Raw genomic sequence first — 252,613 nt, 5'->3', positions numbered from 1 at the left:
CATTTGAATGGGTTTTATTTGTTGATGTTGTCATAGTTACCACTTTAGAAAGGGGGTGTGATGCACAGGGGCCAGTAGGTGGCGCTGTGCAGATGGAGGTTTAAGATTTGCAAGCAGAAAAATATGTACAATAAAGTTATATTTTGCCACTCCCAACATGGTGCCATCTAGGCTCTCTGTGAATCCTACAGTGCAGAGCTTCTTTGTTTTGTAAATAGATAAACAGCATAAGCAAACCATTTCAAAACTAGAATCCTGAGGAGAAATCAACTGCTAAAGCAAGGCTGACGAACCTTTACAGCCAGAGGGACACAAGGAGAGAAATACAGCTTAATTTTTACACGGGATTACCTGCGAAACCACAATTAAATCATAGCTCACTTCTGTGTCCGCATCTGTGTTCTAGGAATTGATGGTAGTTTTGTTGACATTCTAGGCAAACATGAAGATATATAAGGATCCATGTCTTGGGTCAAACTTTTGGTGGTGCTGGCAAGCAGGTGTATGTGTTCATTTTTGTGTGTGTGTGTGTGTGTGTGTAGTCTTCCAATATAAGATTTCTTAATATTTATAAAACCTGAAAATCAGATCCCTCCCCACCCAGTGTACCCTAATAGCTCATCTCACATTTTAAGACAAGCAGGAGAGAGAGAGAGAGAGAGAGAGAGAGAGAGAGAGAGAGAGAGAGAGAGAGAGAGAGAGAGAGATGTATGCAGCTTTGACTAGGATGTTATTTTAGATCTCTGAAATATCAGGTCCTGCAACAGCAGTGTTGTTTAGGTAGTTCTGATCCCATAATTCCCAAAAGAAAAGCTTCTGGTTTTCGTAATAAAGGTTATCTTAAACATCTTTTTCAGTTCATTATATATCATTTCCCAGAAAACTTTTATCTTATTACAAGATCACCACATACAAAAAAAGGTACCTTCTTTCTCTTTACATTTCCACCATATATTTGATTTGGATTTATACATTTTAGCCAATCTACTAGGTGTTAAAAGTAAAGGGACCCCTGACCATTAGGTCCAGTCATGGCCGACCCTGGGGTTGCGGCGCTCATCTCGCTTTACTGGAGTCGGCGTACAGCTTCCGGGTCATGTGGCCAGCATGACTAAGCCGCTTCTGGCGAACCAGAGCAGCGCACAGAAACGCCGTTTACCTTCCCGCCAGAGCGGTACCTATTTATCTACTTGCACTTTGACGTGCTTTTGAACTGCTAGGTTGGCAGGAGCAGGGACCGAGCAAGGGGAGCTCACCCTGTTGCGGGGATTTGAACCGCTGACCTTCTGATCGGCAAGTCCTAGGCTCTGTGGTTTAACTCACAGCGCCACCGACATCCCAACCCCACCCGCGTCCCAACCCTACCAGGTGTTAGGTACCATCTATATAACATTTTCAGATAGTTTTCTCTTAAATTATAACATGCTGTAAATTTTATATCCACATTCCATAAACATTCCCATGCATCCATTTCTATATCATGATCAATATCTATTGCCCAGTGTATCATTGAAGAATTCACTTTTTTGTCTCCCATTCCAATCACATCTTATACATTTTAGATATTACTTTAACATTACAATTTAACAAGTCTCTTTCTAATTGTGATGTTTGGTCCCCAAACTCCCACTTCATAAGCTTTTTAAATACTTCATTCAAACGATGATATTGTAACCATGTTGTTAACACCTCTGATAAATCCTTAAATTCTTCTAATTTAAATTCTCTACCTTCTCTTAATAAATTTCTGTAAGTTGCCCAATTTTCCATCATATTTTTTTCTTTTTCATTGCTATGGCTTCCAAAGGTGAAAGCCATAGTGGTGTTTTGGTCTCCAACAAGTTTCTATACTTATCCCATACTCTATACAATTTTCCCCCTGATTATATGGTTTGTAAAACCATACTTTCACCTTTTCATACCACAAATAAGCATGCCAACTAAAAATATTATCATGACCTTCCAAATCTAAAATATGTGGATTCTTCAATAACAACCATTCCTTCAACCAGCACAGACAAGATGTTTCATAATATAATCTCATATCCAGCAGGTAGAAACCACCTTTCTCTTTCGCATCTATGAATATTTTATATTTTATTTTCAATTTTTTTCCCCTTTGTCAGATATTTTTAGAAATATCTTTTTGTCATTTGCTGAAACAATCTGTCTTGACAATCACTGGTATTCATTGAAACAAAAATAACATCCTTGGTAATACATTAATTTTAATGGTTGACACCCTACCCAGTAATGAAAGTTTCATTCTACTCCTTATTTGCAAATTTCTTTTAATATCCTCCCAAGTTTTTAAATAATTATCTTTATACAAAATTTATATTATTTGCTGTTAACAACGCACCCAAATATTTAATCTTCTTTTCAAACTTTAAGCCTGATAAACTTTGTAATTTATTTTTACTGTCATCATTCATATTGTTTACCAGGAGCTTGGTTTTATCTTTATTAATTTTAAGACCTGCTATTTCTCCATATATTTTTTAAAATCTCTTTCAGTGCTTTTGGGATTGACTCTATTGGTTCCTCTACAGATATCACCACGTCATCTGCAAAAGCTGTTAATTTATATTGTCTCTGTCCCATCCTTATTCCTTTAATTTCTTGATTACATCTTATATTTGTGCCAAAACTTGTAAAATTGTTATAAACAATAAAGGTGACAGCCTTTAGTTCCTTTAGTTATTTTACAATTCTCACTCAATACAATATTTACTATCAATTTTGCTGATTGATCAATATATATTGTCTTAACTCCATTTATAAAAGTGTCTCCACAACCCATATAGTCCAAATCCTTAAACATAAATGCCCACAAAAGCATTATCAAATGCTTTCCCAGCGTCTAAAAACATTAAAGCTGTTTGTTTTTCATTTCTCACTTCTAAATATTCTATTACATCAATTATGTTTCTAATATTATCTTTCATTTGTCTGCCCGGCAAAAATCCGGCATGATCTTGATGGATTACCTTTTTAAATACATTTTTCAATATACTAGCTAATATGTCTGCAAACATTTTATAGTCATTATTCAACAATGAAATAGGTTGATAGTTCTTAACCAGCTCTGGATCTCTATCTTGCTTATCAATCAAAGTTGTGTACTGTATGCACTCTTCCAGGATTCTGGTAACTCCTGTATTCAAAGTTATATTCATAATATATTTTAAAGGTTATAGTTGGTAATCTTGTAATTTTCTATAATAGATTGCTGAAAGTCCATCAGGTCTGGGTGCCTTCCCTAATTTTGCCTGTAAAATTGCTTGCTGTAATTCCATCATTGTCACAGGTCCATTCAGAAATTACATTTTATCTTTTGGTATCTTAGGTAGTCCACTGTCTTCTAAATATTTACCCATTTCTTCTAAATTGCCTCATTTGGCTAAATATAGTGCTGTATAAAATCTCACAAATTGATCTTTATTTCTTTCTTATTTTCCACAATTCTACCTCCTATATTTATTCTATTAATGCAGGTGTTTTTGTTTTTCCTTTGCCAAGCTTATAGTTTCCCTGGCTTGTGAACCTGTTCAAATTGTTTTTGTTTCAAATATTTAATTTTCAGCTCTATTTCCTGGTTTATTATAACTGAATACTGCATTTGCAACATCTTGATATCCTGTTTCACTATCTCTTTTCGAGGAGAATGTATTGATTCTTTTTCTTTTCTTTTTATTTCTTGCAAAATTTCTTGTTTTTTTCTGCTCTCTTATCTTTCATTGGTATGTGCTTTGCTGTATAAAAAACCTCTGCATTACTGCATTACTGCTTTACTGTCAGGGACTGAGCAGAGGAAGAATGATGGAGACTGCCTTCCAAAGCCTGACCCTTCCAGAGAAGAGGAAGACAGTTTAGAATTACAACAGGGGGTTAAGGGAGGTCGCAGCTCAGAGGCAGATGAGGGGGAAAGTTGGGAAATAATGGGAGAGGAGGAGGAGGAAGCACCGGGGTGCTGGTGGTGACAGCTGACAAACACAGTGTCTTTAGAAAGTATTCCAGACCCTCCCTCTCCCAGAACTCGGCAAGCATTGCAAGTAGGAGGGCAAAGAGCTCACAGACAGAGGGACCCATCATAGCTGTCAACCTTCCCTTTTTTTGCCTTATTCCAACGCCATTTCCCGCTGCTTCCCACTGCTATCCCAGATTGTTAGATATCCTGTAGACTGTCCCCGGGATAGGTGAGGCTGCTGATCCCTTATTTTCAAGGCTGCTGATCCCTTATTTTCAAATCTGAAAGTTGACAGCTATGGCACCCATAGAGGAGGTGGCGGATGACGAATGAAGAAGTGGGAGAGAGAGCAGGGAGGGAGATTCACTCGGGACACCATTACCCAAGAGGCTGGGTTCTAAAGCCTCTCTCTGTAAATACTGAATAAAAAGCAGATGGTAAGAACATTCCTTGTCTTTGTATGTTCCCGGGCAACTGGCCGTGGAAGTTACTGACAGCAGCCTGACATTTACATGCATCCCATACCACCTTAAGCACTACAAGGCCCCTCTGTCAGAGACCAGCAACATTTGGCCCCTCCTCCTCCTTCCTGAATTATTTTCATTTCAGCTGATTATTACAAGAACACTGAATAGTATCTAGCAAAGTCATCTTATGAGCAGCGGAACTTCCCCTCCCTCTTCTCCCTACCACCACCTGACCCCCAGATGTGTTCTGGGTTTCCCTGTCTCCCAACCCACTGGAGCAGATTTGGTGGGGGCGGCATACAGGCATTCAGGGGAAAGAGAGGAAGTTCTGTCACACACTAAGAAGTCCTTGCATGAAAAAGTCACCTTCGTGATGAAGACCTAGTTCCAAAGCTGAACATACCCATTTTCCAAATTAATTTTGTCTGATGAAGCACTCCATGGTTCCACACCTCTCTCTCTTCTCGTTCTGCTTCTACTATTGTTGTACAAGTACAGTGGTACCTCGGGTTACATATGCTTCAGGTTACATACGTTTCAGGTTACAGACTCTGCTAACCCAGAAATAGTGCTTCAGGTTAAGAACTTTGCTTCAGGTTGAGAACAGAAAAGGTGCTCCGGCGGCGTGGTGGCAACGGGAGGCCCCATTAGCTAAAGTGGTGCTTCAGGTTAAGAACAGTTTCAGGTTAAGTACAGACCTCTGGAACGAATTAAGTACTTAACCCAAGGTACCACTGTAGTAAACTGTAGTTTACTCCTCGCAGAGTTCTAATTCCTAACGTCCTTTAATAAACTATAGTACCCAGAACTCGGGGGTGGGGTGGGGGAGATGTGCTTTGTATGCCTCCTTAGATTGTAGTTCTGATATTTTTTAAGCCACTCGAGAGACCAGAGTTAAAATGCTTTAAATAAACAACCAACCATCTGCGAGATGCCCTTCATACTCACAAAGCCACATTCCTCACAGCCCTCAGTGTGAACTGGCTGTGGGGGCAGGGAGAAATAAGTATTTTCCCCTAGTGACAAAATATTGTGCTCGGAGCGCTAGGGAAAATGTGACAAATCCCTGTAACACAGAAGCTGCCTTGAGGAAAGAGTTCTGGATTCTCCACAGCAGATTATTTAACAGCTTTGTATCTGTTGCCCTGGCAAAGGTACTAGGAATTAGGAATCAAGGCCTCTGCTGGGTGTTGGGCAGTCACCTCAAGAGTTAATGTGCTGACAGAAGCCTTGAGGTTTACATCTGAAAAACCAGATATAAAAATAATATGATGAGTAAGACTAAAATTCCCTGGTTTGTGCTTCCAAGGGGCAAGGACCCTCCTCCTTCTCCAGCAGTGACTTCTCCTTTTCTGCTCTGCCTTGCAGAACTGCATCATGGGATGAGTCAGAACAGCACAGCCAACCCATGATCTTCAGGCACTCCGCTCCCTCAGCACCCACAAATTTGCTCCCCGGGGCTCATTGCTAAATTACAGGTTGTCTGAGACACCTGCCATTGGATCTCCCAAAGCTTTGTGTTGGTGGTGATGGGTAGTGGGTGTCAAAGTAGCACGGGTGTGTTTAATCCAGTGTTTTTCAACCAGTGTGCTGTGGCACCCTGGGGCGCCTTGAATGATGGCCAGAGGTGCCGCGGGCGACACTAGCCTCTGTTCCTCCTTCCTCCCCTCCCTCCTCTGATGCCCTCTCACGTCTCTGCCTCCCCAAAGCTTGCACAACTGTTTGTTGCAGCAGCCCTGGGTACAAGCTCCCCAGGCAAATGGTGCCTCTCGGGCTGATCAGGGGGCACTGGTAGCCAGGAGCTGAGGCAGCTCAGAGACCGGGTGTGTGTGTGTGTGGTGGCTGCCAGGAGGACTCCCAAGGAGGGGGGGGGAGGAGGCTGAGGGAACACTCCACAAAGGAGGGTGTTTGAAAAAGGGTGAGAGGCCGCCAGCTCTGCAGGCAAGGGGAGCCATAACTGACTTCCTGAGCCCCACAGGGGTGCCACAGAAAGAATGCAGTTGGTCAAGGGAGCCGTGGACTCAAATAGGTTGAAAACCTCTGGTTTAATCCTTTCCCTGTACAGTATATGTTTTCTCAGTCAATGGCATCACCTCAAGGCCTGGCAAGAGAAAACATATTTTCCCCATCCTGCCTTGCAGGACACACAACAGTCAGGTGTATGAGTGTGATTTTGATCAGGACTTCTCTGTCCCCTTCTCTTGATCTGATCAAATGCAGAGCATCTCACAGCTACATTTGAGATTGTTTCTTAAAAGCTCAGGAAATCTGATTGTGGATTGTGTCATGTTGGTTCCTGGCAAACTCCTGAGAGTATTGTTACATACCACCCCAATCTCTGAGTGGTGTGAGATTCCAGGCATTGACCAAGGATTCAGTTTCCTCAGAATGAGAGACAGTGGAGACTATGGTGTCGTTAGGCTGTATAGTTTATTTACACATATATGCAACCTGAGCGTGTGATGGAGGAGCTCACAGCAGTAACACCCCAAGAGGGGCTTTCTTCTCCTATAGCCACAGCTTTAGGTTCCAGCAGAAGTCCAGCATGGCTCTGTCTTGCTTCCAGATTCTAGCACACCCACACCCACACCAGCTCTATTCTGGCTTTTGCCTTTCTGACTACCAGTGAGCTAAGGGAGGGGACCCACCCAATTTTCAACTGGCATAGAGCCACTTCTTTTTTTACCTTAATGGCCCATATTAGATGGTGCTTACCACAAAAGTTGTCTGGCTCTTTCAATAATATTAATCCTTGCTTAGATATTAACCCTTGCTGGGTCCAGGAATTTGAAGGGGGCTCAGGCATACAGCTTACACTCCACTCACAAACTCATAGCAGTATTCTTTGCTATACCTTCCTTTATGCAATCTTCTTTTATGGGAAAGATGCCTTGATCATTGCTCAAAAATGTCAAGCGTTTCACCTTTCGGCCCCTAACAAAGTTGCCTGAATTTTTCTGCATCCTTTCCCTCTTGGTCCTCCATGTGATTACAAGTTGGCACGTGTCTATTTTTATTTACAAAGCAGTGGATAGTTTGTACAGTACTTGGAAATGCCAAGAAAATGTATCCTAAGAGCTCTGAATAATTTGCATACAACTACCCATTACAAATCACAATGGATTCAGACAGTACTAGACATTTGCATACTCATGTTCCACTTCTGTCATGCCATTTATTTTCAGAATGAAATTAATCCCGTTTTTATACTGATTTTTCCCCTCAGCCATCCTGGGTGACAGACAGATTTGCATTTGCTGATCAAAATTCCACAACTGTCTTTAAAACAAGTGGAATGAGAAGATTTATTGCAACCAAAAATTTTACACAGAGGTTGGGTGGCCATCTGTAATGGATGCTTCAGTTTAGATTCCTGCATTGTAGGGGGTTGGACTAAATGACCCTTGGGATCCCTTCCAACTCTACAATTCTGTGATAAACACAAACCTTTTTTTAAAAAAATAAGTCTTTATTTTTTTAAAATACAGTCATACAACGAAGGTAAGTATAACAAAATTAGGTACAGAAAAAGAGAAAAAGAAAAAGAAAAAAGAATTCATCACATCAAAAAAGGCAAAAAAGTGTTTAAAAATATCGAAACAAAGGAAAAATAACAATAAAGAACCAAATGTTTATAAAACATCATGCCTTATCCAATAAAGTTTTCTGTAAAAAATAATTTCCAATTGTTCTCGTTATACTTTTTCTAACACAAACCTTTTCTAGGTTTTAGAACGACTTATTGTCCCTTGTTTAGGCCCTTCTCAGACTCCACTAAGACCAGCAGTTTACTTTTAAAGGGCGTGTTGGGATTCTTTCCAGGAAGAATTTGCTTCAGAAATACTTGCTTCAGAAATACATCACTGAATGGTGCATAGTAGGGGAGAAATTTGGATCGGTTCGCATTTATATGCAAACGTACGTAACTTATTCAAACTTCCCAAAACAATATGTAAACTGAAATGCAGTCATCCTTTAAAATTTGTACTTCTTAAAATTGTGCAATGCACTTCTCCAGCCAAAAAAATGTGTACCAAAATGTGTACATGTTTCTGAATATCTGGTGCTGGAAAGCCCAGGAAGGGAGAGTGCTGTAAGAATAAGATGTTAGACTAGATGAGCCACTGGCCTGATCCAGCAGGCCTCTTCTCTTGTATGTTAGGGGAAAGTGTGTCTGAATATATATGTAAACATCATAAAAATGCATTATATTAAGGGATTTTTTGTGTAAATGTGTGCATTTTAGGCCAGATTGCATACAAAAATGTGTGTATTAGGAGAAATGTACATTAAGATAATGCTGACATTTGGAGGGGTGGGGGACTTTACATATGAAATTTGCAAACTGATGTGGAAATAGGGTGAACTGAACTTAAGACTGGAGAAACCACAGGTTTGTCTCTCTCTAATTCACATGTTTCCCATGCACATATGAATATCTTGCGGCTCTGACAACTTCAAGCAAAATAGGATGACATTTGAATTTTCTGTTTCTCCAAACTGTACTTTGGGTAACAGTTTATTTCTGTCTAGTTTCCCATCCTACCAACACAAGGGTGCTTCCAGACTGTCGCTATTTTTCAGGTGGGATTTAGTTACAGCTGAACAAACTCAGGCTGAGCAATTAAAGCTGATTTGGAGCTCTTGTGAAACAAGCCCTCTTCCTCAGAAGATCAGACATTTTGCCGTAAAAAGCTACAAGAAGATGCACTGGAACGTATGGGATAATAGTTGCTTGGCACAAGTTGTCTAGTCTCCCCAAAGCAAATCAAAATGAATGCTCATTAGACCGGTCTCTAGAAATCACTTTATGTGGTCAGTTATAAGCTTAAGGGTGTTTAAAGAATTCTGGATAAGGGTAGGGTGTTTCTAGATAAGCCATGTAGAGGAAAGAGAAAGTTTGAGCAATGGAAAGCAATGGGGTTTGATGAACACTAACTTAGGAGACCATCCCAACTGGTTTTCAATTGTGGTGCTTTTTGGGTATGTGTTGAAAGAAAGGCAGTGTATCCAGGACAAAGGCTATGGAAGATCACATGATGTGCATGAGTGAGATCCTAGTTTCAGTTTGGGCAACCCCAACTCAAGGATATTCTTTTGCTCACTCCACTTTTTCTCTAAGTCATGAGAAGTTTCAAGGGTTTGGTTTCCTTTGAAAGCAGGTCACCGGAGGGTTATATGGTGTTCTGTAAAATTTTGTCCTTATTTACAAGTACAGTGGTACCTCGGATTATATACGCTTCAGGTTACAGACTCCGCTAACCCAGAAATAGTGCTTCAGGTTAAGTACTTCACTTCAGGATGAGAACAGAAATCGTGTTCTGGTGGCGCGGCAGCAGCAGGAGGCCCCATTAGCTAAAGTGGTGCTTCAGGTTAAGAACAGTTTGACGTTAAGTACGGACCTCTGGAACAAATTAAGTACTTAATCTGAGGTACCACTGTATGTGGCTTGGGCATCGTTGGAGGTGGAGTATCAAACACCCTAATAGACCCCCCACACAGTTCGCTGCACCCATATCAGGTCTTCTGGGGAACAGCCAACACCTTCAAATCCCCCAAAAATTACAGAGTCTGTTTCAAGCTACTGGCTGTGTCCTTTCTGACACACACACTTGGATTACAACATTCCTGAGGGAGGCAAGAAGAGGCAGGTATTTGCTGACCATTAAGAGTCATCTGCCTACTGTTCAGCACCAGTGACAACCTACCACCTCTGACTGATCTAGCAATGGATGAATCTGGGCCAAACCTACCTGGTTTCAGGTTCATTAACCCTCTCTCTTAGAAACAAGAATCCTCAGACTGGTAGGTGCAGATGCGGTCCAGACCAATATCAAGCGGTCAGGCTGGGCAAGATCCTGACCTCAGCCAGTTCAGTTAGTATTAGGTGAAAGATGAAGGGGAAAGGAGTCTCACCTTTCCAGCTTCCTCCTTCAGCTGTATGTAGTTTAGGGGGGTGGGAGGATGAGGTAACCACCCTTGCCAGCCTATGGTAAAGGTGGGAATAAGGGGGATTAGGAGGAGAAGGGGGCTCAGAGATTTCTGAGTCCTCCTCACTGCTGGCGTTTCCCCTGAACAAGTTAGCAAGCTGGAAGAACCCGTGGAATAGCACAGCTCCACAACCCCTTTGCACTCTTGTCACCCCCTGAAGTGAACAGTGAGTGAAGGGGGCTAGTAATGTTTAGGGTTCTGGAAATGCAATTTTAGTGCAGGCTGGACAAACCCAGCTTACACAGGTCAAACCATCACCCAGCTCTTCCAACAGGAACAGTAGGGTTGGGTCATGTCAGTGAGACTGAAGACACAAAGTTACTCCAAGAAATTTCGAGACATTAGATACTCAAACATCATGTATACCTTACTCCCAACTGTAGAAGCAATTAACTTGCAACTCATGTATATAAATTCCGCATGTTTCCAGGACTATGGCAACGGTTTGTCCCAAAGGGAGTATGCGACACAAGTTGAAATGTGACTGAGTTATCTATATGAAGTTTTAATCTGCTGGTAGCTTTGAGTTGTTATATTTTAGCATGGTTATAATATAAATATTCTGAAGGAAGAGAAAGAAAGGAGTGAAGTGTTAGGGATATAAAACTATATAGATAAATGGTGCCTCCATGTGGTTATTCTATGTAGTTACAATCTCTGACTTCCACTGAATGAGCAAAATAGGAAGTTGAGGACTGTAGCACCATAGAGGAAGTCAGAGATTGTAACTACATAGAATGGCCACATGGAGGCACCATTTATCTACATGTTCCCCATTTGGTGCTGGTTCACTAACGAAATAAACTTTAAGCAAATCTTGTTTGAGGCTTCATCTTTGAGTATTGTGAATGGGTCTATGACTGCTTACATACAATATCTCTAAAGCACACTTAAAGCACCCTACCCCCCCGAACCCTGTGAACTGTAGTTTATCTCTCACAGAGCTATAATTCCCAGCACCTGTAATAAATTACAGTACCCATAATTCTTTGGGGGAAGATGTGCTTTGAATGTGTTTATGGTGTGTACACAGCCTATCTCTCTATGATTTGCCATAATGCAAAAGTGGCAAACCTCTTTATGTTGTTATGAATACAGTTCCCAATCATTCTTGTTATTAAGGGTCACTGCTCATTTAGATATACGGTATTTAAGCTATAGCTGCATAGTCACTTTACACTGTATTAAGATAACTGCATTATGATGCTACTGCTGCTGTGACAGGACATTTTGCATAAATTTAAGCTCTGATTAAATAATCACAGAATGTATCTCTGTGTTCCATTGCCATTAACATCAACCTTTATGTTTCTCCCCTTTACAACTGAGGATCATGCTGATTTTATCTAATGAAGCAGGCTCCAATCCACACCACAAAATCATGTTAAAAGAACATTTAATAGTCTTTAAAGTGTCACAAGAAGCTTTGTTCTACGTGGCATTTACTTCCTTTGGAGAAGATGGTTTTTAAAATTTATTTCCTTTATATATTACAAACTAGATAAACGTAGAACACAAGTGGAGGCAAACAGCAAGCACTCCTTCAAAGCAGGCAGATCCACTACCCTACCTCAGATTTCCAGAGAGAGGTCCTGGATGGGCACAAGATGCTTCCAACCTTAATCTAATTCACATGCTGATTCTGTTCCAAAACCTACTAACTCTGTTTCCTGTTCATGAATGCATACTTTATAATATCCACACTGCCAGAGTGGTGGTGGTTCAGGTGCCAACTCCTCCAAGCTTGAACAATTGAGAGAGATGAGATATCAAAAGAAAGGCATCCTAACAATTTAGCTCCCATTTAGGAAACATCAACCAACCATACAAGGCTCTTAGAAGCAGTTCCCATCAGTTCATAGAGCCAGTGTGGTGTAGTGGTTAAGAGCGGTAGTCTCGTAATCTGGAGAACCGGGTTCGAGTCTCTGCTCCTCCACATGCAGCTGCTGGGTGACCTTGGGCCAGTCACGCTTCTTTGAAGTCTCTCAGCCCCACTCACCCCACAGAGTGTTTATTGTGGGGGAGGAAGGGAAAGGAGAATGTTAGCCGCTTTGAGACTCCTTAAAGGGAGTGAAAGGCGGGATATCAAATCCAAACTCTTCTTCTTCTTCATAATGGTATTTTCCAGTCCTTGCTCATCCCCTGAAAAGGAGGGGTGCATATGGGGAAGGATAGGCAAACTTAGACTATTTTACTAAAGCTGCAATGCTAACCCTTCTTACCAGGGAGCAAGCCCTATTTAACTTGGTGGACTGCACTGTAAGGATGTAAGGCTGCTTCTCGTGATGCTAACAACTCTGAGGAGATACAAAGCAGGTGAAAGCTCACCTTTCATTGGACCAACATAGGCTACTGTGCAGAAATATGCAAGTGTTTAAACTGTGCAGCTGTTTAAACTAGGGGGCAGGGGGGTTATTGGTTTATTTTTGTTATGTATTTTGTGTTTTTTATCTTATCTTTTTATGTTGTGAACTGCCCTGAAATCTACAGGTGAAGGATGGTATATAAATTTGAATAAACAAAAAAATAATAGAGTGTGCTATTGTTCAAGAATCATTTTATGAAGGGAGATACAGTGGAACCTTGGTTTTCGAACATCTCAGAAGTTGAACGTTTCGGCTTTGGAACGCCAAAAACCTGGAAATAACTGCTTTGGTTTTCAAATGCTTTTCAGAAGCCAAACGTGCCATGTGGCTTCTGTATTGAGCTTTCCAGACGGAAATACTTCCAGAAATGCATGCTTTGGTTTTTGAACATTTCGGAAGTTGAATGGTTATCTGGAATGGATTATGGTCGAAAACCTACATACCACTGTACTTTGTAAACAAACACCTGGAGGCATCTGATAACCCTCAGAAATTTCCAGTCATTACCAGCACCCAGGTTAAACCTCTCCATGCTTTCAGTGGCTCCAACCTTCAGATCTTTTCTCTCCTTTCCTCCCCTCACAAACCTTTCATGTTCACTCCTCAGTGATTTGCCTTATCATTCAGACATTGCTTTTCTGAAGGCAGGCACTTTGAAAACAAAGGTTTTGTTGAAAGTTTAATTGCAACAATTTAGACAGCTTGCTGTTTACACATATCCCTGCTTTAATCCAATTGAAAGTCTTAGCCAGTTCCAGCATTTTAAAGATCAAAGAATAGACACGGGAGAACTAGTTTCAGGTAATAAATTAAAAAGCACTCTAGGTTACAAGAAATGTGCTTGGCCACTCTTTAGAAGAGTTTTCCAAAACCCGGTGCCCTTCAGAGGTTTTGAACCACGAATCCCCTCAACACCAGCCAGTGGGAGTTGCAGTCTGAAACCTCTAGAGGGGACCAGTTGGGGAAGGCTTCTTTATATGGTTTGCAATTATTATTATTACTGTTATGTACTGAGTTGAATAGGATCCAAAAGGCAGCAGTCTGATTGGTCCTAAAACAATAGGATTCAGAATGCAGCAGTCTGATTGGTCCTAGAATAGGATCCAGAATGCAGCAGTCTGATTGGTCCACAGGAGCCACCCAATCCAGCTCCAGGTGGAAGTGAATCTGCAACTTGATTGGCCTACAGGAGAATCCCATTGTGTAAATAATGTATATAAAGCTGACATTCTGGGGGAACTCCATTCCTCCTCACCACTATGAGCTGAGTAAAGAGCATGGAATCCACTCTCGACTCCGAGTATATTTCAATTAAAGGTAAAGGGACTCCTGACCATTAGGTCCAGTTGTGACCGACTCTGGGGTTGTGGCGCTCATCTCACTTTATTGGCTGAGGGAGCCGGCGTACAGCTTCCGGGTCATGTGGCCAGCATGACTAAGCCGCTTCTGGCAAACCAGAGCAGCGCACGGAAATGCCGTTTACCTTCCCGTTGGAGCGGTACCTATTTGTCTACTTGCACTTTGACATGCTTTCAAACTGCTAGGTTGGCAGGAGCAGGGACCGAGCAATGGGAGCTCACCCCGTTGCAGGGATTAGAACCGCGACCTTCTGATCAGCAAGTCCTAGGCTCTGTGGTTTAACCCACAGCGCCCCCAACGTCCCAAATATTTCAATTACTATTTATTAAATTTGTATACCGCCTTATACCTGCAGGTTTCAGGGCGGTTCACAACATAAGAACACAAAATACACAATAAAAACAAAAACAAGAATCTCCTCTTCCAAAACACATTTTAAAAGGGCTTCGGATGTCTATCAACCAAATATACCCAAAAAGGGATTCTTCCTGAGTCTTTAACACAAATGCTGCCCCAGAGGGAGGCGTGGGGCACGAGAAAGCAACGGCTTTCTCTGCGCGGCTACCTCTGCCGGCGAGTCCTAGCTTTGGTGAAAACTCAGCTGTGCAGCAAGCAGCCCTAGACCTGCGCTCTGTCTCTTGTACGGCAGAGTAAGACTCTTTTCCGGTCCCCCATACTGCCCTAACCGGAAGCATGTCCTGTTCCCCGCTGGCTCCCTTAGCGTTTCTAGAAGAAGCGTGTGCTCTCGCTATCCGGTCCCCCTTTGGCGGACACGTCGGAAGCGGTGCCGCGCGCTAAAGCGTCCGCCGGAGCGGCGGCTTTTGATCCGAGGAGAATGGGACCGACGTGGCTGGCTTCTGGAGGCGGAGCCGAGGCTGAAGAGGCGGAGGGAGTCCCGAGCGGAGACGCAGCTGGATGGCAGGGGCAGCCCGGAGCTCCCCGGTGTCGCACGGTAACGAACCAGCCCCTGAGCTGCCCCTGGGTGGGAAGCACCCGAGGGTCGAGGGAGCCCAACTTTTCCGGGGCGGCTGAGGCAGAGAGGCGGGCGGAGCGCGGCCGGGGCTTAGAGCGGGATGGAAGAGGCGAGGGCAGAGGAGGCGCAAGTGGTACCCTGTGCCCGGGCAGCAATAGGAAAAGAAAGAGCACCCCGGGATTGAAGTGCGTATGTGGAGGGGTATCCTTCATAGACCAGGTGGGTTACTTGATGCCTCGGGGGAACTCGGCTCTTCGTCCCCCAAGTCCTTTAATCATTTGCTGACAGATGTTGCATTTAGCTTCGTTGTCTCTGCCGTTAATTATAGCCCGATCCTTCACTTTCTTCCTTTTTTCAAAGTGCTGCGCTTTTGAGATCTTGTGATTGTGTGTTTCCTAGACTCGGTATGGTTTGTTGAGAGAAGGGGTTTCCTTTTATCGGCTTCCGAGAAGTGGGTGATACTAGGAGAATGTAGCGCTCTTTTCTCCCAAGGAGCAAGAGCCGCCTCGTAATTTTGTTTTCAGAAGGTAAATAACCATAGTATAGAGTTCTGATCCATACGGCACGCAGACCATATCGATGTGCTTAATGAGCCTTGCACGTACCCCATCGCTTTTCACTTCTCCGCTCCTCCACCAGTTTTCCTTCCAGCAGAAGTCGCCGCTAAATAGACTCTGCATGTTTACTCCGAAGCTATTTTAATGAGGTTTACTCCCAAGGCAACTCTGCTTAGAACAATTTCTTAGATAATGTCCCATTGTGCCTCTTAATAAATAGACACGTGTTTTAATAAAGGAACATCTGTGGTGACAGCTTTAGCATATTAGCTGCCCCACTCAAACTGTAGCTTCCACTTCAGACAAATTATAATGGGAGATGAGGAGAGAAGAATTTCAAAGGCAAAATAATGGCTTGGTACATAGAGGAACCTGCACTGGGGATGAATGGAAGTGTATTCTATCTGGTATAAGTTTTATGTCTTTTGGCCACCCAGAATTGGGTCTTGTAAGAGTTAGGATACTTCTTACAGGCAGAAACAAGTGTGTCTTGTGGCATCTTAAATACAGACACTTTTACAGTGTCAGCCTTTGCAAGTCTACTCAGAAGTAAATCCCACTGAGTTCAACAAGACTGATTTGCAGCCAAGTACATGTGGGATTGCAGGCTTTCTGATAATAATAGGGATCAGGAACTGTGGCCTTCCTGATCTTGATGGACTCCAACTCCCATCAGCCCTAGCCAGTATGGCCAATGGTCAGGGATGAAGGAAGCTGTAGTCCAACAACTTACCCACCCATGTATAAATTTTTGTGACCTGGAGTTCACTTCACCAGATAAAATATATACATAAATATGTAGAGGAGGGAGGGTGGAATGTAAAAAGTGGGATCAAAGGGCTGTGAAATGCAAAAAGCTTCTGACAAGTCTGTTAAAGCTCAAATGCATGTAAAATGAACACAGTGATCCATTCACAACAGTAGTTATGGGTGCTAACCCAATCATCCTAGCTGTGCTAAGTTAATTACCTATAATAGGATAGGAAACTGGAATGGGCAGATTTGGTCTGGTGCAGAGTAGTTACTGTGTCACAAGTAGTTTATCTTAACTTATGGAATGTCATACAGAAGGCATGACCCACTATACTTCATTGTGACCTTACAGAAGTTTTTAGAAGCACAGTGGAACATCTGCATTGAGGCTAAGTAAGGACACATGCCGCTCAAAGATCTGTGATTAGCTGTATCTTCACTGGTGAATGGTGGACCCATGCAGTGGAACTGTTTTAAATTATGAAGGACTCATGACTTGATCCTCTTTCAACCAGGAGCAAGTTCACCTGTCATTTGCCTCCTTATGTTCTTACTCTCTTAGTGACTGCTGGTGTGGTGATTTGATAATTGCTTCTCTTTAGGGTGAAGGTGGGGCATCAATGAAGTTTATGCAGCTATGAATAGTGTGGACAAATCTCACAGAAACTTTTTTCCTCCTCCATCATAATGTTAGGATTTGGGTCCTCCCATGAACTTTTTTAGGTTCAGGACAGGCGCCATAAAGCACTTCTTCACACAGTGTGTAGTCACTTGATAGGATTCACTGCTACAGCTTGTGATGATCTCCATTGTCTGAGATGGCCCTAAAAGGGGGTTAGAGAAATTAATGGACAACGCTGTTAGCAAAATAAGTTGCAGAAGAAGAAGAAGAAAAATGATCAAAGAGCAGTTTGGAGAAAGGGGGCATCTTCTCCTCCTTTAGAGATTGCTGAATAGGTGCAGAACATATCCCCCCATGAATTGCTAGCTGCACTTCTGTTCATAAGATGAGTTCATAGATGATGTCTCCACTTGCTGAAAAATTCCACACTAATAATAGTCAAACCTGTATGTTGCTGTGACTTTGTGAAAGTGGGGGGAAAACGCATAATGTGGTATTGCATGCAGAAACCACCTTCCCCTCAGCTTTCATTTAAGTTACTGGTCCTTATGGCTACAAAAAATGTTTCAGATTGTTTAGCCTGTTGAAATATCAGAAGTCAGAGAGCTGGATGAATAAGGCTTCCAGTGGCTGCGTTTCAGTGACCTGCAGAACCAGAATAAATTATGCAGAAGAAGAAGTATTGAAAAATAAATTAGGCAAAGTAAGAAAGATAGCTCTGCTTTTCTTGGTGCAGAATTGCTTGGGATATTGAATTTTATTTTTATTTTTTAGCACAGAGTCCACACAGTCCTACCTGTGACTGACTCATGCTCCTGGTAGGCTTAAATTAGGTGCTTTTTGAGAATTCAATGATGGCTCTTGAAGTAGCATGTTGGGCAAGCCCATCACTCCCATGGACTCACTGGATGGACAAATCAAACTTGTTTTTCCAATTTTGTCTCTTGTAGAATGGGAACAATGCCCTACCTCACAAGGCAGTTGTATACTCTAATATGATCTGGAGCACTTTGCAAAATTAGAAGTGGCATAAAAACATGTCAACAGCTGTAATGTTTCTTCCAGTTCAGATATGTATGTTCTTTGACAGGAGTTTGTCTCTGCAGGGATAGAAGTTTGTTTATTTAACAGAGCTCTATCGTGGAACCCTGACATGGGAATGAGGCTCCCAGGCAAACTTACATCCAGCCACAGACTAGACCTAGGCCTGCTTCCAGCATCGGACTAGGCTTTGGTTCTGAATGGGTCACTCCAGGGTGAGTGGGTTGCTTCAAACCCCACAGTGGCAGAATTGGTGCGGCTGGGAGCTGTGAAGCCTTGTAGCTGTTGGCAGAAGGTCAGGATTTCCAGTAGGATTCCAGGCGTTTACTGCTGCTGCTGCTGGACTCGTAAAAGGGTCTGGAAGAGAGTTTGTTTGTTGCTGTTTCTATTTCCGTTGCGGGGGAATAGGATGACATTTTGTCTGGGCTCTCTGGCATAATTAGAGATGAGCCTTGGGCAACCAGAGGAATATGCCTGAATATATATACAGTATTTTAAGAGTGGCATGGTGGTAGGATACAAGACTGGAAAAATGCTGGAACTGTGTGGTCAGCAAAAGGGTAAAGCTGCTGGCTGTCAGGGGAGGAGGCAGGAGCAGAAGAAACTCTTGACCGCTGCACAGAGCTTGCTGTGGGGAGAGCTGAGCTGGATTTTCCAGGTGCATTGGATAAAGGCCATTTCTAGAATAGACTGGAAATCTCTTGCAAGGGAGACTAAGCAGTTTCAGAAATGTCTCAAGTAAACATTCTGCTCCATTTCCCTTTTCCGTTTCTCTCTTTCTCTTGGTGTAGGTTTATATTTCAAGTGGCACTGGCTCTCGATTCTACCATCCAAGAGAATGGAGTGGGTGTAGGTCTCCTGTCTAGAGAGGCATGCAGACTTTTCACAGTGTTAACAACATAATCCTAAGCATGCTTAACCAGAAGTGTTTTTCAGATAGCAACCCCAATCTTCTACATGTGCCATATGAAAAGGCTTTTTTGTGTTTCTTGTTGTCTGGTTTTGGGTTTCTTTCCTGCAGCATCTCATTCTGAATTGGAAAAAAAAAATCTTACGTATATCAATCATCCTCCAGTTGCTATTTCAGGAGCTCCTCACAATTTAGATAATCCTCCAGGGAACACAGTTATTCACTAGCAAGCAGAGTCTCCTCTCCTCTGGGACAATTCCCACTTCTAATACCCCCACATGGAATGTGCTCTGAGTCAAGGTTCTACTTTTAAAAAAATTGTACGGGTCATGACTTCAATCCTGTTCGCTGGGAATTATGAAAGGGTCACTAGGCCAGATGTGTTTTGCATTAAAGCTGTTTCCCCAAGTTACCAAGGACTGGAGTTTTTTTTTAAAGAATAAATAAATAATGGGGATTTCTTAGGACACACACACACACACACAAACATAGGTTTTTTTAATACTTGATGGCTCGTAGTTGGATATGGGAATTTACTCAGTTGAAAAATATTGAGTTTTAGTTATTGTGAGAGGTTATGGAACTTCTGACCATGGTGCCTGACCTGTGATGGTTCAATCCCACAAACACATTGCCTCTTTATGTTACTAATGTGACATGTTGCAATTGCAGGAGAGGAGAGATGCAGAATCTTTTGTGCTGGCCCTCATCACTCAAGCTCTGGAGTAATGTTGCCAAAAATGCCCCCCCCCCCATTTCCATGGCAAATGTTCGCTCTCTCTGTCATAATATGTAGAACTATTTGCTCCCCTGGCTTCATGTTCATTGTTTCTGCTAGGAAGGTTTGGAGGCTCACAATATGATAATGGAGTTCCAGGCAGAAGCAGATGGCATCCTTGGGTACCACCCCACTCCAGGAAAGGGTCCACTGCCATGCTCTGAAGCTCTGAATGCTCTGAGCTCTGAATGCTCTGAAGATGCTGGTCCATCTACTTTCCTTTGGTACCTGTTCATCGGTCCTCTCCAAGTGGGCAAGCAATGATGAGTTAGGAAATGGAACAACACCCTCCACTTCCCTTGCACATCACTGTCCGTACCTTGGAGGCTGTTTAGTTTGCACACAGAGGGAGAGTGAGTGGGCAGCGGTACCTTGGAGAAGTGGAAAGGGGATCCATTGAGGATCACCTAAAACCTGTTACTATATATGGTTTCTGGTTTGGAGATCACTTGCGTTTGGGTGGTAACCTCATGGCAAGTGTAATAATAATAATAATAATAATAATAATAATAATAATAATAATAATAATAATAATTTAATAATAATTTTATTATTTATATGCCACCTATCTGACTGGGTTGCCTTAGCCACTCTGGGGGGCTTCCAGCAAAATCTAAAGGTAAAGGGACCCCTGACCATTAGATCCAGTCATGGCCGACTCTGGGGTTGTGGCGCTCATCTCGCTTTATTGGCCAAGGGAGCCGGCGTACAGCTTCCGAGTCATGTGGCCGGCATGATTAAGCCACTTCTGGTGAACCAGAGCAGCGCACGGAAACGCTGTTTACCTTCCCACCGGAGCGGTACCTATTTATCTACTTGCACTTTGACGTGCTTTCAAACTGCTAGGTTGGCAGGAGCAGGGACCGAGCAATGGGAGCTCACTCCATCGCAGGGATTCGAACTGCTGACCTTCTGATCGGCAAGTCCTAGGCTCTGTGGTTTAACCCACAGCGCCCTCCAGCAAAATATAAAACACCATAAAACCTGTACGCTGGCTCAGAGTTACTAACAGTCACTAGGCAAACACCTAGGGAAGAGCTGAGGAATCTGTGGGCCCTCCTGATGTTGTTGGACTCTATTTCCCATCAGCCCCAGCCAGCATGGCTGGTGGTCAGGGATGAGAATTTTAGTTCAACATCATCTGGAGAGCCATAGGTTCCTTATTGCCATACTTGCCACTTGAGAATGTAAGAACCGATTGGCTGCATTTGACCTAGTTCTGCACTTTTTCTGCTGGCCAGATGCTTGTGGAAAACTCATAAGCAGGCCCTGAACATAACAGAAATATTGCGATAGTTGGCCTTAACATCTGATGATCCGGTACACTCCCTTTGAAAATGGAACTTCCTTTGGAGCTGTAATGGGAAATGGCCATTGATCAACATCTTCTGCCATGAATTGGTTAGATCCTTTGATATATAGGCATCTTCCCTAGAGGAGCTGTGGTAGTTAAAAATAGTGCTTCCTTGTTCCGTTTTATTGCTAAACAAGAAGTGTGTGTGTGTGACAGGGGAAATATTCCCCGGGAGGAAGAAGGCTCTGATGGTTTGGAGGGAATCCTGCAGGAAACTTGAGTATTGCAGAGTGTGTTCCCCACATGAGCTTTGCTTTCTTTCATCCATATGTTGTGCAGTGAGCAGGGGGCTTCTGTGGGCTGAACATCTGGTGCTGTATGATTTGCAGAAAGCAGGTGTGCTGACTTTAGGGAAAATGTGGTTGATTAGGTTTGGCCTCTGGCATCTGGGCTCTGAAAGACACTTGTCTCAACTGCTGGAGAGCTGCATCCAGTCAATACTGAGCTTGATGGACCTGTATAAGACAGCTTCCTATGTTCTTAGGGGGACAACAGATTACTCAAAGCACCACATGAAGGTTCAACCTAGGATGACTCAGAGAAGGAATTTCGGGAGGCATTTTGATTCCTCACATGTCTCAGATGTGTTGGCCCCAAATTAGTAGGCACTGGCATGACTAAGGAAGCCCTGCTCTGTCCCCTCCCCCTCCCCAGTGTTTTCCCAGGCCTTCTAGCCCCCTGGAACTCTGCCTTCTAGGAATTTTCCATAACTCACTGATTCCACCATGGGCCTTGCAAGCAAGTGCATATGGGCTGCTAAGCCACCAATGTTTGTCCTTGCCTGCTTGTTCACATGTCCTATGTTTGGCAGATGTGAGTAGACTGAAAAAGAGAGCTGTCTCCCAAATGACAGAATGGCCTTGCCTAGTAGTTACTCTTCTGTAATATAAGGCGAATGTTTCTTTCCAAGCCTCTCTTAAATCACTGGAGCCAAAAGGGTGCAGTGGATGAGTAAGATCTCGAATCAAATCCCTGATTCAGCCACAAAGTTCCCTGAGGGATCTTCAAACAGTAATTGTAGCCCCATCCATCCATCCATTTCTGCTTGCTCTCAATTACCTGTTGATCTCTTCCAACATCATCTTCATCATCTTTCCTGCAAAGCCCCATATGTTGGAGCATAATGTTGAGAAAGTGTTAGTGTAGTCTAAACAATAACTTGAAATGATCCTTGAAAAGTTTTGCCATAGCAACAAATTTTGCTCTTAGCAACAGGTTTCTTTATAAGGCAAGCTCTGGCTGAGAAAGTGTCTGTGTGGTGTAGAGGCTGCTGCTCTGGCCAGATGGCCAAATGATTATCTGCATATAGTTTTATTTTACTTTATTAGACCAGTAGTTATACAGTCGTACCTCAACTCCAAACGCCTTGGGAGTTGAACGTTCTGGCTCCCAAATGACTGAAAACCGAAAGTGAGTGTTCCGGTTTTCAAATGTTCTTTTGGAAGCTGAATGTCCGATGGGGCTTCTGCGGCTTCCGATTGGCTTCAGGAGCTTCCTGCAGCCAATCAGAAGCCGCGCTTTGGAAGTCGAACGCTTCGGAAGTGGAACAGACTTCTGGAACGGATTCTCTTCAACCTCCAAGGTATGACTGTACAAGTTATATTAGGGTTACCAGACGTCCCCGGATTTGCAAATCTGTCCCTGGACAAATTACATCGCCGGAATGTCCCCAGATTTGCAAATCTGTCCCTGGGAAACCTGGCAGCGGTAGCCTCAGCAGCCTGGAGCCAGCCTGGTAGCGCAGTTGGCTGTGTCTGGCTCCGGGCTGGTGACTGCCGCTGCCACTGCCACTGCCGAAGGGGAACCGGGGACATCTGGCGGTACAGATCCCCTGACCCCTTCTCCCTTTGTTTTGACTGATGGGGAAAGCACGGGAGTTGCGGGCGGGCAGCCATGGCCCAGGAGGGCTGCAAGGCGCATGGTTTCTCTGCTGGGCAACGTGCAAAGCCCTTCTTTCACACCATGTGAAACAGAAATGCGCAGAGTTTTTTAAAAACTGGGCAACAGTGCACCACCCGCCCATGACTCCCGAGCCTCCCTTGTTCTCCTGCCCCCTTCCCCCCTTTGTTTTGACAGATCGGGGGAGGCTCGGGAACCGCGGGCGGGCAGCCATTGCCCAGTTTTTTTAAAAAACTCTGCACATTTATGTTTCACAGGGTGTGAAAGAAGGGCTTTGCACCTTTATACAGTATGCATGTGTGCTTGGGCCCAGGGTCTTTTGCCTCACCATCCCCACTACTGACTCCCTGTTGCTACTGAGCTCCCCCCCCCCCAAAAAAAAATGTTTACCTGGATTCATTGAAAAAAAATCTGGTAACCATATACACTGTAGTGTTACTTTGGCAATAAAAACTTTTAAGAAGAACAAAAATGGGTGAGGTGTTTATTCCCACATGGGAGTTCACCAAGAGAAGAGCCGAACTGTGAAGTGGAAGATTCCGGAAGACTTTCTGGGTGACACTGCTGACTGGAAAAGGAACCCCCAAAATGGCAAACTGCACTGGCAGAAAGCTCCCCATGCAATTGAGAAGTCTTAAGAAGACTGGGGTTCTAGATCACATGATGGGGTGACCCCATGAGTAGGACAGCCTCTTCACTGCAGAAGTTAGTCCTCAGCATATTGGGGGCTGTAGGAACAGTGCCAGGGGTGAGAAGCCAAGGCCAATGGACTCACCCCCTTGTGTTATGGTAATTGGCTGGAGGAGGTGGGGAGACTGAGTGAATAAGGCTTGTGTCTGATTCTAATCTTATCTCACAGGATTGCTCTGAAGTCAGAGGGGCAGGGAGTCCCATGTTTGCCAGCTTAACTCTTTGGGGGAGCAGGAGAGGGGACTGCATTGCCTGCAGAAAACCTTGGGGAGAAAGTAATTGTAGAATACAAATCTAGGAAGGAGAGGAAGGGATGGAATCTGTGTGAGGGTGGAGAGGGGAAGGCTAGAGCTCATTGGATGAGGACACACTTTGCATGCAAAAAGCGTCTCAGGATTAATCTCTGGCAACTCAAGCCAAGAGTATCTTGGGTTACTGAAAATGTTGTTAATTGCCTTTTTAGTATGATTGAAAGGCAAGATATAAATACTTCCATTGAATAACTACAAAGCAAGTGTGGGACCGGAAGAGATCTTTGCCTGAGACCATGGAAAGCTGATGCCAATCAGACTCAAGTAGACAGGACAGGCTGGCCGAAGAAATAGTTTGACCAGAAATTCCTGCGGCTATCCCTGCTGAAGAGCCTTAAACCCCTGAGCTGTCGTTTCTGAGTGGTTGCTCCGGTGACTTCCCAAAAGGTGTTTCCTGACCACATGGTGTCTTGGATATACATGTGTCAGGACAGGACAGAGCATACATTGTGGAATTGGCTGCTGCTTGGCTCTCTCACACCACCACAAACCTGGCTGGAAGTGCATAGATGGGGCAAAGAGGGAGGAAGCAGGTCAGCCCTAACCAGATTACAAAAATATGCAGATACACTTGTAATATATCTGTTATGGTGTTACTGCTTACTTTCTCTTCAAGAGAGGTCCAGCAACGTTTGGCAGCCTAGGTTCCTTCAGAGACTCAAGTAAGCCTCAGGATTCCAGAGCAGAGCTGGGAAGGTCTCCCTCTCCTACATGTAGTCCCAGGCTCTTCTGATCAGCAGGAACTTAGTTTCAAATATTGTTAAAATTCTTATAAAGCCCCAAAGTTTACTTTCTCTCTCTGATTCTCTGGAGTACCATAACTCACAGTTTCTGATTGACTCCCCCACCACCACCCTTCAGGGTCTGGAATACTTTTCTCTTTCTTTCTTCTTCTCTCATTACCTTTCCTCCCCCAGGTGGTAAAGACTTCCTGCTGCTTGCTTTTGTAGGCTGTGAAGCTTCCCAGTTATATTGCTGCTGCATCTCCCTCTCGCTGTTCTTCTGAGTCTTTATCTACTGATAAGGATGGGTCTGACACTGCTATCCCCATCCCCTAGGTCTGTGTTTATACTTGGTCATGATGAGGCCACAGCAGTCTGGAGATTGGAGTTGCTTATCAACAGCCGCTTACACATGGGCTTCCCCAGGCAAAGTCCAACATCTCCAACCACTAAGGGTGGGATTCAACTAACAGGCCCTGCCAGCAGAAGCCTATGCAAGAACTTCTGCTATAGCAATGGGGCGTTCCCCCTCCCTCCCTAAAATTATTTTTTTGGTGTGTGTTTTTATATTTGTAAATCTACCAAAGAATAAAACAAAACAAAATGTCCCTATTTTCATCTGAGGAATGCTGGAGGGTATGGCATGGTGGGGGAAGAGAGCGAATCATTCCATTAGGTAAGCAGAAATACTTGTGCTGACAGAGATCTGCTTGGTGGCATGCTGAATTCCTCTTTTACATAATTTTAGTATCTGCAGAAGCCATTAAACTCTGGGTCTAGTTTTGTACTACCATTTTAATGGGTTTCTGGCTGGGCTGCTGTCCTTGTAATGTCCTCATCAGTCAGCATGTTGCCTCAAGCCACCCATGGTGAACTGGTCAGGTTGCCACTCCACCTCAGATTCCATTGCTGTCACGAGCGCAGATGGTTGGTTGGTATATTGCCAGATGCCCTTGGCATCTATGCTTGGAATGGGTGGGGGAGCCTTTGTTTGGTCTGACTGGGCCGCGTGGCCAAATTTAAATGGGCCAGCCGCCATACCAGAAAAATCCCATAGCTCAATAAGTGTATATGCATACAGGAGATATGTGAATTTTCTTTTAGGAATGGTTCAGAACCACACAGCCCCAGTGTGAGGGAAGTGATGTTCAGTCACAGAAATGGGCTGCCGAGATCTATGCTGATCCCTCTTTTTCACAATATGAAGATCCCACATACAAGAATAAGTAGCTACCTAGGAGTTGCTGGGGCATCTTGCTTCGTTATGAGATTTCCATCTAGTAAAAAAATGAGAGAAAGAAGTATGACTCATCCTTTCTGCTCCTAAAGTCAACAATGGGAAGACTAATTCAGTTCAGGAGGGAAAAAAGAACAAATGTCTTGGGACTGACTTTCAAAAGGGATGGGTGAAGAGGAGAAGCACTGAAGAGTTTTAGGCATGGACTGTTCATCTTTTCCCTCTTCCTTGCAGGGATTGACCAGCCAGGCTAAGGCTGCACAGTGATGATGGGGGAACGACTGCTTCTCCATGGAACGCTCTCCTTCTTGATGCTTACGGCTGCCTGCCAGGCCCACGACCTTCCACTGAGCCAGGCTGACAATGAGGCTAGTCCCCTGTGTGAAAAGGAGACTGAGTCCTGGGGGGCCATATTCAGCGAGGAACGCCTGGATGCTTGGATCTGTTCTCTGATTGGTTCAGTTATGGTTGGGCTGAGTGGGGTCCTTCCCCTGCTGGTAATTCCTCTCGAGACAGGGGCAGCACTGAAGTCAGAAGGTAAGCACCCCCTGATGATTTCTGCCTCCTTTTTCTGGCTCAGTCAGGGATTGCTCGGGGTAGCACAGCTTTTAAATGCAAGACCTGGATGCGGCATGCTTATTGTAATACAGGAGCAATATGCACTTATCAAGTCATTCCATGAAGTCAGGTGGGTGGACAATGGCTAAGTTTAGGGTGTTGAGCATGTGCTGGTGGATTTTCTAAAATAGGACCTTCACCCTCTAGTAGTAAACCAAATTTCATGTGGATTCTATGACTTGTGTAACTGATGCATAGGTATGAGTATTTTGTAAGCCTTTGTTTCCTACTAGCCATAGGAAAGGGCAAAGCATCAGGCAAAACAATGAAGCCCTGTTTTCTGGCCACTGGAAATCCAATTGGAAATGCCTCCTTTCTGTGGCTTTTGAGATTTCCCTTGGCACCACTTGCATAGTTTTATCTTTGTACTCTTAGGGGCTAGAAACAGGATATTGACTTCTACACTAAGTTGTGTGTTTGTGTGGTGCGGGCTCAAACCTGTAGAATAAACACAGCCCTGCTGTCTTCTCTAGACACTAGGCAGACACAATTTTCCCACTGGCCCTACCTCTCCTTGCGAGTTCACAGCCGCCCCACTGGGTCCTGTTGTCAAATAGCAGGAGCAATGTACTAGGTGTTTCAACTGGCTTCCCCAGTTTCAGCATTTTCTTGGTAGCAGGCAAAGCATCCTGATCAGCTGCTATGGCAGCAAATCCTATGCATGGGGGAAGAGATGACTGTTCCCTCAACTTTCCCATGAGTAGCATAGCAAGATGAGATCAAGCTCTGTGGTGACTGGCTGCTCTTTGTCTTTTCAGAGGGATCCCATCGGATGAAGCAGTTCTTGAGCTTTGCCATTGGTGGGCTCCTGGGGAATGTTTTTCTGCACCTGCTCCCAGAGGCCTGGGCCTACACCTGCAGTGCCACTGCAGGTAATGCCTGCAACTGTGCAAATGCCTTGAGATCACACAGGCATTGATCTGCAAGCCATTTCTTTCCCTGCGTCTGCACAGATTGTTGTGTTCCATTTGGGCTCTCTTGTTATCTTTTCAAAGGGGGTGCCTGGATGCCAGGGCTTGTTTTCTCTCTGTTCTATGCTTTGACTCTTAATAATACTAATAATATAGTCATGCTTCTTCCAAAACTATGTCAAATGAATTACTAATCAACTTGTTGCACTTGTATCCCACCTCGCCTCCAAGGAGCTCAAGATGGTGAGCATAGTTCGTCTCTTCCCCATTTATCCTCACAACAACCGTGTGAGATAGGCTAGGCTGAGAGTGAACGGCTGGCCCAAGGTCACCCAGTGAGTTTCATGGTTGATTATCACAGGGAAAATGCCTTGTCCCTCTTCCCCAACCTGTAACCCTCTAGATGTTGTTGGAGGACAGGTCCCGTTCTCCATGGCCATTGACCACTATGGCAGGAGTTGATGGGAGTTGTAGTCCAACAACCAGGCACCAAGTTGAGGAAGGAATTGTCAAGTACTCTTCTATAGATGCATGAGATTTAACAAACACAGCCGCCTTTGCTCCTGAATAGCATGTTGTTGCCTCTCTGCACTTCAGCAGCCTTGAGGAAGGGTGCTCTTCCATGCAGCCCTGCAATTAGCTGCTTGATTCATAAAGGACAACTTCCTCTGATCTTGAAGATCTGCATAGGTCTCCCTCCATAAGACGGGCATCTGCCCTTGCGCTGCTGCCTGCCTTGAGTCCGCAGGTGTTGTTGCCTCCTGAAAATGTGACCTTGGAAGACTTTCCCCGCCTTGTCAGCCTTTATCTGGCCTTTGGGCTTCAGGACTGCGTCACCCCACACATGCCTGTCATTCTCCCTTGCCTACAGCCAGTCTCAACAGCGTGTGGGAAGCTGACCGCGCTCCATCTAATCAAAAAGGACATCTTTTGTCCTTAGGCAAAGAACTTTGCCAGGGTGTGGCGGGAGGAGGAGGAATGAGCTCTCCAGAGCACAGACTTCATGCCTGTGCACGCAGCTTAGGCAGGCTCAGCTTCAGAATTTGCCCTGGTAAATGTGTGGCTGTAACCAGGGGCTGCCTATTGTCTCTTTGCACACACAAAAAATCCCAGCTTTTTTCTCTGAATACAACATGCAGAGTTAATGAATTTGCAAGTAAAGCATCTCCAAGTTGCAGGACTTGAGTTTTCAAGGAATCAACATTCTGTCACGGGAAGTGGGTTGGCAGGGAGCTAGGTGCGTGAAGGTATCCAGGAAGAGATGGGTGGGGAGAGATATACAGCGAGAGACAGAGAGTGTTAGCCATAGGAAGAGGGAGCTATAAAAAGCACAGGTGCCCTACCACCCTTTGCTACAGAGTCCTCTTCTATTTTCAAGGCTTCTTTTTTTCTACACTTGAGAAGAGTGCTTGAGAACAGAAGAGCTTTGCTGGGTCAATTTACTGTATTATAGATTCACCCACTCCAGCATCAGGCACAGAGCTCATCCATCCATCCCCTGCCTACCTGTGTTGTTTACAGGTGATGGATGCTCTGGGTCAGTTGGCATCCCCACTATAGCTGACATGTGGAAGCACCCTTAGACTCTCTTGTTTCAGCTTTATCAGAGATGTGTACTGAGTGTGTGGGTTCTTACTTTACACCAGCAGCACTAATACTCTAGAGCAGGGTTTCCCAAACCTGGGTCTCCAGCTGTGTTTGGACTACAACTTCCATCACCTCTAGCTAGCAGGACCGATGGTCAGGGATGATTGGAACTGTAGTCCAAAAGCAGCTGTAGACCCAAGTCTGGGAAACCCTGCTCTAGAGTGCACTGGCTCCAGATTTGTATGTTTCTTCTGGAAACCAGTTTGCCTTTCGTGTGAATGAAGCGGGTTTTGGGGGCTCCTGATTTTCAGGTTACGGTGAGACTTGCCCATTCTACCTCTTTCCCCTCTACAGGAGAAGGGCAGAGTTTCCAGCAGCAGAAGCTCCTGGGACTCTGGGTGATCATTGGTTTGCTGACCTTCCTGAGCCTCCAGAAGATGTTCCCAGACAGTGGAAAGGAAGGAAGCTCCAGCTTGGTGAGTGAATTCTGAGAGGGGTGCAAGATCCCAGTTTGATTATGACATGTGATGTTGCCATGTGATCTTGGAAACGCAGCATGAAGCTTAACTTCCTATCCCTCCAGTAGCCTCCTCGGTGATTCAGGAGGCATGACATAAACTCATTGTGTGAAGGTCAAGAGGAGAACAGAAGGGCTCCATAATGCCCTATGGCAGGAATGGTTAACTTGTGGCCTTCCAACATGTTGTTGCACTACAATTCCCATCATTCTTAACCATTTGGCTGGGGCTGATGAGCGTTAGACTCCCAAAAAATATGTAGGGCCACAATTTAATCACCCCTATCCTATATGAGTTCCTGCCCCACCATGTGCACAATTCCTCTGTACTTGGCATAACTTCCTCTATATTTGGCATAAATGCTTTCAATATGCTATTTGAATACATTATGCAAAATACAAAGTATGGGATTTTCAAGTTTTGAATTGTGTGTGTGTGTGTTTAGGTTAGAGTTAGAGAGTCAGGAAAGCAGGATATCTGTTTGCTTCCCCGTCAACCTTGCATGAGCAAAGTAGAGGTCGTCCTTGTCTGATTTGTGTGACTTTGCCTAACAAACCACTTAAAATGACAGTCTCTGGGCTTCTGTGTCCTTTTTTTTGTAAAGTTTCTTCTGCTTTGGAGATCATCAGATGTAAAGAAGCTATAGTTTTCTTTGAGTTTAGGATAACACTATTTGAAGGGGATGGGAAAAGGTTTCTGGGCCACTGTTTGATGGACATGGAAAAAGACCAGCCGCTTCTCCGTGACTTAGGTCAGTGATTCCAAAGCACCTGCTAAACGGATTCCAAATGGGAGCAGTTTCTCTGCTGTGCAGGAGGCAGCCAGTCCAGTCCAAAGAAAGAAGTTGGGCACAGCTCAGAGTAATGGTTCTTCTCACTTGTCTTCGCTACCAGCCCAGAAGATCAAGGTAACCATTTGGTGGCGGGGGTGGGGTCCATGGGCCAGTGGAGAAAATGCGATATGTGTCTAAGCAAAAACAACTCAAAAGGAAGTTCAATAACTTCCTGAAAGCAAAGATGGCAGGCAGTATTTTTAAAAAATAGCCAAACCCCCACTTTTAGGGGAGATCAGGCATGCAGATGCTTTCCTCTTAAACATGTATGAATTTTCTCTATAGTGAGTCAGACCGTTGGGCTGTCTAGCCCCATCCACTCTGACTGGCAGTAGCTGTCCAAAGTCAGAGGTTCTTCCCAGTCCCACATAATTGGCAGGGATTGAGCCTTGGATCTTACCACTGAATAATGGTTTCAACTCCATCATCGCCTGCTTGGTTTCGACCTTCACCTGCCTTCTCCTTGATCTTTTATGTACACAGTCTTTACCTGAATTTAAGCCGCTTTCTTTAAAAGTTTCTATCATTAAAAACAAAATTCCTGCGTCTTTACAAAAATGCCATCTCTCAACATCTTTCTGTGTTTTTGAGAATATAACTGCCATTTTCCAGTTCAGGAGAGGCGAACTGGACCACATACACTAAGAGAAAAGCCCCGTGCTGCATTCCTGTTTGACAGCTGACAACCCATATTTTAAATTTCTGCATCTGCTTGTCAAAACAGGATAACTCACATCCACTGGGTTGTTAGAATACGATAGTCACTTTAAAGACTGCTACTTACTATGTTATGTGCCTCGTCAACCACATTCACAAGTTTGATATAAGCTACATTGTGGATAAAATTGGCATTCTTACCTTTGTTTGTGAAAATGGCCTTTGTCTGTGGTCTCCTTGTCTTTCAGGTGTTAGATGCTCTGATTTTATTTCTCTTTCTTTCCCCTGCCACTGTAGATCAGCGGATACCTCAATCTTTTGGCCAACACAATAGATAATTTCACACATGGCCTGGCAGTGGCAGCCAGCTTTTTGGTTAGCAGAAAGGTAAGAGCCCTGTTTAGGGGACCTGTTTGACTCTCCCCTAATGTTCAGATCCCAGAGGTTGGTGTTAAAAGCAAGTAGACAAATAAGAAGCAATTCTGTGCTATTTCTGTATAGCATTTTCCTAATACTTTCACTCTAGCAGAAGATCCATACAATATGTATTAAATAACTACAGCTTTTTCCATTCTTCCTAAAACCCAACACTAAAAGCCCTTGCAATTGCTTTGAACACTAAAGCTGCACAGATCACCATTCAAAGGGGGGCAGGGTCAGCATCTCCCCTTTCCCCCCAGGAAAAAAATGTTTAGAAAAGTCTTGCTTTGCTGCACTTGTGTCCCTGTTGAGTGATATGGAATGTCTTAACATGTTTCTGCCATTGGCTGTAGGTTGGGCTCCTGACCACTATGGCAATCCTTCTGCATGAAATTCCCCATGAGGTAAGCAGGATCTGTATTAGGCTTGCTGGGAAGTTGTCTCAATGTTTTGTCTGAGCGGGAGGCCAGGGCTTTGTTTGAAAGGGTGAGCAAATCTCTGTAATATACACACTCTGTAACACACACACACACACACACACACACACACACACACACACCCCCCTAATAATATACAAAACTTTCCAGAGTAACAAAATCCAAAAAGGTACCTGCCCCAAGAATCTTACAATCTGAATTTTGACAATGAATGAAGTAAATGGAATGGAAGGGAGAGACAAGGGATAAGCAAATATTGTATATTTGCACATCCTTAGGCTTTCTCTCAGCCAAAGTGTTGGTGGCGGCAGATGGTAAATGTTCTGTTTGCTTAGAATTACTTATTGCCAACCAAATAATTGGAAAGAATACTTTTCCTCCCTATGAGGCAAGAATAAATGAGTTAACTGACTATGTTCCATGTTTGACTTCCCCACTTGTTAACTCTGAGGCTTGGAATTAGTTATCTGTTCAGGAAAGGGCTTTTTGTAGCTGGCAATTCTGGAAAAGAGTTTGCAGTGCCATGCTTTGGGACTGCTGTCAGCTTCAGTGCAGTTCTCTTTTTTTTGTCCCCGCTTTGTTGCTGTAGGTGGGAGATTTTGTCATCCTCCTTCGTGCTGGCTTTGATCGCTGGAGCGCAGCCAAGTTACAGCTCTCCACGGCCCTTGGAGGCATTCTTGGTGCTTGCTTTGCAATTTGTGCTCAGTCACCTAAAGGGACAGGTAAGACTTGGAGTATGCAGAAGGGATGAATTAGAGACCCCCATATCCATCCCATCTTACCCAAATACAGTTCTCTCCTGCCACCTCCTGGTCACTGATGTGTTTCTCACTATCCACACAGGGGAAACCATCGCTTGGATTCTCCCATTTACCTCGGGGGGCTTTTTATACATCGCCTTGGTAAATGTCGTGCCCGATCTTTTAGAAGAGAAGAATCCTTGGTAAGTGTCTTCACCACATCTACTTATGGGAAGAAAAACTTGTAGGGGTGGGGAACACCCCGTGCATAACTTCCAGGGCAGCAAAGGGAAATCTGTGGCCCTCCATATTGTTGGAGTACAACTCCCATCATCTCTATTGACTGTGCTGATGGGGCTGGTGGGAGTTGGAGTCACGCAACGTCTGAAGAACCAAAGCTTCCCCATCCCTGATCTTAGAGCCATTATAAGCCGCCTTGAGGATCCCAGGAGGTATAAAAATGTGGGGGGTGGAAGGATCCCGATCCTCATCATGCCTGATCTTCAGCTCATCCTCTCTTCTTCTTCTTTTTCCTTTGCCTAGGAACTCAGTGCAACAAGTACTCCTCCTGTGTACTGGCATCATTGTCATGGTGCTTCTCTCATTCACTACCGAATGAGCGACTCCTGCTCCGGCTGCCTTCTGCTGCTTCCCAAAGCTGCCTTCATTCTGAACTGTTACAGAGCAATAAGGGACACCATTGAATTTTTGTTTTGTGTGCCTGTGGATTTGGCTGCTGCTACGAGAGGCAAATCAGGGAAGCCTGGTTCTGGAGGAGAATACTGCACTCCGTTTCTTGTTTCTAAAGCTTCACAGGCCAGGACTTTCAAAGTATTGAGAAAAGAAAGTGGGGTGGCTGGATTTTTCTTTTCAAGTTGTGTGTGTGTGTGGTTAAAAAATAATAATTTAAATGAACACAAAACAACAACCAGCAATGAAGAGAGGAACTGCTTTTGCTGAAAGGGGCATTGTTGCCAGTTTGGACTTGATGTGTGCTAGAATAAAAAGGCAGGTTGCAATGTAAGCATAGAGATGAAAGAATTATCTTCCATCCCTGGTCAAAATACCTGGTTGTTTCATATAGGAAACCACAATATACCTGGTCAGACTTACATTAGTCCCTCTAGCCTAGCATTATGTACTCTGACTTGCAGTGGCTCTCCGGGATCTTGGGCAAGGAAGGCTCTGGTACCCAAGATCCCTTTCAAACTAGAGATAGTAGGGATTGAATCTGAGACCTTTTGCATGGAAATCATAAGTGCTACCTTTGAGCTATGGAAACTTTCTCCCACCCTGCCATAAAATTGCTTTCTGAACCTTCTAGGATGAGGTCTGCTACTGCCTGATCCTGTGCCTCTTCCTAAGCAGTAATTGAAGATCCAGTTGGGTTGAAGCATTATAACTGAAATCAGTATTCACGCTGGAAACTTTTGGAGAGGTTGTTCAATGCCTGCCCCTAACCAAGGAACCTGGCTATAATGCCTGGTTTACGGCTGTACAGCTTAAACTGGGAAGAGTTCCTCATGCTTTCAAATCGTAAGGTAGTGTGGAAGCAGCAGACTCTGCCTTTCTGGATCTGTCTCAGCCCCTGTGACACATTTTGCATTCCTTTTGGCTGACCTGGTAGCTCCTTGCTGAGTGAGCTGGCTTGCTTTACCAAAAATAGAGGAAAAGGAAGATTTTCTGGATGTGCAACTGTTGCAGGGTCAAAGAAAGAGGAATGACTTCTGGCCACTCAGCGCCAGCACAAGTCATTAAAGTCAGGACTGTCAAGAAAACTAAGTGTTATAACTTCTAGTTTAAAAACGGAAGTAAACGCAGCTTGACAGCCTAATTCGAATAGGCCCTTCAGTTGCCAAACAGTGAGATGAAATGGCGTCTAAAAACAGCAATGAGATTCAGTGTGTATTGAAAGACAGAAGAACAAATGACTAAATGGTCTTGTTGCAAATAAACAGCGCTTTCAGACCAAGCTGTCTTCAGTGGCACAAAGGTAAATTGTGTGTGAGGTTATGTGCTCTTCAAAATAAAAGAATATAATGATGTTACATTTATATAACGAGCTGTTTCGTTATTTGAACTTGTTTATAAATAAATGTTTTATCATTATTTGTAGAAGTTATGTTGTTTTCTGTGAATAGTCACAGTTTTAGTTGCAGATTTGTATGGTTTTCTTTGTAGTCCTAACTTTTTAGCATCTGTGCTTGTGTGTCTGTTTTCTGTACTTGCATAGTGCAGCAACCAAATTGTGGAATGGGCACAGGCCTGATTATCACTGGGCCTCTAAAGAGGCATTTCCTTGGAATCATAGAATTGTATAGCTGGAAGGGATCATGAGCATCATCTAGTCCAGGAATGTCCAACCAGTTGACTATGATTGACAGGTTGATTCCCGGGTGATATTGGTCGATCACTTGCTCATTACTGGCCCCAGCCCCTCTCTGTGTTGTTCATTCACGCAGGATCGCTAAAACAGAAGCTCGCTGCTCGGCTCTGTTTTTGGTGAGGGTTTTTCAGCATTCCCATTAACTAATTAGGACTGAAAATTTGGTGCCCCCTCCAAAAAAGCTCAACAACTTAGACCTGCCCCCCGTGGGTTGGTTTTTTTCCTGGGAGAAGATTGCAGTCTCTTGGGAGTTGGATGTCCCTGATCTAGTTTAACCCCCTGCAATGCAATGCAGGAATCCTACAGCCATCCCTGGGTGGGCTCAAACCACCAACCTTCTGATTAACAGCCAGGCACACCGACCCGTTGTGCCACAAGGGTTTGGGAATTCAATATGTTATTAAAGCATTTTAAAGCTGCCTGACTGTAGCGATGACCAGCTTCTCTTCTCCCTGGGAGCCGCCCTCAGCGTTTTACAGTGTTGCACCAATGACACAAGCAGCCCTAGAACAAACAGTAGTTTCCACGGCAGCAGCTAAATCTGCATCCTGACTCCAGCAAATGGATGACCATTTTCTTATCTACTTTTATTTTCTTTCAAAAACACTACTGGGAGAATATCAGCACAAAACTCTGCTGCCATTCTCCACTCCAGAGCCAGCAGGCATCTGTTGTATGTGCTGTTTCTGTTTTAATTCAGTAGCGTGGATGTGCTGCTAATTACACGTGGGGAAGTGCAAATGATCTGGCAGTTTTTTGTCCTGACAAGTCTTTTTGTTATATTCCTGTTTTAGGATGTTTAAAAGAGAGGTCAGGTGGGTTCAGACTGTATTGAGTTCTTGAGTTTTGTTCTGGTTTGAACATGCCTTTACTCCTTAGTGCTTTCAATCCTCAGGTCATTTGTTTGGCGAGTTCTAGTGAAGCCTAAAGGTGAGATATGCCCCTTAGGCACTCTGTCTAGATCCTGAGGGGTGGGTGGGTGTTTCTGTATGATTGCACAGCTTGCAGCTCAAAACTCAACATCACATGTGACACAGTGAATGTGCATCAGATGTGCTACTGAGTCATGGGATGCCAGAACAATCGTTAGGACAATTGCTTGGTTGTAGCCTGCATAAGTTGCAGGAACAACACCCACTGTTGGATCACCTCATGCACCATCCTCTCTGCTTAAGCGGGACATGGAGAATAATTTAAACATCTGCTCCCTGTTGCTTTGTAGTGGAAACATATGTTGTTGCTTATGCAGCCTTAAATCTGCAGGGATGGGAACACTGATTTTTGTGGTTTTATCTGAAGGACGGTTGCCTGTAGTAGCCATGTAGAGGAAAGTTTCAATCACTTATTTTCCAGAAAGCAGCAATGAATGCATCTGGTCTGCCTCATTGACTCTCATCGTGAAAAAGGCTGTCTCTCTCGATCTGCCCTTGGAAAGTAGCCTTTCTTTAACAGCTGTTGTCAGCTGTTAGGCATCCAGCTTCAGAACATCACTGTTCCAAAACAGACACCCTTCCTATTCCCAGGCATCCTGTGTGATTATTCACTGTTAGGCAGTTAGTGCTGCTCCAGGACTCCAATTTGCCACGCTTCTGTGCGGACTAGCAAAGCCCTGCCTTGAAGGAGGGAAAGCTACCATGGAAGGCACAGTACCCAATATATTTTTCCAGGATATTTGTTGTCCTTAAAAATCCAGTTGGCATTGGTAAGAGGCTTTGGTGCATACCCAAGAGGGAGTACCCAGAAGTGTATGCTATTTGCATCAGGGTTCGGTTTGGCGTAGGCTGCAAGCTGCAGCAGGAATTTTCTGATCACAGTTCAGGAATGCAAAGTGGGTGACATTGACTCATTAATCTCTGTGAGCTGTTGCTTCTGGCTTGCGGCCCAGACTGCCTGGGCTGGACTGTGTTTGCAGATCTTGGGAAGCTTTGCCTAAAGTGGCCATTCAGGGTCCAAGGGAAGAGGCCAACCCCAGTGTTACGTACAGGATTGGGGGCGGGGGCGGGGAGGGGAGTACGGTTAATTTCTCCACACTATTTGTCACTTCAGGAAATACAGAGAGAATCCTGTCTTTCTGGCTTTGTTTTGCACTAGCTCTTGTGCATTTTCTCATTCATCTGTATTGATCTACTTGGCCTAGAGGCAGTAGAGATGAAATAAAGAAAACTGAGTGTGGCCTCTTCTTCATCAGCATAGATGTTTTCACCCTTTTATTGGACTCCAGAATGTATATCACTGAAAAAAATTACAAATCATGGAAAGAACCATCTCTGCCATTACTCAGTGGTTGGAAGGAACAAGAAGAAACAGCCTCTGGTCTAATCCCTCGTGACTCTAAGTATGATCATTTCATATTTCTTTCATTTTCCTAGTCAGGGAATTTGCCCAAAGCTGAGTGGCTCTAGAACAGGCATAGGCAAACTTGGCCCTCCAGATGTTTTGGGACTACAACTCCCATCATCCCTGACCACTGGTCCTGTTAGCTAGAGATGATGGGAGTTGTAGTCCCAAAACATCTGGAGAGCTGAGTTTGCCTATGCCTGCTCTAGAACAAGGGCCAGGAAACCTGTAGCCTTCCAGATTTGGAGGTCTCCAGTTCCCATCAACTTCAACTTGCATCAAGGATTATGGATATTGTAATCAAGGAACATCTGGAGGGCCACAGGTTCCTTTCCCTGCTCTCGAAACAACAGAAATGCCAAGGAGCCACAGATCATCAGTTTCCTGGCATGTGTCTCCATTAGGAATGTGTATCCATCTTTCTCCTTTCACATGATTGCTCTGAGGAGTACAGCAGCAAACATGCCCAGCATAGAAAGTGTTTTAATTCCTCAGCAACTGCTTTGAAACTCTTACCAGGGCAAGTGGTGCGGTGGAGAGATGCACTTTGTGCCAGTGTGGTGTAATGACCAGAGTGTCGGATTGGGACCATGATTCAAGCCCTTGCTGGGCCACGAATCTCACTGGGTGGCCTTGGGCCAGTCACTGCCTCTCCGCCTAACCTACCTGACAGGGTTGTTGTGGCGTTTCCCCTGAAGGAAAACGTGGGCTTGACCCGCGAGAAATAAACGTGCACGGAAGCATTGGCTTGAAAAAGGACGGCTTGAAAAAAGGAACCCGGAGAGCCGAGCCCTGAGACTGCAAACAAAAATAATTCTTGAAGAGCCCAAGCCAGGAACGCGCTGCCGCTGCCCTCAGCAGTCTCCCGAGTCTTCTCCCTCTGCCGCCTCCCACCGGGTTCCCCGCGCTGGACCCGCTCGCTGCTCGAGGGGCGGCCGGGCCTGGCCTGCCACGAGGGCCTCCTGCAGAGCGCGGGAGGCGAGGAGCGAGCGAGGCTGGCGCTGCGGCCCCCCGGCCGGGCTGCAGGGGGAGCAGTGGCGGGCGGCGCGACTCCGAGGAGGCGGCGGCGGCGGCGGCGAAGATGGCGGCCGCGGCTCAGGCGCTGAGTTGCTCCGGGCTGCTGCTGGCCGCCGCCGCCCTGGCGCTGCTGGCCGTGGCCATCGGCACCGACTCCTGGTACGAGACGGACGCGCGGCTACACCGCGAGCGCTGCCGCGGCTACGGCCACAAGCGCAACGCCCACAGCAACAGCAACAACAACAGCGACCCGCCCGGCTCCATGTCGGCGCCCAGCCCGCACCTGCCGCTCCGAGCCCGCCCGCCCAGGGCCCTGCTCCCCGGGCAAACCCCGCCGCCGCCGCCGCCCTCGGCAGCGCAGCCGCTGCTGCTCCCCGGGGCCGCCGCCGTCGCCGCCGCTTTGGCGCTGGAATCGCACTGCGGCCGCCGCTTCAACTCCACCGTCTCCGGCCTCTGGCGGCGCTGCCACCGCGCGGGCTTCGAGCCCGACAGCGAGGAGCTCATCCAGAAAGGTGCGCGGGGAGGGGGCGGCGGCCGCGCCCCACAGGTCGAGGGGGGGCTGCGCTGGCGGGGGTCGAGGGCGCGCGCACGCGAGAGGGGGAGAGAGCTCGCTCGCTCCCGTCGAGGGAACATTTTGAGGGGCGTCGGTGGGGTGGGTGCTGCTGCTGCTGCTGTCCAGGGTGCTGAGTCTGCAGAGCTGCCTTCCCCGCCCAGACCAGGGAGGGAGACGCCTCCAGGGACCTTCTCCTCTGCTGAGCTCCTTGGGGCTGTGGGGCCGAGTCCCCGCCTCAGGGCAGCCTCCTCACCCGCTCTCCTCACAGATTTCTAGCCATGCGCCAGGTGTCCCAGAGCCTTGCAGGCTTTCTTCTCCTCCTCCTCCTCCCATGGTGGCAAGAGGGCTCAACAGGAGCTGGAAGGGGGAAGGAGGGGGGGAATTGCATTTTCTCAAGTCAAGGCTGCCTAAAATGGTGGTTATTTCCATGTCTCTCACTGGATTCTCTGCCGGCCTAGATCTCTAGGGCTTAGGGTCCTTTCCCAAACACTCACAATGCCCTCTTTATGCATGAGAATAACCCGGGCAATATACCTCCTGTATATGTTCCTCTGGAAGACCTCAGGTGAACCAGCTGGGCATGGGTACAGCCTGCCAAGGTTTCTGTGGTTGCAGCCATTGGGGGAAGTGATGCTTGTTCACAGCTGTGATCAGCTGCCCATCACCATTCATTTCTCCCTGGGAATGCATTCTTCCACCTGCTCAAAGGTGGTCAGGTCTGCCAAACAAAATGCAGTGCACACAGTTAAAAAAATTAAATGGGCAGGGGGTGCTGTACCCACCTGGGTGAGAGCAGCAATTTGTTTGGCCAGGGTGGGATGTGCCTTATGGACAAGGAAGAGCTTGCTTTGGACATGGATTGTCCTAAAAGAAAACATGCCTTCATTTTCCAGGGACACTATGCACAATTCCGGAGTCGTGCAGTGTGGTGTCAGAAACCAGGGCTGTTGCCTTGTAAGTGGCATTGTCTATATATGAGTGACAAACCTGAATGCTGGGCGCCATTACTGCCACATGGCTCCATCATATCCAGCTGCAGGTCACTGTCAGGTATATCTCTTGATTGTCAGGCAAAATCTTTTTGTGGCTGCTCTGTGTTGTTCCACTTTCCACCATGAGAGGCTAAGAAATGTACCTGGCATTCCTGACATATGCCCAGGAACTGCACATAGAAAGCAGCTCTTGCTTTACCCTTCTAAAATTTGGCAATGGTTGTCTTCATTGTGCTGCATTGGAAATAGAGTGGTTGAATCTCACACCTTTTCCATAGGATTTCCTTTACCTGTAACAGTTGTGGAAATTGCAACAGGATGGAAGCTCATGCTTCCAATAAACATGAGCTATATAATATTCCGATGCTGGCAGCACAAGATGCTTCAGCCCATTTCCTTACATTTCAAGTATAGTCTTCCAGGCAGTTGAATAAATTGCTAATAGAAGAGATTGTGGCATTTCCACCTCACAATAGGAAATAGTTAAATCACTCAATAAAAATATATTTCAGTTGTCTGCTAAAAGAATGATTACAGCATAATCAGTAAAAAGTTCAATTAGCAATTAATTTAGAAAAAAATGACAAAAAACATATTCTACAACCAATACTTACAAATTAAAAAAAAAACAGCAACAAGGGTAAAAGATGTTGCGCATTAAAACTGGTAACAATGAAATTATGTGTTGGAGCCTGTTGGAGAAACATCTGGGGTGTTTTAAAAGTATTTATGCATTTTATACCCTGCATTTTGAGAAATCTCTTTCGCAGTGATTATTTAAGGATACATATAGAGATGGCAAGATGATGGTTTGAGGTAGAGTTCTAGCTCTAAAAGTCTTTGAACATATACACCAATAAACTATCTCCTCCCTTGCTGCCCCTTACACCTAGAACTGCCCCTGAAAACACCTTTACTTCCTTCAGGTCTCTCCTCAAAACTCATCATTTCCAGAAAGCCTTTGGAACAACTCATAGACTATTGTGTAACATGTAATTAAAATAATAGCATGCCCTATCCTAACCTCTGTTTTGCCCCTTCTGTTAAGGTTTCACAGCATGTTTTTTAGGTTGTGAACGTCATTGGGTTGAGAACCTGTCAAAACTCTTCCTTGTGAAGCCTGATGTCCATGAATGGTGCTATATAAAATAATTATTACTTTGCTAACCTGGTGTTTCTGATCCTGTATCATGTCTAAGATATAGACATAGGTTTTCTTTACAGAACCCTACGCCAGCTGCTTTCCTGCATTTAATTCACTAGAATCCATCTTCTGCATTTTTATGTTTCCATATTGAAAGCAGTTCATTTACTTCATTATAGTAATTAGTATTGTCGTGGATCATGCTGTTTTACATCTCTTTGATTCTCCCTCCACTTTGGCCAAAGGCCTTCTGCTCCCACTGTTATTTCCAGAAGGATTGAAAACAAACTCTGTTGCTTGTTCTCTAACACTGTTTCAGCATGTTCTCTCTTTTATGAAAAGTTAATTCATGTCAGACAATGGGGCTACAATCCAAAACAGAGCTAGTTTGGGGTAAACTGATTAAACTCAGTGGGATTACGCAGCCCTTGTGTTGTATTGTGGCCTAAATGCCTTCCTGGGTTCCTTTGTCTTATGGCTTGGAGGGCCAGCATCCTTCCTGGCTAGTATGCCTTCAAAAATAACTATCCCCAATACATAGTCATAGTCTTATATCTTTTGCCATAATTCCTATTTTTCTGTGTATGGATATATTTGCACATAAAAGAAAACAGCCTTGTTTTTTCAGGTTGCAATCCTATATTCCCTGACCTGCAACCAAGCCCCATTGACTGCATTGGGATATACTTCTGAGTAGGCATGTATGGTATTGCACTGCAAATTACTGTACTTCTTCTGGTCTCTTAGTTCACCTTTTCCCTATCTTCCGTTTCCATGTCAGTGCCTCTATAAACAACAATACTTATTCAAAGTAATGAGCTCATGTGTGTGTCTCATCATGTACTTATAGTCACTAGAGCAGTGTGCTCCAAACTTCTGATGGCTCAGACACTTGAAAATAAATCAATCAATAAACTTGTAGGCATACTTCATTCTTACATTTGAAAAGGCTTACTTCTAAACATCAACATCTAATGATTTCTGACCACTTGTGCAATAGAAATGCACTTGTGCAACAGGACTTCCAATTTCTCTTTTTACCTCCTCCAGCTCTCCATCTATTCTGGAAGATCCCTCTAGATTTTGAGCACATGTGGGGCTGCAGGGGGAAGTAGAGGAAACTTAGATCTCATCCAAGGCATGTAAGAATGAGAATGATCTCTCTTCAGAGTAGCCCTGCTAGGTATGCGTGTGAGTCACTCTTCTGAATGTGCCTCTTCTGAGGGCAGGTAATTTGTTGCATCTCTGCATCAGGAGTAAATGAAAGAGCCACTCGCACTTGGTGCAGAGACCTGGAAGAATGATCTGCCTGCATTGGAGGCTGCTTGGATGAAGGAGACAAGACTGGAGTAGTGGATCATGCAGTGGGAAGCGTATTCTGTGATTGGGTCCCTTGAGCTAACATGAGAATCTTTATTTGCTTCTTCTTCTTCTTTTTAAGAATATTTATTAAGATTTTACAAAGTCATAGATACAAAAATGCATAAAAAAACAAAAAGAAAAAAGAAAAAGAAAAATACAAAATACAGAAAACGAGAAAAATAGAAAAAAGAAGTTAAAAACAAATCCATTTTTTATAACTTTACACTCATTAGCTTGTTTCTTTGACCTCATCAAACCTCCCCTTTTTGTATTCCCATTTACATAATCAAATCAGCAAATCCTTACCCTCTTTCATTTATCTTGACTCTATATCTTAACATATTATAACTCTATATTTTCATCCATTATCAATTCATTTTTGCATATTCTTATTAACTTTGTTGCTAATGCCACTTATTTTCAATCCAACATTATTTTAGCATTCATTAATTTTACAGTTTTCTGTAAAACACCGCAGAGAATCTTTATTTGTGAAACACCGCAGAGAATTTTTATTTGCTTCTTAATGAACAGGCCCTACTATAGGAGAAGATATAAGAGGTCATATAGGCCAGTTTATATTATTTGTCTAGCTAGGCTGGTGTTTTCTACTCTGGCTGGTGGTGGTTCTCCAGGATCACAGGCACCAGGCTTTCCCTCCCTGATTCCAGCTCTTTTTTTTAACTGGAGATGCCAGAGATTGAACCCAGGATTTTCTGTATGCAAGGCATGTGATGTAACACTACATGGCTGGAGATAAATGTCTCCTATTCTGCTGTGCAATACTGAAGTATATTTCTTTAAAAGCTTTAGTTTATTCATGGTGAGCATGGATGCAACCATCTTTTAAACTTCTGCTGTTTAAATGCAATGCATCAATTTTCTGTGACAGTTCCTACTTGTGAAAAACTGGCAAGGATTAATTTTTACCTGTTTGAACTATGATATATATGCTTTTTAACCACTATGGGGGGAGAATGCAACCCTGTTTATTCTTTTTCACAATTTCCTTCAATCTCCCAAAAGTGAGTTTTAAAATATGTGTGTGTGTGTGTGTGTGTGTGCGTGTGTGTGTGTGTGTGTATATATATATATATATATATATATATAGAGAGAGAGAGAGAGAGAGAGAGAGAGAGAGAGAGAGAGAACTGCTTGTCACAAAGCAATATTTTTTTCCACAATATAAAAAGTAGGTTTGCAGAGACTACCTTGGATTTGATGTTTCAATAAAGATAGGGTAAGAAACGGATACTCCCTAATCTCCTAAAGCAGGTGAAAATCGGTAGAAGACATTTAAGCACATATTTGCCTTGTCCTATGGCTAAGCAGTTAATTATAAATACAATGAAAATTCAGGAAAGAGAAGTTCAGTTATTTAAATCAAATCTTCAAAGAGCTCTAGCAAGTGATAACAGAATCCCCTGGGAGCCTACAGAAGACACCAGAAACTGACTTGAGTTGGGGGTCTATCTGAAAGAAGTAATTCACTGTTATCATAATGATAAAATCATGAATTGATAACTCTTTGGTTTGGCTCTATAATATTCCATAGCACAAACTAATTTGGAAAGGCCATTTAAGGGTGATATAAGAGGAGGGACTCAAGGATTACATTGTGGAGAGGTTGCCTCTATTTAATGGTTATGAACAGTGATTCAAAAGGCCACAGTCACAATATTCATTCTAATTTTTTCTTCACAGTTTTCATCCTGTTATATATATATATATATATATTTTAGAAACTTCAGGTCCCATTTAAGCTTCTCCACGTTTCTTCCATAGTAGAAATAATCTTGTCCTGTCCACTATAACCAGAACATCAACCTTGAAAAGAGTATATTACTGTAGGTCCTGCTGATTATGTGATGCCGTTCTTTAATAATGAAATGTGATGATTAGTAACAAACATAACAATAATATATATAATAATAGTAGTAGTAAACACAATACATTATACCGTAAGTCTGAATATTAAAAGTGCTTTATGTATATTATCTTTTTGCAATCCTTACAACACTATAAATAGGATCTGTATTGTAGCTCCCTTATTGCAGATGCTGGGCTTTTGTTGAGAATCAGTGGTTTGCCTAATACTCTGTACTGAATTTGTGGCAGAGGTGAAATTAAGTGACATGGTTCACATTGAATCAGTGCCGGATTTACGTATAAGCTAAACAAGCTATAGCTTAGGGCCCCACTCTCTTTGGGGGGCCCCGAAAATTTAAAGGAAAAAAACAACTGGATGTACCTTTCCAAAAAATAAGATAAAAAAATAATAATAAAACACATACAGCAACAGTGTTTTGTGTTGTGTAGGCTCCTATGATGTAAGTAATGGCCCCTGCCTGCTAGCCTGCTCCCTAAAATATCACATATAAAGGGCCCCATTACCTTCAGTAGCTTAGGGCCTCATCAAACCTAAATCTGGCCCTGCATTGAATGATGACTTAGCATTATGAGTACAAACTAAAGCAAGGCTAATATAGTTTAGGAGGCAGTAAAGGGAAAGCAACGTCAATAAAGCCTAACGTCAGATATATAGTGTTTCTGTTTGTCATTTTTTTCTCTTTCAGGAGTCATACAGCGTTGCACATCTGTGAAGTATCACTACACTTCATCTTCCCTGCCACGCAACTTGCCTGTTAATATTACCAACACTATCCGCCAGGATGAGTGGCATGCCCTCCGTGAGTATCCAAAGCACTCGTTGAACATAGTTCTTTTGTATCTTTGTTACCAGAATTGATCAAAATTCAGGAGAATCACATGTACCTTCTGAAACTGTACTGCTTCAGAATGCAGGTGGGGTAAAAAACACATTTGAATATTCCTGTTGAAAGCATCATGCACATGAAAGCTAGCATATCAAGGAGCCTTCTTCTTGACACATTAGCTTTCCATGTACATGGTCTTTTTGATACACAGGAGTAAACAAATACTTTCTGAGCCCACCCAAGACCACCATGCCTTGTATTCATTTATTTTAGCCTTGAATTTTACCTGCTATTGGCTCCAATATGAGGGCTTTTTTGAAGCCTAAATGCAGTGTTTTGTAGAGGGTCACAGCTGCTGAAAACACTTCCCACACTGCAGTTAGGCTTGGAAAAAGCCTCCTAAAATAGGATGCTTTTTTCATGCAAAACTGCAGCTGGTGGCAGGATGGTTGCATAGAGAGAATGTGTGTGTGTGTGTGTGTGCGTGTGTGTGTGTGTGTGAGAGAGAGAGAGAGAGAGAGAGAGAGAGAGAGAGAGAGCGCTAGCTAGCTGAATGGAAGAACAAATGGTGTTACCCACTACCAACTCTGACCCTGCTCACTTGCACCACATCTACTTTCAGTTGGACCCAACCAATGCTGGTGTGAAGTTCTCCCAGCATTTTCTCAGGCTGGCAAAGGTTCTCCATTCCAGTCTAAGTGAGAGGAAGTTGAACTGAGCAGCTTTGCACTGGAACAATGTTTTGGGTGCTGATGTAACTGAGGTGCTGCGTATGTTACTATTGGATTGCAAGTTTACCACAAATAGCTTGTGGGGGGGGGGGCGGAATCTGAGTCAGCCAATCCTTTAAAAAATTGAAACGGTCATGTAGGCAATGGCAGAGGAAGGGTATCATCACTGTGTGTGTGTGTGTGTGTGTGTGTGTGTGTGTGACAAAATGACAAAAATATGAGGTTTGTTATTGTTGTTTTTTTTTAAAAAAAGGCTCATGAAACTTTTTAGTTCAGTCAACAAATGTAATGAAACGTGGCTGACACTGGGCACCACACCACGGGGGCCAGCACTTACTGAGGGGCCTGCAGCGTGCCCAAGCCAGGGAGTGGGAGTGACATAGTGGCATAGGTGTCTGTAGGCTCCACGTTGCCTAAAATGGCAGTGTGGGACTTGCGTCTGCCCACCGCCTCTCCCTCAGCTGCCCTACAGCTGAGGGGGAGGCGGCGGAGAGACTCCATGCAGCATGCCCCGCCCCCTGGCTGGCTTGCCCCGCCCCTGGCTGAAGGACGCACGGACTGCTTTGAGATTGTTACTCATATATTTCTAAAGCCAGAAGGGATCAAAAGGTCATCTATGCCCCAAATTAAGGTCTCGCCCCTTTCCCATCAGTTTATGTAATCAAAAACACGGTTAAGGTATTCTTGGAGTGGTGGTTTGGCTCGGAGGTTATTCTGACCTCTGAGCTACACATTCATGGTGGCCAGCGAGACAACCTTTGTTCAGGGCTTTCCTACATTTGTGCTCCAAACGGGAACCCCCTTACAATGCTAAATACTGCTACTCAACAGCTAGTTCCCCATATAGCTTTCCTTTCTGGTGGTATCATATCTTGTACTTTAATTACTACTTTCCTTTCTTCACTGCCATTCCTGCTCCTTGGTCAAGCCCCACCAACCCACTAGGCCATATGCTAATGATTATCCTTTCCTCTTCATTGCCTAATTTCATGGACACTTTTCTAGACTTCTTTGAGGACACATGTTAATAGCAACCTAGCTTGCTCCTGTAACAGCACCACATCAGCAGTATGTGTAACCCAGGAGCACATCACGCTTCTGAGTAGGAGCCTGATGGCATGGATAGTCAAAGAGATTGCCTCTTTATGTGCTTTCTTGTAAAGAGCTATAAAAGCGCAGTGTAAACCACTTGTAATAAATATAGAAGGCAAATTTCCATCTGGCTCATTTTCCAAAGTGATTATTTTCTTGACTTGGGGGTTCTTACAGAAAGGCATGATATTTTTAGGAAGCGCTGAGACTTTGCTTTCTTAAATGCTTAATAATAATAATAGTAATTTATTATTTGTACCCCGCCCATCTGGCTGGGTTTCCCCAGCCACTCTGGGCGGCTTCCATAGATTATAAGATTTCAAAAGATGGAAGCACTCATATTCATGGGTCACTGGTGCAAATGTGAGCCTCCACCTCTGATTTCCTCTGCGGTCTCCAAATTACTCTTCACAGACTCTCTTTTCTCTCCCTCTTTCTCCATCTTCTTTCTTCCTTGCACCAACACCCCCTCAGATCTGCGGAGAATGACAGCCGGCTTTATTGGTATGGCAGTTTCCATCATTCTCTTTGGGTGGATCATTGGTATGCTGGGCTGCTGTAAACAGCATGAGCTCATGCAATATGTAGCTGGACTGCTCTTCCTTATGGGAGGTGAGAGTTCTTTTTTCTTTGTAGTCTGAGAGCCATTTTCTGAAGAAATGCATTTGGTATTGTGCCCTATATGTAATGAATTGAAGCCTTGGGGGGGGGACTGGGCTCACAGGACAAGAACTAGGGAACAGGTGATATAATTGTTTGGACTGTCTCAGTGAACTTAAAATGTGTGATAAAACTTTCAAATGACAAAAAAGAGGGGGGGGGGGTGAAAAAATGTGTCAGATAATGGTACTTACCCAGTTCTTGAAACAAGTTCTACCCTGGGAAACCCCCATGAGGGATTGTGACAGATGGGTGGGACAACCCACCTGTCATTCATGTGGTAGCATGTGATTGACCAGTGGGTGGCACTGACCATCTGTCAAGTACTGATAAGGGTAAAAAAAGTTCCTCACCCTTCTGTATACCCACTGCTGTGCTTGTAGCTATGTGACTGGCTACTTCATAGGTGTGCTAGTAGAATATTGTATTTTTATTTTTATTTTTTTAACTGGTTTTAGGTGAAGCCAGAAACCCTCTAATGGTTTTTATGTATTTTATAAATTTATATCCTGCTCATCCAAAGGAGCTGGTTTTCTGTTTCCTTGTACAGTACAACATGAAAAAAGCAGCATAACCTTTAGAGAGAAAAGCAGCTGATGAGGAAGAAGGTATTCAAAACAGATTTTTTTTCTCTCTGTAGAGATCAAAGAGCAAGATCAAAACAAATGTGAAAGCATAGTTCAGATCTGACAGTAGCCTGAAAAGGGGCAGGAAAAAGGCCCATGAATCTGAGATTCAGATGCTGTGGATAATAGGCTGTGCAAGTTTGTTTCCTTCCAACAACAAAATTCCTCAAGTCACAAAAAATGGGAGCTTTACAGATTTGAGGCAGCCCTTTGCAAGGAAGCTGAGAAACACTGGCTTTATCTTTATCTCTTCTCTTTTTCAGGTACCTGCTGCATAATCTCCCTTTGCACATGTGTGGCTGGGATAAACTTTGAGCTGTCTCGTTACCCTCGCTATGTCTATGGGTTACCCGAGGACATCAGTCATGGCTATGGCTGGTCCATGTTCTGTGCTTGGGGAGGCCTGGGACTGACGCTTCTGGCAGGATTCTTATGCACATTGGCCCCCTCTCTCAATAGCCCCCGGACTGTCGTACAGAAACCCAGACAGGAAAATGGTACTGTGTGATGAGAAGGGAGCAAAGGACTCTAGCAAGCACAGGCCAGGCCAGGTCCGGCAGTGGGTTACTGCCAATAGTGGGGGCATCTGAAATTCATGAAGAAGGGAGGTTCCCACTGCAAACAAACGAAGGAATTCAGCTGCTATGTCAAAGACTCGGGGGGGACCCCTCCCTTCCCTTGATTCTTCAGCCTGCCTGTCTGATACAACTAACCAAATCAGGTTAATTCTTTATTCCTGGCTTGCCTAAAGGGAACTTTTCTGTTAAATAGGGTGTGTTGCTGTAGGATCTGTGTACCATTTAAGCTGAATCAGATTTCTGCTAGGAGCAGAAGCCACTGTGAATTCCCTTTGCCGTCCTTGTGACTCCAGGGAACTCCATTTCCAAGAATCTTTGAGGACCAGTCAGAGGTAAAGACCAAAGGGATATCCAGCCAGTCTCAGTATTCATAGAATCATAGAGTTGGAAGGGACCCTGAGGATCATCTAGTCCAACCTGAATATGCAGCCGTCCCATATAGGGATTGAACCCGCAACCTTGGTGTTATCAGCACCACGCTCTAACCAACTGAGCTATCCTACTGATTCTCTTCTGCAGCAGGGACCTGATGCTGTTACAGGCTTAACACAGCCTACTGCTTCAGCCTTTGACACCAGCTTAAGTGGGGGCTTTATAGACATTCAGACAGGAACATTAGCAAGTTCTTCCTCTGGACCACACAGTATCTAACCTATGCCAGTTCTGGGAGCCAAATATGTATAGCAGTAGCTCATGAAAGGTTACTTCTGGGATAACACATAGGGAGTTAGAGCAAGCAGCAAATAAATGAGACTTCAGTGCTTGAGGAATTCTTCCACGAAGGCATCAGGCCTGAGTTAGTGTCAAGATAACTCACATGCATACAGAAAAGCATTTTTGGGGATGGCAGGGGTGGCTGAACCTAATTAAGTTATTTAGTCACGTGTGATATTCCTGTTGAGGTAACACAAAGAACAAAACAACAGGTTTCTGGTTGAGGCAAGAAAGTGGACCAGGGCTCCCATCCTAGAAATGATGTTGTCATAGCAACTGCTGTAATAGGCAAATGAGATTTGCAAGCTGCTTCAAATCCTTCCAGGCTGAGTGTAGAACTTTACCATTTTGGATAATGAGCACAGAAACTTGAAAAGACAGCCCGCTTGGTAGCATCCTCTTCTAACAGAAAAGGAAGCACTTTTTATTAAATGGACTCAGTACGCACGTGAACAACGAGAGCTGGGCCTAACTCAGGAACATCAACAATGGTGCTGAAGGAGAGGAACTGGTCTTTCCTCATTGTACTCCTTTTCTGTCTCCTCAAAAGACTACACAGAAGCCTTTTTTGGAGGGCTGTTTACATTGTATTTTTAAGTGGCATGTAATTAATAACTCAGTGCTAAAGTCAATGTATTCATGGAAAGTGTGATTTTTAAATGGAAGTTGTAAGTTTCAAGAGGCATTAAATTAAAAGGCTTGGGTCCAGTGAGAAGCTGGAGATTCTCAGCCTTTTGGATCTCATTAAGAGAGACTGACATTAATTTTCTGCACTTCTACACAAACACAGCTGCTGGAGAAACCCTGCCATGCAGCTGACGATACAGGGAGACAGGAATGTCACTTATTTGGCAGCCGGCCTCGTAATCCCAGCTGTTGATCTTGTTCCTGTCCACAAAGCCTAATGTGTGTATGGGACAAGTTTTGCCTCAAATAAAAAGTACTTCCAGAGAATAAGCAGGTTGATTGGTGTAACCTTACACCCTCTAGGGGACTTTAGTATACCTGTGCCTTCAGTTTAAATGCTCTGTAGGGGGTGTAAGCATACATCAGCAGGAACTGGAATGCTGTGGTGAAGGAGTAATTTTTTAAAAGCTTAAGAATTCAATCACACAAACAGCAAATGACAAATTTGGGTTCTTTGTGCAGATTTTGGTGTTTTTAAGGGGTTAAAAGGAAGACAGATGCCTCATACATGCATACGGGTACCATTCCACGAAGGTAATTCTTTTTCTTCAAGGTGTAGCAACATAACAGCTGCCTTAGTCAAAGCAAATGCTTTATTTTAGCCCATCAGGTAATAGAAAGTAAGAAAGTTCCAGATCCAACTCTTGATCCTGGTTTCTCAGCCAAAGCCTGAATAATTAGCTTCAGGTACAAGAATCAGGCATAATATTGTAGATTAGCTTTCTTCTTGGCCTGGACTTCCAAGATTCCTTCCATGTAATCTTCATGGGTAAGCTCTGTAGCTCCATGCCTTAAGGCAATCATCCCCTGATCCAAAGAGAAAAAGGATGGCTCAGAAAAAACCCTAATAATGCATCACAGAAAATTGCCACTCTTTTGTGTTGAAGGCACTCTCCCCAGTTCAGCATCAGCTGCTGAGGACAGTTTCTCAAAGGAAGCAGCATTGGGGCTGGGGTGGGGTAGATCTACTTACCGCTTCCACACACACAGCCTTGCACTGTGCCCCATTGAAGTCATCTGTGCAACGAGCCAGCTCTTCATAATTCACATCAGGGCTGCAGAGAAATAAATGATGTTTTAAAAATTAAAAAGGAAAAAAGAGCTCAACTGGAAAGGACACATAAAAACTTCCTGAGAATGCTTCAACGTCAAAGCTAGGACTGTGCATATTCAGTGATAAAAATTAATTTCTGCACCACAAAAAGCAAAAAACCTGCCCTCTGTATAAAATTAAGCACACTTACTGTATTTAAATTTGAATTAATTATTCTAATTTGACAAGTCATAGGGAAAGAAAAGAAGCAATGGGGAGAACTAAAGCCCCACTTGATCACTGGAAATATTGCTTGGCTATCTCTTAGATTTCTGAGATTACAGCAAGTACCACCCAGCGCTAACATGTGTTTACAGCCATAAAGATCAGAACTGAGCTCTGAGAAAGTCAAGATTCTTAAGCCCAATAGCATAACCTGTGCTCCTACTGAATCCAAGACAAGAACACTCTATACTTTACTTATGACAGGGCCTGGAGAATAAAGGAAGAGTACTATTGCCCGCAACCCAGCCATTTCCACAAGCTGGCTTCATTCCTTTTTAATACCTGACATTCATCTTGCGTGAATGGATCTGCATAATCCTGGCTCTAGCCTCCTCATTGGGCATTGGAAACTCAATCTTACGATCCAGACGCCCTGAGCGGAGTAGAGCAGGGTCTAGGATATCCACACGGTTAGTCGCAGCAATCACCTGGATGAGAACGAACCCAGGAACAGCGATTTTAGTGCTCTGAGATGCAGGTGAACCTGTTAACATCTTTCTCATCAAAATGGCTTTGAAAGCCACTCTGTAATCTCTGCTTGCAGCACCCCCACCTCGTACCCTCAAGCAAAGGAAAGTTACCTTGACTTGTGTGTTAGGTTGGAATCCATCAAGCTGGTTCAGCAATTCCAACATGGTCCTCTGTACTTCCCGATCACCAGCCTTTTCACTGTCAAATCTGGAAGAAATCATGGTAGAAAGTCAACTTTTGTTACACAGCATAAGCCTTGCAGAAACCTTATATTCATGTTCACCATACAAGTATAAACCAAATCTAATTGTTACTGCAATGTCATCATAGTCAGTGAAGCAAATGACTCCCCTATGGTCTGGTAGCACAACCACCATTTGAACCTTCAGAAGCATGGATTTCGCATGTGTCATGTAAACATACTATTAGTTATTGTCCCAGTGTTAATGGGCCAATATCAATGGGCTAATGAAGATAGGTGATTGGGTCTATGCTGCTGACATAGGAAACAGTGGTATGATTTAGGACAATTCCATCTGACTTCAATTAAAATGCCTGCTGTAACAACAATCGTCAGTAGGTGCTGGAAGTTCAACAGGGAGGGGACCTGTCTGACCTCAAATGGAAAGAAGTTCCACAAAACTGGGCCCAAAATGCGAAACACGTGGCTCCTGGTGGATACAAGTTGGGCATCTGAGCCATGGGGAAGCACTAACAGTGACTACCCCAAAGATTTCATTGATGGGACAGAGATACTAGGCAGTTCTTGAGGTCTCCTGGATCCAAGTTGCTAAGGCCCTTGTAGGTTGATACAAGAACCTTGAGCTTGACCTCGTAGTTTACAGGCAGCCAATGCAAGCTTTTGAACACCAGACTTCTGTGCTGGTGGAAGTCTGTCGCCATGAACAGTCTAGCCCCTGCTGGAGCTTCCAGACCAGGCCCAAGGGTAGCCCCATTCAGAGCACATTGGTAACCTCAAGACTTGATTATAGCAATGTATGAATCACTATGGCCAGACTATTCCTGTCCAAAAACAGCTGTAGTTGATGTACAGGCAACCACCAATTGATGTGTGACTAGGAATGCGACCTTGAATGAGTGGAGAATGAAACTTATGGACTATGCAGAATTGGATAAAATGACTGGAAAAATCAGATACCAGAAAGATCACAAATTCATCGAGGACTGGGGAAAGTTCACGGATTATCTGAAAACCATATGTGACGAACAGACAACGCTAGTGGGTTTTAAGGAGGCTTTGTGATAGTACAAGGTATATTGTAAAAAAGAAACAGAGATGGAAGGTTAATATTAAATTGGCAATATCATATAGAAAATGCGTGAAGATAAGAAAAATGGATGATTGAGGGAGGTGCTGGTGGAAGTTCAAAAAATAGCAAATTTGTAAACATGGTTGTATGGATTTATTTGTAAAGGAAAAATTTAATAAAAATTTATATATTAAAAAAAAGGAATGCAGCAACCTAGAAGTGGCTGGAAAAGGGGGCCTGATGGGGCAAAATGGACTTATGCATGCTCCGCCGATGCACACAGGGGTCAGGAACCGAAACCGCATGCAAATCTGCTGTTGCCTGTATACGGAGCTAGCCTATAAGGAGGGTGGTTTTTCAACAGCTACCATGGATCTCAATTAGGACCACAAAAGTTCAGTAGTCATCTTTTCATCTAACATATATTCTTACAGAAATCAGGAACAACCTATCAATACTTGTACATTACAGTCTTATTTGGCTTCACAAAAAAAGCCTGGCATGATTTCCAGATCATATACAGTCCCAAGATCTTACCTTTTTGTGCCAATGGCATCAAGTTCATCAATAAAGATGATAGAAGGTGCTTTTTCCTTGGCTAATGCAAAGGCATCTCGCACTAATTTGGCTCCATCTCCAATGAACATCTGCACCAGCTGTGGGCCAGCCAGCTTCAAGAATGTAGCCTAGAGAGTGGGTAGCAGAAAAGGAAAGTATATGCAGGCTGGTGGGTTCTGCACAAGTGTGGTATCCCAGGCAAATACAGTATTTTGCATCCTAACAGTATGCACTTCCATAAAGTAAAACAACTTAAAAAACTAATATTGAAATAAAATCATCAAATCAAATGCAGTATGAAAGGATTTGGATTTGGGGCATGGACTACACTGCTGTGGAATCACCATAAAGACCCCTACCCAATACTAAGACAGTTCCTGGACTTTGGGAAATAAACATCAAATCTTACCTTTGTCTGTGCAGCACACGCTCTTGCTAAAAGTGTCTTTCCTGTTCCTGGAGGTCCATACATGAGGACCCCTTTAGGAGGCTGGATACCCAGGTTTTCAAATTTTTCTTTATGATTCATTGGCAAGACAATAGCTTCTACCAGCTGCCAAGACAGAAAGAGACGATTAATCCCTACTATGGACCATGCTGCCCATTAATCCACACTCCAGGACAGGTATTATTTATTATTTAAAAAACACCTAAAATGTATCCAATGCTGTAGGCATATTAAAAACAAGACAATCCCTGCTTGCAGGCTTACAGCTTAAAAGACTGCTCCCCACCCCCGCCCACAGCCTCTTGTTCTCACCTCTTGGATCTGTTTATCCAGTCCCCCAATATCACTGTACTGCTCTGTAGGCCTCTCGTCCACCTCCATAGCTTTGACTCGTGAGTCATATTCTGTGGGCAGGGTCTCCAGAATCAGGTAAGAGTCCTTGTTCACTCCCTACAGATATAATTTCAGGAATTAGTCTTCTTTACTCCAAAACCAACATCTTCATACTCAGTTCATGCTCTCTGCCCCTCCCCCCTTTTAAATTCTCTTGTGTTATTGTTGCAAATCCATCAAGAATCTGTCAATTAAACATTAGAGCTACGATTTCTGGGCATTAGATGAACCAACAAGCACTGTTGCACTGGTTTAATTTTGAACTCCATTTTGAAATCAATCAAGAGACTAGTCTTTATTTTAAAGCAGAAAATAGTTACTAAACTGTGAAAAGCGAAGAGCCACAGACATTCATGAAAAGGAATATTTGTCATCGTAAGTCATGTTATAACCACTAGTCTGAGGCATAAGAAAAATAATTCTTGTATGCACCAAGATTCAGCATCAGAGGAGTAAACAAGAACCCCGTAATAAGACACCAAGCAGTACTTATGTGAAGTGAATCTCAGTGTTCATAAGTATCCAATATTTCTTTAAACAGAATACTCTTTTTGGGGGGAGGTGGGGGTCTTGATAAGCTACAAAAACTATTGGAAGGCCACTTCTGGGTTAGCCACCTCTGCTATACAGCATTCACACGTACCTCAGCTGCATTAAAGGGGAAGTCTACTAAATCAAACAGCTAAGAAATATGGCCTGGGGTGGCAGTTTACTAAAATGTCATAATAATTCTCAAGACAATTAGGGATACCTCATTTATGGTAAACTATCCAGCGCTGTGGGTTAAACCACAGAGCCTAAGACTTGCCTATCAGAAGGTCAGTGGTTCGAATCCCCACGACAGGGTGACCTCCCATTGCTCAGTCCCTGCTCCTACCAACCTAGCAGTTCAAAAGCACGTCAAAGTGCAAGTAGATAAATAGGTACTGCTCTGGCGGGAAGGTAAACGGCGTTTCCATGCACTGCTCTGGTTCACCAGAAGCGGCTTAGTCATGCTGGCCACATGACCCGGAAGCTGTACGCCGGCTCCCTCGGCCAATAAAGCGAGATGAACGCCGCAACCCCAGAGTCAGCTATGACTGGACCTAATGGTCAGGGGTCCCTTTACCTTTACCAGTATATCATGAAAAACAAACCAGGTATGTATTTATGGCTGCTTATGATTGCGCAGAGCAGAAACTACTCACCACAAGATCTCCAGGCTTCAGTTTTTCAGCATCAACCAACCCAATCACAGGCAGGAAATAAGTCTGTTGAAGAAAATGCAACAAAGTATTAACATTTGGATTTGACCTAGGTACCATCAGTTCTCCAAATGCTCAGCACAACAAATAAATCTAAAATACACTCTTAAAACCTAAAAAAAGCCCTAGCGTAAAAATGCCTGCTGAAATAAAACAGGTTTGAAAGATATGCCAGGTAAGCTTTTCTTGGGACGTTATACCATGATCTTTAGTGTTTTGTGGAGGGGGGGCATAATTCAATAGCTATTTTCAATGGGTTCAATGGATCCGTTTGGTTGGTTGTAAGCTGCTTTGGGTTGCTCTAAGCAAAATAAAGTGACTAACAAATTTAATAAATAATAAAAACAATAATACTTTTTTGCATGGACAAAATCCCAGATTCAATCCCTTGCACCTCCAGTTAAAATGGTGTAAGGTAGCTTCATATTTGTGTGTATAAATGACAGCACTCTCAACAAGCTGTTCTCACCTGACGAGTAGAGGTCTTGATCACAGCACACTTGCCCTTCCTTTGAGAATCAAGGTCAATATTTGCTCCATCCTCCTCTTGGTCATTGGGATCAACATCTAGCAGCTAGAGGTGGAAAGAGACCAACAGGAGTGCAAGCATACCACAATTAATCACATCATAATCCTGGCTGACAATTACACACAGCAATGGAAAGAAGCACTAAGTTGTCAAAGGCCTGGAAACGATGCCTTATGAGAAACGGCTAAGGGAGCTGGGCATGTTTAGCCTGGAGAAGAGAAGGTTAAGGGGTGATATGATAGCCATGTTCAAATATATAAAAGGATGTCACATAGAGGAGGGAGAAAGGTTGTTTTCTGCTGCTCCAGAGAAGCGGACACGGAGCAATGGATCCAAACTACAAGAAAGAAGATTCCACCTAAACATTAGGAAGAACTTCCTGACAGTGAGCTGTTTGACAGTGGAATTTGCTGCCAAGGAGTGTGGTGGAGTCTCCTTCTTTGGAGGTCTTTAAGCAGAGGTTTGACAACCATATGTCGGGAGTGCTCTGATGGTGTTTCCTGCTTGGTAGGGGGTTGGACTCGATGGCCCTTGTGGTCTCTTCCAACTCTATGATTTTATCCAGCAACTAATAGTCTTTGAGGCCTCCAGAATTATCTTGGTCCATCACTCCTTTGCAGGGGAAATCAGTAGGTACAAGTCAGTAGGTAGTTTTGCCTACTGCACAACAGCTAGGAAATATTGTGTAATATAAAAAGGTAAAGGTACCCCTGCCCATATGGGCCAGTCTTGACAGACTCTAGGGTTGTGCGCTCATCTCACTCTAGAGGCCGGGAGCCAGCGCTGTCCGCAGACACTTCCGGGTCACATGGCCAGTGTGACAAGCTGCATCTGGCGAGCCAGCGCAGCACACGGAACGCCGTTTACCTTCCCGCTGGTAAGCGGTCCCTATTTATCTACTTGCACCCGGGGGTGTTTTCAAACTGCTAGGTTGGCATATATTGTGTAATATATTGTGCAATACAGGAAGACACAATTTAATTTATTAAGCATGTACTTATATCACCCTTTAGCCAAACAGCTCCCAGGGTGGTTCACTGCAAAACATAAGCTAATAACTAAACAAAAGTGCCTGGCGTGCTCTGGTCCATGGGGTCATGAAGAGTCAGACATGACTAAATGACTAAACAACAACTGTGTCCAAAAGTTGTCTCAGTATTTTCCCCTAAGTTTTAAAATGAAAAGTAGTCCCCATTAGAAATGAAAAGGGAGACTGCAGATTGCTGCCTTTGCCAAGAAATGTAGGTCCTCTTTGCAGTTGATTCATTTATGACTATCTATTTTTCAAACTAGCAAATTAAAGCACAGGGAGAGAGACAACTGTCTTCATATTTACTTGGAAGTTAAGTTCCATTGTCTTCAGTGGGGTTTACCTAATAAATTTATTTAGCACTTTAGCCAAGAAGTTGCATCAAGAAATCAAACTGAGCTAGTGAAAACTATGAAAGGGACTCTGCAGCAATGACAACATTAGAAATAATGTGTTTTAAAACAAACATACATATTTTAACAGGCCAAGTTGTTATAGTGCTTTCTCCACAGACTCCATCCCTGTTCTCTTTGCAGAACCAGTTTAGCACTACCATCTTAAGCCATCTTCTAAAACACCAAAGGATCGTCTCATGTGCACAAATAAGAAACATTCATTGTTAGAAGCATCCATTTTACTATTGGCATAAGAAACTCACCTCTATGACATTGGAAACAAGATATGGCAGTGTTTTGTTTACTTTTATCTTCTCACTGTTCTCTTTGATCTTATCTTTCATGGCTTGCAGCTCATGGGTTACTCTCAGCACCTCACTCTTCATGATCTGTAAATTCCAAGTAAGACATTACTTCAAAAAACAAGCGTCAAGGTAAGTATGCAAGTCTAGAGAGGAACAACTAAACAAAAAATAAAAGGAAACAAATCTGCCGAGAAAAAAAGAAACAGCAAAAATAATTTAGCCATAGTAGAAGAAAACGGAACCGTCTCCTAACAACTCTCAGCTAATTCTTCTCACAGAGCTACAATTCTCAGAGCTCCCTGGGAAGACAGATTTACTGTTAGACCATTCTGAATTGTAGTTCTGTGAGGGAAATAGGGATGGCCTAACAATGCTCAGGACTGTTAACTACACTTCCCAGGATTCTTCAGGGGAAGCCATGTCTGTTTAAAGCGCTATGATGCTGCTTTAAATGTATAGTGCGGCCGGGACTTAAGTCACACTTAAGTGACTGGGCATTTTGCCTCGAAAGGCAGGCCAAAGAACAGGTATGCTAGGTGACGAGAACAGCCTTAAGGGGAAGGGCGAGCCGGGTGTGTGTCTCGGTTACAGGAACTATACAGAAAAGACTGAAAAGGGACAATGGCAACCTGGAGCCACCGGCTCTGCCAGCCCAGCGCAACCTCACCTTGATTTCGCTGTCCAGCAGGCGGGTCCTCTGCACGATCTCTTCCGTGGACATCTTGAGGACCTCCTCGCCGATCCCATCCTAGGCAGAAACACAGAGTCATGGCCAGAAGCAGCGCGTCTCTTCGGGCCCGGGCCCTCCTCACCCACCCAGGACCCTTCCGCGGAAGCCGCGGGGCGGCCCGACCGGGGGAACTTCTGCCGCCGAACAGTACCGAGACCACGGAGTCCCCTTTCGCCCCCCGCGCCCTCATCCGTCCGTCCCCCCATCTCCTCACCTCCGCTTCATCCCAGACCGACGCCATCTTTCTTTAGCCACACTAGCCAAGCTCCGCCTTCGAAGCAGCAGATTCGACGCGCTTGGCGAGAGCAGCGATAATGACTCTCCTTGCAGTCGCGACCGACGTCTCTCAAGGTTCCTCCTCTCTCTTTAAAGCTGAGTTACCACACTTTCCTTTTCCTTAACCTAGCGAGAAAACCCGGGACAGTCGAATCTGCTGAAGCAGGTGGAATAGGCGATTTCCCTACACTGGAGTCATGTGACCAGGCGCTCAAATTCGCTGAGTGATGGTCTTTCCTTAGCTCCTTAGTAGAACTTCGAGCGCTTCCGCTGCCATCTTAGTTTGGGGCAGCGACGGAAGCCTCGGACGACTTAGCTTCATAGAGATAAAAACCGAAGGAGGAGCACCCTTCCCCTAGTCCTCAGTTCGATTTCGGTTTTACACTGCGGGTAAACAAGCACAAATGCGCCTGGTATTATTTTGCGCGTATGTGAACGAGGGAATGGACAGCTCAGCTAGATTTTTCTTAGCTATAACAACCCGATGCAAGCTTTTTATTCTTAACAGTATGCTGCCTCGTCCCCACTTAAGCGTGTGGTTGACATAACAAGTTCATTAAACGAGGTTGTTATATACCGTTTGCTGGCAGGGCTGGAAAACGGGGGCCAGCAACAGGGAAGGAGAGAGGCGGGGGAAGAACGAGTCCGGAGGCCAGCTTAGCTTTAAAGCCTTTTAGGGATATAATATTCAGGCAGTCAATTAACTGTGAACTTTCCCTTTAAAGTGTTCAGTTAATTGACAGCGTCTCAATGTGGTTCAGGCGAAAGAACACCCTTAGCGCTCTTCTCCTTTGCAATCGCCGTTATCTACGTAAAATGTGTTTACTGTGTAATAAAGCAGTTGAGACCGGGATCTGAGTCATGTTTCAACAATAAAGACCGCTGCCAAGTCGTTCTCACTCAGTCCCCCATCAGATAGATGAAGATCGTGACCCACACTTGGTTAAAATTCTCACGCAGTCTGCAATATGGGGATGCTAAAAGTGGACTTCATTAGAGGGTTGTCATATAAGCCACTGTGTCTCGCAGCATGCCACCATCACATCGGCAAGATGGATTATTAATAATGGGTGACATCATGCTAGGAGATTGTTGCAAGCCACTCTTTCAGCCTCAGCTCTCCTCCCTCCACAACCCATGCTAGGAACATTTACTGTAAGCCAGCACCCTGATAATTTATTGAAAGATAGGGTATAAATCCTAATAAAGCCAGAGCTTGCTTATTTGCAAAAAGCAACATTAACATGTCATTGTACAGTACCCCTCTTCCTTGTACAGGAAACCCTTTCAGAACAACCTAATTAAAAAAACACACCATATTTCTTCATATAAGGCAAGTTTGAAAACATTGCTGAAAGTTCGTTTTTGTTTTTACATCTAGTGGGCATCCAGCTTGGCAAAGCCTGGTACCTTGCTACTACCTTTAACCTCAATTTAGTATTCAGTATAAATTGAAGGGTTTTTAAAAGCACACCTTGCTCTAGCTTTTACCTATTTAGTTGTGTGGCAAACTGCTTACAAAATGCAAACGTTCTGTCTTAAACCTACCTCTGCTTAACTGCCTCTGCTGACATGTTAGGAACAACTTGAACTGATGTGCAGTATGAGTACATTAATTCAATTATTCAAAGCAATGGCAAACCTAGACAGCATCTTAAAAAGCAGAGACATCACCTTGCCAACAAAGGTCCGTATAGTAAAAGCTATGGTTTTCCCAGTAGTGATGTATGGAAGTGAGAGCTGGATCATAAAGAAGGCTGATCGCCGAAGAATTGATGCTTTTGAATTATGGTGCTGGAGGAGACTCTTGAGAGTCCCATGGACTGCAAGAAGATCAAACCTATCCATTCTTAAGGAAATCAGCCCTGAGTGCTCACTGGAAGGACAGATCGTGAAGCTGAGGCTCCAATACTTTGGCCACCTCATGAGAAGAGAAGACTCCCTGGAAAAGACCCTGATGTTGGGAAAGATGGAGGGCGGAAGGAGAAGGGGATGACAGAGGACGAGATGGTTGGATAGTGTCTTCGAAGCTACAAACATGAGTCTGACCAAACTGCGGGAGGCAGTGGAAGACAGAAGTGCCTGGCGTGCTCTGGTCCATGGGGTCACGAAGAGTCGGACACGACTAAACGACTAAACAACAACAACAATTCAATTATTCAGTACTGTATATAATAATGCAACAAATACATTCACTTAAATAAGCTCCATATCACAGAGCTTGTGCAGTTAATGCATCACATTCTCACCTGTTTCATTTTCAGCCTTATCAATTTGTGATAGCCAAAAGCAGTCAGATCTATTGAAGACAATGGTCTTGAATTGTGGTTTTTCTGTTGTATTATAACAAACAACTAGAAAAATAAACTAAAGACCTGAAATGACTTTCCAGTGTGTCTATCTTCACTAGTTGCTTGATAAGCCTGTTGCTTATTGCTTATAAGCTTGTTGCTTAATAGTCTTTCATTGCATTTACTAGGGGGAAAGAAGGTTCTCAATGCCATTCCTCACATACTATGCAACTATAAGCATATTTTCTCAAAAGTAAATCCCACTGAGTTCAGTGGGACCTCACAACAAAGGTGCTTAGGATTGCAGTTTTTTCTGAAATGTGTCTTCTGGAAAGCTATAAAACACAGGTACGGATTTAATCTAGCATGCTACATATAGATCAGGGTCCAAGTCCTCATTCATGATGCAACTCCTATGCTGCCTTAGGGATGAGGGGCGTAGCCTTTAAAATGTGCTTTTGGTAAGAACTTTTGCTTTTTATAAACTCCTGTAGGACTGTACAGAAGGGATCCCAAAGTCAACTGTAATCTGTAGAAAACAGAATCTCTCCTCCTCCAATCATCTCCCAAGTCAGCTTGCCATCAAACCAAAGACAGCTGGCAGTGAAAAAGCAGGATTCTTGTGAAATCTGCTAAGATTCTGCACACACATAGGATAAGAAATCCACAAAAACCCTAACAAACATACTGATTTATTCCCTCATCTGCACTTAGGGTTGCTCACAAGCCTTTTCCAATTCTCCTCAAATAGGTCTTGCCTTAAAAATGAGGCCATTCCCTTCTCTCTACATTCTGGCTTTGTTGTTGTTGTTTTGATAGGAACACAGAATGCAACAGTATATTAATAAAAAATGATGCTAACTACAGCATGCATTACTTGGTTAAAAACTGCTTTTAATGTTTGTGGGCGGTGGTGGTGGGAGAGACAACTGTGTCAAGGTAATTTGAAAATACTGAGTCGTTGGCTGATACAACTTTATTGATTCCAGTATAAATAGTTTTGCTGAATGTATAAATATACTGAAGACAACATAATTGCAGACAGGTAACTGCTTCTGCTTGTGTAACATCACAATACTATAGCAAACGAATAAAACAAAAGAAACATCCCCCCAACAAGCACCTTTCCCCATTCTGGCCCAAGAGGCTTTCCCTTTGTAGTCCATGCAGCAATTGGATTTTCTGCAGGAGCAGAATAGAGCGGCTCTCAAGCCAAATAAATCCAATACTCTGGGCAGAATCCCAAGCACACTGTGGCAGACACAAACACATTGCTGGAAGACAGGTGGAGACATCGCAGAGCTGAATATTCTAAGGCAAAAGAAGCTTGAATTTGATAAGTCAGGTGAGCTCATCAAATGATCCTATTTTATATTACAGATATCATATTAATTTCCCAAAGTATATACAGGGAACTGCTGCTAGGCATCCAATACATGCCGTGAGGAAGTAACTTATAGTGGTACTTGGGAAATGGCTGGTACCTCTCTATAGCTACATCAACCAAGTACAGTGTGTTGTCATGATAATTTTGTTTCCCACAAGGAATGAATAAAAACAAGGTGTGTGGTATGAGTGTCAGAACTGGACCTGGTAGAAACTACCAGAAGCAGCAGAACATGAGAATGAGGGGACTGGGATCGTCAGAAGACATGCTAACCAACTCCCTTCAAAGAACAGAGGTGACATATTGGTTGTGATAACTGGTTTTGAGGAAAGAGATGTCAGAGAACTCCAGGTAGACATCCACAACTCAGATGTGTGGAACATCAGGAAGCAGAGAACTAGGTCCACATGTTGCATCCAGTCTGCAGGAGACCCTCTTCCTACCCATTGGTTTCCCATCTCCATACCATGAGCCTAAAATGTTCCAGCTATTTGACACTTATCGAATGAGCTCTCTTAAATCATGGATTCAGTGGATCACACAAATCCTGGTTTAACAGATGAGCGCCGGCAATTGGGGCAACCACGTGTCCCATTGGTCTGAAGACACCTGCAGTGAAAAAGAACACCATAAGCTGGAGTGTAGAGGAGGTCCTAACTTAAATAACAAGTCTTTAGGGAGGAATAGGACCTGATAATTACTAATTACCTATACTCATAATTGAATCATTGGAAAGAACCACAAACACGGGGGTTGGACTCGATGGCCCTTGTGGTCTCTTCCAACTCTGATTCATCTAGTTCAACCGTCTCTGCAATGCAGGAATCTTTAGCCCAGAATGGGGCTCAAACCCACCACCCTGAGAATAAGAGTCTCACGGTCTACCAACTGAGCTATCTCAGTACAGTATTTAAGATACAGGAATAAGGCACATAACAATACCATTTAAAAAACACTGCCACACAAATCAATATTCAGAGTAGACTCATTGAAATTAAAGGACATAAGCCCACTGATCTCAATGCATCTACTCAGAGTATAACTTAGTCACTCACTGTTTTCCAAATCTGTTACAGGGATGCTTTCTTTTTCATTGAAGAAAACTAAGCAACTCATTTGCTGCAATTTGTGGGTTTTATCCACTCACATTAACCATTAGTCATGGCTATGCTACCAACCTGTTCACATTCTCTTTTTGTTTGTTAATATTTGATCTGCTATTTACTACATGCTAAAGTTAGCCTTGCCAGATTATGGATGCCAAGATTTCTCGTCCATGAGGTCATTTGCTGTTTTCTTTTTGATGTTGGCCTCCAGGACCTCTTTGTTTACAATCAGACTTCCAAACCACTCCTGAACTCCCCTAATTTCATTCCATGCTTCTGCAAAGCATGGAGTTGCTCCATTCACTTGCTCTACCCTCTTGCCTGTTGCATTTCCCACCATGTAAGGCAGCATTTAGTAACTCATAGTGATAGATTACCCCTTCAACTCCTTTTTTAATGCATAGCATATGCTAAATTTGGACAACATTTTGGAATAGATGACCTTCAACTACTTCCTGATTTTATTATTCTATTTGCTCATTTTGGAGTAGACATCAAGCACAATCCATCCTTTCTTCCATTTCCAATTTTCCAAATTTTGCAACTAGTTTGTGGTGCAATATGACCTAGTTCCTACTGGCTCATAAACTTCAATATGCCTCCCTACCAACTTCACTACAAAACAAGAGTTGTGTCATTAACAGCAGACCTTCATTAGTTAATAAAGAATTCATTCATTCACCAACACCCCCCAGTCAATTCAGCTCTATCACTTATGATCTGATGCATCCCTTTCTGTTACTTACTTTATATGGAAGACATGGGAGCAGGGCAAAGCTTGGAGCTGGTGGTTCTTGTCTCCAATAGATTCGCCACACATGCCACAGTAAAGCTCCATTTCTTCCACACATTCGTGAAACTTCACCACATGGTTGCGAAGCTCCCGCTGCTGCCCCTTTGTGCGGTAGATGCCTTCACACAGGCAGTGAACCTTCAGCAGGCCAAGCTGTGTGGAGATGGGGAAAGATGGAAAGGGCATCACAGAGGACTAGACTGGCTTTCTGCGGATCCAACCATTTCAATCCTTAATCAGCAATAAAACTTTCTCTTTTACAACTTTCCTACACCTTTATCACCTCCTGCGTCTCCCCTTGTGCTCCTCCTTGTCCTCTACCATCTGCCAGGTTAGTCTTCTCTCACCTAGAACTCTTGTTTTTGTAAGGTGAAAATCTTACAACATACATATTAATCAAGCCTGATGAAAATGTCCCTCTTTTCAGGTTCAGTGGACAATTTCCCACATTAACCATACTCAGAGGAGACCCAATGAAGTTTATGGACATTTACGATGATTGCCTCTCCTAAACCATCTGTAAAATGAGAGAGGTTGTTTTCTCCTCAGTGTAGTAGCTACCATGCTAACTCCATTTTCCTGAAAGTTATAAAAAGCTGGGAATAGCTCTTTTCTTCACTTTCTATTAAGATGGCCTGCCTCCACCAAGAGCGCAGCTTACATTATCAATTTACACTAAAGTGTTCTCCTGAAGAATCCTGAGAATTGTATTTTGGTGAGGTGTTGCAGTTTCTGTTAGGAATTCCTATTCCTGCTCCCTCAAAAGTACCCTGGTGAAAGGAATTGACTGTTAACCAATTACAAGTCTATAGTTTTCCATCAGTGCCAGGGCTTTCATCAGTCACCACTGCCTTTTAAAAGTGTCTTCTTATGGTGATATTGTGCATTCATTTTCACTTGGGAGCTGCCTTAGAGGCCTGTTAAGAAGAAAGCCAGATTCAACTTTTTATATCCTTTCTTATTTAGAGTAGACCCATCAAAGTCAATGGTCATTGATTTCAGCAAGTCTCCTCAGAATATGACTTAGATGGACACAACTCAAATATTTTAAATAAATAGAGCAGATTACCTCATAATTGGCACAAGGAATTGGCAATGAGAGGACTTACCTTGTTTCCTAGTCCCTCTGCCACCTCATAAGCCTTCTCGATACTTTCTAGTGCCTGTGGGAAATAAAACAAGATCACTATGCTGCATATTACTGTAGACGAGACAGAAATAAATCCATTTTATGCAGCTTTCATGTTGCATGCCGAAACACACCTCAGGTGAAAAGGCTATGGCTTTAGATTGATTTTTTTTAAAAAAATATTACAATCTATTGAGTGCATTTCTCCTATATCTACTCATGTTGGATAGCTCACTGAAAACTTCAACTCAACCGTGCAGTGGCAGTGAGAAGGCCTAGTTCCACCCTAGAGATTATTAGGAAAGGAACAGAAACTAAGATGGTCAATTTGGTAAGGCCTTTTGTGGAAATCTATGGTGCAGCTACGTCCTGCTTGCCACATCTGATTATCGCTGTTGGCATCTATCTGTCTTGAGGGACAATGGAGTGCGTCTCTAGGGGCAAACTCAAACCGCTGGAGAATCACAGTGCCCACGGTGGCTGCAGAAACTGGTAACTTGTAACTGCTGCCTCCCACGTTGGAGAGCTGCAGATTTCCCATCTACCCCTGCCATGAAGGAATCCTTAGTCATACTCTCTGTGAATGGTCCGTGAACATATCTGAGCAGGAAGGCACTGTCTCTGTCTCTTCACTATGGGAACAGGTAATCTTAATGTTTCACAGTTATCTCCAGATTCCCCTTATTATGTACTTTTGAATTTCCCCAGCCACAACCAAGGATCTTTGGTTGGAACTGGATGTTACAGTTTTCTGTAAAATGAGCATAGAACTGAAGAAATAAAGTGCCATGGTGATAAAGATCAATCCCCTTCTGCTCCCCATTTGCTACATTGGTGTCTTAGGCTACGTCTTAGTTCATGTAATAAAAATCAGGCCATAGGAACATTGGATTGGTACAGGCTAGCCTTACCAGTATGAAGAATATTTAAGGTGGTAACTGCGAGGGCCAAGTTGTTGGGATTTAGGGGAAAGAACTGAAAGGGAAAAGATCAAAGGGGAATCAAGTGTCATCTATTCAGCTTTTCAGTTTAGCCTATCACTGACCTTGTCCAGTTCCTTCTGAATCACCCAGCACTTGGCCACGCCCACCAGCACCTGGATCTGTCCCAGACGGTTCCCAATCTCGGTCATGATGCTCATTGAGGAATCGTAACGGGGGAATGCTGTCTGCGGTATAAGAGAGGTCAATCACTCTCCAAGCCTTATAACTTAATCTCCAGACTGCTGTTGCCTGTTTTATAGGACGGAATGGGTGTTTCATACCTGCAGGAGTATGCAGAGCTTGTCTGAGGCCCAGGACAGGAGTCTTGTTAGAATAAAGTCATAAACTCAAACAAAAAAAGCAGTGGGTCTCTGGCAAGGCACCCCAGCTGGCTTAGTTCTGGGCAAGTGTACCTGGCTGCCCTCCACCCCACTCCACATGGGCCTGCATACCTGTATATCTGCACGGCTGCGGTGGATATCAGCAAAGCAAAGCAGGCATTGTGCCTGCAAAGGACGATCTCCATGCTGAAGGGCAATCTTCATTGACTCCTAGCAAGAAAATGTCACAGAATCAGAATTTAAACCTTTTCAACCACACCATAGATCCAGTTTGCTCTAAGAATTTTGCATCTACTTGGGGGTGAGGGTGTTCATATATTGTATATTGGTCTTGTGCCCCACTTGCACTGGAGAGCGCTCACCCATGTTATCTGCTGGCAATAAGAGAAAGCAGGAGTATACTTGTATGAACTACAGGGCATATATTGCAATAGATGCCTTTATCTATGTGGGAATATACTTTGCACTATGTCAGACCTTCTATTTCTCTATCTAGCTCAATACTGTCCACTCTGATTGGCAGAATCTCTCTAGGGTCTATTTGACCTTTTAACTTGAGATGTCAGGGAGTGAACTGCTCACAAAGCAGGTCTGTTGCCACAAAATTACGGTCCATCCCTTGCTGACCTGCAGAGACCTCTCATTCTCTTTTTTTAGCGCCTTGCCACCTTGTACCTCACAGCATTCCATTGCGTCGGCCAAGCGCCCCAACTTCCGATAGGCCACAGCCATGTAGTACTGACTCATCGCTCGGTACTTTAGACTCCAGCCCTTTCCATAATCATTCACCAGTTCCGCAGCCTTGCATGGAAAGAACAGGGCTTTCTCATAGTCCTTAAAAAGATAAGAGACAAAAGCAGGGACAGAGGTGGGTGGGAGAGAAGCATGAGACCCTTAAGACTGCTTGTGGAGCAGCAAAGAGCCTGTCAAGGTAATAATGGGAGCACCTGTCTCCAGTTCTGCAAGCAGGCGGAAACCTAGTCCCTAATCAGCCAGGCTGTAAGGTGCATGCATTGTATGGTATGTACAGCAGACATGCCTATTTCTGATCAATCTCTTAATTCCACGATCTCTCATAAATTAGAAGATAAAACTTACCAGATTTATAAACTCCCCTATTTGCAGTAACTTAGGGAAACCCACCTACTCTGCACATTGCTGTTGCTCTTCAAAGGGGCTTGCATCTCATTGTACAGATTTTAGTGAACAGCAATTTGGGAAAAGGGTTTGAGTGTTTCACAAATCCCCAAATTTAAAGGGAGAATGCATTAAAAACAAGCGTTGCCAAGGTTACACTCAGGGTCAGGGGGGCTATTGCCCCAGAATAGAAATATGCTTGTTTCCTGCAGAATTGGGAGAATTTCCTTCTCAGAAATGTAAAGCATATGGGGGGAAACCTGCCAAACGCTCTCCAATGGAAAACACTGGTACTAGCAAAGGTACACAGTACCAGCACCTTTTCTTTCCTAGAAGAAAAGCACTTATTAAAAGTGTGGCACTTACTCCAACAACTTTATGGCGAGTACCTTTTTTTCTAGACGAAAAGCACTGAGTACTAGTACTTTGGGATTCATTCACACAAGTGAGGGAGTAGTTTATTGAGTTATTTGATAAAACATTGTCCATGTTGATGGGCACTTCATTCATTTTCTCAGAAAATTCTGTATGTGACAACTAATCAGACACAACCACACCACATGACCAAAAGGTGCTGTAACTGCAGTTATACCTTGAAAATGATGGCGTAAGTAAGTTATGTTACAGTCCCCCTTAAGCACATTTAAAGGTAAAGGTAAAGGTACCCCTGCCCGTACGGGCCAGTCTTGCCAGACTCTGGGGTTGTGTGCCCATCTCACTTAAGAGGCCAGGGGCCAGCGCTGTCCGAAGACACTTCCGGGTCACGTGGCCAGCGTGACAAAGCTGCATCTGGCGAGCCAGAGCTGCACACGGAAACGCCGTTTACCTTCCCGCTGGTAAGCGGTCCCTATTTATCTACTTGCACCCGGAGGTGCTTTCGAACTGCTAGGTTGGCAGGCGCTGGGACCGAGCAGCGGGAGCGCACCCCGCCGCAGGGATTCGAACCGCCGACCTTTCGATCGGCAAGCCCTAGGCGCTGAGGCTTTAACCCACAGCGCCACCTGTGTCCCTAAGCACATTTACCTTGTCACAATCAGCTTTATTTGCTTGGCAAATAAATAAACAAAAGGGGGATGGAAAGAGGGCAGCTGTCCAGAGGGGAAAGACTTTGGCAATCCCACCTGCCACTGCACCCAGTGTGTTTTGATTTTGGTTTAGACCAAAATTTGGTTTAGTGATTGCTGGAATGTAACCCCTGTGTAATTTTCAGGCTTCCTATACCAAAACTGTAATGTATGGAGCAGCCTCAAAGTCAAGCCCTTCTTTAAGGACTGCCAACTTGGCACTGCAACCTTTGCTAACTAGGCAATCAGTGCCCTGCTCCTCCTGTTATTGTTGGCAAGGGTTGTCAGGATCTTTTCAGCCTGAATGATGGCTCCCCACACTCATTGTGGGGCAGCCTAAGAGGGGGCAAAGGTATCTGCCTGTCACCAGGATACTTTCCTGACCTCATCCTGCACATTACATGACCAAACCACAGTCTGGACAGCCCCATGGACATTTGTCCGTATGCCTCAAATTCCTTCTGCTCCTGTCATATTGTCCAACCTCTTAACTGCAGTCCCTCTTCTCCTCCTGCCTGAGCAGTACCCACCTTGAGGTGTGTGTAGAAATTCCCTAAGCTGCAGCAGACGCGGCACTCCAGCATCTTGTCGTCATTGTTGTGGGCATAGCGCAGGGCTTTCTCAAAACACTCCAGAGCCTTCTGGAAGATACTGAGGCCGAGGTAGGCATTGCCCATGCTGAGGCTGACTTGGCCATTGAGCTGCAGGCTCACTGTGGTGCCTTGCATGTTCAGGCAGGTCTTGCAGTAGGAGATGGTTTTTTGGAATTCACAGAGCTTCTCATTGCTCCGAGCCAGATTCAGGTAGCTCTCTGTAAGGTAGTCCGGATCCTCCATCTCCCGGGCTGTGTCAATCTGCACAACTGCAAACTTCCAGCAGAGAACAGAACATTTAAGGAACATCATCTCTGATGTAGAAAAGATACCACTGATGCATTCAGATGCATGATGCACTGAGGAGCTTGGAGTTAAGAATACAGAGGTATGATACACTGGGTGAATTAAGGCCAGAGGTGGAGGTTTAAGCAGATACAGGAGACCTTCATGACAAAGAAGCCTCAAATGTAGGTATGAGGAGCTGCCAATGGTCACAGGAAGACAGAAGGTGAGAGAGGGAGGAATTTAAACCTCCTTCATTGGAGGTTTTTAAGCAGAGCTTGGATGGCCATCTGTCATGGCTGCTTTAGTTGAGATTCCTGCATTGCATGGGGAACCTTCCAACTGTATGATTCTATCATTTTATGAATCTCAATGGGCATCGTAATTAATATCCACTCCTCACAGCTATACTACTGTAAACTCCAATGATTCCGTTCAGTCTATTGCTGGTTAAGGAGAGTTTTCTTCCTACTCAATTATCCTTACCAGAGTTTCTGTGTGAGGGAATTTCAGGAAAGATAGTAAAGGTAAAGGTACCCCTGCCCGTACGGGCCATTCTTGCCAGACTCTAGGGTTGTGCGCTCATCTCACTCTATAGGCCGGGAGCCAGCGCTGTCCGCAGACACTTCCGGGTCACGTGGCCAGCATGACAAGCTGCATCTGGCGAACCAGCGCAGCACACGGAACGCCGTTTACCTTCCCGCTGGTAAGCAGTCCCTATTTATCTACTTGCACCCGGGGATGCTTTCGAACTGCTAGGTTGGCAGGCGCTGGGACCGAACGACGGGAGCGTACCCCGCCGCGGGGATTCGAACCGCCGACCATGCGATTGGCAAGTCCTAGGCGCTGAGGTTTTACCCACAGCACCACCCGCGCTGTGAAGATATCTTTCAGTAAAATACTTTTCAGTATCTGAAGATATCTTTCAGTAAAATTTGAAAGCCCTTACCCATATCCTACCCTGACTTTTTATATTTCAGTTCTGGCATTTTCAGGAAGTTGGCAGCAGTATGAGAATGGACTGAATTGCTCCCTAAATAATTTGTTTTGGCTTATTTTCAACTACCTGAAATATTAAATAGCTTTAACGAAACTAATTTTCTTAAATAATTAAATAGCTGTGCAGGTCCCGCTCTCAAACACTAAACACTGTGATATCCGATCACTCTCATGCCTCCCTGGCTCAGTCTTCCCATTGCACTGCAGTTTGCTGCTTTCTGGCTTATAAAACTAATCGTTTTCATGGCTGCTCTGTCTGCTTTCTGGTTTAACCATGTTATTTGAGTGGAGGTTAGCAGGAATAAAGGGCCAAACAGCCTAAGAAAACTGTTACATGTGGGGAAGCTAAGAGGGCAGAGGGCGCTACCAGCAAATTCAGTGGTATAACTAAAGCTGATTTAGAGATCTGGTGAAACAAAGGTGCTTCCCCAAAAGCTTGGACTTTTTGCGGCAAGAAAAGTGACTAGAAACACAGGATAACCCCTTGTGACGCGGTAACATCTAACCTCCCCACAAGCAAAGAAGAAAGAATGCTCATTAAATAGCCAACATGGCCTCATCTCCTTTGCAAAGAAATCAGGATGAATGCTCAATAAGCAGGTAATCTGGAAGCACGCAGGGCAAAGAAAGGGCTTTCTTGTATAAGAAACAAGTGAGTCAGAAATGGTAGGATATTGCTGCCTTGATTTTTTTAAATTAAGCTGGTCAAAACCCAAATGCAATATAATTAAGTAAAACAAACTACTTGACTCTTTCTCTCTCTGCTGCGTCTCCTTACCACGGGCTGCTTCCCTTCCATGCAGAAAAGTGTGTCCTGGGTAAAGCAGTCCTAACAACTCTTTCCATTAACTTGCTTCCCTTCTGTGTTATCATTAAGAAAGGGATTAATTGTAGCCAGGATGCTGATCCCTGGAATTGCACCCTCTTCAACTCGCATAGCTTTTGTCATCCAGAACTTTTGCCTGTGGTCTCTCCTTTAGTGTTAAACAGGTGCAACTATGTCCTTTCCCAGCTAATTAAAACCAGCTCCCATGCTAGATTTGAGGCAAAGAATTAAGCGCCATCTTGATGAACAGAAGTGCTTGGCAAGGCTTTCCATTTATAAATTGTTTATTCCATAAGGTTCTCCAAACTTAGGTCCAGGTCTCTTAATTTAGACTCTGAAGTATTCAAGGCAAGGTATCTGTATCATTTCCAGCATCTTGATGAAGCACACGTTAGAGATGAAGTCATCTTAGCTAAATTAAATGTTTCACAGGTTATCGTCCCTGTTTATTATTCTAAGACTTAATATTAGATCTAAGCCAATGCTGTCCATGCATGTTTGTGCATGCACTCGCTCTCTCTGTCTCTCTGTGTGTACTGAACTTATGCACTCATACAACTAGACTTCACCTTCCTTGCTCTTCTCACCTTCAGAATCTGCTCTAAAGAGTTGGTAGACCCCCTAGAGCAGATTTTAGGGGTATAACGGGGGTGGGGAGATTGGAGGGAAGGGAAGTCTCCTTGCTCAAGTGCAAGCCTGCTCACACAACATTGGATTCTACTGTGTCATTTCAAGCCTGCTGTCTCATTTGTTCTTCTATGGTTTAAACCTGTATTTCCCAAACTTGCGGCTCCATCATTCCTGACCACTAGTCTTGCTAGCTAGGGATGATGGAAGTTGTAGTAGTCCAACAACAGCTGGAGACCCAGATTTGGGAAACCCTGACTTTAAACCTTTAAAAGCTCCTGTCAATATTTTGGTCAATTTGGAACCTCTCCTGCTCTCCATTTATCTGCAAAGCCTCCATCGCCTTGCTCCTGCCTATCCCTCTGCACTGATCTCCCAACATGTACCTTCTTGTGACCTTCACTCATCCATTCCTACAACCCTCAGCCATCCGAAGGGTGCCTGCTCCTTGCAATGCCTTCCCCCTTTCCCCCTTGCTGTCCTGGAATGCCCTCCCAGAAGAACACTTAAGGATGTAAGAAAAGCCCTCCTTTGCAAACCGGAATGCTCCTGGCCACTGTGTATGGGTTTGAGCATCATTAAGCACCTCCTCATCCAATGCATCTGTTCTTACCTAAGAAGCACCTGGCTGTGAGCTCTTCAAGATGGATTGCATCACTCAGAGGCCTGCACAGAGATTAATGCACTTGCTTTGTGGAAGATGTGACAAGATTAAACACGAAACACCATATTGAGGAAATTACATTAAACAACTGTTGGGGTGGCTGATTGTTGTTCTTCTGCAGCCCCTCTTTTAAGTTTGTGTACATACCTATTTGGACTTTGAGCTCTATGGGGCAGGGCTGTATCCACCTGCCCATATTTAAGACTTTAGTGTTAGGTTCTATAGAATCTCTTGTGTGGCTATCACTTGGTCTTGGGGCTCTGTCAACCCTCAAATAAAACGCTTGCAAATGCTACTAGTTCTTGCTGCACTAGCAAGAAATTAGGTTCCCAAGTATTTTACTGAAGGGACCACTAGTGGAGCTGAGTCTCTGTTGAAGGTACACTGGCCAGCACCCAACCCACGATATACAGATAATCCTCCCACAACTGTCTACACTGCACTTTTCCTACAATTGCCTTAAAATAAGGGTGACTTAACCTTTGGCCCTCCAAATGTTGCTGAACTACACTGTAGTCATAAAAGACGTAAGTGCAGGGCAAGTGGCTGTGGCTTGGCTGAAACTGCCCCACAGGCCAAAGGGGGAGGCCTGGTGGCTGGATGTTCCCTGCCACTGAACTACAGCCTCCACACATCAGCTACACTGGCTGGGGCTGATGAGATATGGAGGGCTCACAGATTCACCACCCCTGCCTTCAAGAGAACTAGTGTCATGTAGTAGCCAATAAGAACAGAGATTCTGGAAGATCTGAATTCCAGTCTCGTCTCGTTGGATGGCCTTTTGCAAAGCACTTACAACCCAGTGGTTACTAGGCATGATGGTTGTATAGCTTCCCTCTAGCATCAGAGGCAGCACGTCTCCGAATACCAATTGCTGGGGAACAACAACAGGAGCATCTAGTTGGCCACTGTGGGAAAGCGGATGCTGGACTAGATAGCTCTTTGGTCTGATCTATAAGGGCTCATCTTTTGTTTATCTCTCACCCCCTGGTTAGGTCATCACAAGAAGGTATGCAGGGTGCTTTGAACATTTAGGGGAAGTTCTGGCAACCCTGATGAAGCACCATTTGGGAGTCACTGCCTTACTGGCATCCGAGCATAAATGCTGGTAAAATGGTAACAAGAAAGGAGTGTCTGGCTATTGTTTCTGATTTACCGCATTTTTCGCTCTATAAGACGCACCAGACCACAAGACGCACCTAGTTTTTGGAGGAGGAAAACAAGAAAAAAAATATTCTGAATCCCAGAAGCCAGAACAGCAAGAGGGATCGCTGTGCAGCGAAAGCAGCGATCCCTCTTGCTGTTCTGGCTTCTGGGATAGCTGCGCAGCCTGCATTCGCTCCATAAGACGCGTGCACATTTCCCCTTACTTTTTAGGAGGAAAAAAGTGAGTCTTATAGAGCAAAAAATACGGTATTTAATTTGTATAACCCCCTTCTTCTGAAGATTGCATAATATGACAGATGAGTCACTGAAATCAAAGGATAGCCTCAGGGCATTGCCTCCTGAACAGTTATGCACACTTTCACACGCAAATAATGCTTTGCAAAACTGAACAATCTGCTACAATAACACAACATGCTTTGGCTAGCACAATTACGTTCCTGGGAATTAAACATCAAAGATGGACAATCTAAGAATTTCTGGGGATGGAGAACTGGGAGCAGAGATGCAGGATGGCAATTTACAAATCTAAGCAATTTACAGGACCTTCCAAGAGCAATTCTACCAAATCCAGGCTCACGGTATTTGCAGTTTGTCTGCTGAACTGCTCCCCAAAGCCTGCTTGCCCACGACAGCTCCCATCCCCGTTTTAGTGAGAGAAAAGAGCAGGCATTCAGCGCGAAATCTGCTTTACCTTTAGCATGTCTTTGTACCTGCCCATCTCTGAGTGAGCGGTGATGAGGCAACCCAGGACTCGAAACCTGCCAGCAGCATCCGTGCTCTTTTCCAAAACCTTCAACCAAACTTGCAGGGCCTTTTCTGTCTGGTTGGACTGGTAAAGTTGGAGTCCTTTTTCTATCTGCTGCTTTGTCTGGTCCTGACCCATCTCCTTTGTGCTCAAGAGCGTCATATACTAACCTGCCAGGACAGCAGACACACCGTGAAACACAATAAAGTTGGTGCTAAAACTGGAAGGCAGATTTTACCATTCGGAAGCTCTGGACCACAGGAACCTCGGACGATTCAGATGAAGGAATGTCAGCAGGAGATGGCAAATGTGGCCACCAAGGTCTTAGGGGAACCATCCTAATATTCTAGGCTAGCATCTTGGATGCTGCTCTCCTGCTAGAACTTTCTAAAACTCAAATCAATGAACAAAAGAGGCGGAAGACAAAAAAACCCACTGCAAGAAAAGAAGAGAAAAATCTCAAGTGGCTGGAGTGAAATTCAATCGGAATGGCCACTCCTGTGCCCCTCCCCTCCATTGGTGACAGCTGTGCCCGCCAATCCTGGTCACATGACTTCACAGGAATGCCAGTCTTGGTAACTCCCAAGGTCAGAAAGCAAGCCAGAGGCAGCCGCTGTCCTTCCCTCTACGTTGCTTTTATAAATATACCAGAGAAGGCATCCTTTGCTGCTGTGGTCTAGCAAATTAAGGCTTTCATCCATTTCCATTCTAGCATTAAATAGACTCTAAGAGCACTAAGGGTTTTATGAGTAGCCTAACTGTGAGATGAGATGGGTGGTGCTTGTTAAGCGCAATGGCCAAGAACGCTGCCTTCTTTAAGGCACATCTTGGAAACCCGAGTATTAAATGCAGAAGGATTTAACACCGAGGATCATTTCGCACATTAAACAGCAGCAAACCTCAAATTGCCACATAACATACATTCCTCAGAGGGCTGTTGACAGTAACAGCTCCCTAATGAGTGAATGTCTCTGCTATGCGTATTTGTGGCACTCATCCTCTTAATATTTAGGAACACACTTTATCTTAGATGTACATTTTAAAGTGCAACATTTGAAGTGGCTCTGAAACATTATTTGCCAGCTATGAACTTAACTGGGACCTTTTTCATGAAAGTGTAAAGCTGAGCTTAGGGAACTTGGAACCAATCCGCACATTGTATTTTGGTATTCTCCGGTCCATACTTGTATGAAAGCATGTGTTTTGTAATGCAGAAACTGCTGGTTGGCCCAGTGCACACTGGAGAGTCAGTTCCTGTTATCAGCCTCTCAATGAATGCATTCATGGGGGGAAACCCTACATTACAAAAACTATTTTATATAAGTACAGATACACATGTGACAAAAATAGCTATGACTGGTACTCAGCATGACAGACTGTGGCACATCCATATTTTACTGAAGGCGGCGTATTAGTGTACAAATTAATACAAATGAGATATATTCATGGAGCCTAAGGCTGTCAGTGGTTACTAGTTATGGTGGCTATGACTAACTATCATATCTGAGGCAGTATGCCTCCTAATACCAGTTGCTTGCAATTATGAGTGAGGGGGCACTATTGTGCTCAAGTCCTGGCTGTGGGCTTCCCAAAGGCATCTGGCTGGTCACCGTGAGAAAAGGGATGCTGGACTAGATGGGCCTTTGGTCTGACCTAATAGTCCTGTGAGCAAAATCCTGGAATTCTTGGACTCTAGTGGTTGACTAGTTACTAGCTGAATTAGGGCCACATGCACAGTGGTAGAAAATTCTTAGTAGCATGTTCACAAGAGATAACCATACTAATAGGTCTAGAAGAAACTAGAAGAAAAAGACAAAGGTTTCTCCATCTCTCACAGCACAGCTGCATTAATGAAAATGGCTGAACTGCGAAGGCCAGCTTTTTCAGTAGGTGGTGCTATGTACATGCAGAACTCTTTACCTTAGTGCAGGGGTGGCAAACCTTTAGCCTATAGGTCACAGATAACCTCTCCAAAATCTTTCTGTGGCCTCCAAGATGCTTTTTTTAAAAAGTGGATTAGGAGAGCTGGAGAAAAAATTCACATCAGGCAACCAATGTGCCCCTTTGACCTCTGACAACTGTTTGCTTGTAGATCAGAAAGAGGAAACACACTTGATCTCTCCATACCTAGAGCAACTGTGAACAACCAAACAATCTTTCTTGAGGTTTGGAAGGATTGAACATGCAGCCAAGGTAGGACGACAGAAAATGAATACTACAGCCAGACAGAAAATGAATACTACAGCCAGACTGTTTTAATACACAGGCCTGGTTTCAGGTGATCTTCTTTTATACAAGCAATACAGCTTCACACTGGTAATAACGCACAGTGAGCATAATGATGCTTTGTTCCCATTTCTCACTGAAGGGAAATGGGTCATTCACAGTTGCTTCCTCCATCTTCTACTCACCCTTCTTGGATTTTAAACAGCTATTAGTTTTTCTGCTAATTGTGTACCACAAAAAGGTGATACAACCCTCTGCTGTATGCTTAAAAGGCTGCACTGGATGGAATGCATGACTGAATAATTACTACCTTACAGTCACCGTTACAGTAATTAAATTGACAACATTGCTTTAAAAATGTTTAAAGGTGTTGATCCAGTAAGAGGAAAAACTATTAATACCTCCTAAATTGTTCAAACAAGACGACCCCGATTCTAAGAAAAGTAAGATGTTTCATTTCAACTGTACTTTCCTTAAGGGCATGATTCCTTATGTCCCAACTGGCTTTTAAATGAAATTCTGCCTAATACTCATATTTTTATGCAAGTCATTTTGTTGCAAAAGAGTCCACTTTGCTTTACGTTTCTGGGGAGCACCTACAATGTAAAAGAAAACAGCTGGTTTAACCTCCATTTTTCAATAAATTGAGAACTTGGTAGTGATTTGAAGCAGAGGGTGCAGTAATCAGCACAATAAAAATACAGGTGGTCTCCAGACCGACAAATTCAATGTAAATCAGAATTGTTCACTTGCAGGATGTATGATCCTATTTGTACATGAATACTGATAGGGATTATGAAATTGCTAACTACTGATAGGGATTATGAAATTGCTAACTGAGTTATAGTAGAAAGCACTCTGAAAACAAATGTGAGTTGCTGTGGCATTACAAGAAGCAAATGCAGTATCTGAAATGAGGGAATAGATGGGAAAAACAGCAAGCAACGGAGTGTCATTATACAAGTTTATTATGTATCCATACCAAGGATGTGCTTGTTTGTTAGAGATGCCTGAACTGGCAAAGCAATTCTTATGTGATGCACTGCCTCATCTAACAAAAAAAATAAGTTATAGCAGAGTTCATCTAATATGATCAGGGGGATGGAGTATATTTTCTTATAAGGGTTTAAGCATCTGTAACATTTTACTTTAGATGGTTATAAAATCATCAGTAGACATTAATGAGAATTATAAGACCATAAAAGTTAGGACATTAAATTAGTCATAGCCAGCATATTTGAAAAAATACTGCCTTATGCGGTCAAGCAATGTTGTGATGGACTATTATAATTGCTTTAATACAAAACATGGAGAACAGATACATCAGTGGCTACTAGCAGAGGTAGCTTGTACGTAGCCCTATCAAAGTCTATATTTAGAAATGTTATACCCATTTCTAATAGGCTGTGGAGATGAAAGACAAAGGAGGAAATATCACCACCTTTGCTTCACTTATGTACTTCTTTGTGGCATTGGAATAAACATTGTCAGAATATAAAATGCCAAGGCTTAATGAATCACTGGACTGAAAAAATCCGGCATACAGACAGGGAAGGGTAAGTGTGGAAGTGTACATGCGACCACACTCACACCAAGTATTCCAACTGCTCTGGGCAAAGAGCAATGCTGTTCTTTGTATCCCTCCAAATGGGGTATGACTGCATTTGATGTACAGTAGACACTCGGGTTGCGAACGTGATCCATGCGGGGTGCATGTTCGCAACCCGCAGCGTAGCATCTGCACATGTGTGGGTTGCAATTCGGTGCTTCTGCGCATGTGCAAAGCGCGATTTAGCGCTTCTGCGCATGCGTGACCACCAAAACCCGGAAGTAACCCGTTCTGGTACTTCCGGGTTTCGGCGGTCCGCAACCCAAAAAAACACAACCTGAAGCGTATGTAACCCGAGGTATGACTGTACTAGCTTTCCAGAAAGGCCTAGACAGAACTCATCCTTAGTGTGACAAACTTACCATTCATGAAAGGAAGTAAAACTCACACAGAAGTAGGAAAAGTGATGAGCAAGAGGTTAATTTAAATTAAGAGAGGATGACCAGGAAAAATAAAGAACCAAGGACAGATTACAAGGTGTACCTACGAACACTAGGCCACTGTTTAATACATATGGGCATAGCCAAGGGGAGGAGCAGCTTCTCCCCTAAATCAATAAACTTCAATATATATCTGAGGTTCTGCCCCCCTAACAAAAGACTGCTCCCCACTAACAAAAATCCTGGCTATGCCCATGTTTATACAATTAAGAAATTTTATTCTATCTTCTAGTCTTGGCAGTCGGAGCAGTCCTCCTTCTCATATTCTAGAATTCATGTACCCACCTAGCCAGTCATGTGCAAGCAAAAACAAGAATGACACAGAAAATTCTTCTCAAACAGTTTAATAGCAAATAAACAAAGGGAGGTACCACACTTGGCATATACAAAATGACTTCTTGTCTGTGTGTCTGTGCAATTAAAACGGCATTAGGTTCCCCAGTGGGACAAAAAGAAACCACACACAAAAGGAAGAAAATTCCTTAATACATACTCGCTTGTTCCAAACTTAACAAAACTTTCATTTTTAAATCCACTACACAAACTCCGTGATCAGAAAAGCAACATGTGCTTCTGTTTTTAAACCATTAAAGTAAAAGCCATAATTTTCTACAGAGTACAACACAATTTCACACAAAAAGGACATTTTGCAAATCAAACAAGAAAAAAGGAACAGCTCAAACAAGGAAAGAAAAGCATTGCTACAACAGAATCACAAATTTGAGTTGATTAAATCCTGTTACTGCAGAACAGACTCTACATTTGGTCATAGTGGCAATTTGTTTTCTTGTCACATTTGTGAATCACTTTACATTGTTTTCTAGTAGAAAAGCCCAAAAAACTGTACAAAACCCCTAGTGTTAAATACAATGTGTGTACCAATAAAAAAGCCCACAGGTTTGTTTCCAAAATGTAAATTTTCTTTTTTTTAGATTATTCACAAAAAGCAGCCAGAAATAAAAGGCAGCTGCTGCGTTACTGTCTCAAATTCATTAAAACCACCACAGAATAATTAAAACAACCAAAGAAAGAAAGGAAAGAAGAAAAGGAACATCCAACGTTTGGCATTTTGGTTTTCTCCAGAGATTTTTGTTTCCACAGGCTCCCCCAGAGTTCCTCATGAAACTATACGTGCATTGTAAAGATAAATATTGGCAAAATTAATCAATACACTGCAGGGTCTCACATTCCCTGCCATCAGACATCCCTGTGCATTGCGACTGTGAGCCTAAGAGCAACTATCTCACAGCTGTATACCCAGATATTGCAATCATCTCTTTGCAAGCAACTCTCACCCTCAAAAGTTGAAGATCACAAGGTTGAGGGAACAGCTACCTATACATATTTATCTAACAAGCATGGAGAAATATTACCCACCCAACAATGGAGCAGGATTGTTTTTTGCCCTAAAGACTAGAACACTCCATATGGCCTAGAGACAGGTCTCCCAAACACCCCTACTCTATGAAGTTTCGCTCACATTCCTTTCTCCTGTCTGAAGTTCCTTTATAGCTTCCCCAACCCTTTGCCCCTTGTGATTAGGCACCTACCACAGGAGTTTCTTGCAGGTGCTGTGAAACCCAGTACTAAGTCTCAGCTTCTACAGTAGGTCATTTATGCAGGAAGGCTGACGCATGCTTCCCAGAGAAGGATAATCCGTGCTATTTCTTCATCAGGCCAGAAAAAAAGAAAGAAAGACTGCATGACTCCTTACCCAATTTAAGAACTTTTTTAAAAAAAGAATCTCTGTAGAGATCATCCCCCAGCTAAGGCCCCTGAGAAAAGGAGCCGGGGTTGGTACCCTGTTCAGGCAACAGCTATTAGGCTGTTATATTGTGCTTGTCGCTTGGGGAAAGAGTCAGCAGTTCTGTGCCTAAACTTACAGATTCCTTCTATGGGATATGCAGAACATGATACTTCAAGTGTAAAGACTGGAGAGCAATCAAGCTTCCATCCACTGAGCTGTAATGGTGCTAAACCTCACAAAGCAAGCCACATATTAAACAAGAGGTACAAATTAAGGCTACCCCAAAAGAGCTTTAGCTCCAATGGATCTTAGAAGCAATATTACTGCAAATACCCCACACCCTTCCTTCTATCCCTGCCGCCGCCACCACCACCTGAACAGTGCAATCAAGCCCCCTGAGACCTTTCAATAGCTGTGATGATAGAGCAAGGTGCAGATATCGTGTAAAGCAGTCTAAATGCACAGGAGATGTCATTACGTGACATATGACCAAGTCTGGCATCCAAAAAAGGATAGATCTGAAACCTATTGAATTACTCAGTTTTTGCACAAACTATAGAAAACAGAGGTGAAGGGTGTTTATATACACAAGGTTGTGAAGAACACAGCAGGAAACATGCAAAACGTTTACAAGGGCGTTATTTGAGTTTTTAAAGGAAAAAAAAATCTCACATTTTAATGAGGATACTGTAGTTACAAAAAACTAAGCATGCTAGGGTTTAACAAAATACAACATCAACTTTGATTAAATTTCACTGCAGACAAAGGCTGATAATCACACAGGAAGGAAAAAAAACAGTAAGTGCCAGGGCAAAAATGCAGCTACAATCAGGAGAAAGTGTAGTTCAAGTGTTTTCTGCTGAGGCTACATGCTGTCTCCTCAAGCACAGAAAATAGATTCAGCAAAATGTGACCAGAAGCCTCCTAATTTTTTAAAGTCGCATCATTTTACCTTTTCCTTCAAAGATTTGTTTTAAAACTAAGCACACAGAAAAAACTAAGCCTAGAAAGTGATTGGCTGTATGTTCACAGAAATACAATACTCCACGAGGTATGCTAGCAAGGCTGCTCTGAAGACAGTTACAAAGAATCAGAATCACAAAATCAAGTGGTTATCTTACGAAGTTCTAGAAAAATAGAATTCTTTTATATTCAAATGCAAGTTTAAATATTCCCCTTCAGCAGTCTTTCTAGCAAAACCAATTTGGCAGCACAAAAAAGAAAAAAAAAGAAAAGAAAAGAAACAAACATAATAAAAATACACATCAGCATCAAAAAGTCAACACAAGGTCAAAGGTGAGAGTTCAAGCATCAGAGAAGCTGAAGAGACAAGGATTTGGACGATGTACTTGAACGCCACATCGACATGCTTTAGGCACAACGATGATCAAACGGCAGGAATCTAGAAAAAAAAAAAAACCAGAAAGAAGGAGACCCACTGAGTTACACAGAGCAGTACATCCAAACAGAGAGAGAAAGAGAGTGAGAGTGAGAAAGAGAGAACAAGAATGGGCACTGTACAATGAGACCTCTTGGGGAGGGGAGTTGACAGGGAAGGGCAGCACATGCCAACAACAAACAAGTAAAAGTTGAAGTGCATAAGACACCAAATAAATATCAAAAACGACCAGAAACCAGATAGAAGTAGAGGCCTGGGATTTCCTTTAGACACTAGCTACAGAATGGCCTATGGCTTAGTGGCATACAGACAGCTGTGCAGGCACCACAGCCCTGAGCCAGTGCTCCTGCTACCTCTGCTTGAGGAAGACAACACAGAACTCCTCCTCTGTTAGATCTTGAATCCATAAAATGTGGTTCCAGGGTGATTTTAAGAGATGGGGGGGGGCACAGGAGGAACCACTGGGGTTGATGGTTGATTATACTTTCTTCTTTCCTATCATGCGACATACATAGGCAGTAGTAGCCTAAGAAATCCATCCTCTGTTTCAGCTATTCTTTAGGAAACAAGGATACTGGCTGTTGGTTTTAGAACCAAAAAATGACGTAAGATACATAAATAGAAGTGAAACCCTTTGAAATAGGAAGGAATTAAGACTTTATTGCAAGTCAAGACTTGCCTCAGCTGAGCCCTTTTTATTTAATACCTACAAATAAACGTTTGCAACTTTTTCAATAAATAAATCCTTCTCCCTGACTTTGTGAGGTGGAATTCTGGGCTCTCATAAGTTCTACAGTCACTGTTACCAGTTTGAGTGGAAGGAGTTTTGTCTTGAGCATGTTGACATTTTCTCAGAATTGATAGAATCTCCAATAAGGGTACAACACAAGAGATGTGATTTGCATGACAAATACATTTAAGCATTCTGTTAATGACATGGAAAACTGTCTGAGGCAGCATGTGATTTCTGGAAAAAGCAGGCTTGTTAAGTTTACTGTAACTTTTATTCCAATTACAATTAAAGGCATATAATATTCTCATTTAAAACATACGGTTGCATTTCATTTCAGTGTTTAAAAGTTTATTTTTCTATTTGTGTGTGTGAATTCCCAAATGGAAACTGAGCTTCTGTTTACAAGTGCGAAGCTATTCTACTGTCTTAGATTTTTGATCTTAACATGTACATCAAGCAGAATCTGAAAAGTAGATTCTATCTCCCCCCCCCCCCGCCCCACTCACAAGGCTGAAGGATATACATATATTTACTCAAGTTAAAATGTTACAGAGGAGATGCAGACTATTGTGAGGCAAATTCATCAGCAGTTGTTGAGAGCCTTTTTTTAATTACAAGAATAAGGCTTTTCTTTGGGGGGGGGTGTGATATGCCTCAGGAATGCCAAAGTCAGCCCAAAATACTTTTCACTTCAACGTTTCTTCTTTTATTGATTCCAGATTTGTCTCTGCATGTTACCAGACACTCAATTTATTTTGAGAACTTGTTTTAATCTAAAATACATCTATGATTGTTTTAGTTCAAATACAACTTAAGTTGATACATAGCAGCCTGTATTTCTTAAGCAAGAACAACTAAAATTGGCTGTGCTTTCCAATTTGATCCCTTTGTCATATTGGATCAAACATAGATAATAATCTGGTCTCCTACAGAGGGATAGGCAAAAAGGTAACATTCAGGGTTTTATGTCAAATTATCTGTTCAAACTTGGAAAGGAAAAAGGATGGAGGAAATTAAAAACTGTGCAGAACAACCCACAATGTGACAGATAGGCCGTAATCCTAAAAGTGGAAAGCTGAATTTGTGTGCACGATTTCCTTGCCAATAGAGAACCTATTCCAGAGACTTAGTTTTATTACTTGTTTTGAAAAGCATGAATGGGCAGATCTGAATTAAACTGAGGGAGGGGAGAGGCATATGGGGTTAAATCCCTCTAGTTAAAAGTAATTCAGAGCACCAGCATGGAAGGGGCAGCAACTTTGACAATACACACCAGAGTCTTGATTTCTGGAATTTAACCAGGAAAGTCTACTTTGGCAATTCTCAGGTGGAATGAGAGCACTCACATAAATCATACTTCTCAGATTATAAAACCATCTATACCCACTTGCTGTCATGTTAATTTAACAGGAGGTGATTTGCCTCACAGTTTCCATGATGAGAGCATATATGCTGTTTAGGAATATTATGGACACTAAATAAAAGGGTGAGCGAACAGATAATTCACAGAAAACTAATTTGTAGTCAAAACGAAAACAAAAATGTAACTGAGGGAGCAGGGGAGAGGAAGTACTGGGAGAAGTGACTATAGAGAAACTTGAGCACAGCTTTCCCTCTCCACTAGTTCACAGCATTAATTCTTTTCCTATTTAGCAGCTTTTCCAACTGCAGACAGGTCACTGAAAGTCAGTAGTTTCAATCATGCACATTGCTGTATGTATGTGTAACACAATCACATTCAGGATTATGCAAAACCCTGTTTTTTCCAGTGAAATAATTTAGATAATAAATATTCTCCACCCTGGAGCAGTATAAAACTTCTATAAAAATAGAAACAACATTCTTGGTTATATCAGGTTGCAAATGGAGCAGCTGCTCCCAACCATGACACCCGCCCCCCGAAAAGTATATTATTTATTTTTTTAAAAAAATCCCATGACAACTCTGGAAGCCTCAACACTCCAATACTCCCCCCCCACTCAGAATATCAGGACACAACTTTTCCTAGTGCACAAAATTCAAATGTATACAGTTCACCTAAATGTATGCATATGCTTCTGAATAGACCCAAATACTGAACACAGAAGGGTACCATATGCCAGCATAAATGGGAAATTTGGCAATCTGACCATTCAACCTTTTTTGCCACCATTCTGTGTGCTTTATAATACTGACAGTTTGCATCAACAATACTTCCAAATTCACGAGAAAAATATTACTTGAACCTGAGAAGGAAGGCCCAATACATCTTATACTTCTGAGGTTTGATACACCAGGGGACCCAGTCCCTGGTTATGTTTGACTTCCAAGTTTCTGACACATTCTTAAACGGCATTTCAGGCTCAACAAGCCTTGTGGCTCTTCCTGACAGAGTGAACTAAAAGCCTTTTTTTTAAAAAAAAAAAATCTGCTCCCTGCTCCCCTCAACACGATCCCAAACACAAAATTTGTGGGTTGATTGGGGGGGTGTGTGTTTAAAATACATAATAATAAAATGGGGCCAAAGAGACGAATAAACTGAGGACACAGGAATGCAGTGAATCTATATATAACACCGTTCATTTCCTTACAGATAGAGGTGGCTTTTTGTAGCTTTAGAGCTAGCTTCTACACTGACTTCTTGCCATGGCTGAGGCCAGAATGTCAAAATTCCCTTTAGTCCCATGTCATCAGTGTGTACAAAAACAAACAAACCACCCTTTAACATTTTGGCAAATTCATACGCGTGGAAAAAAATAAGTGTGTATTAGAAGGGGAAGAATTCTGAGCTGTGAGTTAAAATATATTGGGTGATAAACAATAGCAGGATCAAGATCCTGTGCAGCAGATTCAGCCCTTTGTGTTTTATATTGGCACATGCACTCAAAGGAAAACTGCAATGTGGCAAAACAGCAACATACGAAGAATCAAACTATATAAGCAAAAAATGTGATCTTTGGGGCAGTATTATTCTGGATGTTCAGCTAAAGAGTGTGCACAAAAAAGCAGAATGTCAGGAATCAAAGAACCATGAGCTTATTTAGAAGCCATCTGTCAGTTTAGTACTTAGGATTTAAATAGTGCTTTATGAACACTGATTCTAGTAATATCTTTATGTACAAGCTGTAAAACTGGGGCAGAAGCCGCAAAGGAAATTCAATCAAGACATACAGAATTTGCAGCAGATCATGAGCAAATTTTGGGGCTAAGATGTATACCTCCATTATAAATTACCTAGTTTCCATTAAACAACAAATACTGAAAAATTGGAAGTATCCAATTTTTAAAGGTTGTTCTGGCTGGATTGTAAATGTTTGCTCTAGAAACACAATTGGATCATTTTGTAAGCTGACCACACACTCATAATTACTGCAGTTTTCCTTTAATACATGAATCTGTTTGCCCAATTACTTTTCTCCCACCCTAGTGACTGATTCAGTATAACATTCTCCCATAAGGCATTAATTAAGTAAAGCTGGGCAAATGAGGATTTGGCAATGTTCCTTGAGGGTCTGCTCACTAACCAGCCACCAAGTGATTTGGATTCAGATTCTCTCCCTCCCTCTTTTCATGAATATAACTTGGGGTCTGGCAATAGGTCTTTTCTCCTTCTTAAGTCTAAGTCATGCAATGTCAGTTCCAATTGCACCTGGTATCTCCCCATCTCCCCAAGGTGGCTGGCATTGGTCCTTCTCAAAACACACTGGTTACAAACACAGCAAACTTAAAAAAATAATAATCAGCGATATGGCACCTAAACTCCAAAGTAAAACACTGGAAACAGAATCACAAACTCGTCCTCCATCCGAAGAATTCCCAGTAGAGGCTGCAGCCGAGTCTTCGGGGGAAGATGTGCCAGTTAGAATGACATCAATCAGCTTCTGTGACTGTAAAAATACAGCCTTAAAGAGTTTTTGAATCACCAGGCACACTCCTCCCCAACTTACCAGAAGATCCTTCTCACTCCAGTTCCAGAGGGGAGGGGCGCTCAGTATGGCTTGCTGTCATTCTTAGAGCGCTTGAGCTGTACTTTCAGTCGCTTCATGCCAATTTGAAATCCATTCATTGACTGGATGGCAGCCTGTGCAGAGACTGGATTGTCATAACTTACAAAACCTAAGAAAAGGAAAACATACATTTAAAACATTTATGTTCAGACTGGAGTGGGAATAACCCATTCTGTTTTTGTATCTTGACATCATCATCTGTGCTTGCACTGGTACTGCAACCATGAAGTGTATGAACTGTTCATAGGTTTAGAGAATATAAGAGGGCTACAATTTTTTTTATTAAAAAAATCACAAAGGAGGCCAGTTTCCTTATGACTCAAACGAAAGAGTATGCAGGTGCTTTTCTGAGCTATAGTAAATGACTTCTTACATTAACTGTGATATTTTATGTGAAGTGTAAGTTGCAGAGTTTGAAGTTCTGCTCCAGCTGCTTCTAAACATTAAGTTCAGTACAGTATTTATTAGCCCAGTACAGCCAGGGATTGTGACCACCAGACAGGGTGCTGTGTCAAGGAGAGCTGAGATGACTAGTGGCAGACAGCTGGTAAAACATAAAGTGCTAGTGAGTATAAATAGGGAAACGGCTGAATTCAGTACAATGCTAAAGGCTACAACCAAGTAGAATATGTTTGGAGACTGAACAAATAGGCATTTTAATCACTAAATTGCAGAGCATAGGAGGATTCTGTCAAGTTCCCTTCTGCTGAATTTAAAATTCTGTTCCCAGGAAGGCAAAACACATCAACACTAAATATACCTGCCTGCAATTATATACCCGGTTAAATACATACAAGTCCCACCAATGTCAATGGGAATTGCATAGAACTGAGTAAGTAGTCAGGACTCAAAGCCACGAGATTATAAAATAATGTTAAGCAAAGCCAATAGTGCACTGCATTAGAAAACTATCTGTTTATTATGTAGAGTGAGGTGTGAGTGCGAGTGAGATATGGTGGTGGGGTCTATTTTCCCTTTTGGTGCCTGAAAGGCCTCTGATGGACTACTGTGGGATGGAAGGAACTGAAAAGCTCTGTGCAAACATAGAAACCATATCCTGATCCAAAAGGGTTTCATAAACCTTGTTTTGCTACCTACCTAGGTCTAGAAAAAACTAGGAATTGTGTTGAAAATGCCAAAAAGAGGACCTGTCTGATAGCAAAGAAATTCTAGTATTAAGAAGGTAATTGAAAGGGTAACTAGGATAAAGTTTTGATGTCATATGAAACATGTGCCAGTTATTAACTATTCTTTTCATGTTTACTTCTGCTATAATAAGTTATGTTACATACTGGAGGGTATCACCTGCCTCCAAAATGAATCTACACATAAGCCACTGTGTCAAAACAATCTACATCAGAACAGAAGGAGGGAGGCAATGATGTGATAAGTTGGTTCAAAATCGGCAGAACAAGACTCATACATCTACAAAACAAGACTCATACATCTACAAAAGGTATTTCATCAAGCCTACAAAAGGTTTATGGTTCGTGGGCTGCATTCCAACTGGTGAGTATGAAGCTGCACAGGCTTGTCCTCATTATCAAAGATATCAATGAACTGGTGAATATCAAGCTATCAAAGAAGTTTCATCAGATATTACTTCATGAAGGGGCAAAATCCTACATTGTAGCAAAACGAATCTTCATGGTCTGAATCTCATTAAGCTAGGTTTTGAGAGATACAAGTGGCTCATGTGATTCTATCATGCTCACACAACAGTGAAGGCACACAAAAGTTGACTTCATATTATTTTATCTTAAGGAAAGGAATTAAGAACATTTCTGCAAAATATACCCAACATACCAAAACATTTGCTCAGATTAGTCTGCTTGTCAATGAAAACCTTGGCGGAGACAACATTCCCAAAAGGCATGAACATCTGCAGCAAATCTTGGTCCCCAAACTCCTGGGGGAGGTGGTAGATGAACAGATTGGCTCCCTCTGGACCTTGAAAATATCCATTTAGAGAAAAATTCAAAGAAAGCACAACTCTTTGGCTATTAATATTGAAGCAGAAATCAAAACCCATTCAGTTCTCAAGAGCTAGGGATGGTTCCAGAGTACTAAGAGTCATTCAACTCAAACTTGGCTCTGTCAGTGAAAATCTGTCCACTTCCTGCCAAAAAGCTACAGCTTTTTAAAATGTGTCTTCTCAGTCTTAGTTTCTAAATCATGTCTTCAACAGGTGGGGGGGGGGAATCTCACAACTGCATACAAATGTGAAATAAATCTTTACAGCTAATTATGTGGGCAGGAAACTAGCTTCCAAGTTTCTACACCTTCCTTTCAAAGCCAGTCATCAATGATGCATTTAACATGAGCACACCAATGTGCTCTCTACATTCTCAATAAAGTCAGTGTCCTACCACCTTACTAGACTATTGTACAGACTGAAGTTATTTTGTATGAAATGCACCGCTTGAAATAGGAAAACCATTCCCCACTTTCCCAAGAATCTGGAACTGTTAAAGATTCTAAAAGAAATGATAAAAACTAAATTTATGAAGGTTTTCAAAATTAAATGCAGCAGTGAAAGGAATATATATATAGAGAGAGAGAGAGTGAGTGTGTGTGTGTACCTGGATGCGTAACAATAGCCAAAGGCTACTAGAAACAGTCTATGTACATTAGCCATTTGAGGCCAGGGAGCCAAAATATTTGATATTTGAACATAATGTTTGTCTGTGGTTTCTATTGCTTCTCTCTCTTGCAAAGTACAGGACTCTAGCTCTTAGAGAACCAAACTTTCCGCCACTGTCTTTCACCTACCTTCCTTTTGACTTCCAGCTGCACCAATACTCTGCTGCGTTAACAGACTCTGGTTGTAAAGTGTGGGCAAAGCTGCAGCGGCATATTGCTGGATCCCAGAGTAAGCCTGAGATAGGGCCTCCATAGTGCTCCCTGTGCCATTTGAGAGACCACCACTGCCTAGTCCACCGTTTAAGGCTGCCATTCCTAAGCAGAAAATTTGAATAAATGTCAGTGATTGATTTGTCAACTAGTTTTAAAATCATATGTTATTATTAAGGGAAGCTGAGAGGCAACCGGAACAAAGGGCTCATTCTTTTCTTCATGGTAAACATACCTGCTAAAGAGCCAACGTTGAGGCCTGCAGTAGCCCCTGCCAGTGTTTGCAGTGCTCCAAGAGAAGCCATTGGGTTAACAGAGGAGCTGCTACTGGAACTGGGTGATGATCCTGCTATTAAAATGAAAGCATTAGACACCAATAGCTGCTTCCAACACAATTACATCTTACTACTTTCTCCAAAATGTGCACTAAAAAAATGTTGCATCGAAGGTTTCAGTAATTTATACCAAGGATAGTTAAAATACCAAAACTTAAAATTCCCCAATTATGTAGAGCAGTGTATTTTTATACAAAATGGAAGCCCTGGGATCTGACCAGCTGTAAACTCATATGACCCCAGAAAATTCAGATTTACTCATGTTTCACTTTATCGTATGGAACTCTGATCATATTAGCACATGTTAATCTTGGCGGTGCAAACCTCAAAGCCTGTTTCACTGGTAACCTTGTGCCTAGACACTAAGGCAGGCAGGGGTCCACGAATGATGCCATAGTTTACAAGCCAGCCATTATTTGAGGTCATCACCCATTTCCTCCTCAGAATCTCTGAAATGAACAGATGCCTTGGGAGATGGAGTCTCTCATTTGTATGGTGTATGGAGAAAATAAAAAACCAGGAGGACTGCTGAGAAGGGACCTTTGTTGTTTGATAACCTGCTTGGAAACCACAGTAGACTTGAGACCTCTGGGTAGGGACCTGCACAGTATTGGGTGCCTTGCTCAACAGAGACTGGGAACACTTCCCCTGATCAACTGGCAGCTAGACATGTTGATGCATGCACAATGGAAGCTGATCTGACATGAACTTGTACCATGCTGCATTACTGACATTTGAGTTCTACTACCTCAGAACAGTTGACTGCTCAGTAGTTGATTATGATATACCCAATAAGTTCCCAAGTACTTCCCCTTTCCTACACTCTAGCACAGAGGTGGGGGATGTCTGGTCCAGGACCAATGTGGCCGTCCAGGCCTCTCTATCAGGCTCTTAGGGCTCTTCACAGGCCACAGCCCTTCAAAGCATTGCTCCTCACCCCCCTCTAGTTCTTCTGGCTGGAATGTGTCCTTAAACTGTAATAATACCTCTTGCTTGACTGGATGGAGAGATGCATGTGTCGAAACATCTGACCTTTTGCGTGACTGGACTGTAGCCTACTGTACAAAGGTAAAGAGTCACATCCATTATCCCACTCATCACTGGTATGCAGGTCCTAGAAGGCTGCCCATGAGAGAATGTGACCCTCAGGTTGAAAAACGTTTCCCACTCCTACGCTGGCATCGGACTTGCTAGATAACTGGGACCACTTTAGTTTCCATTCTTTCTCATGAAGTCCTTAAATGAAATCCCTTAATTTCCTTCAAAGTCACCATTCATTTCCATGTATCAAAGTACAGCACTGCACTTAGGAAATGCCAATGCGTGGCCTGGTGTGCCTGCATCTGTGATCAGAATGCAAATTACCTTCTCCCAACTAATTATGACATGCAACCCTTCTCTCAATTCCACTTGACCCTGCAATATTCTAAAGCAAGTTGAAAATTGGAGAATCAGAACACAGGAGAAAAGATCAACTATATTCTGAAAAAGAACACCTTCTTGTGGAAGATGGCTTCGGTGTTTGAGGACTACTTCACATGTTAAGCAGAAATGCATTTTATTTACAGATGCAACATATACCCAATTCTATCCCATATGCTGAAGGCACCTACACTGATTTGTTTCATGTTGTGTAAACAGCAGAAATGTGTTTTGGGGAGGCAGGACTAATCAAGTCTCCCCACAAAAAGCTTATGATTTAATGAGTAGCTGGCTCATTGTCATGTGGCCTTATGATATGCAAAACTGTATTATATCAAGGCATGGCTCTCTTACCTGAACTGGTGAGCACACTTAGAGGGCTGTTAGAAGAATTGAGTGCAGTGTTACCACTTGGTGTGCTCTGAGCTGCGCTGGCTGCAGCTGCTAATGCAGCTAGGTTCTGTAACTGCATTGCATTCAATCCTGCAACACATCAATGAATAGTGTTTCTGTTCTGGTACTACTAAGCACTAAATCACTACTGAACCCACTACTGAACCCAGCATTGAGAAGTTACTTTATGGAGGAGAGTGAAGCCTAACATTCTCAAGCACAACCTCCTGATGCAATTTTTTTAAAAAAACTAATATTCTCACCTACAGGGCAACAACGTAAGGAGAGCCTACTGGATCAGGCCAATGACCATTTCATCTGGCATCCTGTTCTCACAGTGGCCAACCAGGTGATTGTGAGTAACCTGCAAGCAGGACCGGAGCGCAAACACACTTGTCTCTCATGCAATTTCCAGCAAGTGGAATTCAGTATACTGCTTCTGACCATGGAGGCAGAATGCAGCCATCATGGCTAGTAGTCATTGAAAGTCCTATCTTGCATGAATCTGTCTAATCCTCTTTTATAGTCATCCAAGTTGGTGGCCATTACTACTTCCTGTAGGAGTGAGTTACATATTTTAACTATGTTCTGAGTGACAAAGCACTTTCTTTTATCTGTCCTGAATCTTCCAACATTCACAGCATAGGCAAAGGTCAGACAAAAGCAGACTTTTGCAGTTAGTAAAATGATAAGGAAATGCACTAAAAAGTGTGGGATTAATTGGGAGACATTTAACCATTCTGCAAGCAACTCAAGATGAATGCAGGATGAATGTTATTTGACGCAAAAGCTCAACACAAACAATGAAGTCTAGACATTGTCTAACATCTGTGTAAGCCTGGTGCAAGCAAATCAGGATGAACTGTGGGCACTACAATTTAAGGAGGATACTGACAAGCTAGAACATGTGAAGAGGGTGACCAAGATGATAAAGCGTCTGGAAACCAAGCATTATGAGGGTGTTGGGAATGTTTAGCTTGGTAAAGAGGAGACTGTGAGAAGATATGACAGCCATCTTCAAATATCTAATGGCCAGTTACATGGAAGATAGAACAAGCTTAGGAACTGAACCAATGGATTCAAGTGAAAAGAAACAAAATTCCACCTAAACATCACAAAAAGCTTTCTGACGGTAAGAGCTATTCTACAGTAGGACAGACTCTCACAAGAGTTGGTGGACTCTTTCTCCTCGGAAGTTTTTAAGCAGCAGTTGGATGACCATCTGTCATATATGATCTAGTTAAGATTCCTGCACTGCGAGGGGTTGGACTAGATGACCCTTGGTGTTCCTTCCAACTCTACAATTCTATGATTCCATAACCTCTCCAGGGACTTAACCTAAATGGTGCAGGAGTTCTTGATCATGCTGTCCTACATTTCCCAGTTACAACTACCAATGACTTGAAATCCCTGTGAATGCAGCATGTTAAAGAGGGCCTCTGTAGTACAGTGGTACCACTGGATAGGAATGGGATCCGTTCCGGAGCCCCGTTCACATTCTGAAGTAAACATAAAACAACATTTTGAGTGTCTGCGCAAGCGGCGAAACCCGGAAGTAACACACTCCGTTACTTCTGGGTCGCCGTGGAGTGCAACCCGAAAATACTTAACTTGAAGCTACTTCAACCCGAGGTATGACTGTATCTTGTCTGGAAAAAGCAGAATTCAAATTATTCTGATTCATAGAATTGCAGAGTTGGAAAGGATCCTAAGGGTCATCTAGTCCAACCACTATTCAAACAGACCATATCAAGCGGCACACAAAGCAATAGCATCCCCAAATACCATTAAAAGGGTGAAATCTCACTGCCCACACAACTGCATGCAAAATGTTCTCTCTCAATTCATGGCTAATGTGGCACTGATCGTGTAATTGCAAAAATGCCTCACACCACAGAAAACACTACGCACATACTAAACACAGAAATAATGAAGAGGCAGTGCAGAGAGAAGAGTAAAAATGCTGACCACAGCTGTATGTTCTTCCCCTTATTCACTGTATTGACATTAACCTGTCATCCCACCTTTAATTCAGTGTATGAGGTATGCACCATCTAATTTTATACATTTTTATCCTTTACAACATTGTTCCATGTGGTTCTTCTCCATTACCCTTAATACTTTCAAATGAAAAGCTTATTAAAGACAGCTGTGGCTCTTCACTGATGATTGTAGTCTCTTGTTCAAAAGCAATATTTTAAAAATAACTTTACATTTAATATGTAAAGCTTTTGTTACCCTGATGGTAAATTGTAGGTACTGGGACAGGAATTTTTTTGCCTTATTTTGCTAATTTTCTCCATTCTTAAAAAAAGAGAAGATTTTAGCTGTAAGAGATACAACAAAAAGATTGCTCAAACACAAAAGCATAGATGCTAGACAAGTGATGTGAGGTGGAAAAATTTCTGAGGTTTTCTGGTGCTTTATTTTTCTGTGAATATTCTTAATTTTATAGATTCATTACTAACAATGAATGGGTACCAATTTCTATTATTTAAACCTATATTTATGAAATACAACTAAAAACAAGCAGGTCAAATTAAGTTACTCTAATAATTTTCTATTGCAAACTGAATCCCCCTCCCCCCAAAATAAATTAATTCCAATTGATTCCCCTCCCCCAGAAAATCCACATTACTGAGCTAGACATATGTACATTCTAAAATTAAACACAGCTTGAAATTCACTATATAAAGTGAAGCAATATTTTTCCTGTTATTGTCTGACCATTACAAAATTTCCAGAATTGATAGAAAAGTAGATATATTAAATATGCCTGAGAATGAGGAACATGAGTTGGACAGTCACCTAACTGCAACTGTACTTCTTACTTCTTCTGCATTTAGAACACTTCCTGCACATTTGAAATAAAATCCCTAGAAATAATGTAGAGGCAGTGCAGAGAGAAGAGTAAAAATTCAACTCCGGACTCTTCTCTGTCATAAGCAACTGAGAGCCATCTTCACTGACATTAGCATATCATACCACACTTTCTTAACAGCCTTCTCATGATTCTTTTTCAATATGACATTGAACCTACTTTCAGATTCCAAGGGGCAAGGAAAGAAACACTCACCTCCCATTGGGTGGAGGCTGCCCAGTGTGTTCAGATTTCCAGAGGAGGCAGCTGCTGTCTGCTGAAGGAGCTGTAAATAAAGCTAGACATTACACCAAAAACAGAACAAGAGTGAGAATGAGGGCTGGCTCCACTTCTGGGAGACACTGCACTACACCACAGCCAGAGCGCCGTCCTAAGTGGAATAGCCACTGTTCAAACAGACCATATCAAGCGGCACACAAAGCAATAGCATTCCCAAATAAAAGGGTGAAATCTCACTGCCCACACAACTGCATGCAAAATGTTCTCTCTCAGTTCATGGCTAGTGTGCCACTGATTGTGTAACTGCAAAAATGCATCACACCACAGAAAACACTACACACATACTAAACACAGAAAATAACACAGATTCTTTCTGTATTTATGCAAAATGAAAACCTTTAGAAGGCCAGTACTTCAGTCCACATGAAACAGTGACAGATTCCTCCTCACCAACCTGAGCACATGGATGCTGTTAAATGGTAGCAACTTAATTACCTACACTCACGAACCTGCCCATGAAACACCGAGTTTTGCAACAGAACATCAGCACAAGGATTCTTCTGCTACAAGTAATTATTGTGGATAAACGGAATGATTTTGCACAGAAACTGCCAGGGAAACTCACTGCTAAGTACTGGGGTCCAAGTGTGTTCAGTCCAGCCAGGTTTCCCCAAACTGATGCAGCACTGATTTGTTGCATCTGCTGCTGGAGCTGCTGTGCAATTCGTTTCTGTTCTTTATCCTTTTGGGTATCTGCAAATTTCACTACGATGGGAGAAGAGCATCCCTGCAATATCAATTCACATAGTTATACTTTATACATTACCTCCAAATGCCACAAATAACTCTGATCATTTAGAAAAATACACCAATCTTATTAAAGCAATCTCCTAGCTTCCTAGAAAACTTCAGAGTTGTAGAAATCTGGCATTGCTGCACATACAGAACCTTCTGCTCTTTCCAACCGTTAAAGCCTGTGTATGCTCAATGCAAACTATCCCAGTTACTCTAAATAACATTTCTTACCTCCATGGTCTGTGCTTGGTGCATTGCTTTGATTGCTGTTTGTGCCATAGCTCTTGTTGTAAAAGTCACAAAAGCACAACCTGGGAAGAGAATAGGATCAAATTCACTTGCTAAGTTTACACAAGCCTTCTACAAAAAAAGCGGAGGTGGACATTCTGCTGACTTCAAAGATTTAAAATGCTTTCCAGTAAGATACTTTGGGTGTGAGAGATCTCCAAAACAATCAACAATTTCATACCAGGTCCCCATGCTTACCTCGACTTAAGCCATCAGGACCCCGTAGAATTCTGCATTCTTCAATCTGCCCAAAGGAGGAAAACATCATTCTGATATCATTTTCATTGCACTTCTTTGATATCATCCCAATGAACAGTTTCCTGTCTTCCACAGCTAAGAGAAGAACAAAAAGGGAAGTCACTTATCTGCCCTGACTAAAGAAGTAAAATTATATAAATAGATTTCTTCACAATTTATCTACAAACGCACCCCTCACCATATGAACCCAAAATTTTATCCATCTGGTCCCCCAAGCCCTTGAAGCAGATTTTGATGGGGCAAGGGGGGCTGTAAGGGAGAAGAAGTGAAGTTCTCTTCTGTAGTGTAACTCCACTAGCAGAACAGGAGCACTGGATACCGTCACTTTGATTAAGAATTGATTAAATAGAGAGATCTTCTCATTGTACATTGCTATTTGGCATATTTTTGTTGGCAACATTAATAAGCTGTTCCAGTACACAAAAATGTAAAACCATATTTAAAATTTAAACCACGAATTTAAACCATGAACAACTTGTTTATTCTTGAACAAGCTGATAGACAAATGAGCACATATCTGTATTTTATATAATTACATAATTTGTAACAAAGAATATATTACACATCAATAAACCACAGAAAATGAAAGTTGAAGTAGTATACAGTGCAAAAAACACTGGCCAGCTTTTATTACTAAGAAATTGATCATCCTTTTAATATAAGTAGAAGACAGTGATTTCTCCTTTAACATAGGTGGATTTTACAAAGTAATTTCCAGTATGAAACAAACTTGCAAGCCTGAATACAATGCTCCATTAAAAAAAATAATCTTTGCATACTGTAATAAGACTATAATCTTCTTTTAGAACAGAAGGGTTTATAGTAAGAGAAGAGAAAGTTGTGTATATAGAGCAGCCTTGTAATTCTAGATGCAAAACTATATGCCAGAGATTATCTTCATTCAGTAGGCAGCAAAGATAACAAAATCGTTCCAAGAAAGCAAATATATTGCTTTCCCCCTTTTCTTTTAGGATCACAATGAAGCCTTTGCAATGAATATGTTTTATAGAACTTGAAGCTGAACCTGTAGAAGTATTATTAGCATTTCCTCAACCAAGGGAGAGGGATCAGCTTCTTTCACTTCTTAAGTGCAAAGCAAAAGGCAATGCACAAAGGCAATAGTAGTATGGGATGCTTTAGTAACTTGGATGGTGTTTTCTAAGTCAAAATCAATGAACTTTCCATATAACAGACTTATTAATTTGAAAAAAGCCTGTTTTACATACACTTACCATTATTCTTTTCACTGTCGGCTGGCTTCATTTGGATGGGATGGTGCATCTGTAACACAGATAAAGCAATTAGGATTGGGAGTGGTGCAGAGGTGGAAATCAAGTTTTGGGGAGTAAATCACCTCCAGCCACAACTATACATTCCTTTCAAAGCTGTTGTAACCAGGGAACTTATAAATCCATACTAATTCAGAGGACAGAGAAGACAGTACAGGCGTCTCCCCACTTATGCACAATCAACTCACACGAAGTGCCGGAAAATAATTCAGTAATTCAATTCAAACTTGGAAATGGCAGGAGAGAGCAGGAGAGTCCTTGTGGAGACCCTCCCCGAATCCTGAAGAGGACGTCAATGAGGACAGAGGAAGCATCTGAAGAGACCTGAAATGCAGCAGGACTTTGTTTATGCTGCTCAGCCTTCCCACCTAACAGCTGATGTGCAGGATAGCTCAACAGCAGCTGCCCCTTTCCTGTATGTCCTCCTGCCAGCCTCAGGACTTCAATTCTAGCTGTGGATACATTATTTTTGGTACTGATTGAAGAGAGAGCAGCAGAGAAGGTGTTTAAAGGGTGTTTAGAGAGTACTCCCAACTACAATGGTACCTCGGGTTAAGTACTTAATTCGTTCCAGAGGTCCGTTCTTAACCTGAAACTGTTCTTAACCTGCAGCACCACTTTAGCTAAGGGGCTTCCTGCTGCTGCCGGATTTCTGTTCTCATCCTGAAGCAAAGTTCTTAACCCGAGGTACTATTTCTGGGTTAGCGGAGTCTGTAACCTGAAGCGTATGTAACCTGAAACATATGTAACCTAAACATATGTAACCCGAGGTGCCACTGTATATGTTTTTTCACTTGTGTATGTGGGGGCCCAGAATGTAACCCCCATGTAGGTGAGGAGTCGTATTTGTATTAGTCAAGCCAAGGGGCTCCACATACCCCATCCCAGAAAAGATTGCATCCTGAGTGTGGATTCATGCAGAAATACTGAAAGAGCAGATTAAATAGATGATGCCTATTGTCTTACCCCTGGGAGAATCTTCATGTTATGAAGAGCATTCTGTGCTTCTAGTGCAGCTTTACGGGTATAAAATGTAACAAAACAGCATCCTGTAATGCAAACAAGTTACATGATGCATAACATATAAAAATAATCCATTCCAGCATAAATTATTTTATAGCAGAATACATTAAGTCAAAAGGTGCCACTAACTGAATTCTGAATATTTGAAGGGTAAGATTCGTATCAAAATTAATGTTTCTAATGCCTTCACTATTTAACATAGTTCAGCCCCAATTATATAAGTGACTTACGTATTCACAAGACCCAAGGCTGGAGGTATGCAGAACTTGAACTAACAAGAAATCAACTATTCCTCATTTGAATGTTGTTGTTGTTTAGTCATTTAGTTGTGTCCGACTCTTCGTGACTCCATGGACCAGAGCACGCCAGGCACTCCTGTCTTCCACGACCTCCCGCAGTTTGGTCAAACTCATGCTGGTAGCTTCGAGAACACTGTCCAGCCATCTCGTCCTCTGTCGTCCCCTTCTCCTTGTGCCCTCCATCTTTCCCAACATCAGGGTCTTTTCCAGGGAGTCTTCTCTTCTCATGAGGTGGCCAAAGTACTGGAGCCTCAGCTTCACGATCTGTCCTTCCAGTGAGCACTCAGGGCTGATTTCCTTAAGAATGGATAGGTTTGATCTTCTTGCAGTCTATGGGACTCTCAAGAGTCTCCTCCAGCACCATAATTCAAAAGCATCAATTCAGTGATCAGCCTTCTTTATGGTCCAGCTCTCACTTCCATACATCACTACTGGGAAAACCATAGCTTTAACTATACGGACCTTTGTTGGCAAGGTGATGCCTCTGCTTTTTAAGATACAGGGTCCCGAATACGATAGTATCTTTTCCCAATTTGCAGGGAGTTTTTTTTTAGTGAGAGAGCAAAAAATGTCCCCTTTATCTGCATCTTGAAGCAACGTCCTTCACTATGCCCATTTGGATTTTGAGGTCTCATTCCACTGCATGACACTTTAGTTTTCAGAATTCACAATACAGCAGATAAAACCCTTTTTTTTTTTACTATTGCAAGTTAACTGCTCATGGTTGCACCTTATTCTCACCTCATCAGATGCTTATTAGTAACACTAAGAGTAAACCTTTTCCTACAGTCTTACCTCCTGGCCTGATCAATAGTTCAAGGCAGAATTAGATGGGGGGGTCAGGAGCTTACACCTTTTGTGGCAACTTCCTGAAACTCTTGAGAGCCTTGTTTCACACTTTGAGACTGAGTTGCACAGGTCAAAAGACAGATCAATCTTGTTGAAAATGTTTCAATGGGCATCAGGTGGACACTCCTTGCTTGTTAATCTTATCAGTAAGACACCCAAATGGAATAACATTATGTGAATTATGCCCCCAACTTAGGGCTACTTCACACATTTACGCTTTTTCAGGAGAAAATCTATAAAATAAGCAAACTATGCAGGTACAGCTCAACGATAAAACTGTCAACGTGTAGTGACATGCCCAAGTTTGCATCTGCATGTGAAGAACAACAGACATCTAAACTAAACTTCCTACTATCTGCTTTTCTTGCTACCACACCAAATACAGCAATATTAAGATCGTGAATGGATCGTGATATCAAAACAACACAAAGACATGCTTTCTCAGAGTAATAAGTGTCAATAAGACGCATAACGATCTTGGACCAAAACGTCCAGTAAAAAGAAAAGAGAGAGCTCTCACCTTTGCTCTGAGGAGGATTTTGGCTCCTGTCCCGCAGGACATTTATTTCATAGACAGCACCATACTGTTCAAACAGATCTCGCAGATCTTTTTCAGACCAACTCCGTGGGACCTGGCCCACAAACATCTTGATGGCATCAATGTCCGGTTGGTCAGGATGGTCTAGTGTGCCATTCATTTTCTTTGAGCTGCATGAGTCAATGAGAAACATATGGTAAGGGTCCTCCTAGACTCTGTCCCAACCAACCCTCCTTCAAATGTATTAGAAAGATAATAATTAAAACTCAAACTGTTGCTTATCTGAGATATTCAGAGAACATATTCTGTCCACTGAAAACCAGGCACGTGGTGGGAAGAGAGAAGAGACACTTCTCCAAAGACTTGATTGCCTTCAGGTGTCTCAGATGAATTTGCCGTTTTCTCCCCCAGAAACATTAGCATCTTAGAAATAAAATGTATTATAATCTTGTATAAAGGGTAAACAGTGGTTTATTGAAAAAGGAAAACTGAGCTAAAAGTTGGTGTACTTAAAACTAATGAATTTAGTAGTAAGTGTAAAGATGAAAAAATATCACCAATCCTTACTCAATGTGGATTACAAAATTTTTGCAGATATTTTGGCAAAAAGATTGAAGAAGGTGTTGGTGGAGGAGATTCATAAAGACCAAGCAGGCTTTCTCCCGGGTAGACATTTATCTGATAATGTAAGGAATATAATTAACATTATAGAAATGCTGACAGTTAATATTAATACAAAGGCAATTTTGATCTTTGTGGACGCGAAGAAAGCCTTTGACAATATTTCTTGGAAATTTATGAAGAAGAATCTCCATGGGATGGGGGTAGGCCAAAGGTTTGAAAATGGTATAGGTGCAATTTATTCGGAACAGAAGGCAAAATTAATTGTAAATAATGTGGTTACTGATGAACTTTCCATAGAAAAAGGGACACGGCAGGGGTGCCCAATTTCCCCGTTACTTTTTATATTAGTCCTGGAGGTTTTGTTGAACTTGATAAGGGGGGACCAGCTGGTGAAAGGGGTTCAGGTCGGAGCCAGAGAATACAAACTGAAGGCTTTTGCAGATGACTTAGTTTTGACCCTACAGGAGCCAGACACTAGTACAAAAAGAGCTTTGGATTTAATCCGAGCCTTTGGTCAAGTTGCAGGATTTAAATTGAACAAACAAAAAACTAAGGTCTTGGGGGGGAAATTAACAAATGGGGAAAGAGAGAGATTCCAAGAGGTAACTGGTCTAACTATGGCAAAAAGAGTAAAATACCTGGGAATTAATATGACATCAAAAAATGTGAACCTATTTAAAGACAATTATGATAAATGCTGGACAGAGATAAAGAAAGATCTAGAAATATGGTCGAATTTGAAGCTTTCCTTGTTAGGCCGAATTGCTGTGATCAAAATGAATGTATTGCCTAGAATGTTATTTTTGTTTCAGACATTACAAATTGTGGACAAACTTAATTGTTTCAAGAAGTGGCAGAAAGACTTATCTAAATTTGTCTGGCAGGGCAAAAAGCCCAGAATAAACTTTAAGATACTTACTGACTCAAAAGAAAGAGGGGGTTTTGCCCTGCCGGACTTAAGACTGTATTATGAATCGGCAGCTTTCTGCTGGTTGAAAGACTGGCTACTACTTGAAAATGCAGACATTCTGGATTTGGAAGGTTTTAACAATATGTTTGGTTGGCATGCATATATCTGGTATGACAAGGTGAAAGTGCACAAGGGTTTTAAAAACCATATTGTTAGGAAAGCACTATATAATGTTTGGACTCGGTACAAAGATCTGTTGGAAAATAAAACCCCCAGGTGGTTATCACCAATGGAGGCCAAAGAGGTGAAGAAACTTAATATGACAACCAATTGGCCAAAATATTCTGAGATATTAGAATTTGAAAGTGGTGAATTTAAATTACAGAGTTTTGAGAAAATAAAGTCTAAGGTACGAGATTGGCTCCATTATTTTCAAATAATGGAGACTTTTAAACAAGACAGGAAACATGGATTCCAGGTGGAAAAATCGAAATTAGAAACTGAACTGCTAGAATCCAATACTAAGAACTTATCAAGAATGTATAACTTGCTGTTGAAGTGGAATACAATTGATGAGACCGTTAAATCAGCTATGAACAGATGGGCACAGGACTTAGGCCATGATATTATGTTTGCTGACTGGGAACAGTTGTGGACCACAGGTATTAAATTTACGGCTTGTAATGCCTTAAGAGAAAACATTATGAAAATGATTTACAGATGGTACATGACCCCAGTCAAGCTCGCGAAGATTTATCATTTGCCCAATAACAAATGCTAGAAATGTAATGAGACCGAAGGAACCTTCTTTCACCTCTGGTGGACCTGCCCAAAGATTAAGACCTTCTGGGAAATGATCTATAATGAAATTAAGAAAGTACTCAAATGTACTTTTCATAAGAAACCAGAGGCTTTTCTCTTGGGCATGGTCGGCCAATTGGTGCCAAGGAGGGATAAGACCTTTTTTATGTACGCCACAACGGCAGCAAGGATTCTTCTAGCAAAGTATTGGAAGACACAAGAGCTACCCACGCTGGAAGAATGGCAGGCGAAAGTGATTGACTACATGGGACTGGCAGAAATGACCGGCAGAATCCGCGACCAAGAGAAAGAGACTGTGGAGGAGGACTGGAAGAAATTTAAAGCATATCTTAAAAATTGCTACAAATTTGAGGAATGTTAAAGTGTTAAGGGAGAGGAAGATGTATAATTACAGCTATATTTATCTTTTCTTCTTCTTCTTTTTTTTTGATTTAAAGTGAAACTGAAATGAGAATAAGTTAAATTTTGATTGATTAAAAGGGTTGCTGAAAAACTGGAAAACTAGGATGCAAAATGGGGAAGGTATGGGGAAGTCTGAGAAAAGAGGCTTATGAAAATGAGGTTAAGAAAGCAAAATGTATGTTTTGTCTGTGTCTGTTGTTGTGTGTTTTGTTTGGTGTGGTTTTGTTGTAAAAATTGGAAAATCAATAAAAATTATTATTAAAAAAAAAAAATCACCAATCCCTCTAACAGCAAACTAAAGTGCTGAGTGTCAACAAAAATGGGAGCCAAAACAGGGCCACTGAGAAACAAAAGGGAGGTGTCAACCTGCCTGGGAGAACCCAATGTTTGCAGACATATATAACTTTAAAAAACATTAAAAACCATAAAAATAAAATTCCTGAATGGGAATCCTAAAAATAGACCAATGGTTTGGTTTGGGTATAATACTCTGCATGCAAGAAAAGACCAGCTGAAACTCTGAAAAGCACTCATATTCAGAAGTGACGACACACGGCAACGTTTTGCTGCAGGTGCCACATATCTATACTAATACCAAACTCAGCATCATCCTAGATAGGTCACTTAGGAACACTGAGTTTACTATCTGCACAAACTTGAACTGTGTCTGTATACTTTGGCAATTCAATGGACTGAGCAGACATCCAGGAGCAATGACATGTGAAGATCAATTCAGCGTCAGTTAGAGAAAAAAGGAAGATGGGGAACAGATATGCCCCTATGGCAGAGGTGGGGAGCCGGGAAGAGGTTTGTGCAGCCAAGGCTCACCCATCAGCTGCTGGGCAAAGATTAAGACCCTTTGTTCTCTGAAGATAAGCAGAGAGCGGCTTGGCCAACTGCTCTCTGAAGCACCTCCACCCTCATTTTCACACTGCTCCAGCAAGGGTTCTCCACCTGTCAGTCATGTGATGTCATCTAATGAGTTGATATTAAATCCTGTTGCCTAGGAAGCGTGATCCTGTTCCCTGCAGACACCAGAGTGGCACAGCCAATGCAGGATAAAATCCTGTCTCCTGCTTATCAACTAATGTTGATAAGATGGGCGGGCAGGAATGGTTTGGGGGAAACGGCCTCGTGAGCCAAACTGGACCAGCAGAAAGCCAAACTTGGCCTGGTAAGCAGAAGTTACCCACCCCTGCACTATGAGATGTACATTCAAACTTGTTTCACCTTTCAAGCTTAAAAGCAGCATATTTTGGGGGGACAAGAAAACAGCAACATCCATTCACTGCACTGCACTACTCAGATTTGTGGCTAGATGAGTAGCTTCCTTCCTGCTCCCCTAGCCCCAAACCTCAGTAGTCAGCACTTTAGGGTAATTGTGCTACAATGGTAGATTGCTGAGTTTCAGGTTTAAATGAGCAGGGCATTGTACAAAGGAATTTGAATTTCCCACTTGATCATTCCACTTATAGGCATTCAATGTCTTCCTATTTAAACCAGTATTTCATAATCCACAGACACTGTGACATATTTTTTCAAAACTGAACAAGTCAAGAAAAATAGCAACCTTGCTTTAATATCAGAAGGCACACAGATTCAACCTAGTAATTAACTCTCATCATCAAAACATTTAATACTTACATTAATTACAAAAACAAATTGTTATTGTAAAACATTGGATTTTGAATAATAAAAATAATGAATTATTATAACTTTTAACCATGTCAAGTACAATTTCTACTGACTGAAATAATTCACTGAACAGTTCTTGTCTTTTGACTTTTACCATAGAATGCGAGGGCCAGTGTACAGTTGCAAAATTTAAAATAACAAAACCCACAGTGGTGTTCTTAGCTTTACTGGACCAAAGTCAAACAACAGTCAGTCAACTGACTGTTTGTCAATCCTATTGATAATCTGTGAATTTGAGACAAAGGAAGAAGCACTATTCAGAATACTGGAACAGACTGTAAATAATATATTTACTGAGACTTCCAGGTTCTTCCATTCTGTGGAATTTTTTTTTTTTTATAAATATTTATTAAGGTTTTTTAATAAAAAAATACAATAATAATGAACATTATTGCTTTGTTTTAACAAAGTTTCATAATATTCTTGAGCTTCCTCACGTCTCCCGCTCCCATTTGCATCTTTAATAATTTTTGTCAAGCAAATTATCATCTTATTTCCAAATCTATGTCCCCATGCTTAAATATCAATTCTTAATCTATTTTAATGATGGCCAATTATTTATAACCAAGCATCCTTCTTAACATTCCACTAAATCACAATATTTCTGCAGGTAGGTCTTGAATTTCTTCCAATCTTCTTCAATCCTTTCTTCTCCCAGGTCTCGGATTCTGCCAGTCATCTCCGCCAGTTGCATATAGTCCATCAGTTGCATCTGCCATTCTTCCAGTGTGGGTAGATCTTGAGTTTTCCAGTTCTTAGCAAGTAGTATCCTTGCTGCTGTTGTTGCATACATGAAAAATGTTCTATCTTTCTTTAGCACCTTCTGGTCTACAATGCCCAGAAGAAAGGCCTCTGGTTTCTTGGTAAAGGTATACTTAAACACCTTTTTCAACTCGTTATATATCATTTCCCAGAAAGCCTTCACTTTAGGGCAAGTCCACCAGAGGTGAAAGAATGTTCCTTCATTTTCTTTACATTTCCAACATTTGTTATCAGACGAATGGTATATTTTGGCAAGTTTAACTGGGGTCATGTACCATCTGTATATCATTTTCATTACATTTTCTTTCAAAGTATTACATGCAGTGAAATTCAACCCAGTGGTCCACAACCTTTCCCAGTCCTCAAACATAATGTTATGCCCAATATCCTGTGCCCATTTTATCATAGCCGACTTAACCATTTCGTCTTGCGTATTCCATTTCAGCAGCAAATTATACATTCTTGAAAGTACCTTAGTCTTAGGTTCTAACAGCTCTGTCTCCAACTTCGATTTCTCCACCTGGAATCCTAGCTTTTTCCATTCTGTGGAATTTTGTATGAACATACTGATTGCCCCTACCAGATGTCGCTTCCACCATGGACTTATTGTTTAGGCAGTTGAGTTTCAGATCTCAGTATCAAAGAATTAGGCATCTGGACCACAGACCACCAAAAAACTGCCAAAGCTTTCCTTTGCCTATGTGGTTTCTCTAGATAAGGACTAGGGAATCTGCAACCCTCCAGCTGTTGCTGAACTACATCTCCCAACATCCCTGACCACTGGTCATGCTGGCTGGTGCTGATGGAAGATGGAGTTCAATGACATCTGAAGAAACACAGATTTTCATCCCTGCTTTATAGTCTAGCTACAGGGAGGAAAAAGGAGAATAAGGTTGTGGTGAAGGGACAGGAGGTAGACTTGTATTAACATCATGCTGCCCAAAGGCATACACTGTTCACTCCAACTTCATGCAACATACACGGGGCTAATATTGCAGAATCTGAAAGTCATGCTGCAACAGCAAGGGAGTAACTTTTTGTACAGTATTAACTTCGGTTGTTATTTTTATCACTTTCCTTCTTGTGAAACACGTTAAGTGCCATTATTTTCAAGTGATTATTATAAGGGGATGGCTGACCCATTTATTCATAAACTCTATAAAAATGTTTTTAGTTTTCTCCAATACTGAAAGTTAAGAATTGCCTCCAGGCAACCAGACATCAAGACTTTACAAAGTGAAAAGCATTTATATTTATTTCAGGCTGCTGCTGTTATAGGTTATGTTGATTTATCTTTTCCACAGCAAAGTTTTATAAAGAGATTTGGGTGGTTTTGTTCTTTTTCTTATTTTATATATGTAACTTATTTTTAACACCTTTCCTATCAAAAATGGTATGATTTTGGCGTTTTATTTTACTTTTACAGGGTTTGTGACTGTATGTTTATTTTTTTAAAAAAATCAGGTACAAGTCCATAAAACATACTAGCAGTAAAAAAGGATTTATTCTGAAATAAATCCTTTTTCACTGCTAGTATGTTTTATGGACTTGTATGCTACTCTGCTGTAGATATTGCTGTATGAAAGTATCAGTAAGTATGGATATGCTTCATTTAACTCGATCTGTGACTCCTCGGGGGGCTCCCACCTTTAAAAGATTTTTTAAGAAAGGGAGAGAGAGAGAGAGATGAATAAAACAAAATTTGTGAACTGCCTACAATCCCACTTCTAGGACATGCTCCGAAAACTGGATCTGTGTGATCTCACTGCTACCTCAAATGGTTACCCACCATTCCACACCTAAGAGAACAGTAAGATTATGTAGAATCAAGAAATATCAGAACAAGGCAGGCCACTTTCTTGGAAAACTGAACTTGTTTTCCTCACATTAATCCTTAAACTAAAGGAACTAAGGATTTGAAATAAAAAGTTTTGAAGTATTCAACCATCAAATAGTTATTTTTTTATGTTACAGGTCCAATTTTCTTTAAAATGCATTTCAAATTCCTATCTTTCAAGAAAATTAAAACAGCAATAGGATGTAATAGAGCAATTTATGCAGTTGCCCTAGAAGTGTGAAACTCAGTTGTGAGGGACATGCAAATGTGAATCATCTTTACTGATTATCAAAAAACCAAGGAAGACTTCTTCAACAGGGCTTTGAAACCTAAGAGATAATATTATTACTCTTTCTATATTTTATCTCATTGTTCTCCCCAATAGTATATTTACAATGAGTTTGTTTTATGTGCTATTAATTTCTTATTTGTATTTTTAATATTAGAAATTGCCGTAAGCTTCCCAGCATTTTTCAACAGGAAAATATTTGATTTTTAAAAATAATAATCTGAAGCTTTAAACTCAATTGAGAGAAAATAACTTGCCTTTTTATTCTTAATAAAAAAGAGAGGGGCTAAGTTCTAGAAGTCATATCTAAACTATTAATAAAATCAACAGCCCTTATTTTCACATATTGGTTGTGATACATGAAAGTACTGAAACTGCAGCTGATACAGATAGTTGATTCTCAAAAGGCTTATGCATCAGGATTTCTGGAATCCATAAATTAACAAGTGTAGCCAGTTGTGCAAAACTGGCTGGATTACAGACTCCTGGGGTTGTAATCCAATTCAAGTACTACTAAGAGTTACGAATGAAACATAAACCCAAGTTATCAATAAACATAACTAATTTAGGTTCACTAATTTCAATGGGTCTACTCCAAGTATAATTAATTGGATACAACCCCCAAACATGTTTTGGATCTAGGTATAAACAGGCGTGTCTCCTTGCCCTTTTGTAACCAAGTCCAAATACATGTTACTGAAATAATACTATTTCCCCCCATTTACTCGGACTCCAATGAATACACTACATCATCACCTAGTGTTGAATTTTGAGTGTTTGCAAATTCTCTCTGTAGAGTTTCTTCTGTTGTACTCTGAAACACAATGCACACACATGGTGCAACCAACCATGCTAGTCGCTTTCTACTATGTATGTTAAATTGCTATCCCAGAGCAAAGTTAGATATCGAAGGGGCCAGAAGTAGCCCCAGTGCAATTGTAATAGGGATCCTTTGGGATTAAAACACACATTTGGGATCTTTCTGGATTAAAATCAAGAAAATAGATGTCCCACACTTACCTGAAAACAGTTTATTCCAATGAAGCTAATACCACGACCATTAAATGCCTCTGAATGATGCTTTGATAGCTACATGCATCCATACCATATAATTTTGATCAGTAAACTTTACTATTGTGTTTGAAGTATATTAAGGTGTCTGCACATACAAGGAGCAGAAAACTAACTTAATGTGTAAAACTGCAAATCTAACATGCTAAAAAAGTACAATAGTTACAAATCAAGCTATAAAATTTCACAAGAATGTATTTGGCATGAACTACGAGGATGTGCCACATATAGTGCAGAATTTAATTTATTTGTATCTTAAGGGCTATGTGAACCATAAAGTGTATTTCTCTAAAATTAACTCACCCTGGAACATAATCCTATGCTGGGTACAAACTTAACATACTGTCCCCAATTGAGTTCTTGTTCATGGAGTATCAACTCCAAGCATTTTTTAGGCTCTCTTCCATAAATTAACTCTAGGGTCTTATATGCCTCTTTTGGTTCTTCCCTTAATACAGAACAATAATAAAACCCCCCACCAATTACCTTCAAAAGAACAAATTGAAAGCAATCAGCATTAATGTAGATTAGCTATGAAAACAAAATACTCACATAGGGCTGGCATTCAAGGAGCAATGATCCACCATCATTTCTGGGAGGAAATCCAACTTAAAAGCAGCCATCACTTCTCTGCTTACCACAAACCACTAATGCTAGATCACTGTCCTGTCGAACCAATTGAACACCACCACTTAATTTCTGAGAGTCTTAACACAGTGATCCACACAAAATAACACTCAAACCACAAGAACACAAGCTTGGGGAGACCAGCAACAGACACCACAAAAACAGGCTGGACTGGGAAAGAAACATGAGGACCAGGATTAAAAGGGGGATGTGACCATGTGAAGAGAGACTCAGCTCAGTACACAATGAAAATGCTGATGCACTGGGCTTGTTTTGTGCAATTTTCCCTGGCAAAGCAGTACTGAGTGCACTGTCAGATAAACAGAGTGTCAGATCCATGAAGATAGTTGTGTGCAACAGAGCAGAAAAGAACACAAACTAGCTTCATAGCTTCCAATCAAACTCACTACCACAAAAGTATGAGCCCTTAAATATTTCTTTAGGTAGAATATTCTTAAAACAAGCATCATTACACTGCTTTCCTGGTTTGAGGTCAACTAATCACATTTTATGAGATGGTGGAAGCTTATTAAATCCTGGGTCAACATATATATAACCAGGCTCAACATGCTTGCTATGTGGGGCTGGGCAAGATTTCTACTTCCTTCAATAGAACAACATTTCACTTCAGCCTTGAGAATTGCATATAGAACAGGGAGAAATCCCAATTGAACCTATTGGTAAGCTTCCCAATTTCACTTGGAAAACAAGGTGAAATTTAGAGACTCCTGGCCAAAGAAGTCATTTCTTAATATGCTAACTACAAGATATGAAAAAATCATTGATAGCATTTTTCACTGCAATGCACAATTCAGTCTGAAATTCTCACAGTGTTAAACTCTCAAGCTCCGGCATTAAGTTGAAGTCCTTTCTCCTTTTCCAAAATTGCTTTCCCACACATTAGTTAAAAACTTCTTCAGACGCAAGTTTTACCAAACTGACACATAGTTCTAAAAAAAAGGTGGGTAAATTATGCATATTAACTTTCCTACACCTACCATGGAGTGTCTTCATATGAAGTTCGGGTTCCTTGGTGCCTTCAAGGCTAATTCTGAACTACCGTAGAAATCAACTCTGATACCTGTTGAATGTATCAATCTCCATTTAGTTAGCTTGTTTATTTCCTGGCTAGTCTCTATTACTTCTATTGTTCTTACTTGCAAACCAGGTCAGAAGCTAAGTGCCTGGTAATACGATGGCTTATATTTACTGTTTCAACAACCACTTCTGGAGAATGACTGTCATGTTAAAGGCAGGTGCGTGCTCATTGTCCTAAAGCTGTAGTGCTCAAACTTACTAGTTATACATAGATGATTAACCGCTTCTGGATTTCTTTGAAGTATGAGTCAGTATAATTTACCTCAATAAAAATAACTGAAGATGGGAACACAGAGAACCAAAATGATTAGGAGGTTGAAGCATCTCCCCTGTGAGGAAAGATTAGGCTTGGGGCTTTTTGCTTTAAAAAATGACAATAAGGGGGACATGATGGAGGTGTGTAAAGTTAAAAGTGTGTAGAGAAAATGGAAATAGATCTCCTTCCTCTCAGAATCCAGTCACCTAATGAAACTGAATGGTGGGATATTCTGGGCAGATAAAAGCACTTTTTTTCTACAGCAGAATTCACTTGTACAAGTTGGAGAAGTGATGACCACCAACTCTGATGACTCTAAAAGGAGATTAGATAAATTCATGGACGATAAGGCTATCAATCACGATTGTTCACAATAACTATATTATCTCCACTATCAGAGGCAATATGCCTCTGAATATCAGTTGCTGGGAAACACAAGTAGGAAGTGCTGTTATGTGTCATGTTCTGCCTGAGTGTTTTTCACAGACGTCTGGTTGGTTGCTGTGAGAACAGAAAGTTGGATTAGATGGGATTTTGGTCTGATCCAGCTAGTCTCTTATGTTGTTATGATTATGTAACCCAACTTCTTTAAATCTCCCCCCCCCCATCACACTTAATACTCCTCTCTTTTGAGGAGTGTAAATCAGCAATTGAGGTTAAAGACAGAGGATTCTAAACTCAAGAGGGGGGAAGCAGAAGGATGAATTGGTTGTGCTTCTGCCATTACATGCAAAATGGGGGATGACTATATTTAACTGCAGCAAAAGCAGTAAATAAGCGTCCCACTTTGCATGTTACAATACAAAACAAGTGTGCTTCTCTGTGCTATATGAGCCATCTCTCTGAGACTAAAACCGATAGATCCAGTGAACTGACCTCTCATAATAGAACCAAAGTCACTTTCCTGACACTGGTTCGTGGTAGTCTACAACTTTAGTTCACAAACTACTCTAGACATCCTTTAAGCCACAGTAGCTCTGCTGATTATTAAATTTACTAAACTAAAGGGGGAGGGAATGCAACACTCAGTCCAATATCCTTGGCAGCGTAGGAACATGTCTGTCCACAAGAGATAATGCCTTGTTTATGTACAAAAACTAAAGAAGATGGCAACCTGCAATTCAACCAAGTGGGTTGTTCATGTTAACAGTCCCCCATGAGGTTTGGGCAATGCCAAAGAAATCATTCTTTCATGCTTTTATAATACACAGCAAGAATAGTCAACTGATAGCTCATGGATCATATCCTGCATTTGCAGCAATTTTATCAACCCTCCAGTGATTTGGCTAAATTTCACACATACTAAATGGGCAACAAAATAGCAAAGGAGTAGCAAAGGGATATTCATTACAGCAAAAAATCCTAACTTCACACATACAATGAGGGGTGTCTAAACTAGCTGTAATTCAGGGCTGTCTTTACCCAGGGGTGCAAGGCGCCGAATTCTGGGGAGCGCCAAATGCATAACAACTGTATACCGGTTCCTCTCGATTGGCGGCAGTGAAAAGCAATGGAGCGAAGGTTCCTGCCCACCCCCCATAGTGTCAAATATTCCCGAGTCAGGAAACAAAAGCAGTTATTTCCTACGCAACTTTGGCTCCCCACCTCCCCAAAAACAATAAAGCTCAACAACTTTGAGTTCGTCCCCCCTAAAAAAATTGGGGGTGCTGGGCAGATCTTTGCACCCCTACACCCCAGCGGTGCATACGCTAAAGACAGCCCTGCTGTAATTACTCAAATAATGTAGACAGGGGACCTTAACTTGTGACCTCCACATGTTGATGGACTTCATACTCCCATCAATCCTAGCCAGCACAGTCAATGGTCAGCAATTATAGATTGACTCCACCTAAATCACTGTGTATGCAACTTCTGTAAGCACAATGGAACTCCCTCTCCCCTTCCTCCTCCTACACTGCCACCAAATCTGCTCTGAGGATTGGGGAAAACCCCAGATAGACTGGGGCTTCACACCAGAGAGAAGAGGGAGTGGAAGTTCTGTTGCACCTGCAGAAGTTGTTTGACATGCAAAATGATTTGGCTGCATACAACCCCTATGTAAGTTGTGGCCTTACAAAATCTGGACGGCCATAGATTAGCCATACCAGTATAGAAAATGTGAGCTGACCAATGATGTCCACCCACTTGCACAACAGAAATCTGCTTATGCCCCCGGAAGCCTCCCAAAAAAACCAATCTGTTCTGGGAAGTTCCCCTAGAACTCAGGGTCAGGTTATGTCACCAAAGGAAAAGGCAGCATACCACACAATGGATCAAAAACTTATAGAATTCATTACAACTTGGTGATGGTCAGTAGCCTAGATTGTTTTTTAAAAGAATTTAAAATTAACAGAATTCAGCCATGATAGCTAAGCAGCTTTTTCATAGTCAGAGGAAACATACCTCAAGATGCCAAAGACTAGAAGATTAATAATACAAGATGCTTGCAATCTTCCTAGGACTCAATTGGTTTCATAGAATCATAGAGTTGGAAGGTATCCCAAGGGTCATCTAGTTTAGCTCCCTGAGATCATCCATGACAGATGGCCATTCAAACTCTGCTTTAAAACCTCCAAGGAAGGAGAGCCCACTACCTCCCAAAGGAGTCAGTTCCACTGTCAAACAGCTCTTACCATCAGAAAGTTCTTCCTAATGCTTAGTTGGAATCTTGCAATTTGAATCCAATCGCTCAGTTCCTACCCTCTGGAATAGCAGGAAAAAAAGCTGGTTCCATCTTCCATGTTTCTCCTTCCTGGAAACTGAATGATGGACTAGACTAGATGGTGATCTAGCAGGGCAGTGCCTATGGCTGGAGAAAGTGGGTCACTTGCTTATGAAATTTACTGGGACAAGGAGCTCACATCTCTCAGGATGACTAGCGAAGCTAGAACACTAAGCTCCTGAGATGGAATACAACTGTAGATAACTGTATCAGTGCAACACTAATTGATAGGTAAATCCCATTGATCTCAAAGGAAACTTACTTCCAGGCAAGTGTGTATGGTATAACATAAGACTGCCAGTCACGTAGTAGAATGGCCACACTCAAACAGGACATCTTTATTTGACCTAGTTAAAATTCTCTACAGTGGTACCTCCAGTTGTGGATGGGATCCGTTCCGGAGCTCCGGTTGGATCCCGAGGTTTCTGCAACCGGAGGGACCGCTTCTGCACATGTGGCAAAACCCCGGAAATATACTTCCAAGTTTGCCGCTTACGTATCCTGAAGTTTAGGTAAGCGAAGGTATGACTGTATTGTTTAAGAGAGATAAAACATTTCAAACTGGGTAAGTAGAAGGCAAATATTTGTATAAACACACAGAGAGCACTCTGTATCTTCATACATACCTTCAACCAGATGCACTGGGTATGGAGAGTGTTGAAAAGAAGTGATGATGTTGTTAAGTTTCATGGTTGTGAATGCTTGCATGTTTGTGTGCAAATATTCATGTTATGATTTGTATATACAGTGGTGCCTCGCAAGACGAAATTAATTCGTTCCGCAAGTCTCTTCGTCTTGCGAGTTTTTTGTCTTGCGATGCACGGTTTTCCATAGGAATGCATTGAAAATCAATTAATGCGTTCCTATGGAAAACGCCTTCCCCCGACCTCTTCTGGCGGGCGGCATTTTAAAATCGCCCGGGACAGCGGAGGACTTCTCCGCTGTCCGGGGCGATTTAAAAGCCCCTGGGAAGGCAGGCAGGGGGGACAAAGGCTTTCTCGCCCCGCCGCTCGGCTTCGGGACATCGTTCCGATGCCGGGTGGCGGGGGGAGGCTTTCCCGCCCCAACGCCGGGCTTCGGGACATCGTTCTGAAGCCGGGCGGCGGGGGGAGGCTTTCTCGCCCGGCTGCCCGGCTTCGGGACATCGTTCCGATGCCGGGCGGCGGGGGGAGGCTTTCTCGCCCGGCCGCCCGGCTTCAGGACATCGTTCCGATGCCGGGCGGTGGGGGGAGGCGTTCCTGCCCCACCGCCCGGCATCGGGACGATGCCCCGAAGCCGGGCGGCTGGGGGAGGCGTTCCTGCCCCACCGCCCGGCATCGGGACGATGCCCCGAAGCCGGGCGGCGGGGGGAGGCGTTCCTGCCCCACCGCCCGGCATCGGGACGATGCCCCTAAGCCGGGCGGCGGGGGGAGGCTTTCCCGCCCGGCCGCCCGGCTTCGGGACATCGTTCCGATGCCGGGCGGCTGGGGGAGGCGTTCCTGCCCCACCGCCCGGCATCGGGACGATGCCCCGATGCCGGGCGGCGGGGGGAGGCGTTCCTGCCCCACCGCCCGGCATCGGGACGATGCCCCGAAGCCGGGCGGCTGGGGGAGGCGTTCCTGCCCCACTTCCCGGCATCGGGACGATGCCCCGAAGCCGGGCGGCGGGGGGAGGCTTTCCCGCCCGGCCGCCCGGCTTCGGAACATCGTTCCGATGCCGGGCGGTGGGGGGAGGCGTTCCTGCCCCACCGCCCGGCATCGGGACGATGCCCCGAAGCCGGGCGGCGGGGGGAGGCTTTCCCGCCCGGCCGCCCGGCTTCGGGACATCGTTCCGATGCCGGGCGGCTGGGGGAGGCGTTCCTGCCCCACCGCCCGGCATCGGGACGATGCCCCGATGCCGGGCGGCGGGGGGAGGCGTTCCTGCCCCACCGCCCGGCATCGGGACGATGCCCCGAAGCCGGGCGGCTGGGGGAGGCGTTCCTGCCCCACTTCCCGGCATCGGGACGATGCCCCGAAGCCGGGCGGCGGGGGGAGGCTTTCCCGCCCGGCCGCCCGGCTTCGGGACATCGTTCCGATGCCGGGCGGTGGGGGGAGGCGTTCCTGCCCCACCGCCCGGCATCGGGACGATGCCCCGAAGCCGGGCGGCGGGGGGAGGCTTTCCCGCCGGGCGGCTGGGGGAGGCGTTCCTGCCCCACCGCCCGGCATCGGGACGATGCCCCGAAGCCGGGCGGCGGGGGGAGGCTTTCCCGCCCGGCCGCCCGGCTTCGGGACATCGTTCCGATGCCGGGCGGCTGGGGGAGGCGTTCCTGCCCCACCGCCCGGCATCGGGACGATGCCCCGATGCCGGGCGGCGGGGGGAGGCGTTCCTGCCCCACCGCCCGGCATCGGGACGATGCCCCGAAGCCGGGCGGCTGGGGGAGGCGTTCCTGCCCCACCGCCCGGCATCGGGACGATGCCCCGATGCCGGGCGGCGGGGGGAGGCGTTCCTGCCCCACCGCCCGGCATCGGGACGATGCCCCGAAGCCGGGCGGCTGGGGGAGGCGTTCCTGCCCCACCGCCCGGCATCGGGACGATGCCCCGATGCCGGGCGGCGGGGGGAGGCGTTCCTGCCCCACCGCCCGGCATCGGGACGATGCCCCGAAGCCGGGCGGCGGGGGGAGGCTTCAAAAGCCGTCCGGGGGCTTTTAAATCGCCCTGGACAGTCCCGGGGCGATTTAAAAGCCCCCGGTTAGGCAGGCAGGGGGGGCAAAAGTCTTTGCCCCCCCTGCCTGCCTTCAAAAGCCGTCCGGGATAGCGGGAAGCGCTTCCCTGCTATCCCGGACCGCTTTTAAAATGCTGGCGGTGGGGAGCAAAGCCTTTCGCCCCCGCCGGCCTTCCTGGACCTCTTCTGAAGTCCGGAGGGGGGGGGAAGGCTTTGCTCCCCACCGCCAGCATTTAAAAAAAGGTCCCCGAGATTTCCCTATGGGCTTTCGTCTTGCGATGCAAGCCCATAGGGAAAATCGTCTAGCGAAGCGTCGCAAAAACCGAAAAACCCTTTCGACTTGCGGGTTTTTCGTCTTGCGAGGCATTCGTCTTGCGGGGCACCACTGTAAACAGCTTTTGGTCTGAAGGCCCCAGATGTGATGAACGGCATATTAATTCAAAAAAAGTATAAATGTACTGTGCAGTCATACCTTGGAAGTAAAATGGAATCCATTGTGCAAGTCTGACTTCCAAAACGTTCAAAAACCAAAGCGTGGCTTCTACAGCCAGTCGGAAGCCCTGCTGGATGTCCGGCTTCCAAAAATAGTTCACAAACCAGAACACTCACCTCCGGGTTTGTGGCATTTGGGAGCCAAAATGTTCGAGAACTAAGATGTTCGAAAACCAAGGTATGACTGTAAATGCCAAACAATATAAGATCACAATATCAACAAATATCTCCAATGACACAGGATATGTATTTGTGAGCTGCAATCTGCTCTCATAACAGACACAATTCCCCAGCATTGCATTTCTAACTTGGAAGCCAGTACATTCATATCCATCTCTCCTGCCTCGCTTGAATCGCTCACTTGGGGCTGTAGGAGCAAGCCCATCCACACCCAACTGCCTTCACCATACACCCAACCCAAAGGGGCGCTCCCTTCTTTGGGGCCACCTCACTGAAGCCGATCTACAATGAACAACAGCAATCAACTAAACAGAACTGTCTCCTGGAAACCAGCTACAGCTATAACAAAGTTTTTGTTTTTCATGGGCAAGGCTTACAGGCTAAACCTTCTGGCTCCTCCAAGAGGCTACTGTCTTCCATGTAACATAGGGGAAAAGATGTGAGGAAAGTAATCAGTGTGCATGTTTGTGAATGTTACAGATAGGTAGCCGTGTTGGTCTGCCATAGTCAAAACAAAAAAATTCCTTCCAGTAGCACCTTAAAGACCAACTAAGTTAGTTCTTGGTATGAGCTTTCGTGTGCATGCATCTGAAGAAGTATCTGAAGAAGTGTGCATGCACACGAAAACTCATACCAAGAACTAACTTAGTTGGTCTTTAAGGTGCTACTGGAAGGAATTTTTCATGTTTGTGAATGTTTGTCTATATACATAAAGAGGGAAAAGAGCAGCCTTCCCCAACCTGGTGTCCCCCATATGTTCTGGATTACACCTCTTTAGCCTTGCTTTTGACAACTGATGTATATGTACTGGTGTATAATTACACATTTTATTTGTGTATTGTTAAGTTGTTTTAAACTGTTTTTAATATTGTGGGAAATCGTGTACAGTGGTACCTCGGTTTATGAATTTAATCCGTTCCGGAAGTCCGTTCTTAAACCGAAACCATTCTTAAACCGTGGTGTGCTTTCCCTAATGAGGCCTCCTGCCCCCGGTGCCCTTCCACCATTCAGATTCCGTTCTTAGTCTGAGGTAAAGTTCTCAAACTGGGACACTACTTCCGGTTTTGCGGAGTTTGTAAACCAAATCGTTCTTAAACCAGACTGTTCTTAAACCAAGGTTCCACTGTATGAATATTAATGTTGCATTTTAATTCTGGGATCTTAGGATAAGGGGGGGGGATAATAAACTGTAGTAGTAGTAATAGAACTCCCATCAACCTTGACCATTGTCCAGTCGAATTTGACTATGGAGTGAAGTGCTCACCTCCGCTTTCAGGCCGAGGGAGCCAGTGTTTTCCGGGTCATGTGGCCAACATGAGTAAACCACTTATGGAACAACGTGACACCATGACGGAAGCCAGAGTGCATGGAAATGTCATTTACGTTCCAGCCACAGTAATACCTATTTACCTACTCGAGGCAGTATTTTTTTGAACTGCTCATGGATGTTAAATCTCTCTGGTTATCTGAGAGATAATATTGCATGAAAATGCAGCACACCATATTCCTAAGATACCATCACAGGAAGCAAGCAGTAAAAATATGTGGTGCAAAATCTTAGAACACAATGTCCTATGGGGCAGTGCCTTTCATTTTGCATTGGGCTTTAAAGGCAGAAGCAGCACAAGTCTCCCTGGTTTGGTAGCTCCAACCCAAGCACAAATTCACCCCTCTCCCAAGTTTTCTAAGTATAATAATGGTTGGTGTGTATGCCAACTCAAAGTTTATGGGCCCACATTATCAAATAATTACAGAGTTTATAATGCCCTTTCATAAATATATTTCTCCCAACCAATGACAGGGTCTTCAAACACCCCCGATGAAAAATATTCATCGTTTCAAAGTTTAAATCTCTGATCTTCTGAGCTAACCCATTCACAGACTAGTTACTTTATCAGCAAGATATATTCCAAGTCCATTAGCACTGCCAGAGACCAATATTATCATCTTTTGCTTGGGCCCCCAGTTGTAGCAGAAATGCATACAAACTAACAGGTTAGCAAATGCAGAGACTGGAAGCCTGGTTGAAATACAATGCGACACACAAGGCCATCCACTCTGCAAGGTAGTCTGCAGCATTTGTACCAATACAGAAGACATGAACTGTTTTAGCTCCACGTTCTCTTGAGGAGCAAAAAATTCAGCGGTTTTACCCTTACATGGTTGCTAAGAGAAACTAGCTTCTGCTCTGCGCGCTAATATATACATACCCAGTGAGAGTTAACGAAGCTATTTCACATTTAGAAATGTAGCAAAATATGATTAGTGAAGAAAATGTCCAGTTTATATAACCAAAAATCTAGATGCCATGAACAGATGCAAGGAAACTTAATTGACAGGGGGAAATGTGTTAAACTCACCCACTTTTCAAATGTTAATGGATAAGTGGATACTACAGAAAATTTCTGAACAATGGAACAGACAGGATCTGCATGCATGCAGACTAGTTATAATTACATTCATAAAAAAGACAGAGCGATACAGACAAATTCAGGAGCAAGGTGACAAATACAGGCATAATTTTGACAGCTTGGTCTGGGAATTATGATATTCACTTTCCTGTGAAAAATAAATGGGGGGGGGCAGAAATTAAGGTAACTGTCTTTCTTAGCACATGCATAAATTTAAAAATAAAGTTAGGTCGAACAGCATAAGAATATTTTAGTTTCACAATGGTAAATTAAGAAATGAGTGATACTTTTTAATAATAATACTTTTAAGGATACTAGTTCTGGGGCCTGTACTAGTATCAGCCTTAGTCTCGGCCTTGCAATGTTCTCGGCCTTGCAATGAGGTTATCACTGCCATGAAACTCAGCTTCAGAGACAGGCAGCAAGAAAATCACTATGCAGCACGCTCAAACTAGGGAAAAGAGGAAGTGGATGGTAGGCATGAAAAAACTGCTGGAAAACAAGGCAGGATTTAAGCTGATATGGTTGGGCTCTTAAATAAGTTAGACCCTGGGTAAGAAGAGGCCTTCGCCGACTTCTTTATAAACAATGGTACTGTATTTACCGGTAAGTTAAATAAGCATTGCCCAGATACGCAGAAACACAAATGGTGGTGGAATAGCATATGTCTGGGAAAAAAGTGTCCAGAGACATCTGTAAGATCATCCAGAGATGAAGAAGTAATGAAGACATCTTCAGGACAATGCATTTTTGAATTAAACAAAAAGGGCATTTCCAATTTTGCAGCTACTTTACAGCAAGAAATTTATTAAGGACAAGTGCATATGGAAAGCACCAGATTCCATATGCTTTAAAATGTGCCAGGGATGATACACACTCTGGTGTATCACATTTTACACAGGACAAAAATCCCTTCATGAACCCACCAATCAGCCTTCATTCTGAGACACATAGATTGGATTACCTCTATCTTTGCATTGACAGCTATGCATGACAGCAAGCAAAAAATAATCAAGCCTCATTTAAAGTAAAACAGAGACACATGATTTAATCCATGCTGCAGGAACAAATGTGGACTCAGATTGTGTATTTGTTTCTGGTCCTACTTCTGGTCCCACCAATATATATATATATATATATATATATATATATATATATATATATATATATATATATTTGGAACCAGGGAGAGGGCTTTCTGTGGCTGCATGATAGATGCTTATAGAATTATGCATGGAATGGACAAAGTGCAGATAATTTTTTTTCTCCCTGTCTCATAATACTTACAGGGATGCGGGTGGCGCTGTGGGTAAAACCTCAGCGCATAGGACTTGCCGATCGCATGGTCGGCGGTTCGAATCCCCGCGGCGGGGTGAGCTCCCGTCGTTTGGTCCCAGCTCCTGCCCACCTAGCAGTTCAAAAGCACCCTTAAGTGCAAGTAGATAAATAGGTACCGCTTTATAGCGGGAAGGTAAACGGCGTTTCCGTGTGCTGCTCTGGTGCCGGTTCGCCAGCTGCAGCTTCATCACGCTGGCCACGTGACCCGGAAGTGTCTGTGGACAGCGCTGGCTCCCGGCCTCTAGAGTGAGATGAGCGCACAACCCTAGAGTCTGTCAAGACTGGCCCGTACGGGCAGGGGTACCTTTACCTTTTTACATAATACTTATCAACATCCAATGAACCTGAACATTGAAAGATTTAGGACAGATAAAAGACGGTAAGTCTACACACAGCACATAGTCAAACTCACTCCCCCAGGAAACAATGATGGTGAACAACTTGGGTGGTTTTAAAAGAGGATTATTAGACAAATTCATGGAAGAGAGAGCTCTCAATGGCTACTAGCCATAATGGCTATGCTCCACCTCCACAGTTGGGAGGCAGCAATCCTTCTGAATACCAGTTGTTGGAATCTTGGTTTTTAACAGGCATCTGATTGGCCATTGTGAGAACAGGATACTGGACTAGTTGGGCCACTGGTCTAATCCAGCAGGCTATTCTTATGTTCTTAGAGATGGTGGAAACTGCAGTCAACCAACAATTGGAGGACACAGATTAGGTACCCCTGGCTTGAACATGACATGCAAATCAGCTCAGTGTGTTTTAACTTTTAACACTTCACTTGGAACAAACCTAATGACAAGATGCACACAAAAATGCAGTCAGGAATCACAACAAATAATTTGTAAGGGCAGCAAAAATCTGCACAAACATTCAGTTGCCAAATGCAAGCATATGTATATCAAGTGAATAATTGGGCATTTACAGTTTACAAAAATCCAACTCTAGAATAGTGGACAAAGCCACCACAAAATGGTATAGCAATCAACTAGCAAAATGCCTATGATTTTGGAGTGGAAGGACTAAGGAACTCTATCCCCTCCCCATAGGAGAGAGGCCAGTCTCCACCATCATTCAGTAATATATCTAAGTGTTGCATTTTTATTGACTGATAGACTGAATTTATAACGTACACTTCCAGTTTCAGACACTTTTAGAAATAGGAACCAATATCTCATTTTCCCTTGGGGTGGAGGAAGTGCTCTTTGCTCATTGCCTTATTTCCCTTCACTCCATCCCTTCCCCCCTCAAATCAGTTTCTCAAGCCATTCTGTGCCCTATCCTTTCTGTTCATCTACCCCAATACTACACCTTTCCCCCTTGCCTTGAAACAGGTAGTGTGACCCTGGAGGAAGCAGAGGGACCACTCTGTCTGACAGCCAACTTCAGTATGCTTCCGCCCCATGAAGGGGCAAAGCAAGCAGCAGCCATCATAGCAGTATGGTATACTGCAATGAAAACACATTACATAGAGGTATAGGATAGACAATGCTCTCTTTTCTTATCCACCTTGACAGCCACTTCCCAATATGCTGTTTCTCTATTGTACTCAGAACATAGTAAGGAAATGAAACATTAGGAACTACATGAATGTTTTATGTAAGTGGCAAAAGTGAATAGTTCTAGAAGCATTTGAAGAAGAAAAAAGACCAAGCTATAGCAAACTGAAAGAAGTAAATTCTAGACCATGTAAAACTGTACAGAAAATGGTCTCCCAGCAACACTTCCCTCTTCTGCAGCAAGAGAAACTGTTCTAGTACTGTATGTTCCTGCAATGGAGCAGTACATGGAACAAGGAAGCAGCATATACATGCAGTATTTTCTCATATATTAGTATCCTAGGAGTAAGTTAATAAATTTATGGGAGAAAGTGCAGTACAGCAATTCCCACACAAGAAACCACATATATGAACCATGCAAGTATCTGTGTAGTTTAGCACTGAACCATACCCACATAACGTGACTAAAGTACTAGTATAACCCGTACTTTATTTTATTTTTTAAAGCATCTCCCTCATGTCCCTCTTTCCTCCATTTGTACTTCACTGACTACCTTTTCACTCATCTGCCTCTGCTCTAAGTTTACTGCGTTTATTTCTCCCCTACTGGCAAAATGCCTTTCGAAACACAACACCCCAACTACTTGTGGCGCACTACTCTGACTGAGCCAAGTGGCCAGGGGAGAGCTAAGGGGGCTGCCATTATAAGCCAGGGAGACGTTTCACAAGAGTCAGGGGGTCGTCATTTAAATCGCAGCACGTGGACGATCTTCCAGGGATTCCGACCTCCTCATTTTCCTTCCACTTGGGGTCCATTAAACCGCCAGGAATACATCGTACATCCCGTCCCTCGTCGGAATCACTTTCCAGGGGGTCATCATCACGGCCCGGGGGATCAAATTTGCCGGCGAGGGAGTGGAAGTTGAGAGTAATATCTCAAAGGTAAAGCGGAGTGGCGTCAGACCCTCAGCCTCCCGGAGGCGAGCCCCGCCCCCTGGGCCCGGGGATGGCGACGCCAGCGGCTTGCGCTGCCCCGGAGCCCCGCGAGCGATAAAGCGCGCCTGCGAAATTCTTCCCCCACCCCGGAATGTCTCGCCAGCAACTATTTCAGGAGAAGCGCAAAGACCAGAAGAAGGCACAAGCGTCAACACCCGCCGCTGCCCGCCACCCAAGCGCCTGAGAGCCGCTTCTCCCTCCTTCTCAAACCCCCCCCCCCGGGTTTGGGACAGTCTCCGGCTGGTCATGAGACGCTCCCGCCCCGCCACCCGCGGAAGGCAGGCAGCCCGCGCAGCTGGCGGCCCGTCAGCGTCAAGGCAGCGGCCGTTGTGAGGCAGAGAAAAGGAGCAGACAGCGCAGCCTCCCCTCCCCCCCGCCCGCCGCCCAAACTCCCGTCTCGCCAGCGGGGAAGGGAAGCGAAAGTCGTTCGGGTCCTAACGAGGCCCAATTAAAAGAGGGAGAAGAGTCCTAATAAGGTGGAGAAATGGACGTCCCGTCCGCCGCCGGCGAGCTGGACTGAGCGGACTCACCGTCGGCTGCGCGCCTTCCCTTCCTTGCCCTTCCCGGGCTCCTCCTGGCGGCCGCCGCCCTCGCGCCTGCCCCGGGGGATCCGCCCGCGCCCCGCTCGGCTCTCTCCGCCTCAGGCCGGTTTCGCAAGATGGCGGCACTTCCGGGAAAGACCATCCCAGGGCAGGAGGCGCACCAACGAGATAAAGGCGCGCGAGAGAACGAGCGGACTCGTCCCCGCGCGCGCACCCCTCCGTCCGCGAATGAGCACGCTCGCTGCTCTCCCCCGCCCACCCGCGCGACAGTTGTAGCTGCGTCCGGACGCGCGGGCTCGTCCGCGCCGCCGAGATGCCTGCGGCCCGGCCCCCTCTCCGCCGAGCGCAATGAGCTGCCCTAACGGCCCTCCCCGCCCCGAAGAGGTCGGCGGCCTGGCGATGGTGCTGAGCGCGCTGGGTCCCGGAGCCGCGCGGGTCCTGTTCTACCCGACCTTGCTGTACACGCTGGTGCGCGAGTGGCTGCCCGGCTCGCAGCGGCCCTGGTTCAGCCGCGTCGACCGCTCCGTGCTGCTGGGGGCGCTGCCTCTGCGGGGACGCAGCCGCCAGGTAACGGGAGGGCCGGGCCGGGCCGGGCGGAGCAGGCGTCTCGCCCGCGGGTGCTCTTTCAGCTGCTGGGCGGGAGCTGCGGCGAGGCGCCGTTTCCTCGCCTTCTTCCCAAGGCTTTGGCTCTGCGGGTCACACGGCTGGGGAGCAGCGAGGTCCCTCGGAATCGCTCCCACGGCGCACGAGGTTTCTGCTTCTTTAGCTGCATCCTTCCCTTTAGAAACTCAGGTGTAGCCCTCCGCCCACTGCTATGTTGAACTCGGCGCGGGCTTACTCCCGAGTAGGCACGTGCACTGTTGCGCTGGACACGCTCGGTAGATCCTATGGGTAAGCTTTTACCTCTTTGATTTCTGCTGTTGAAAGACACCAAGGTATCTGCCAGCAAAAGTGCTCAACAAGAGGATAGCCGGTGTAGGATTGTCAACATGGAAGAAGATGGAGGCTGAAATCTGTCAGAAACTCAGTTTGCAAGCACATCGTGATTCGAACCCAGCAAACAGCTGGGGCTATTCTTTAGGGGGCACAGGAGCTACAAGTTATCCTTGCTTCTGTTGTTTCATGTGAAGGGCTGAGCAGTGAGCCCTGGAAACGTTCCTGAGCAAGCCTTTCTCCAACTTTGGTTCAACTCAAGCGCGGGCAGCTGCCCCTCTTGGGTCCAAGGCCCACTGCAGTGGAGCACTGAGCAGAAGGAATAAATTATCTCTTGCCACTAATGGTACAAATCAATTTGTAACCTGCAATGGTAGATTTATAAATCAGGTTTATAGACTGTTCTATGGTGGTTCTGCTCCAGCTTGCATGATGGATCTCAGAGAATCGCATTGGGGGACATCGCTGGTGAAGAACACCTAGTCAACTTTCCTGGACTCTGGACAATGTACAGATAGGTAGCCGTGTTGGTCTGCCATAGTCAAAACAAAAAAAAAATCCTTCCAGTAGTACCTTAAAGACCAACTAAGTTAGTTCTTGGTATGAGCTTTCGTGTGCATGCACACGAAAGAAGTATCTGAAGAAGGGTATCTGAAGAAGTGTGCATGCACACGAAAGCTCATACCAAGAACTAACTTAGTTGGTCTTTAAGGTGCTACTGGAAAGAATTTTTTTTGTTTTGACTCTGGACAATGTAGTTTGGCCACTGTGACATGTGCACTGGTAACCTCATGTTTAGACTACTATAATGCACTGTGAACTTTTCTGACAGCTGGTCTGGAAGCTGCAGCTGGTCTAGAATGCTGAGGTCCAGGTGGCAAGTAGTGTCCCATTATTGGATATACACCTCAACTGTGAAGGGATCAACACTTACTGCCTATTGGCCACCAAGCCAGTTTTTAGTTCTTTGATTGATTGATGTAAAGGACACGACTAAACAACAGCAAAGTCCTAAACAACCCTGAACCAGGTTACCTGATTGACCTCTGCTCCATTGCCAGGTAAAAGCATTAAGATCCCAGTTAGTCCTGCCACAATCTGATGATTGTTGGCTTGTGATAATGCAGAGATGGACTTTTTAACTGCTGGTATCAGTGCTGAGGCATGTATACCTTGCAGAAATACAAGAGGCCCCCCATCTGTATTGACATTCTACTTGCTTTAGAAGATACATGTTTTAATTGCTGTGCTGTTTGAATGGAATTGTTTGATTGCATATTTCAATCATCGTGGATGATTATATTTTATTGCTTTATGGGATTGTTTTGCTGTGTATTTTAACAATGTTGTACAATTGGTTTTTATGTTGTGTAAACTACTCAGAAGCCATCTTGGCATTAAGCAGTATATAAATTTAATAATAATAATAATAATAATAATAATAATAATAATAATAATAATATAATAGACTGCTATTCATTGTATGGTAATCACACAGCAGTTTCCAGAATAAATGTATAAAACATTATATAGAAGAAAACTGAACAATAGTGAACAAAATAAAATATGCAAAAATTATAGCTAAAATGGCAGCAGAACATATTGACAAAACTAAAGCATAAATTAAAATCAGAACAACAATTTAGATTCCACCAAAAGTGGTTAAAAAAGGGAGTGGGTACCTGTTTCTGAGGCCTTCGGTCTGGAAGCTTCTGTTTATGGCACATATTGAGTGAGAACCTTTAGGAGAGGATGGGCTAGATACTGAAATATATTGAGACCTGGACTTAGTTGTATGTTCTTCCTGCAGTTGGTAGAGGAGCAGAATGTCCGAGGAGTGGTCACCATGAACGAAGAGTATGAGACTCGCTTCCTGTGTTATTCCTCTGAGGTGAGTCCCCCCACAAGCTCCATTGTGTCCAAGAAAAGAGGGGATCCAACTGGCAAGCTCCCTCAGAAGGGAATATTTAAACATCAGTATAGAATGCTGTCTGAGGGGGATACAGGACAGCCCACAATCTTACTGAATCAGAACTGCATGTTATGCTACCATATCTGTGCATGTTTACACAGACATTGTTGGCACCCGTCTGTCTTGAGAGACAATGGAGTGCGCCTCTGGGGGTGAAGGCAAACTGCTGCATTAGCACCAAACTGCCCTCCCATGGTGCGCAAGCCTCAGGCCATGTTTTCACTGAAACGTCTTGACTTGGGCTGCAATTATGTGCATGTTTACTTGGTGGAAAGGCATGTTGAACATAATTGTTCATACTTCTGAATAAATGCAGAGACCAGTGGGAATTATACTCAGATAAATTTCCCCCTTTCCCCACTTAGTTACCCTCACTGTACTGCTACCTACCGTAAGTTTACCGTTTTGTCTCCCACATTATTTCGTTAGCCCCATTTTTGCAGTCTTCCTTTCAGCTTTCCTCGATAACTTTTAACGATGCAATTGTATGTATGTCTATTCAGAAGTAAGTCCCATTGAGTTAAATAGGGTTCAGAAGATAACTGCAGCCCAAATTAGCAACTTTTTCTTGTGGCATATTTTCCTTGACTTTCATTGTGCCCAATGAAAATGTGACAGTGGTCATTGCCTCTCTTTTCCAAATGGATGATTCCGTGTTTTCTGGGTTAATTGCAGGAATGGGCGGAAATGGGTGTAGAACAGTTGCGCCTTAGTACTGTTGATTTGACTGGCGTCCCATCATTGGAAAACCTGCATAAAGGTGTTGAGTTTGTGATGAAGCATCGTGCATCAGGGAACTCAGTATACGTGCACTGCAAAGCTGGCCGCTTTCGCAGTGCCACTATGGTTGCTGCATATTTAATTCAGGTAAGAAAGCTTCCAACACACTGAGAAAGTGGTAATGGATCAATTGTACACAAACTGCTTCTGTTAAACAAGAATAAGAGAAGCGGAACTCTTCCCAGGACTGCTACTCTGCTTCCAACGTGGTCTTAATTTATTGGCTTTAATTAGGGTATAGCACTTCATTTAGTACTCATTGAGAGAGAAAATGAGTATGTATGACTGTCAGCTTCCTTGTGATAGGGATGGACTTGGGAGTCATTTCCACTTCTGTATTAAAGTTGGCAGTATGAATGAAAAATGTTTGCACTTCAAGCCCCTTGTTGCCTGGAAAGTGGGGAGAAAATGTGTAGGATATTAGATGGACGGCTATTAGTGCATTTTTTCCTTACCAGTTGTACATCATTTAGTTTTGAAAATAAGAACTTTGTCTAGGCTTGTATACATTCATCATGCTGGGATACTAGGATAGTGTTAAGAGCACATAGCCCAAATATAATCAATTATGCTTTGAGATTGAATGGAAAGCAATGCAGAAGCCATTCTTCCTCCAGCAGGAGAAAAAAAGAGATGGTTAAGTATAACAGTTGTTGAGTAATCTGCTAGAATCAGACAAGGCAGATTTTAGCCAACAGACTCACAAATGACAACAAATATTTGGGATTCTTTTAAGTGTGAGGGTATTGTTTTTGAGCAATTCTCAATATCTGTTTTTCCATTCCATTGCTTAAGCTAGTTAGTTCCCCGCTTAGATAGTTTTTCATTTGGATTTTCTGCCTTTGCAGCTCCACCACTGTACCCCTCAACAAGCAATAGCCACAATTCTTAAGATACGTCCTCATATAATCATACGTGAAAAGCAAATGAAGTTGCTGGAGGACTTTCATATGTGTGTAACTGCTGGAACTCCTGCACAGCAAGAGCCACCAAAGATTCAGCAAGGAAAGAACAAGCCAACACACAACGTGCAGAACCGTCCACTGAAAACATCTGGTTCCTAACATATTGTCTAAGGGTAGACTGTTGTCTCAGCTACCACAAAGTTTTTTGAAGCATGAGAGCAAAGGAGATCTGGTAGCTTCCAGCTTTATCACTGCTAGTTGAACATGGTTTGCCTCTACTGCTGGTCTCTATTATTACTTATCTCAGTGCACCAGCATGGGACCACTGTCAGCGCTGCTCCCTCTCAAATACAAGCAATTATAAACGAGCTGTGTTGTTCCGGAAGGCCTTTATTGAGACTTGCACCCCAAGGATCTTACAGTATCAACAAATAGGTTTGACATGATTCTCCTCTTTTAACATGTTATTTCCCCCCCGTATGTCACAGAACGAGCCCTCTAAATGAGGGCAAGGGTCCAAGCTTTCTGTTTTTTGCCAGGTAGTAACACAGTCGGGGATAGCTGCCTCCTTTATTCCTAGTTCAATCATATCCAATGCATTGCTAATGTTACTTTCAGTACCTCTTGCTAGATTTGTCCTTCGTAGCCCTGATAAAGGAGGGAGCCTTCACTTTTATCTGCTAGCTGCAGCTCTAAGGGATGTTTTGTACCTTGACAGATTGCTGCAGTAGATAGCCTGCAACATAAGACAGTACAAATACTTCATCTATTTTGCATAGGGCTTGTTGGTAAAGGGTTTAGGCCCAAGAAGCCTCTTAGCTGTGGGGTTCTGAGACACAAGAAGCTGACCAGCAGGGGACCACAGTGACAGCAGTAATCCAGACAGAATGCGGATGCCGCCTATGTGTGGCTACAATGCTGCTGCTTGTGAGCAGGTGTTGGAAGGTGGGGCAGGGAACTCTCTCTAAAGTATTGTGATCTTTCTCAAGGAGCTGGAGCTATGGGGTCTATACATCTCTGAGCTGTTTAAAGGAATGTCTTCGTTGTTCTGGCACTGAACCTTTCTTCCTTCATGCCAACACAAACTGCAAATTTGTGAGTAGCAGCTTGAGGCCACTGGTGACAGTCACCACTGAAGTGGCTGGATTGAGTTTGAAGGTGTTGGCATCTCCCTTTTTGTAACGATCCCGGAAGATGTAGATGTTGCCATTACAACTAGCAATTTTCCAGAGAGATGGTACTGAGCTCCAGGCATCTGGCAAGCAGAGCCGCGTGAAGCTATCCAACAGAGGGTTATAGCACAGCAGCGAATCCCCCTCTGCTACAATGAACACCAGGTCCTTGTGCACAGCAGCATGCATGCGGCCTGCAAAGGGTAACACGTAAGGCTTTACATGACACTTCTCTGTATTGGTATCGTAACACTGGATAAGCCGAGAGGGCTTGGTAAAGAAATCCAGGTCATTCTCCTCCCCGCCTAACAAATAAATGACACCATTGAGATTTACACCTGTAGCCCCAGACACTGCAACTTCCAGCTGGCTAGTCTCTGTCCATACATTGTCTCTTACTCTGTAGTATATGATGGCATTTGAGAGGATGTCCTGCAGTGTCTTGCCCCCCAGTGAATAGATCACATCCTTGCTGGGCACAGAAACCAGAGTGTGTTGTAGCCTGTCGCGGGGCAGGGGGGCACACCATTCCCAGTCTATCGTGGTGTTGTTGCATTTCCACATGCGCCGTGGAATGGATCCTCCAACAACATAGAGGTCACTACCATGCTTGCAAGCTGCAGTGATTTGGTGACACAAACTGTTCTGACCACTAACACTGATGGAGTCGTCATCTGCACAATGCAGTGAGACAGCAAGGGAATGTGTACGGGATGACTCCTTTCCAATCAGGTAGATATGAACGTTCTCTCCAATTTCCTAAACAATAAAACAAAATTTCATTAAAGTTGTGCAACAAAATTTCATTAAAGTTGTGCATAAAGGTATGCATGCAGAAATTCAGTCAAGAGGAGGCCAATGATAAGTGCAAAGAAATACCTACAGCAAATTAGCTTGGGGTTTCACAGCTCAAATTACTAGTAAGCTATTCCACAATTACCACAACGTATAAGGCCACTGATAGCTGACATGCTGGGACTGAAGTCTTTTGTGACTCTTATTTTTTTCCATTTCATTTTATAACCATAATGTACATAGCTTTTCAGGCCAATGCTTGGCATGCAGAAAGCCTGTGGTTCAATCCCTAACATCCCCAAGTAGAGCTGGAAATTGACTTTTGTCTGAAATTTTTGAGACTTGCTGTCAATCATTACAGGCAACTACTTATATTACGAGCAAGATGAAAACTAGATAAATAGTTAAGAAACGCATGTTCAGTTACTGAATTATGTAGCTAGCAAGTTTAAACTAGCATTTCAGTTGAGTATTTTCCAGCAGCTGAGAAGGGAATCCATATTCAGGTAATCTGTTTGTGCCCTTAGCCAACTTCCAAGGTGAGCAGGTTATACAGTGGTGCCCCGCAAGACGAATGCCTCGCAAGACGAAAAACCCGCAAGACGAAAGGGTTTTTTGGTTTTTGCGACGCTTCGCTAGACGATTTTCCCTATGGGCTTGCATCGCAAGACGAAAGCCCATAGGGAAATCTCGGGGACCGCCAGCATTTTAAAAGCCCCCGGGACAGCGGAGGACTTTTCCACTGTCCGGGGCGATCTTAAAATGCTGTCCCCCGACCTCTTCTGAAGGCTGGCGGGGGCGAAAGTCTTTGCTTCCCCCCCGCCTGCCTTCCCGGGACAGCGGAGACTTTTCCGCTGTCCCGGGGCGATTTTAAAATGCTGTCCCGGGAAGTCTCCGCTGTTCCGGGAAGGCAGGCGGGGGGGAAGCAAAGACTTTCGCCCCCGCCAGCCTTCAGAAGAGGTCGGGGGACAGACTGTCCCCAGACCTGGTCTGAAGGCGGTTCGGTTTCCATAGGAACGCATTAATTGATTTTTAATGCATTCCTATGGGAAACCGTGCCTCGCAAGACGAAAAACCCGCAAGACGAAAAGACTTGCGGAACGAATTAATTTCGTCTTGCGAGGCACCACTGTAAACATTTCCACCCACAACCATGATCTAAAGGGTTATTTGAAGGGTGTGTGCAGAGGGGGTGAAATTGTTGTTTGTGTCTCCCTTCTGGGCCAGCATGGCTTGGTTTTCCATTCTGATGGGACTGGGATCCTTTTGGTAGAGAGAAGAGAGATCCCAGGGACACTTTCTCCACCCAGACCTTGTACCTTCCTGTTTAACAACTGAAAGAGGAGGGGTCTAGAACATAAAGGCTCTGACCACAGAGCAGTCATTACCTTTCTAAACTAATATAAAACTCGTGCACATTGCACCTATGAGAAAATCTGGAAGGCCTTTGTGAGGTGGTGCAGGAAAAGATGAGGACACATTGCATGCAAACATCAAAGTGGGTGTTCACTTTCCTTCAGGATGGTCTGGATTGGGGCTTGACACCTAATACTCCAAAAAGGCAAGTGGCAGCTCTCTCTTCTGTCTCAGGGAGGCAAGGCTTGCATATCCTCACATCCTTGTATTATAAGGAGTTACTTGAAACTTCCCCTGGTATATCGTTTTTCTACCTGGGACTAAACAAGGCCCTCACAAAATCACATTTCAGGTTTTATAACCATAACCTTAGAAGTGTCTGAGCCATAAGGTGGTTTTCTTGATAGTTAATTGCCCCTGCTGTAAGGATTTCAGAGCAGAGAGCCCTGTCATCTTGGAAAGAACTCTATCTTCCACTCAGATTCAATGGCCTTCACCCTACATTCATCCCTAAAAGAAATTCTATTTTTCACAGGGCTCAGCAAGTTAATCACCATCATTTTTGGCTAGGTCCTAAGGAAAAGGAGCGTCACTAGATGTTCATAGGCTGGTGTGAGCAAAGGAGTTGAGACAGTCTGATTCTGTTTTAGCCAAGCACTTTGCAAGAAATAAATGTCTCCTCAACTACTCTGTTTTGATGGATATGGACATGCATAGCTAAGTGCTATGTAACTTCTGGATCACGCTACCAGGAGTGCTTTGACTGCTGCCTTTAGCACTAATGCCCCTTGAGTTGACATCTCCAGGGCAGCAATTACCACCTGTTTTCACATTATTGAAGCGCTACAGGAGGAATACGTTTGATTCTGCTATGTTGTCTTTTGGCAGGAGGTGCTTTGGCAAGTGGTGCCAAGGTAGGAGGTCCCTGCAGTGGCCTCCTGGCTACTGCTGTTTTATATCCCAACCACAGATCCCGTCCTCCACTGCAGGAAAACAGAACACTGGACTTACAGTGATAAGTTCATTTTCTGAACCACCATAGTAGTGTATCCATGGTTGGGTGAAATGAGGTTATGATAGTGCAGTTGTTAACTTTCTGCAATTCTAATCTTCTGTTTCATGGGGTATTTTGTTTTCCTTCTTGGGTTTTCCATGCTTTTTTTTTTTTTTTGGTTACAGCTAGCTGTTGTACATTCTGGAACTGAAAGGGCAGGGCTGATTCTGCCTAGTGGATCGAGTAGGAGAAGCAACTCATCAGTGGAAAAGAACTTACAATTCTATTATCACATCAGACCGATTGCCATTGCTTACATCATTCTAGTGTCAAGGGCAGCCCACGTTTCTAACTATGGAAACCTTTCTAACACTGATTACAGTTAAGGGAGGCAGGCTGAAACACTGAGTAGACTGCTTTGTCCTGTACCTTTAAACTTGATCGCAGAATGTCTGAGAAACCAGCACGCTCTTCTTTATTGAAGCCAATCCAGGTTTCTATGGCAGCTGCTGGATTCTGTGAACATGGAACCCCATCTGTATGGTTGCAGATTAAAAAAAAAAACATGTTTAAAGTATAAAATTTACATGGCATGGGCATAGCAAGTACAGTATTCCCTTTCTCCCCAACACATACCAGGTTTAGCTGGTATAAACAAGAGCAGGAGCCCGTGCATGTTAGCATTCTATTCTACAGAAGCAGCAAAAATATTTCCTGGCCAAGGCTATCGACTTAATGAATTTGTTATCTGGTAACCATAGCCTCAAGATTATTAACAGGACCAGACTACATTCTCTGCTTGCCACAGTTAAATAGCTAGGCCTTCATTTTGTCCTGTTTAATTTTTGATTTTTTTTAAAAAAAATTCTTGTCATATGATTTGATTTTTTAAAAAAAATTCTTGTCATATGTTTCACAAAGAACAACATTTAAGAAGTGATGCTACAACAGACATGAATTTTGTTGTCATTTTAGAAAAGCTATTCACTAGAACATTTAGTATAATTTTGGGTGATGGTATTTTGTACAAAGAAACTTTTTACTATGTTACAAATCCTGACATGTTTTAAGCTACTGCATCGCTCAGGGATACTGGAAATAATTTTAAATATTCAGTGCTTTCAGTACAATGATGTAAGTCCAGTCAAATACAGTTCCACTGCCTGATTCAATTAAGTACTCTGCTTCCTGCTCTTCCTGCCTTTGGTTCTGTGGGAAAGCTGGTTCTTGGTTAATCCCATTACTAGTAATAAGATCAGTGGCTGTAGAAACCAGCAGAAGTTAATAGGGATTTCAGTTGAAAAAGTGGGTCAGTAGGCCAAACAACAGATAAATCTTAAACTTTATTCAGTATTAATGCTGGCCATTAAGCTTGCTTTTTTTCTGAGTTTCCTCTAGCTCTGAGTTCTGGCATTAGCTGTTGCTTAAAGAGAAACTACATACATCATGCGCCATCCTGGGCTTTTTCGGAAGGAAGGATGGGATATAAATTGAATAAATAAATATTTAAGACTAAGCAAAGTATTGTCTCAGTTCAAATTTTTTAATAAACTTTGTAATATAACTATCATGCTACAAATCATAACTAATGATGACCCTTGTAACTGAGTATTAAAAACTACCTGGAGTACATAGCTGCATAGAATATTTGAGTTGTGTGTCAAGAGGTCTTCAGTCTCTAAATCAATTTCAATCTAGTACGTAATTATTCAGGACGTAAGGTCCAATCCCTTTCTATATTCTTCAGCACACTGTTCCTCCACCCTCTGACGTAACAAATTCCAAATAAAGTAAACCCAAACAAACTGCAAAAGTAGATATGCAGGTAGAATGCCAGCAGAGGTGGGGGATGGGTGCTTTCCAGTGTATTACACAATTTGTCACGTGCACCATCTATGTCGTCGTTTAGTCGTGCCTGACTCTTCGTGACCCCATGGACCAGAGCACACCAGCCATCTATGTCATGGGTAGGCAAACTAAGGCCCGGGGGCCAGATCCGGCCCAATCACCTAAATCTGGCCCACAGACAGTCCGGGAATCAGCATGTTTTTACATGAGTAGAACGTGTCCATTTATTTAAAATGCATCTCTGGGTTATTTGTGGGGCATAGGAATTTGTTCATCCCCCCCCCCCCGCGCAAAAAAATATAGTCCGTCCCCCAAGGTCTGAGGGACAGCGGACCGGCCCTCTGCTGAAAAAGTTTGCTGACCCCTGTATGTGGTATAAAAAATTGGGTTTGTCCTTGATGCAATGAGCTCCCAGCTCTCAGGGAACAGATTCATTCCCTTGAGGCCAAAGTGGCTGACCAAGAGAGGCTGAGAAAGGAAGAGAGTTTGGTGGACAAGGCCTTCAGGAAGAGTGATAGCTCTTGTCACACTCCAAGGATGATGGTTGCTGTCATGGAAAGGAGGATGCTACTCCTTGGGATTTGTTTAAAATCACAATATTAGATGCTCAGATTAAAAAAAAGGTCCCACCAAAGCCAAGAGGATGCCCACTTGGTTAACACGCAAGTGTTATAAAATGGAAGCCTTGTTCAAATTAGGAGACCATAAAGGGAACACAAACTTCGGCAAAAGAAATGCAAGTGGATGAAAAGTGAAGTAAAAAAAGAAATTGAGGAGCACATTGCTAAAAACAAAGACCAACTGCAAGAAGTTCTGTAACTACATTAATAGCAGAAAACCAGATAGGAGATGGCTGGACCTTTAGATGATGAAGACAGCCAGAAGTGGTTGCCATAGGAAACCAGATATTTATCCTAACTATTGGTGAATCTGGGGATTTCCCTTTCAATGCTAATTCTACCAGAGCTGCAGTCAACAAATTTCATATTTATTCAATTACTCACAAAACTGACATATGATTTATCTTCTTGCATGACCACCCAGAGCTGCATACAATTCGCCCTTCCCTCAGTATTAGCCAAACGTATTAGCTGATGTTGGCTCCCCCTGACATGTTTCCACAGGCCTGGCTAAACATATAGGGCAGGATGCGAGTAACATGTTTTGTCAGTGCTAGGAATTCCACTTGTGCAATGGAACTTCCACCGTGTGCCCCCTAAATCTGTTCTGGGTTTTTCTCTAGCCCTCTGCAGCTGATTTGGGAAGGGTGCAGGGTGCGCATGGGGGAGAGGAGAATTCTGTTGCACAAGCAGAAATTCTTGCGCTGACTGAACAAGTTCATTGCATTCTGTCCACAAATGCTTCCTATAGAACAATTTTGCAATAGTAAAAATAAAGAGTAGAAGAAAAAGGGTACACCCTTACTACATAAGAGCTGTGTATTAGATGCATGAAGTGAAATATTTTTATAACATTAGTAACAAAAAAGGTATTTGTGGTTATCAGGGTTGAACTGTGTTAAACTCAAATGTGAAACACATTAAAATTAAGAATTTAAGATTTAACAGTATACTGTATAGCATTACTGAAGAACACATGGCTACTGTAAAATCTATCTCCAGAAGGAGCTATTTTATTTTGACAAAATGTAATATATTGCTTGACTGTAACAAAACCTCTTAAGCAGCTAGAAAACAAAACACTTTGAACTACATTTTACAGCTTATCAAAACATACTCCTAGGTAACATGAATCAAGATGTAGGTGGTTCTTTCAACAGCAAGCAAAATGGATTTCTGCTATTCCTAGAGATAGGGGACTAAAAAAAGAGCTCCTTCAAGACAGGATAAAAGAGCAGAGCTCTAAGGGTCCGTTTCATGTTCCCCACAGCAGAAAAGCACACAACCACCAAACAGAGCTGCTAGGTCTTAATCCAGAAATTGAGGGGAAGGGGTAATTAGAGCTGTGGGTTATAAACAGCTTTCATAACCTCGGTGCTGTGGTGTTTCTGAAGGTGTAAATGATAGGCAAGACATAGCAAGCAATCTTGCATTCTAGGCCTAGTGGCTTCACAGCAAGATGCTTGCTTGGCTTTGGTGATTATGGGTTTGCCCTGCTTGAACCAACAGAAATCAATGTCTAGAGCTCTGCTAACCCCCATAGGCAGATAACCCATAAACGACAACAAGGCCCAACAAAAAGCAATAAAGCAATTAAACGGCAGCAATAATATATATATGAGACAGAAAGATTACATACCAGTAGTATGGTATAGTCCAGCTACTATAGGCCAAAAGCCCTTTTAAATGGAAAGAGCTTTGCAGTGCAGCAGATGGTCAAGGAGAGGACAATATCAACATCCTTAGGCAGGGAGTTCCAACAAAAAACCTTCCCCTTCATTACAACCAAGTGAATGTAGAACCAACAAAAGGCCTCTGCAGAGCATGTGAATGCATGGGTAAGCTAATACAGGAGAAATTTATCCTGCTCCCAAACCATATAGGGTTTTAAGATCATAACTAGTGGTTCTACTTTGGTGGATACCGCCCCCTAGTTCTAGGTTGGATATACTATTATTATGTAGTTGAAGCTTCAATTTACTAGCTGCCATCCAGCCCATTTCTATTAATGATTTCTATTTCTATTAAAACTGCTAGTTTCCCTGGAATGTGATGAATGAGTAGGATGTAATCTGCACACTGATTGCATAGACCTCCAAATCTCCCTATCACCACTCCTAGTGGTTTCATGTAGATACTAAACATGGGTATAGAAATGTTTAAAACAAATTACAATTGGGGAAGGGGGGACAGAACAGAGCCCAGTGGAACTTCATAAGCTAAAGAGATGAGAAGGAGGCCCCCAGTACCACCTTAAAAAACTGTTACTCCAGGAAAGACTGGAATTTGTTTTAAAAGTGCTTCCAAGTTTCATCTTCACTAAATAACCTGAAATATCTGAAATACCACAAGTTATTGTACCAAAAGCCTAAGAGGTGCAGCAGATCCAACAGGAAGATGCTCCTCCTGTCCACTTTAGAGCCATGTACCAGGGCAATCAAAGGCATAGGATTCAAAACTAGGTCTGAAACTGAAATGCTGTGGTACTAATCCATATCTCTCAGAAAGGCCTTAGTAACCACAGGTCTCAGTAACCATTCTACCTACCTGAGACAATATCTGTCAGGAGACGGAGAGGAAGGTGCAGAAACTCCTCAGTTTCTTGAAGTTGTGATAAGTATGACTTGGCACAGTGCTTGGCAGCCGTATAGAGCTCCACATCACTGTGCTGATCAGCCAACCACATAATTTGCAAACAGTTTTTCACTTGCACTGTTCGAGCCAAGAAACGGGAGCATTCCTCAAAGAGGGCGGTTAGTTGGTACATATCTGCTACTTCGTAAGTCTCCTGCAAATCTTCTGCCCTCAACTTTACAGTTCCATAATAAATGTAGTCCACAAGGAGCTGAAAGACACTCTCACTAACATCTTGTAACTCAATCACCCGGTTATGTGCCTCCTTCAGATTGGAAGTGAACATAGAACGAAAGAAACAGCTCTGAGCTGAGAGAACTAGCCGGTGCAGTTGGAATTCTTTGCCTTCGACAGAGATGGTGACATCTGCAAAGAGCTCATCCTCTAAGCACAACTTCATAATTCCTTGGGCCACACGGCCTGAATGAGAACGGTCAGTGAAAGTGTAATTTACAAAGTAGTTCTCAGTTAAGGAATTTCCAGTTTCCTCTGTTGAGGAACCTCCAGTCTCCTCCAGTGAGTCCATGTTGCCGCTTAGATCTGACCTCCAGTAATCTGAAATACAACAGACATTGGAGATTCTTTTATCACAGACTTGTGCTGTACTGTATCTCAACTAAAGCAAACAAATCTAAAAAAAGGAAATGAAAAAGAAATGCTACAGGTAAGGAACACATGTCCTATCATGTAGAAATAGCAGCCAAAAGATTGTGTGCACCAAAAGTTACTTCCTTGTGTACCAGTGTTTTGTATCCAAGTAACACCATATGTAGTATGTGACATAGAACTCAAAAGTTAGACCAATCCTTAAATGGTGGGTAATCACAGATTACAAGACTTCATAGAGTATGAGGAACATACTAGAATATACCCCAGTATGAGTCAATGGAACTTGGTTAACCTGAAGAGAAGTACTCTTAACAAGGGTTCCTTGCGCCCATGAACTGCAGGAAGTTTATGTTGTTTTTAAAACTATCCCCAAAATACTGTACAGATATCACCAGAACACTAAAAAGCTCCAAAGCCTTTTGTGCTCTGCCTACAGGGTGAGTGCATTACAACCGCAATATATGAAGAATGACAAATGTGCATTTTGAAAGACGTATACAAGTTGTACACTGACATCGGGAAGTTTGTGTTTGACAGCCGTGCATACACCATCTTTAAAATGGTACGTTTGATTTCTACAGTGCACGAAGAGGCCCTAAAGACCACAGAGGCTGATGGAAGGGGAAAGCTGACCATTGGGCAGATCAAAAGCAAGGCAGTGCAATTCTTCGTGAGGCTACTCAGAAGTGAGACCCCTAGAGTTCAATGAGACCTAGACCAAACAATGTACTCCATAGCAATGCAGCCTCAGTCTAAAATTGCCTGCGGTTGTTTCGGCATCTGCTTTAAAGCAGCTAGGGCTCAATGAGCTGCCAGGGACGGTATCTGGAAACAGGTCTCTCGATGCTTTTGGTCACTGAGCGGAGGCGCCCCGTCCCAACGTCGTGACGAACAGAACTTGAACAGAGATCCCGGGCGATTTTGCACCGAGTGCGGCGGCGCCGAGCTCCCGAGCGAGCCCAGCCCTTTACGGGGCCGGGACGCGAAGGGCCTCTCGCCCTCAAGCCGGGCCCGGAGGCGCCTCGTTGGAAGGCGGCTCCGGCGCCGCCCCCTGCCGGCGTCCGGGTGCGCCGCCCCACCCCCTGGCGGACGGCAACCGAACCTTCCCGCCCCCGCAACGGGCAGGGCTGAGCCCCGAGGAGAGAAGCGCCCCGGCCTCGGCGGGCGGCCGCTCTTACTTGAGGCGCCTCCCTTCATTCCGCCGGCTCGGAACTTCGCACCGGGAATGGCTCAGGGGGACACCAGAAGGAGCTGCACTTCCCGACGCCGCTCTTTTAAGCGCTCCCGGAAGCTGGCCGATCACCCGATCCGCCCGCGCGCCTCTGATTTCCGGATCATTTCGTCCCGCCCCGCTCGCGCGGATTGGTTTCCCGGTGGTGGAAGCTTGCGCGAGCGGGACGCAGCGCTTTCTGCTACGTCGGACCAATAGGAGAGAGGGCTCGATGGCGCGCGTGCGCCTTACGAGTCCGCTCGGTGTCCTTGTGAGGCTCCGGCTGCGGACCCTGAGCAGGCAAAGATGTTAGCGGCCGCGCTAGGGCTGGCTCGGGCCGGCCTGAGAGGTGAGCCTGCGACTTGGCGGGGTCTGTTGGGAGAAGGAGACTGAGGGCTTCCAGTCTGAAGGGGCTGTGGCCGTTGTTGGTGAGGCGACGCTGGGGGTTTGTCTGCAGAGGGCATAGCCTTCTTTCCTCCCTCCTTCCTAAAGGATCCTGGGAGCTGTAGTTCCGTCAGGAGGGGGCCGGGCTCTGCAACGGTGTTCTCAGCTCTCTCACAAAACCACAGTTCCCAGAATGCTCTTGAGGGCGCCATGATGGGGAAAGCGATGCTAAACAGTTGGCGTTCTGTCCACCGGCTCCTGCTGTCTCCGCCGCCACCGCACACTTTGCTCCTCGAAATCCTGGTTCAGCTTATGCCAAATAAATGGACAAACCACAAAACGAGCGCACGGGTCAATACTTACCGAGCTAGATGGGTCAGTTATCGGTCTTGGTCCGAAGCAGTTCCTTGCTGGGTTTTTAGTTTTAAACTTTTCAACAGCATCTGGAGGGACACTGGTAACTGCAGTTGATCCCTGTTTTTAAAAACAGTTCCAGTTCTCAGTGTGAGTTCACAGTGCAGTCCTTGGTTTTCTACAAGCGTCAGGAGAACCCTGCTAGATCAGTCCAAAGCCCCAACTATAGTTCAGCATCCTGTTCTCACAGTGGTCAGCCAAATGCCTATAGAAACCCTGCAAGCATTTGACACCACTTGCAGTTCCCAGTAATTAGTGCTCCACTTAAAAAAAAAATCACGGAAGCGATCTATATGAAATCCACATGTGCTGTCATCACACAATAAAATCTATACACACACAAAAATGGTTTTTAAACCATTTTAAAATAATTCTTAATGGTGGTATAAAAATGTAAGAAATAAAAATAAAATAAGGTATTTCCATTTATTATATTTTTACACCACCCTTAATCAAAAGATGAAAAGATCTTACGTATAGATGTTAGTAAAATGTGGAGCAGGCTGATATAGGTGTTTCTAGGTATTATTTTGGGCCCTGGGTTTGTGTATCCTAGTCAGCAGCTTCCTGCTGAGCAGAACAGTAGACTTCAATCTTTTCAGACCTAGGAACCACTTTTAACCCAAACAGTCATTTGAGGACCCATTTCTTAACCTTTTACTATATATTTGCATGGTGGTAATGCTCCTGTTGCAATAGACTTCAGATTACTCCACCAGTTGAAGACCAGTGCTGTAGATGGTATGTTTCAGCACTCCATTCTAAACTAGATTATCTTGACTGCAGTCCTACTCACAATTGGTCTGCTTAAATACCATTAATTCCATGTTTATTACCGCTTGCAGAAATGTATATTAATGTACCATCTTGCTTTTATTATTTCTACATTTTTATGGTATATTTGAAGCTACTTCTTTGTGGAGATCAGTAGATGCTATGGCTGTAAATAATGGCGATTTAACACTTTCCCCACTCTCTTTATAGTTACTGGGCGATCTGCAATGCTGCTGCAAGCTCGGTTTGAAGGGAATACTGCTGTAACTCAACGTAAGTCTGACTTGCTTAGTGTTTGATCAACTTATCCTTTACTTTGCATTACAATAAGTACAGTTTTCTTAAGTGAAAACTATGTACCACCTGATTGTGTTAAAAAGGACATGTGCAAAGAACTTCATCTCATTCATTCTTAAGTTCCTGGTAAACTTAATATTTATAGAAGCTCTCTGATTTCTGAGACAATGTTATCTGTTTTGTGGACACTGAATGCTTACTAGGCATTATATTATCTGTCAGGCATGCACTAATCTGCTATAGACCTTGAATAATTACGTTTCCTATAGTGCTGATTGCCCCCCCCAAGAACCCCCCCACACAGCAGAAAAGTTAAAGGTACAATAGGTATATCTGACCATGTTGACCAGTGTTGAACTGCTCCCATCCCTGTGGTAGCAGTTGGAATAACATTGAGCTGGCTTGGCTATGAGCTGGTGCTGTTCTTTTTAGAATTTACCACCGTAAACTTTCTTTTCAGCTACTGTTAGACCAAAGGATGAAGTGACACAAAAGCAGCTGTGTGCTTTTGGAGAATATGTGGCTGAAATTCTGCCCAAGTATGTTCAACAAGTCCAGGTGAGTTCCATCAACTGTATCATTCTCTCTTGAAACTGTAATAGGCAGTACTAAGCCTTTTCTGAAAGCTAATGAGTGCTGCAAGGGGCTGGAAAGGTATACAATTGTTCCTTGGTCTGCTGTTATGCAGCCTGAACTGCTTACAGTTTTCAACACGTTTATTTGGAAGCCATTTCATTGGTTTTCATGAGATTTCTATCTAAGTATGTGTGCTTAGAATTTGGATGAAGTTGATCCATACAAAATTTTACTATTTCTCATTTTAACAGGTAACATGTTTCAACGAGCTAGAAATCTTAATTCATCCAGATGGGATCATTCCAGTTTTGACCTTTCTCAAAGATCACACCAACGCCCAGTTCAAAAACTTAGCTGATCTGACGGCAATCGATGTTCCATCTCGACAGAACCGCTTTGAGGTAGGAGCTGCTCTTCAAGCTATGCTACAAAGAAGATTCTAAGGAAGCCGCAGTCTTCCAAAAAAATTCACGTGGTTAACAAGAATGTGAGAGGATCCTAGTTTCCCCCCATGTTGGTGCCCCATCCCTCAGTTTTGCTGACTGCCTTGGCTTCATGCTTACTGACTACTAGTATATTACTTCTGGGTTACTTTCTCAGTTTTTGTTCTGCTGATCTATGTAGTCGCTGATCTAGAAATGGTGGTTGTGCTTAACAGTGTGATGTTAGTGACATTTGTTTTGGGAGAGAATTCTATTGCTTAAACAGCTAATTGACCTGCTTAGTCATCAAGCATCGTCTTGAGAAGCAGCAGCACCTTTTTCCAGAAGTGGATACTTATAAATATACCTGAAAATATAATAGTTTGACAGAAGGGAAGCTATAATTTGCTTGTGGGACCCTCTTAGTAACAGCAGCTGACAGCTCTGCACAGTCCAAAAGAGTTATAACTTCTTTTTTCTTTGCCTCAACCATGTTAAAATATTCGCACATATATAAATGTGTCCATAGATTGACCTAAATGTAGCAATTCAAATTCTTCTCTAGCTCAAATTAGTTAAAATTGTGTTTCATCAGTGTAATACAATATCAGACTGAAAAAATGTATAAAAATTTGTATCACATTTCATCTATGTTGTGGGTTTGTAGTACTTCTGGCCACAGTGCTGTAAACTTTGACAGATGGGCTCTTAAGAAATTTGTAAATCTTGGGTATAAACCAGAGATACCGTATTTTTCGCTCCATGGGACGCACCTAGATTTGGGGGGGGGGGATAAAGGGGAAAAAATTATCCCCCCCCAGGCGCGGGGCTGGGGAAGCCCGAGCTTCCCCCTCCCCCAGAACGGGACCCAGAGCCATGCCGAAGCTGCGCACAGCTTTGGCATCGCTCTGGGAGCTTGCGGGGCTGGGGGAGGAGGAAGCCCTCCGCCAGCCTCCAAACCATGTCGGGAGACAGCGGGAAGGGCGCGCTGCGCCTCTCCCGCTGTCTCCCGAGTTTGCGGGGCTGGCGACGGGGAGGAGCAGGCTTCTCCCCCCCGCCAGCCTTCTAGCCAAGTCGGGGGACAGCGGGAAGGGCGAGCTGCGCCTCTGCCGCTGTCTCCCGAGTTTGCGGGGCTGGCGACGGGGAGGAGCAGGCTTCTCCCCCCGCCAGCCTTCTAACCAAGTCGGGGGACAGCGGGGTGGCGGCGTTCCGCCTCCCCGCTGTCCCCCGCGCTTGTGGGGCTGGCGGTGGGGCTCTCCAGGCTTCAGCGAAAGCCTGCATTTGCACCATAGGACGCACACACATTTCCCCTTCATTTTTGGAGGGGAAAAAGTGCGTCCTATAGTGCGAAAAATACGGTATATGATCATTATCAGAAGTAGCCATTTCTTCATGTATAGACAAGACCTTTTATTGCATATGCTGTTAGCTTTAGAAATCATTTCACCATTAAGGAACTTAAAAAATAAAATAAAATCCCTGTGTCCATTTTTATGTGGCTGTACTATAATCATACATGCTATCCTTTTTTGTGATGTCGCAATCTGATAATGTGTACTAATACATGACAATGCTGTTTTTTACCTTTTCCTTTTAGATTGTCTATAATCTCTTATCCATAGCCTATAATTCCCGGATTCGTGTGAAAACATATACTGACGAATTGACACCCATTGAATCAGCAGTCCCAGTGCACCAAGCAGCAAACTGGTATGAAAGAGAGGTAAGCTGCAAGGTGGTTGACATTTGAGAAGAGGGTACAGATCTGGTATGTTTTCTTGGAAGAAGAGAGAGCCCACTGTTTAATTTGAGTTGAACAAAGTCACTGTGGCCCAGGTTGCCCTAAAGGGCCTGGTGCTGCTTGCAGTTTTCTGTGTGCACATTCCTTTTCTGCAGACATCACATTCTGTCCCTTTTGGCTCAATGGCCCTTTAGGTGTTGATCAGTAATCACTCCCTCCCAATGACATGATCTCAATTCTATAGGCCTTAAGGTCCTGGATAACTTCTGTTTGGCATTATTTGGAGAGTGTTGCCATTTCTGGACAATTGAAACCACTTAGATGTTTTATTACAACCAAGCAGCATATAAATGATGTAAAATAACAGAGTTCAAGCAAGTGATTGATGTATTATTAAATCTTCAGCATTTATACAACTGAATCTCACTTGCTGCCTTGCCAATGAGGTGTTTCAGCCAGCTGATGAGTGCCTGATGCTTTGTATTTGTGAGATAATAAAACTGTTCATATAAATCAGTACAAGCTAGGTTTCAAAACTGCTGTACTTTGTAAAAGGCGAAAAATTTATACAATCTGAGGAGAAGCCAGGGAGAAACTTTGGAAGAATGATTTGAATTTTACTGCATGCTACACACTGAAAGAGAACTATATGAAAATGATCCATAGATGGTATCTAACTCTGTGTAGATTGGCTAAAATGTATAATGTAGAATTGGATTTGTGTTGGAAATGTAAAGATGTAGAAGGAACTTTCTTTCATATGTGGTGGGCAAGCAAAAATGTAAAAGAATATTGGGAAATGATATGTAATGAGATGAAAAAAAATCTTCAAAACAACATTCTGGGAAAAAACCCAGAGGCGTTTTTGTCAGGAATTATTCAGACAGAGGTTCCTAGGAGTCAGAAAAAATTATTCATTTATGCAACAACAGTGGCCTGGATCTTGCTAGCCCAAAAATGGAAAGTGAGGGATGTTCCCAGCAAGGAGGATTGGCAACTTAAGATGTTAGAATATGCAGAGTTAGCGGGTCTAACAAGTAGAATAAGAGAATAAAAAGAACAGGTATTCAAGGAGGAGTTGAAAATTTTTCTCGGGTATATTGAAAATAATTGTGAACAATTGAAAACACTGGCAGCATTAAAGTAAATTCAACAGTATAATAAATATTGAAGTGATGCAAGATCGGAAAATAGAATTAGATGGATATATCAAAATGGAATGGTGGGAAAGTTAAATGAACCTTGGAAGGGGAGGGAAGTCAATAAATGTATGGTATAATAAAATATGATTAATTTGTAATGCAAAATTTATTATATATATATATAATATATATGCAGGTTTTGGTGTCCTCGGGTGTCTTCCCGTGTAAAAGTTGGGGTGTCTAGGCGACGTTTCGACGAGGTCTCACTCGTCATCTTCAGGCTGGTGCTTTCGGCTTCTTGTTACTGGAACAGAGCAGGATCTCAGTGTTTGAGTTCCTATAAATACTGTTGAGGGGGTGTGGTGTATAGCCTCCAATGTTCTGGGCAGAGAGGAAGTTCCCAGGCTAGTGTGCCTTTTCTTCTTTTGTTCCTTAATTACTTGAGGGATATCTTGAGTGATTTCTTGAGTGATATCCTGAGTACCACTTAGGTGGGTCATTAGGTGTGGATTAGTTGCTAAAGTCTTTGTGTCTTGACCTCTTGAACTTTGTGAAGAGTTTTTCTGAGAAGATGGCTGTACTGCACTTAGTTGTGCTCTGGCTTGGCTTCGTGTATAGGGGCGAGCTGTGGTTTTGTGGCCTGTGTCAGCCAGATCTGTGTAGGGATTGCAGGGGGGTGCAGCATCCGGAGGTGCCACCATGGTTTGGCTACTGGATGGTGTCTGTAATTTATCTGTGGAGAGGGTCTGGGTTTGGGTCTGGTGTGGTTGATTGGTGATGGCGTTCTGTGTGCCTCTGGATCTGGTGTCAGTTTTTGTGGGGAGGGCTAATTTCCAGATGTCTGGCAAGCGGGATGTGTCGTCACGCTTGTTCATGTTGTGAGGGTGTTTCTCTATCTCGATGGCTTCCATGATTATTCTCTTGTGGTGATGTTCCATGTTAAAGAGCAATTTGGAATCTGCAAAATTAATTTCGTGTCCTGTTTCTTTCATGTGTTGGAAAAGACCCCTCTCACCGGTCATCGCAAACCTGTACATGGAACACTTTGAAACCAATGCTTTAGACAAGTCAGAACACAAACCCAAACTTTGGCTCAGATATGTTGACGACACCTTTGTAATTTGGCCACACGGGAAGGAAAAACTGGATAGCTTCCTCACACATCTCAACAGCCTACACCCCAAAATACAATTCACTATGGAAATAGAAGCCAACAACCAACTTCCCTTCCTTGACGTCCTAATCTACAAAAAACCTGATGGCTCCCTAGGACACACTATCTACCGGAAAAAAACACACACCAACCGCTACTTACATGCACAATCACACCACCACCCTGCACAAATAAACTCCGTAGCCAAGACTCTCATCTCCAGAACCAAACGCCTGGCTGACAAAGACCACTTGACAACTGAGTTACAGAATCTCTCAAATGTGTTAATTGCCAATGGATACCAGCAAAACAGGGTTACGAAGCTAATCCAAAAAGAAACACCCCCCAAAAACCAAGACACAGAAGAAAACAATGGCATGGCCCTCCTTCCTTATATCAAGGGCACTACAGATAAAATTAGCAAAATCCTCCATAAGCACAATATCAAAACAGCCTTTTGCACCAACCAAAAAATAGCCAATATCCTCAGAAACCCCAAGGATAAAATCCAGTTGGAAAACCAAGGGGTCTATGAAATACCCTGCAAAGTCTGCCCAGCCACGTACATTGGACAAACAAACAGACGAATAAATGCACGTATCGCAGAACACAAGAATGCCGTCAAAAAAGAAGAAAAAACTTCCTCTCTTTTCCAACACATGAAAGAAACAGGACACGAAATTAATTTTGCAGATTCCAAATTGCTCTTTAACATGGAACATCACCACAAGAGAATAATCATGGAAGCCATCGAGATAGAGAAACACCCTCACAACATGAACAAGCGTGACGACACATCCCGCTTGCCAGACATCTGGAAATTAGCCCTCCCCACAAAAACTGACACCAGATCCAGAGGCACACAGAACGCCATCACCAATCAACCACACCAGACCCAAACCCAGACCCTCTCCACAGATAAATTACAGACACCATCCAGTAGCCAAACCATGGTGGCACCTCCGGATGCTGCACCCCCCTGCAATCCCTACACAGATCTGGCTGACACAGGCCACAAAACCACAGCTCGCCCCTATACACGAAGCCAAGCCAGAGCACAACTAAGTGCAGTACAGCCATCTTCTCAGAAAAACTCTTCACAAAGTTCAAGAGGTCAAGACACAAAGACTTTAGCAACTAATCCACACCTAATGACCCACCTAAGTGGTACTCAGGATATCACTCAAGAAATCACTCAAGATATCCCTCAAGTAATTAAGGAACAAAAGAAGAAAAGGCACACTAGCCTGGGAACTTCCTCTCTGCCCAGAACATTGGAGGCTATACACCACACCCCCTCAACAGTATTTATAGGAACTCAAACACTGAGATCCTGCTCTGTTCCAGTAACAAGAAGCCGAAAGCACCAGCCTGAAGATGACGAGTGAGACCTCGTCGAAACGTCGCCTAGACACCCCAACTTTTACACGGGAAGACACCCGAGGACACCAAAACCTGCATTCCTGTACCCGTGAAAATCTACGAAAGCAAAATATTATATATATATATATATATATATATATATATATATATATATATATATATATATTGAATGACCAAAATTGATATACTTTGCTGTTTCTTTACTTGATTCCCATATTCATAGGTTTGGGATATGTATGGTGTGTTCTTTGCTAACCACCCTGATCTGAGGCGAATCCTCACAGACTACGGGTTTGAGGGTCATCCCTTCCGGAAGGACTTCCCTCTTTCTGGATATGTGGAGGTATGAGCATTTGGAAAAGCTAGACTCAACTGCAGAATCCTTCTAGGGGCCCAGTATGGCATAGTGGTTCAAGTGTTGGACTAGGACCTGGAACAGAGAGAGCATGGTTCGAACCAGCCTGGAAGCTCAAGGAGGTCCTCTAGGCCAGTCAGCAGCTCTCAGCCTAATTCTCACAGGGTTATGGCAAGGATATAATAGGGAAGGGGAGAAGCGTGTATGAGCTCTGTTGCTGAAAGGTGGGATATAAATGTAATATTAAATAAACATCAAACCCTATAACTGAGTTACATTGAAATCTTATTCTGCTGTAGAGGCAACAGAGAATGTAAGAAAAGGGCAAGGAAGCTCACCTGTTTGTCCATCTCTTCTCTTCTCTGATATTTGTTCATTAGCCTCCTTAGGGCAATGGTTTTGCTGTTGCATGTTGTACTCTTGGTCTGTGAGTTCCTATTTTGCATGGATGAAGTCATGTCCTGGATGTGGGAGGAACTTCATCCTCAGAAGCGACATTGAATCTGCTGGCAGTGCTTTTGATTAGGGAGGGTGGGTGGGTTAACCCTTTCCTGCCTAGTCTCCTGCCCTGTGACCAAAAGTCCATGCATTAAGCACCCTTTGAGACATGCCTTTGATGCTACATAATATAATGTCTTGAGAATCCTACACTTTATGACTTTTGGGCCCACAAATCAAAAGGCTGTACTTCCACTTGAGAAGCTTTAGCACAGGCATAGGCAAACTCGGCCCTCCAGATGTTTTGGGACTACAACTCCCATCATCCCTGACCACTGGTCCTGTTAGCTAGGCATGATAGGAGTTGTAGATTTGGAGATACTGCTTTTATCGCCTAACTGGAAAATTTAACTAACTGGAAAATTTACTGTTGATCTATACTAAGCAACCTACAAACGAGTAGGAAGCTTAATTCTAAAATTCCAGATATGTTTTTGTAGTTGACTGCCATCACAATTGTTCATCTTCATGCCTTTTCTCCTCCTTCAGGTCAGGTATGATGATGAGGTGAAGCGAGTGGTGGCAGAGCCTGTGGAGCTGTCTCAGGAGTTCCGCAAATTTGATCTGAACAGTCCCTGGGAGACTTTCCCTGCCTATCGCGAGGCTCCGCAAACCATCAAGATAGAGGCAGGAGAGAAGAAAGGAGATGAGAAATAGCAGCAGGAAGGAAGGAGAGGAAGCCAGAGACATCCTTGTGTCACCACCTTCCTGTTTGATCTAAGTATTTATATATATTAAATATCAATAAAAAAAACTTGACATAAGGTTTTTTGTCTGTTTGATATGTGCGGGAAATGCAGCTTTCAGACTGGCTATGAAATATGCATAAGGTGTTATTAATATCCAGAAGATTGGAGCAGGGTTCAAGGTATACAAAGGACAAAGAACTGGGGAGGTCATGTTTTTTGTTTTTTGTTTTAAAAAGAGCACTAACTATGTGAACAGTAGACTCTTCTTCCCTGGAAAGAAACAAAAGCCTCAAGAAATGAGGAGATATTCCATGCTTTATGACCATCAACTGTTTGCAAGCACAGACCCTCAGTTGCCCAGAGACACTGCAGGCACCAAAGTTCCAGCCTTGCTTTTTCACTTTTGGTAAAAGGCTCCATCCTAGAATTATTGAGTACTCTGCGTAGCTGGAAAACTGATTTTTTTTGTTGAAACAAGCAAAACTGGTCTCATCCAACTGCTAGTGCAGCAGACTTCCACGTGCACAATGGAACTTCCCTTCCTCTCCCCTGTGCCCCCCACCCACCCTCAAAATATTCAGAAAAACCCTCAAGCCGATTTTGAGGCTATGGGGGAGCAGAGAGTAAGGAGAAGTCCAAAGGAACTCTTCACACAAAGTCTGTTGGATTGTTAGGCCTATTTGTGTGTCTTGAAACAAGCTGTGGTCACGCAGCTGCTGTTGGACACTGGCAGCAGTCTGTGGGTTATTGAGAAATTCTCTAGGCCATGAAGTTGGATACATTTTATTAATATCTATCTGCCAATTCACTTGTGACCCCCCACCCCAATATGCTGCAGTAAATGTGACCGCAAGCATATGGCTTCGTTACTCAATAATGAATGTGGCCATAAAGGAGGCTGCTCCTTGAAATGTGGAACAATATGAGTTGTGGTTTTCTGGTTGCCCCTCTACTGAGAATAAACATTAAGCACCAAAAATGAGCTAAACACTCCACAGAAGAAAGGCATAGATCGTTGCAGGGCTTAGGACAGGAATGGGGAGGCTGTGGCCTTCTGGATGTTGTTGGACCCCCAGTTCTCACCAGCCCCAGCCAACATGGCTAATAGTCAGGGAAGATGGGAATTGCGGTCCAGAAACATCAGGAGGCCCACAGATTCCCATCCCTGACCATAGGCTGTAACATAGAGGACCGGGTGTGATAGAAGGGGGGAGAATGAGTGGGTGGAGGGCTGCAAACCATAGATTTAATTTGACCTCAGATATATGGAAGGTTTCCTTTCTTGAGGGTTTGAACCCAGAACAATGCTTGGAATCCAGATGTTTTAAGCTTTTGTTCTAGTTAAATTGCATTTGTTTAAAAAAAGCTGCTGTTGCAGCAGTATGGGGGATTTCTGAGAGACAACAGAAGTTGTGCCAAAGCTCACTGCAGAGATTTGAGCAGCTGGAGTTCAGCACATGTGGAGCTAATCAGCTGCAGAGTGCTTTCCACTTTGCATTGGAGGGAGTAGGGTGGATGAATCTTACCAAACATCTTCCCCTTTTCTAGATAATGGGGAGCATTTGCCATTTTCCTTACAATGGATTTGTGCCTTTGCAACATTTTGCAGATTGTCAAGAATTACTGGAGTGAACTTAAATGACAAGTCCGGGGCCATTTTTGATGTTTCAGCGATCCTTTGTCAAGAAGACATGTTCTAGAGGTTGCTCACATGCATCTCTAGGTACTACCCAATTTGGTAAAATTTCCAGATCACTGGCTTAGATGCAATGAATCGAACTCCATGGATTAGTGTGTGCTTAGACCTGTTTTGGATTCCTTATGGAAAGAAGGGTGGTGTTAAGATACTGTGGCACTTTTATTGTCTCTCTCCCTAATGAGAGGAAGAAGAGATTCAGCCTGTGGAGGCCCCAAACCTGAAAATGATACAGTAACTGGGAAAGATGAAAATGAAGAGGATTGTGGGCAACTACTACAGGTGTCTTTACAGGTTTGAAATACACACAACATCAAGGCCCTCTAGATACTGGTGTGTCAATATGGGATTTGACTTGTATTTCAACGCTGCACAAGTGGATTACCATTTGCACACTGGCGCAACCCTCCCTCTCTTTCCTCTGAATGCTGCCCTATCTGTTTTGGAAGGACCCACATCCCTCTGCAATACATGTTGAGGGTGCATGAGGGGGCTGCAGGGGACAGGAAGGGGGAATTCCGTTGCACATGCAAACGTCTGTTGTGCGAACTAAACCACAGCATTGGGTCAGACTTGATAAGCTTTTGATATTGGTACAAGGGGAAAAAACTGGGTAGGTGCAGAAAGTTTCTTACCAGTCCCCCACTCCATGAAATTATTTAAATATATAGAATCCAGCAACCCTTTTAAAACATTGGGATGGTGCTAAAAGAGAGAGATTCTATAGCAGGAGATGGGAAACCTGAGGCCCTCTGGTTGTTGGCTCCAGTTCCCACCAGCCCCAGCCCACACGGCCAATGATCAGGGATGATGGGAGATGTAGTCCCAACAACAATTGGAGTGCCATAGCGGATTTGCAGGATTATAGGTCATAAATCCTGTTTTTCCTGAAATCCAGGGGGGTGGGAAAGTGCTGTGGAAAATTCCTATGAATGGCTGAAACGGATGATAATATCAAACTTCTTAAAACTGGTCCTCCCGTGTGGAGATAGCTGGCTGATGGAGATGGTTGGGTGTGTGTTGGTTTCTGACAGGTCACTGTACTCCTCTTTCTCCTCCAAGAGCAATGGAGTTGAAGAAATGACCTTTCTTTCCTCTCTACTGAATACTTTCTGGCATAGATTTGCCAGCCCCACCCTCCTGTGGCATGTCAGAATTTCTGTTGGATTTCAGTGCTGGAAAGCAAACTTTGAGGGGGGAAAGAATGACTTGAAGCAAAATGAAACAAGCTGCACTTCCATTGTCCTTCAGGCAGCATCAATGCGCCTTTCTAAGGAGGACTAGTTTATGGCCACGCACGTTTCAAATTGTCAGTATAAATCCTTGGTTATTAAGAGCATGTTCTTTCTTTTCTTAAAAGCTCGCAGCTGGTTGGGGGAAGGGGTAGAATCATAAAGTCTTAACCTGGCGAGCCAAAAACCAAATAAGGAACAGCCCGATGCTCCAAGTGGAAATAAATGGGACTTGCATTGGCAGAGCATTTGGAGAATCTGGAGCCTGAGCCTTCAAAGTTTTCTTTTCTTTTCTTTTTCTTTTGCATTATGATGGAAACTATCTGTTAGGAACTGGGAATTGAACTGGAAGCCCTTCCCTGGGCTGGAACTGGAGAAAGGCCAGCTGTCTCAGCAGCAATTTATTGGACTGTAAAGAGAGGAGAAAGAAACAACACGGCAGTAAACAACTTCAGGTTCACCCAAAGTGTTTTATCTGCAGAAAGGGGTAAGGACTCTTCCTGACATGGCCCAGATGCTGCCGCTGCACTTTGGAACCTGCCTGTGGGCAGCTTTGATGCTCTGTGTGTTTGCAGGATCCCGGAGACAGACAGGTAGGAAGCTCACCCACAACTGGAGAAGGCTGCTCTGCAGTGGGCAGCCAATATATTTCTGTTATTATCTATGCAACCTTTCGGGCTATTTTGTGCATGAGTGCCAGTGGAGGGTTTTCCATGGGCTTCTTGCAGGACTAAGGTTATCTGATAAAACTCAAGAAAGGATTGCTACTGTGCCAAAGAAAGTAAGTCAGGATCTTGCTAGAGTGAGACAGTTAAACAGACACAGATACTTTCTACTGAGTTTTCACACACCCCTTTCACATACTTTCTAAGGAATGCTGTAAATATCAACAACTTTTCCTCTGTTTAATCTCTGAAACAAGCATCTGTTTGTATGGGACACTCATGCAGCTCTTCTCTCTTGGAATTAATAGCATGTTAACATCATCTGGGAATTTTCCAGCAGCCTTCAAACATAGGTAGTAGTTGTGCGGCAGGTGCTTTGTGAGAAAATCTTGACTTTATTAATATTTCTGCAGTGGTTTACTCTGTTGCTGTATTCTGCTTCCGAGTGCTGCTCACACTGTTGCATTCACAAAATGGCAAATGGTTTTGGACTAACAATTCCAGAGAGGGCTAGTTTCTGACTGGTCTATTTATATCCTGAATTTCAGTAGCCGTTTTCTTGATACCTCACTCACAGAAGCAGGAGTTTGGATTTACCGTAGTGACATGATTGTGTTGGTAAGGTAATCAAATGTGAAGTTGCCAGATCCTGGTTAGGCAAGCAGCTCTTGTTCCTTAAAAAAAGTGGCAGGGTTATTATTTCTTTTTTAAAAAAATATTATACTTCACTACAAGGATTAAGTTAAATGTTAAAGGTTAAGTTACAACAATTTAAAATACAGCCGTCTAAAACAAACCACATTCACAATAATTGGATGGGTCCCAAAAACATACACCTCGGGTGGCAATGGCCAGGGGAAAAGCAATATTTTTAAAGGTAGCACAAAATAGGGCTTTTCATATCATTTACTGAAGGCATAGGATGCCTGCCACTGCCAACAGAACTTTTTTCTTTTTAAAGGCTTGGAAGTCACTTGGGTGAACTCAACAAAACAGATGTTGAGAACTATACTACCTTCACCATTAGTGTTATTTTAATGGAATATTTCTGTTCCTGCCTGTCAGTCTCAAAAGACTTCCTGAATTATGTATTATGGAGAAATGAAATGCAGCTGCAATCTGAGCTTTAATCCAAAACTGAAGACAGCTGGCTTTGATCAGGAGACTGCAACCTGGCTAGAGGCATCATCTTTTCTAAGCCAAAGTGCACAGCCTCATTCTCCAAGCAACTTCTGTGAGTTTTTCTCCATGACTCTGGGGAGAATTACTCTAGAAGGGAAAGCTGGAAGCTGTCTACAATAAGGAAAGTTACAGAAACAGCAGATGTTATATTTCTCGCAGGGACCTCCTTAGCTTAATCTAATAATCCCAATGGTGAAATTCAGAAAATACATTTCTAGAGCAAGCCTAACCTCTATTTTAGTTCTTATCTTGCCTCTGTAAGTTGAGAACCTTAACTTTTTACATCTGTGCCAAAAATGAAAATATTGTAGATTAGGAGTTCCCACTGGCTTTTTCGTTCCAACAATACACTGAGCCTCTCCGTGCCTTATTCCCAAGGGTACTTGCCTAGTTTATATATATCATTACACTCCACTTTACGTCCCTGGCTTTTTAGAGCCTGTCAACCTCCTTCCCTCCCGCCTCATGGCTTTCAGAATTAACCTTTATATCATTGCATTTTGTATGTTTTCCAATTCTAATTACACACATTACAAAATAATTCAAAATTTAAATTTAGAAAGGTAGAAAGTTTCTCATTACAAGACTTCAAACAACCCTGCTAGTGATGTTAGTTGCTTACAATAATCTTTCAGATACCGTATAAATTTACTCCAGTCCTTTTGGAATACTTGATCTTGTTGGTTTTGGATTTTTCCTGCCGGCTTTGTGAGTTCTGCAAAGTCCATCATCTTCATCCGCCACTCTTGTTTTGTTGGTACTTTGTTGTTGTTTTTATAAAATATTTATTAAAGATTTTCTTAATACAATAAAAAAAACAAAAAACAAAATAACATATAACATTATAATAACCATATTTTCTTCACTTCTTTGGACTTCCTCGCATCTCTCGTTCCTGCGTTCCAAGTTTATCGAACTTTACCCAGCAATTTATCACCTTGTTTCAATTCTTGTTTTATAATTTTCCTATATTGTGTCTCTAATTTTAGATATTATGAAAAGTGTTGGTCAGAAATTAAAAGGGATTTAGAAGGTTGGTCAAGAATGAAACTTTCCTTGTCGGGCCGAATTGCTGCTATAAAGATGAATGTATTGCCAAAAATGCTGTTTTTGTTCCAGACTTTACAGATTGTGGATAAAATGGAGTGTTTTGGGAGGTGGCAAAGAGATATTTCCAAATTTGTCTGGCAGGGCAAAAAGCCCAGAATTAAGTTTAAGATATTAACTGATGCTAAAGAAAGAGGGGGCTTTGCCCTGCCAGACTTAAAGTTGTATTATGAATCAGCAGCTTTCTGCTGGTTGAAAGATTGGCTGCTTCTTGAAAACACTGCTGTTTTGGATCTGGAAGGTTTTAACAATGCTTATGGATGGCATGCATACTTGTGGTATGACAAGGTTAAAAGTCATAAGGCTTTCAAGAACCATATTGTCAGGAAAGCAGTGTTTAATGTCTGTACAAAATATAAAGACTTATTGGAAAACAAGACCCCAAGGTGGTTATCACCAATGGAAGCTAAGGCCCGGAAAAGACTCAATATGGAGGCCAAATGGCCGAAATATTGGGAAATATTAGAAAAAGATGGAGATAATTGGAGGTTGCAGAGTTTGGAGAAACTAAAAGATAAAGTGCGAGATTGGTTACATTATGCTCAGATTAAAGAGGTTTTTAAGTTGGATAAAAAGATAGGATTCCAGGTGGAAAAATCAAAGTTGGAAACGGAATTGTTAGAACCTAAGACTAAGGTACTTTCAAGAATGTATAACTTGCTGTTAAAATGGAATACACAAGATGAAACGGTCAAATCGGCTATGATAAAATGGGCACAGGACATTGGGTACAATATCATGTTTGCTGACTGGGAAAGGTTGTGGACCACCGGTATGAAATTCACGGCATGTAATGCCTTGAAAGAAAATATTATGAAAATGATATATAGGTGGTACATGACTCCAGTCAAGCTTGCAAAAATATACCATTTGTCTGATAATAAATGTTGGAAATGTAAAGAAACTGAAGGAACGTTCTTTCACCTCTGGTGGACTTGCCCTAGAGTTAAGGCTTTCTGGGAAATGATATATAATGAGTTGTTGGTACTTTGTTGCATGCATAAACAGTCTTTTATCTTCTCTTAGTATCTCTTCACTCACTATACCCAATAAAAAGGCTTCTGGTTTTTTTACAAAAGTATTTTTAAACAATTTAACTCATTACGGTATATCTCATTTCTCACAAAGCCTTTACCACTTTACAAGTCCACCACATGTGCTAAAAGACACCTTCCTTTTCTTTACATTCCCAGCACTCATTAGTTCCTGTCTTATACATTTTGGCAAGTTTAGCTGGTGTTAAATACCATCTATACATCATTTTCATAACATTTTCTTTAAGTGCGCTGCATGCAGTAAAATTAATACCTTTCGTCCATAACCTTTCCCATGATTCTAATTGAATATTATTTCCAAAATCTTTAGCCCAATGTATTATCACAGTTTAAACCTCTTCAACTTTGGTACGCCATTCCAGGATACTTGCCTAGTTTTGGACTCCACAGTATAATGCACTTCAGACCTGCTTCTGTATGCAACTCCACTTGCAAAATATGGCCTGGTGCTGCCTCCCACAGTCCCTAGCAAAGAAATCTGGGAACAGCTGAACTGTTGGGTCTGGGGACTTGTGGCCCTTCAGTCATTGGTAAAATGCAACTCCATCATTCTTGAGCACTCACAATGTTTGCTGCAGCTGATGGAAGTTGTACTTCACAATATCTGGGGGGCCATGGGGCTCCCACTTCTGGTCTAGTCTATGGGTTGTAACAATGGAGCGCACAAGTCTCTGCCAGGGGAAAATGCAGGATATAAATAAATATATAATAATGCCTAAATATTAAATGCAGAACCAGCTAAGTGATCTTCTTGCATGAAGTGGTATACATTTTAAAATAATAATAATAATAAAGATTATTTTATAGTAAGTGTTATAACTGAGATTTTGACCTCAGGTTAATATTTAACACAAATTAAAAGAAATCTCAGAAAATCAGGCATATATGTGAAGGAGGATAGGTGAAGAGATGTTGATTTAAATACTATTTTCTCTATTGTTTTCCAGATGAACAAATTGACCTCCAGGATGCTCCAGATACAAATGGGGTGGAGAATGCTGGCATCATACTAGAGGTAATTTAGGCAAAAGCAAATCCACAAAGAAAAGGATGTGAGGTTCCTTCACCTTTGGCATGCCCTGCCGATATCACTGCAACAGCTCCAACTTCTTGGCTTACAGCTACCCAACCTTTCATTTTGTTGGTGCCAGGAGGAGAAGTGTGATTGGCATTGTGTAGCAACAAGGACACACTTCTGCCCCTTCTTTAGTACTGAGGAATGTGGCTGGGCTAGGTGGGAAGATGGTCACTGTGCACCTAGGAGCTTAAGAATCTACCATATATTGAGTTGGCAGCAGCTTTTGAGAGTGACTGGGGAAACCCAGCCAGATGGGCAGGGTATAAATAAAGTATTATTATTATTATTATTATTATTATTATTATTATTATTATTATTATTATTATTAAGCGTTTCATGCAGGGGGCATTCCAAGCTCTACCTGGAGATGCCAGAGATTAAACTTGGGACCTTCTGCCAAGCAGATTCTCTACCACAGCAATTGGCTACTGTTACCAATGCTTGAGGCAAATTTCAAAATTTTTGTATAGGGTATGGTAGCAATGGCCCTCAATAACATTAGTCCTCCTTGGCTCTTCATTTTCGACAGAGATCATTATACTGCACAATGCCCCCTCCCTTTTACAGCCGCTCCACATTACTAAGGATTTCAGGTTAAGTCATCAGTTGAAGCTTCAGTGAGGAGAAATGGAACTCCCGAGAAACACTGTTTTCTGCTTATGTAAGCTATGGTCCACAAGATGGCAGCCTTGGGCTACTTCTGCTCATTAGACTGAGCTAGGTGGCTGGGCTATGGGAAGGAGATATGGAAACATTCTGAACTCTGACTGTGCAACAGGCCAGTTGAGTGACAGAGAACACATTAAGTACTGGGCTACCAACATTTGCTGTTTCACCACTTTCTTTAACAGCAGTATTTCTTAAGGTGATAGTCTTCATCCTTCAGAACTGGAACCCACCATTAACCTTCAACAGGGAACCCATGCTTAATATTTATTCTCCCTCTGTATGTGTGAACCTTCCATACCCTTTCCTTTTTAAAAAATAATCTTAAATACACACACACCATTGCCAACAAAACAGGGGTGATATCAGTGATGCACTCTATTTATTATATTGGAGCACAATTCATTTTGAGGTCTCAAGCAGCCAGATGCAGAGGGGTATCTGAGCAGTAATCTTCGCCTAATGTTCGTGAGCTTTGCTTCTTAGCCTGTATCAGAACTTCCTGCCCTTATTTGTGTTGAAGAGCTAGAATTAGGAATGCAGGAAACAAATCTAGGAGTAGGAATGATGTGGTACTGGATAGTTCCACAATCCTACCATTGTGAGCAATATTCTCTTGATGATCCCTCACTCCATCTGCCATGGCTAGCAGTCTAAAAGACACCCAAGCTGGACAACATGCCTGTAGATGGGTACAGGCTATGTTGGAAAGGAAATTTTGGATAAGGAGTCACAGGGCTAGAATGGAGTTAAAATTAATCTAGCTCTAGGCATGGGGAATTTGTGACCCTCCAGTTGTTGTTGGACTTCTCTACCCCAACGGTTAGGGATGAAGGGAACTATAGATCAACAACATCTGCAGGTTGGTTTCCCATCCATGCATTGGCCCAAAGATAGGACTTCCAAGTGTCCTTTTTATCACCAGTTAATTCTCATGAGCCAATCTAAACTGGATTGTAGATGCCGTGAATAGAGAAGAGTCCACAACAAGCCATTTGAATGGTGTCAGGAATAGTTTAATAACACAACCCAGATGACGCAAGCAAGTAAGTCAAGTCACATGCAACAATAGAAGACAAATTTTATCCTCCTGGCCATTAGCCACTCTGCCCTGAGCAAAAATTAATTCTTGAGCATGATCACTTCTTACCATAGAGGAAAAACTGTCTGCTGATCCTCACAATTCTATTCTTCTTCTTTCAGTTACTTTGGAGAGGAATTGAAATTATGGCCAATGAGACAATCAGGATTGAGGATGAGGAGTTTGCCTCTCTGCGTCCCACCAAGCGATTACTCCGGGTCTTTCAGCATGAGATTCCAAAAAACCCAGACGGGATTGAAGAGTACCTGGACTTCCTCTCACAGTCTGACACCCCTATAACTCCACAGGAATTCAAGAAGCTCATCTTTACCACTGTCTACTGTGCTTACCAAATTCGCTCCATTCAAGGCCTGGAGAAAAACCTCTGGATCAACCTTTTCTCTCAGCTGGTTATTGAAATACTCCGTGATCTCTGCAAACGATTCTGTTCGAAGGAATCTATGGATTCTGTTCAGCTTCTGGCTTCTAGGCCTTGGCCGGAAATGCCTGTCTATATTTCCGCACTGAAGAAATTCTACCAGTCTAGCCTAGCCAGGACCCAAAGAGACTCTCATCCATAAAGGAGAAATCTTGGTCCCTATAAGCCAAATTATTATGCAAATATATATATTTTAGGTTCATTCTCCAGGAATGTGCACAGGAGTGTCACCCTTCCTGTTTTCTTATCTCTGGTGTAGCTGCTGCTTAGCTTTTCATTGGATTTATATGATTAGCATGTTGCTCAAGGCCTCTGCCCTGCGCTCTCTATAGGACATGCAGTTCAGATGGCACTTTGCTGTTGATTGGAATTGGGTTACTGAGGAAAAATGGAGTTACATGTCCCTGCTCTTGGCATTTTTATGTGTTACGCTGCAATTTTGTGTGTAGCGAAAATTACAAGAAACCAGATCCATGTTAAACACTAGGGAGATCTTACGAATTGTAAGAACTGTTTACCAACAGAACATGTATCTTCTTAGAAGGGAGCTTTTACGAAATTATGGACAAACATCAGTTCAGGAGGCTTTATGTCAGAAAGAAAGTGAGGAGACTGAAGGGCCCAATGGGGCAGTCCTTCCAGCTTAGTGTTTCTTCTTGTATAACATAATATTCTTCAGGTACAGTGTACAATTTGCCCTAAAAGCCACTATGTCAGAAAAGGGTTAGTTTAGTTCTACCAGGTTTGCCATCCAGACAGCGGTTGAGCAAGCCGTTGGGCACCTGGGGCGGCGCGTGTGCCCTGCGCCCAGGGGTGGGTCCAGCCGCTCATGGGGCACCGCGGGGCCTCCAAGGAGTCTGCCTGCCTCCTCCCACTCAGCCGCCCTACAGCTGAGGGGGAGACAATGGGCGGAATGTTTGGGGCAGCACTGGGCCTGCGGGCGCTTAAGCCATTGTGCCAGAAGAGAAGCGTGGCTCAGGTGCACTGCGGGCCCCGCGGTGAGTGCCGCCCACCATTTTGTCACCCCCCTCAGTGGGGACACCCAGGGCAGTCCGCACCTACCGCACCCCCCTTGCTATGCCCCTGCATCCAGACCGTTTGAAGGAAGCAGTTAGCAAATGTAGTAAGATAAGAAGATAAGACTGTTCCACAATCTGCAACTTTAACCACTGAATGTACCATAAGCAAGCAAGCTTGCTTGGCTCCACATATGAATCAAATATGCTTTGTGTGATAAACAGTGCACTAGGGAAGCCATAGGTGAATTGTGGTATCAAACACTTGTGGGAATTTAATTTTGAATGTATTAAGGAATGTGCCTTTTAGGGAGCTGTCTGTATGGGATTAGTTAACAGAGTTTGTAAGCAAATGAGACTAGGGTGTTGCATATGTTCTAGTTGGGACCTGATATAAACTTGTAAGGGCTATGCTACCTTTTAAAATGTGAATATATAAACTTGTGACAGCATTGTCTTAGCCAAGAAATATCTTTAGTCTTAACCTTGGCTTTTTAACTTAACCAATCATTGTCTGTATGCAGAAGTGGGCTTCAGCAGGTGTCTGTGCAGGGATATCCCAATCCTATACCAGATGTATTGGTCAAAATGCAGCATGCCAGGGCCAAGCAAACCGGGAATAGATGCCCCAGCACCCAAACATGGAAACAATGCTTTTAAAACAGCAGAAAAACTTATACCACAGAACGGAACTCTGTGGGTTTGGGTCCCATTCATTTGCTGTCAAAGTGGCTCTAGGCAGCTGCATAGCTTTGCCCAATGGACATATGTCTGGCTTCGATAACAGAATTTATCCATTTGCAGCTCCAAAGCTTATTAATATGGAGACAACTTGAGTTGCCCTTCAGGCACCTAACCTATCTGTTGAAGGCAGCATCTGTAGTCATCAATATATGCAATAGCCAATAATACATTGTTGTGTTAACAACACAGCTGTGCACACAGAGGCCAGAAGTGTTAAGTGGGCAACATTCCACATCACACATGATGGAGTTTCACCCTTCTCCTGTCTCGCATGCAGTCTTCTGTGTTCCCTCCAGTCTTGCTCTGGACCCCAACCCTCTACAGCAGATTATGGGGTGCACAGAGGGGAAAGGGGAATTGTTTCCACCATCTGTATTCTGCTAGTAAATAAATACCATTGGATTTACCCTATTTAGTTGATTAATCAGAGGGGGGCATTTTTAATTGCAGGGGGCAGCTAAGGGCAGACGTATTCTTGGGTTTAAGGCTATGTTGGTTTCAGTTTTTTATGGAAGTAGTTAATGCTTATTAACTCACACTTCCTTCAATATTGAGTTTTTGGCAATATTCAAATTTATTTATATTAACAATTGCCTGTTAATTAACTGATTACCTCTCTTTGTAACCAATCTGCCTCACATTCTTTAATAATTGGCAGCTCCAAAACATACTACCATGTTCCATGAACTGATGGTGGAGGTAGCTATATCTAATCTAATGCATCTAAATCAATCTAATACATCAAAACAGACAAGGAAACCCAGTACCTTTTCTCTCAGGATTTTATTGAGTTCATTATTTTCATTACATACACCCCTCTCTCAGAGTGTTGGTCTGCATTTGCAGTGGATGTTATCAACTCCCAAGTGCCTTGCCGAGTCTTTCATAAGTTCTTCCAGTATTTCCGTAAGCAGTTCCTTTATTCACATCTCATTTCACTGCCCCTATTTCTTCTACTCCCCAAGCTACCTCATGCTTTATGCTTAAATCAAACATCAATAATGAACAAAACACACATATCCCGTGAAGGTCATTCTATGGATGAATGAGTGGGAGAAACAACAATGGCTCTGCAGTCAGAACACAAGCGTGCAGCATTAGGAATGCACTGGACATACAATAGCATGCTCTTAACATTGTCATGTGAAAGATGACGTCCGTCCAGGACCTGCACCAGAGCCTACTGCATCTTGGCTTCTCTTATGCCCTTTTCATATATCTGTTTAGATTCTTGACCCTGGAGACACGTTGGCATCTGGAGGCGGTTTTGTCTTTGTCTCGGGATAGACCAGGAATCCAGTGAAGGTGATGTACTTGCCATGGTTGCTATAGGCACCATAGCCATCGTGCTGGTGGCTATAGAGCCAGACGGTGTCGCCATACTGCAGAGGCAGCATAATGCTCTGGCTCTGCATCTCACGCCTTTTGGAGTGGTTGTCATCGTAGATCATCGCCTGAACCTCGTTGTGGTTCTTCATCAGTTTCACGGACATGGTTTTGAAGGGCATCTTGCCAATGGTGAAGGAGAAATAGTAGGCACCTGGAACGCGACACGTAAAGATGCCGGTGGAGAAATTGAAATCTTTCCCAATGTTCACAAATTCTGTGTCAAATGTGATTGGCTCGTGCTGGGTTTGCTTCTCATCTGACCCCAGGAGGCTTTCTGAACGGGCAGCAGAAAAGGCTGAGCGAGTATCCTGCGATCTGCTGGGCTGGTCCGAAAAAAGGTGCTTCTGTGAGATTTCATTCTGGTTCGTTGAAAGCTGCTGAATTACATTAGGTGAAGAAGGCCCTGAAGTTTCTCCTAGCTCCTGGGAACCGACACTGTTTTGAAAATAGCTGGACGTGTCTGGATAGATGAGGTACCCATTGAAAGTTGTATAGGGACCTACATTGCTGTAGAGGGCATATTTGGGATCCCCATGTAAACGCAGCCAGACTGTGTCACCGTAGTCCAACTGCAACATGGCACTCTGGCTTGCCACTTTCCGCTCTTTACGGTGATGCTCGTCGTATACAATGGCTTGAACCTCGTTCTTGTTTCTCATCAGCATGACGGACAAGTTTTTCTTGGGGTACTTTCCAACCGTGAAGGAGAAGTAATAGGCTCCAGGGATACGGCATCGGAATAATCCAGCTTTGGGGTCAAAGTCCCCGCCAATGTTCACATAGACTTTGTCAAAGGTGATCACCATTTCAGTGCTTCCTTCCATACTGCTGGTTCTAGCGACGGAGAAAGCAGACCGGAACTCAGATCCAGAATCAGCAGGGAAGCCGTACACAACGGAGCAGGTGATTTGACACAGGAAGCCAAACAAAAGTTGGGTTCTCAGTTGAGTCGTCATACCTAAAGAATTTTTTTAAAAAGTGAAGGGGACAGCATTTTAGTTGAAGTATTTCAAAACAAGGTAAGAGCAGGTTCAGCACTGCAGCTCGATCACACTCAAAACTAGAACAGGTTATCAGCAGGGAGGGAAGCATTTGAAATCCAAGCACCAACGATCCTGTGGCAATCCATGTAAGACTACCATACTTTGACCAGTTGGCTGGCATCAGCCCACACGTTTGTGTATGGTTACTTGGGACTGAAAACACGAAGACACTTAACATGCACAGGAATGAACTCCAAGGGCATATCCAACTTTGACTGTTTAAAATCAAAACCATCCAGAACAATACCCTTTGATGTGGGAAAATGTTAAGTGCCAGTTGTGACATGAGTCATCATGGATCAGTGTTGGAAGGTGGGGTGATTGTGGAGAAGACTGCTAGAGTTTCATGTGAATCCAACCATTCAACATGTGTCTGCAGACAAGCCCTGCAGACTTCTAAACAGAGCTCTATTTGTTGCTATAGCAACCTAATTCTGTCCAATATTTTAGTTGTTTCTCCATTTTTAACCAGTATTTGTTCATCTAAACCTACTATTGACATTTCTCTCCCTTTTCAGTTGAACACTGCTGTCTGGTTTCAAGGAACACTGATTGCTAATTCAAGATGCTTTGTCCATTGAGAGCTAGAAGTCCGGAAACTATTGTTAACAGGGCTAGATTCAAAAACAGAGCTTGGGGTGTGGTGGAGGTAAATGTATTTTAAGCATAGAATTCTTTATTACAATAAAATAAATTATCATATATACAAACACTCCAAAAATAAATCCTTAATAGGCCAAATCTGCTTACGGTCTCCACCAAAGCATCAAATAAATGGGTTTGGCACATCTTCAAAGATATTGCATAGGTTTTAGCCTATTAAGGATTTATTTCTGGAGGGTTTGCTTGTATAATAATTATTGTGATAAATAATTCCTTGGTTTAGAATGTATTTCCCATTTCACTCTGATTTCGAACTGCTAGTCTCCCCTGCCTCCTTTTCCTAAGGTGCCTTAGTTGTTTGCATGCCAGGGCTGGATGTGATTTGGTCACCAATCAAAGGGTTTGGATGATAATGAGATGTGTGGGCTTTGTCCTGTTTAGCCTATTAGCAGCACTGAAGTAGGCAAATGTAAACAGAGCTGCTGAGATCTAGGGCTGCTCCCTGGTTGGCCCCAGAAAGGCTACTTCACCGCCAGCACGAACAGTAGGGGCATCTCACTGGGAAAATTAGGGGAAAAGTGAGGGGGGGACACGACAACATAAAATGAACACACCATTGTTCACAAACCTGATTTTATCATTTGGTAGGCTAAAACTGCAGACAGATAATCCAGTTCCACCCCCTGGATGAGGCAATCTGCATGCAGCTCCACACACAGGAGGGGATGGAACCAGAGAGCACAAAACACAATGTCTATATTAGCAGTAAAAACCAGACCTTTCATGAAAGGGAGGGGGATCCAAACTACGGTATAGAAATAGATTGGGTTGCCTACCATAAACAACCATCGATGGTCCACAAGAAACACAGATAAGAAGGAACTAAATGCATTTCCCTCCCTGCTCCAATATATATAATCCTAATGGCAAGAGGCCAAAGCATGATCTATTGGCACTTTCAGCCTGAGAACAAACCTGGCAGTCATGGCATAGACATGGAGCTCTTTTCACTGTCCTTTCTTTCTTGTGCTCATTAAAACATCACTCAGTCTGAGAGCTCAATGGCTGGGGTCTCTTGTCTGCACTGTCTGTCACTTCAGAGCTGGCCCACTGCCAGGTGGCAGCCTATGAATTTAGAAGGCTGTGCTGTGGGCATCAAGGGGTTTAAAAGGCAAAGTGCTAGAGATACCATGAAAAAGATACGTGTCCATGTGTGCGTGTGTGTGTGTCTGGAAACTCTGAAGCACAAGCAGAAGTAAAGCAAGTGGCCTACAGGGGTTGGGATCCTCTTCTAGGGAGAGATGCTGGTAGGAAGACAAAATACTGTCGTGAGGATTTCAGTCCTGGTTGTCTTTACTCTCAGGCCTGTGTCTCAAATTCCAGGCACAAATCTGGACTTCTGAATGGTTTGATCTTCTGTCTAAATCAACAGTTGCATAATTAGAAATAGAGGGAAATATCAGATCTCTTTTATCCCCGTGTGCTGCAAACAGCAAGGGCTTTCAAGCAGACCCCTTTCATGTAAAACCTTTGCACGCTCATTACCCCAAAGCTATGAAGACTGTGTCTACAGAAGGTTTCCTCTCAATTCTCTGGTACGATAGAATAGTAAACACATTCACTGTTTTCACATTCACAGAGCAGGAAAAAAACACGCCTTCGCTCAAAGCTGCTTGATGTACACTTTTTTACTGCAAAGCCACATGTTTCAGTTTTTATCTAAGTAACTGCTTCTAAATTAAGATAGTATAGGGTTGAAACCAGATCCTGTGAGCAGTTTCCACTTGTGAAATGGGACTCTCTCACCACACTCCTCTCCCATAATGGTTTAACAATTCCCAGAGTTCTCAGAGTGGTTTACCAGTCAATCCCTCTTTCCAGAGAACTTTGGGAATTGTAGCTCTGCAGGGGGAATAGGGGGTCTCCCAACAACTCTCAACACCTTAACATACTACAGTTCCCAGGAGTTTATTTTTTTTGGGGGGGGAGCCATGATGACTCTTTAAAGTGGTACTATAGTGCTTTAAATGCATAGTGGGGGTGAGGCCTACATGAGACTTAAATTCAGTGTCCAATACAAGCCCCACATTTAACAGGAACTGGCTCCACTCAGGAGCTCTGAATGGCGCAGAAGGACAGCTTTGTATCTGCCACACAATTGTCTCTATGAGCATTAAAAGTGGTATGAGAAAGACTGTGTGTATGCAGAGGTGCTTTGAAACAACTGCAAAACCCTGCAAAGCATGTTTACCAGAGGTGAAAATGGGATGAATGTACATGTCATGAGAAGCAATCTGTTTCAAACCACCTTCAACTGTCTCCAGTCTCAGTCTGTGGATCCTTAGTGCATTCAGATACTATGGCCACAAGATTGCACTGAAGCCCTGGAGGGCTGCTATGTCTTTGTTCATACTCAGGCTGGGGATGACAGCAAAGGACTGAGCTTGACAGCATGTAGCCAGCATTGTTCCAAATCATGTCTTATTCTCTGGGACAGGTTCAGCATTTCTCAGAGAGGCAGCTGGTAGCTGCTATGCAAAAAGGGCTTGCAGACTTGAAGACGTCTCCACTGAATGCTGACCCCCACGGTCCCTGAAACAACAACTGCCCTGTTACTGCTTCAGTGTTAATTTCCGGATAAGGTCATTATAGAAAAGGCTAAATTTAGCCGCTTTGCAGCAGCCCTTGGATGAAGTAGCCACTTAGTTTCATTTTGAATTAGAGCTCTTCCTAAATAGTCAGCAAATTATTTGCATTTTCTCAGAATTCCAAATCTCCCTTTGACAAAGACGTCAGAATGCTTTGATCTTCTGTCTTAATCAATAGTCATTCATCAGAAATAGAGGGGACTATTGAGCTACTTTTATCTGCAAACATTTTTAAACCACACAAATATCATGAAATGCCTTTGTATATGCGTACATTCAATTCACATTAAAGGACAACCTACTTAATTCACGCTTTCTGAAAGAAGATGGAAACTGAAACACAGCCATCCTGTCAGATTCATACTTCTCTGAATTTTGCAGTGCCCTTCTCCAGCCAAGTAATATGGACAAAAGCGTATATACTAGTGTGAAGTGTGAAAATGTCATATAAACATGCATTACATTAGGGAAAATATGCTTTGCAAAAATGATTATATTAGGCAAAATTCCATACAAAGATGTGTGTATTAGGAGAAATTTGTACTAAATGCTGATGAATTTTCACAAGGACTTCTTTTTTCAAAGCTCGAACTGATGTGGAAATGCGGGGAACTGAATTCAAAAGTGGAAAAAAATGAAAAATGGAGAAACCATCATTGACATATTCACCCATCTCTAAGCTGACTGAGCTGCAGGCTCACCCTGCGTGCTGACTGGAAGGGAGCACTGAGCAAAGCCCGGTTCTTTTTGACTGTATGTTGTGAGCTAGGGGTGAAATGAAGCAGTTTTTCATGGCTATTGCTGGAAAAGCTTGGGAGCTGGAGAAGCTGTTAATACTGTTCAGTTTTCCAAGCCAAACATCTTGGCAACACTACAACACTGACCAAGGTGCTCTTTGGCCAGGGCACTATTTATCCGCAAGACTCACCCAGATCTGAATGTATCACTGGTTTTTGTCCTCATATATTAATATAGTTTCCCAAATCTTCCCCGGATAAGAAAATACTTACAAAAGTAAAAGTAGTTATGTGATTTGTTTACATTGGTTAGAAATATTTAGCTACCGGTATTTACTGCATTTGATGGCTATTTTACCAATCCTTGTGTTGTTAATGTACAAAATCCATTCCCCTCCCCCAATAAAAAGGTATGAAAGAAAGAAAGAAAGAAAGAAAGAAAGAAAGAAAGAAAGAAAGAAAGAAAGAAAGAAAGAAAGAAAGAGAATTAAATATAAAGTGCAGCTCTGGAAGTAGTGTGTCCCATTGAGAAGACTCCCATGGAAGCAAAAGGGATGAGAGATTCCATGTGGACACATTGCTCCAGGGGTTGGAAATCAGGCAGTTGAACAGCTAGATCCTTCTCTGCTAAGCCAGGCATTTGCTAGGTCCCATCATTAGGTAAGAACCCACTTCCAGACATCAACAGGATCACTTTGCCTGGATTATCTAAGAAGATAAGGTGCAGGAGAAGAGAAATTTCAGTTTGAACATCCATAAGATCCTCCAAATTAAGGTGCTCCCTTGAGGGTGCAAAGCATACGTTAAATCCTTGGGCCAACACAGCTACATTCAGGTTATAAAGCTGCATATCTTCTGAAGCACACTAGGGCAGGATATAAATGAGTCCAGAACATAAATTAGATGGTGATTTCTCTGTAAATGTTATTTATTAATGAAGTCAGCCTCTCGGCCATCAATCATGAACAGATGGCAATTTTTATGTGGTTATAGCACCCAGAGTGTACCCACATGTGGCTCATCTTATTGCTATTAAATTAATGACCGGGAAGTCAAGAGCTGAAACATTTAACAGTTCACATGTTCAGCCACTACTTTCAGCCCCTCTCAGAAATTAAGTATTTCACCATTTTCTCAGGGAAACAAATATCAATAGCCTCACATTGGAGGAGTTTTTCTGACCTCTGGCAAAGTCAAAATGGTAGGTGAAGTTTATCCTCGCATTTTTATGTTCATGGTGTTAAGACTGCAGGTGGTGTCCATAATGAATCTGTGGCTATGGAAAGGTGAGCCTTCTTCTAATTAATGAGGCCAGAATTTTATGAGGAGGCACAGCACAGTTCTATATTTTAATCTGGACACTGCAGATGTTCCACAAACACAGACTCTTTGGACATATGGCTAATGGATTAGACCCATGATCGAAAAAAGGTGAACTGCCTACTCACATGAAATGATGTAGCTGCACGGAATGATATAAGTACTTCTCAACATCTTGTGAGCTGCATTTTTTTTAAAAAAATCCTGGTACTTTCTAGCCGGCTGCACTGTAACACATCACCCTAATATCTTAGGACAGCTGCAAGTGTCTCAATTATATGAATCATCAAAAGCCTGTACAATGAGCAGCCGGCATGCCCTGTGGTTAGCAGAGACGTGATAAAGCTTTTTCTTTGATTTGCCCTGATACTGTGTGCTGCCTGTTCCATTCACAGGATGCTGATCCCAAGTATCAGATGATGACGCAATTTATAATTTGCGTGCATCATCACAGGAAAAAGTTAATTATACCTTAGAAGGACTGAATCCATATGAAACTAAGGTTCTGTTCGTGGTAGAAGATTTTGCCTGCCTGGTTGTCTGCATTGCCAAAAAAAGAGGACACGCTTTTGCATTAGCCTTGCCTATGCTAATCTATACCCATGGATCCATTTGTAGAAATAATAACTACAACTGAGCGAGGAAGGCAATGAGGTGACCTGTGTACCTACCCAGTCTGCTGTCCAGGTATTAACTCTGGATAGTCAGCAGCATAGGAACATAGCAAGCTGCTTTATAGCAAGTCCAACTATTGGTCCATCTAGCTCTGCATAGTCTACATTGACTACCAGTAGCTTTCCAGGGTTTCAGACATGGGACATGCCTAGCCCTACCTGCAAATGCTGAGGACCTGGGACCTTCTGCATGATCTTCTGCCACTAAGTTAGAGCCCTTCTGCTTTTAAGGCTCTTGTTCATTCTTCTTAGGGTTCTTTGTCTTTAAACCAGACTTGGACCCTTCAAATAGAAGAGTGGCCTCTGTGAAGCTGCATGCCCACCCTAATGCAGAGCACTAAAACTGCCCAGTATGTGGACTCTATTTCAAGTGGTAGGGTATTCACTATGACACTTAGCTCAAGGTTGTTTATATAGCAATATGGGTTAACACTTTTTGAGGGGTGCACGAGTGGTGATTACAGTGTTTCTCATTCCACTAGACCTGATCCTTCTGCACGTCCCACCCAATAATATATTCTTACAAATTCCAGAGAATATGACATCGGGAAAATTCCATACAATTTTGTGCATTCTAACAATGCATAAGCCTCATGGGATTTCAGTGTTAATATGCAACAGTCAAATGGGCAAAGCCTCAATGAGAAGACTTAAGTATAGGAGTCTAATTCCTCAGCTTCGGTTTATGTTGTGCATTCAATAATAAAAAAACACCTTTCCAGCAGTTGCTCTGCAGCCTTCTGGTCCCAGAGAGATTTCCTCTGGTTCTTGGCTGGTGGAAGAAATGCACTTCTCATCCTCCTGGTACCCAATGATCTTTAACTTCCCCCAGAGCTGTCTTTTTAGGTGTTTGGAAATGGCTAATACCTGCAGAATAAAAACCACAATCTTTCTCAAGAGCCTTTCAAAAAAACAAAAACAAATCAAAACAGGTTTGTACTCAAAATGATTTTTTTCCCTGTGCCTAATTCCTTTGGGACCTTAGAGTGGGCATTAGCAGCAAGTTATCTGAAGACAACTGCCATGTTCCCTTTGTATTTACACTACCTCCTTCTTCACATAGATCCTAACATTTCCCAGTTCACTTTCATGCCATATGATATGTTATTCATGTCATAAATATGACATGACATTTTGAATGGCAGATATGACCCATTAGGCAATGCAAAGCAATGAACAGCAACAATATAGATCAGAGGTAGCCAGAGTGGCTACTACAAACTCCCACCATCCCTGATGATTGGCCATTTTGGCTAGGGCTGATGGAAGTGTAGTTCAACAGCATTTGGAAGACACCACATTAGATGGCCCTGCCACAGATCCAGGCATTATGTTTGCAAACTACCATCATATTCCAGAGAATATGTTATATTCCAGAGAATCTTGTTAATTTTTTTGTATGTTATTATATTTGCTATTGTTTACCTAAGTGGAAAGATACAGGTGAAGCTGAAAGTGTTTACTGGTTTGTGTGAGGGCTTATCTTCTTATCTATCTTCTTATCCTTTAGGTTAGGAGGGAGGTGGGAGAGAGCAAACAAAGCAGGAGACCAGGTGCCTGCAAATTATCTGCAAAGTATTGGTAAAGTATCGGTCCAGCTGGGCTACCTCCTGGGAAGCTGTTAAGCCTTTTGTTCATGGGTATATTGCCTTGTTGAAACACTTATCACCATGTTATTTCAATACCTGTATTGAAAGCCCTACTTTATACCCAATAATAAAGGTAATAATAATAATAAAGGTAAAGGAACCTCTGACCATTAGGTCTAGTCGCGGACGACTCTGGGGTTGCAGCGCTCATCTCGCTTTATCGGCTGAGGGAGCCGGCATACAGCTTCCAGGTCATGTGGCCAGCCGCTTCTGGTGAACCAGAGCAGTGCACGGAAACGCCGTTTACCTTCCCGCCGGAGCGGTACCAATTTATCTACTTGCACTTTGATGTGCTTTCGAACTGCTAGGTTGGCAGGAGCAGGGACTGAGCAACAGGAGCTCACCCCATCACAGGGATTCGAACCGCTGGCCTTCTGATCGGCAAGCCCTGGGCTCTGTGGTTTAACCCACAGCGCCACTCGTGTCTCTATATCCACTAATAGCATAGTTTACATTTACAGCTTCTTTGGGCAGGTGGCTCACCCTGTTGCGGCGATTCAAACTGCTGACCTTCTGATTGACAAGCCCTAGGCTCAGTGGTTTAGACCACAGTGCCACCTGCGTACCCTATTTGTATCCTACCCTTCCTCTAATAACCCTGCAGCAGCATACCTGGGGTGATGTGATTTTCACAACAACCACCTAAGGTAGGTTAGATGGTAAGACAGGAACTTGCCTAAAGTGATTCAGTGAGCTTCTTATGGCTGTCCAAATGCATTTTTATTCAAACAGAGTTTACAACATGGGAAATAAATTGCAAGGATATTTGACGGTTCAAAAGGTGCTATTCAGACCAATTATTTATAAGATTATCATTCTGCTGTCAGCGTTCTCACAAAGATAGTGTGTTTCACTGTGATAGCCATACCTGTCTTCCAAATGCTTATCTCTTTCAATGTGGTTCCCCTTTGTTTCCGATTCACATTCTTGCTGCTATTTGTAAATTAATCATAAATTTGAAACTTGAATAGTCTGCATGATGCTGAATTCAATGGCGTGATTCACTGAATGGGTCCCGTCGGCGGAAGCACAGTGGAAGAATTTCTGCTTGCACAATGGGGCTCCCCCTCCATCCTGCATGCCCACCCCCTGAAATTGGTTCAGGGAGGGGTCAGGAGAACCCTCAGAACAGCATTCAAAGGGAATTGGTGGGTGTTCCATTTGGCAAGCTGAAGAACATTATTTTGAATTCTTCCCAATGTTCTTTTCACTAAACCACACTCTTATTGAGTCATGTTCCATCTCGAGAAGACATCCCTTTGACTAGTTAGTCTTCAGGGTTTAGTCAAAGAATCTCAGTCAGGAGATATATATATAAATATATATATGCCTTCGTAGATTTTCACGGGTACAGGAATGCAGGTTTTGGTGTCCTCGGGTGTCTTCCCGTGTAAAAGTTGGGGTGTCTAGGCGACGTTTCGACGAGGTCTCACTCGTCATCTTCAGGCTGGTGCTTTCGGCTTCTTGTTACTGGAACAGAGCTCTGTTCCAGTAACAAGAAGCCGAAAGCACCAGCCTGAAGATGACGAGTGAGACCTCGTCGAAACGTCGCCTAGACACCCCAACTTTTACACGGGAAGACACCCGAGGACACCAAAACCTGCATATATATATGCCTTATCAACAAAGATATCTCCTCCTGGTTTAATTTTGTCTCCTTTTCTGTTAAGAAATGCATCAAGCATCCTCTACTAAGCCAGGATACGCTCAATGCAGATAGCCTTTGATTGCTGATATTATCAATAAGGATTTTGTTCTTTTCTGAGATTTAGCATGTAATTTTTGATTTTTATTCATGAGAGAGGGAGACTGGTTGTGATCCTCAGGCTTCATTTCCTATAAAAAATACAAAGTGAACAAATCTCCTATAAACATAATAACTTTCATGATCAGTCTCTATATCATCAGGTTCTCTATGGTTGCAGCTCTGAGTCTTGGCAGATTCTGCATCTCTCCAGTTATAATATTGTTGTTTAAAGACTGAAAACATATGCTCTGGGAATCTTTGGTTTTTATTTTAAAAGGCACTGAACTATGTAGAATTTCCATTCTGAAGATAATCTTCAAAGTTTCCAGATGATGGTTCGAGTCACTAATGGTATCTGTCATAAAAGAAGGCTTCAACTCATTAACAGAGTATTAAGTGTGACACCATGGTTTGCAACTGCTCCACTATTGGTATTGTCAGTTGATCTAACATTCACTGTTCTTGTAAGACTTAGAGCTCATCCAGATTTCCTTTTGTGCCACACTTTCGAGGCACAGGTTTGTGCTTTAAATCTCTGTTTCCAAGTAGCTTTTTGGTATATTCCCCAGCGCTTCCCTTGGGAAAACTGAATCAGAGCAAATGGCAATTGGGTTCTCTGCAGGTTGACATTTGCTCAGATTCAGAGGCAAAATGAGAGTTTTCTTGGGGAAAGTGCAGGGGCAAAACAAAAACTACTGAAACATGGAGCATTAAGCCTCGACCTGTGTCTAGGAGTGCAGCACAAAATGAAATCTGGATGAGCCCTTAGAATGCAGTATGGATAAGACACAATGTGCAGCTATTTGTTATCAGGTTTGTCTTAATGGAAAATGAAATGCTCAAAATACTCCACATTCCACATTTTAATGCCTTTTACAGGTCTTGCTGATATTGACAAAGGTGGAGATGGGATTTCTTCTTCAGACACATTCCTCATCTATGCTTCAGGAAAGCAAAAAACCAAAAACTAATCACATGCCTTCTAGATCAAGATACTTTCCCTTGGCAACATATATATGCACGACACAATACCTCCCCATACCTCCAGTTAATATAATTGAGTTCACACTCCTTTTTCAGCAAACACCCTCCATAACCTCTCCTCCAGTGAGGGCAAATCAAGATATCCATATGATGAGTGTTCATAATTTCCAGAGTAGTTCTGGAGTGCAACATGCTTTATCATTATCTCTCAATTTGTTCCAGTAGCAAGCCTATGAGTTAGGTGGCTGCCATTTCTCTGTCAAATACTACAAATCAAAACAGAGAAAGTTATCTTCCCATGGCCACTTGATGAGTTCATGGCTGATGAGACTTTCAGATTTAGGACTCACAGTTACAATTCCAACATGTAATCTGCTGGAATCTCACTAATCATCTCCCTAACATGATTAAACAAGGTTTTCACCTGCTGGCCTCCCTCTGATCAGTGGGATCCTATGAGGCTCAAATTCATGTCAGAGAAGCAAAGGAAGTAAATTATATAGTTTGTGTCATAAAGTATATGGGAGCAGCTTCCCTTAAAGTAAGAGTACATGGATATTTTTAAGGCAGGGATGAGGAAACTGTGGCACTCCAGATGTTGCTTGAAAACAACTCCCATCTTCCTTTACTGTTGGCCAAGCCGGCTGGGGCTGAAGGGAGTTGGAGTCAGCAACATCTGGAGGGCTACAGGATCCCCATCCCTCATTTGAAGATACCACATTACCTGCTTTGTATTTCTGATGCCCTTGGAACAGATCCAGCCCTCTGTAACTGGATCAGGAAAAACTGAAGCAAGGAAAAGGGTAGGTGGGAGAGGCAGTGCATAATCATACCTTGAAGCCCTGATATCAATTTGCATAGGTTCAAAAATGGCTGTAATTTCCAGCTAATATTCTCTCTACAGTCATCGCCAGTCTCTCTTTGCCCCTCTCTTGAGTCTTCATCTCAGCACCGCTAAGGTAGACATTCTAGCATTTGACAAATACAGGAGGCTGAGGGGGAGGTTGCCACCATGAACTCATCTCTCCCTGCTCCTCTCCTGTAGCCTTTGCAATCAATTACCAGCCTCTAGATGGATATCTCTGCTGCTTGGCTCTGTGATCAGTTCCTGCTCCTAGCAGGGTGATTCCTACTGGAAGCCTCAGTCCTTTGATCAGGCACAGCAAGGGTTTTCTCTATTGTTCTTTACTCTGATTAGAGCTTGCCAGTAATTTACAAAGCATTGGTGAGAGACAGTAGAGGACTACGGAGGTACCAGAATTGGCACACGAAAGAACACACAGAAGGGGGATGAGAGAAATTTCCAGCAGGCTGCATGTGGCTGCATAAAAACAGTTGGACAATATTGAAGTACTCAAGTTGCAGTGAAAAAAGTTAAGCAGCATAACATTGCATGTTTCTGGATTCTTAAGTTGCAGCACTGTGTCCTTGCTCTAATGCTACACTTACTTATACTATCAGTGAAGCTGCTGGTCCTGCTATGGCGGTTGCCTCCAGCCCCCAACATAGAAGGGTTGCATAAGGGCCAGCCCACCCATGAGGCAAGGTGAGGGGACCGCCTCAGGTGGCAGGATTCACAGGGGCAGCAGACGCCAATGCCAATCTTTCTTCCTCTCTTGTTCCTGATATACATCTTCCCTGACCTTCCCTGGTGGGGAGGGACAGTTGTACCTGAGCAGGTACAACTGTATCCTGGCTTCAGGTAAGCTGGAGCAAAAGTTTTCCTCCTTCTTTCTCCCTTGCAATGCATAGGCTGATTATATATATAAATGGAACCACAGGCTCAGGCTTTCAGTGAGTAATGAGCTTCTAAGACATATAAGAGCAGAGCCAGGGTCTCCGCCTCTCCTGATTGCTGATTGCAATCAAGTGATCTCTGGAATTTCTGGGGAAATCCAGAAAGTGAGGCAGATAGCAGATGTAAGAGTGGGCATAAGCCAAGTGTGTGCCCACATTATGTTTCCAATGCAAGTATTTCACGCATGCACTACCGTGTCTAACACACTTACCATGTGAGTTGGCTCATACTCATGTAGGGTTAACATGCCAGTGATCAGTGATCAGCGCAGGTGCCACTGCTGGCATGCAAATGATAGTGCTTTCTCCATGGTTAGCCCTCATTACTTCATTCAAAATGCTTGGTCTTTACTTTTAAGAACTGAATATTCGAGGGATGCACAGAACAAATGGGTGGAGATTAATAAGCTTGCCACATTAATGGTATACATATCATTTTTGTTATTTTGTAACTCAATTAGAGATTGTCTCAAGTTTTAAGCAGTATATAAATATATGGATTGAATGAAAGAATAAACCTGCGAAATTGAGATTTGTTACTTCTAGGGAATAAAGCAGAGTTCAGACTTTAGCTTCTTAGACTGACTCTGCCAAAATATTATAGACTGTCTTCAAAACTAATGCAGGAGAGGCATAAGGATGGGATGAGAAGGCAATACCCCAATATGATGTTTTATCAGGGGGTCTCTTTGCTAAATAGTGGTAAATGAAATAAATCCCACATAACATTCAAATCAGACATAGCTCTGATGCTTGAATTTGTTGAATTCAAAAGTAGGCAAATAGCTTTGAATCCCATAAAACTCTGGCTTTGATGATGAAATGTTGGTTTTAGGTTTTCGAGCTTTGACTTTCTCTGTTGTTCAAATCCAACAATGTAACCTGAAATGGTCCTGGAATAATGTTTGCATTTGAAAGGGAATGGCAGATTAGAAGTTGTTGTCTTAAAGTGGCAAGGGGAGAAATATATCCATTCTTGTTCTATGTCAATTTGCATCATTCTAAGCATGACCAGGTGTGTATATTTCATGTATCCACAGACTCCTTTGTTGAAATGCAAAATTTGGTTCCGTATCTCACCTTTTATACTGAGAGAGTGGGGAGGGGGAAAAAGTCCAGACCACAAGGCTGTCAAGAAAGGCTTGGAAACATGAGGGCAATATCTGCTAACGGCTCAGGTCCTTCCCAGATTGTGCAGAATGTAGAGTAGAAATCTGATTGCCATACACGATCCAGACGTTTTTCTATGATGAGCTGATCTGTTTCAGCAGAAACCACATTTTCTAAGTGCTTAAACAACAGCATAGTGTTGCTGATGAAGTATGTCTCACAATTCTTGCAAATGCTGTGTGGAGACTTGAGTGGTTGTGCTGGTGTTGTGGGCTGATATTGGGACAGTGCCTGGGACATCATTGCAACAGCTTATGATTTAAATTCCTCCCTCACCATTCTGGGGGTTTCAAATGCCAGCCATTAAGCTACCTTTCTGCCTGGTTCTTCCCTTCCTACATTTGAAAACTGTTTACTCCACCTCTTTACTATGTGGGTATTAAGAGATGAGTATTTTTCCACTTCAACTGCGACTGCATCAAAACCAACCCGGATTGTCTAGAAAGGTCCTCAAAAACTAGGAAAGAATTGTGGGGGCTTCCAGTGGCCAGTGATTGAGGCTTCCACACCTTGAGCAGAAGTTTATCAGTCATGATCCCATGTGCTGCTATTCTGCAATAGCTGAGCCCCCTAACCATGGCCTCCCTTCCTTCTTCCCCTGCACATATTATTCCCAATCATTCAACCCTGCTTTGGAAAGAAAATTTAAATGGATCCAGTGTCAAAATCTAAATGGCCAAAACACCAGAATTTAGGAAGTTGAGAATATTTGCATCTGTTCAATCTGATTGCATAACCGAGTCAGGAGACCAAACCTGGAACTCAGGGATGCATGATTTATGTACAAAGGGCATTGTTTGCAGAAACTTCGGATGAAGAAATGGGAATGGATATTTGTATAAGTAGTAGCATGCAACCAAGATTTTATGGCTGAAATTGCAGACACAGAAAGGAATTGACATCCATGAACCCTGATAAAATTCCTCCATTACCTCTGATGTAATGGACTGAATTCACAATCTGTCATTCAAAATTGTGAAGCCAGCAAATATAAGACTCATAACGTTTGAAGGCTGAGGGCAGGGGGCTGTTTTGGTTGGTGTTTTACTGTTAGTTACTTGCTTTATGGTCACGGCAGGCTATTTGTGCATACAAATGAGTCCAGTAATCCTGCTCCCCTGCCCAAAAGATGGAAAAGGTTGGTTTAGATGTGACTTCACCTCACATTCAGCCTCACGTTAGGAGGCTAGGATACTTCCCTCCCACACTTGTTATGATTGAGACCCTTGATGTATTCAGACAGATCCGGAATGATTTTCCTGTTATTGGTTACGTATCCGATATTAAGCACAGAAATAAAGACAGCTGCCATGTGGCTAAATGGGATGATATCCTCAAAAGCAGAGTATGTTAAAATCTTGTTACGCACCAGCTCCCTGGAGAAGAGAAGCTGCAGGAAATTACTGTAGCACCAAAAATGAATAATTGAAGCAAAGCGCATTCAATATGTGCATAAACACAGAGGCCAGAGTGCAGCCTCCTAACCAGCTGGCAGTGCAGAAACTCAACAAAGAAAGTGCCGGATAGATAGATTTCTCAGGAGAAGCTGACCCACTTTCCTAGGAGCTTTGAGGAGGGCTCATGAAGAGGTCACAGCAAGGACTGTGGCAACATCGCCCTGGATCGGGATGGCCTCTTGATCAGAAGGCAATTGCTTCACAATGTTAGGCAAATAAACAAATGTTAAGAAATGAGCCTCAAGACATGTTTCCTGGGTTTAACACCCTGCTCCTCCTCCTGCTCCTTACCTGCTGGAAAAAAATTGGCCGAATAGAACTCTGTCCTCAGGTTTCAACTCCAGTGACCGACTAGAGAGATTCTCTGTATGCCTTCCCAGATAATCTTGTGTCATGAATTGAAATGCCCACCCACCCATAGACACACACACAAATTCCAGTATGCCTCAGTTTCTAACCCTGGTCCCACAGAGAAAGCAGTCAGGGAACCCAAAGATTATGAGAAACAGAATGAGAAAGCAGATGATACCCCATCCTTGTGGTGTAGAGAGGAGGTAAGCAAAACAGCGCTCCACTTGCGAGATCTCGGGGGTCAAATATCCCAGACTGAGGAGGTGTCCTTCATTTTTAAAAGGCTGGACCTTGGTTCTATTGACATGAATCGATCCCTTTAGCTCTATTGGCATTAACTGATTTTCACATTTCCGTAGAAAATAGGGGGCGTCCCCGCCTCAGTAAGCACAACTCTAAAACATCCCTTCTTTTTTCGTTTTGATCTGGCGGCTTCCTAGATCAGTGACAGGTGGGGGGAGTGGATCAGTGGGGAGAAGGACACCTGGAAAAGGGGGTCACCTGTAAGGACCTTAGAATAGGGATGGGGGTGGAGCTGACCAAGAAAACCTACAAGGCTGAGGAGTCGTTATCTATATCCAGGGCTACACCATCTATATCTTGCTAAATGCCTCTCTGTCTCCGTTGCCAGGATTCTGCACGGGGCTTTAGCCCGCAGGCTCCATCCAGACTCCCCCTTCCGGACCAGAACAAAGCTCCATAAAGATAAACCATGCATCAAATAGGTAATCCCATCTGCCCCGGATAATACTTGACAGAGACACCCCCCGTTCCCGCTTCACAGTAGGACAACCCCCTCCTCCTTTTCAAACCCTCCATATACAGCATTCATTGCCCCCTCTTCGAAGGAGAGACCACTGTATCAAAGCAGGGGGGAGAGAGAAAAAGAAAAGGTGGGAAAAGCAACCTCGGGCGGCTGCCTCTCTCACGCACCCCCAATGGAAGCTGCCCTGGGGGCGCTGCTGGAGGTGGCGCTTCACCATGTACCTGCTGCTGCTGAAGTGGCCGTCGCCGCCGTCTGCTGCTGGAGGAGGCGGGAGAGAGCCGGCTGGACGGCGGCTGCTGTTGCCGCTGCACTGACAGCTCTGGAAGCGGCGCCGCGGCTGTGAGGAGGGCGGGCGGGCGGGCGGGCGGGCGGGGGCGGGGTGGCTGGGCAGAAGGGGCGCCGGCGCGCGCGGGGCTCCGGCGCAAAATCCGGGGCCGGAGGAGGAGCTTGTGAAGGGAGCCGAGGAAGGGCGCGCGCGGAGGGCGGGGCGCGGCGCCTCGCTTCCCATGCCAGGCAGTCATGGCTGCGGCGCCTTGCTCGTGGGGGTGGTGGGGTGGCTCTTCCTCAGGGCTCCTTCCAATGGTGCTGAGGAAGGCGCCTTTGATGAAGAAATTCAACAGGTGCGGCGATGGGGGGGGAGCTGAACCTGAGGGATTTCTGCCTGCCAAAAGCAAACACAGGTCCTTGGCGAATAGGCAGGGAGGAGGAGGTTGTATCCTTCTCCGGCTCCACCCACCAAATGACTAGCCCTTCTGGAATGGAGAAGGAAGGGAGGGGCAATGCCCAACATCCAGGTCTTGGGGAGGCTAATCCTTAGGGGCAGCTGGGTTCACCTTGCCTGGGAGGGAGCGGGTGGCGCTGTGGTCTAAACCACTGAGCTTCTTGGGCTTGCTGATCAGAAGGTTGGCAGTTCAAGTCCGCGCAACGGGGTGAGCTCCCATTGCTCTGTCCCAGCTTCTGCCAACCTAGCAGTTCAAAAGCACACCAGCGCAAGTAGATAAATAGGTACTGCTGTGGCAGGAAGGTAAATGGCGTTCCCGTGCACTCTGGTTTCCGTCACGGTGTCCCGTTGCGCCAGAAGTGGTTTAGTCATGCTGGCCACATGACCTGGAAAGCTGTCTTCGGACAAACACCGGCTCCCTCGGCCTGAAAGCGGAGATGAGTGCTGCACCCCATAGTTGCTTTTGACTGGACTTAACTGTCCAAGAATCCTTTACCTTAACCTTTTTACCATACATTGCCTGGAAAGGAACATGGCATTTGCATTAACAGCTACCTATCCTACCCCTCAACACATTCTTTCTAATTATGGTGGGACCTGTTGAATTTCTATTGATGTTGATGTTAAAGGCACAGAAAAGTTAAAGGGTGACAAACTAAGTGAGAGAGAGAGAGAGAGAGAGAGAAGGAAACTGCCTCAAAGCAAAGGCTGAAGTAGTCCAGCATTCTGTTCCAACGAGAAGATTCATGTAGGAGCAGATGCAGAAGCCTTCAGAGTGAGGAGGAATGCAGTGTTCTTGATCTTGAGGATCAAACTTCTGCTTGCATTCTTCACAGTCCTCGCTTTTAGCAACCCTTTCGGTTAGCAGCCCCTCTAAAGTCAAAATCTAGTGTGCAAATTGAAACGAACAAGTTCTGCAAGGTAGAACTTTTAAGATAGGTTCATCAGATGTCAAAGCGATAAACATCTACCTGACATTCAGAAGACATCTGAAGGCAGCCCTGTTCAGGGAAGTTTTTAATATGTGACATTTCAGTGTATCTTTTATCTTTGTTGGAAGCCGCCCAGAGTGGCTGGGGAAACCCAACCAGATGGGCAGGGTACAAATAATAAATTATTATTATTATTATTATTATTATTATTATTATTATTATTATTATTATTATAAAATTATTAGTCCAGATTATCAGAAATGCAAAGCTGAGGCCTGCACAAGCGTTTAAAATAGGCCATCATTTTAACAAAAGGAGGAGAACAAGGAAAGACAAATGAGTGACCAACTTTTATTTGTATATGACACTTTGCTGTGGATTGTGCCACCTACTACCCACATCTGCCATGTGGCTGTGTGGAGAATCACGCTTGTGGCTTTTGCACAAGTGTAGTATGGCTTACAAAAAAAGAGGAATCCACCCAAGATTACTGTTTGGGGAGAAAGTGCCATGTGGGTGCCTGCAGAGATTCACTTGCTCAAATCCAAATGATTGAAGTTGGAATTCAAACCCAGATTTCACACATCCAGTTCCAACTCTGTCCCCCAGGTTACTAACACGGCCATGGAAGCATTTTCCAGAGTGATCACTGGAGTGACAAGTGGATTGCAGGGGCAATATATTTTTATTTTTATTTAATTATTGCATTTATATTTCACCTTTTCCTCCAAGGTGTTCAAGGTGGCATACATAGTTCTCTCATTTAATTCCCACATCAACCTTGAGAGGCAGGGACTGGCCAAAGGTAATCCTGTGTGCTTCATGGCCAAGGGAGTCTTTGAACCCTGGTTTCCCAGGTATGACACTCTGGCTCTGACTGGATGGATCTGTAGGTGTCACACACTGGCCTGGTGCAAAGCTTCTTGGCACCTTAATGAAAGCAGGTTGTATCAATTAAGATGTTGACAATGGTTAAGGGTATTGTAAAGTGTAATTCAATTCATTACATGGAGCTCCAGAGTCTCATATTTCAGACTGCAGTAACTATCCAAGAAATAATTCAACTTCCTGATACTCCCTGGAAATTAATTATCCAGTATTGACCTCTGTTGAAGCCCTACCTAAAGGCTTTTGATCTTGGTTCATGTACAGCAGTTTTCTTTAATCTATTTATATGCAATTCCTATTACAGGAACTATGCTGAACGTAGCATATAAACAAAAGAATATAAAAGTCTCAATAGTAAATGAATCAACCCCATCGGACATTTGTCATTTCTGTGTACCCATACACCTTAGTTTTTGCTCAGCATCATGGACAGTCTACATTTGAACCTTATTGCGTTGTCTTTGAAATGACTGACACGGTCATTGAGTGCTGGATCTGTGTCTATTAACTTGTCCTAATTTCCACATACTAGACTACAGGGAATTGGAGGCATGTGTAGATTGTGTGTGTTATTTTGTATGGGGCTGATGGATGGATGGCCCTAACCTGTGATGGGTTTTTGTACTCCTAGCCTTCAAAGATCCTATGACCATCAGAATACTGAATCAAACCAAAGATTTAAGATATGAAATGTGTTCGGAGAGATATCGATCTTCCCTTGATCGATGGGGCCGCAACGTCAGACAGCTTTACGATCCGCATCAATCACCTACAGCGGTCCGGCAGGCTTCCTCTCAAGCTGCGCAATAACTCCTGCTGTCTCTCGTTTCAGTCACGGTTTAGCAGAGTTGAACAGCGTGTAAAGCAGCCTAGTTTCCAGGCAAGCACACACATAGACAGGTTCGTCTATTTACAGCTCTTTATTCAAACATTACAGCAAACAAAGTCCAGGGCTTCTTTCAGCCATGTCTCCCTCACAGATACACAGAGGGAAGTGAAAGTACAGGGAAAAACTCCTCCTTCTTAGCTTCTGAAAGCTTCTGTCTCCGCCCAGCTTCTGTAAGCTGACGTTAGCAGGTGACACACACCAGGGGAATTTAACCAGATAAATTCTGAACCATCACACCCCCCCTTGTGTCCCTGCGTGATACCTGTGCAACATCTTCAGTAACACCTTGTGAGATCGATCCCTTCCCCAATGCCTTGTGCCCTCCCTTGGCAAACCTGTTTGGCATTTGTGGAACCACCTCACAACTCTCAGAATCGCACTGTGCGAAACTTACCCACGCACCTGTGGCCTGGTACCTTTCTGGTGGGATACCTTTAGTTGTGCGACTGGACCTCCTAGGCACAAACTCAGGTGTTCCCTCTGACTCACTTTGATCAGCAGGTGTATCCTCTGCATCATGGGATTCACTCTCTGACTTAAAGCGTCTTCGAATCCTCTCCATTACACTCACAGGAGAACTAGGTTCACTTTTGGGCAGTCCCTTAACAGCTTGTGGAGATGCCACACCCTGCTCTTGACCCTGGTCAGTGACCTGGTCGTCATCAGCAGCCTCAGCCCCTTCTTCCGCCTCATCAGAACTGTCTTCTGGGTCAGAGAGACAATCTGAGAGAACATCACGCCTGACAGGAGTCTTTGACTTTACCTCCTCCTCTAAGAACTCAGCGTGTTTACTGATCAGCACCTTACTCTGATCACCTGATGGGTAAGCAAAACGCCATGCACGGGCATCTGGCTCATACCCACAGAAGATCATTTTCTGGACTTTGGCTCCATCTGGCCCTTGCAAAGCCTTAGGCAAAGCGACAAGCGCAGGAGTCCCAAAAGTCCGCAGAAAGTGAACCTGGGGTTTGCGGCCATTCAACAGAGAAAACGGTGTGTCGCCTACCAGTGAGTTGTAGACCCGATTCCAGGTGAATGACACAGCCCTAGTAGCCTCCACCCAAAACTCAGGAGGCAACCTGGCTTCTTTCAGCATCACCTGTGCAGCCTTAACCAGAGCTCCACTCCTCAGCTCTGCCCCCCCCCTTGCTGGGGTGAATTAACTGTGTGGCGTATCCCTCTCTTCTGCAAGAACTTCTGCAACGCAGAACCAGTGTACTCAGCATTTCTGTCACTGATGATCTCTTGAACCCTGGTGGAGAACCTCTGTTCCACCCCCTCAATCCAGCTCTTGATTAGCTGTGCTGCATCCTCCCTGGATTTGAGACCGTGAGCCCAGGAACTCTGCGAGAAATTATCCAAAAAAGTTAGGAGAAACCTGGCCCCCCCTAGACTTGGTTCCTTAACAGGACCGGCCAAATCTATGTGTACCAACTCAAAAGGTTTAGTGGCCACACGTTCCACCTTTGGGTAACTGCACCCTCTCACCTTTGCTTGCTTGCAAGTGTCACAATCAATGGCACTTCCACAATTTTGAATCCTACACCCCGTGGCAACCTCGGGCAGAGTCTGCAAGTCCTCTACCGACCCATGAATTGTTCTCTGATGCCATACGCATGCACATGTAACATTATGAGCGGGAATTGTAGCACGTTGGTTGGGAACTGTAGCACGCAACACTTGTGCTTTCTCAACCTTCCCCTCACCCCCAAGAGACGTTTTAAGAATGAAAAGATCATTCTGTCCCTTCCGCACTTTGGCCAGTAACCTCCCCTCTCTGGAGATTGTGCAGACATCATTTTCAAAACAAACTTTGAACCCCTTACTTAACAAATAAGGCACAGATAGCAAACAGTGATGAATCTCCGGAACAATACAAAAATCCACCGTCTCCTGTAAAACAGAAAGATAGACATTAGCACATTTGTGAACTCTAGTTTTCTGTCCATTCGCGAACTTAATATTTTGTCCCTTCGGAACTGCTGTGCAATTCCACCTCTCGACTGCAGGGATCTCTGGAACCATGTTGCGGTTAGCTGCAGAGTCAATTACAAGGCTGAGCTGGAAATTTTCCACTCGGCCGTCTTCAAACACTGCCATATTCGCAGAAACCTGATAAGACTCTTCCTGTTGTTTACCACGGCCACCTGGCTCAGCTCCACGCCTGCCTGTCTTCCCAGGCCTGTTGCCATGGAAACCTCCCTGATTCCCATGGGAAAAATCTTTGCAAACATCCTGCCTTGGCTCTCTGCTCCGGTGGGGGCAACTGCCACGCCGACGTTGAACTCCAGTGGAAAAACACTGCCCGGGGCTCCTCCCAGCTGGCCTGGCCTTCCTCCTTCTGGAACGACGCCTTCCACCAGCTTGGCCCCCCCTGAAGCTCCTCTCTGCTTCAGCACAAAGGGAAAGTTGTTTAAACTTGCCTTTGGAACTCTTCGCCCCCCCGATCTGCTCACTAGCGCTCCTAGAGGCTAAGACATCGGGAACAGGGCCTGCCAGTCCAGCCTCTCCAGGACTCAGTCCATCACACAGACGTGTAGAAGCATTACAACAGCTCCCCAACACTGTCTCAGCCCCCATTGGGCTTTCTGGGCATCCTCCAGCCTCTCCTGGGCTCTGGCCTTTCGCTGACGCCTCACACAAGCCCTTCAGCAAATTCCAGGCAGCCCACGCTGTCTCAACACCCTCCAAATGAGGCCTCAGTGATGCATCAACGCATGCTTTGAGCATCTCTAGCTCTTGATGCAGCCTCTGGCTATCTTCAGCCAACACAGCCCCACAGCTTGCTTCACCTGCTCCAGCTGCTGGCCGGCTAAGGGGTGATTTTGGCTCCCATTGACTTGCTTCCCAGACGCCTTCAACCAAGAACCATCCCCTTATTTGTCTGGACCACGTTGCCCAACTCTTTAGAGTGAGCTTTTCCAGCGGTATATTCTGGCTTTCAGCCATCTTCTCCCGTTCTCCCAAGGTGCCCCAAGCTGTACTTACTCCGTACCAGCTTCCTCCGGCCTTCCCTTCCGTGGAGAAACGATATTTCAGCTGCGTCTCAGCTCCCAGCTTTTAGCTGCTTTTTAGCTCCAGCTCTCTGTGTATCAGAAGCTCCCACTGTCTCTCGGAAGCAGGCAATTAATCATTCTTGCTCTCCAGCACCCACGCTGACTTCAAAGCGTTCCTGGAGCTCACACCGACTGCTTTACGAGCGTTTTCTGACCCCATAACCTGTTCGGAGAGATATCGATCTTCCCTTGATCGATGGGGCCGCAACGTCAGACAGCTTTACGATCCGCATCAATCACCTACAGCGGTCCGGCAGGCTTCCTCTCAAGCTGCGCAATAACTCCTGCTGTCTCTCGTTTCAGTCACGGTTTAGCAGAGTTGAACAGCGTGTAAAGCAGCCTAGTTTCCAGGCAAGCACACACATAGACAGGTTCGTCTATTTACAGCTCTTTATTCAAACATTACAGCAAACAAAGTCCAGGGCTTCTTTCAGCCATGTCTCCCTCACAGATACACAGAGGGAAGTGAAAGTACAGGGAAAAACTCCTCCTTCTTAGCTTCTGAAAGCTTCTGTCTCCGCCCAGCTTCTGTAAGCTGACGTTAGCAGGTGACACACACCAGGGGAATTTAACCAGATAAATTCTGAACCATCACAAAATGAAGCAGTTGCTAGATCTTCTCCTAGCCCAACAGCACCACGTGGGTAGAAAAACAGAGGCAGAAAAGCTTGCCCACTCTCTTGCCTTATTCTGGTGGGGTGCCATTACGAGAAGGTCTTAGAGCGCCTTTCTTTTTCCAGACCATAACCTTCTTGTAATGGCCCCATAGCTTCCCACTAATTTTGACCAAGGACTGGCAGACCACCAGAAGTGCCTTCAAGGAATGGATCTAGCCCAGGGGCTTGTCACCCCCTTGCTATAAATTTTCTTGTCCTCGGCTTCAAGGTCTTGTGCTGACCTGAGGAGGACTGTGATTTGGATAATACAGCCACTTCACTTGAGGGGGAGCCCTTCAGCAGCACATTAACTCCATCATGAGAATGTGGTTCTGCCATCATCCTTGGGGTCCACAGAAGCTTCTCCTGCTCTACCATCTTGTAGGACCATGGAACTGCAGATGCCAGGAACAGTGCTCCTACTGAGGTGCAAAAAGGGTTTGTCTCACAGAGTGGAAGCCAAGCACCCTGAACTCAAAGATTCGGCTGAAATCCTTGCACATCATTACAGAGTGAGAGAACACGAGAGAGAGAGAGAGAGAGAGAGAGAGAGAGAGAGAGAGAGAGAGAATATCTTGGTAAATGGCACACCAGAAGCAGTAACTCCCTGCTTTTGGTGCTGCCTGTCATTTCCTGTGTGAACATAGCACAATTGCTCCTGCTGTCCATCCTGAATGCAGCTGAGTTTTGCTTGCCCTTTGCCCTGTCCTAAGGGGACTACTTGAGCAGTGTTGTTTGAGCTTGCCTTTTTATTTTCTAGCTAAAAGCAGTTATTCTGGTCAATTGAGCTGAGTGTGTTTGACAGGTTTGCCCTCCGTGTTGCTGTATTGCTGGTGTTTCGGTGGTGCCAAAAAGACAGTGTTTTCCGCTATACTTCAGCAGAGAACCAATATGCAGTAACAGAAGTACAATGATTGATGAGCAAACACTGACTGTAATTAACAGCAGACAAATGTGAGCACAAAAGATCATTTGCCCAAAACGTGCATCTATTACAGATGTTAATGTGTGATTAAAAATTCAGTTAGCTGCATCTAGATTCTAAATTGGTCACATATGGTTAGTGGCTAGAATGTTAGACAATTCTAATTTTGTATACCTTGAGTATAATAATATTATTTACTATTGTAGTTCTCCTTCATCCCAGAGCCTCTGGGTAGAGAATAAGAAAACCTCCATTCAGAGATTTATGCACATATTCCTTTTCCTGAGCAAAGCCATGAAAATGAAGGAGGCAGCCTACATGAGGAAGAGATCACTGATGCAAATGCAGAGCACAGGCCTTGATAGATTGGGATGTGAATAAGATAATAACCATCTGTACTGTCAGTCTCCAGTCATCCCTAAAGGCAGGTGTTCCAATTTATTTTATCTGTTTTTATTTATAAAGATACTTATATACCACCGTATCATAAAAATATATCGCGGAGGTTTACAACAATATAAAAACAAAACCAGACAATAGAATCATAGAAAGTTTAAAATTAGTTAAAAGAGAAAATAAAATTAAAAAGAAACATCAATTAACCATTGCAGGGGATGTACTCTTAGCTGGCTGCATAGGCCTGGTGGAACAGTAAAATTTTCATCAGGCATTTAAAAGTTGGCACAGAAGGCACACTCTTATGCTCCTCACAAACACTTTTTAAAATAATGGACAAAAAGTAGGAAGGGGAAGACATAACAGAGTAATCACAAAGATTTCTGGGCAGGATGCCTACAGCAGAGAGCACGCACAGTCTTCCTAGGCCAAGGGTTCAAGGCCGACCCAAGGAGGGAAATGCACTTTTGCCAAGCAATCAAACGGGAGGGAGGGGCCAGGGCAGACTCAGACACGCACTGTGAGCAGCAACCTCCAGTGGCTCACCAAACAGAATGTCAGAGGCAAAAGAGAAGGAACTCAAACCCACAGAGCAGTTCCTTAACCTCGCAACTGCAATAGCAGACCCAAATCATACTCATAACAGGCTGCTTGCCCCTCTCACCTCAGTACCTGGCCATAGATGCTAGGTGTACAGTGGCTGCAGGAGGAGCTAAGAGTGCATGTTTTACACATGTGTGGTGCCCCAGGTTCAAATCCAGGATACATAGCTGAGCCAGTCGGGAGGAATGCTTTATGGACCACTAGCCTGGCTAACCAACACTTCTGCTCATATTACTGAAGTGGGCATGCCTGTGGATTGAAGGAGTAGAGGATATGGTCCATCTCCTGTGCTGCCCACATCCCACCCATCATTCCACCTCATGTTAGCTCGTCTGCCTGCATATGTGACATGATCACACTTGGGCACACTCAAAGGCTGAAGGACCAGTGGTTCCATAAAAGGAGGGCTTGAACACCACTGCAGAACAGGAGACACCAAAGGCCAAGTTGCTTATGTAACTGAGATGCTGGAGACTTCTAAGCCTGGATTGGAGACCGCAGCCCCTATCTCTAGAGCCAGCAAGGGGCCACTGTGTTCATCAGTAACATACACTCTACAGAGCTGATCAATCACTTCCCAACACAAACTCATGGGAAATGATGGAGTGCTAGGATTTGGTAGTCATTTTATCTTGCCCAAAGCGACTTAACAACCTCATCAGGAACAATTATTAACTTCGCCACATGGAGCACTTAACCTATTTCAAATACCACCCGCATGACAAAGATGGTATTGCTGGAGACAAAATACAAAGGAGCCGATCAATTGTGCTAGAACACAAAGACTCTATAAAAAGAAAAAGGATAAAACAGAATTTAAAAAAAAAAAATCTCATTCCCAGCTGCTCTACTTATCATAACTGATAAAACGACAATTCCTTAAGTGTTACATAGCACTTGCATTTCATATTCAGTCAAGTAGGGAACCCAGTTCTTTTCTTGCCTGCCCTCTGTTTACCTTCTCAAGTGGGTCACTGCGACTTCTTCTGTAGTAGGTGTATGATGTCTTCTCTTGCTGAGACACCATATGGGACTCCTTCGCTTTCCTGGGGTAATCTACAGTGCATAATAAAATCATGTTGCTTGATGTCATTAATATGCATTTATGAGGAGCTCATCCTGTTGTTCTCCATCCTTAGGAAGAAAAATTGTGCCCTCTTAATGCTAATTAAGCAATCGTATAGAGCTTCTCTTACACTTAATCATTTTTCTGATTTATTTTTAAAACAGGGATGGGCAGGCCTGTGGCCCTCCAGATATTGGATTCCAGAAGCCATCATCCCCAGCCAGCATGGCCCATGGTCATGGATGATGGGAGCTGTAGTCCATCACACCTGGAGTGAAAAGGCAATTCTAGGGCCCATCTGAGATCTTTCTTGACTCTTTAAGCAAGGATGAGGAACTCCATCGTCAAAGTTTCTGGTGGCTAACCAGGACCCAGAGTGATGAGATGTAGAATGTAGAGAAGGAAAGAGCTCTGTGTTGGATCCAGACTTCGCTGTGATTGGAATTGGTCCACTGAAATCAGTAGGTCTTAGGTTATTCATGATTAATTTAAGCCCTATTGATTTCAGTGGGTCTCCTCTGGATTCAACCCTCAATGCATTTTCTTGGGGTGATCTTGCTTGGATTGCAGTCGACGACTCTAAATTTCTACTTTGCACTACAAAATTATATCAGCTTTATTCTTTTTAAGAACTGTCATAGCTTTCCCTAAAGAATACTGAGAATTGTGTGATGATGAGTTGCTGAGAATTTTTTGAGATCCCCAGCCCCCTTGCAGAACTACAGTTCCAAGGGTTCCCTGAAGAGAATGAATAACTGTTAAACAAATTTAAGTCTGTGGTGTAGAGAGATATGCCCTAAGGAATGCCATGAACACCACAGAAATGATAAGTAATATTTAGTTCAACGGAGGTGAAGCCTCACCTGCTGTGTTCAGAAGTCTACAGGATTATGACTCTCTAAAACAGATGTGGGGAACCTTGGGGCCTCCAGATGTTGCTGAGCTCCCCTAATACCTTGCAATGGGTCTTGCTTGCTGGAGCTGTCTAGAGGACCCAAACTTCTCCACACCTGTTCTATAGTAATTTCTCCTCCTAGAAACCTGTTCTCATCCACATTAGGTTGGGAGTGCCAGCATTCCACACGTCATTCCTTTTAGAACAAAACTGATGATAATGTTAACTGAATTTCCTTCATATACACCTGATGAAGCAGATCTGGTGAGCTGTGGAGGTGACAACACAGGAACAGGCAATTTTGGTGCTGGCTCCTTATCTGTGGAATGTTCTCCCCAGAAAAATACATCCAACACCATCATTATTAACTTATAGGCTATGGCACTCCTGTTTCCCCAGGCTTCTGGCTGTTAGCTTTGGATGATACTTAGTATGAATTGGGCCTCTTTTGTGGTTCTCATCTTTTAGTGGGGTGATGTAGGATGTGTTCTTTTAAGAGTATTGTTGCTTGGGCACTCCAGGAAATATTTGTTCACTATATTTTGATTTTCTTGTTCTTTAACTAATTTATGCATTTTTTAAATTTTATGATGTTGTAAGTGTCAGTTTGCATTTATTAGGGCAGAAAGTATTGATCTGATGTGTAGAGATCTTTCCTATTCTAATTAATTCAAGAGGGTTCTGGAAGCTTCTCTGTGTGAAAGAAATAAGTAGAAGGTTCATGATGTTTGGGTTATTCCTTCAGAGAAGCTGAATACAGCTGGTTTAAACTGGTTCTCTTATGTCTTTCAGTCAAGGTCATGCTATAAAAGTAGGGCCTGAAGGAGCCTGGGTTTCATTTTCCCTTTCTATCTCTCTTCCTTCTGGTGTGGTGTTCTGTAGACAGTATGCTTAGTGTTAAAGTTTAGACTTATTATAAGTTATTGTAAGTTTAAGTTAAATTTAAGTTTAGTCTGCTGCAACTGGATTTCTTATGGCCAGTGCCAATCTTGAATGTATTGGATTTGTGACTATTATGCTCATTTGCCTTCAGTGGCAGTAAAGCTTTGCTGGATGAAATACAATTGCCTCTATTTTTTGGGAATCCTGCAACATGTTTAAGTTGTTACTCTGCTAACTATACATTGGAATCTACTCTGGATCAATAATGAGTAGAATTCCATGACAGTAAGACACTTTTGAGACTTTTTTGTATAATGTGTCAAATAAATAATGCTAATAATAATATAGATGCTCCCCCATGAAAGCTTAAGCTTATTCTTATCTGTTGTTATAATGCATAATTATCTCTTTGTATTCAAAAAAACCAAACCAAAACATATCATACAATTAGAGCTATGCAATTTTGCCAAGACAGCCACTCTGTCGTGGCTTTGTCCCTTGCATCAGGTATTTTCTGTCAACGAACTGTACATTAATTCTCTTCTTAACATTTTCAGAATATCATTGGGTTAGTCATGCCATCTGTTACTTCAAGTACAACCACACAGCTTTCTGGTGGGACCAAGCATATGCTGCCCTTATAGATTTGGACGTCACGTTTTGCTCCATGGCACAATTTTTTAATTTACTTCTCCACATCCAGCTGAGAAAAATGTCCATGGAAACAAAAAACAACTATGTTTCAGTAATTTTAAAAGTGATGGTTGCCAACAGAAGAAACTGTGAGGAATTCAGGCCTTCTTCTCTACATGAATTAAGGCAACAAAAGTTGAAAGACTTCCTCCTACATGTTGGCTCCTGAAGGATGGAGGGGGAAATTGAGAGACCTTTTCCTTACCCACCTTGTATCACCCACCTTGTATCACAGGGGTAGGCAGTGTGTTGCTTTCCCCTGTGGGCTACATCAGTCCCAGGCAGCATGGCCTATAGTCAGGGTTGGTAGGGTTTTCAATCCAACAACATCTGGAGGGCACCACTGTAGTGATTCCTGTTCCATCCAATCTATACTCTTGGGACTTTTCCAGTTCTGCCAGTTAATTTAATTAATCAGCTGTGCTTGATATTCCAATTTCTTTTTTCCAGAATACCTCCCACAAAAATGTCTGGAAAGACTTTTGGAATGAGACTTTATTTGTGAAAATGCTGCTGCTGTTGAATTTTTGGCCAAGTTGCCAGTTATCTAATTGGAAAAGGATCTAGGATCTCTATCTTCAATAGTGCTTTTGGCTGTCTCGTCAATCTCTGCTCCATAGCTGTGGAATCATAATTTTATTTACCTCTCTATTACACTGTTACCCATACTACTTGGGTATGATTCATTGTCTGCTTCCATGGTTCTAGTCCCGCAGTGGGAATAACTTTGAATAGGCTCATTGATTCACCATTTTTAAACATTAACTTCTATCGGATGAATTCTATAGAAACTTTCATTGCCTTCATTCTCTGTTAACTAGTCACTGTGAAATCTCTTCAATTCCTGCATCCTTTCTGTATTCAAGTATATGCAGAACAGTACTCTGCAGAGAAATGCATGCATTTTCCAAATGCAGCCCAATCAGGCTTTAGTCTGGTGCTGGGATGACTCTTCAGATGACCTGCCCTTTGGCTCCAGGTTACCTGAGCCTTGACATGGCCTTTGGCTCACATGGTGCACCAATCCAGGTACTGATGCTGTCACCATGTGCTCTTTGTGATCTCTTGGTCTTCTCAACTCTGCAATCCAGCCATAACCAGGACTGCACATACAGTGGTACCTTGGGTTACATATGCTTCAGGTTACATACGCTTTAGGTTACAGACTCTGCTAACCCAGAAATAGTGCTTCAGGTTTAGAACTTTGCTTCAGGATGAGAACAGAAATAGTGCTCTGGCGGCGCGGCGGCAGTGGGAGGCCCCATTAGCTAAAGTGGTGCTTCAGTTTAAAAACAGTTTCAGGTTAAGAACAGACCTCCGGAACGAATTAAGTATGAAACCAGAGGTATACTGTATTCATAGCCCAAAGCTCTTCAACATTGGGTCCCATCATCCCAACCTCTTTAGACTTATGGTCAGAAATTATGGGAGCTCACCTGGGGGCTCCAGGTAGAAGCACACTATGATAACCTTCTACTACAGTTGAACCTCAGGTTGTGAACGTGATCTGTGTGGGAGGCACGTTCACAACCTGCAGTGTTCGCAACCTGAACCAGGGACTCCCTGGTCCTGAATGGGGCAACTGTGCCCCTGAAGGAGCAGGTGCGCAACCTGGGAGTCATTTTGAACTCACAGCTGTCCATGGAGGTGAAGATCAATTCTGTGTCCAGGGCAGCTGTCTACCAGCTCCATCTGGTACGCAGGCTGAGACCCTACCAGCCAGACTGTCTCACCAGAGTGGTGCATGCTCTAGTTATCTCTCACTTGGACTACTGCAATGCGCTCTATGTGGGGCTACCTTTGAAGGTGACCCAGAAACTACAACTAATCCAGAATGCGGCAGCTAGACTGGTGACTGGGAGTGGCTGCCGAGACCACATAACACTGGTCCTGAAAGAACTACATTGGCTCCCAGTACGTTTCCGGGCACAATTCAAGGTGTTGGTGCTGACCTTTAAAGTCCTAAACGCCCTCGGCCGAGTATACCTGAAGGAGCATCACCACCCTCATTGTTCTGCCTGACATTGAGGTCCAGCGTCAAGGACCTTCTGGTGGTTCCCTCACTGCAAAAAGCGAAGTTACAGGGGGAACCAGGCAGAGGGCCTTCTCTTTAGTGGCACCTGCCCTGTGGAATGCCCTCCCATCAGATGTCAAAGAAATAAACAACTATCTGATGTTTAGAAGACATCTGAAGGCAGCCCTGTTTAGGAAAGTTTTTAATGACTGATGTTTTAAAGTATTTTTAATCTTTTGTTGGAAACCTCCCAGAGTGGCTGGGGAAACCCAGCCAGATGGGTGGGGTATAAATAATTATCATCATCATCATCATTATTCCAGTTGAATTGAGGAATTTTAAGCTTTACTGGGGGTCAGAGACTTGAGTATGGAGCTTTGAATCCTGGCTCCCAATCCTCTTCACATGCATCTACAATCCTTGTTTAAGTAGTAGCAGCAAATTATGGATAGGCACATGCAATTTTAAAAACATTCAGGATAGAAAGATGACACATAAGCTTATTTCACTAAAATTGAAGAAAGTGTATGTGTGTTCATGTATGTTGGTATTTATTTATTAGATTTGTATCCTGCCTTTCTACCTAATGGTGCTGAAGGATTGCATCCAAAATTGCCTTTCCATGAACAGAAAAAGTCATTCTGTCCACAGAAGGGCTTTTGATACATCAGAAACCTGTGCTAATGGAAGGAGAAAGGTGATATTTTTCATTCCTCCTGTGGTCCCCTGTGTCCCTGCAAAACCTGTTCTAGAAGAATCCTCAATAACTGCAGATGCAGTGGTGTGGAGGGCTGCAAGAAGTAGGGGGATTTGGCAACCCCCCATTCCATTAGTGGAGCCCTAAGTGCAGAAGGAAGGACTATGACTAAAATGTTGGATGCAGCTTGTCACCGAAAATCTTACTTTGAGGCTGATGCTGTCTTAAGGTTCACATGGTGTATTGAAGTTAAATGCAGAAGATGAGAAGTTCATATTCCTATACATTGTATCTGGTAAAAAAGTTCTTGGTGGAAAGATAGATGTTTTCACTCTCAGTAAATAGCTCAGGTTTTTCAGTGAAAATGTTAGATGGGGTTCTTTCATGTAAAAACTACTAGTGATCTAGGATGCTGACACCATATGCTCATTTTAATGCTAGTCAATGTCAGGGGTTTCCCCAGACCTAATTAAAGAAATTCTGTGTTTCAGCCAATCCTGGCTACTTTCTGGGAGCAGTGTGGATTTATTAAAGCATAATTCTGTGTTCCAGAAATGCTAGCTGTGGAACCATAGGATTGCCAAATTCCTAATAGTTCAACAGCTGGGGAAAGAATAGTTAAGAAATAAATACTGCCCTCTCCCCTTCCTCCTGAGATGCCTTGCAGGACTCTTCCAAACAATAGGCTGGTGATTATTATTACTGGTGTCTGTAATTGGTTAAGGTTATTCAACCCTTAGGGACACGGGTGGCGCTGTGGGTAAAACCTCAGTGCCTAGGACTTGCCGATCATATGGTCGGCGGTTTGAATCCCCGCGGCGGGGTGAGCTCCCGTCGTTCGGTCCCAACTCCTGCCCACCTAGCAGTTTGAAAGCACCCTTAAGTGCAAGTAGATAAATAGGTACCGCTTTATAGCGGGAAGGTAAACGGCGTTTCCGTGTGCTGCGCTGATGCTGGCTCGCCAGAGCAGCTTCGTCATGCTGGCCACGTGATCCGGAAGTGTCTGCAGACAGTGCTGGCCACCGGCCTCTTAAGTGAGATGAGTGCACAACCCTAGAGTTGGACACGACTGGCCCGTACGGGCAGGGGTACCTTTACCTTACCTTTACCTTTTTATTCAACCCTTATCTAAATGCACACTGAATCACTCATGTTTTACCGCTGCTTATATCATATGGTTCCTACCAACCTAGCAGTTTGAAAGCACGTCAAAGTGCAAGTAGATAAATAGGTACTGCTCTGGTGGGAAGGTAAACAGCATTTCCATGCGCTGCTCTGGTTCGCCAGAAGCAGCTTAGTCATGCTGGCCACATGACCTGGAAGCTGTACGCCGGCTCCCTCAGCCAATAAAGCAAGATGAGCACTGCAACCCCAGAGTCGTCCGGGACTGGACCTAATGGTCAGGGGTCCCTTTACCTTTACCTATATCATATGGTAAACGATGTTTTTCCTGATGGAGGAAGATAACAAGAGTTTAGACTCAGTTCCTTTATGTATCAGCTCCTTGCAACCAGGTGATCCCTCTTGGTTTGTGTTAGACTGAGATACTTTTGTTTTGTCTCAACTCTGTTCATTGAATTTCTCTGTAGAATCGTGCCTGATTTGCATTGTTCAAGCGAGCATTGTATGCAACACACTCTCAGTTCCACTCAGCCAGCCAATAAACTGGTGCCTTTTCTCTTGCTTTACATGAAATCATTCCCTCACAATGGAAACCGGATCAACTGTATCAGTTTTTTTGCAACCCGAGACATAACCAAATAACAAGCCAGATTTCAAAGCTAGGCAATAGCAAGGACACCAATAAGGAACCCCTTCTGGGACAATGAGAAGGGCGGGGGCTTTTGTGTAGGGGGAGCTCGCTGACAAAGGAGCAGTTGTGCTCAGATCCAGAAGTTCATGTGGAAACCCTGTCTCATTAGCCAAATGAGTTCCACTGTGTCTTCCAAATGAAGCAAAATGGAAGGTTTCCAACCAATAGACAAGTGGCATTGTAAAATATTCACAACTCCTGAGGTCATTTCCAGGTGACCTGTTCACTGAGCATTCGTCATTTGTTTGAACAAAATTTGCAGGGAGGTTAGAAGGCACCAGCCATTTATTGAGCATTCATTCTGATTTGTTCTAGGGAGGTTAGATAATGCTGTGCCAAGCAAGAGCACTATGTACACTTCTAAGGGTGGCTCCAGTTGAGTTGTAGGGTGAATGTCTGCAGTAAGAATGGAAGACGAAATATAGCTTGGTTCACAATTTAATTCAGACTTATCTAATTTGCACGTCCCATGATGATACATGAACTCAAAAGCAGCTCCTGAATTCTGACATGCAGTTTTCAACCAACATATGTGCACAGAAATGCATGTATTAGGAAAAGGTGTGCATACAAAAGCATTATATTAGTGGGAAATGCTTTCAAATATTAGGCAAAACCGAACACATTTGTGGTTTTCATGAGGACTTTTAACTCACCAAGTGATGCAGAAATGTAGAGATCTGAACTTAAGATTGGGGAAATGGGCAGATTTGTCCATTCCTAGCCTGCTCTACCATGCAGACTCCTGTGCATTTTAAAGTCCTGGAAAACCAGGGCCCTAAAATGCATGGGGAACTTTCACTTGCAGAGTTGACTCCCAATTGCAGAGACAGTTGCCCTCCAGCTCATGGAAGGTGATAGAGAATGAGTGCTCCTATTCTCATTTCCCCCTCCCCACATGGAAAAACGGGCAGCCAAAGGTGGCTTATATGACGATGACAATTTATTCACCTGCAATAATAGTTCTCCAGATCCTATGGGTTTTAAATCTGTTCAGAGATGTCATGGCTTTTATTATGGAACCGCACATAACAACATGAACTCTAGATGTATTACCAGTTTTCCAGTTAAGTAAATCTGCAACTTGCACTTGTCACTCCGCATCCATTTCTACACTCACAGAGAGCAGATTCTTTCAGATATTCTCCTTGCAGCTCTCTGCTATCTTCAGACATAAATGGTTATTCAAGCACAAACACTGCACCATCCTAGTCACCGAGCCTTTCCCCCCACCACACTACATGCGCATGCACACACATACAGTTTCTGACTCACAGCCATCTGTGAGATATGTGATTCAGTGGTCACAAGGAGACACTGTTTTGGGAGACCACTGATTACAGTTTGAGTACTTGCTTAAAATAGGTATGGCTCTCTGAACTGAGCACATCATCTACATACACCTTCCCCTGTACTTTTGTGATGGATATAAGGAATTTCCCTAATTCTCATAGGTGGAATCTATACACATATAAAAAAAGTTCTGAAAATGCTTTTTTTAAAAAAATACATTGAATTTTCCATAAGCCTCACTATCACCATCTAGTGTCACATTGTATACGGCACTTAAAACGTTTTATTTGCAGCTGTATAGCTGAGTCCTAATAGTGTGTTTTTATGTGAAAAATCTGTTCACCTGCAAAGAACACCCAAGAGTAAGCAAACATTGTTTACTCCAGTGTAGATTCTGAAGGCCACAATAGATGTTATGTGTGGGTTCCATGAATAAAGCTCCTTCAGGACCATTGTGTGATTTCTTTTAATGGTGTTGTCATTTTACTGATTCACCAGTGCAGTCGTTTTACTGATTCACCCCAACCCTCCACTCTGAAGCTGTTATTAGCTGCAGAGGGGAAGGCTTACATGCACCCACCAACTAAAAACTGTGAGGATTGTTCTTGCTACTAGTATGCATTTATGATTGCTGTTCAAATGTTCAAATGTTCCACACAGTGGAAGAGAATGGTTTTTAGATCAAACGTACATTTTAGATATTTTAGATCTGGTTATTGTGTTGACACAGGCCAAGGAAATGCAAAGCACATGTATAATGGGCCCCAAACTCAGTCACAGAGCGCATGCTTTGTGCGCACAATGCCTTGACATTCAGTTCTCTAATATGTCTGGGTAAATAACCTCTGGTAGCAGAGCTGGGAAATACTTCTGCCTGAGAACCTGGAACGCTGCTGTCAGTAGTGCCAGAACTGTGCGAGATGAGCCAGTGGTTTCACTTAGAATAAGGCAGCTCCTCCCATTACAATACAATGATTTTAAAAGGATTTTTAAAAAAAGGATTATGGGGATTCATGGAGGATATTAGGTCTATCAGTGGGACAATAGCTAAATGTACAGTGGCAATATAGCACTGAATATCAGAAGCTGCAGACAAAAGACCAGAAGAATAGAGTTCTGCGGTTACAACAAAAAATCTCTGTGCCCCATGGAAGCAGGGCATTAACAGCAGGGTGTCATCGGTAGGTCTTAAAAGTCAAGTTGTTGGAAACAATCTGCCCACACATTATTATTTTTGTACCAAGTAGGTAAAATAATAAATGATGGGGATTAAAAAAACAAATTTGACTAAGGGCCCCTCCAGAGTGGTTTATTGTGGGTGCATTCTTGGCACAAGAATTGTGCATTAGTTTACTGGTAGATTTATTCTGCTTCAGTATGTTCTCTGATGCTTCCCCAAAGATACCACATTATTGCTGTCGGGATGGGCAGTACTGCACAACAAAAGTGGGGCAAAAATAAACTGGGACATCTATGGTACACAAAGGATTTCAGCAGGAAGCTGTGGGATATGTACTAATTGGAAATGAAGGTGCGTGCCTTCAGATGCTTTGATGGGTGACCTTTACAGAGGGTGGGACAACGGGACTGTGACTTTGCTCCTGCTTCTTGACCTTTCTGTGGCTTACAGTAAACAAAGGGTAAAGGACCCCTGACAGTTAAGTCCAGTCGCAAACGACTCTGGGGCTGCGGCTCTCATCTTGCTTTACTGGCCGAGGGAGCCGACTTTTGTCCGCAGACAGTTTTTCCGGGTCATGTCGCCAGCATGACTGCTGGAGCAGTACCTATTTATCTACTTGCACTTTGACATGCTTTCAAACTGCTAGGTTGGCAGGAGCAGGGACTGAGCAACGGGCACTCACGCCGTCACAGGGATTTGAACCACTGACCTTCTGGTCGGCAAGCCCAAGGCTCAGTGGTTTACACCACAGCACCACCCGTGTCCCTCATGTGGCTTACAGTGCCATTGACTGAATCACATGGTTCCAGTCTTGCCTTTGGGAACAAATCCTGGTTATTCTCAAGCATTGGAAGAGTGCTTTTGGGGGGCCTTAGTGGTTGTGCTAGGCATTGCCACGGAGTGCTGTTTTCTCTCCAAAGCTGTTCAAAATCTATATGAAACCACTGGGAGCTGTCATTAGAATTTCTCCATAACATCTGGATCGGGGAGGCTGTGCAGGACCTGGACTGGTACCTGGACACAGTGGTGGGATGGATGAGGGAAAATAAGCTGAACTTGAATCCTGGCAAGACAGAGGCACTGTAAGCGAGTGGTTCATGTGTCAGAGCAATCGGTCCATTAACCTCCCTGGAATGCCCCTGAAGGAGCTTTACCGTGGTAGGCCAGGCAGTGGTGGCTTCAGTGGTGCAGTGGACTGCAGTGTGAAGCTTCTCTTTCACTTGATCAGGATACAGTGGATGCTTGGGCTGCGAATGTGATCCATGCAGGATGCACGTTCGCAACCCGCAGCGTTCGCAACCCGCGTCTGCTCATGCGCGGGTTGCAATTCGGCGCTTCTGAGCATGCATGAAGTGCGATTTAGCGCTTCTGCGCATGTGCGACCGCCGAAACCCAGAAGTAACCCCATTCTGGTACTTCCGGGTTTTGGCGGTCTGCAACCCAAAAAAACGCAACCCAAAGCGGCTGTAACCCCAGGTATGACTGTACTGCAGATAGTTCAGGGTGCTGCAGCACTGCTGTTGACCTTGCCAGCATCTAACACCTCTGCTCAGAGATCTGGACTCGTTGCTGATTTGTTACCAGGGTGCACCATGTTGAAGGTAGTGCTATTGGTATATAAAGCACTTAAGAAGCTTGGGACCAGTTTAGTTTCAGGATTACCTTACCACTTGACCACTTTGATCTGGTACAATACATGTTCCATAATTGTAAGAAATTGTTCTTTTAGTGTGTTAGCACCGACACTTTGGAACCGCTTCCATCAGGCAGGTGCCTTCACTGTATCCTTTTGGGGGCCCGCTTAAAACATTTTTGTTTAGGCAAGCCTATCCAGACAGGTAGCTGTCGATGTGTTTTAATCTCTTTTCAGTTTACTGCATTTTCAAATTGTTTTAAAATGTTTTTAGTTACTTGCTTTTAACTGCTTTTGTTGATACTTTTAATATTTCTTGTCAGCCGCTTAGTTTTGTTACAGTCTAATGGTACACACACACACACACACACACACTAGCAGGATGTGCTTGTGAACCAAGTCTCCCTCCCTTTCACAGCACTACAACACATATATGTCCTCTAGGGGTCTTATTGATACATATGTGCAGTGTATAGGAAGGTTATAAGATTTCAAAATATCATATGCAGGAGGGTTATAAGAGCTCAATATTTCATGGGATCAGATTATATAGTAAGACATCAATTCAACAATGCATATTCTGATACATTTGTATAATTTAAACGAAGAGGATGGAAATGGCAGAACTATTTACATAAAAACATGTCTGGTGATGGATAGGGGAGAAGATTGCTGTAATATATTTAACTCTGCTGCATTTAGAAAACCATTTGAACTGAGAAGCATTTGTGATGTCCTTCCACCATCTACTGGATACTTAGGGGATTGTTTTTGGCAAATCAGCAAATGTTGATATTAAAACTAATATTCAAAACCAATTCGGGTTTGAAAAATCCTCTCTCCACTTTTCCCAACTTATTTTCACTGGGGTGGGAGCCTATCTGCAAAACTGCTTCCCTCCTAGATTGACTTAGAACTACATGTTCATTTTTATGTGGATCAGACCTTGAATGTATAGACTGACTGTACCACCGCAGGTTTTAAAGTGGCCATCACTTGTCCCATATGAATGACTTTGTCTGTGAGGCGGTAAAATTTTGATGTGTGGAGTTTTGTTTTCACACTGGGGATGCTTTCAAACACTCAACCTTTCACATAAAATCTGAGAGGGTGATGTTCTATGAGATCAGAGGGCCATCACCGTGATTGATCCAGACTACAGGTACTGCAGATGTGGTAAGTGTTCTCAAACTGTCGTCGTATCACTTTTGACTGAAGGAGAGTCATTACATGGTTAAATGCTTCTCCATACGAAAAAGAGGAGTGGGCAAGCCTATTTCTTAACTGACATAGTGGGTTTAAAAAATAAAATAATGAAAGCATATATACAATTTTTTCCATATTATCATATACCAAAGCCAAAAGCTCTCATACAAAAAGCCAGTAATTTTAATCAGATATAGTAACAGCATCATCATCATCATCATACCTTTATTGTCAATGTACAACCTGTGTACAATGAAATTAACCGAGATTCCCCCCCCCCAAAAAAACACACACTCAATATCATTGCACTCTGTGTGCTTGTTGCACAACACACCAACCCCAAAAGTCAGCTGCACTATATTAGCTTCCGTTCAGCAGCCTAACAGCCCACGGATAGAAATTGTTTTTTAGCCTGTTGGCACGACTGATTATACGTCTATATCTCCTGCCTGAGGGTAGAAGATTAAAGAGGTGTGAATCGTCCCTGATAATTTTTCTCACTCTCCTAAGACAACGATCCCTTGCGATGTCATCTAGCAGGCTCAGGTGACAGCCCATGATATCATGTGCTGTGTTCGCCACCCTCTGTAAAGACTTTCTGTCCGTGGCTGTCAAGCCAACGTATCACACTGTCAGAGGACACTTTCTATCGTGGACCGGTAGAAAGAGGTCATCGGTTGTTGTTTAACATTGTTCTCTCGCAAGACCCTGAGAAAATGGAGTCTCTGTTGGGCCTTCTTAATCACCTGAGTTATATTGTTTTTCCAAGTGAGGTCTTCACTAAGGTAAACTCCCAGGAATTTAAAGGAAGAGACTCTCTCCACAACCCCCAATATACAACGGGGCTAGTACCCCTCTCTTCTTCCGAAAGTCCAACACCATCTCCTTTGCCTTGCTGATATTTAGGTGCAAGTTGTTCTCTAGGCACCATGTGGAGACTTTTTGAACCTCCTCCCTATACGCTGATTCATCTCTACCTGTAATTAGACCCATTATGGTACTATCATCTGCAAACTTAATAATTACAGTGGATGGATTAGATGAAATTACAGTCATATGTATACAACGAGTACAGATAGGAACTCAGCACACATCCCTGTGGGGTGCCAGTGCTGAGCTTCAGGGAGGGAGATGTAACAGGCCCAATCCTTACTGTTTGTGTCTAATCCCTCAGAAAGTCTTTAATCCAGTCACAGATGGTAGAAGAAAGGTCTAGTTCCATCAGCTTTTTGATAAGAATGTCCGGAAGGATGGTATTAAAAGCCGAGCTATAATCAATAGACAACATTCTAACATAATTCCTCGGTCTCTAGATGACTCACTGCAAGGTGAAAGGCTGTAGCTATGGCATCATCTGTTGACCTATTTCTCCTATAGGCGAACCGATGTTTATCAAAATCTGTTGGAAAACATGTCCTTAGGTGTTGAAGGATTAATCTCTCAAAGCATTTAATCACTACAGATGTTAATGCAATAGGTCTGTAATCATTTTGGTAGTTAGTTGCTGTTTCCTTTGGGACTGGGACAATGGTGGCTGCTTTCAAACATTATGGAACACAAGCCGTTTGCAGAGAGATGTTAAAAATCCTTGTCAGGACCCCTGCTAGTTGATCAGCACAGTTTTTTACCACTATCCCCAGCACCCCACCTGGACCAGCAGCTTTACTGGGATTCACCGCCCTCAATGCAGCTTTCACTTGATGGTCATATAGAATAAGCTGAGAGTTTGCAGGCTGGCAGGCAGGAGCTATGATACCTGATCTTTTTACCTCATACCAAGCGAAGAAGATGTTCAGCTCCTCTGCCAACAAATCATCAGCCTTAACCATGTTCGTCGCATTGCTCTTGTAGTTGGTTAGATGCTGCAGTCCTTGCCACACTTGTTTCGTGTTGTTATCGGCTAGGCAATCCTCCACCTTAATAAGCTTATATTGTTGTTTTGCCACCTTATTGCCTTTCCTGAGCTTTGTTCTTGCCCCTCTGTATATTTCTATGTTCCCTGCCTTGAAGGCAGTATCCCGAGCTTTCAGGAGTGACCTTACTTCAGCAGTCATCCAGGGTTTGCAGTTCCCATAGACTCTAATGCGCCTCTCTGTTGTTACATTATTGGTGCACACTTTAATATAAGAAAGTACAGCGTCTGTGTATCTGTGCAGATCTTGATGTTCAGATATCATTGCATTGGATTGGGATGTATGATTCACACAATTTCCCCATAGTTTGAGATTGTTGTTGGGGCAGCATCTAATCAGATGTGTAGACCATCTTTCTATCACCCCTGAAAGCAGAAATGAGGCACCTGTGGCCCTCTAGAAACTGTGGGAAACACGCCCTGGGAAGGCTGCAAACTTCCCAAGTTTCCAGAGCATTCCCTGGTGGCCCCCTCGGCCTGTAAATCTCCTTCAGTCCAGAGTAGCCGGTAATAAGCGACCCTTTTCTCCTGAAAAGAGCACGCCAGTCTTCTGGCATATCATAGCAGAAGAACGACTCAATTGTAGTTCTAAAACTACTTTATTTGCAGTCTTATATACAGAGACTCCGTCAGTACATCTCTGCTCTCTGAACACCAGTACAGAAAACTGCGACACACACAGAAGTGAAACTAACTTCCAATAGTACTCAGAAGGAAGAGATAATACAGACTTCCTTTCTCACGCCCTCTCAGACACTCACATGATGTATACAAATCCTAGTACCACTCGCTGGAGCAGCTCGGATAGATAAAAATCCTAACAAGAAACTGCTGGACTCCAACTCATCTTGGCCCCAGTCAGCAAGGTCAGGGATGATGAGAGCTGGAGTCCAAGAGCATCTGGGAGGCCACAGGTTTCCTATCCTTGCTTGAAGGAGTCTGTCTTTCGGCCAAACTAGATGTGGTGCTAAACATGTTACTGCTGCAATAAGCAGCAGTTTCATTTCTAGCTCTGTCCCCCTTCCCATAGCATCGAGTGCAACTTACCCATGTTTTGACATTGAGACCTTCTGCACTGCCTCCCTCCCAACCCACTCTCCATCTGCAATAGCCCATGATTTGGGGTGGGAAATTAAGGTTGAAATCCTATGCTTTAACCTCTTTAGGCTGACCTTAAAGGATGTTTAATGCACAGTTTTCAAGATTCTTTGGGGGTTGCATTAAATGTAAACTCATTTCAACTTTCATCTGTGCAAATAGTACAGTACTTAAAGAATGTTAAGGGCTTACTGTGTATTTATAGGAATAGGTTCTTACTTATTCATTTATTTATTTGTAGCACTTATAAACATCACAATAACCCCCAAAGTAGTAAACATAAATAAATAAAGCAAGCAAGTAAAAGCAAATCAAACAGTTTGAATGGTCTTTTGAAGCTCAAGGTAAGTTCTGGATCATTGACTGAACCGCTTGTTTGACAGAAGAGGTGCTCAGGAAATTTGACATTCAGAGTCAGTTCCTTTTCAAACATTTCCAAGTGTGCTGTAACCTGGCCAACAGTTATTAACAGCAGAGAATAAGGTGGCAGGCAGTGGAGGGATGGCTCAAAGTAGAAGAATGGCTAAGAATATTCAGTGAATCATGGAAAAATGCACTGTTTTAAAATGAACAATGTAGACCAACTGCCATAGCAACCACAACTGGTGAAGAGAGCACTGGCTTTCCCTGTGCTTCATTTTATCCAAAAGAAGTACAATGTTTGCAAGTGAATATTACATCTTAGCAACATGCATGTTGCCTGTTCCTAGAAGCAAGCCTATGCCTTGCTATTTTATTTGTCTGCCTAGCTGGTCAAATTTATATCCTGCCCTTCCTCTCACAAGGAAACACATGATGTAACCCCGGAGTTTGTCCTCTCCAGGAAGAACATGGCCAGTTCCAATGTTGCAAAACCAGAAGGCAGATGTAATCACAGAGCCTATGGGGTAAAAATGCAGGATATAAATGAATACACTGATTTAATAGCCTACCATTTTCTACAGTGCTTGTGTTGCATTATAATTTAACAATACTAGTGTTGCTCTTATTCTGGCAGAAATTAAAGTTGAATCTTTTCCTTCCAATCACATTTTTCTTTTTAAAATAAATTTTCTTTTATTAATATACAAAATATAACCCAAAGCATAAAAAAAGTTTAAATCTTTTCCAATAAACCATACAGGAAGTGACTTTGCCATTCACGAAATCTGGCACATGAGAATGTTACAGGGTTCATTCACATCCACAGCTACTCTTGACTCACACATTGTTAACCTCAAGAGCAGTCTGCTGTAATGTGCTCTATGTAAGCCCAGAAGCTGCAGTTTGTGCAAAACAGAGCTGCTCGCTGGCAGAGATGTATTTAGGGCAGTTCCTCTGCACTGGGAGCCAAGCCTATGGGGTGCTGCAGGGTGTTGCAACTAAGATGTAGCAGGAGTGCCAAGTCCAATAAAATATTTTCTGGGGGGGCAGGTAAGCCCTACTCTACATAACTGATCACATGACGCAGCACACCCACACCATTTTAATGGCAATGCTAATCAACTTTGGGGGGGGGGACTTCTACTGCCCCCTCCCAAAGAACTTCACTGCAAAGTAACTGAGTGGAAAGCACACAAAAATAATACATAATTTTGAACTTAGTGGGTGTATTTGTTTTACATATACTGCATGGATAGATTTCTGAAATGCATTTCCTAGAATATCCAAAAGATGGAGACAATGTATAGCAAATATTTTCTTTGAGTTCTGTTCATTGTAACACATTTTGCGCAGATACATAACCAGTGCCGGATTTACCTATAAGCTGAACAAGCTATAGCTTAGGGCCCCACTCTCTTGGGGGACTCCCCAAGATTTCACTTTTAATACAGTGGTACCTCGGGTTAAGAACTTAATTCATTCTGGAGGTCCGTTCTTAACCTGAAACTGTTCTTAACCTGAAGCACCACTTTAGCTAATGGGGCCTCCCGCTGCCACTGCACCGCTGGAGCACGATTTCTGTTCTCATCCTGAAGCAAAGTTCTTAACCCAAGGTACTTTTTCTGGGTTAGTGGAGTCTCTAACCTGAAGTGTCTGTAACCTGAGGTACCACTGTATACTTCTTCTTAATTGTATTTCAGTTCAACTTTGATAAAATACATATTTTGTTATGTGCAAATGGCTTTAGATACCTATTAGGTCCATAAATTACCATATAGCATATATTCAACAGAAAATTTGTTGAAAATTTTGTTGTTGACAAAGGACAGCTGGACATATAAAGGGCCCCATTACCTTCAGTAGCTTAGGGCCTCATCAAACCTAAATCCGGCCCTGTACATAACATTATACTGGATCTCAGAATTTGACAGTGATTGCAGATCAGTGGAGCAATACAATGCAGACATGTCCCATTATCATTGATGGGACTTTCCTCTGGGTAAACATGCATAGGTTGTGCTGTGCGTATTTTCCTCCTGAGATCCATCATTTTTCTCCTGTACTCAGTCCTGGTCTGTTCTTGTGCTGGTTCACCATTATATGGAGGAAAAGGTGTTTGAAAACTAAAACTTTATGTGGTATTTTACCGACTGTGCTTGAAAAGGGGGGGAGGAGAGTCACACCATAATGGTAAGTACAGTGGTACCTAGGGTTACATACGCTTCAGGTTACAGACTCCACTAACCAAGAAATAGTACCTCAGGTTAAGAACTTTGCTTCAGGGTGAGAACAGAAATTGTGCTCTGGTGGTGCGGCGGCAGCAGGAGGCCCCATTAGCTAAAGTGGTACCTCAGGTTAAGAACAGTTTCAGGTTAAGAACGGACCTCCGGAACGAATTAAGTACTTAACCCGAGGTACCACTGTATTCCATAATGAAAACATGCTTTTTGAGCTGGGAGAAAGTAAAAGGCAAACTTAATTCTAAAGTGTCATCTGTCGGGATAATCTTCTCCCCTGCCATTGAAGAGTGTAATTCATGAACTGATAATATGCAAGTTATAGTTACAATTAGATTATATTGTTTTTAAATTGGGATATTTTTGAATATGGTGAATAAATTGGGAGTTTTTTTTTAATGTGGTGAACTTTAGTGAGTATGGTGATTATGGAGACCAAGACTCACAATTCAGTATTTCCAATTGTTTATGTATGTATGTTTGTATTATTGATTTAAGAACATAAAAAAGTTTTGTCTTGAACAGTGGCCCATCGGGCAATTTTTTAAGTCCTTGAGAAAAGCAGACTTCTAGCCCCTTGACTGCACCTGCTAAGGCTGTTCTAATTGGCCTCCTGCTTATGCATTTGGCTCTCGTTCTCAAAATGAAACATATTTCCCTGCTAGAATTCTCAGCTGCTTCTCCTCTGCCGACAAAGGCATCCTTATTACGTGGCTTGTCGTTTGTTGTTTGCATTTCGAGGAAAATCAGCTAAACTGAAGGCAGAAGATGTGGCCTGACTGCAGAGCTGCCATCTGCAAGGCTGGGGCCAGCCCAGTTTTGGAAAGGTCAAGGAGAGCTGCTGGGCAGGGAGCTGGGGCAAAGCTGCGCAAAGCTAATAAAGAGGAGGGGAAATGAGAGCATAATCTTCGCCTCCTGCTTCCCACAGCTCTCTCTGATGCTTTTCCCTTAGCAACATACACCGAGCGATGAGGAGACCTGGGAGAGAAAGAGGGAGAGAGAGACAGCTCCAGGCACCACCTGACATAATTAATTTTAGATCAAACTCGGCTCAGCATCACGGACCTCTATCCCACTGTTCCCATAACATCAAGGTAATTTTGGTGTAAACAACAGAGATTTCAGGAAACAATTTTAGAATAGCCCGAAAACACACATTGGTACGTTGGGACAGGCAAGGCCTCCTGTCAAAACGTTATGCCACTTTGCAAAGCATGTCCTCTGGCTCGCTATTTGCAAGTAAGGCTGAAAATGCAGTGAAAATAGCAAAAGGGGGGCAGAGATGTGTTTGAATTAAGCCATCAGTTTTTGTGTGGGTGTGTCAGATCCAGGCTCACACTAAACTTGCTCCGTTCCTAGATTGGGATAGTCTGCCCTCAGTTCCCCATGCTCTAGTAACCACCCATCTGGACTACTGCAATGCACTCTATGTAGAGCTGCCCTTGAAGTTGGTCTGGAAGCAGTAGCTATCATTCTGTGAGTCTATGAGCTACTGCAAAATGTGGCTACTACATGTAGCTTCACCGAAAGTGCTGCGCTGGCTGCCAGTGAGCTTCCAGGGCCGACTTCAAGGTGTTAGCACATAGAAAACTGTAAATAGTACCTGAAATTATGGTACCCAACACCAAGGAAACTAGCGATAATAATACACCCAGGAACCTCACCAAAATGCTGGAGAGGATGCACCTCCACAGGCACATACCTCCACATGTGGGGGGAGTGTCCCAAAATCCAACAATCATACAAGAAATATGCAAAATAACTAAGCCAGTACTAGAAGTCACCCCAGAACTAGCCCTACCAAACATCTTTCAATATAATGTCCACTCACATCACAAAGAGCTCATAATCCACCTACTCTCAGCAGCCAGAAACATCATAGCCAGACACTGGAGAGATCTGTCAGGAGTAAGCATGGACCAATAGTATGGGAAACAGCCTTATTAGAAAAACTAACCAATAAACTGAAACTGACACAGGGACAAATGGAAAAAGATGCCTTCACCTAGTATGGCTCCCCTTTATCACATACACAGCCCAACAAGTCAACTACACAAAGCTGTCAACGTTTTCCTTTTTTTAAGAGAAATTCCCTTATTCCAATTAGGATTTTCCCTTTAAAAAAGGGGAAAGTTGACAGCTATGGAACAACAAGAATCCACCAACAGCATACAAATCAATATTGCTAACCTGATTCAAAAATACCCACCCACCCCACTCACACATGAAAACAAAGTTCACCACAGCCAATCACAAACAAGGAACCACACCCAAGGCCAACCCCAATCTCTCTCACCACCAAAGGAACACAAGTGAATAGTAAAGAGAACCCACAAAACCCCACAAATACATTAAGTAAAATACTGTAGAAACATCACCACCCGACTCCACCCCCACTCACCATGGCCCCCTCCACCTCTTTCCCCCTTTTCTTCCTAATGTAACACTAATGTCTCAACAAATGAAACTAATCTGTAGAAAATGTAACTTGAAAAAAGAGACATTGCACATACGTTTGTAAACCGAGAAATTTTTAATAAAAAAATGTGGTGGTTGTTTTTTAAATAGTACCTAAAACTTCAGGAGAGATTGTAGGCCTTGTTGGTGGTGCCACCATTGGGAGCTACCCTCTTGGCTTTCACCCATGACAGGGCCTTTGTAGTGGTTGCTCCTCATTTATGGAATGCCCTCCCTGGTGAGGTATGTCTGTCCTTCTCACTATTTACATTCTGGAGGAATTCAGAAGCCTAACTTTTCCCACAGGCGCTTGATGACTGAAAGATACTGTTCCTGGGCACCTTGAAATCACAAGCTGTTAAGTTGTATCAGCCCTGCAAGGAGGGGACCAAGTGCCCTCAATAATCCATGGCCTATGGCAGGTCTTGTCAGGCCTTCCCGTGGCTGCAGCGGACCCCGTCGGGCCTCATTGCAGCTAGCATCACCAGCTTGCATGGCTCCAGGAGAAGTGTGTGACTTTGCATGATGTGCACTGGCCTCCCCCAATCTTGGGGGCAACCTGGAGCCTGTGTATGCAAGGTATCTCCACTGCCACCCGCCGGCCTGCTCTGCTCCCCAGGTCAGGCCTGAGCTGGGGGGGCGGAATTGCAACAGGCACAAGCGCTGCAGCCAAGGTGCAGAGCCAGGCTCCGGTGAAGGAGCCTGCTGTGGGGGTGCCTGTTTGGGCCTCCTCTCAAAATTGCACCCGGGGCCACGGCACCCCACCGTGCTATGCCTGATTGTAGGTGGTAGCATTCTCCTTGATATGCTAGCTTGGTGTGTCCAGGGATCCAAATCTTGCACTAGGCAGTCCGGCCACATTCTGTCACCTCACCTGATGCTGATGTGAGCTCGGCTCTTAGATTATGGAGGGGATGGACTGTCGAGTTGCAGCTCGGCATCCAAAGAAAAATCAGTCTCACACCATAGTAGGTTCCGAAATATGGTTGCTCCTAGGGCTAATGCAGCACAGCTTTTTATTGTGTGAAATCAGAAAGATACAAAGTACAAGCCAAGCAATTTGTTCTAGCAAGCAGATAAGAACCTTCGCACTAGACCATGCGAGCATCAGGCCATGCCACGTTAGCCAATCATATAGGACATCACGAGCTGTCCACGCGCTGTTCATGTTCCAAGGATGCTTCTAGCTATGAAATCACCCTATAACAATAAGAACTTTGCTCATGCTCTCATGTACAAGCAATCATTTTCCCACATATCCCCTTTTCTTGTTTATATTATTAGAGGAAAAGAGGGACCATTAGTCCAAATCGTACACTTCCTTGCCGAAGCGTCTACACCTTGCAACATAAATTCCTCTTGTAACCCCTGTGGTGGGCCGTGGTCGGTACCACCATGCAGTGCATTGGGAAATCAAAGAGGGTATGCATTGAATGCAACAACACACCATAATAAAACCAACAATACATGCAATTACAATCAATAATACTTTTCTTAACCACACTCCATTGGGTAACCAAGAAGACAACCACTCCCATGGATCAAAACCTTCAGGTGGATTTAAAGGATTATGGGCTATCATTTGTTCCATATGATTAATAGTAGCAGAGATATTGGTCGATTGATCAGTTATATACATGCAGCAATGAGAATAAATTAAGGCACAAATTCCACCTTTAGAAGCAAGGATCACATCTAAAGCATAATGATGTTGAAGAACTACATTTCTTATTTCTGATATTTCTTTGTTAATCATTTTTAAAGCCAAAATGGTGGAATTAAACAAATTTTCTGTCCAGTTTGCCAATTTATGCAAATCACGGTAATTCATGGCTGCACCTAAAGAAGGCAGAAGGGACCTAGAGATGGCCGTCCCTGTATATTGAGAAATAGGTGATAGTACTTCCCTTCTGTTACGCAAACGGACCGCTGGGAGCTTATCTATTTTATATACCAAGGGTACTACTATACCTAACGTGCAGGTACCAGAAAAGGCAGAGGGGATTTCTTTGTAGGCACGTGTGCCACAAAATAACCATAAATCAGATTGAAGTAAACATGCAGTTCTGCTGCTCTTTCTCATCCAGTCGAACCAAACATAAAAGTCTCTACACGCAGCTTGTTGTTCATAGGTCATGTAAGTTGTGACATTATTAATTAAAACCTTTGGTCTGCCACTCATGGTTGTAACATTAAGAAAACAAGAAGATCCATTAATGTATTCATGTGTCCAATTACAATATGGATAATGACCTAAAAATTTTTTGCTATTGTGATTAAAATGAAAACAATAAGGAGCTAATTCTACAAGCGATAGAGATACAGGAGGTAAACTTATGCGATTGTCCTTCATATTATTGCTAATCTTATATGAAGCATTTATAGGAATACCATGTAATAAAATGCCAGATCTTTTTGATTGAGGAGGGATATGCATACACATCCAACAATCAGAAAGGTTAAGCATAGAAGCAAAATGATTAATGTCTCTAACGTAAGTATTGTTAGTCCAAATCTGATGATAAAGTTCAGGCCTCCTGGCCTTCTGCAAAAAAGCAGCACGACGAAAGCGGCGTTTTACAAAGTTCACGGAGAGGCTCCATCCGTGTGAAGTGGAATTGTGGGGCCACTCAGGACGATGCCATATTGGTTGCTCGGGGGGGCAATAAGGGTGAGAATGGTAAATTATTCCAATAGCTGTTTCCGAGCAACCTGCGTGATATTTCGTGGCTCGATTATTGGCATGCAAAAACCACAAACCAGGAGAAGCCACACAGCCATTTCTGCAGATACAGGAGCCCATTTGCTGTAAATAGGCCTTATGTACTGTTCCGTGCATTGCGGAGCCAAAAATCCAAACCCAACGAAACGTGGTGACACAGATGGGATGGTCGCTATTGGGGGGCAAAACCCAAGCGATGCCGGTCTGACGAGGGCATCCTTCAAAGCCAGGTTCATTTCCCAGACAAGAGGCGGCAAAACTGTAACGATAAGTGGTAGAAACGGTGGCTTCCCAGGGGGAAGGGGGGCCAACGCGATAGGGTTGAAGATGGCCTTTCAACGTGCCAGGAAACACTGGAACCGCTGTGGAAGGTGACGTAATCCAGGGCACATCAATATGGCGATGTCTCCAACTGCAATGTGGGTTGAGGTCAGGTGAGAGGTCATCACCGGCAAACAGCGTAAAATACGGTTTCAAGGTGCTGGTGTCTCCTCGGGCGAAGACGAGGCAACAGAAGAGCGCCAAGGTCGAACGCAGCGGGCTGGAACCCATCGGGGAACTCCGTCTACGTCAATTGCCGCAAACCCGCGACCCCAGGAAATCAAGGAAGTTGGACCCTTCCACTGTGGATCTGGAAGCAACCTGTAAGACACTAAAGGGCGTTGCAATACTTCCTCCTTCCGGAAATGGAGTTCAGCAGGCGTAAAATCCTTATTGTGGGGATACAAGAGATGATTTAGAGTAAACAATACTTGATGTACAGCATTAGGTATTTCAGATACAGCAGGCGATCGACCTCCCAATTGCTTGTTGAGAAGGGTCTTAAAGGTCAAATGAGAACGCTCGACTATCGCCTGCCCTGTAGAATTGAAAGGAATGCCATGAGTCAACCTTATATCCCACAAAGAACAAAAATCAGAAAAGGCCTGAGAAGTGTACGCAGGGCCATTGTCAGTTTTTAAGGTATGGGGTTTTCCCATAACAGCAAAACAGCGCATTAAATGTTGAATAACATGACGAGTGGTCTCTCCTTTGAGAGGAGTGGCCCAGATAAAAGCAGAGGCAGTGTCCACAGTGAGATGTACCCTAGAAAATGGAGCCAAAGAAGGCGTGTGGGTGACATCCATTTGCCAAATTGCCAGAGGATGCAGGCCTCTAGGGTTAACTGCATCAAAAGGAATGACTGTGGGAGATTTAGCGCATACTGCGCACTGTGACACAATGTCTCGAGCTTGAGAAATGGGCAAGGAAAAAGATTTTGCCAGAACTTTAGCATTTTGATGAAATACAGAATGACTTTCAAATGGGTCGGAAAACAATGAAAAAATACCAGTTTTCAAAGCATGGTCTGCCCGGGCATTACCTTCTGCCAAATACCCAGGGTGGCCAGTGTGAGATCTGAGATGGGCAACATAAAACTGACAAGTTCTAGCTTGTACCAAGTTCTGCAAAGTGGAAAACAATGTAAACAAATTTTTGTCAATAGCAGGAGTGATATAAGACAATGGTAAGACATTCAAAAGATTATATACATACTGAGAATCCACAATGAGATTGAAAGGGATATTAGCAAACTGTTGAAATGCCAAAATTACAGCTGCCAATTCAGCACGTTGTGCTGAGGTCTGCTCAGTAGTATACAAACTTTTCCATCCCCCCTCCTCTTCCCACACCACCACCCCTCTGGATTTGTTACCATCAGTGAACACAGTAAGGGCGGAGGGTAAGGGTAAGGGGGACAAAGCAGTTTGCAAGACATAACGTAGCCCTGTAAGGAAAGACAAACGAGGGTCTTTAGGAGGAGTATGAAAGATATGTCCCAAGAAATCAGCAAAAGCTATTTGGGTAGAAACGGCTGTCATCATCAGATGCTGAAATTCTTCCTGTGAAAAGGGCAGGTACACTGACTGTAAGTCCATTCCAGAGAGGGCAAGGGCTCGATGTCGGCCCTTAGCAACAAGGTCCATGACGCTGTTGGGTGTAGCATACACGTTCCGTGGAGGAGTATGAGGCAAATGAAGCCACTCCACAATAGACACAGTCCCAGGCTTTTGGCCTGTGGTGTACAATATAGCTGTTGGAAGGAGCGGGGTGGCAAATACTGCAAGTGATAATTGTGCCATGGAAAGAGAAGGAATCCTGTCCACCATACACCTGCGGAGATGGTTGTTCACAGTGGTTAGAGCCTCTTTCATTGCAGAGGTGACTGTGATCTTGTCTGCTGGATCCTTATGTCCTTTAAGGGCAGAAAATAGTGGAGACAAAGTAGAGGTGGGCAGGTCCAAATAACTCTTTATCCAATTCAGCTGTCCAAGGATTTGTTGTAAATCCACCAGTCTAAGATGACCAGGAAACTGTAGTTGAGGCATAACTGGAATGGCTGCAGATGCTGTCAGTTTGTGTCCCAGGTACGTAATAGGTAAAGTCCGCTGGATTTTTTCTTTAGCCACTGTCAATCCTGCTTGCATCAGAGTATGGATTAGGTCCTCGAGAAGAGTGTCAGGGATGTGTGATGATGAAATTAAAATATCATCCATGTAATGACAACAGATGACCGCTAGGTGGCGCTCACGGAATGGTTGAAGCGCCTTATCCACATAATACTGGCATAAGGTCGGAGAATTTTTCATACCTTGTGGGAGAACCGACCATTGAAAGCGCTGGGTTGGCTTGGAGTTGTTCAGGACTGGCAAAGTGAATGCAAAACGCTGTCTGTCTTGTGGTGCCAAAGGGATAGAGAAAAAACAGTCCTTGAGATCGATGACTGCAAGCTGATGGTCTTGTGGCAACATGTTGGGATTTAGAATGCCAGGTTGCAAGGTCCCCATAGGGTGCAATTGGTTGTTAACCCTTCGTAGATCGTGCAACAGACGGTATTTTCCAGATGTCTTTTTTCTGATGACAAAAATAGGCGTATTCCATGGGCTGGTAGAAGGTTCAATATGCCCCAGTTCAAGTTGTTCCGCAATTAACTGGGCTGCCACTGCAAGCTTCTGTCTAGGCAAAGGCCACTGATCCACCCATACGGGGGTGTCTGTGGTCCAGCAGAGAGAAAGCGCAGTCCGGGGCATGGCAGGGGCAGCCCTTAGCATAAATTTGTAGAAATAGTAGTTTCCGCTGCAGCAAGCAGGTCTCGCCCCCAAAGGGAGACGGGAATGTCTAGAACCAGTGGTAAGATAGTCATTTCAAAGCCTTGTGAGCCTTGAATCAAAATAGGGTTCCTGCTGCGCTGGGCAGCTGCAGCGCCACCAACGCCAATGACAGAAGAAGCTGGCTCAAGTGGCCAGGCAGAGGGCCAATCCTTGATAGCGATCACAGAACAGTCTGCCCCCGTGTCCAAGACCCCTTCAATCGTGCGACCCCCAAGGGTCATGTGGATCTTTGGACGCTTCTCTGTGACTGGGAAGGTAGCAGCAATGAGGGGGTCATGGTCCTGGGTTGGCTTCGGGACGCATATAAGTTTTGCTATAGGAGAACCTGATTGCAAACGCGCCTCGCGATCAGAAAATACAGTCACATAGGGGTCATTTTGATGTAATCCATGTAAAACATCTGGAACAAGGTGGATCCCTTGCTGCAAAACCTCTGACAGTGGAAAAACAAGGCATTGTGCTGAAGAAGAAAAACCAGCCCCTATCGACACCCTGGCTTGGTGTGGTACAAAGGGGACTGGCAGGTATAAGTCCTGAATTAAAAGGAGGCGAGGTAAAGCCGGAGGTGGGATGGCTGGAGAATGCACTGGATCCCCTATTGTTGAGCCTGGGCCCGGGGTGGGCCCGACTGCCGGTTTCCCGTCGGCTGATTTTGCTGGTTCTGCTGAGGCGTGGCGGAGCGACACTGATTGGCCCAGTGGAAACCTTTTTTGCAAATGGGGCATTTTTTGCTAGGACGACATTGCTCTGTATTAGATCTGCACTGTGCACGAAAATGGCCCACTTTGCCACATCCATAGCAGGTTTTATCCTTTGCAGGATTTTTGGACACAGTGGAGGATAGAGCTGCGGCTAGCAAGCGAGCTTTATGTATCTCAGTCCCCACCGATTGGCAGGCTTTAAGCATATCTGCAATGGCTACATTGGGAGTTGCCATCAAAGGGCGTAGTGCTTGCTTACAGTCCTCATTCGCATTATCAAACGCAAGCTGGCGGACAATCACTTCTTGGGCTGCTACGTCCTGAACTTGCCGTTTAAGGGTGTTATACAAGCGATCGACAAATTGTCCATAAGGCTCTGTAGGACCTTGTCTAACGCTCCCCCATCGGCCATCGCGCTCAGTTTTGTCATCAGGGACAGAAGCCAAGGCCTCCTGAGCAGCAGCCGTAGTGGCCTCCCAATATTGAGGATCGAGAGTTAGCTGTTGGGCAACAGTAAGAAAGTTGCCTCCTCCCGTTAACCCATCGAGGACATCAGCTTGGGTTAACATGACGGGGGCTGGGGGTGGGGCGGCACCAGCAGCGGCAGCAGCCAAAGCAGCCTGATGATTAGCCAATGCAACATTATTAAGATTATTCCGAATCCCATCAACACGACGTTGGCAGGCCCAGTGCCAAGCTTGTATAAACAAAATCATTTGATGAGGCTGCATTACAGTGCGGGCCAACAGCTTAACATCCTCTGGTATCAAATTTTGTTGAAAAATAGTGCCTAACAAACCCAGGGTGTAAGGAGATTGCAAGCCATTGTTCTGGACAGAGGAATACAGTTCTTTTATGAATCTCAAATCAAACTGTTCGTGCCGGGCTGGGCCTCCCCCTGGCGCGGCAGGAGCAATCACAGGAAAAAGATTAGGAGTTGTAGAATCAAAAGCTAGCAACGGAGCAGCGGCGCGAAGAGATTCTTGAAGTGGGGTGGAAACGGTGCCAGATGCCTTGGGCAGAGGAGGTGGAAGAGCGGGGGGTGCTGCAGAATTTGAAGAATGCAGGGGAGTGACAGGATGAGGCGAAGAGAGAATGTCCGGAGGTTTAGGAGGAAGGTTTGAGGCAGGCAAAGCGGGAACCGGGGGGGCGTCTGAGGAAGCTGGTGCAGCAGCCAGAAGAATGTTTGAAGGAGTTAAGCACGACATAGCTTTGTAGACGTTACCCCAGGCATGTAAAACCTTTACATCAATCTGCGGATGATTTTGAAAGAAGTGTCCAATTTTTTTCCAATCGTCTAACCCCCAATTTCCATCCTGGGGAAACCACGGGCAGTGGGTGTCCAGGGCTTTTATAAGGGACTTAAGGTCAGCTTTCCGAACAGCAAGGTTGTTACTGGCCAAAAGGAATTTAAGGTCTTTAAAAAAATTTTTCTGTGGTGCAGAGAGAGATTTTCCCATGATTGCAAGAGTTGCAAGAAAGAGCAGGGAGCACTTACCGAGGGATCCTTAGGAGGATGAGGGAGGCGCCTTTTGCCCTGTCCGGGCGGAGATAAGTGCTGATCCAGAATCACATTCACACGGGAGCTCTCACCGGGGATCCACTACGTGGATGAACGACGCGTCTGCAGCCCTGCCGGGCGAGGTGAGGCTGAACGTTGTAAAACAGCATGAAGTCCGAAAGAAATCACACGGGAGCACTCACCAGGGATCCACAACGTGGATGAACGACGTGTTGGTGAGTGCTGAACAATGAAAAACAACGTGAAGTCCGAAGGCAGTCACACGGGGCACCAATTGTCGAGTTGCAGCTCGGCATCCAAAGAAAAATCAGTCTCACACCATAGTAGGTTCCGAAATATGGTTGCTCCTAGGGCTAATGCAGCACAGCTTTTTATTGTGTGAAATCAGAAAGATACAAAGTACAAGCCAAGCAATTTGTTCTAGCAAGCAGATAAGAACCTTCGCACTAGACCATGCGAGCATCAGGCCATGCCACGTTAGCCAATCATATAGGACATCACGAGCTGTCCACGCGCTGTTCATGTTCCAAGGATGCTTCTAGCTATGAAATCACCCTATAACAATAAGAACTTTGCTCATGCTCTCATGTACAAGCAATCATTTTCCCACAATGGACGAGTCAGCGCCTTTGAGATTGTAAGCCTACCTCAGAGATAAAGGCTAGGGACACAGGAGCTGCCTTGCAATGAGTTAAACCCTTGGTCCATCCAGCTCAGCAATGCCTATACAGGGGTACCTCGGGTTAAGTGCTTAATTCGTTCCAGAGGTCTGTTCTTAACCTGAAACTGTTCTTAACCTGAAGCACCACTTTAGCTAATGGGGCCTCCCGCTGCCGCCACACGATTTCTGTTCTCACCCTGAAGCAAAGTTCTTAACCTGAGGTACTATTTCTGGGTTAGTGGAGTCTGTAACCTGAAGCATATGTGTGCTGGTCCAGGGGGGAGGTTACCGTAGGGCGAGGTCCAGGACCTGAGTTGAGGGTCGGCAGACTGTCCTCCTCGGGCGAAGCGGGGTCCACAGCGGGAAGCCGGGCAAGGACAGGAACTCTGGGGGAAACAGGACTGGATGCTGGCTGAAACAGCTCTTCAATGACGTTGCTCCCGCAACCTGGGACCGGGCTGACTGGCCTTTATCTTCTCTGAGGCCAGGGGCGGTCCCGGCCCCCAGGAGACCCGCCTCTCCTGGCCTTAAGGCGAGCACTCCTCCTGGGAGAAACCAGTTCCCTTCGCCTCTCTGCCCTGAGCCTCTGCAGTTCAGGAGAGGCTGAAGGGTTACTGGGCCCCAGGGGAGACTCACCTGTAGGCACTGAGTCCTCAACCACCTCTGGAGCCAGAGTGGATTCACCTGGTGCCTGCTCCTGAGGATCCGGCACAGGTGCAGGCACTTCAGAATCAAGGCCCTGCCCCAGTTCAGCCGGCCCTGGAGGCGGGGACTCCTGTGCAGGCTGGGATTCCTCCGGTTCAGCCTCTGAATCGGATTCCCAGGCCATCACAGTATGTAACCTGAAGTGTACGTAACCCGAGGTACCACTGTACTGATGGGCAGGGTAGCAGCTCTCCTCCAGGCTTTCGGATGGCAGTTTCCCGCAGCCCTTGCTGGAGATGGTGGGGATCAAACCTGGTACCTCTGCCACCTGGTGCATGTCCTCCGCCACTGAGCTACAGCCCTGGCCCCTGACAGAGGCTTCTGGTAAGTGCTTTGTTCCCTCTCAGTAGAATCCCCTGCTGGGGAAGCTGCATCTCCTCAATCTCTACCCATCATGCCACTGCTGAAAGGTCAGGGAAATGGGACTAAACCTAGACAGTTCCACAAAGCAGAAAGATCAAAAACTGAAATTCCCGTAATGAAGCTTCTCATGACAAGCTAACTTTTCACTTTTCCAATATTATAACTGAAAACTCTGCTATGAATCTTAAACACATTCCTGTATAAAAGAGAGAACCGCAGGAGGGAATAGTCTCAGTTAATGCTTGCAGACAGGGAGAATTTTGCATGTTGCTTCAACCATTATTAAATACTCGACTGAGCCCAGTTTGAGCTGCTTGCAACGTGAATGACTTCTGGAAAGGTGTTTCAGATACAAACACTCTACATTTGCACTTTTACCAGTTTTATTAGTTTGTCTCTAAGGCATCTTTCCTTTGAAATGCAGAGGCTGCCGCCTGTAAACCCTGACCCTGGCTTCAGTCTGGGAGAGATAGAAATCGGAGGCCAGCTGGGCTCCATAATTAGGAATATGCTGGTGCATAATTGGGGAGATGAGGATCTGGATGAGCTCAGTGTGACCAGGACTGAGGAGATGAGCTGTAAGAAGATTAAGGACATAAATGTTTTCAGTGAATATCAGGTTCCAGCAGGCTTCCCCCCAGCCCCTATCCCCTAGGGCAGCTGAAAGGGCCACAGCCCACACCAAAGTCCACTAGCACATACCTTCCAAGCGCCCCTATTTTCCAGGGACAGACCCAGAATTACAGAAGCCATCCTGGTTTCTCATTTGATCCCAGAATGTCCAGGTTTTCCTTTTTCCTCCCCACCCCCCATGTCTCAGAGAATAATGAAAAATGGTGTGTGTGTGTGTGTCTGTTTTCAAGTACAAAAATGGAGTCATATTTATCCTGAAAATAAAACAGCTGCACCAAATGAAGGAAATGGTGAAGCTGGCACACAAAGCCCTTCCTATAAATTTCGAAGAAAAATGTCACCAATCCACTTTAAATTCTATAATTGCAATGCAGCCAGCCATTTTTAAAGGAAACGCATGGAGTGTTTATTCCTTTATTGTAAATGGAGCCTTACACTGTCTACTCGTAAGTAAGTCCCAATGTATTCAATGGAACGTACGGTACTTCCAGGTAACTGGGCCAAGACTGGGCATTCTTATACTGCAATCTTAAACATTTTTACTCAGAACTAAGTCCCACTGAGTTCAATAGGAGTTACTCTCTAGTTTGTTCCTGTTCATTCTCACAGTTGTTGTTGCAAATATTATTATTATTATTATTATTATTATTATTATTATTATTTCCTTCCACAGGGACTCAAGGCAGCTTACAGCTAAAATCTTATTTCATTCCATTTATCTGTGGAAGGTGTTGCACACAATCCCTTCCCTCACACATTTTTCCTTTACAACAATTCTGTGATGTACGTTTGGGAGAGAGGTTGCAATTGGCTCAAGGTGTCCGATGTGTATATGATGTCTATGCAGGGTTCAAATGTGGGAGAAATTTCCTGATGCAGTTTCCTATTTTCATCGGAGAAATGTTGGAGGGTGCGCTAGCACAGCCTGGCAGTGAGCAGCTATGAGCCACCATTTAAACACTCCCAATATCTGACGCATTGCTCTGAGACACTGAGGAAAATTATTTTGAATGCACTGCATTTAAAGCCAGAAAAAAAAACACATAGCCACAAACTAGGTCTAGGGAAAGAGGGAGGAAAACACGCAGGAATCACCAGACTGCAATAGCTTGGCAGTCTCATCATCTGGAGTCTTCAGAGCAAGTGAGCGATCAAAGGATGGCAAATTCCAAAGATAATGGCTAGTGTTGAAGCAAATGTAATAATCTGCTAATGGTTGCAGATCCAGTTGCTCTAAAGGTCCAAAGCTGGCAACCCCGTTTCTTCTATATTAGGGAAAGGGGCTGTAGCCATCAGATATCAAGTTAATGATTTGCAAATGCAATACATACATCTTACCATTGCCAGCCTCATTTGGTTATGTATTTGGACATATGGACTGCTTATATTAACATATATGTTTAAATTAGGATCATTGGGTCGTTCCTATTGTTAATGTGAGCTGACATTGTTCCTTTCTGTTATATTTGTGCTCTGTATATATGAATTGCTGCTACAGTGTTCTCAAGTCAGTCGCCTGGCAGCTGATTCAGTCCTTAAATATGAATTGATATCAAACTAATGTGAAGTGAATTGTTTATTTGTGCTTCTGACGATGCTGGGAAACTGAACAGAGTTTAGAATATTCTATTCGTATGATAAAATAAATAGAGTTCAGTTAAGCCAAGGTGATGTTACACTGACAGGGCTGTTTCAAATTCTGGATCCTTTGGAATCTGGTGCCAGGGCTAATGGTTCTGTGGGGAGGCTGCCCCATAGCCCTTTTTTTGGGGGGGGGGATATGTTTGCAGATCTGCCTTGTGAGCTGAGCCTTGATTTTCAAAAGCAGGATACTGTCAAGGTCCAGGTGTCAGTAAATTGTTATCTTTCAGTTCTGGAGGAAATGTAAGATGACTACCATCATGAGCCAATCTACCAATCTGGCCTGAAAATTGAGGAAACAGGATAGAAAACTGCATTCCAAATTGACTTTACACAAGAGTGTGGAGAAAGCTGCAAAGTCCATCATGCATTATGTGCAGTATTTCAGTTTAAAAGGTGGATTCTCAAGTAATTCCCATTATATGTGAGAAAAATATGGTTTTGGAGTAACCAAGCAACTCCCTTGAGCAACACTTTCTTTGATCTTCCACTGTGTCCATTACTGTATTTCACTGATTTGTGCTTTCTTATAATAATATATCTGGGAAAGGTAACAAGGTCTCAGCAGTCAGAGGCAAAAAGCTTCTGAACACCAGAAACCACAGGTGAGTGCTCTTCTGCTTGGGTCCTGCTTGTTGGTTTTCCATAGGCCCCTGTGAGAACAGGATCCTATACAGTGGTACCTCAGGTTAAGAACTTAATTCGTTCTGGAGGTCTGTTCTTAACCTGAAAGTCTTCTTAACCTGAGGTACCACTTTAGCTAATGGGGCCTCCCGCTACTGCCGCCACGCTGCTGGAGCACGATTTCTGTTCTCATCCTGAAGCAAAGTTCTTAACTATTTCTGGGTTAGCGGAGTCTGTAACCTGAAGCGTCTGTAGCCTGAAGCGTCTGTAACCTGAGGTACCACTGTACTAGATTGGCCATTGGCCTGATCCAGCAGGCTCTTCTTTTGTAACAGGGAGGAAATGAGCTACAATTTCTGTTCTGTTTTCTGATTCTTACCTTCCATATGAGAATTTGCCTCCTGTGAATTTCCCACAATTTTCTCCGTAGTAGGAAGTAAGGCAGCTGGCTTTTGTGTGAGAGAGTGTCATACTGTTGCTGTTTAGTCGTTTAGTCGTGTCCAACTCTTCGTGACCCCATGGACCAGAGAACGCCAGGCACCTCTGTCCTCCACTGCCTCCCGCAGTTTGGTCAAACTCATGCTGGTAACCTCGAAAACACTATCCAACCATCTTGTCCTCTGTCGTCCCTTTCTCCTTGTGCCCTCCATCTTTCCCAACATCAGGGTCTTCTCCAGGGAGTCTTCTCTTCTCATGAGGTGGCCAAAGTACTGGAGCCTCAGCTTCACAATCTGTCCTTCCAGTGAGCACTCAGGGTTGATTTCCTTCAGTATGGAGAGGTTTGATCTTCTTGCAGTCCATGGGACTCTCAAGAGTCTCCTCCAGCACCATAATTCAAAAGCATCAATTCTTCGGCGATCATCCTTCTTTATGGTCCAGCTCTCACTTCCATACATCACTACTGGGAAAACCATAGCTTTAACTATACGAACCTTTGTTGGCAAGGTGAGTGTCATACTAGTATATTGTAAAAATTGAATACGTTAAACTAGGAAATGTAGTCTACCTTATCAACTTTTGATGAGGCAGCAAATACATTAAAAATAAATAAAAACACACGGCAAGGAGAGGTCTAGAAGGAGTCGTGAAATACTGGTCTTTCCTAGAAAATGCACCCAAACAAGATTTTAAACTTTTCTAATGATTTTTAGTGTTTTGAACATCTACAGATGAGTACTTGCTGGCATTTGAGGATAAGCAGAAAAGCCTGGGGGGGGGGATATTACGTAGCTACCTGTCCTATTTATGGAATTGCTTTTAATCCAAAGGAGATGTCCACAAACCTAAGAGAAGGGGAAGTGGCTTTTTGCAATTCCTCTTCCCTGCTGCAGACTACCCGCACCCTTGAAAAATGTCTGCTCCAGAAGAGTATGGAAGGTAGCACAAAGGAGGGCTGTGGGGGAAACCAGCAACTTCCCTCAACCACCTGAGGGAGCAGATATTTTTTCAGATTCCAAAATTATGCTGAGATCCATGTCAGATGGCTTGCTTAAGCGTTTTGGCAGGAAGACAGTACTGTATATAAGTGCAATAAATACAGTAAACAAATAAATAAAAGTGAACATTCATTGCAGGGCCTTCTCTTTGGTACCCCGCAACTCCGTTCCTCTGAAATTAAATATTTATGTCCCTTTAGTGGGCTTTGAAGACTCATTTTTTGTTGATGACATTTGATTAATATAAATAGGAGGTGTTACACAAGGGTCTGGTGGATTTTTTAAATTTTATTTTTATCTCTGTGCTTGTTTGGGGTTTAATATTTTCATAGATGATGATGATTTATTAAGTTTATATCTTCAGATATGTTGCCTGCCACTTTGTGGAGCACATTCTCAAAAGAAAGGCTATAAATCCTTTGAATAAATAAACGAAATAATAATAATAAAAACCTATCAGCATTGTGGAAATGAAATGTTCCTCGCTAGTCTCAATAACATTCTGACTGCTTCTCATCTGGCAGGAGGGGTTGATGGAGAAGCTGAGGCTTGACAGATCCCACTTGGGCCACCCACGAGAGTTGTCACTGGTTTAGAGTTTCATGGCAGGTAGCAAACAGCACAAACTTGAACTGTCCAAGTCAGACTTGCTTGCCTGACAAGTCTAGGCCTAATGCCATAGCAAATGTTGGCGACATCTGTTGGCGACATCTGTTCTTGGGATAGGAGAGGGCCAACTTCTCTTTACCTTGCCAGAAAAGCATAATGTGGCCTCGGCATAACTGGCAATCAGACTGACTGGCTCAGATGCTGCCCTCTGAGATGCTGGAATACCCTTTTCCTGTAAAGTTCTTCACTTTACAGTGAGCATCACAACAGAGTGATATGAAAAACATCTAACCTACTACTAGGTGTAGCACTCCAAGCATACAGCAGAAAGTATATAATTCCCCTGCACATGAGACAGACACATTGCACCCTCATTGCAAAAATTCCATAAATTTGGACCAGGTTATCAAATATGGGGGGAGGGGGTAGAAGGTAGATTTTGGCCTCCCACTGCAGTGTTTTATATTCGTCTCCTAAGACTGAAACCATCCAGTCAAATGGGGGAAAGGTAAATGGGTTCAGTTGGGGGCACTATTAGGATCGGCAGTCTGTGTGTGTGCACAGGGTGGGTTAGTTCCCTTCTCCCTGATTCTAGCCACTGAGAATCCAATCTGCTCTATGGTAGATTCTATTTCCTTACTGAGGAATATAGTGGCATATTAGAATATGTATTTATAGAGATGATTTAACTCCCATGAAGTCCTCCTTACAGAACTATCATTGCTTTGTAATTTTCCACCATGGAAGAAGGCCTGAGCTTTAAACGTAGCCCGTCACAGTGGATTGCTTGATTTGCATGCACAGTTACTACTGCTTTGCTCTCCAGTTAAGCAGTTCACATGCAAAGGGCCAATTATGGACTTAATTGGGCATTTGCACTTGGAATAACATAGCTTTGTCTGCAATCACAATAATTACAAATACACATTCAGAACAAATTTGCATGTTCCTGCTTGAATAACTGGTCTTTTTTAAAAAAAAGAATGTGCCCTCCAACAGTTTCAGAACTTGATTGTTAAATGGCAGTGAGATGAGACATCTTGTTTTTTGGCTAGTGGGGTGTGGGGATGTCGCGATGTTTAAACTGTGACTCTCAGAGAACTTGAATGAGAATATTTTGTTGCTGCGGGGGAAAGTAAGCCTTTGATTGGATAATGCTGTCTTAAGAACATAAGGGTTCTGCTGGATTAGACCAAAGGCCTATCTTGTCCCATATTTGCTTGCCACAATGGCTAACCAGATGCCTATGGGAATCCTGGAAGAATGAGCAGAATAGCACTCTCTGCACTCAGCAACTGGTATGCAATACTGGAGTCAGAACACAGCTGTCATGGTCCAGTCTACAGGTGATTGAAGTCTCGGCTGAGGACGTCGGGACCGGAGGCAAGATGGCAGGGTGGGAGCAGGAACGAGAGTCCAGAAACCAGGGGTTTGAGGGTCAGAAAGCAGGGAGTCACAATGTCAAGGGTCCAAGGGTTGAGAAGCAAGGAGTCACGAAGCCGAGGTCCGAGGATCAGGAAGCAAGAAGCCAAACACAACAAGGCAGGAAGCGTATTGCTGTGGCAAAGAGCTGAAGGGAAATGCTGACCTTATATCCCTTCCTGGCTCTTGCCACCAGGTGCAGTGAGTTACCAAACGGCCTCACCTGTGCAGTCGTGCCTTGCCTCTCCAGAATAAACTTAGGAAGGCCCCAGTCCTGCGAAGCCCTACTGGTCACAGGGCCTGGCTCTTGCAGGCACTCCTGACAGCAGCCACCATGATTTGCAGCCTTTGATAGAATATCCTCATTGAATCTGCTTTTAAAGTCATCCAAGTCTGCTTTGCTGTTTTGTGGAATGTGGCTGCCCTTACAGTTATCATATGACATGTGGCTGGTGCCAAGGGCTGCCCAAGACATTTTGCTGCCTGAGGTGGAACAGCAAAAGGCACTCCCATCCCATTATGATACTTAGAACTCAAGGCAAGCCAAGCTATTTTGGGACCAGAGGTAGACAATCCCACAAGCACTTTCCCCTTTTCCTGGCAGTAAAAATACAAGAAGAATAAACAAATCTCCACAGCTCTTTCCTGACTCCTGAAACAAGCTGCCTGAAGCAGCCACTGTACTCTGCCCAATGTCCTCACTTCACCAAGGCTTTCTTATGCTGTGTTATATGACTCTTTCTTTTAGCCACCTTACAAATTATTTGGAGGCAGTGTGCTCCTGTGCTGTACAACACCAGCTCTGAAGCTGACAAGTCCTAAGGTGAAGACTTGGGAAATTGTTCAGCATCACTATAGCAAATGTACTGAACATAGCACAAAGAGGTGCCTGCCTGCCTACTGTCGTGCTTAAAAAAAGAGAAAGGAAAATAAGGCTGTGCCTTTGGCTTGTTGCCTAAGTTGCATACGCCCTTTTATCTGTTTACAGTGGCAATGCATTCTCCGAGCAGGGTTGTGAGGACATTTTGCCAATCAGGAAAAAATGCATTTGGCATGCACTTCAGTTGATCACATGGGAAAGCCCTTGTATATATTTGTTTTCAATGGCTGCAACCCCATTTTCCAAATTTGCTCAAGGTGGTTAGTGACAAGTTATATAGATTGAACTCTGTTTGCGTGTTGAGATCCCCAATCCACCCCCCAAAATAACTCCCAACGGACACGTAATTTTTGTTTAAGATTTTTGGCATGATTTTGGCCACAACTTTATTAAAATACAAACTGTGAGTGGTTGTAACTTTAGGCATTGGTTAAGACTATCTGTCCCCCCGCCTGGGGACAGAACTGACTTCCGGGCACCACCGAAAGACAGTGCGGGGGAAAGCAAGTCGGGGAAGAATTGGAGCTGAGACACAGACCCTCAACTCTCACCCGCCTGCTCCCCGAAGGCTTGCCGGCCCTAGTCCCATTCCAGGGATTGGACGAAAAGATGGCAAGCCCCAGGATTCCTTTAACGGAATTCCCTTTCCGCAGCAACCATGGAGGGGCAGGCCCAGCCTATCCTGAACCCCTCCATGGAGGGGTAGGCCCAGCCTATCCTAACCCCTCCTCCACCAGATTTATAACCAATGCCTAACCACAACCTTACAAGTTGTGACGATTTGCTACGCAGTAGGCAAAAACCACCCAGCCAGCCAATTTGCCAGGTGGAAAAATTCCTACCAGGCCCCTGCTCAAAGGCAGACGACCCCATGACAGGCATAGCAAGGTCAACGCAACAAACCCCTTATTCTAGGGCGGGTGGGCGGGTGATCCGTTGCACGCAGCAAAAGAGAAAGTACAAGGCTGCGTGCAGAGTATTTAAACCTTTTACCCCCCCCCCACCAAAATTGCAACATAACTTTTGCCCCAGCAACTCGGCAATCCAATCAATGCCCCCTGGCCATCTTGGAGAACTTACCCAGCAACAAAGGGGTGGCTCAGTAGACCCCACCGCAACACGTGCTCTCCCTGAAGGAGAACACGCTTTCTCAGACATGGCAAAGCTTCACCTCTTTAACCATTTTGCTGCTGTAGTGGACCCACCACTTAAAACCAGCAGTATCAGGCATGTTCAGCTGTGAACATCTGGCACATACACAAATATGCATATATGGGAACCATCTTGTACATCTGCATACTTTTTATTCGCATCAGAATGCCCAAATGTACAAGTTCTTTCTTTCTTTGATTTTTTACTGAACCAATACATGTGATTTTAAAAGGAAAACTTTTAAAAATCCTTCCAGCAGAGGGCAATCATGTATTTGAAATGCAGTGATAAGGAGCAAAGTTAAAGGGCTCTTTAGCCATTTGCTTTGATCTCCCTTCTGCCCCACAATAAATCTGACTTTAGAGTCGCAATAGGTTACATGGTTTACACAACGTAAGAAAATAAGACTGATCTTGTTTCTTGTAAGCTGCTTAGAGGTTTATCTTGTAAGCCACCTGGAGGTTTTATTGCAATCAAGCGGTAAATAAATTTTGTGAAATAAACAAATACAGAATTGGGTCCAGCACCCTTCTCAGAGTGGTCAGCCAGATCCCTATAGGAAACATACAAGTGGGTTTGGTGCTTTGTGACTGCTCATTGCCCATGAAATTGGTCTGCTTTTCTCCTTTTGTAAATGGAGAATCTAAGAATGAGAATATTGTAGGGAACCTTTGAGCAGGTAAAATGGTCCTTGTACCTTGCCGGACACACATACAAGCGATTATGAAGAGAAAACTCCCTGGAAAAGACCCTGATGTTGGGAAAGATGGAGGGCACAAGGAGAAGGGGATGACAGAGGATGAGATGTTTGGACAGTGTTCTCGAAGCCACTAACATGAGTTTGACCAAACTGCAGGAGGCAGTGGAAGACAGGAGTGCCTGACGTGCTCTGGTCCATGGGGTCACGAAGAGTCGGACACGACTAAACGACTAAACAACAACAGTGGACTCTCTCCAGGTCATACTCCTCTCCAGCTGTACGCTACACACTCAAGTGATTTTGCCTGGTTGGAATGTTTCCTTGAACATTCTTGCTTAAGTGGATTTAAAGGGGGCCACTAAAGACCTCTGACTTTTGCATAGCTGTACAAAGACGGGAGTCACATTGACTGTTCTATTCCCCTCTGCCTCTGCCTCCCACTTACCACTGGCATGCAGCCCTGGGTAGGATGGTTTTATGGCGTGCCTGCAAGCAGTACACATGAAGGTTGGTCTACATATTTTTAAATAATAAACAGGAACACAAATAAATCACTGCTGAGTTGCAGTGGCGTAGCGTGGGTTGTCAGCACCCGGGGCAAGGCAAGTAATTTGCGCCCCCTTACCCGTGGATTTGCGCCCCCTAACCCTAACCCCCAGATGTTGTGCCCGGTGCGGCCGCCCCCCCTGCACCCCCCACGCTACGCCACTGCTGAGTTGTACTCACAATTGTGAGGCCTGAGGAGATTATGCCTCCCTGGCTGTTGCCATTGGTTACAGACTACCTGTGACGTCACAAAAATACATGGCAGCTGAGTGGATAGAAAGGTAGGCCTTTCCCTCTTCCACAGAGGCAACAGCTGTGGCATTCAGCACCATGCAGTCTCCTTCCACTTGGAGGAGGCAAACTGACAGATGGACGGAGGTGGTCATGGGGCTGTGGGATGCTTTAGAGCAACAACAAGGCAAGTTTGCTTGCAGAGCGGGATCGTGGCTTGAAGGTATCTGATATCCATGGCTGGAAGCTGGCTGATGTCTAGTGGTGGCCCTAGCAGAGGTTGGCAGACATTGGTGGGTGGAAGCTGGTGGAATTTGCATTCAGAAGCCGGTGGGTGTTTTAAGGCTGAAGCAGGCTGGTGTTTGTGGGCGGAAGCTGATTGAAATTCACCTTTGTAAGCCAGCTGGCAGGAGCTGGCGGATATTTGAGAGTTGGTGGGGTGTGAATGAACGGGCAGGGAAAGAGTGTCCATTGGCATTCTTCTTGGATATTGTGTCCATTGGCATTCTTCTTGGATATTGGCTGGCAAATGCTTGAGCGTGTGAATGGGAAGTTTTGAATGTGGTGGAGGCAAATGGTAGGTGCATGTGCATGGATGAGAGGTGTGAAAGGAAACTGATTATGTATAGACAAAACCCGTGGAAGTTGGAAGGATGAAGTTAGTGAAGTCACCAGGCAGAAGTCAGTGGTGGTGCTTGGATGATGCTGTTGGATGGTAGCTATCGTCCTCACTGTCTGGGTTTTTTTTTTTTTTTTTGCTTTTTGATTCCAGGAATATCTGAAGGTGATGAAGCTTTCCCAAGACCATGCATGAAAGCAACCATAGGTCTGTAAGGTGATAATTTGCTGGATTAATTTTGTTTAATATGGAAGGTAGGGGCGGGAGATGCGAGGAGGTCACAAGAAGAGGAGAAAATATGTTTATGTTATGTTATAACTTTGTTTGTTTGGCATATTGTAACTTAAAAATTTCAATAAATATTTATATATATAAAAAAGAAAGCAACCATAGGTCTATCTGAACCCCCACCCCTGGTGAAAGCAATGAAGAGAATTGCAGGGTTTAAATACAAGCCAGATTATATTTCTATATAAATGCTTTTTCTGAATACATATACCTTTCATGTCTCTTCTATCTTTTTCTTCAGACAGGTAATGGAAGGTCAAATACCTGAGCTTATGGTGTGACCCCCTGCCCCCCCCCCAAATCAGCACACATGAAGGGTGGGCTGCAAATATTTTTTATAATAAACCACTACTGAGGTGCCCCCACAATGGTCAGGCCAAGGGAGGTTGTGCTGACGCCTCCTTAGCTGTTGCTGTCAGCTATAGACTGGCTCTGATGTCACAAAAGGACAGAGTGGCTGAGGGGAAAGAAGCAGTTACTAGAGGGAGGGAAGAGCCTCAGGAGGAGGAGGCTGAGAGGGGCTGGGACAGGGCCGGCTCTCTACTTGAGTTGCCAACTTTTTGCTCTCTCGGGGCTCCTGTGCCTGTCACATCTACCTAACTGTAAAGGGAAAAAAACTGCAAGAGCTGAAAGCGCCGCAATCTTCATTTTGTACTATGTTCTGCACCAAATACTGCCTTCTAAATGAAATGCAGAACTGTTGAAGATGATTCTGGATATGAGGCTGATAAATGAAAATGTGTCCCAGTTACTTAAAATAATGAAGAAATGTGAGTTTTCTTCAGAAAACAGGGTGGCGGGTGGGGGTGGGGAGCCAGAAAGCAGGTGTATCTACAGGCATGTCTTACTGAATTGGCTTCTTGCGTGCAGCAATTGATTTGACAAGATTAAGGCCTCAGAAGTTTATTTATTGCAGAAAGGCACAAAAGAAGGCAAGGACAAAAAAGAAAAGAAAAATACTTGCAAAGCAACAAACCACCTGCAAATCCATCTCGCATTTGTATTGTCTCTCTGCGTTCTGCTCAGCTTACCCACACATTCAGTGTGACTGCCCCACAGGATCACTTTTTCGCTCTCCCCCACCATTAACCTGTGTGCCTTTGTTTCCATCCCACACAGAGTATTGTGGCTTCTTTCATACCGGCTCAGAGTTTCACACAGGCTCTCATTCCCAATCTTTACTTTTAAACCCATTTTCCTCTCACAGCGGCTTGCGCAGTGGAGACTGAACATTCCTTCCTCTCCTCTTCTCAGCATCTCCACTTGATCTTTGGCTAGGATCTATTTTGCAGCGTATCCCAGGATTTCTGTTCACGCCAAACACCACATTCAACAAACACTACATCACTTCTGGGGGTTTGCTTGGCATCAGTGAGCCTTCCTGGGTCAATAGGGCCCTTCCCTTTGCTACTCTCACTAGCCAAGGACAATTATATTGCCATCAGCTACAAAGAAATAGGAACAGCCTAATTGTCTGGCGGCTTTTTGGGGTGTGAGGCTGATATCTGAGTGGGAAGCAAGCAGCTCAACAGTTAGATGCGCACCACACAAGTGTCCTGTTTTAAGCGGAACATCCTGGGTTCTGGCTGCTCCAGAGCATGAGTCCAAAAGACACACCTGTCTTTTTTTTGTCCCGCTCTGTGGCGTGAGTCAGTTGGCTCACACCAGAGTGTGGAACCAAAAGGCGGAAGCAAATGGAACTTGCCGAACTGACTGGGAGACTCTGGGACCAGAGAGAAGAGGCGGTGGAAGAAGATTGGAAGAAGTTTAAAGAATATTTGGAAAAAATATGTTAATATTTAAATCTTAGAAAAGCTTTGGAAGCGGATATAGGCTGTAGGGTTAGAAGTAGAAGATAGTGTATTTTAAAATAGTATTATTTGTAAGGGGTAATATGTGAAGATTTTTATGGTAAAAATTAGTGTGATGAAAGAAAATGGTTAAAAATTATAATATATGTAAACTGCTAAAGATGAGGTAAAATGAAAATCAGATAGGGGGGACTTGGGGAAGCTCACCTAACAATGTTTAGAAAAAATAAGGACAAGACAAGAATTTGTTTGTATTGTTTGTTTTTCTGTTTGTGTTGTTTATTTGTGTTATAAAATGAATATTTTTTTTTTTGGGGGGGGGAGACAGAAGCAAAACCTACCTTGCCCCTCCCCCCCCCACATCAGCACTTTTCTTCCTTCTCTTGCTGTGGCACTTCTGGAAGCCAGCACTTCTGGAACTGCAGCACTCGCTTCCAGAAGTATTTCTGTGGTACTGGCAGTGGAGGAGCCAGTGGCTTCAGAGGAGGTTGTGCCAATGATGGCATTGGTGGGAGAAAGTGCAATGGGGGAGAGAGGGGCAAGGGAGGAAGGGAGTGGGTGGGCAGGCAGTGGCAACTGGCAAGTGAGCGAGCGAGCAAATGATGGGGTGAGCGGGGGTCCCAATTTGCCTTCCCAAATTGTTGGAGGGTATGTGCAAAGCCACCTCAGGAGGGGGAAATTTAGAGCAGGCAAATGTTAGAGGGACGGAATATTGAACCCTTTCTCTACCTATCAATTTCCTTCTACGACTCTTGCCCTCCCAAGGTTGCTTTTCTCCCCGGGGAGTTCCAGTCAGCCGGTTCCAAGCAACTGTCCAGGTTTCCTTATGGATGTAACACTGAATTCTGCTCTGAGCTAGGCCAAACCTTGACTTAGCTTAGTGTGGCATGGGAGCAAAAAGGACCAGTGGTTACGAGCTCATCCATGGAAGCCTGCATGTTCTCAGAGTCCCAGCAAATCATTGTGTGGCTTAACTGTGTTGTGTGAGGCAGGCCAATTTGTATCTAGTTGGCTATGTGCTGAAATGTTTGGAAGGACACGACCCCAACATCTTATGTGAGCATGTGAGAAAATGAGCAATTGTGTGCTGAAGTCCTTGAAGCTGCTCACCAAGGATCTTGCACAAAAGGATAGCCATCTTTTTGAAGTGCGTTGGCAAATTTAGCACCAAGGCTTCATCCTACATATGTCAACAGTTCACGAGGTAATTATCTGATACGGAAGCAGTGGAACAGGGAAATGTCTGTTGCCCTTTGCTGCGAAGGAAAACCTTTCATTAGTTTGGAGCAATTGTTAGAGGAGTGCTAGTGGTTTAGCATTATATCTGGCAGAGCACAAAATATTAACACTGGCTGAGCATGGAAAACACACACACACAAATACGCAAACACCATTATCAGTTGGGAGCTGCTCAGCCATCTCAGTGGAGGAGCAGCTATGTGCTCTATATTTTGCCACAGTGTACATGCACGACACTTCACAGGGTAGAGACGAAAGAGAGATCTCTGCTCCCCATGAGCATATAATTTTGACAAGGAAAGAAAAGGAAGGTTGAGACAAGAACATGAGCAAATGTTGTGGCTTGGTTGCAGTTGGTCTATCTCGCTCACTAGTGCCAACACTGACTGGCAACAGATCTCTTGGGTTTGGTTCTCTAGGATTTTACACGAGTCTTTTCCCCCAGCTCTACTTGGCAGTGCTAAGGATTGAACCTGGGACCTTTTGCATGCAAAAATCTACCATGTGTGCTCTACCACTAATTTGTGGCCCTTCTCCAAATTTTAGTGGTGCCCTGTGCAACACTAAAATCCCCCCCCCTTGTACTCCACTGTATAGCATTATTGTGGTGCCCCCTGCAGCACAGCACCCAGTGCAGCCAAACCAGTCACACTACCCTAAAACTGCCTCTGCCCATGCAGATTCATGGCTTAGTGGGCATTTGAACCTGGGTCTCTGCAGTTTTACTCCAATCCACTACACCACACTATTCACTAGGCCACAAAGTTTTACAGAAAGGGCATTTTAATAAAACAATGGCAAAAAAGAGAAAAGTGATACTGTGTACTGAATCATAAGCAGAGCAAGATAAAATGGACAGTCATTAGGGATGGGAGAATCTGTCAATTTCTCCTGATAACATTTTTGTATGTTGCTTTGACCAAGGTAAGCAATTTCCTCTAATATAATGCATTTTTATGTGCTGTTTATTTTTATGCATGCTTTCCCCCAACTCATGCATTTTTATAAGCATTATTTCACTGCAGAACTGCATCACAAGATTTGGAATTTTGAAAGATGGCAGCGATTCGTATCGTTTCGGAAAGTGAAAAACTGATAGATTCGCCTTTAAGTCTGAATCAGATTTCCTTCCCACCCATAGCAGTCATTTAAGCCTTAATTTTTAAAAGAACAGCAGACCTTCAGACAGGATGGCAGCGTTAACAGAAAAAGAGCCCTGCCAGAACAGACATGGAATCCAACTGTTGTTTACTGGATCAGGAGCTTCCTGGAGCCAATCAGAAGCCGCATTTTGGTTTCCAAATGTTTTGGAAGTCAAACGGACTTCCGGAATGGATTCCATTCAACTTAGAAGGTACGACTGTATCAGTTAACATCACTGGGTTATTGGGAGAAAGAGAAAGCTCCATCTTCCCCACACTTTTATCATTCCTGTTATAATCCTCTATATCCTATTTCCTCTGAGGCACCTTTCTCCTAGCTCTAAAGCTGTTTTGTCCCTCCTTCTGTGTCTTGTTCCCCAACCCTATCAAAAGTTTTGCTGCGATACTTTTGAATATCTGGTTTTTCATTGTGTCCACATAGCCAGTCACTGGCTGGGGTATATTGGATGATAATGGCAGAACGAGAGGGTGGGGACAGGGGTGTAGGAAAGGGGGTGGTCCGCACCAGGTGTCATCCCAGAGGGGGGGTGACAAAGTCCCCCCAGGGCAGATTGCTGCGCTGCCCCCCTGGGTGCCAATCGCTGTACTGATCACCCCCTGGGCGCCGATCACTATGCCAATCTCCCCCAATGTGCGCCAATGGCCACGCCAATTGCCCCCCTGGGTGACTTGCCCCCCCAGGTGCATGGCATGTGCGTCGCTCTGGGTCCCCGAGCGGCTAGCTCTGCCGCTGGGTGGGGAGAGCTTTGGAGGCAATTTGGCATAAGCAAAGAAAATGTTTGCCCATTGCAGTCTGATGATCTCTTCGGAGAATGCACTAAGTAGTAGCAATTAAGAGTTTCATTTAAAGGAGCTGCTATATGGCCCACGCTACAAATCTGCAGAAAGGAGGCTAGCCAGGCCTACTGCTGAATCATCCTCTGGGGAAGCACAGGAAAAGGGTGCAAGCTGACAGCAGGCACAGTTAGCTCTTTAAGCATCATCATTCAGTGAGTCATTAAGGTATTTCCTACAGAAGTGCCTGCATTAGAGAGGCATAGATTCACGGGCTCTGCATACACAGCCAGACCAATCATAGAATCATAGGGACCATGAGGGTCATCTAGTCCAACCCTCTGCAAAGCAGGAATCTTTTGCCCAATGTGGGGCTTGAACCCTGAGATTAAGGGTCTCGTGCACTATCGACTGAACTATCCAGCACGGTGCAGTGGTTATAATTTTGGACTGGGACCTGGGAAATGGGTTCAAAACTTCATTCAGCCATGAGGCTTATGGAATGACCTTGGGACAGTCACTGTCTTTTAGGATTGTTGAGGGAATAAAATGGGGCAGCGGGCAAAACCATGGAGGAAAGGCGGGATAACAACAACATAGGTAGAGGCAGACAGCTAAAACTAAACATATTTTGCAATAGCTGGACAGCTTAAGCACCCTTTTAGCAAATCTGCTGCACTGGATAACCCTTTCTCCAGATGCTTCATGAAATTATAAACCTCTTGTTGTGTCTTCTCCATGTTTGCTTTACATGTAAGAACATATATACCAAATATATGATGTGCTGGAGGCTTTGCAACAGCTGCCCACCATCAAAGATGACCAGAAATAAGGAAGTAATCTTATTATCTTCCCAAGCTCCTGTTTGACTCAAACTCCTCCTTGTAATGGCTTGCCTTGAAAACAGAGGGCAGGGTGTCACCCAGGGTCTGCAATAAGGCTTTTAGCAGAATGTTCCAACATCACACTAACCATCAAAACGGTGTTTTTGTTCATTGAATAGAAAGCGGCTTTTTTGACACCTTGTTTTGTCAATGCTGCTAAAAACAGCACAACAACCCAAATCTCTTGCTGGCCATACAAATGTTTGCCCTTTGAGGCTCCAGCACTGCTGGAAAAAAATTAGGAGCCGCCGTGTTCTCAAGCAGTGGAAAAAACGAGAAACTTAGTATGAATTACGCGTTTTAGTGGACCAAACAGTGAAAGAACAGAGCTATTATGCAAACAGCTTTGAATCGTCAATGAAATTCTTTTCCCAGGTATTTCGTAATAAAGGCTGTCCCAAATCAAAGGAAACCTTTGAGCATTTTTAAACTGTTAATCCACTTCCCCTCCCATTCAGATTAGACTGGAGTACAGTAGTCTACACCCTCACCTATTTGAGTTTGTATATGAGGAGCAGCTTTGGTCTCTCCCATTCATATCAGTAGGTGTTCCCTTTTGTGATGGTCTCTGCCTTTGAATGTGCGAATTCTTTTATGCTAGGTAACTACTGACATGTGCAGAGATAGCTGCTGCATACCTTGGGTTAAAAACAAGAGAGAGAGAGAGCGCAATTTAATCTTTCTTGGTTTTAAATATTGAATCCACTCACCACAAAAAGAACAAAAGAAAAAAACAAATCACACCCTATACAAAGAGAATGTTACTTATAAAATAAAGTTCTTCCATGCATTGGGACTTTCGTCTTCCTCAGTATGGGCCCTTTGTTTCCTTGTTAACTGCATATTGTATACCATTTAATTTATCATAAATTTTCTGTAATCTTTGTAGCATATAACATTGCAGAAGTTAATCAAAGCATGTCAAAGGTTTCCTATGTGAACAATGTTCTTTTAAGTATACCGTATTTTTCGCTCTATAAGACGCACCAGACCACAAGACGCACCTAGTTTTTTTGGGAGGAAAACAAGAAAAAAAATATTCTGAATCTCAGAAGCCAGAACAGCAAGAGGGATCGCTGCGCAGTGAAAGCAGCAATCCCTCTTGCTGTTCTGGCTTCGGTGATAGCTGTGCAGCCTGCATTCACTCCATAAGACGCACACATATTTCCCCTTACTTTTTAGGAGGGGAAAAGTGAGTCTTATAGAGCAAAAAATATGGTAATTTGTATATATCCCATTCTTTGTTAAACTTTTGGTTTGTCTGGTTCCTAATTTTTCCTGTCATCTTTGCCAATTCTGCATATTCAAATAATTTCACCTGCTGCTCCATTTTAGTTGGTATTTTATCTCCCTTCCACCATAAAAAAACATAATAATCCCTGACCAAAAAAGTGTGCAAAAGCACATTGTGCAGCTTTCTGGTTTTGTGCAAATCTGTGGGACCAAAAGGGGAAAAAATATTTAGGAGCACACCAGAAAAAGTTACAAGTACAGTCAGAAAAGAAAATAAAGTATTAAGTAAGTAGCAGGCATGGAAAGAGGTGCAGCAGAAGGGATTATTGATCCAAACACAGTGAAACAAATCATCCACGATCCATGTGGAGTGGCATGGAGCCTCATTTTCCCCAGTTTATCTAATTACCCTAGTATCAGGTTATTGGCATCCGTCTCGAGAGACAATGAAGTGCACCTCCAGTGCAGACTCTCCAAATGTTCCTATTTTCCAGGGACATCCCTGATTTAGAGAAGCCATTCCAGTTTCTAATTTGATCCCAGAATGTCCTGCTTTTCTTTAGGATGTCTTTATTTTCATTGGAGAAATATTGGAGGATATGGAGTTATTCAACCCCTGAGCCATCTGAAGGCAATCCTGTATAGGGATTTTTTGTTTGTTTAATGTTTTATTCTGTTTTTATATATGTTGGAAGCTGCCCAGAGTGCTGGGGCAACCCAGTAAGATGTGTGGGGTATAAATAGTAAAATTATCATTATGGAGTGGGACGTCCTTATTTTCATTGGATAAATGTTGGAAGATATGCCAGTGGTGCAGTCAAACCACTGGAGAATCATAGCACCCACTGTGGCTGTAGATACTGGTAACACGTAACTGCTACGTCTCACCGAAGCGACCTCTCAGGGCACAAGCCTGGGCAGTGTGTATGGAAGTCCTGGGATGCCCAGATGACAAGACCCCCATCTCGGCCTCACTGATGTGGTCCAAAGGAAAGCAGAACAATACGTTTGGCACTAGCTTGGCTGAAAGAGTTGCCGGAAGGAGGCATACATGGCACCACCACCCTGTTAGAATTCAAGCCCAGTCAGAGGTATGTGCCTATCTGTTCAGGCACCGGCTGAATTCTTTAGACCTCCCTCCGGCGACTCCCGGCAGGATAAAACATACACGAGGTCCGTTCCGGCGATTTTCCTCAGGCTGTGAGGAAAACACACCAACTGCTTCTCCTCCTCCCTGTTCCCTGCATATCCCCAGGGAGGGGAATCAGACACAGACAGAAAACGTATCTACATGTCTTTATTTGTGTCTTTTAGCAGTCATACAGTAAAGATGTCTGCTCTCTTCAACAAACAGAGAGAAAACTCCACCTCCACCCATGTACATCCTGTACAGGTCATATGACAAACCCACTGAGCTAACATCCGGTGCTCAGTACAGAATGGACTGCCCCTTTGTTCCCATGGCAACAGTCACAAACTTCCTGTTTGGCTTTCCAGCCACAAGCAGCAGACTTGGCTGCTATAGCCTTTGCTTGCTGCAGCATTGGTGCTTTAGAATAACATACTCCCCCTAAAGTATCAATGCGTGCTGCGAGCAAAGCGTCATCCAGAGAAGAAAACAAACAGTTGTTATACTTATAACACTCCCCTGTTGTTTCAGTTCCACCCTTGGAACTACCCGCCACTGGTTTTACCAATGTACCTCTCTGGTTGTGTGACTTCCAAGGAACGAGTGCTTCTGCATTACCTTGGTTAGCAACTCTCTGTTGTGCCTTTGTCTCTGATTCAGACACAGCTTTAATCTGACCTTGGTCGTTTACAACAGCAACAGCTAGGTTAGCAAACTCTTGTGAATACCTCTTGGGTGGTACACCCTTCGTTGCTCTCTCAGACCTACGTAAGAGGTGCTGCTCTCCCTTGCTTTCTGGTTCAGCCTTTGGACTCTCTGGAGAACCAGTACTAAGCTTAATCAGTGGTTCATCCTCCTCTTCTGAGGATCTAGTCATTATCTGAGATTTCCTCTCAATGACTGTGACAACTGAGCTGTCTGAGCTATCGCTGTCATCATCAGTAGTACTGAACTCAATAAGATCAAACTCATCATCATCATCATCAGAATCATCATCACCTGTGGGAAATGTTGGAACAATCACTCTCTCCTGTTCAGGAGCACTCTCTAGAAATTTTGTGAGAATCACCTGACCAGATTCAGACAAAATTACTCTGTAGAGACCCTTTTCATAACCCACAAAAATGCCTCTGGCATTCTTTACTCCACCTGGAGCTTCTGTTCTCACATGAGACCCAAAAACCTTGAAATGGGCAACTGAAGGTTTTCTGTGGAACAGTTTCTCAAAAGGAGAACTTCCCAACTCTTTTGAAAACTTTCTCAACCACGTGTAACAATATGACATTAGCGACTCAGCCCAGTACTCATGTGGCAGATGTGAACTAAGCAATTGCGCTTCCATTCCCTTTTGCAATTCTTTGATCACTCTACTACAGACACATTTGTTCCAAGCTTGTTCGGAACTAGCAGTTTTGTGTCTTATCCCTTTCTTCTTCAGGAACCTCTGGAAATCCTGTAAAAAGAAAATTGGCTTCTCATCTGTGCAAAGACAATTTATGTCAGCATCATGCATGTTTTTAACCTTGTCACAAAACTCTTGAAACCTTTCTAAGGCTTCTTTCGGTCTCTCCAAAAGATAAAGCCAGACAAAACCTGTAAAAGAATCAACACATATTAGGTAATACTTTGCATTGCCTCTAGAAGGCGCTAGAGGACCAATCACATCAGCATACACCCGCTGAAATGCCTTGTCGACCCTCGAGGTGACCTGCTTGGTGTTCTTCCTGGCTACACCTGCAAAAGAGATCACGTTAGAATCACAAGAATTACATTTCATGTAATCACTTTGATCAAAAGTCAACAAATACAGTCCATCTTTCTCTTTGGCAGAAAGATACAATTCTCCATCTTTGTAGATCTCACAGTTCTGATCATCATAGGACAGTTTTAGTCCCTTCTTGGCAATCTGCGAAACGCTGAGCAGATTGTACTTCAACTCTGGAACCAAATAAACATTGTCTATAGTCAAGTTCAGACTTTTAAGATACACAGTTCCAATTCCGGTCGCTTCCAGCTTTTGACCGTTGGCTAGTTGCACAGCGAAGCTTTGTTTCTCAAACGTAGAAAATAGTCCTCTGTGTCCTGTCATGTGAACTGTGGCTCCAGTATCTAGGACAAAGAAATTTCCCACCTCTGGTGTGGCTTTTAGCGACATCAAAGCTTTTGCAGTCTTTGCCTTTGGCTTGGTGTGACCTTTGTCTGACGCCTCAGACTTTGCGGAGCTCGCCTTAGCTCCTCTGTTCTTACGTGGCTTCTTGCAGTACCGCTGAAGATGCCCAATCTGGTCACAATTGTAGCATCGGACAAGGTTCAAAGCTACGGCGTCTCCTCCAGTAGCAACAGCAGTGGGGGTGTTAGAACTCCATTCTTGTCTCCCCCTGTCCTTCACTTCCAGGGCGGAAAGTCTGTCATGTTCATTCAGAACCACGGCAAAGACCCTCTCCGAAGTGAGATCCGCTGCTGGGAGAGACCCCAGCTGACTGGCAACTGTTTTGTAAGTCCGATTCAGGCTGTTGATCACCATGAAGCAAAACACTTCCTCATCCAGACAGAAATTGCGTTCCACCATCTGTTGACGCAGAAATTTCATTTCCGTCAGGTGCGCTTGAACATCTCCATCAGGCGCAAGCCTCAGGTTGGTCAGCTTCTCAAAATACAGCAACGCTGAAGAACCTGCATCTCTCTGATGTGTCCTTCTCAGCGTGTCCCAAACATCTTTCGCGTGCAGTAAATCTTGTATGTGGATCAGCTGAGAATCTGACACGCACAGAATTATAGCAGTTCTGGCCTTCACATCCTGTGACTCCCAAGCACGCGTTGGTGCTGCTGGAATGGGGTTCTCAATCACCCCAAACAGTCTCTGATTCTGCAGCAGGGCCTTCATCTTAATAGACCAAGATGCATAATTGTCACTGGTCAAAAGGGGCGGAGAAGGCAAAGCTCCCTTCTTTGCATCCATCTTGAGTCCTTGCATTGACTCTCAAACACAAGCCTCTAAAATCCAATAGCTGGCTTGTTTACACTCTGTGCACCTGGCAGCTCTCAACGCTGGCTGCGTTGGAATTTTCCAAGAGCTCTTCAGACTGTGTAGTCAAAACATTCTATTTTAACTTTCACTTCTCCTCTCTGAGGCATGGCCTTCGTTGCTAAGCAACAGCATTCCTTCCCTTGAACAGGAAACCACAGGAATGTTTGGAATGCAGAGCTCTTGTCTCTCGGAGCTGTTTTTCCAAACGTTGCTCCCCGTGAAGCAGAGAATAACTCAATCTGCATTCACACTTCTAAGCCCGAAAATCACATACCTGGGCTCCGTTGCTTGGCTTTCAGATTCTTCTGGTCAGCGTCAGGCTGCAGAGAATCAGCCTTCTCACCTCAGGCTTCCATGGAGGCCACTTCTTGATGCAGAGGTCGATGAAAACAGCAACCGGCGTCTGCTACCACTGTTAGAATTCAAGCCCAGTCAGAGGTATGTGCCTATCTGTTCAGGCACCGGCGGAATTCTTTAGACCTCCCTCCGGCGACTCCCGGCAGGATAAAACATACACGAGGTCCGTTCCGGCGATTTTCCTCAGGCTGTGAGGAAAACACACCAACTGCTTCTCCTCCTCCCTGTTCCCTGCATATCCCCAGGGAGGGGAATCAGACACAGACAGAAAACGTATCTACATGTCTTTATTTGTGTCTTTTAGCAGTCATACAGTAAAGATGTCTGCTCTCTTCAACAAACAGAGAGAAAACTCCACCTCCACCCATGTACATCCTGTACAGGTCATATGACAAACCCACTGAGCTAACATCCGGTGCTCAGTACAGAATGGACTGCCCCTTTGTTCCCATGGCAACAGTCACAAACTTCCTGTTTGGCTTTCCAGCCACAAGCAGCAGACTTGGCTGCTATAGCCTTTGCTTGCTGCAGCATTGGTGCTTTAGAATAACACACCCAACCTTTAAGGGACTGCACTCTGAATTTGTGTAGGGTTTACTGTGGGAATGTTCAGGGAGGCAGGAGAGGATATGTTGTTTAATTATATCCTTTCCAACTTGTGTTAACAAGTTCTACAATTTAGCGGAGTAACATTTCCCTTTTTAAACTTGTGCAGCGGATAGCGTTTGCCAGGCTTGTATAAGCCTCTAAAATAAGTTTCCTGGTAATTTCCCCTTTAGTCCCTCATAAAAAGATAGACACGACACAGTCTTCTGTAAAAGTATAAAAAGAGTTTACTCACTCATTCTGTTCACAGATGGATCCCAGAAGGCAGACTTGAGTTACAAAAGTCATATACCTGGAAACTATCCCATAAGGAGATAGCTCCTTTGTCCTCTCTTGGCTGAGCATCTCAGTTTAATCAGATGTTGCTTCTTCAAGGAATGGAGTCAAAGAGAGAGATATGGCTGTCCTGCTCCGTGCTTTTGTCGTTACCTGCATAGGGAAGGCCACACCCACATCTGGTCACATGTAGAGAAACAGGAAGTTTACCTGCTGGCTGGACAAACATTCCTCCTCATGTGTAAACATATTCACTCTGGGAATGTTGTATTTGACATCTCTGTGTTTTACATCCCACATATACGCCTTAGCCTTTTCTCCCGAAGATGTACTGCAAGGCAGTGGCTATCAGGTAAACCCAAATTTACAGGGGGAAAGCATGGCGACTGGTTTTGTATGAGGGCTACACAAATTAATGGGGACCCAAACATTTGCAAACACATAGTAAACTCCAGTGTGAAGTCCCTACACAGACAGACATCCCTGCATTCCTCCTAGATGCTTTTAAAGCCCCATCACTCACCTCAGCCCTCTCTGCTTCTCTTCCTCTGTTCACCACACTCAAAAACTCCAGGTTCTATTATTTCCTTCTTTTGCACACACAGCTAGCTTGCCCCTCCCTTTAGAGTGAGGGGATAAGGATGAGTCACTAGCATGTCCTAGATTTCCTGGGCTGTTGGCCTTTCTTTTTCCTAACAAAAGAGCATTATTAGCAGTCATTCTGGTATCATAGGCCCAGATTCAACTGAGTAGATGCACTAGTGGGAGCCAGCGCAAGGAGTTCTGCTAGCACAATGGGACTTTCCACCCTCTCCTCTCCTATGTCGCCCACAAATAAGCTCTGTGGGGCCCAGGAGAAGCCCCAGACAGCATGCAGGGGAAAGAGAGGGGAGTCCATTGTGTTGGGGAACCCGGAATTCTTGCACTGATGGAACGATTGGAAGAACACAATGTCTAATTCCCCCCCATCAATCCTTTTTTCTCTAACCACTCAAACTCACAACACAATATATGTTTTTGGAGCTTCAGGGTTAAGTTATACCAATGCAATAGAGTATTAGAAGAGAACACAGCTGTGGTGGGAATATCAGAAGTCTGGGAGGGCTGCGATTATGAGCTGGGACACGGGTATACCTGGGTGTAGAGATGTATAGAAAGGAGAGAGTAGATTGCACTAGCAAGGGTGCTGGTCAAGATGGCAAAGAGGAGATTGAGTGCAATAAATTGGAAACTTCAGGAGGAATAAACTCCACCAGCTAATCATTCTGGGTAGAAATATCAGGCAAAACTAGAATTAGTTAGTTCTGTCTGTTATGGGCTGTGCACTATTAAAGGTGCAGGAGCCCTGTTGGTTGGTTGGTAGGTTTTTAATACACCAGACCACCCTATAGTGTGCTGGAAGCAGGGCAGGGAAAGAAGAGAGAAATTGAAGGAAGAGAAGAGGCGGGAGAGGAGCGGGATTGTCAACTAGCTAGAAATAAACCAGCCTGGCACACTTCTGTGTCTTTAATGGAGCTTTCCACATGCAGAAATCGGCAGGTGCATTATTTTATGGCCTTGAGCTAAAGATTATCGCTTTCTAATTACCACAGATCAATCTGCTGTTGAAAAGTTGGCATTCCTCTAAAAGCATGATAGCTGCTTGCCTTTTCGTAGGATACAGCGTTTTAGACCTTGGAATGCATTTGCTCATTCTACTTCTTTATGCTGGGAGGTTTAAAGGGGCACCCAGATGTATCAGGTGTCCAGGTGTCGGAGTCAGGAGCAGTTAATTCTTTATTGAAAGAAAGAAAACAGCACAGGCCTAGTGAGCACAGCAACTATTCCCAGCAGGTCTCGTCCCAATCAAGTCCCTGCCTTCCCACAGTTCCCCAAGTCTCCTCCTCCCCCTTGCAATCTGAGACTTCTTGGTCTTCTCTGTCTCTGCTCCTCCCTCTTCATCCCTCTGACCATTCATCGTCATCCCACCATCAACCCCCTGATTCTGAGTCTTCTTTCCTTTGGGGTTCCCTTGGATGTTCCCCAGCTGACGCCTCCCACCACTCATTTGCATCCATGACATCAGGACAAGAAACTGCAACTCTAATGCTACAGGGAAGGGACATGCCCTGTGAACTATAGTTTACCCCCACAGAGCTAAAATTCTCATCATGCATAGCAAACTACAATTCCCAGATGTCTGGGAATTGTACGCAACAATAGCCTTCCTGTGAGGCATGCCCAGGCTTGTGCTCAGTGGGGAAAAATAACAATTGTAAAGGAGGGTGAGAGTCAGGCTGCTGTTGAAGCAGGGCCAGTGAAAAAGGTGGCAACCCTGTCAGTCAGGGAGTGTTTGGGACAGAGCAGTCCAGCTGGGAGAAAACCTGGTTCTTAGTGATAAAGAGGAAAACATAAAAATGGAAGGAAGAAAGATATATGGGATGACTTCAAACAACCTCCCAACTTGTTGTATGTTCAAGAGCTGCTTGGTTCAGTGCACGGTGGGGATGCTTTCATCACTGGCCATAGCTGTCAACTTTCAGATTTGAAAATAAGGGCTCAGCAGCCTCACCTGTCCCCGGGACAGTCTATGGGATATCTAACAATCCGGGATAGCTGTGGGAAACGGCGCTGGAATAAGGGAATTTCCTGCAAAAAAGGGAAGGTTGACAGCTATGTCGCTGGCAGAAGGGGTTGCCAGAAAGAACCAGCCCAGCCTGCTCCTATGCCTTTAGCCACACCAACTGACATGCAGAAATTCAGCAGGCGATGCTTTTCTTCACATGGAAGTGAGGTGGTCACGGGTGGGTAGGTGGGGTGGAATCCTGCCCGCTGTGCCTTTAACAGGAGCCTAAAAGTTTGCAGTCATTTAGGGTTGCCAACTTATTTCCCCCCAGCTACTGTGCCTTTAACAGCAGCCCGAAAGACTCTTCATAGCAGGATCATTATTGCTTGCTGATGCCATTCAATCTGCTGCAAAAAGAAGGTGTTAACCATAACATAAAAAAACAGGTTATGAGTGAAGACTCAGGGCCTTTAACTGCCACCTGATATGCAGAAGTTAAGCAGGTGAAGCGTTCCCTGGCATGAACTGGAAAGGTCTTTCCTGCTTAACTTCTGCCTGTTTGGGGTGTTCTTTGTAGCTGAGGAGCAGTCTGGTAGCAGAATCTGTGCAGCACACAGTCAACAGGGGCTACATCTTGTCTTTGGGTATTTCCCAGCAGTGGCAGCTGGGCTACTAATTATAGCAGGTTCGCTTGGCCTCAGATAACCCTTAAAGGAGCCCATCTCTTCTCTGCCCAACCTAATCTGTCCCTCATCAGTTTTTGTAGCCATTACTGTACAGCGTCCTCTGTTTCTGCAACATTTCACCATCCTACATAACAGCAGCTGAACAAATGTTTCCAAGCCAGCCTGCTACTAATACTACTAATTGACCTGACACTTTGGACTTCCTAGGAGAGTTTTAATGCTCTGTTTTTAAATAATTAACCCCAAAATGTTTTTTAGAAATGTAAAATATTAATCACACATTCCTCCTCCAGGTTTCATGGTAATAGATTACAGAGTAGGGCTGGTCCAACCCAACACTCCGCAGAGAAGGGAAGAGAGAGGGAGGACTGGACAGTTTCTTTGGAAGAGACGCCTATCTCTTCCCTGCCTAGCCTCCAAGGTGAAATCTGCTGGCACAGACCCAGCTGTTTGATCAACATCTTAGCTTGCTTAGCCATGCCATGCGCAGGGGATCCTTGCCTTGCCTTTACAGCATACTGATTTGAACGCTGACATTGTAGCAGAAAACGAAGTCTGAGTACTTCATCCAGTAGGAGCCAGCACAGCCTATATGGATGAGCAGCATCAGGCTGTGGCGAGGTCTGGGACATTATGGGATGGGGATGGCTCTGCAGATGTGTGTGTACTTGTGGGGTCACTGCTGCCAATCCAGAGCTCCCGCCGCCTTCCTGCCACCTTGCCTTGGCCCTCTGCATCCCGATGAGGGCAGCACTGCCACTGGCAGGACACAACTGCCTCCATTCCCTCTTGCAAGTTGCTGCTAGCCCTCAATGGATGTCTCTGATGGACTCCAGCAAGTGTACTTAGTGAATGAAGGAATTCTGAGCTCTGATCACTTAAGGTTGTGATTGTAGTTCAGGCCTCGGGGTGAAAGGGAATTGCAAAGAGAGAGAGAGTGAGAGAGAGAGAGAGAGAGCGAGAGAGAGAGAGAGAGGAGAGAGTGCATATGTGTGTGTGTGTGTGTGTGTGTGTGTGTGTGTGTGTATGAATGACCAAAAGTCTGGCACTGGCAGCTGTACTCATTTTCAGCTTCCATGCTCAGCCCTTGCATTATCTCCTCAGATTTATAGTTCTTCCAGACATGTGTGTTTCAATTCAAGGCTCTTTTCCTGCAAACCAACTTGGTCATTTCCCCCCTCTTATGAGAGATAATTGGCTGAACGTAGGCTGCAAAATGTCGCATTACCATATAAAGCTGCTTTAAGGATCAGCCGAGTCACCTTGGAAATGCAAGTTGTTTAAAACAATTAACTCATATTTAATCCATGTGTTTCTAATCTAACAATGGCTTAAGTTTTGTTTTTTTCTGAGGACCGGCTGACTACTTCTTTTTCTGCATTTGTCACAGGCATACCTGCCACTCATAATCTCCTTGCCATGTTAATTGCCATGGGTTGTTTTTTTAAAGTCCAGTAGCTTGCCCAAGCAAGCAAGTGTAAGGTCAAGAATAGATCAAGTCTGGAGCTCATTCTTCAACCCCAAGTTGGCTTGCCACTTTCTTCTTCTTTTCACCACGGAAAGTCTCCCATGCCTTGAATATGTGCATGAGAGTGAGGGCTCGTCCATGCGCCCCTTGTCCCATGCCCAGCAGCCACAGTCAGGGAGAGAAACTTGGTGACAAAGAGATAAGACACAAATTAAGGGAGCAGCTACCAGGAAGTGACTCAGCACAATCAATAGAGAGACAGAGAGTTAGAAGCTGAATGCAAGCTTGTTTGAATAAAGTTATTTGTTTTATATTATTCACCTGTGATTATTAATATAACTAGCACCACTTGAAACAAAAGGGAGGGCATTTGCCAGTATCTTTTTTTATGGCAAGGCACCATTATGGAAACAAATGGTTTTAAGTAGGCCTTTGTAATCTGTGACTCACCTAACAGAATGCAGCCCTTTGAACAACATGGCAACCCATCAAGGGCTCAACAACCTCTATTTTTGCTGCTTGACTGAGACCCCCCCAGGTTCCCTCAGACAACCTCTTCACTGAGCATGCACAAAGCTTATGTGGAGGATGGGCCCTGTCTGGTCTGCATTGGGCATTCATCCTAATTTGTGTGTGAAATGGTTATACAACCATATGCATTCATCCTGATTTGCTTGTGGAGTGTTTATATGCCTTTCTGTTAATCATTCATTCACCTCACACTGTTTAGTGCATTTCCCTGACACTTTTCTGACTTGAAAAAGTCTCTCTCTGTGTTTTTAAGGGCATTTGTTGTGCTAAGATGACAAAACGCTTTAATCCACTTCAATTGCACAAAGCTAAATTTCTGGTATGCATCCCTCCTGCAAAAATGGGAAAGTTTCCAAACAGCTGGCAAGGCACTATAGGTTAGTGGGAAGGCTGCTTGTATCTGGAACACAATCAAGGCTTGGGTGAAGACATACCTGTGCAAATAAGACAACATCTTATACACCACACCTCTTGGGACCAGCATACAAACACCCCACTTGTAATCTCAAACCCAGTGGCGTAGCGTGGGTTGTCAGCACCCGGGGCAAGGCAAGTAATTTGCGCCCCCTAACCCATGGATTTGCGCCCCCTAACCCGTGGATTTGCGCCCCCTAACCCTAACCCCCAGATGTTGTGCCCGGTGCGGCCGGTCCCCCTGCATCCCCCACGCTACGCCACTGCTCAAACCCACTCCTAAAAAGGATTCTTAACTGATCAGGGTGGAGAAAGCCCACCCCTCCCCCCTCCCATGCATTCCTGTGAGACGAAAATCCTAGTAAAGGGGCACATGACCCTGGACTCTTCCCACACATGCAACACAGCCAGATTTTTCTGACATGTACATTACATACCACCTTGGCAGGACCTAGACACATCAAAAAAGCATTTCAGAAAAATGTGTTGTGAACCTCAAAGGGGAAAATCATGTTGGCCAAAAATGAAACTTTGGTGTCACAGTTTTATAATACATATGGTATAAAGCACCTTTTCTTAATTAATGTAGCTGAATTCCTTCTCTGTCAGCAGCATTTCAGTGCAGGACACCAGGCTGGGAAGCTCTATGGTGGGTATTTTATCACTTGGTCATCCCTCTCACTGCTACATTACTCAGAGCAACTGAACATCAGGGCTCATGAGTCTGAGCTGAAATGACATGAAAACTGGAGGCATAGAAATCCTGGCCTGGGCACCTGGTGGTGGCATCAACACACACACACACACACACAGAGAGAGAGAGAGAGAGAGAGAGAGAGAGAGAGAGAGAGAGAGAGAGAGATGCTCCCATTTAAAGCTGCAAGAGCTCCTTTGAGTGCTGAATAGATAAATAATTGTTACAGGGCTGGACGGGGGGTTAGTTTGAGTGATATCTGTGGGTACTTTTCAGACCTGTAGTCACGTATCTGTGAGGTTAGACTCTATTAGAGCATACTCCCCAACATTTTGGGAGGGCAATTTGGGGCATCCCACCACTACCACCCTGCTGCCCCTGTCCCTTGCCCCCTCCCTGCTGCTGCCCCCTCCCTTGCTCACCCTCCCCTCCCCTCACTCCATCCCTCCCCCCATCTACCTTTCTCCAGTTGTCTTCCTCCACAGCACCCAGCCTGCGCCATGTCAGGAGACGTGGTGCAGGCTGACCTTCTGGCAGATTGCATTTGGCGAACGCAGCCTGATGCCTTTTGGTCCTTGCTCTGGTACAACCAGAGCAGGGAACCAAAACTGGGACATTCAAGGTTGGGAAAAGAAGCTGGGGCAGCTTCTGCCAATCCGTGCTGTCCCGAATAAATCGGGACACTTGAGGGTTTGTAAGAGTAAACCTGTGGAACCCCTTGGACCAGGCCCTTTGTTAAGGTAATGGCCTTAAGCCACTCAGCTAAGTACCATCACCATCATCTTAAAGAGGGAGTCTGTTGCTATAGAGACAAATGGGTGGGCCTTTCCCCACCTCACCTGGCTGGGTGCCACAGCATCTTAGGATGGAGGACAATAAGGTCTCTGTGTTTGTGAATTTTGGCTGTTGCTGGAACCTGAGGGTACAGAGCCTTTCTGACAGTAAGAACTATTCAATATTAGAACAGACTTCCTTGGAAGGTGGTAGACTCTCCTTCCTTGGGGGTTTTAAAGCAGAGGTTGGATGGCCATCTGTCATGGATGCTTTAGTTGGGATTCTTGCATTGCAGGGGATTGGACTCAATGACCCTCAGGGTCCCTTCCAACTCTACAAATCTGTGATCATAGCATCTCTTTTCCTCTGCTCTTTTAAGTTTAGTGTTCTCTCTCCCCCTCCTCATTGTGAATGATAAAGGGAATAGTTAAGAGACACAACTGAACACAGGGGCATCTTACCCATAAAGGCTAGTGGTGCGGGGCACCAGGGCGCCAAGTCCTAGAGGGTGCCAGGGAAGAGGCAGAGGCTGGACACGGCGCCTCCCAGCATCAGCTCGCCATCATCGCCTGCGTCCGCCATGCCCGAAGCAGCGCCATGCCCAGAGCCTCCATCTGCCATGGCCACCATGGCACGAAGCAGCCAGCTGAGCTGGGAGCCGCTGTGTCCAGCCTTCGCCTCTTCCCCTCCGGAGGAGCCGCCCTCCAGCTGCTGCCTGCCTCCTCCAGTCCCACTGGCAGCGCCGTCCTCCCTAAAAAAAGGTGGACAACTCTGGGAAAGGGGGGGTGCCAGAGGGAGCTTTGCAGCATGGCACCGGATATGCTTAAGATGGCCTGACTGAACATGTTATATATACTGCACTGAATTGTTTAGTGTGTAGTCGAATTTCTCTTTCCCACTCCACTTTAATAAATACGGTGCTTTAGCATTCAACCGGAGATCTTGAACTCTGTCAGACACATGCCCAGGGTGGCACATGGCTGACCACATAAAACAACCCCCTTTTCACGCATGTTTAAGAGTTGCATGTGAAGTGCGATACATGCAAGTTCCCAGAGACACGTGTAACTCTTACATACCCTCCAACATTTCTCTGATGAAAATAGGGATGTTCTAAGGAAAAGTGGGACATTCTGGGATCAAATAGGAAACCGGAACGGCTTCTGTAAATCCAGCACTGTCCCTGGAAAATAGGGACACTTGGAGGGTCTGTGCTTGGTGGAAGATTACAAGTTTTATAAGCCTCCATTTTCATTTAGTTTTGCCGCTTGCTTTTCTGCCCTTTCAGTATCAGTTTCATCTTACATCAGATGTTTCTCTTCCCCCCCCCTCCCCTCCCAACTTCACAACAAAGCATGACAAAGTTGCAAACAGGAAATTATGATGTAGGCCCATATGCATCAGAAATTAAGATTCCATTCTTATGCAAATAGCAAGTCATAAAGATGAAAATATCTGCAAGAGGGGCAGAACTGCTTTTGATTTGAGTGTTTATCAAAGTTTTCCAAGTGGCATTCACATTACAGTGCAAAGTAAAATGACATCAGTCCGTCTTGTGTACCTCTTTACTATTGGAAGGTTGCAGACACTTATTATTCAGTGGAATATGTATTTGGATTTAAACTCTGCAATGGGCCCAGTGGGATATGAAATATGCCCTTCACATGCCACTGGACCCC

The 252,613-nt window shown here is 43.8% G+C and overlaps 10 protein-coding genes and 2 long non-coding RNA genes across 33 annotated transcripts in view; 7 read left to right on the top strand and 5 right to left on the bottom strand.

Moving 5' to 3' along the window:
* The first annotated feature begins 14,950 nt into the window (after positions 1 to 14,950).
* SLC39A13 (solute carrier family 39 member 13) lies at positions 14,951 to 34,829 on the top strand. Of its 3 annotated transcripts, none has more exons than XM_081902160.1 (10): positions 14,951 to 15,105; positions 26,235 to 26,537; positions 27,377 to 27,490; positions 29,471 to 29,592; positions 30,386 to 30,541; positions 31,421 to 31,510; positions 31,897 to 31,947; positions 32,570 to 32,702; positions 32,824 to 32,923; positions 33,264 to 34,829. In XM_081902160.1, exons 2-10 carry the CDS (start codon positions 26,267 to 26,269, stop codon positions 33,337 to 33,339), a joined length of 1,113 nt encoding a protein of 370 aa, XP_081758286.1. In that variant the 5' UTR covers positions 14,951 to 15,105; positions 26,235 to 26,266; the 3' UTR covers positions 33,340 to 34,829. The 3 variants fall into 3 exon arrangements, with proteins under 3 accessions (XP_081758286.1, XP_081758288.1, XP_081758287.1); XM_081902161.1 differs by lacking the exon at positions 14,951 to 15,105 and adding an exon at positions 15,139 to 15,345; XM_081902162.1 differs by lacking the exon at positions 30,386 to 30,541.
* A 3,693-nt stretch (positions 34,830 to 38,522) lies between these two features.
* Positions 38,523 to 50,377, top strand: LOC309364631 (transmembrane protein 178B-like). Of its 2 annotated transcripts, XM_081902312.1 has the most exons (4): positions 38,523 to 38,972; positions 45,088 to 45,201; positions 47,526 to 47,663; positions 48,601 to 50,377. In XM_081902312.1, exons 1-4 carry the CDS (start codon positions 38,525 to 38,527, stop codon positions 48,843 to 48,845), a joined length of 945 nt encoding a protein of 314 aa, XP_081758438.1. In that variant the 5' UTR covers positions 38,523 to 38,524; the 3' UTR covers positions 48,846 to 50,377. The 2 variants fall into 2 exon arrangements, with proteins under 2 accessions (XP_081758438.1, XP_081758439.1); XM_081902313.1 differs by lacking the exon at positions 47,526 to 47,663.
* Positions 50,378 to 50,766: 389 nt separating this feature from the next.
* Positions 50,767 to 59,403, bottom strand: PSMC3 (proteasome 26S subunit, ATPase 3). The gene is made up of 12 exons (XM_081901963.1): positions 59,223 to 59,403; positions 58,946 to 59,026; positions 58,237 to 58,362; positions 56,489 to 56,593; positions 55,963 to 56,025; positions 54,695 to 54,832; positions 54,344 to 54,487; positions 53,914 to 54,062; positions 52,216 to 52,312; positions 51,917 to 52,062; positions 51,290 to 51,371; positions 50,767 to 51,123 (listed from the first exon to the last, which is right to left on the bottom strand). Exons 1-12 carry the CDS (start codon positions 59,247 to 59,249, stop codon positions 51,013 to 51,015), a joined length of 1,269 nt encoding a protein of 422 aa, XP_081758089.1. The 5' UTR covers positions 59,250 to 59,403; the 3' UTR covers positions 50,767 to 51,012.
* A 3,062-nt stretch (positions 59,404 to 62,465) lies between these two features.
* On the bottom strand, positions 62,466 to 75,583 carry RAPSN (receptor associated protein of the synapse; the record flags this gene model as incomplete). 3 transcript variants are annotated; one of them, XM_081901978.1, is made up of 9 exons in its annotated part: positions 62,471 to 63,571; positions 64,815 to 65,014; positions 65,971 to 66,024; positions 67,036 to 67,158; positions 67,426 to 67,524; positions 67,990 to 68,148; positions 70,046 to 70,384; positions 73,459 to 73,511; positions 75,368 to 75,455. In XM_081901978.1, the coding sequence occupies 7 exons, from the start codon at positions 70,349 to 70,351 to the stop codon at positions 63,499 to 63,501; spliced, it is 1,014 nt and encodes a 337-aa protein (XP_081758104.1). In that variant the 3' UTR covers positions 62,471 to 63,498. The 3 variants fall into 3 exon arrangements, with proteins under 3 accessions (XP_081758105.1, XP_081758103.1, XP_081758104.1); XM_081901979.1 differs by lacking the exon at positions 73,459 to 73,511 and having other exon boundaries at positions 62,466 to 63,571; positions 70,046 to 70,420; positions 75,368 to 75,583; XM_081901977.1 differs by lacking the exon at positions 73,459 to 73,511 and having other exon boundaries at positions 62,469 to 63,571; positions 75,368 to 75,583.
* Positions 75,584 to 80,024: 4,441 nt separating this feature from the next.
* Positions 80,025 to 124,400, bottom strand: CELF1 (CUGBP Elav-like family member 1). 12 transcript variants are annotated; one of them, XM_081901497.1, is made up of 16 exons: positions 124,247 to 124,398; positions 111,037 to 111,123; positions 109,968 to 110,081; positions 100,986 to 101,173; positions 99,261 to 99,343; positions 98,238 to 98,286; positions 96,946 to 97,080; positions 96,691 to 96,770; positions 96,290 to 96,451; positions 95,641 to 95,722; positions 92,526 to 92,654; positions 90,650 to 90,763; positions 90,334 to 90,519; positions 89,368 to 89,511; positions 87,502 to 87,670; positions 80,025 to 82,845 (listed from the first exon to the last, which is right to left on the bottom strand). In XM_081901497.1, the coding sequence occupies exons 3-15, from the start codon at positions 110,036 to 110,038 to the stop codon at positions 87,543 to 87,545; spliced, it is 1,551 nt and encodes a 516-aa protein (XP_081757623.1). In that variant the 5' UTR covers positions 110,039 to 110,081; positions 111,037 to 111,123; positions 124,247 to 124,398; the 3' UTR covers positions 80,025 to 82,845; positions 87,502 to 87,542. The 12 variants fall into 12 exon arrangements, with proteins under 12 accessions (XP_081757623.1, XP_081757617.1, XP_081757622.1 ...); XM_081901491.1 differs by having other exon boundaries at positions 80,025 to 87,670; positions 124,247 to 124,399; XM_081901496.1 differs by having other exon boundaries at positions 80,025 to 87,670; positions 111,041 to 111,123; positions 124,247 to 124,399.
* Positions 101,181 to 107,671, top strand: LOC309364846. The gene is made up of 3 exons (XR_014165892.1): positions 101,181 to 101,575; positions 104,053 to 105,762; positions 106,751 to 107,671. It is a non-coding gene; the product is annotated as an uncharacterized lncRNA (long non-coding RNA).
* A 100-nt stretch (positions 124,401 to 124,500) lies between the features above and the next one.
* PTPMT1 (protein tyrosine phosphatase mitochondrial 1) lies at positions 124,501 to 129,214 on the top strand. Its single transcript, XM_081902521.1, has 4 exons — positions 124,501 to 124,825; positions 127,002 to 127,082; positions 127,839 to 128,030; positions 128,792 to 129,214. The coding sequence occupies exons 1-4, from the start codon at positions 124,607 to 124,609 to the stop codon at positions 129,005 to 129,007; spliced, it is 708 nt and encodes a 235-aa protein (XP_081758647.1). The 5' UTR covers positions 124,501 to 124,606; the 3' UTR covers positions 129,008 to 129,214.
* Positions 129,215 to 129,220: 6 nt separating this feature from the next.
* KBTBD4 (kelch repeat and BTB domain containing 4) lies at positions 129,221 to 140,227 on the bottom strand. 3 transcript variants are annotated; one of them, XM_081901427.1, is made up of 4 exons: positions 140,055 to 140,227; positions 138,181 to 138,822; positions 133,595 to 133,701; positions 129,221 to 130,779 (listed from the first exon to the last, which is right to left on the bottom strand). In XM_081901427.1, exons 1-4 carry the CDS (start codon positions 140,071 to 140,073, stop codon positions 129,919 to 129,921), a joined length of 1,629 nt encoding a protein of 542 aa, XP_081757553.1. In that variant the 5' UTR covers positions 140,074 to 140,227; the 3' UTR covers positions 129,221 to 129,918. The 3 variants fall into 3 exon arrangements, with proteins under 3 accessions (XP_081757553.1, XP_081757555.1, XP_081757554.1); XM_081901429.1 differs by lacking the exon at positions 140,055 to 140,227 and adding an exon at positions 139,734 to 139,880; XM_081901428.1 differs by lacking the exon at positions 140,055 to 140,227 and adding an exon at positions 139,639 to 139,779.
* A 47-nt stretch (positions 140,228 to 140,274) lies between these two features.
* On the top strand, positions 140,275 to 149,989 carry NDUFS3 (NADH:ubiquinone oxidoreductase core subunit S3). Of its 2 annotated transcripts, none has more exons than XM_081902491.1 (7): positions 140,275 to 140,435; positions 141,869 to 141,931; positions 142,416 to 142,513; positions 142,783 to 142,932; positions 144,551 to 144,676; positions 148,596 to 148,715; positions 149,715 to 149,989. In XM_081902491.1, exons 1-7 carry the CDS (start codon positions 140,393 to 140,395, stop codon positions 149,880 to 149,882), a joined length of 768 nt encoding a protein of 255 aa, XP_081758617.1. In that variant the 5' UTR covers positions 140,275 to 140,392; the 3' UTR covers positions 149,883 to 149,989. The 2 variants fall into 2 exon arrangements, with proteins under 2 accessions (XP_081758617.1, XP_081758618.1); XM_081902492.1 differs by lacking the exon at positions 140,275 to 140,435 and adding an exon at positions 140,745 to 140,845.
* A 2,874-nt stretch (positions 149,990 to 152,863) lies between these two features.
* Positions 152,864 to 162,465, top strand: FAM180B (family with sequence similarity 180 member B). Its single transcript, XM_081902534.1, has 3 exons — positions 152,864 to 153,435; positions 157,799 to 157,866; positions 159,799 to 162,465. Exons 1-3 carry the CDS (start codon positions 153,348 to 153,350, stop codon positions 160,255 to 160,257), a joined length of 615 nt encoding a protein of 204 aa, XP_081758660.1. The 5' UTR covers positions 152,864 to 153,347; the 3' UTR covers positions 160,258 to 162,465.
* Positions 162,466 to 162,639: 174 nt separating this feature from the next.
* Positions 162,640 to 180,575, bottom strand: C1QTNF4 (C1q and TNF related 4). Its single transcript, XM_081902151.1, has 2 exons — positions 180,432 to 180,575; positions 162,640 to 164,222 (listed from the first exon to the last, which is right to left on the bottom strand). The coding sequence occupies exon 2, from the start codon at positions 164,218 to 164,220 to the stop codon at positions 163,099 to 163,101; it is 1,122 nt and encodes a 373-aa protein (XP_081758277.1). The 5' UTR covers positions 164,221 to 164,222; positions 180,432 to 180,575; the 3' UTR covers positions 162,640 to 163,098.
* A 49,886-nt stretch (positions 180,576 to 230,461) lies between these two features.
* Positions 230,462 to 252,613, top strand: part of LOC309364833 — a 200,706-nt gene continuing 178,554 nt past the window's right edge. Inside the window, exons 1-3 of one of the 3 annotated variants that reach the window (XR_014165889.1) lie at positions 230,462 to 230,602; positions 231,188 to 231,241; positions 231,428 to 231,530. This is a non-coding gene — a long non-coding RNA (uncharacterized lncRNA). Of the gene's footprint in view, positions 230,639 to 231,187; positions 231,251 to 231,427; positions 231,531 to 252,613 lie in introns of those variants that run through there. The other 2 variants (XR_014165890.1, XR_014165888.1) reach the window with 2 other exon arrangements.

This window comes from Podarcis melisellensis, assembly GCF_964234715.1.
Source record: "Podarcis melisellensis genome assembly, chromosome: 1".
NCBI lineage: Eukaryota > Metazoa > Chordata > Lepidosauria > Squamata > Lacertidae > Podarcis > Podarcis melisellensis.
The sequence above is the reverse complement of the archived record's forward strand: the minus strand, read 5'-3'. Positions and strand labels throughout refer to the sequence as shown.

Excerpts from the sequence above, each read along its gene's own strand:
- CELF1 (XM_081901495.1), bottom strand. The coding sequence starts at position 110,038 with ATGGCTGCTTTTAAGTTGGATTTCCTCCCAGAAATGATGGTGGATCAT. Across the intron at positions 101,174-109,967 it reads TCCTTGAATGCCAGCCCTAT|CTCAAAGAAAATGAATGGCA; the intron begins GTGAGTATTTTG and ends TGACTCATGCAG. Across the intron at positions 89,512-90,333 it reads AGCTGGAAGTCAAAAGGAAG|GTCCAGAGGGAGCCAATCTG; the intron begins GTAGGTGAAAGA and ends GATATTTTCAAG.
- LOC309364631 (XM_081902312.1), top strand. The coding sequence starts at position 38,525 with ATGGCGGCCGCGGCTCAGGCGCTGAGTTGCTCCGGGCTGCTGCTGGCC. Across the intron at positions 38,973-45,087 it reads CGAGGAGCTCATCCAGAAAG|GAGTCATACAGCGTTGCACA; the intron begins GTGCGCGGGGAG and ends TTTCTCTTTCAG. Across the intron at positions 47,664-48,600 it reads ACTGCTCTTCCTTATGGGAG|GTACCTGCTGCATAATCTCC; the intron begins GTGAGAGTTCTT and ends TCTCTTTTTCAG.
- PTPMT1 (XM_081902521.1), top strand. The coding sequence starts at position 124,607 with ATGAGCTGCCCTAACGGCCCTCCCCGCCCCGAAGAGGTCGGCGGCCTG. Across the intron at positions 127,083-127,838 it reads TCCTGTGTTATTCCTCTGAG|GAATGGGCGGAAATGGGTGT; the intron begins GTGAGTCCCCCC and ends GGTTAATTGCAG. Across the intron at positions 128,031-128,791 it reads TTGCTGCATATTTAATTCAG|CTCCACCACTGTACCCCTCA; the intron begins GTAAGAAAGCTT and ends CTGCCTTTGCAG.
- NDUFS3 (XM_081902491.1), top strand. The coding sequence starts at position 140,393 with ATGTTAGCGGCCGCGCTAGGGCTGGCTCGGGCCGGCCTGAGAG. Across the intron at positions 140,436-141,868 it reads GGCTCGGGCCGGCCTGAGAG|TTACTGGGCGATCTGCAATG; the intron begins GTGAGCCTGCGA and ends CTCTCTTTATAG. Across the intron at positions 142,514-142,782 it reads AGTATGTTCAACAAGTCCAG|GTAACATGTTTCAACGAGCT; the intron begins GTGAGTTCCATC and ends TCATTTTAACAG.
- SLC39A13 (XM_081902160.1), top strand. The coding sequence starts at position 26,267 with ATGATGGGGGAACGACTGCTTCTCCATGGAACGCTCTCCTTCTTGATG. Across the intron at positions 29,593-30,385 it reads AGGAAGGAAGCTCCAGCTTG|GTCAGTGATTCCAAAGCACC; the intron begins GTGAGTGAATTC and ends TCCGTGACTTAG. Across the intron at positions 32,924-33,263 it reads TTAGAAGAGAAGAATCCTTG|GAACTCAGTGCAACAAGTAC; the intron begins GTAAGTGTCTTC and ends TCCTTTGCCTAG.
- FAM180B (XM_081902534.1), top strand. The coding sequence starts at position 153,348 with ATGGCCCAGATGCTGCCGCTGCACTTTGGAACCTGCCTGTGGGCAGCT. Across the intron at positions 153,436-157,798 it reads AGGATCCCGGAGACAGACAG|ATGAACAAATTGACCTCCAG; the intron begins GTAGGAAGCTCA and ends ATTGTTTTCCAG. Across the intron at positions 157,867-159,798 it reads ATGCTGGCATCATACTAGAG|TTACTTTGGAGAGGAATTGA; the intron begins GTAATTTAGGCA and ends TTCTTCTTTCAG.
- C1QTNF4 (XM_081902151.1), bottom strand. The coding sequence starts at position 164,220 with ATGACGACTCAACTGAGAACCCAACTTTTGTTTGGCTTCCTGTGTCAA.
- PSMC3 (XM_081901963.1), bottom strand. The coding sequence starts at position 59,249 with ATGGCGTCGGTCTGGGATGAAGCGGAG. Across the intron at positions 54,063-54,343 it reads CGTGTGCTGCACAGACAAAG|GCTACATTCTTGAAGCTGGC; the intron begins GTAAGATTTGAT and ends CCCACTCTCTAG. Across the intron at positions 52,063-52,215 it reads AACCTAACACACAAGTCAAG|GTGATTGCTGCGACTAACCG; the intron begins GTAACTTTCCTT and ends GTTCTCATCCAG.
- KBTBD4 (XM_081901427.1), bottom strand. Across the intron at positions 133,702-138,180 it reads CCTGACAGATATTGTCTCAG|ATGGGGTTCCATGTTCACAG; the intron begins GTAGGTAGAATG and ends GCAACCATACAG. Across the intron at positions 130,780-133,594 it reads TTCTGCGATCAAGTTTAAAG|GAAATTGGAGAGAACGTTCA; the intron begins GTACAGGACAAA and ends TTTATTGTTTAG.